At 38.3% G+C, this 281,161-nt stretch overlaps 28 protein-coding genes, 1 long non-coding RNA gene, 14 other non-coding genes and 7 pseudogenes across 53 annotated transcripts; 33 read left to right on the top strand and 17 right to left on the bottom strand.

The window, feature by feature from the left end:
- Positions 1 to 7,007: 7,007 nt before the first annotated feature.
- On the top strand, positions 7,008 to 9,544 carry LOC121743619 (aquaporin NIP1-1-like). The gene is made up of 5 exons (XM_042136951.1): positions 7,008 to 7,367; positions 7,437 to 7,661; positions 8,204 to 8,401; positions 8,682 to 8,743; positions 8,916 to 9,544. The coding sequence occupies exons 1-5, from the start codon at positions 7,245 to 7,247 to the stop codon at positions 9,133 to 9,135; spliced, it is 828 nt and encodes a 275-aa protein (XP_041992885.1). The 5' UTR covers positions 7,008 to 7,244; the 3' UTR covers positions 9,136 to 9,544.
- Positions 9,545 to 14,609: 5,065 nt separating this feature from the next.
- Positions 14,610 to 16,029, top strand: LOC121743942 (probable LRR receptor-like serine/threonine-protein kinase RFK1). Its single transcript, XM_042137350.1, has 6 exons — positions 14,610 to 14,650; positions 15,205 to 15,379; positions 15,463 to 15,534; positions 15,613 to 15,681; positions 15,768 to 15,839; positions 15,966 to 16,029. Exons 2-6 carry the CDS (start codon positions 15,282 to 15,284, stop codon positions 16,018 to 16,020), a joined length of 366 nt encoding a protein of 121 aa, XP_041993284.1. The 5' UTR covers positions 14,610 to 14,650; positions 15,205 to 15,281; the 3' UTR covers positions 16,021 to 16,029.
- A 12,034-nt stretch (positions 16,030 to 28,063) lies between these two features.
- LOC121743921 lies at positions 28,064 to 31,457 on the top strand (annotated as a pseudogene).
- Positions 31,458 to 41,523: 10,066 nt separating this feature from the next.
- Positions 41,524 to 41,596, bottom strand: TRNAR-ACG. The gene has a single exon. It is a non-coding gene; the product is annotated as a tRNA-Arg (tRNA).
- Positions 41,597 to 42,802: 1,206 nt separating this feature from the next.
- Positions 42,803 to 42,964, top strand: LOC121746290 (annotated as a pseudogene).
- A 496-nt stretch (positions 42,965 to 43,460) lies between these two features.
- LOC121746283 lies at positions 43,461 to 43,600 on the top strand (annotated as a pseudogene).
- Positions 43,601 to 44,100: 500 nt separating this feature from the next.
- Positions 44,101 to 44,253, top strand: LOC121746278. Its single transcript, XR_006038981.1, has one exon. It is a non-coding gene; the product is annotated as a U4 spliceosomal RNA (small nuclear RNA).
- A 507-nt stretch (positions 44,254 to 44,760) lies between these two features.
- LOC121746288 lies at positions 44,761 to 44,913 on the top strand. Its single transcript, XR_006038989.1, has one exon. It is a non-coding gene; the product is annotated as a U4 spliceosomal RNA (small nuclear RNA).
- A 508-nt stretch (positions 44,914 to 45,421) lies between these two features.
- Positions 45,422 to 45,574, top strand: LOC121746279. Its single transcript, XR_006038982.1, has one exon. It is a non-coding gene; the product is annotated as a U4 spliceosomal RNA (small nuclear RNA).
- Positions 45,575 to 46,082: 508 nt separating this feature from the next.
- Positions 46,083 to 46,235, top strand: LOC121746280. The gene has a single exon (XR_006038983.1). It is a non-coding gene; the product is annotated as a U4 spliceosomal RNA (small nuclear RNA).
- A 422-nt stretch (positions 46,236 to 46,657) lies between these two features.
- On the top strand, positions 46,658 to 46,810 carry LOC121746275. The gene has a single exon (XR_006038978.1). It is a non-coding gene; the product is annotated as a U4 spliceosomal RNA (small nuclear RNA).
- A 508-nt stretch (positions 46,811 to 47,318) lies between these two features.
- On the top strand, positions 47,319 to 47,456 carry LOC121746287 (annotated as a pseudogene).
- Positions 47,457 to 47,956: 500 nt separating this feature from the next.
- On the top strand, positions 47,957 to 48,109 carry LOC121746274. Its single transcript, XR_006038977.1, has one exon. It is a non-coding gene; the product is annotated as a U4 spliceosomal RNA (small nuclear RNA).
- Positions 48,110 to 48,617: 508 nt separating this feature from the next.
- Positions 48,618 to 48,770, top strand: LOC121746284. The gene has a single exon (XR_006038986.1). It is a non-coding gene; the product is annotated as a U4 spliceosomal RNA (small nuclear RNA).
- Positions 48,771 to 49,278: 508 nt separating this feature from the next.
- On the top strand, positions 49,279 to 49,431 carry LOC121746285. The gene has a single exon (XR_006038987.1). It is a non-coding gene; the product is annotated as a U4 spliceosomal RNA (small nuclear RNA).
- A 508-nt stretch (positions 49,432 to 49,939) lies between these two features.
- On the top strand, positions 49,940 to 50,091 carry LOC121746286. The gene has a single exon (XR_006038988.1). It is a non-coding gene; the product is annotated as a U4 spliceosomal RNA (small nuclear RNA).
- Positions 50,092 to 50,599: 508 nt separating this feature from the next.
- Positions 50,600 to 50,752, top strand: LOC121746276. Its single transcript, XR_006038979.1, has one exon. It is a non-coding gene; the product is annotated as a U4 spliceosomal RNA (small nuclear RNA).
- A 508-nt stretch (positions 50,753 to 51,260) lies between these two features.
- Positions 51,261 to 51,413, top strand: LOC121746282. Its single transcript, XR_006038985.1, has one exon. It is a non-coding gene; the product is annotated as a U4 spliceosomal RNA (small nuclear RNA).
- Positions 51,414 to 51,921: 508 nt separating this feature from the next.
- On the top strand, positions 51,922 to 52,074 carry LOC121746289. Its single transcript, XR_006038990.1, has one exon. It is a non-coding gene; the product is annotated as a U4 spliceosomal RNA (small nuclear RNA).
- A 508-nt stretch (positions 52,075 to 52,582) lies between these two features.
- Positions 52,583 to 52,735, top strand: LOC121746277. The gene has a single exon (XR_006038980.1). It is a non-coding gene; the product is annotated as a U4 spliceosomal RNA (small nuclear RNA).
- An 897-nt stretch (positions 52,736 to 53,632) lies between these two features.
- LOC121745560 (3-oxoacyl-[acyl-carrier-protein] synthase I, chloroplastic-like) lies at positions 53,633 to 57,326 on the top strand. The gene is made up of 7 exons (XM_042139519.1): positions 53,633 to 54,158; positions 54,596 to 55,027; positions 55,754 to 55,927; positions 56,284 to 56,397; positions 56,504 to 56,605; positions 56,733 to 56,799; positions 56,910 to 57,326. Exons 1-7 carry the CDS (start codon positions 53,703 to 53,705, stop codon positions 56,975 to 56,977), a joined length of 1,413 nt encoding a protein of 470 aa, XP_041995453.1. The 5' UTR covers positions 53,633 to 53,702; the 3' UTR covers positions 56,978 to 57,326.
- A 1,111-nt stretch (positions 57,327 to 58,437) lies between these two features.
- Positions 58,438 to 60,737, top strand: LOC121743410 (high mobility group B protein 14-like). Of its 2 annotated transcripts, XM_042136713.1 has the most exons (7): positions 58,438 to 58,628; positions 58,722 to 58,847; positions 59,495 to 59,552; positions 59,650 to 59,694; positions 60,065 to 60,145; positions 60,267 to 60,344; positions 60,581 to 60,737. In XM_042136713.1, the coding sequence occupies exons 1-6, from the start codon at positions 58,576 to 58,578 to the stop codon at positions 60,327 to 60,329; spliced, it is 426 nt and encodes a 141-aa protein (XP_041992647.1). In that variant the 5' UTR covers positions 58,438 to 58,575; the 3' UTR covers positions 60,330 to 60,344; positions 60,581 to 60,737. The 2 variants fall into 2 exon arrangements, with proteins under 2 accessions (XP_041992647.1, XP_041992646.1); XM_042136712.1 differs by having other exon boundaries at positions 58,439 to 58,628; positions 60,267 to 60,737.
- Positions 60,738 to 64,645: 3,908 nt separating this feature from the next.
- On the bottom strand, positions 64,646 to 65,269 carry LOC121746077 (agamous-like MADS-box protein AGL29). Its single transcript, XM_042140001.1, has one exon. It carries the CDS (start codon positions 65,267 to 65,269, stop codon positions 64,646 to 64,648), a length of 624 nt encoding a protein of 207 aa, XP_041995935.1.
- Positions 65,270 to 70,032: 4,763 nt separating this feature from the next.
- Positions 70,033 to 73,251, bottom strand: LOC121743688 (mitochondrial inner membrane protease subunit 1-like). 4 transcript variants are annotated; one of them, XM_042137016.1, is made up of 5 exons: positions 73,024 to 73,251; positions 72,739 to 72,951; positions 71,956 to 72,066; positions 70,489 to 70,550; positions 70,033 to 70,262 (listed from the first exon to the last, which is right to left on the bottom strand). In XM_042137016.1, the coding sequence occupies exons 1-4, from the start codon at positions 73,099 to 73,101 to the stop codon at positions 70,503 to 70,505; spliced, it is 450 nt and encodes a 149-aa protein (XP_041992950.1). In that variant the 5' UTR covers positions 73,102 to 73,251; the 3' UTR covers positions 70,033 to 70,262; positions 70,489 to 70,502. The 4 variants fall into 4 exon arrangements, 3 of the variants coding, with proteins under 3 accessions (XP_041992950.1, XP_041992951.1, XP_041992949.1); XR_006038320.1 differs by having other exon boundaries at positions 70,246 to 70,262; positions 70,489 to 71,634; XM_042137017.1 differs by having other exon boundaries at positions 70,033 to 70,550.
- Positions 73,252 to 75,230: 1,979 nt separating this feature from the next.
- Positions 75,231 to 76,148, bottom strand: LOC121743473 (annotated as a pseudogene).
- An 8,043-nt stretch (positions 76,149 to 84,191) lies between these two features.
- LOC121745212 (chlorophyll a-b binding protein of LHCII type 1-like) lies at positions 84,192 to 85,145 on the top strand. The gene has a single exon (XM_042139020.1). It carries the CDS (start codon positions 84,249 to 84,251, stop codon positions 85,041 to 85,043), a length of 795 nt encoding a protein of 264 aa, XP_041994954.1. The 5' UTR covers positions 84,192 to 84,248; the 3' UTR covers positions 85,044 to 85,145.
- A 491-nt stretch (positions 85,146 to 85,636) lies between these two features.
- LOC121744680 (probable starch synthase 4, chloroplastic/amyloplastic) lies at positions 85,637 to 92,390 on the bottom strand. Its single transcript, XM_042138269.1, has 16 exons — positions 92,125 to 92,390; positions 91,278 to 91,650; positions 90,539 to 90,620; positions 89,263 to 90,319; positions 89,128 to 89,179; positions 88,671 to 88,793; positions 88,523 to 88,598; positions 88,253 to 88,437; positions 87,978 to 88,172; positions 87,685 to 87,756; positions 87,316 to 87,525; positions 86,942 to 87,067; positions 86,527 to 86,676; positions 86,390 to 86,451; positions 86,210 to 86,285; positions 85,637 to 86,094 (listed from the first exon to the last, which is right to left on the bottom strand). The coding sequence occupies exons 1-16, from the start codon at positions 92,262 to 92,264 to the stop codon at positions 85,924 to 85,926; spliced, it is 3,150 nt and encodes a 1,049-aa protein (XP_041994203.1). The 5' UTR covers positions 92,265 to 92,390; the 3' UTR covers positions 85,637 to 85,923.
- Positions 92,391 to 92,468: 78 nt separating this feature from the next.
- On the top strand, positions 92,469 to 93,523 carry LOC121744682. The gene is made up of 3 exons (XR_006038649.1): positions 92,469 to 92,609; positions 92,804 to 93,027; positions 93,144 to 93,523. It is a non-coding gene; the product is annotated as an uncharacterized LOC121744682 (long non-coding RNA).
- Positions 93,524 to 93,765: 242 nt separating this feature from the next.
- On the bottom strand, positions 93,766 to 95,032 carry LOC121744681 (purine permease 21-like). The gene has a single exon (XM_042138270.1). It carries the CDS (start codon positions 94,891 to 94,893, stop codon positions 93,790 to 93,792), a length of 1,104 nt encoding a protein of 367 aa, XP_041994204.1. The 5' UTR covers positions 94,894 to 95,032; the 3' UTR covers positions 93,766 to 93,789.
- A 2,666-nt stretch (positions 95,033 to 97,698) lies between these two features.
- LOC121746078 lies at positions 97,699 to 98,349 on the top strand. The gene has a single exon (XM_042140002.1). It carries the CDS (start codon positions 97,699 to 97,701, stop codon positions 98,347 to 98,349), a length of 651 nt encoding a protein of 216 aa, XP_041995936.1.
- A 659-nt stretch (positions 98,350 to 99,008) lies between these two features.
- Positions 99,009 to 99,740, top strand: LOC121746081. Its single transcript, XM_042140004.1, has one exon. The coding sequence runs from the start codon at positions 99,009 to 99,011 to the stop codon at positions 99,738 to 99,740; it is 732 nt and encodes a 243-aa protein (XP_041995938.1).
- Positions 99,741 to 104,606: 4,866 nt separating this feature from the next.
- On the bottom strand, positions 104,607 to 106,168 carry LOC121743728 (probable purine permease 10). Its single transcript, XM_042137077.1, has 2 exons — positions 105,947 to 106,168; positions 104,607 to 105,850 (listed from the first exon to the last, which is right to left on the bottom strand). Exons 1-2 carry the CDS (start codon positions 105,972 to 105,974, stop codon positions 104,712 to 104,714), a joined length of 1,167 nt encoding a protein of 388 aa, XP_041993011.1. The 5' UTR covers positions 105,975 to 106,168; the 3' UTR covers positions 104,607 to 104,711.
- Positions 106,169 to 111,517: 5,349 nt separating this feature from the next.
- On the bottom strand, positions 111,518 to 117,008 carry LOC121744980 (protein REDUCED WALL ACETYLATION 1-like). The gene is made up of 16 exons (XM_042138705.1): positions 116,677 to 117,008; positions 116,183 to 116,274; positions 115,905 to 116,042; positions 115,747 to 115,803; positions 115,605 to 115,677; positions 114,841 to 114,999; positions 114,398 to 114,547; positions 114,031 to 114,286; positions 113,787 to 113,902; positions 113,622 to 113,708; positions 113,407 to 113,495; positions 113,186 to 113,248; positions 113,030 to 113,086; positions 112,286 to 112,382; positions 112,047 to 112,201; positions 111,518 to 111,855 (listed from the first exon to the last, which is right to left on the bottom strand). Exons 1-16 carry the CDS (start codon positions 116,710 to 116,712, stop codon positions 111,843 to 111,845), a joined length of 1,638 nt encoding a protein of 545 aa, XP_041994639.1. The 5' UTR covers positions 116,713 to 117,008; the 3' UTR covers positions 111,518 to 111,842.
- Positions 117,009 to 125,061: 8,053 nt separating this feature from the next.
- LOC121743522 (WRKY transcription factor 71-like) lies at positions 125,062 to 127,040 on the bottom strand. The gene is made up of 3 exons (XM_042136836.1): positions 126,492 to 127,040; positions 126,274 to 126,417; positions 125,062 to 125,645 (listed from the first exon to the last, which is right to left on the bottom strand). Exons 1-3 carry the CDS (start codon positions 126,893 to 126,895, stop codon positions 125,273 to 125,275), a joined length of 921 nt encoding a protein of 306 aa, XP_041992770.1. The 5' UTR covers positions 126,896 to 127,040; the 3' UTR covers positions 125,062 to 125,272.
- Positions 127,041 to 139,031: 11,991 nt separating this feature from the next.
- Positions 139,032 to 141,925, bottom strand: LOC121743510 (two-pore potassium channel 3-like). Its single transcript, XM_042136820.1, has 2 exons — positions 140,594 to 141,925; positions 139,032 to 139,662 (listed from the first exon to the last, which is right to left on the bottom strand). Exons 1-2 carry the CDS (start codon positions 141,742 to 141,744, stop codon positions 139,512 to 139,514), a joined length of 1,302 nt encoding a protein of 433 aa, XP_041992754.1. The 5' UTR covers positions 141,745 to 141,925; the 3' UTR covers positions 139,032 to 139,511.
- Positions 141,926 to 162,643: 20,718 nt separating this feature from the next.
- Positions 162,644 to 166,287, top strand: LOC121743717 (endoglucanase 10-like). Its single transcript, XM_042137063.1, has 6 exons — positions 162,644 to 163,130; positions 163,616 to 163,899; positions 164,428 to 164,865; positions 165,017 to 165,158; positions 165,348 to 165,514; positions 165,740 to 166,287. Exons 1-6 carry the CDS (start codon positions 162,917 to 162,919, stop codon positions 166,070 to 166,072), a joined length of 1,578 nt encoding a protein of 525 aa, XP_041992997.1. The 5' UTR covers positions 162,644 to 162,916; the 3' UTR covers positions 166,073 to 166,287.
- A 15,288-nt stretch (positions 166,288 to 181,575) lies between these two features.
- Positions 181,576 to 183,010, bottom strand: LOC121746082. The gene is made up of 4 exons (XM_042140005.1): positions 182,665 to 183,010; positions 182,460 to 182,538; positions 182,192 to 182,366; positions 181,576 to 182,115 (listed from the first exon to the last, which is right to left on the bottom strand). The coding sequence occupies exons 1-4, from the start codon at positions 183,008 to 183,010 to the stop codon at positions 181,576 to 181,578; spliced, it is 1,140 nt and encodes a 379-aa protein (XP_041995939.1).
- Positions 183,011 to 189,919: 6,909 nt separating this feature from the next.
- On the bottom strand, positions 189,920 to 197,470 carry LOC121744269 (protein MLP1-like). The gene is made up of 8 exons (XM_042137749.1): positions 197,130 to 197,470; positions 196,886 to 197,021; positions 194,626 to 196,778; positions 192,544 to 193,886; positions 191,928 to 192,058; positions 191,040 to 191,824; positions 190,733 to 190,845; positions 189,920 to 190,476 (listed from the first exon to the last, which is right to left on the bottom strand). Exons 1-8 carry the CDS (start codon positions 197,184 to 197,186, stop codon positions 190,149 to 190,151), a joined length of 5,046 nt encoding a protein of 1,681 aa, XP_041993683.1. The 5' UTR covers positions 197,187 to 197,470; the 3' UTR covers positions 189,920 to 190,148.
- Positions 197,471 to 202,407: 4,937 nt separating this feature from the next.
- Positions 202,408 to 203,242, top strand: LOC121744830 (annotated as a pseudogene).
- A 73-nt stretch (positions 203,243 to 203,315) lies between these two features.
- Positions 203,316 to 203,945, top strand: LOC121744831 (F-box protein SKIP19-like). The gene has a single exon (XM_042138492.1). The coding sequence runs from the start codon at positions 203,316 to 203,318 to the stop codon at positions 203,844 to 203,846; it is 531 nt and encodes a 176-aa protein (XP_041994426.1). The 3' UTR covers positions 203,847 to 203,945.
- A 1,341-nt stretch (positions 203,946 to 205,286) lies between these two features.
- Positions 205,287 to 210,173, bottom strand: LOC121744829 (protein MEI2-like 5). 3 transcript variants are annotated; one of them, XM_042138491.1, is made up of 12 exons: positions 209,706 to 210,173; positions 209,010 to 209,139; positions 208,441 to 208,912; positions 207,961 to 208,102; positions 207,767 to 207,883; positions 207,521 to 207,672; positions 207,326 to 207,411; positions 206,460 to 207,249; positions 206,296 to 206,380; positions 206,141 to 206,209; positions 205,889 to 206,068; positions 205,287 to 205,736 (listed from the first exon to the last, which is right to left on the bottom strand). In XM_042138491.1, exons 2-12 carry the CDS (start codon positions 209,113 to 209,115, stop codon positions 205,629 to 205,631), a joined length of 2,307 nt encoding a protein of 768 aa, XP_041994425.1. In that variant the 5' UTR covers positions 209,116 to 209,139; positions 209,706 to 210,173; the 3' UTR covers positions 205,287 to 205,628. The 3 variants fall into 3 exon arrangements, with proteins under 3 accessions (XP_041994425.1, XP_041994423.1, XP_041994424.1); XM_042138489.1 differs by lacking the exon at positions 209,706 to 210,173 and adding an exon at positions 209,595 to 209,678; XM_042138490.1 differs by lacking the exon at positions 209,706 to 210,173 and adding an exon at positions 209,595 to 209,676 and having other exon boundaries at positions 207,961 to 208,119; positions 208,470 to 208,912.
- A 6,148-nt stretch (positions 210,174 to 216,321) lies between these two features.
- Positions 216,322 to 219,262, bottom strand: LOC121743405. 3 transcript variants are annotated; one of them, XR_006038251.1, is made up of 5 exons: positions 218,966 to 219,261; positions 217,978 to 218,564; positions 217,787 to 217,885; positions 217,534 to 217,645; positions 216,322 to 217,216 (listed from the first exon to the last, which is right to left on the bottom strand). XR_006038251.1 is itself a non-coding variant. In XM_042136707.1 (4 exons), exons 1-3 carry the CDS (start codon positions 219,063 to 219,065, stop codon positions 217,808 to 217,810), a joined length of 765 nt encoding a protein of 254 aa, XP_041992641.1. In that variant the 5' UTR covers positions 219,066 to 219,262; the 3' UTR covers positions 217,422 to 217,645; positions 217,806 to 217,807. The 3 variants fall into 3 exon arrangements, 2 of the variants coding, with proteins under 2 accessions (XP_041992641.1, XP_041992639.1); XM_042136707.1 differs by lacking the exon at positions 216,322 to 217,216 and having other exon boundaries at positions 217,422 to 217,645; positions 217,806 to 217,885; positions 218,966 to 219,262; XM_042136705.1 differs by lacking the exon at positions 216,322 to 217,216 and having other exon boundaries at positions 217,422 to 217,645.
- On the top strand, positions 216,507 to 217,406 carry LOC121743406 (membrane protein PM19L-like). The gene is made up of 4 exons (XM_042136708.1): positions 216,507 to 216,637; positions 216,712 to 216,931; positions 217,013 to 217,058; positions 217,144 to 217,406. The coding sequence occupies exons 1-4, from the start codon at positions 216,514 to 216,516 to the stop codon at positions 217,234 to 217,236; spliced, it is 483 nt and encodes a 160-aa protein (XP_041992642.1). The 5' UTR covers positions 216,507 to 216,513; the 3' UTR covers positions 217,237 to 217,406.
- A 2,411-nt stretch (positions 219,263 to 221,673) lies between the features above and the next one.
- LOC121743528 (SH3 domain-containing protein 3-like) lies at positions 221,674 to 225,505 on the top strand. The gene is made up of 10 exons (XM_042136850.1): positions 221,674 to 221,939; positions 222,056 to 222,178; positions 222,756 to 222,825; positions 222,960 to 223,105; positions 223,871 to 223,972; positions 224,063 to 224,260; positions 224,338 to 224,400; positions 224,476 to 224,565; positions 224,825 to 224,899; positions 225,061 to 225,505. The coding sequence occupies exons 1-10, from the start codon at positions 221,880 to 221,882 to the stop codon at positions 225,178 to 225,180; spliced, it is 1,047 nt and encodes a 348-aa protein (XP_041992784.1). The 5' UTR covers positions 221,674 to 221,879; the 3' UTR covers positions 225,181 to 225,505.
- Positions 225,506 to 232,082: 6,577 nt separating this feature from the next.
- Positions 232,083 to 237,220, top strand: LOC121745413 (ABC transporter B family member 9-like). The gene is made up of 12 exons (XM_042139305.1): positions 232,083 to 232,446; positions 232,713 to 232,767; positions 232,853 to 233,028; positions 233,113 to 233,334; positions 233,416 to 233,654; positions 233,734 to 234,256; positions 234,343 to 234,616; positions 234,681 to 235,341; positions 235,424 to 235,652; positions 235,732 to 235,998; positions 236,088 to 236,351; positions 236,425 to 237,220. The coding sequence occupies exons 1-12, from the start codon at positions 232,192 to 232,194 to the stop codon at positions 237,067 to 237,069; spliced, it is 3,810 nt and encodes a 1,269-aa protein (XP_041995239.1). The 5' UTR covers positions 232,083 to 232,191; the 3' UTR covers positions 237,070 to 237,220.
- A 146-nt stretch (positions 237,221 to 237,366) lies between these two features.
- LOC121745375 (protein SRG1-like) lies at positions 237,367 to 240,181 on the bottom strand. Its single transcript, XM_042139247.1, has 3 exons — positions 239,854 to 240,181; positions 239,054 to 239,626; positions 237,367 to 237,775 (listed from the first exon to the last, which is right to left on the bottom strand). The coding sequence occupies exons 1-3, from the start codon at positions 240,094 to 240,096 to the stop codon at positions 237,533 to 237,535; spliced, it is 1,059 nt and encodes a 352-aa protein (XP_041995181.1). The 5' UTR covers positions 240,097 to 240,181; the 3' UTR covers positions 237,367 to 237,532.
- A 2,684-nt stretch (positions 240,182 to 242,865) lies between these two features.
- On the top strand, positions 242,866 to 244,847 carry LOC121743845 (codeine O-demethylase-like). The gene is made up of 4 exons (XM_042137223.1): positions 242,866 to 243,193; positions 243,284 to 243,531; positions 244,154 to 244,478; positions 244,561 to 244,847. Exons 1-4 carry the CDS (start codon positions 242,978 to 242,980, stop codon positions 244,798 to 244,800), a joined length of 1,029 nt encoding a protein of 342 aa, XP_041993157.1. The 5' UTR covers positions 242,866 to 242,977; the 3' UTR covers positions 244,801 to 244,847.
- Positions 244,848 to 248,115: 3,268 nt separating this feature from the next.
- LOC121746083 lies at positions 248,116 to 255,920 on the top strand (annotated as a pseudogene).
- A 93-nt stretch (positions 255,921 to 256,013) lies between these two features.
- Positions 256,014 to 260,043, bottom strand: LOC121745014 (transcription factor GTE10-like). 3 transcript variants are annotated; one of them, XM_042138759.1, is made up of 10 exons: positions 259,924 to 260,043; positions 258,400 to 259,355; positions 258,239 to 258,299; positions 258,106 to 258,167; positions 257,948 to 258,008; positions 257,789 to 257,860; positions 257,183 to 257,295; positions 256,960 to 257,026; positions 256,622 to 256,743; positions 256,014 to 256,493 (listed from the first exon to the last, which is right to left on the bottom strand). In XM_042138759.1, the coding sequence occupies exons 2-10, from the start codon at positions 259,330 to 259,332 to the stop codon at positions 256,242 to 256,244; spliced, it is 1,743 nt and encodes a 580-aa protein (XP_041994693.1). In that variant the 5' UTR covers positions 259,333 to 259,355; positions 259,924 to 260,043; the 3' UTR covers positions 256,014 to 256,241. The 3 variants fall into 3 exon arrangements, 2 of the variants coding, with proteins under 2 accessions (XP_041994693.1, XP_041994694.1); XM_042138760.1 differs by having other exon boundaries at positions 259,920 to 260,016; XR_006038738.1 differs by having other exon boundaries at positions 256,352 to 256,493; positions 256,622 to 256,798.
- Positions 260,044 to 270,079: 10,036 nt separating this feature from the next.
- On the bottom strand, positions 270,080 to 271,908 carry LOC121743228 (bidirectional sugar transporter SWEET2a-like). The gene is made up of 6 exons (XM_042136467.1): positions 271,653 to 271,908; positions 271,262 to 271,298; positions 270,968 to 271,184; positions 270,718 to 270,876; positions 270,517 to 270,636; positions 270,080 to 270,442 (listed from the first exon to the last, which is right to left on the bottom strand). The coding sequence occupies exons 1-6, from the start codon at positions 271,714 to 271,716 to the stop codon at positions 270,326 to 270,328; spliced, it is 714 nt and encodes a 237-aa protein (XP_041992401.1). The 5' UTR covers positions 271,717 to 271,908; the 3' UTR covers positions 270,080 to 270,325.
- Positions 271,909 to 281,161: the final 9,253 nt, after the last annotated feature.

The raw sequence follows: 281,161 nt of genomic DNA on the forward strand, positions 1-281,161 counted from the left end.
TATTCTTTTATCCTTATTTCTTCTACTTTGTTTATATTTTCTTTTTTTTATTTGACTCATTTTAGATATTTTACTAATTTGGAAGTATAACTCATGTTGTCCACCAATTGGACTATTGCTCAACGAAGAGAGTATTAATGATAATATGTTTAGCGTCAACAACGTCAAAAACAACTTGACATGAACATTATGCAGCTGTGAGAGAGAGGTGGATAACAAGAGATAAATAATTTGAGAATGAACAATATAAATTAAAGATATACTCCCTCCGTCCCTGAAAATTTGTCAGGCCATCCACATCCATGTCTCAATACCATCTCTTAACCGAGCTCATCCCTTAACTATTCATGGACCCCACTGCACTTTTTACCCCATCTCTTAACTAAGAGACAACACCTACCTAGGGTTGGAGAAATCGATGACTCGCCACAAGGCGGGATCCTTGGAAACCTTCCACCAAGTAGTACACACTAGTTGTGCACTTGTGAGCATCTCCTCCACCCCCAGCCTCTGCTGAATATTGGCGTTACATCCCCAAGCAGTTCGATCCACGATGGCAGAGGAGACGGGGATGAAGCAACTACAGCCGGCGTTGGCGATCCACGGAAGCTTCGGAACTTGATCAATCGTATGAATATTAATCGACTGAATTTTAATCTTTTGGTAGTCAGTACACATGGATCACAGACTAAATTTAAAATTTGATGGCAAAAATCAAAATGATTGGCGGGAGAATATTTAATTTCACTCCGAATAATTTATGGCGACGTGTGATGTTAAAGCAGTGTTTGGCTAATAAAATAGAGAATAAATACCTGTAAACTTCGTTAAGAAAAAACTATGGTATATTTTTATTACTTTAAAACTATATTCTATCTTCTAGTATGTTAGACAATTGGATAATCTGTCCAATCATTTTTATATGTAAATTCGCTGAAAAAAAACTTTAATCTAAAGTTAGTTTAGTTTAGTGGGGTGGCCTAAGATGAAGCCTCTTTAAGGTAGCTGATTCGACTTTTAGTACATTATATACTTTAGTTTGGGTTCCAACTTCCACGGTTTTCTTATCGGGCTAAAATTTTTAAGGCCAGCCTAACAATTTAAGGCTTATGGTGTAAGTAATTTTATTTTTGGGGTTAGAATATTTTAGTCGTAATCCACATTTTGCTTGATCCATTCAACCCAACCTACCAATTTGAGGCTAAATTACCATCTTATGCTGACGCAGATACAAGTGGGAGAGGAGGGGGAAGAGGGCTTAACCTCCTACAAAACTATTTTTTCATTGGCGATTTTGTTAATATTGTCTGAAACTATCTTTAGTTATTAGTATTTTTTATATGTGATTATGAAAAATATGTCCAAGTCTATTATTTTTTCTAGGACCGCTCTTCATCAAACTTGTACTCCCCTCCGGCCCACTAAAAATGTTTCCTTTTAGTTTGTCTCATTCAAGATGTCAAACTCACTCTCCTTTCATTAAAATATTCAACTAACCTTTTCTATATACTTACTCCTCTTAATAACTACTCCTAAAATCTTGTATCACTCAAGAATGTGGACATCTTGAGTGAGACTGAGGGAGTAAGATTTATTCTCATTTTCGGTTATAATTAACTTGAAGGATTATAAATTCCATTTTCATCGGATTAACTACCTATATGCATACTTCCAAAAAAAGGTATAAATAGAGGGAACAAAATAGAGTTATCTTAGATCTTCCCATTATCAATGTTTTTGGATGAGGGCCGGCTAATTGGTCTCATCATAATTTAAAATCAATCCTCAATACACAACATTCATCACTTGGATGTTGATATTAATCATACCAAAATAATTTCTTATAGTACCATTTTGTAGTGTTGGACAAACTCATTGGCGTGCTGCATACATGTACTCTTTTCTTTCTTTCGCGGGATTAAGAATTAGAGATTGAATTCTTTTCACATTCTAAAAGTAAAATGTTAGTTGTAATGATGATCTAAAGATTGAGTTTAAGCACCTCCACAATAATGTTTGTCAACTCAAAAAGATGAAATGCAAATTTCTCCATAAGTCATTAATGACATAAGTACTCTATTGAAGAATACACAAGTAATCCTTCATCTATGAAATAAAATATTCTCCCTATATATAAAGCGTTCAAATAAAACACTTTTATTGTGAAAATTTTAGTACTAATTTAGATGTTTAGTGCAGTAAATACACATATTGAGTAAACGTAAAAGTTACTTGCAATTCTCGTAATAAGAAAGTTCCCTTTTTGAATAATTTTCTATGTGTATATTTTTTAGAAAGATGGAGAACAGAAAATAATTTAATACTATTAAAACATAATGATTATTAAACCCCATAATGATGATAAAAACGCACTTAACCATCGAGAAACTCTCAATTCGTCAAAAAAGTTCAAGAATTGTGGTCATAAAAATCTAACCAACTCAAATTCAATCCGCATGCAAAAACCCAACTTATTTGGGTGGATCGAATAATCAAACAGTTGCATTAATTAAATTGGTCTATAATTTGTAAAGTTACTGTAAATATTCTCGTAATCTTATGTTTTCACACTAGATTCTTGCAATATTTTCATGTATAAAATTGACTACACCAACGGTTTCGTATTGTTTTATGATAAGACCAGAAAAAAAAAATCAGTTAGAATCCCATGATTCATGGAGTTTGAAATGGCTGCCTTTTATTTTCTTCAATTCTTCTTCTTTTTGGGATGGCTGCTTTAATTTCTCAAGTGGCCGGCAATGACCTCTCATGAACTCTTCTTTTTCTTCCCACATTGGGATTTTGTCTCTTATATTTTTTTATTATTTTAAACTTTTTTAAAATAATTCAAAATTTTCAACGTGGTTAATGCATGATCCATGGAGACAACTAAATATGCACAAGTAGTACCTTCGTGCATTTGGGGTGGTACAAAATTATGAATAGTAGTTTTGGCTCAAATTCCGGAGAGTATATAATTAATTAAGTATTTCTAGGACTAAATAGTTATACAATTTCAAAATTAATTATTCAACTAAATAAACAATATATAGATTATATAGGCTATCTATTTAATTATGTTCTGTCCTGGTATCTTAAGTAAAATTGGAGCAAGTTTATTGATGATCGTCTGTAAAATTGACTACAAAGTGATCATATACACGGAGGAGAAGAATGGTCCTTCTCTCAAATTTGGTTGAAAAAATAACGTAAATTGTACGATGCTTTAATTATGAAGTGATGCATTTCCAAATAAACAAAACCTATTCCATGTTACATGAATTCACTATATTTTTCTATTAAATATATTGTGGGTTCACATATATTCTATTTTTCAAAGTCATGGATCCATGCTTTCTCAAGCTTTAATAAGGTTAGAAATATGTTTCCTTTTTATCTACTAAGTATATTTGAGAAGCTTTATCTCTTCAACTACTTTTAGTACGTTCCGGTAAACGCACATGGAAATGTTCTATATAATTAATGTAGTAATTTATTCTCATATAGTATAAAGTAGATAATAAGAGGGTTGGTCAAAATTAATTTTACGAAAATGAACAATACATGACTGTAATGCACCATTTTAGTGGAGTATTTAATATGACGAGGGTGATCACATACATATATCGACCAATATCTGTATATACATATGCAAATACATTATGAACTTAATGTATTGAATTCTAAATTATTAGTCCATATTCTAGTTGAATTCATGTTATATATGTTTGTCATTAAATATTTAGTATGCATTCCTCAAATTTTACCATTTTCCACATTAATACATGCAATTTTTTAAATTACTTTTTCCATTTTACATTATTATTTTCTTAGGAGAGTATTTGTGCTAGCTAGTCTAGCTAATTCAGAAGAAACATTAGTTGTTAGAACACCGACACTAACTGCATGGGCGGATCCAGAACATGGAATCCGTGGGGTCGAATATAATAATAATAATAATAATAATAATAATAATAATAATAATAATAATAATAATAAATACTCCCTTTGTTATAAATGAGTTACTTTCATTTTTTGGGATGTCCCACCATAACTGAGTCATTCCCTTTAAAGCAAAAAATCTCATCTCTTACTTTATTTTCTCAAATACTTTATTCTTTTCACTCGAATAAGTAAAGTACAATCGAATAAGAGAAAATTGGTAAAAATGTTTCAATTAATATAAACGTCACTAATTTTGCTGATATACCATAAATAAAAAATTAGACAATTTTTCATAAGGGGTAGAGAAATTTTGGTAATAAATAATAAATATACTGAAAAAAGTTTTTGCATAATTAAATTTAAAAGAAAAAAAAGAGAAAAATTAACTTATGGTTTAAAGTCACTATAAAAACAAATTTTGAGTTTGCTTGAATTATTTGCAAAGAAAAAGGAAAGTTACATTGGAGAAGAAAATTTAGAATTTGTTGATATTATTAATGGGAAACTAAGAAATTAAGTTAATATTTTGCTAAATAAAGTAAAAGTTTTAAAGAAATCCATAAATTTCAAACAAGTAGTACAATTTTAAAAACTCATTGCAATGTAATCAATAGCAATAAACTAACATTTTATTATTTGGACACATTTTACAAGGAAAGTTAGAATATAATAATAGTAATTGTTTTAGTACTTAGTGGAGCACTTTTTTAGGAAAATCATCTTCTTTCTCCCAGTCTCGGCGGCCATTAATATATTTCATGCTCTGCACTTTTTTATTTATAGATTGTTCAGCCCCTTTTTACATACAATTTCTGCCCCTCCTTAAACGTGTGTCCGCCCCTGGTTGAAGCTGTCATGGGGTCGGAGATGAAACTGCACCAGGTCGAAGATGATATTTTCCGGTAGTGTTCGGTGGACCGCCGGTGGGGTCGGCCGACCCCACGCGACCCCACCTGGATCCGCCGCTGACTAACTGGCGGGCTACTTCAAAAGGAATTTTCTTCGAAATAACAAGCCACCATAAAATTAATGGGCCACATTTAGTTAGAGTTCTTAAATATGGTGGCCATATCATTATCATTTCGATAGCATATATACTACATCAGTATGTATGTATATTAAAAACATCATTTTATTTGATACAGTCCAATGATACTTAAATATGGGGAAAAATATATCACATCCATCAACTTTTTTATTTATTTATTTTAGTCAGTCATAGAAATCATTATTTAATACTAGTACAAGTACATTATAATAGGGACGTGATCAAATGCAAACTCTTAATATTGTACAAATTTTAAACTATGATCTGGATTGTTAGAAAATGTTAACAAATGACAAAATAATAGCAATAAAAAATGTCAACACAGTTTCAATGATTAAAATTGTGTTTACATTTTTTATTGCTATTATTTTATCATCTTTTGACAATTTCTAACAATCTAGATCATAGTTTAAAATTTATACAATATTTAGAGTTTACATTTTTTTACATAACCAATATAATATTTGTTCACTATCAATTCCCCACTCTTGTAACAATGTTGAGTAAATTGGACAACATATATGCCTAGGTTTTAGGTGGATGATGGGACCAGTTTTATTACGTTTCACATATGTTTGTCTTTTCCAAGGAAAGTGGTAGCAATACGGTCCTGTTCTATATACTTCCCCCGTCCCATCTCATGTGATGAATTTCTTTTCGGCACATGAATTAAGAAAATGATATGTATTGAGTTAAAGTGGAGAAAGTAAAGTATGAGAGAGGAAAAAGTAAGAGAGATAACAAGAGAATAAAATAAGAAAGAGAGAATAAAGTAAGAGAGAATGAATAAAGTAAGATATGGTTGAAGTTTAGTTTTTAGCTAAAAAAGAAATCAATCACTTGAGATGATGGGACAACTCAAAATAGAAAATTGATCACTTGAGGTGGAACGGAGGGAGTATGAAATTTCGATTATGTAACTTTCTAGTTTGTTTTATTTTGTTTGAGCTAGTGGATGTTTATAGATGTATAAGTATAATAGTACTAAGAATAACCACAATTACATTACTTTTTGGTGATGTATACATACTTTCTCTCTTACATATAGTTTGCATTCATAAATTTAAATATAATGAATTGCAATAGACAAGATTCCACCAGCCCACCCTCGAAAAAAATCTCATTAATTTATTGTAAAAGTATAAGTACTTATCAAATTGAACATTCCAAAAGGGCGAATTAAGAGCTACACACTCAAATCGATGCAATCTAAGTTGGGTCTTGCCTATGCACATATTGTATACATCTTTAATATATTAAAAAATATATTTTCTTAATTGACTAGACCTCTCTCTTACTTTACCAATTTTGCATTAAAACTCATGCCGAATTCAAAGTACATATTCTTTGGGGACGGAGAGAGTAGTATAATGATTCTCTGAAACACCTCTATAAAAATTTATACTACTAATTAAGTACTACTCAACAACAAATAGTGAAATTTCATTTATTATTGTATCTAGAAATCAAAATTCAGAAAAGGTTGCGATTAAATAGGCGTAGGGAACAAAATATTAATATAGCGAAGAAATAGCTTACAAATCAATGGTTTCGGAGAAAAGTATAAGGTGTAATAGTTTTGTGGCACGTAATTCAAGTGGGTTGTTGAATCAGCCATCAATGCTATCTTTGCTGAGAGCAAGAAGTAAAATCTCCAAATAAAGTAGCACATTTTTAATCCATATATAACTCCATAGATAAATTAATACTTACTTCTGCTATTTAAATAACAATAAAATCACGCAATTGTATATATGAGTAGGCCAAGCGGTAGAGAGATTAATAACTAGGCCTTAAGTTCGAGTCATTTGTGGAGTTGCCTTTAAATTTAAATTTATCTGCACATTAAAAAAACCATGCATTCATATTACCATAAAGTGATTTTCGTAAATATTTATAAAAATAATAACAATAAATCAATAATTCTAATTGATGTTAAAATATATTTACATACGTACCATCTCCCATTAAATTAAAATAATTCATAATATTTTTTATTAATAATTTCTACTTTTAGAAGTGTGCCCCAATCCTAATATGGTTTTTAGCAATTCTCCCAAATAAAAATGTAGAAGAGAAAAAGAAATAGAGCTATATCCATTGAGCCTTCAACAAAATTCCATGTCCCCACCCTCACCAGTGCTAGCATAAATAGTGCTTCTTCTCTTAGAATATCCTCACACCAAATAGTTGGAAGCAGTATCTCATGATCATCAGCGCCGCTACATACTGTGGTATAAATTAAAGAGATATGGATGAGATATCAAATGGTAACGGAGTGGTTGTGCTCATAAAAGACGGCGATTTCAATCAAGATTCCGACGCTGCCGTGGCTACCGGATGCTGCTCTCTCACTGTCCCCTTTATACAAAAGGTATACATACTACTATAATTTTACAGCATAGGAGTATTTATTTATATATATTTCTTAAATGTGGCGCAGATAATAGCGGAGACGCTGGGGACATATTTCTTGATATTCGCCGGCTGTGGCGCTGTGGCGGTTAACGCCGACAAACAGAAGGTGGTGACGCTCCCCGGTATAGCCATAGTGTGGGGGCTGGTGGTCATGGTCATGGTTTACTCTGTCGGCCACATCTCCGGCGGCCACTTCAACCCCGCCGTCACCATTGCCTTCGCTTCCTGCAAGAGGTTCTCTTGGAAACAGGTCGCATACATATTCATTTCTATCTCTCTCGTTGCCAAATGAAACGAACAAATATAATAAATACTTTAATAGACCTGGAACCATTATAGTATAAATTTAATGGACTATTTCTCGTATCTTCAATTGATTTTAATATAAAATCTGATAAGCTTCTAATATGGCATCAGAGTGCCTTGTTGATACTGAGAGGTAACGTTAATTCATATGTGAGCCGAAATAAAAAAGAAAATGAATAACCAAGCAATATATATATTGACTTTGAATTTGGTCGTGTTTGATATCGAGTTGGTCTGATCCTGTGATCCAGTTAGGGAAAAAAATAAATAAATAAAAATCTAACCCAACCAAAATCGATGTGTAAGTATTATAGGCTACTCACCCATGTACAGAATTCCATCTACAAATAGTGAATTGTAGTATTTAAATATGGATTATATAAAATCATGGAGCAAGAATTAATAGAGCAGGTTGTGAATTCAATGTCTGGCTAGAAATGTACTTATTTGATCTAACACTTCTTTAATAATCTAATGTTGATATAGGTACCTGCCTATGTAGCCGCTCAAATGGTTGGAGCAACCCTGGGCGCCGGAACCCTACGACTATTGTTCAGCGGGCCGCACGATCACTTCACCGGAACCCTGCCTACTGGCACTGACGCACAGTCGTTGGTTGTAGAATTTATAATCACATTCTACCTCATGTTCGTCATTTCCGGCGTCGCCACTGACAATAGAGCTGTAATTATTCTAACCTAGAGCAAATTAATTATTGGTCCATAATCATATAAATTAATTGTAGAAGACAGCGTAGAGTTGGCTTAGTTAGGTTAGAATACTATGAAGATTGATTCACCTATATAATATCGACATAAATTGTTACACTTTATAGATACAATGTTTGGACCATTATTGTTAATTTTATAGATGTTGAAAGCGACACAAACCTAATTAATTTCATATATTGAGATTAGAATTTTCAACACAAACATATTAATTTGAGATTAATTTACTGGTGCAGATTGGTGAACTTGCTGGGTTGGCTATTGGATCAGTTATATTGCTGAATGTGATGATTGCTGGGTACGTTAAGTTGCTCCTTACTTCATACTAGTATATTCAACTTCAAAACTTCAGAGATTCCCTATATATCCATGAAAATATTTGTATGTGAAAATATTCCGTATTAACTATGACTGAGTTTAGGCTCATTTATACCTAGCTTTCGTAAAATCTAACGAAGTGGGGTTTGCAGGCCGATATCGGGAGCGTCTATGAATCCAGCAAGGAGTTTAGGGCCATCAATAGTGTCGAACAATTTCAGAGGCATATGGATCTATTTGGTTGGGCCAATAGGTGGTGCGATTGCTGGAGCATGGGTCTACAATCTTGTTAGATTCACTAATAAACCTCTTCGTGAAATAACTAAAACTGCTTCCTTTTTGAAGAGTTCAACTCGGAACAATTCAAACTAAACTACTATCCCCTGCCCCACTCTTTATTGTGATGCATACATCCTTGTTATGATGAAAATAAGACACAGGTTGTTGATTGGTCTGAATTATATATAGTACGTACAATACGCCTATTGATATATATATCGGAAAATGTTCAGAAAGTGATAAACTATTTATGAGAATCAATTTTATCACCTGGATAGTGGATGATCAAGAATCCAGCAAGGGGCAATATTTAGTAGTGCAGATTATAATATTTTCACTTCGAATGAATTCATATGTCTCACAGCATTAAGGATGTAGTTTGATTATATTGATAATGTATTGTAAGTAGAGAAAATAGCTAGTGTGTGATATAATAGAAAACCCATAGATATGTAATTGTATAAATTTATAATAGTGCATTATTTTGTTCATATTTTTGTAATTAACGAGAATTGAACTTTATTCAATTTTATTACATTTAAATCCAATATTATTTATTGAAATAAAAAAATGATCAAATTAAAATAAAAAAAAAACTTAAATTACTATTTTTCTTTTTCTTTTTTCTTTTTCCCCCCTTATTTCCTTTTCCTTACATTCACTTGTTTTAGTTCATTTCTTCTTATCTTGGAGTATTTATTAAGAGACCATTACAACCATAGTCATTTAATGCTAGTATTTACAAGCTGGTATGAAATGGGCCATCTGAAGTCTCCCGGCCTTGTATTGCAATGATATTCTATGGGCCTGGCCTGTACATCACAAAGGCAAATATGCATTCACACAATTTTTAAGTTATGCAGTTCAATTGATGTTCTTTACTGGTCTTGTTAGGTTGAGATTTTTTAGCTTAATTGAGAATTGAGATGCATTTTCAGCCACTCATTTTGAAATGTCAACTACAAGTAGATTATATCAACTAAGGGTATTATCGTCATTTCATTTCAATAGCCAGAATATCAAATGTCAACAACTCGTATTAAAATGTCAACAACTAAAATTTTTTTTTTTTATTTTTTTATTTTTTTTATTTTTTAAAATTTTTTTAAAAAAAATTTTTAAATTTTTTTTAATTTTTTTAATTTTCACGCGATGTCAACTACGATGTGTAGCCTGCACATCAAATGTCAATAGCCCTGCACATCAAATGTCAATAGCCTGCACATCAAATGTCAACAGGTTATAGTTGACATTATATGTGTATAGGTGATATGAATCGTATATGTAGTTGACATTATATATGTGCAGTTGACATGAATTGTATATATAGTTGACATTATATGTGTGTAGTTGACATGAATTGTATATGTAGTTGACATAAAAAATAAAAATAATAAAAAAAATAAAAAATCGAAAAAAAATTTAATTTTTTTAAAAAAAATAAAAAAAAATATTTATTAAATAAATGTATGATGAAATTACCATTCTGCCCTTTCACAATTAATTAATGTAAAAATATTTTCCATGTGGTAAATTCTGGACCACTCATTTAATAAAAATGAGTGGCTAATAATGCATCTCAATTCTCAATTAGGCTAAAAAATCTCAATTGATCACAACCCTGTTCTTTACTATATATATTTGGATGAAACCTACGTGATGATAAAATAGTTCAGAATCCAGATAGTGTAAAACATAGAATTTCCAAACAATTATTTTTTCCGCTCCTAATTTATCTGTATAAGCTATGAGATATTTAACTGAGTGCTATAGAAAATAATGAAATAGATTAAGTACTTGTTCTTTAACTAATTCGTGTGACTGTAACAAAATAGATTTTACTTTATAAATAAGTAACACATTCCCTTTTTTCCAAATATCTCATGCTATTGTTGATTCAAGAACTTTCTGTCAAATTTAAAAAAAAAAATACTAGTAACTAGCTCATTAGATCTCATAGTGTGAACAAATAACAAGAATGTAAAGTACACATGACTTTTTTTTATTCTTCCAACTTCAAGGCTACATTTTCTTCTATGAACACAAATATGCTCAAATTAGGAATTAGTTAGCAGAGTCCAAAAAAAAAACGATGAAAATCCAAACAACAACAAAACGATACAACATCAAAGACACGGAACAATATAGAAATTAATAAAAGATAAAACTCAACTAATAAAAAACGATAGGTACTGTTGGATATTTTAGTATAATTGGATTAACTTGATTGATCAACGTGATCATAATGAGACATCAAATAAGTTGGAAGTACGGAGTGTACACTTATTTGAATTCGTTACGATTAGACGGGGGTTCGGGGGCAGCGCCCCTAAGTAGCGGGGTCCAAGGGGCAGAGCCCCTGGCTGGGGTCGAGCTTGATCCGGAAAGGTAATTTCCGAAAGTTGAAGGACTATTTTGCAATTTATTATTCCCGCCAAAAATTGTTAAAAACAGTTGTGAAACGAAGAGACGCGACTATTCGTTTTCAGCCTCTTCTTATGATCGATTTCTGGGTTCAAAGAGGATAACATAATCAACATACGAATTTCTTCGAAACCTGAATTGTATCCGATCAAATATTGGTAGAACCGCCAAATTGATTTGATCTGAAAGTGTTGTTCACGCCTTTCAGTATATCCGGTTGTTCATATTTCAGTAAATCTCCCTAACAGGTACAGATTAGTGTCAAGTTTGAATTGGATATGGTGTTGTATGAATCGGACGAAGGTGAATTGCATATGGTGTTTTTGAATTGTATCATGTTGACTGTCAACTACAGAAAATTAGAATTCTCAATGACTTCTCCTTCCACTCATATGCAAAATTTATGTGAGACAACATATGTGTACAAACCAGACAAATAGTCAAATAAGCCAAACAATTGATTGTGCAAATGAAACTAGATCAAAACAAAATCAATTTCAGACACGTAACTTTACTGGGTTCAAACACGTCCTTAACAAATTTATCGATCTACACACAACACATACAACCAACACCCACATGACAAACAATGCAATTCAAACCACCACACAATCAAAAAAGGGTCTGATAACCATATATATAGCAAGAAGCATATGAATATAAACTAAACAAAAGCTCTAAATTGCCACCTCAAACATTTTTTCAAGTTGACTTTTAGGTCACAATTGTTATCTTAATTACCAAGCGTGACGTTATAATACCTTTGATGACACTTGGCATAAGAAAATGCTATAAAAAAGCATTGTTACGTACACATGTCTTTTATGATTTCTCTACCTCATATGTATTCATGGAATTGTATTTATAAATAAATAGTAGTTATGACACAACATCTTAGTTTGTTAACAATACTGTCGAATTGTCAACGCTTAACATACTTTGGAAAAGAAAACGATTAAATACTTAAATATGGCATAACTTAATATTGTTAGGTAGAAATAGGGCTGACAATTTTTGACACGACACGATAACACGACACGAACCGACACGAAATTAATGGGTTTGGGTCAGAGCTTATTGGGTTCATGTCCTTATCGGGTCGACCCGTTAAGGACACGAAAATTTCGTATCGTGTTCGTGTAATCCGTTAACAATACGTGTTCGTGTCGTGTTCGTGTCGGGTTCGTGTTATCCGTTAACAAATATATTTTAATATTATAATTCTTATTATTTCATTTTCAATATTTATTAAATTGACTCTCATAGTCTCATATGGTCATATCTCATTTAAATCATTTAAATATCTAATCACTTTCCACTACGTGTTGTTATCGTGTCGTGTTGACCCGAAGTGGTTCGTGTCGTTAATGGGTTCGTGCCGTGTTCGTGTCTGAGGGTATCTGGTCGTGTTCGTGTTCATGTTTGGGATTTTCTTAACAGGTCGTGTTCGTGTTTGTTGTTATCGTGTTCGTGTCGACATGATAACGACCCGACACACACGATTTGCCACCCCTAAGTAGAAAGCACTCAAAACAATCTTGTTTGGTTGATTAGTTTCCAAGTTTTCAAGGAGATAGATATGAATATGTAAAGTACATACTTTAAACTAAATCAAGTCAAATTAAAAAAAAAATTAATGTGCTTCAAAAGTATTGAAAAGTAAGTAGATCTATTCAAAACGGGCTTTGAAAATTAATGTAAATGCACATTAAAAGAAAAGAAATAATCCAAAGTTAAGCCGCCAGACGTGGCTGAAATTAAAGAATTTGTTTGAAAATTCAATATATATACTTGCGGTTATGTTCAATACATTTATAGCCCCACCTTGTTACATCTGTCCTACTTTGCAAAACTGATAAATTCAAAATCTTGACTTGAGTTCTAAAATGAAGCACAAATAACACATATCTTGCCTTGAAAATTTTTTCTGCTTAAATAAATATAAAGCATAACATAATGAGGGTGTTTGACCGAGCATATAAGTTCTTTAAAATAATTTATTAAGTAAAGAAAACTCTAACAAAATACTACTATAAGCTAAAAAAGAATCTACAATCATTAATATATTGGTTAGAGCACGAGTGCATTTGAAACTTTCACCCTTCTTTTTCATTACTCTTGCTGATCATAGAACTTCAACTTTTTTACATTTTCATAGAGTGAAATGGGATAAACCTTTCCCATCTCCAAACCTTTTAATATTGTAAAGAATGACAAAATTTATTTGTTTGATCTTTGAGTGGAGCTCAACAAAATGTAATGCAGCAAACTTTTTATATCTATGTGCCCACACCACCCGGAAGCAATCCACAATTTTGAGAAAATATAAAAGAAATGGTTAGGTGAAAGAAAGCATTGCTTTTATAATCCAAATCCTATCCAATTATTTGCACCATCAAAAGGATAATATTGTCTATATTATTGTCTTTATAATTAGAGACAATATGTAGTATATTTTAAAAATTGACTGTAAATTCTACAAATGTGAATACATTTAAATGGAGACAAATAATAAGTGTGATTATAAAATAATATCTATTTTAATTTTGCTAAGGTGATACTCGCTATCTAGATTTCGAAAATGGTTAAGATCAATAGCGGATTTAGGTGGGATCGTGGCTGTCAATTCCATCGTTAAATAATGCCGCCTTCCATTGTTTAGCGACAATTTTACTATGTCCGACTCCACTAGTTGTGTTATATGAATCTGTTATTACTCGGATAACTAATCTCGATACAATTATGACCTTTATATTTTTGATTTAATTTGAAAATTCAAAGCAAGTGTGGTTGAATTATTGCAATATCAGGTACCGACAAAAATAACCGAGAGCCAAAATACGTATATAGATATTCAAGTACGGAAAAACGAAAATCCAATCCCAGCGCCAGTAGGATTATAAATATTCGATACAAAGTCTGTATTTTTGTTACCGCTACATCAATCATGCTCTTGCTCATGCCTGTTGTTTTCCTTTGCTAACTTTGCATTCGCTCTCCCAGACCCAGTCAGATATTATGTGTATATAATTGCTTCACATTTAAGACTGTAAACTGGAATTTCCATCTGATGCTTGGGAACGATGTTGGTGGGGAAAGTTCGCATCTTTGTTGGGCTGTTGTGGTTTTCTGTTACTCTCGTTTTTGAGGTTGTCGGAGTCGCAGCGGGTGCCGCAGGAAGAAGGTTAGTAACTGCTTTTTCTTCTTCAATTTTATTTGTATGAGTTTTTGAACACTTTCCAGAAGCAAGATTGGTTTACTGTTTCGTTTACTTGGTTGATTGAACTGAGGAATTAATATTTTATTGATCAAAGGAAGGGAATTACTCAGATATACTAGAAAACCTTTTCTTTGATTTTTTTTTTACTATTCACACTTGAGAACCTGGATATTGAATTTCCGGGCTTGGTAAACCAGAAAGAATTGTTGTACAGTAAATTTTAGTGCACACACAATCTGATGAGAAACTGAAGTAATTGGCTATTGTTTGGTAGAAAAAATTCTGTATGTATTTTTCATTACCAGTGTATAATGAGTTTGTGTAAGAATATGAAGTAATTGTCTGTTGTTTGCATAATTATGTAGATTTGTTTTACAAATGGAACCATTATCTACTAGGGCTGGAATGAATTTTATGGTACAAGGAATATAGTTGATGTCTTTGGATTGGTTGCTTTCTCTATTTTTGTTGTGCATCACTTGTTCATTTTGTGGTGGTGTTCTGTTTTTCGTCCATAGTTGATGTCTTCAAAGAGATAGCCAACGAGTTGGGCGCTGTACATTGGACGTTCGATGCTGATTTATGTGAATTGGAGATGGGTGGGATCTCACAAACTGCTCCACCAAACTCTGATGGTTATGTTGAATGCAATTGCAATTATAACAACAACACCGTCTGCCATGTTACGACACTGTATGGTTTTCATTTCGTATCATTCACTCTAATTCTCCCAGCATTTGACTGTATTATAATGAATTCATTCTTGTTTTCAACAGTGTGATTAAGGGTTACAATCTTCCTGGAGTTCTTCCATTGTCAATTGTAAAGCTTCAGTACCTCCAGCATGTGTAAGAACCTATTCCAATTTCAGCTTTACTTCGACTTTGTATTTATATACACATTGTTTCCTGTTTTTTAATTTTTAGTGATGTTGCCTACAATCTCCTAACTGGCACAATTCCGGAAGAGTGGGCTTCAATGCAACTGAATTTTATGTAAGTTGTATATGTCCGCCTGTTATTTTGCTATAATACATCAGTGTTTATCTGATCACCGACAACTTGCTTGAAAATTCCTGCAGCTCTGTACTCGTAAACCGTTTATCTGGACAAATACCAAAGTATCTGGCAAACTTTACTAGCCTTACATACTTGTATGTAAGCAGTTTATTTTTTTTCTCTACTTTGGTGCTTATTATAACTACTTGCATTTTCACCAAATTTTAGCAAACAAAATAATTAACAAGCTTTTCTTGGTTCTGCACTATTGTGTGGATCAGGAACCTCGAGGGAAACCAATTCTCGGGGGCATTCCTCCTGACATCGGAAGGATGACAAATTTAAAGCGATCTGTGAGATCTCTTGTTTCTTATGAGCTGTATTATTTTACTTCTTCAAATTGGATGCTTTTAATTGAACTACATTTCTGAACTACAGGATCTTGTCCTCCAACCTCTGACAGGGACGCTGCGAACTTCACCTTGCGAATTTGATGAATTAACAGATTTGTAGCTCTTCCATTTATTTGTTCCTTTCGAATTCTTAGTGCTTTTACGTACTTCTTTTTGCTACAGTAGGGTAAATGCAAAACCTAAGTGAACCAATACCGGACTTCATTAAGAACTGGAAGCACTTAAATTATGTTTTTTCATTCACCATAAAGTGAGGATAAGTATGGCAATAAAGAAAAAGTGGACCATGAAATGAGAGAGTGGAAAGTGCCTCATCTCATCACATGAAGCGACATTAATTAAAAGCGTGTTTTTAAAAATGAGTTTTGGAATGAAATACATGCAACTGGACATTCAACAACAAGCCACATTAATTGTTTCAACTTCAAATAAGGTCCAACGTTACCATGTCTTCATCCCTAGTTGACTAAACAATCCTAAAATATATATATTATTAAAAGGCACATGCATTATTCTCAAGTATTATAACATTATCCATTAAACACGACAAAACAATCATATAATATATATCACCATTTTTATAGATTCATTATAATTATATAAGGTCAAATAATAAATTTTTTCGTGTAAATTGTAAATGGGATAACGAAAGTATTGCCTTCTTTATGTCACAGAGTGAGATAATTTTATGAAACCTTTGTAGTTGTATTTATTGGAAATTCTAATTCGGGTTAGACATCAGCAATGGCGGACGTCCCGGCGGACGTCGGACCGGCATGCCGGACGTCCGCGCGAGAGGTCCACCATTAGGCGTGCGAGAGGCGGACGCGGACGTCGCTTGCGGACACCGCCGATCCGCGGCTTTCTGACGACGTCCGTCGTGACGTCCGCCGTTGCGGTGCCACGACGGACGTCCCGATTTTTTATTTTATTTTTTAAAAAAACTCTATATATACGGCTCGTTGCGAACTCTATATATACGGCTCGTTGCTAACTCTAGATTCAAGGCATAACATGTAACTTTGTTTGAATCGTTTTTTAGTTTGGGATGATTTTTTTGGTGAACTATGTATTTTTTTAAAATTTAAATATATATGTATGTTTTTTTTAAAAATAAAATCATTGCATTTTTCCATATTCGTGTCAAAATTTTAATTCCGTAAATTGCATATTTCTGAATTTGTGAATTTTTATTATTGTGGATGTCCGTCATTGTGCAGTGGGATGTCCTTATGACGTGACAATGCAGTGGGAGGTCCTTATGACGTGGCGGAAGGTGTTTTTGGGAAGTCCGTCGGGATGTCCGTCGGGACATCTGCACCACTGTGGATGCTCTTAGAGTTATGGTGAGAATGCAATCTAGGCTCCGGTGGATGAAGATTGATTGATGGGATACTCGTTTGTTTATGTTTTTTTTGTTTCTGTATGATTTTTGGACACAATGTTTGCTTTGTTGTTACGTTGATTTGGTTACATTTTTATTTATACTTTAAAACTCTGGTACCGCTAGCTCGTCATTCTTTTGGCTCGAGTGTTCTGAACTACTAGTTACGAAAAATGAAGCTAAACTAGAGAAAACTTAGATTAAGATGAAATGATCATTTGTGGACAGAATCTTGTAGTAATGGATTGATGCAAGGAGGGATGCACATGGGAAATTTTCCATAAAACAATAATGAGGGGTCTCACCATTTGGAAGTTGGAGCTACCGACTATCAAAAATTTCACCCATTTTTCTTTGGTTGTACAACCAAGCAATAATTATTTGCACTAATGTAGATTTTTTTTTGTCCCAATTTTCAAATGTCAATATTAAGGCTACTTTTTCATTTGACCTAGGCATGCACAAATCGAACCGGACCGTCGTTTAACCGGCGGTTCGGCGGTTCAAGCGGGCCGGTTCTGGTTAAAAAAGCGTGAACCGTAACCAGCGGTTCAAAACCACCGGTTCGCCGGTTTGAACTGGCGTTCAGCGGTTCCAACCGTAGGATTCCGGCTAGGGCGTAGGTTTTCAGGCTAGGTGTGCAGAAAAACCGGCGGTTTACGTCAGAAACCGGTAGTTTCTGCCGAAAACCGTTGGTTTCCGACGGTTCCGAACCTTTTTCAGGTGGCAGTGTATAGGCCTAAAAACCGGTCAGAAACCGTGGACTGAACCGCTGGTTCAGGCGGTAAACTGGCTGAAATTTGAAATTTTTTTATTTATTCTAATTTTACTCCTATAAATACCCCACTTCTCCCATCATTTTTACTCACCTCATTCTTGTGTTAACAAGAATTTCCTTCTCAATCTCAATTTCTCTATTCTCTATCTTCATTCTCTCTAATTGCTCAAGTTGTTTACTACTATATTTGTTGTTGTGTTCGTAATTTACCATTTATTCAATACTCCATATTCCATACTACTTTCATTTTGCATTATGTCTTCTTCTCGTGGTGGACCGGGATGTGGTGATCGGGGCAAAGGAATTGCCCAAGATCAAAGTAGTCGTCCCCAAATATCAAAGCGACCTAGTCGTCAAGATGTTATGGAAGAGGTTTCCCGAGTGGCGGCTGAACGCATGCAAGTAAGTTCTAAAAAATAAAATTATTTTTACAATTCATAATTTCATAAGATTGAGTTTTTTAATTTTTTTTGTGTTCCTAATTAAAACTTCAAGTTATATAATATTTATAGATAGAAGAAGATCATAGGACCGTCATGCTACTCACTGAAATGCATCAAGGTGGGGGGAGGGCGGTGGTAGTTCCAACAACAAGATGACGAGTACGATGTGTCTATATCGTCGGACTCGGACAACAATGATGATAGATCTCATTCTCGTATTCCGTCTAGCACCGGCGGAAATGAGGACACGCCTCCCCCTCTACCCACTAAAAAAGCTTTGAAATCTGATATTTTTGTTAAACACTACAAGAAGGTCCCGATGGTAATTCCAAGTCCTAATGATCTGCTCTCTCAAGAAGAGACATCGGCGTTTCATGCATATTGTAACTATTGTGATAAAGTCTACAAATTTGCGAGTGGTGGGGGATATGGCACCCTCCGTCGTCATTTGGTGACAAAGCATCTTGTAGAATGTGACACTGCCTCTACCCAAACCCAACTAAACTTCCAACCCGGTGGCTCAGGTTCGTCAGGTACACCTCTTTTTAAATATGATCCTAAAATTTTTGTTGGCGTTATGACTAGATGGGCTGCAATGAAGCATTTTCATTTTAATGTTTATGATGACAAAAAATTTGAGGTTACTATGCAAAGTGGTTTGAACGTAGCTGTCTAAAGAGTAGGTCGAATGACCGTTCAACGATCTACCGTTTGACAATGTTTGGAGAAAAAGTTGAATTATCACGTTATTTACTCAACTTGGGACACAAGTGAACATTTGCTCAGATGTATGGACTGATTCTTTTAATAGACATTCATACATGGGTATTACGGTTCACTTTGTGGACAATAGTTAGACTTTGAACAAACGTTTGATTGGTTTTAGAGAACTTGAGATACCACACACTACACCCGAAATTGCTTATTTAATTATTCAAGTTTTGAATGAATTTCAATTATGCAATAAGATATTTTCTGTTGGTTTTGATAATGCAACTGCTAACACTACAAGTATTAATGACTTGATTGCAGCTTGTGCTCCGGTTATTGGTGGTAAGTATTTTCATCAAAGATGCATATGTCATATTTTTGAATTTATGTGTACAAGATGCGTTTGAATTATGACAAAAGCATGTTAGTCCTATTAGAACTGCAGTTAGATTAACCCATCAAAAACCGCCTATTGGCAAAGCTTGGAAGAAGTATTGCCATCAAAGAAGGTAAGATATACAAATTTTACCATGGATGTGACTCATAGATGGAATTCGACATATGATTGTCTAAATTCTACTTTGACGCATAAAGATTCTTTGTGTGATTTTTTAGAACCTATCCCGTTTCTGATTTATATATGTCGCATAGTTGTTGGGATCATAGCGTGAGTTTATTTAAATTGTTCAAATATTTCAAAAATGTGAATGTTGAATTATCGGGTGTTTATTATTGCACTGTTGTTCTTCGTGTTTTAGAGCATTGCATGTATATATCGCTGGTTTTAAAACTGCGATGAAAAATGACTGCCCTTCTCCTGAATTGATGTGTGTTTTATATTATATGATTGACAATGGCTTAAGTATTTCAGTGAGATTCCAACGGTGTTTTTGATTGCAAAGGTCTTGGATCCAAAATGGAAATTAGCCGGTACCTCCAGGATTTTAGATTTTTGTTATAACAATTTGTGTTCTATTGATCTTGGTTCACTTCAAGCATTGCAAGCGGATACCAATGACCAATGGGGAGTAAACCTAACCGAAACATTTCAAATAAATCTCCCGGACCGGTCAATTGTCCAACAAACCTTCGAGTTTAACTTGCGTGTTCTCTACACCGAATATGAACCAAGTATAACAGTACCCACCAAGTCAGAAGACCTACCCCTCCTCAACAACATAATTTTGGCTTCGCATTTCAAACTGATTATGATGACCCCGACTCGCAATCCCAATTAGCCGACCTATACAGCTACAGCACCGGCCGAAGGTCGACCTTAGGTATGGTAAGTGAGTTAGATTTATATTTCGATTCACTCTTTTCCTTTGGTGATGAAGGTCCTACGCCTCCCGCCCAAATCGACGTCCTCGATTGGTGGGGAACACACGAGAAAGATTTTTCCATACTTGCATCAATGGCCAAGGAGATTTTTTCGGTTCCAGCTTCCACTGTCGCCGTCGAGTCCGCTTTCAGTGTTGGATCACGTGTGTTGGATGAATCAAGAAGTAAGCTCTCCGCGAAAATTATGGAAGCCGTGTTGTTACTTGATGATTGAGCCAAAGCTGACGTCAGAGAAAATGATTGGGATGATCGTCAGGAGGAATCACAAGAAGAATTCACAAGAAAATCATTGGGATGATCGTCAGGATGAATCACAAGAAGAATTCACCGGGGATGAATCGTAGGACAACCCAACCGTCAACCGCCGGCCAAGCCAAATAGGTAAGTAAGGTAAGAGAACTACGTGGGCTTTGATTCCCTAATGCAAATGAGCATTGGGGATACGTAGGCACCTCAACTTAAATTTTAAATTTAAGTTGAGCTCTAGTCATATTTCCTTCATTTTTTTCCATTTGTTTCTACTTTAAAAATATGCAAATAAAATTAAATAATTGTATTTGTATATACTCTAGTCGGTTAAGTAGATTTCTCTATAAGGCTAATTCGGGAAACTTTTGACAATTCTACTATAATTGTTGATTGTTAGACTAAACACAACATTTAAGGCTGAATTGCTAAAGGTGTCTCAATTTAGTTATGTAGAAACATCTCATTCACCGACTAAGAGTATATATACTTATAAATTTATTGTTCAGAACTTCAAGTCTTTTTTGTAATTTGTAATTAGCTTCGTTGTAGACTAGTAGTGTCGTTGTATTTAAATTTTTTGTTTAAGACTTCATGTTTTTTGTGATTTTTAATTGTTGTAACTTGTAATCTCAATAAAATTGCATTTTTCATCGTGATTTTTTGAATTTTATTTACGCACATTTTATAGATAAATAAATAAGAAAATGCAAAAAAACAAATTACGAACCGCCGAACCGGCCCGGAACCGGCAGTTTCGGCCAAAAACCGACGGTTTTGAACCGCCCCATGAACCGGCGGTTTCGGAACTGCCGGAACCCTTGGCGGGCCGGTTCCGGTTCATGAAAATGATGAACCGTAAACCGCCGGTTCGGAACCGGCGGTTTTTGAACAGTGTGTATGCCTAATTTGACCTATGTTATTTGTATGCTATTATTGCATATAAGAAATATAGACAAGGCTGTACATACCATCGTATTTATGTCAAGTGTGTTTTGTGAAAAGAATTTTAGGGAAGTAAAAAAAAAAAGAAAACCTTGATGTCATATGTATTAGTATTAATAAATGAGAATGATGTACCACGTCTCATAGTCTAATCTTATTGTATTTCACATCTTTCGTGCTTTAGATTTGTGGTGGTTAATTTGATAAGATGAAATGGACGAGAAGATTATATATTCAAATTTAACTCTCACACAATAAATAAGTGTTGTGAATATATAGGTAACCCACAATGGAGCACCCGATGGCAGGCACGCCCGATGGCGTCCATCTGCACCCGATACATCGTCCGCGGCCATTGTGGGCGCGGCAGACGATAGGCGCGGACGATGGCACGCATTTTACTTAAAACAATGCTTTTGCCAGGGTTCAAACCCGGGTCTATTGCTTGGAAGGCAATAATCCTAACCATTGCGCTACACACACTAGTTGAGATATATTGAAAACTAAATTGTTTTATACATTTATTAAGATGAAAATGTGATAAAAAGTAATTTTATAAAATGTATGTAATTTTTATAACATGAATTTTTCTAATTTTAAATCCAATTACATTACTAATAATGTGACTCTACTCTTGACTAACTCATAGCATATGAACATTAATTTTTATAAAGTATGAACATTAATTTTTATAAATGAAATGGAGTTTTTCCCAATTTTTGTAGTTATTTAAATATGTAAATAAAGAAAATGCATAGGGCGCGCCATAGGGCGCGCTTTAGGGTGCCCCACTGTAGGTGGGTGTAGGAGGATAAAACTGATGACGTGGCGCCTTAGAGCGCCCCACTGCTAATGGCCTAAATATATGATGAGCTAACAATGTATAAACAATTGAAAATAGAATCAGTAGCAAAAAATAACAAAATAAACGTACTCAAAACTCCAATTCAAAACCATTATAGAAGAAAATCAATGGATGAACACAAAAAAAAGAAGAAGCAAATGAGCAACATATATACATCTAACGTTATCCGCCAACCTCATCCATTAGATAACATTGGTCACACATTACTTCCAAATAATCACAAAACACCTGGCCACCGATCAAGCTAATTAACCAGAAAGAAATAAAATGCCATAAAGAAAATCACACAAAAATAAGCAACACTATAGCACAAATGATCGAAAAACCATAGATGCAAGAAATAGAAAACTCACTCAAATAAATCATAACTATATCACAACTAGTCTAGCATGAATATATCACCAACATATCCAGCCACCAAGTGAACTGAAAGAAATAAAATGTAAAGACAAAACACACAAAAACAAGTAGCCGAAGAACACCAAGGATCAAAAACACAAAAGCGCACGAGAAATAGAAAGCACACAAGTGAAATAATAGCACATATATTACCAATATATGTAGACTAAATTAAAACATGAGATAAAGTCAATATAATCGACATGATATGGAAAGATAATGGAAATTATTAATTTGATGAAAGCCAAATAGATGCATTATTGGTAGCATGAGCATCCTCGAAGCTCCGGCAGGATGGTGCAACTTGGGTGTGGTACCATTTATTGACTTATTCGAATAATTAAATTTCCTACAGATTTTTTTTGAAAGTAATTCACAATGTGATCAACGGATTATGTGACCTTTTATGGATAAATTTGAAGAATTAATTTCGTAGAGAATCTTTGAAATGTTTGAGGTCGAATATGGTGTTCTATATTTCAATTTCGTATTTTATTTCATGCATGATATCCATGTTGATGGACCATATCTATAGCCTATTATAATAGGTGGGGCTTCACATTTGGAATTAAGGACCACGAGTCATGAAACGAACTTCTTGGAGAGGAGGACCAGTATCAGTGAGGCCTCAGTTCTAGGACCATGCATGTTGTGTATTCTTTTTTCTTTTTGTTATTCCAAAATAAAATAATTTCTTTGAAAGAATTATGCTGCTTGATGAAAGGTGGGTCAAATTACGCTAATATACATACATCTCTTTAACTTAAAGTTATTCGAAATCCAATCAGAGCATTAATACTGACCAGATAACATAAAAGAAGGCAATCCAAAACTAAAGAAAGACAAAACAAAGCTCAAACTACCTATAGAGACAGCGCAATTGATTTCAGAGGGGCAGAATTATAAAAAAACAAAACAAAACTCAATAATAAAAAGTGAGAGAAGAAACACATCACCTGCACTCATGGGCAAACCTAAGTGAACACATCAAAGGGCTAAAGCCCTAGCTAAAGTTTTTTTTTTTTATAATATTTTTCTATTATACAATTTACATTTATTAAAATTTAATGTAAATTAATTACTAAACAAAAACCTCCATGAATGATCTAAATAACAAAAAAATACTCCCTCCGTCCCGCACTACTCGCACGTATTTCCTTTTTGGGCGTCCCAAGTTACTTGCACTCTTTCCATTTTTAGTAAAAATTTTCACCTATAGCCGTCATTTTTTACTTTCCTATACACTCATTCTTTAATCTCCGTGCTGAAAAGGAAATGAGCGAGTAGCTCGGGACGGAGGGAGTATAAAATTTAGAAAACATAATCCCTATTTATATAGTAGTATTTTCTACGTCCGTCCTTGTCCATGATTGCAATTGATGATAATTTATATGACTATACTTAAATTTGTGGGAATGCGTGCTAATTGCAATTGATTAAGTGAGAATATGTGCATGTTTACTTGATAGAGCTTATCATCAAAAATAATAAAAAATGTTTACTTGATAGAGAAGCATGGTAATTTATTAAAAAAATGTAATTTAGGGAAAAAAGGTGCCGACGTTAGTTTGTCTTATTCAGTTATTTGTAAGTAGTGTATTGGTGTGAGTTAGCGCGGCAGGTCCGATTTGATAGATAAGAAAATAGTAGTAATAAACGATACAGTTATTTTGTTGATTGAAATTACATAATTACTCCATAATAGTATTAATTTATTCTAACTGAAATGTGGCGCCGATGCTACCGACCTTGATTTGCGCCTGTCTTCATTGTATTCACGACATGTGGCTGTGGCCCAACCCAAATAATTTACAATAAAATTAATAGGAAGAAAACATAACAAAATTTATAATATTAATATAAAAAACTGAGTCCTAAATGAAAAACGGTAAGAAAAAGAACAATGAAACAAAATTCACCTTTTATGTCTAACCCAAATAATTCACAGTGAAATTAGGAATAAAAAGAACAAAATTTAAAATTATTAATATAAAAAACTGAATCCTAAATGACAAATGATTTAGAAAAAAGAAAAATGAAACAAAATCCACCTTTTAGAGCAAATTCCAAAGCTAGAAGGAAGGTATATTCCTTATTTATCTTTTGAGAAAAAAGATAATATACATTTTTAAAATTAAAAAAATTCAAATAAATTATCATTCCAGAAAACAAAGAACTCCAAGTGTAAAAGGTGAAAGGTGAAAGGTAAAACAAAGAACTCCAAGAGTAATGCTCCATCAATTCATGATTATACGTCTCATTTTTTCATTTTGTTATTAATTGCTTCATTTCATTTTTATTACCTACTACGATAATTGATGATTGAATAAGTTCTGTTTATTCATTTCATTCACACTTTATTTTAAAATCCGGTGAGGTCACATATTGCATTAATTTTTTCAACCCACGTTTCTAAACCGGACCTCCTAAAAGTAGGTGGACTGGTGGACTTTTAGTCAATGTTTTAGGCTTTACCATCTTATTCACCCCCTCCCTTCTAGAGCATAGTAGAGTTAGAAGAAGGGGCATGATTGGTTGTGTGGTGTGTAGAAGAGCACAAAAGAAAGAAAAAAGGTTGATGCTCATGCATAGTTTGTGAGTGTAGATAGAGAGAGAAGCCTTCTTTTTGTATTTAAGTTCACACACATGATGACCTCCTTCTCCATGCAAGGTCAACTCACTGTTTTTTTGCCTCATCATCCAAACACTCCACGTTTCTATTGTTGGTGCGTGGGTCTTTTGTGTTATATGGACTTTATAATCCAACTGTATAACTAAAGTCTATAGCTTAATTATCACCCTCATCCGAATATTCCAGATTGCATTTCCCAAACTATTTCAAAATAAACCCTCAGAATCAATAATACAATCATGTAAATTAGGGTTTTAATCTGATTTAGTACTAATTACTTATACAAACAATGGCCGGCCTACATGTAACTAAGAAGGGGCTTATGCCCCCGCCAACATAATTTATTTACTTTTTATACGTATACTAATGTCAATTTTTTGTATTTTATATATATTGTTGTGTAAAAGCTTCTATTATCATAACGAAATATGTGAAAATCTTATATTGTCTCATCAGAGCAGACAAATGATGCATTGAGGAATGTTAGAGAATGGATTAGGGTGCGAAATCACAGGCAAGCATAGGTCATTGATCTCACACTCCTTGGAAGATCACATTCATTGCTTCTCTCTTGTTTCTGATAATGGAGCTTATGCTCTTCTTAGGCTTAGACTTCTTGTTTTGTTTCATTGCTTGGTTGACTTGTTCTTTCTGTTTAGTTCTTGTCTTAGATAGTGTTGTCTTATTTTTGCTGTATGGTTTTGTGTTCATGGAGAATTCTTAGTTGCCCTTTTTAATTCGAGCTTTTTATAATACCAGTAAAAGAAATGTCTCAAATTATAAAACTCAATTTTATATACATGACCTGTATGAAAACAATTTTTTGTGTATATGTGGAACTTTTTCAATATGATTGAACTAACGTAGGCACACATATTGTTGGGATTGATTAGGGCTAGCTGTCGCTATACAAATACATCACTGCAGACATACATACATGGATACAATTTTATTATCTCAAATTGTCCACGTCAATTTGACCTCATATTTTTCCCAAGATATAGGATGCATCGTGGGGTTCACGAGTGTGACATGCTACATTCACCTAGTGATTTAATTAGTCTATAAAATATGCAGCCTATATGTCTAACTTTGATTAAACCCCAAAAGGTATTACGTACTTCATATCAATATAGTTGGACTCATATATGTGTATGGACAAAATTAATTGCCCGTGGAAACTTGTCAAGTTTGTAATTAATTTGTAACTCAATTAATAAAGTAATTACGATTAATGTCATCTGAATTAATTAGGTGTTGCTTCTTGAAGCTGATGAATACACATATATTTGGTCCGACAAACCTAATTTCTACTTCTTTGGCATCAAATTTGTACAATAAACCTAAAATCGTATCATAAATGACTTAGGTAACTAAAGCAATCATTTGCTCTGTTATTCATAATTAACATAAAATAAATCTAAAAAATCGAGAGATAAGGTCAAATTAAGGTGGCTAGCCCGATTATAAACCGTGTGTACTAATGAAGGCTCCACAAGATTCTTCTTTGGGTCGGCAAAAGATTTTCCTCAAATCACGAATAATTTGTTTTGGATAAACTTTATTAGTATTTTATTTTTCAAACTACTGTTGCATTTTTACGTGTCCTCCGCGGACCTCACTCGTTAACTACCACTTTTCATCATTGAAATTATTTGATTAATATATGATACTTTGTAACCACCAGATTTTTCTTCTATCCCACCAGCAAATAACTGATTATCTCCCGAAAAATCAAGAAATCCTATTTATGGTGAAGAAGAGGAAAACAATATTATTATTTTGTATATTTTCTGGTAAGTTCAGGTTAGACCTTATTGGGTTAAGTTGTTATCAAATTAACCGATAGCAATACAACTCATCCAATTTGTCACCCCTGCTATGTTACATGGGAAAAAAAAGAAGCCATCACTTAATACTAATTAAAATGGTAACATCATTAATTGAAAACAGATGCATTGGCTTGGACCAAGCAAACAGAAATCCGACAACGGCATCTGATTGGTCCACGTGGCATCCCCAAGAAGGGACCGTCCTCCATTGACGAGAAATCATCAGTTTTTTTTCTTTTTAACAGCCATTTAATTGACTGTTACAAATTATAATCAGTCAAAAAAGAACTAATAAAGTATCATAAAATAATGACTGCATGATCTTTAACATGATGTTCACGGTATATTGGGAAAAGACACCTTCCTTTAATGGAAAAGGAGGAGCTTTCCCGTGTATCTCTTCACGACTATATAAGCTACGCTTACCACACAACAACAATGCTTTAACATACTCCAATCTCTAGCAGTAGCTGAGGCAACAACGCTCCCCTCTCGCGATGTCGTTCGCCTACTCCAAGAACTTCCTACGGCGCTTCTGTGTCGAGGATTTCCAGACCGGGGCCGAAGGAACCAGCAGTAGCTTCTTCTCCAGCCATCTCATTCCCTCCCTCGGGGCGAGGATCAATCAAACGACGAGGCTTAGGAAGCACATCATCTCCCCTTTCAGTCCCCGGTATAGGTACGTGATCAGAACACATCCCTCACCTCATATACCATTCTTCAATTTTTGTTTTCATGATTCTTGATTTCTTGTTTCAGGGCATGGGAGATGTTTCTGATTCTCCTGGTCGTCTACTCCGCGTGGATCTCCCCGTTCGAGTTTGCATTCCTGCCCTACAAGCAAGATGCCATGTTCGTTGTGGACAACATTGTCAATGCCTTCTTTGCTGTCGACATCGTCCTCACCTTCTTCGTGGCCTACATGGATAGCCAGTCGTATCTTCTGGTCGACGATCACAAGAAGATAGCGTTGAGGTAATGCAGTTTGTCGTATATATTCAGATTTGGGGGATGAGATGTGTAAGTAAGACGGTAAGTAAAGTTGTTGACCTGTTTGTGACGAGCAGGTATGTGTCGACCTGGTTCGGTTTTGATCTCTGCTCGACAGTGCCGTTTCAAGCTCTCAGCATACTCTTCACAGATCATAGCGGCGGATTAGGCTTCAAATTGCTCAGCATGCTCCGGTTGTGGCGTCTCAGACGGGTCAGCTCCCTCTTTGCAAGGTCCGTTGTCTCTCCGAGTTAACGTTACCTTTTGCTTAGAATGCTTCGTCCTGGATGACAGCCAACTCTTGCTTCTTTCCTTCCTTCAGGCTCGAGAAGGACACCCGGTTCAACTATTTCTGGACTCGCTGTACCAAGCTCGTGTCGGTAAGCCTACGCGACTCTCTGTTTTCACACTGCCGTGTGTTTGCGTGTGGTGATAAAACGTTGAATATTGCTGTTTTTTCCCGGGCCGGCTTCAGGTTACTCTGTTCGCGGTGCACACTGCCGGCTGCTTCAACTACATGATTGCTGACAGGTATCCCGACCCGCAGAAGACGTGGATCGGCGCGGTCTATCCAGATTTCAAACGGTTAAGCCTCTGGGACAGATACATAACCGCAATGTATTGGTCTATCGTGACTCTAACTACGACAGGTTACGGGGACTTACACGCGGAGAACCCGAGAGAGATGCTGTTTGGAGTCTGCTACATGCTGTTCAACCTCGGACTGACAGCATACATCATAGGAAACATGACAAACCTCGTCGTGCACTGGACCAGCCGCACGAGAACCTTTGTAAGTTTTTCATCTTAGGCTTCTTGGAACCTCCGTGCTCACTCAAAAAGACTTGCTAAATTTAGAACTCATTTGCTTGCAGAGAGACTCTATCCGTGCTGCTTCGGAGTTTGCAAAGAGGAATCAGCTACCCCCGCAGATTGAAGACCAGCTCCTGTCACATATATGTCTCAAGTTCAAGACGGAAGGGTTGAAACAGCAGGAGACGATGAATGGCCTGCCTAAGGCCATTCGTTCCAGCATTGCGCATTATCTGTTTTACCCTGTTGTTCAAAATGTCCGTCTATTCCATGGGGTTTCACAGGAGTTTCTTCTCCAACTGGTAACTCGTCTTACCCCTCTCTTGATCAGTTTCTTCATCTTTCCTTCTTCGTTTCGTTTTCTGAGAGTCTCTGTGCTCGACTGAATAGGTACCGGAGATGGAGGCCGAGTACTACCCTCCAAGGGAAGACGTTATTCTGCAAAACGAGGCTCCAACAGATGTATATATACTGGTCACCGGATCAGTGGTAAGTCGTTGCTCGATTTTCATAGATTGTTTATAACTGAAAAGACTCTGCTTCCCAACCTTCACATTCTAACTGTTTTTTTTTTGCTGGCAGAAATTGGCTGTCAAAATCAACGGACAGGATCATGTAAGTTTTACGAATCAGTAAACCGTAACACAGTTCACAATATATAAAGAAAGATCGGCTGTTTGACTTACACTGTCTTTCATTCGTGGATACAGGTAGTCGGAAAGGCTTCTGCAGGGATATTTTCGGGGAGGTAGGGGTCTTATGTGGAAAGCCACAGCCGTTTGGTGTTCGAACGACAGAAGTCTCTCAGATACTACGGCTGAACAGAAGCACGTTTCTCAACATTCTTCATGCTTATTCAGAAGACGAACGCGTTGTTATGAACAATCTTTTCATGGTAAATTTCAGCAAGCAGCAATAATTTTCCCTCTTTTTTGCAGATTCAATTGTTCTTACTTGCTGATTTTTACATTCTGTATCAAGAAAATGAAAGCATGCGGAAGCTTCAACGTAGAGGGCCAGCATACAGTAGATATCCAGAATTCAAGTTGTACGACAGCACATCAAAAAGAGAGTAACGATACCAAAGGAAGCAAAGCTGAAGTGGGTTCTTCTACAGAGGACGGCCAAACATCTCTCAACGTTGCTATTCGACAGGGTCATATAGAGATGGTCCATTTTCTGCTGGAAAGAGGTGCAAATGTGAACATACCGGATGCGAGAGGTTGGACACCAAAGGCATTAGCAGAAATGCAAGCAGATAGAGGCATATACAACCTTATACTGAATTATGAAAATAAAAAGAAACCTGATGGGAGCATCAATGACGCTGCCAATCATGCACGTGTCAACTCGAGCATTTCCACGAATCCAACTCGTGCAGAAGCAGTATGCCAGGAGAAGAAGAGAGTCACCATTCACATGAAGTCTGAAAATAGTAAACATTTGGAAAAGAAGCTCCCAAAGCTAATAGTCCTACCTGATTCAATAGAAGATCTACTCAAAATAGCAGGTATGCATAACTAGCTTAAAATCGAGGAGAAACTCAGACAATAGAAAAAACACTTGCCTCTTTGTATATATGACAATGGACTCCTTGTGAATGCAGGTAAAAAATTCGGAGATGACAGCCTCACAAGCATAGTAAATGCAGAAAATGCAGAGATAGACGACATAAATGTCGTGCGAGATGGTGACCATTTGTTTTTCGTATCAAGCCAGAGCAAAGATCAAGCATAATGTGAGCTAACGACCACAATGACTATAACCACATGTGTAGGGCAAAGCCAATTCAAAGAAATAATAGTATACAGACATTTTAACACTGACCGATCGATCCATGAGTTCTTGATGCTAATAACAATGGTAGAAGTAACTGTATAATCATTACATGGTTGACTTATAACCTCACTGCATATGTAAATTCTGACTAATTGTATAACTCAACATCAACTAGTGAAACTTCCGGCGGGACTTTTACCTATCCATAGGATGTGAGTCTCAGTATATAAAGTTCCTTCCATAAAATATTTCATATCGTACATCATTAGTTCACATACAAAATCGACCGAAAGTAGCTGATGCAAGCAGAAATTCAACAATCTTCGAACTCATGAACTTGATTTGAGGGATAACTGGCTGTCGGGATGAATTATCCCAACTACTTTCAAGGCAGGGTTAAAACTGAATTTCAAATTCTGCCTTCTTTATCAGAGCAGAAGCTTCATTTTCTTTTAACATGGCCTTGAATAGGTAACAGATGGGATCTGTGTTAAACACATATTCATCCAATGGAATACTCAACATTTAAGTACATATAGATATTTCAGTGTTTCGCCTATAAAAAGGTGTCCATCTTGTCTCTTCTGCGAGGAGGAAGCACGGTAACATCATCCAGAGAGATTAAACCTCCTAAATCAACCTTTGTATACTTCCCAAATGCCTCAATGATGTCCCAAATTCACGATATCTGCAATCATAGAGATAACGAAGTAACATATAGGGAAAAGAAAAGCAATTAATAACAAAAATGGAATCTATTCTTTAGTAATTCTTAGACAGAAAGCCTAGCTAATAAATAACAAACACATGCTTGGGATCTTTTGTGATGTGCAATAAGAAAACAAGTGATTCAACCGTTTCAGGGTGCAAGAGATGGTGATGGTCAGCATATTTTGTAACTATGTCTTCTACCAGAAAAAGCTTTCTTATGACCATGCTTGACATGAAATGGGATGGCAATTGCCAGTAAGTCTCAGAATGATCACTTTAAGACTGTACAATTTAGATTATTAAAGTGCAAACAAACAGAGGAGAGCAAAAACATACTGAGTATGCTATTTCTGGGGCAAGACCAGTGGAAGTTACATGAATACCTCTCATAGCACGTCTAAGCCAAATCTTCCTCAAGCTTCCAATTTTCCAGATTCTTGAGAGTCGAGTGAGAGCAAGTTTTCTCTCATGGCCTTGTCCTTTGGAAGACCCTTCGTGGCACCAAGAGAAAGAGTGACATGAAGGAAACATACCTATTTATGGGGAGTTTTAAGTCAATAGTGGCAAGTTAAAAGAAATATAGCACGACAATTATCATAAGAAGGCTACAAAAAGGGCTCCTATTTGAACTAAAGCAGATGATCCATTTTGGACCTCGAAGGCCACAAGGCAATTCTCCTTTGAAAACCAACTCATTGAGCACTGATTTCGATATAACTATCATTAACAAACAGGAAGTCGACATAAAGAAACAAATACGCATTAACAATCAGAAACCCCTTAAACCCATTACGATTACAACTCCGGATAAAAAATTTCACACCATTATTTGTCCATAAACAACAACAGAGAAATAACTGAGCTCAAGTTCAATTTACGCGTCTTCATTTCGGCCCACAAGTGAAAATCAACAAATTTCTCGATTCCGACAAACACTGGTAGAACGACGACATGCAAAATTTAAAAATAAAAATGAAATCTTTAACAAAAGAAACCGTCGGGAGATCTGGAAGGAAACAGCACGAACCGTGAATATCGTTAGCGATCGCCGGCGAAACTTGGTATTGTCACAATGCATGTACATCTTTCATTGAATGCGGTAGCGATTTCGACATCTTTGATTACAACTTTTATATAGTAAAGCTGCAAAGTGGATTTCCGATAATTCAGAGACCGCGCGAAATCTCTATCTGAGATTCTTTATATTTAAATATTTAGTTTTTAATTACTCACTCCGTTCACCAATACAAGAGTGTGTGTGAGTAGGCTAAACCAAGACACATTAATTTCTAAGATCAAACGTCTCAGGTTCGAATCCTGCCCTTCAGAAAATTTAAATTTAAAGAACTCAGAGAAACACTTATATAGACCATCACGTGGGTAGGCAATGCATGAGATAAGAGAACCATCATCGATGTGGGCCGAAAAGGACATCGGTCTCCCACTCGTGATGCATGAGATAAGAGAATCGTCATCGATGTGGGCCGGAAAGGACATCGGTCTTCCACTCGTGAGGTAGATAAGAGATAAAGAGAAAATCATCATCGACTTAGGTCCACTCGTGATGCATGAGATAAGAGAACCATCATCGATGTGGGCAGGAAATGACATCGGTCTTCCACTCGTGAGGTAGATAGAAAATAATCATCGACTTAGGTCCACTCGTGATGCATGAGATAAGAGAACCATCATCGATGTGGGCCGGAAATGACATCGGTCTTCCACTCGTGAGGTAGATAAGAGATAAAAAGAAAATCATCAACGACTTGGGTCCGCTCAGATACCATATTAGAAATGGGCCACTCGCCCCTTATAAAGTTTTATAAGGAGGAGGGTTATCCACACTTATATAAATTAGATGAGATCTTTACCACGATGTGGGATAGAATTTAGAGAATTTAACAATGTAAAGAACTCGAAAATCAGGAAATCATTAATCACATTTAAGGTTTTTCTCCATTTATTTTTTCCAATTTTGCCCTTTGAACTCCTTAACGTTAATCTAAATTCATTAGTATTTTAGAAATTTAAAAAACACACATTAGTTTTTTTTAAAATGATTACTATAAGAGCATCCGTAGCGGTGCTCGCGCCGACGGACGGCGTCCGTGCCGCTGGCGCAGTACTGCTGTCGCTGCTGCTGCACTCCCGCCGATGGCACGGCGCTGCTCGATGCATCGAGCACGTCCGTGCCGCTGAGCAGCTGACGTGGCGGTGCCTGATTGGCCAACGGCAATGCCGTTGGCAATTTTATTTTTTTTAAATCGAAAATAATACAAAAAATAAAAAAAATATTTTCAGATTCCCAACTATATGGCCGTTTTATTACTGTTTTTTTTTTGAAATTTTTTAATTTTTTATAAATTTTTTATTCCCAAAATCATCTATAAATATACACATTCATCATCCATTTTTTACATCAAATCATCTCCCATTCATCTTTCATTCATATTTTTTCATACAACTCATCTACATCTTCCTCTCTCACTCAAACCCTCTCTTAAAATGAATTTCACCGATATCATGGCTGAAGCGGAGCGCGATGAACAAGAATACTATGAACAATATCGTGCCCGTATGAAGCCTATGTCGCTGCCACTACCCCCGCCCCTCCTCCTAGACCAACTAGATCAATTCGCCGCTACATCCCTCGTGACCGGGAGGGAGCCAACGAAAGGCTCGTTGCCGACTATTTTTCTGACCAGCTGCGATTTCCGGAGAATTACTTCCGGCGCCGTTTTCGCATGTCAAAACGGTTGTTTATGCGTATTGTCAACACATTGTCCGTCTGTGTTGAATACTTTCAATCAACTAGAGACGCAACCGGTCGGCAAAGTCTCTCGGCGTTGCAGAAGTATACTTGTGTCATCCGACAACTTGCTAATGGGCAAACGGCTGACCTCTTCGACAAGTATTTGCATGTGGGTGAGTCAACTGGAATCCTATGCCTTGAAAATTTTTGCGACGACGTTCGTTCTGCTTTCGGTAAGGAATTCCTTCGGGCACCCACCACCGATGATTGTCAACGGTTGCTTAATCTTCACGAAACAGTCCACGGTTTTCCCGATATGCTTGGCAGCATTGACTGCATGCATTGGAAGTGGAAGAATTGCCCGACTACTTGGAGGGGGCAATACTTAAGTGACCACAAAGGCGGCGGCTCAACGCTTATCCTTGAAGCGGTCGCCGACTACCGCCTATGGATTTGGCATGCATATTTCGGTGTTGTCGGATCCAACAACGACTTGAACTTGTTCTATTCTTCACCACTCTTCAATGATGTTTTGAATGGTGTAGCACCGGCAATCGACTTCACCGTCAACGAAAATGCATACCACATGGGTTACTATCTCGCTGATGGTATCTACCCAAGGTGGTCAACTTTCGTGAAGACGTTCAGCAATCCGCAAGACCCGAGACGGGTTCTTTTTGGGGTCCTTCAAGGCCGATTCAACATTGTGAAGGCCCAGTCTCGGCTGTGGTACGTTAACAATATCGCCGACATCATGTACACATGTATTATCTTGCACAACATGATTATAGCTGACGAAGGACAGAAGGCGGCCAACTTTTACGACGAGGATGAAGCCGGAAGCTCAACCGTGAGGTCTTCCCCACGCCGAGGTGTGCATACGACGGTGGGCGAGAGGATCGAAACAAGACACACAATGCGCGATACCCGAACCCACACTGAGCTATAAGAAGACCTAATCAAACACATTTGGGCGAAATTCGGTCACGAGTAGTGGGTTTTTTAATTTTATGAATTTAATTATGTAATTTTAAATTTTTAGGATTTTAATTATGTAAATTTTAATTTTTAGGATTTGAATTATGTAATTTTTAATTTTTTAGTAATTTGCAATAGTATTCCGGGTATTTTTAATGCATTCTAATAATGTGGAAATGTTTTTATTTAAATTGAATAATAGAATGGTGAGACCCTTGAGCATGTCATTGCAGAAGAGCATGAATGTGGGTGTTGTGCAATTGCCTAAGAGCAGGGAGTAAAAAAGTAATAAAAGTGGGTCCGGGTCCACATCCGTGCTCTTTGGCAAGAGCACGGATGGGGATGCTCTAAGTATTTATATTCTCCATGTCCCACAAGAAGTGAGGCATATTTATAAGTGAGACATTTCATTTTAACGGAAAAACAACACTCTATCTCTCTCTTACTTTAGCATCTCTCGTACTTTTTCTCTACTTTTTTTTTCACTCATACTTTATTTTCTCTTCATTTAACCACTAGCTAAAAATTTGTGCCCAAAAGAAATGTATCATATGTAATAGAACGGATGGAGTATATTTTTAGATGTATACACCACAATATTAGATATTATTATTATTATTATTATTATTATAAATAGTTTTTTCCCTAAATTTTATTGTAAATACATAATTAATATGGGTTTATGTTTATTGACTTTTGTTATTATTATTTGTTCAGATAAATATTTATAATAATAGCATTATATGTAGTTTAGTGTTAGTAATCAATAAATAAATTAATTCTTAGTCTATTTTAAAAAATACTATTATAAATTATTTTTCAAAATTTTAGTCGGTTGGCAATATTTTTACCGCAACTTTAAAGAAATTAACGATCATATAATATAATCTAGGGTCTATTTTTATATTTATATATATGTATAATATTTTAAAAAATGTAATCATATATTTCACTTATTATCAATTTATATGTACATTGTATTTTATATAAATTAAAACTAAAAAAACTGGTACTTCATGTTAAACTTGAATTTATAAAATATCAATAAAATTAGATGGATGAAGTAAGCTCTCAAAAGGTTCAGGGGCAAAATGAGAAATAATAAATAGAGAAGGACATGCAATGTGATTAATAACTTTTCAGGAATCTTTGGTGATAATTTTTCAAGTTCAGAGCATCCGCAGCGGTGGCGGTTGGCGCCACCGCCGTCCGTGCCAGCGGCAAGGCGAAGGACCGCCACCGCTGCAACCGCGCTGCTGGCACGGCGCTGCTCGATGTATCGAGCACGTTACCGTAGCCAGCGGACGCACACGTGGCGGTTCCTCCCATTCGCCAACCGGCATAGCCGTTGTTTCAAAACATTGTGTTTGATTGTTGGATTGCTATTGAATTAGAATTGTTCAGAGGATAATTTAATAGTGGATTAGGTAAGTTCGCGTAGTAGATGATCTTTAATTCCCGCGCTTCTGCAGGAATTTAATATCTTCGAAAATTAATTCATGGAACAAGTGTTCAGCTGACTGTGAATTATACGTCGCAAACATGTTCAGTGCACGCGATTAGGTTGATTAATAATCCCAAATATGTGCTTTTAATATAGGTGTAGAACAATACAAGCCTAGTAAGCAACTTGGAGTGACATAATTCCCCATTCAAAAAGTCCGTCTTTCGTTAACTTGTAGCTTTAGATCATCTTTAATTTGTAGAAATCAAAATCCTTCAAATCAAGATCATTTTTAGTATGCTTTTCCTTTGTTTTGGAGTTAAATAGCCTACGCCTCCATGTGGTTCGACACTCGAAGTACTACAATCGACTCTGTACTCTTGCAGATTCGTTGTAATATTAGAGTCAATTTATTAAACTTGTGTGAACTTTACCATTAATATTTGAACTCGAAAATTACACATCAGTGCCAATAAAATGTTAGAAAATATTGCAGTCTTTACACGGGCAATCCTTGCTATTACAAAAGAATAAAAAGTGGAAGGTAAATGTAACAATATAAATTACAACGAACGTAAAGAGATGCAAACTATAATATTCTTCAAGTCGAGTCGAGGTGACCCTCTCTCCGCAAGACGAAATACGCCCCTGCTAGTGCTCACGGATTGGCTTAATGTCCCCAAAGATGAAACGACTTTCAAGTTGAAGCACCTCAAACTCGTAGGTTCCGGCGAACTTGAATTGGAAGCAAGAACCGAGCAATGCAATGCTCCTAAAATGCACACTAGAATGTAGAGACTAGAGAGAGTAGAGAGAATATTTCTTGTTGGTGTTCTCATCTCCCAAAACTCCATCTATTTATAGGATAGATGTGCCTACATGAAGAGTCATGGCATTAAGGCATCCCATAATGCATTTGGAGGTTACACAAGATGAAAAGCCAAAGGTTTGGCCACATCAAAAGTTTCCCTCATTTTACACGGTTTTTCCAATATAAAAAGCAAAAACACACAAATAAATTGACTTTGCTGGGGATCAAACCAGCGCCTTATACATTATGCCACAGAGTCCCTTTTGTTTCTAAATATACTTCTGTACAATTCAAAGTGTTTTGAAGCCTTTATTAGTTGATTTAGGCTAGGCTACATATCTGATCATTCTACTCAGGTTTTCATCTTAATAGAAAAAATATATCATAATTAAGTATAGTGTTTCACATCGAAATCTGCCGTTGTCTATTATTATACTCGTTTTGGTGCAAATACCAACACTTATTAGCTACTACAATTAAGATAACAAGTCGTAGAACTGCGTCAATTTTTAAACCAAAGTCTAATTAGTTACACCAAGAAAACAAGTAACATAAAATAATACTTGATACATAAACAAAGAATGAATACAATTAACGTTTTCTTAATTCATATATCTATATCATTGATAAGTATTATACAGTGAGAATTTTTGAAGTGGAACACGTTGATTGTTGGCTAAACAGAATTCTCTATGGGCTACGCTATTTGGAATGTTGCAAGGGAAAAAATAAAGTTCATTTATTTTAGACGCATTTACGTAGAAATGAGAACAATCTCCATATTCAATCGGATGCATGTTCTTGAATATTCAATTCATGTAAAACTAAATCACCTTATCTATTTCTTCCATAATTAACAAACTTCATCTATTGTGTTTTGATAATGTTTAGTGCACCTACGTATATGGTCAATATGAGATCAATGGTGAAAAAAATGACAATATTTGGTCTGTATATTAGGTATGTGATGAATAACTCGACATGTATCTAATCACTTTTAAATAAATAATTAACGTGTATGAAAAAAATCATGTTTTTTTTTTCATTTTGTTTATCCACTGAAATTAATCTCTATCTATATATAATAAGCTTTTCCCTCTACTCAGACGAATTATTTTTCACAAATAATATTTCGATTATTTTTTCATTCCATATCTCATACGATACCAATTTACACTAAATTATGTATTGTCCCATACCAATATTAAATTTCATGAGCAGAGTTAATACGAAACACTCTCAGGCCATCCACAACGCTGTCTCTATACCGTCTCTTAAACCGTCTCTTAACTACTATTTGGGCACTATTTGAGGGCCCCACTGTCCTTTTTGCCTCCATCTCTTAACTAAGAGACGGAATCTGCAACGCTCCGTCTCTTAACCGTCTCTATACCGTCTCTTAATTACTATTCATTCAATTTAATTTATAATTTTTTTTTTAAAACCCAATTCAATTTAAACAAACACACTTTATTAAAATTAAAACAAAATAAAAAAAACACACAAAATAAAAAAACACACAAAATAAAAAAACACACAAAATAAAAAAACACACAAAATAAAAAAAATTAATCGGAAGGGCTAATCATCCTCCGGAGGCGGTCGAGGTTGAGGGGGAGTCGGAAGGCCAAGTTGTGCTGCCATATGCACAATTCCGTTCCACCAGGCCGCGTATTGGGAGTGCGAGAAGCGGGAAGTGTCCGCCATTGTGGCGGTCATGTACGCCACCATAAGTGTGTCCGAGCCTCCTCGCGAGCCCGATCCTGAGGCCGGCTGGCTTGATTCGCCTCGGCCCTTCCTTGCTCTAGCCGCTTTCGCCGCCTTCGTCCCTTGCGGCCGACGGCGCCTACTCGCGGATCCTCCTGCATCGCCGACCGTACCCGCAAACTCCTGGGATTCAGCATCATGTTGGCTGATGCCTTCAGCAGTGTCACCACCAGACGCACCAGCACTAGACGAGTATTGGCCACTCGCCGTATGCTTCGTGCGCTTCGAGTTTGAGCCCGAGCTGGAGCGGAAACCGCCGGCCCATCGTTCCTCGTCCTTGACGGCGCGCCAAACATCAACAAATCTGAATTGATGTCCCTCGTCCTGGTAGTAGGCGCGCAAAGCGGACGTCAAAATGTCGGTGCCCGTGGCGCCGCTTTGGTAGCGCGCCTCTTCCGCCGAGTAGATGCCGCAGATTTTTTTGACCTGTCGGTCGACTCGGTCAAAGTGACAGCGGATCATTTTAACTGTGCGCTTGCGGGAGCGGTTCGGCTTTATTTGGTGGTAGACCTCGACAACCTTTTCCCAGAAACACTTCCGGGTTTGTTGATTCCCGACGATGGGATCGTACGAGACCGTGATCCAGGTGTTGTACACCGCCATCGTTTCGAGGTTGTTGTACGGATGTCGGCCAAGATCCTCTTCCTCTTCCTCTTCTTCCTCCTCGTCCTCGCCCGTCTGGGGTTGTACACTGCCTCGGCCACCTCCACCGCCTCGCCCACCTCCACCGCCTCGGCCTACTCCCGGCGTGGGATCAACTGGAAAATCCTCCCGGATCTGGGATAATCCCTGCGAAAACCGCGGGACGTTGGGACGAACATATGCATCAAGGTCAAAATTGGGTGGTTGGTACCCCCCCGGCGTCGCCGAACCCTGGGTCCCCGGCGTTGACGAACCTCCACCGCCCAATGTGTTGATCATGTTCTCTCAATCGCCGAATGAGTTGAGATCCCACCCGCCGGAGCCGGAGCCGCCATAGTTGCCCTCGCCGTCGCCGGACATCTTGAGTTGGGTTATGAAAATTTCAGCGAAAATTTGAGAGAAAATTTAGATGATATGAAGAATAGATGTGTAGTTGTGTGTAAATGAGGATGGATTTAGGAGTATTTATAGAGTAAAAAATTTAATAAAAACAAAAAAAATATAAAAAAAAAAAACAAAAAAACGGTAATAATACCGTTACAAAATTTTTTTTTTTTATTTAAATTCGATTTTTTTTAAAAAAAATATTTATTGCGTCAGCACGTGACGACGCCCACTCGCGGGCCGGCGAGTGGGCGTCACGCACGACGCCGGGCTGCGCCACGTCGCCTAGGCGCGTGGCGAGACAGCTCGTCTCCTGGCTCGACGAGTCGAGACGCGCGACGAGACGCGGGACGAGACGGGACGAGATGGAGGCTGCAACGCGTCTCGCCGGGGTCTCGTCTCGCTGAGACGAGACGCGAGATGCCGGCGAGTCCCGTTGTGGATGGTCTCACAAATTGGTTGTCTGCAACTATGATATGAAAAATCCTATTTTCTTTTCTAAGCTTTTGCATTTTAGTCATAAATGTAACCTACACAACGACTAATCAATTCATATTCAAACTTAAATAATCCCAATAATCATAACATAACATAATCATATCACAATTACTGGTATAATAACATTACTCCACAATCAATCCAAACGCAAAACTTGGTAATCCAATAATCATACCACAATTACATAGTAACAATTCCACAATCAATCCTACGCAAAACTAAATGATATAATTATCATATCACTATTAATAAAAAATGTAGTAAACATTAAAAAAATAAAACGACTCCGCTGGGGATCGAACCCAGAATCTCTGGTTCCGTAGACCAGCGCCTTATCCATTGGGCCACAGAGTCCTTATTCAAAATTTTAATTTAATTATCATTTGATATCTTTAGGCATTTCCATTTCAGATTTGTAATCAATTATTACTACAAAACTACTCCATATCATAATTACCAACACAACACATATTCAACAATGATTAAATTCAATATATACATAAACACAACTCATATTCAACAATGATTAAATTTTAATTAATGTATATATACATAAATACCTAAAAATACTAATGTATTATAGAAGTTCATGTTAGGTATTAGAGGCCGCCATTGAATTTAAGTAATTGGGTGTTTCATGATAAAAATATGTATTTCGTACATTTATTAATAATTTTGTTAAGAAATGCTCGCTTTATTTGTCAAAAGAATAACTCCATCCATCCACAAAACAATGTTACATTTTGTCGATTTTATCTGTTAGTATATCAAAATCATATTGCTTAAAACAAAAAACAAAGTAAAGTAAATCAATACTGATAGTACATAACACAAAAATACTCCCTCCGTTTCACTTTAGTTGAGTCATTTTTCCATTTCGGAAAGTTTCTTCATAGTTGAGTCATTTTCATATATGGTAACTTTTTTCTCTTTCTTACTTTACTCTCTCTACTTTATTCTCTCTACTTTATTCATTTTATACTTTTTTCTCACTACCTTTTCCTCTCTCTTACTTTTTTAATTATTTATTTAACCCACCCAACATCCATTTCTTAGACTCTGTGCCCAAAAGTTCCGCCTCAAATTATTGTTATTTCTCACCTCAAAACATGCTATAAATTCCTCACTCCATCACACACATAATCTAACACACAGTGATAAGAAACACACACATTCTTGAATCTCGTGTTGATAAAAATGGAGGGAAGAAAAATGGCTGTTGCGTTGGCTGTCTGCATCATGGCTTTTATGGGCTGCGCAAATTATGTCGGAGCGCAAATGGTAAATTTCCGAGCCCCGGCTCCGGCTCCGGCAGCGCAGAGTGCCGCTGTGGCTCTGTATGCTCCGGCCGCCGTGGGTGCTGTTGCTTCTCTGGCTGCCGTTGCTTTCTTTTAATAGTTTAGTTTTTCGGCTATTTCGTGTCACATTCATTCTTATGGAAATGTTTTATTTCGTCTTAAGATATGGTACTATAAGTAATTTATTTTACGACATCGAATATAAGAAGAAAATGAGCATAAAATGGGCATATAAAATGTGTAATGGGATAAGGTTGAAATTATCTTTGCGCTTGGGGCAATGACACAACTAGTGAGGTTCTAACCGAGGCACGTCTATTGCTGGTTGAAAACAATTTCCAAACCCCCTCTTCGGCCCGAGCTTGACTTGGGCTGTTGATAATTTCTGGAAGGGTTTCCTTTTTTGTGTAATGCCCTATAAATCTAGTCTTTATTTTTTTATACATGTGGTATAACTTAAAAGTTTATAGTGTCAAGTCAATGATTTTCATAAACAGACATCTCATGTTCACAATGATATGAGTTTCTATGAACATTGTTTTACCCCAATAAATGGTAGCTTCTCTCGCCTCATCGTATTATGCGTGCTATGTTAATTGAATAGTTAGTAACTAAAATTGATACTATATAAAATTGCATGTCTTTAAAGTTGTATGAAACAACAGCTTTTGTTCCAATGTATAATATCATAATGGGATTAGTATCAAGTCTTCGAACTCTTAAAAATAATTACTCGATTATTTTTTTAAAATTGTTCATTTTCATTCTTGATGAAATTTATAAAAATGTTCTATTTCATCTCAAGATTTGTAACTAATGAGTTTGAAGCAAATAGTATATAGATATTCCCACATAGAATACTCAAAGAAACCTAGCAAAGAAATAGAAATAAAATGAGATGGTGGGATGTGGTGGATATTATCTTTGCGCTTGGGGCAATGATGCAGCTAGTGAGGTTCTAACCGAGGCGCGTCTATTGCTGGTTGAAAACTATTTCCAAACCCCCTCTTCAACCTGAGCTTGACTCGGGTGGTCGAGAATTTCTGGAATGGTGCCCAATTTTGGGTATAATTTCTATACATGTATAACATAAAATTAAATATAGTCAAATCAATGATTTTCATAATCAAGCATAAGCATATCATGTTTGCAATGATCTATATGAACTTTGTTTTACCCTTATAAATGGTATTAGCTTGTCTCTCGTCTCATCGTATTTTGCGTGCAATGTTAATTGAATAGTTAGTAGGAGTTACTAAAATTGATGTACTTTATAAAGTTGCATGTCCGTAAAGTTGTATGAACTACAACACCTTTTCTTCTGGTGTATAATATCATAATGGGATTAGCATTAAGTCTTCGAACTCTTAAAATCGCTTTCTCAATTATTCTGTTTAACATTGTTCAATTTTTATTCTTGATGAAATTTATAGAAATGTTTTATTTCATCTCAAGATTTGTGACTAATGAGTGTGAAGCAATATTCCCACATAGAATACACAAAGAAACTTGGCAAAGAAATATACATATAAAATGAGATGGTGGGATGTGGTGGATATTATCTTTGCGCTTGGGGCAATGATGCAGCTAGTGAGGTTCTAACCGAGGCGCGTCTATTGCTGGTTGAAAACTATTTCCAAACCCCCTCTTCAACCTGAGCTTGACTCGGGTGGTCGAGAATTTCTGGAAGGGTGCCCTATTTTGGGTATCGCCCTACAAATCTAGTCTTTAATTTCTATACATGTATAACATAAAAGTTAATATAGTCAAATCAATGATTTTCATAACAAGCATAAGCATATAATGTTTGCAATGATCTATATGAACTTTGTTTTACCCTTGTAAATGGTATTAGCTTGTCTCTCGTCTCATAGTATTTTACGTGCAATGTTAATTGAATAGTTAGTAGGAGTAACTAAAATTGATGTACTTTATAAAGTTGCATGTCCATAAAGTTGTATGAACTACAACACCTTTTCTTCCGGTGTATAATATCATAATGGGATTAGTATTAAGTCTTCGAACTCTTAAAATCGTTTTCTCAATTATTCTGTTTAACATTGTTCAATGTTTATTCTTGATGAAATTTATAGAAATGTTTTATTTCATCTCAAGATTTGTGACTAATGAGTGTGAAGCAATATTCCCACATAGAATACACAAAGAAACTTGGCAAAGAAATATACATATAAATTAAGATGGTGGGATGTGGTGGATATTATCTTTGCGCTTGGGGCAATGATGCAGCTAGTGAGGTTCTAACCGAGGCGCGTCTATTGCTGGTTGAAACCTATTTCCAAACCCCCTCTTTAACCTGAGCTTGACTCGGGTGGTCGAGAATTTCTGGAAGGGTGCCCAATTTTGGGTATCGCCCAACAAATGTAGTCTTTAATTTCAATACATGTATAACATAAAATTTAATATAGTCAAATCAATGATTTTCATAATCAAGCATAAGCATATCATGTTTGCAATGATCTATATGAACTTTGTTTTACCCTTGTAAATGGTATTAGCTTGTCTCTCGTCTCATCGTATTTAGCGTGCAATGTTAATTGAATAGTTAGTAGGAGTAACTAAAATTGATGTACTTTATAAAGTTGCATGTCCGTAAAGTTGTATGAACTACAACACCTTTTCTTCCGGTGTACAATATCATAATGGGATTAGTATTAAGTCTTCGAACTCTTAAAATCGCTTTCTCAATTATTCTGTTTAACATTGTTCAATTTTTATTCTTGATGAAATTTATAGAAATGTTTTATTTCATCTCAAGATTTGTGACTAATGAGTGTGAAGCAATATTCCCACATAGAATACACAAAGAAACTTGGCAAAGAAATATACATATAAAATGAGATGGTGGGATGTGGTGGATATTATCTTTGCGCTTGGGGCAATGATGCAGCTAGTGAGGTTCTAACCGAGGCGCGTCTATTGCTGGTTGAAAACTATTTCCAAACCCCCTCTTCAACCTGAGCTTGACTCGGGTGGTCGAGAATTTCTGGAAGGGTGCCCTATTTTGGGTATCGCCCTACAAATCTAGTCTTTAATTTCTATACATGTATAACATAAAAGTTAATATAGTCAAATCAATGATTTTCATAATCAAGCATAAGCATATCATGTTTGTAATGATCTATATGAACTTTGTTTTACCCTTGTAAATGGTATTAGCTTGTCTCTCGTCTCATCGTATTTTGCGTGCAATGTTAATTGAATAGTTAGTAGGAGTTACTAAAATTGATGTACTTTATAAAGTTGCATGTCCGTAAAGTTGTATGAACTACAACACCTTTTCTTCTGGTGTATAATATCATAATGGGATTAGTATTAAGTCTTCGAACTCTTAAAATCGCTTTCTCAATTATTCTGTTTAACATTGTTCAATTTTTATTCTTGATGAAATTTATAGAAATGTTTTATTTCATCTCAAGATTTGTGACTAATGAGTGTGAATCAATATTCCCACATAGAATACACAAAGAAACTTGGCAAAGAAATATACATATAAAATGAGATGGTGGGATGTGGTGGATATTATCTTTGCGCTTGGGGCAATGATGCAGCTAGTGAGGTTCTAACCGAGGCGCGTCTATTGCTGGTTGAAAACTATTTCCAAACCCCCTCTTCAACCTGAGCTTGACTCGGGTGGTCGAGAATTTCTGGAAGGGTGCCCTATTTTGGGTATCGCCATATCATGTTTGCAATGATCTATATGAACTTTGTTTTACCCTTGTAAATGGTATTAGCTTGTCTCTCGTCTCATCGTATTTTGTGTGCAATGTTAATTGAATAGTTAGTAGGAGTTACTAAAATTGATGTACTTTATAAAGTTGCATGTCCGTAAAGTTGTATGAACTACAACACCTTTTCTTCTGGTGTATAATATCATAATGGGATTAGTATTAAGTCTTCGAACTCTTAAAATCGCTTTCTCAATTATTCTGTTTAACATTGTTCAATTTTTATTCTTGATGAAATTTATAGAAATGTTTTATTTCATCTCAAGATTTGTGACTAATGAGTGTGAATCAATATTCCCACATAGAATACACAAAGAAACTTGGCAAAGAAATATACATATAAAATGAGATGGTGGGATGTGGTGGATATTATCTTTGCGCTTGGGGCAATGATGCAGCTAGTGAGGTTCTAACCGAGGCGCGTCTATTGCTGGTTGAAAACTATTTCCAAACCCCCTCTTCAACCTGAGCTTGACTCGGGTGGTTGAGAATTTCTGGAAGGGTGCCCTATTTTGGGTATCGCCCTACAAATCTAGTCTTTAATTTCTATACATGTATAACATAAAAGTTAATATAGTCAAATCAATGATTTTCATAATCAAGCATAAGCATATCATGTTTGCAATGATCTATATGAACTTTGTTTTACCCTTGTAAATGGTATTAGCTTGTCTCTCGTCTCATCGTATTTTGCGTGCAATGTTAATTGAATAGTTAGTAGGAGTTACTAAAATTGATGTACTTTATAAAGTTGCATGTCCGTAAAGTTGTATGAACTACAACACCTTTTCTTCTGGTGTATAATATCATAATGGGATTAGTATTAAGTCTTCGAACTCTTAAAATCGCTTTCTCAATTATTGTGTTTAACATTGTTCAATTTTTATTCTTGATGAAATTTATAGAAATGTTTTATTTCATCTCAAGATTTGTGACTAATGAGTGTGAAGTAATATTCCCACATAGAATACACAAAGAAACTTGGCAAAGAAATATACATATAAAATGAGATGGTGGGATGTGGTGAATATTATCTTTGCGCTTGGGGCAATGATGCAGCTAGTGAGGTTCTAACCGAGGCGCGTCTATTGCTGGTTGAAAACTATTTCCAAACCCCCTCTTCAACCTGCTTGACTCGGGTGGTCGAGAATTTCTGGAATGGTGCCCAATTTTGGGTATAATTTCTATACATGTATAACATAAAATTAAATATAGTCAAATCAATGATTTTCATAATCAAGCATAAGCATATCATGTTTGCAATGATCTATATGAACTTTGTTTTACCCTTGTAAATGGTATTAGCTTGTCTCTCGTCTCATCGTATTTAGCGTGCAATGTTAATTGAATAGTTAGTAGGAGTTACTAAAATTGATGTACTTTATAAAGTTGCATGTCCGTAAAGTTGTATGAACTACAACACCTTTTCTTCCGGTGTATAATATCATAATGTGATTAGTATTAAGTCTTCGAACTCTTAAAATCGCTTTCTCAATTATTCTGTTTAACATTGTTCAATTTTTATTCTTGATGAAATTTATAGAAATGTTTTATTTCATCTCAAGATTTGTGACTAATGAGTGTGAAGCAATATTCCCACATAGAATACACAAAGAAACTTGGCAAAGAAATATACATATAAAATGAGATGGTGGGATGTGGTGGATATTATCTTTGCGCTTGGGGCAATGATGCAGCCAGTGAGGTTCTAACCGAGGCGCGTCTATTGCTGGTTGAAAACTATTTCCAAACCCCCTCTTCAACCTGAGCTTGACTCGGGTGGTCGAGAATTTCTGGAAGGGTGCCCTATTTTGGGTATTGCCCTACAAATCTAGTCTTTAATTTCTATACATGTATAACATAAAAGTTAATATAGTCAAATCAATGATTTTCATAATCAAGCATAAACATATCATGTTTGCAATGATCTATATGAACTTTGTTTTACCCTTGTAAATGGTATTAGCTTGTCTCTCGTCTCATCGTATTTTGCGTGCAATGTTAATTGAATAGTTAGTAGGAGTTACTAAAATTGATGTACTTTATAAAGTTGCATGTCCGTAAAGTTGTATGAACTACAACACCTTTTCTTCCGGTGTATAATATCATAATGGGATTAGTATTAAGTCTTCGAACTCTTAAAATCGCTTTCTCAATTATTCTGTTTAACATTGTTCAATTTTTATTCTTGATGAAATTTATAGAAATGTTTTATTTCATCTCAAGATTTGTGACTAATGAGTGTGAAGCAATATTCCCACATAGAATACACAAAGAAACTTGGCAAAGAAATATACATATAAAATGAGATGGTGGGATGTGCTGGATATTATCTTTGCGCTTGGGGCAATGATGCAGCTAGTGAGGTTCTAACCGAGGCGCGTCTATTGCTGGTTGAAAACTATTTCCAAACCCCCTCTTTAACCTGAGCTTGACTCGGGTGGTCGAGAATTTCTGGAAGGGTGCCCAATTTTGGGTATCGCCCAACAAATGTAGTCTTTAATTTCAATACATGTATAACATAAAAGTTAATATAGTCAAATCAATGATTTTCATAATCAAGCATAAGCATATCATGTTTGCAATGATCTATATGAACTTTGTTTTACCCTTGTAAATGGTATTAGCTTGTCTCTCGTCTCATCGTATTTTGTGTGCAATGTTAATTGAATAGTTAGTAGGAGTTACTAAAATTGATGTACTTTATAAAGTTGCATGTCCGTAAAGTTGTATGAACTACAACACCTTTTCTTCTGGTGTATAATATCATAATGGGATTAGTATTAAGTCTTCGAACTCTTAAAATCGCTTTCTCAATTATTCTGTTTAACATTGTTCAATTTTTATTCTTGATGAAATTTATAGAAATGTTTTATTTCATCTCAAGATTTGTGACTAATGAGTGTGAAGCAATATTCCCACATAGAATACACAAAGAAACTTGGCAAAGAAATATACATATAAAATGAGATGGTGGGATGTGGTGGATATTATCTTTGCGCTTGGGGCAATGATGCAGCTAGTGAGGTTCTAACCGAGGCGCGTCTATTGCTGGTTGAAAACTATTTCCAAACCCCCTCTTTAACCTGAGCTTGACTCGGGTGGTCGAGAATTTCTGGAAGGGTGCCCAATTTTGGGTATCGCCCAACAAATGTAGTCTTTAATTTCAATACATGTATAACACAAAATTTAATATAGTCAAATCAATGATTTTCATAATCAAGCATAAGCATATCATGTTTGCAATGATCTATATGAACTTTGTTTTACCCTTGTAAATGGTATTAGCTTGTCTCTCGTCTCATCGTATTTTGTGTGCAATGTTAATTGAATAGTTAGTAGGAGTTACTAAAATTGATGTACTTTATAAAGTTGCATGTCCGTAAAGTTGTATGAACTACAACACCTTTTCTTCCGGTGTATAATATCATAATGGGATTAGTATTAAGTCTTCGAACTCTTAAAATCGCTTTCTCAATTATTCTGTTTAACATTGTTCAATTTTTATTCTTGATGAAATTTATAGAAATGTTTTATTTCATCTCAAGATTTGTGACTAATGAGTGTGAAGCAATATTCCCACATAGAATACACAAAGAAACTTGGCAAAGAAATATACATATAAAATGAGATGGTGGGATGTGGTGGATATTATCTTTGCGCTTGGGGCAATGATGCAGCTAGTGAGGTTCTAACCGAGGCGCGTCTATTGCTGGTTGAAAACTATTTCCAAACCCCTCTTCAACCTGAGCTTGACTCGGGTGGTCGAGAATTTCTGGAAGGGTGCCCTATTTAGGGTATCGCCCTACAAATCTAGTCTTTAATTTCTATACATGTATAACATAAAAGTTAATATAGTTAAATCAATGATTATCATAATCAAGCATAAGCATATCATGTTTGCAATGATCTATATGAACTTTGTTTTACCCTTGTAAATGGTATTAGCTTGTCTCTCGTCTCATCGTATTTTGCGTCCAATGTTAATTGAATAGTTAGTAGGAGTAACTAAAATTGATGTACTTTATAAAGTTGCATGTCCGTAAAGTTGTATGAACTACAACACCTTTTCTTCCGGTGTATAATATCATAATGGGATTAGTATTAAGTCTTCGAACTCTTAAAATCGCTTTCTCAATTATTCTGTTTAACATTGTTCAATTTTTATTCTTGATGAAATTTATAGAAATGTTTTATTTCATCTCAAGATTTGTGACTAATGAGTGTGAAGCAATATTCCCACATAGAATACACAAAGAAACTTGGCAAAGAAATATACATATAAAATGAGATGGTGGGATGTGGTGGATATTATCTTTGCGCTTGGGGCAATGATGCAGCTAGTGAGGTTCTAACCGAGGCGCGTCTATTGCTGGTTGAAAACTATTTCCAAACCCCCTCTTCAACCTGAGCTTGACTCGGGTGGTTGAGAATTTCTGGAAGGGTGCCCTATTTTGGGTATCGCCCTACAAATCTAGTCTTTAATTTCTATACATGTATAACATAAAAGTTAATATAGTCAAATCAATGATTTTCATAATCAAGCATAAGCATATCATGTTTGCAATGATCTATATGAACTTTGTTTTACCCTTGTAAATGGTATTAGCTTGTCTCTCGTCTCATCGTATTTTGCGTCCAATGTTAATTGAATAGTTAGTAGGAGTAACTAAAATTGATGTACTTTATAAAGTTGCATGTCCGTAAAGTTGTATGAACTACAACACCTTTTCTTCCGGTGTATAATATCATAATGGGATTAGTATTAAGTCTTCGAACTCTTAAAATCGCTTTCTCAATTATTCTGTTTAACATTGTTCAATTTTTATTCTTGATGAAATTTATAGAAATGTTTTATTTCATCTCAAGATTTGTGACTAATGAGTGTGAAACAATATTCCCACATAGAATACACAAAGAAACTTGGCAAAGAAATATACATATAAAATGAGATGGTGGGATGTGGTGGATATTATCTTTGCGCTTGGGGCAATGATGCAGCTAGTGAGGTTCTAACCGAGGCGCGTCTATTGCTGGTTGAAAACTATTTCCAAACCCCCTCTTCAACCTGAGCTTGACTCGGGTGGTCGAGAATTTCTGGAAGGGTGCCCTATTTTGGGTATCGCCCTACAAATCTAGTCTTTAATTTCTATACATGTATAACATAAAAGTTAATATAGTCAAATCAATGATTTTCATAATCAAGCATAAGCATATCATGTTTGCAATGATCTATATGAACTTTGTTTTACCCTTGTAAATGGTATTAGCTTGTCTCTCGTCTCATCGTATTTTGCGTCCAATGTTAATTGAATAGTTAGTAGGAGTAACTAAAATTGATGTACTTTATAAAGTTGCATGTCCGTAAAGTTGTATGAACTACAACACCTTTTCTTCCGGTGTATAATATCATAATGGGATTAGTATTAAGTCTTCGAACTCTTAAAATCGCTTTCTCAATTATTCTGTTTAACATTGTTCAATTTTTATTCTTGATGAAATTTATAGAAATGTTTTATTTCATCTCAAGATTTGTGACTAATGAGTGTGAATCAATATTCCCACATAGAATACACAAAGAAACTTGGCAAAGAAATATACATATAAAATGAGATGGTGGGATGTGGTGGATATTATCTTTGCGCTTGGGGCAATGATGCGGCTAGTGAGGTTCTAACCGAGGCGCGTCTATTGCTGGTTGAAAACTATTTCCAAACCCCCTCTTCAACCTGAGCTTGACTCGGGTGATTGAGAATTTCCGGAAGGGTGCCCTATTTTGGGTATCGCCCTACAAATCTAGTCTTTAATTTCTATACATGTATAACATAAAAGTTAATATAGTCAAATCAATGATTTTCATAATCAAGCATAAGCATATCATGTTTGCAATGATCTATATGAACTTTGTTTTACCCTTGTAAATGGTATTAGCTTGTCTCTCGTCTCATCGTATTTTGCGTCCAATGTTAATTGAATAGTTAGTAGGAGTAACTAAAATTGATGTACTTTATAAAGTTGCATGTCCATAAAGTTGTATGAACTACAACACCTTTTCTTCCGGTGTATAATATCATAATGGGATTAGTATTAAGTCTTCGAACTCTTAAAATCGTTTTCTCAATTATTCTGTTTAACATTGTTCAATGTTTATTCTTGATGAAATTTATAGAAATGTTTTATTTCATCTCAAGATTTGTGACTAATGAGTGTGAAGCAATATTCCCACATAGAATACACAAAGAAACTTGGCAAAGAAATATACATATAAAATGAGATGGTGGGATGTGGTGGATATTATCTTTGCGCTTGGGGCAATGATGCAGCTAGTGAGGTTCTAACCGAGGCGCGTCTATTGCTGGTTGAAAACTATTTCCAAACCCCCTCTTCAACCTGAGCTTGACTCGGGTGGTTGAGAATTTCTGGAAGGGTGCCCTATTTTGGGTATCGCCCTACAAATCTAGTCTTTAATTTCTATACATGTATAACATAAAAGTTAATATAGTCAAATCAATGATTTTCATAATCAAGCATAAGCATATCATGTTTGCAATGATCTATATGAACTTTGTTTTACCCTTGTAAATGGTATTAGCTTGTCTCTCGTCTCATCGTATTTTGCGTGCAATGTTAATTGAATAGTTAGTAGGAGTTACTAAAATTGATGTACTTTATAAAGTTGCATGTCCGTAAAGTTGTATGAACTACAACACCTTTTCTTCTGGTGTATAATATCATAATGGGATTAGCATTAAGTCTTCGAACTCTTAAAATCGCTTTCTCGATTATTTTGTTTAACATTGTTCTTGATGAAATTTATAGAAATGTTCTATTTCATCTCAAGATTTATGACTAATGAGTGTGAAGGAAATAGTAGACATTTGTCACATTCCCACACGGAATACATGAAGAAATCTAGCAAATAAATAGGTACGGAGTATATAAAATGTTCTAACTGAGGCGCGTTTATTATTGGTTGAAAACTATTTTTAAACCCCCTTTTCACCCCGGGCTTGACTTGGACTATCGAGAATAAGATTGTAGATTTATGAATAAGATTTATGAATAAGGTATGTTAAACAAATTGTAGATTTTCCCACATGGACTACTTGACAATACCAAGTAATGAAATGAGTATTTCTGGTAGGACTTCCTTTAAAATTGTACAATTTTAAAATTATAACCTCAATTGAAAATTTATTGATATGCACGAAACTAAAATTTGGGATAAATTCCCAAATTTGTGAAAATAAATAAATAAATAAATAAATAAATAAAAATTCACTATTTACAGACGATTAATATTTCTATTAAAAGAAAAAAGTCGTCAATATCAGAGCTAACAAATCCAACTGCTTCACACTGCTCTCCACACCATTACATTGATTCCATCGACGCCCAAATCCGCTCACCTCCGCCATGCAAGCCCTCCAATCCACCTCCCTCCATCCTTCCCCCCTCGAATCCCTCCGCCGCTCAAGGCAGCACTCCCCCGCTCTACCCAGCAACAATGCCAGGGCCCCAGCTAAGAGGCGCCCTTTCGCAATTTCCGCAGCCGCCACGGCGCCCAAGCGCGAGACGGACCCCAAGAAGCGCGTGGTCATCACCGGAATGGGGCTCGTCACCGTGTTCGGGAACGACGTGGACGCCTACTACGAGAAGCTGCTGGCCGGTGAGAGCGGCATCACTCTGATTGACCGCTTCGACGCCTCCAAATTCCCCACGCGCTTCGGCGGCCAGATTAGGGGGTTCAAAGCCGATGGATATATTGACGGCAAAAACGATCGGAGATTGGACGATTGTTTGAGGTACTGCATTGTTGCGGGGAAGAAGGCGCTCGAGAGCGCGGATCTCGGCGGCGAGAAGCTTGACAAGGTATTCATGATTTCCGCTGCTCAATTCGGTTTTATTTTGGAGTGTTCTGCTTTTAATCAGGTGTTTCCAGGTTGAATTTTGCTTAGTTATGTTTCGAGCTTTTGTTGATTTCTTCTTGAGTGGTTGGTTGGCTGGTTGTATGAATGCATGCTGAACACTAAAAATTATGGTTTGGTTTTGCTTTTTAACATCGGTGGTTCTGAAAAAGAGTTCTTTCCTTCTTAATCGAAACTTTTCCTTCTTGTTCACTGTGTTACACAAACTAGCCTACACACCAGTTTTATTTTGCTTCCCTATAGATTTTGTGATAGGAAGCCTGAAATTTGATGTTTCGGCTTCATTTTTGAGAATAAACTTGACTGATTTTTTTGGTTGGTTTTTAGAACCTTTTAAAGTCACGTGATCTGAAAAAGTTAGTGGTTTTGTTCTAACTGCAGATTGACAAGGTTCGAGCTGGTGTTCTAGTTGGGACAGGGATGGGAGGTCTTAGTGTATTTTCTGACGGTGTTCAGGCTCTAATTGAGAAGGGTCACAGGAAGATTACTCCATTTTTCATACCTTATGCCATAACGAACATGGGATCTGCATTGCTAGCAATTGATCTTGGCTTGATGGGGCCAAACTATTCAATTTCAACTGCTTGTGCTACTTCAAATTATTGCTTTTATGCAGCTGCGAATCACATTCGTAGAGGTGAAGCAGATTTGATGGTAGTAGGTGGGACTGAAGCTGCCATTATACCAATTGGACTGGGAGGTTTTGTTGCATGCAGAGCTCTATCTCAAAGAAACGATGACCCAAAAACTGCTTCTAGGCCTTGGGACCAAGATCGAGATGGCTTTGTGATGGGTGAAGGTGCTGGAGTCTTGGTAAGTTAGCTTCTCTGTATGTGTGTGTGTGTGAGAGGTTGGAATCATTAACTTACTGTGCGGTGAAATAATTGACATTTTGTAGGACTTTAACTCATATGCTGAGATGTGTTAATTGGAACATGCAACTTGCCTTGATCTTATTAAACCAACTGCATGTGAGGAGTGACTGGGAATATTTGAGTGTCTTTCTCTCCTCTTGTGTACAGTGTACTGCATATATATATGTATGTGTCAATGTGTGTACATATTCATATTGGGTTGGTGATATAGCTATTCGGTTGAGTTGGAATAGGACTGGTTGTGTTTAGGAGTTATGAGTCATATGAGAGCTACAGGTGTTGCTCCACACATTCAAATGCACGTAAAATTAAAACATGAGTGCATCATGGAGCACATCAAGCCTGTATAAGGATAAGGGACATGGTTTAGTTGAAACACGAACAATGATTTTTTTTTAGCAAAAGTAAAGAAAGGCAGTTAAGAGCCTCTAGTACTACTTTTTCTTCAGTTTTCCCCTCCATTTCTTCTTTTTATTTCTTTATAAGTATTGGAAGAATTTTATCATTTTATATTAGTCTCTCACTATCAATAGATTAATCTTAATCTTCCTCTAAAAGTTTGTGGTAGATGCTGTATGTGTTAACAAGGTTGATGCTGAGCATACTACCAATCTATCTGAATGCCAATTGCTTGACCTTATATTTTTGTCAAATTATTCGGCAGGTTATGGAAAGTTTGGAGCATGCAATGAAACGAGATGCGCCAATAATTGCAGAGTATTTGGGTGGTGCTGTAACTTGTGATGCTTATCACATGACTGATCCCAGGGCTGATGGGCTTGGTGTCTCTTCATGCATCCTGGATGCCCTTCAAGATGCTGGTGTCTCTCCTGAGGAGGTGTGCTTTCATCCCAAACAAATCATTTGTGTTTTCTGTTTATCTTTCCTGATTATTCTCATCAGCATATTAATAGTACAGGGAATTTTCCAAGTGTGTGAACTCCACTTTGTTTCATTTTGTTGTTATTTTGTAAGAGTAGACTGTCTAATTTGTTTATTCATTACCAACCTTTTCCTCTGTTCCTGAATCTGGAAATTGATACTGCACCCCTCAGAAATATTGACTGTCAATCTGATATTCTGGAAAAGAATTGTTGATGCTAATAGATATCACTGGAGAAAAGTGTAACTCAATCTCGGTATACAGTTCATTCTTGGGGTCATCTAAAATGTTGTTGCCTTGAATTCGTTCAGGTTAACTATATAAACGCCCATGCAACTTCCACCCTTGTTGGTGATTTAGCAGAGATAAATGCTATTAAGAAGGTATTCAAGGACACTTCAGAAATAAAAATCAATGCTACTAAGGTAAGCCCCCGACTTTAAGCTCTGTATTTTTATTCTATGCTCGTGTTCTTTTCTCGAGCACGTGGCATGGTAATGGCAGACTTCTCACTTTTTCATGTTGTTCCAGTCAATGATAGGGCACTGCCTAGGTGCTGCTGGTGGTTTGGAAGCCATTGCAACAGTGAAAGCGATCACGACAGGCTGGCTTCACCCTTCGATAAATCAATTCGTAAGTCCCCCATGCCAATGCGATTAAAATGGGGTGGTTATTTCAGATACAGCCACCCTCTTTTAGAGAGATTTATAACTCATCTCTCCTCGTCAACATTAACAATCGTCTATAATTACTGATACAGAATCCAGAGCCTTCCGTTGAGTTTGACACTGTAGCAAACGAGAAGAAGCAACATGAAGTCAATGTTGGTAAGACGCTTCCCAACTCCAATTCCCTACGTACATCACTGTTATCTCTCTCGTATAGAGACATTGCAGGCCTGGTCTTTAATTTTTTTTGTGATCGTTATCATATGCAGCGATTTCAAATTCATTTGGATTTGGTGGACACAACTCTGTTGTAGCATTTTCTGCATTCAAGCCCTGATGAGACTGTTTGAAATCTACCATACATATGGGTGATTCGGTAATCTAAAAGAGGGATTTTTGCATTCTTTGGTGTGAGTTTAGCTTTTAGTTTGAGGACTATTGTAATTTATCTCTCTCTCTCTCTGCGGCTGTTTTAGATGTTAAAGCGCAACACTTTGATGAATGTGTATGCATTTTATGTCATCTTTTGACAGTTCATTATGTTCACAATACAACTTCCTCCATTCACCAAAAATAATTCAATTGAGAATTTAGAATTAAACACTCTAATTTTAATTTTACATATTCAGTTCATAGGAAATGTTTCATTATTGTTTCATATAAATACAAAAAAAGTTTGTAGTTTACTTGAATAATTCAAAAAAGTTTCATTTATATGTCATTTTAATACATTTTGTCGAAATACCGTACCAATCCGTCCATAATTATGTCATGCGTATATTTAGAGCATCTCCAATAGGTTAGGACGTCAAATAGTCCTCAAATAGCCTTCACACTGCCACATCATCAACACTACAATTCTCTTGCCACATCAGCTTGCCACATCAACTGGACATCAAATAGCCCTCACATAGCCTTCACACTACCTATCCACATCACTAATAACAATTATATAATTTAATTTACACTCGTATCAACATACGGAATTTAATTTACGAGACAAATACGGAAAATTCGAATAATAATATTAAAATTTAAAAAGTACATTAATTTTTTAAAAAAAAGTACAATAATTAAAAAAATTACATATAAAAAATTACATAAATTTGCATAAAAACTAACGCCTTGCAATCCTCCGCGCCCACAACTCTTCAACTAAATCCTTTTGCAGTCGAATATGAGCCTCCGTCTGACGCATGTCGGCATGTGCTTGGAGGAGAGCTTCTTCATCGTGCGGTACCCCACCTCGTACGTTGGCGGTGGTGACGCCGTGGCTTGGACCTGCTTCATTATCGTCGGTGGCCCAATCAGTCAGTTGTACACCTTCATCTTCGACGATCATGTTGTGCATGATAATACATGCGTACATTATATCAGCAATGCAGTCGACATGCCACAAACGCGCGTTCAACGCGTATATATAGTGTTTTCGAAAAACAAAAAAAAAATTTAAATCCGACGCCGGTTTGGTGCCGATCCGGGACGCACAATGGCGCCCGTGAGGATCGGCGTCGGAACCGGCGTCGGAACAGGCGTCAGCGCGGGAATCGGCATGGCGACGCCGATTTTGACGCCGATTTCGCCGACGCCGGTTCCAATGGTTCGGCGTCAAACCGGCGTCGGCGAAAAATCGGCGTCGCGGTGGTGACGCCGGTTATTGGAGATGCTCTTAGACATCAGTAATTTTTTGCCTATCTAATGTATAAAACGTGAAATAATGAAGAAATTTTTTTTATGGATATGATAAAGATGAGATATTTTGTACCAAACATTTTATGTTTTAGAGTAGCAAAAAGTTGATGTGTAAATATAGTTGACAAAATTATTAAAATGAATTGTTTTATGAAACAAGTTGTATACAAATTCACGAACCATATTCAAAACTAAAATTTCCCTGATCGGTCGCTGCAGCAAGCAAGCGGCGTCGCCGGCGAGATGGTAAAAATCAAAACTAGAAGTTGTTCAACTTCCTCAGCTTCGGCTTCTAGGTAAAACGAGTTACAGATAGTTTTAGTTTTTCACTCATATTTTCAGTTTCCACTGTCCGCCCTAAATGTTCTGATCCAACTTTTTTTCTTCAGCCAAAGGAAAATTGGTTTGGCAGGAGATACCAAGAAGGCTGCAAGGAAGAAGACGGCGCGAAAAAAGGTATCAAGAATTGACGCCTTGAAGCCCAAGAAACCTCCCACGGCCTTCTTCTATTTCATGTACGCCTTTCCTTTGGATATGATTGTCAGTTATATGTACAATTTTTTTCATTGGAAATTATGTATGCTAAGATTTCTTTTCATAGAAATGGCTCATGGAATTTGTATTGCGTTTGGTTTCTACCTCAATATATGATTCGTAGTGTGTTTGGCTTGATTTTGTAAGTATTTTATTTAGAGTGCAATAATTAGGTCATACTATTTGAAATACTTTGGAGCAGAGAAGGTGTGGTATTCTCGAATGTCTGTTTTTTTTGTTAAGGCGAATGAAATATGGGTAGAAAACACTTGAAGATAGTGAATTTTTTTTATTAGTTTCTCAAGTTGAATTCAGTTCAAGTTCCATGTGTCGAAAACAGTTGTTACTTTTGACGGTGTTATACTCCTTGGTTGTACTTGCTTGCTTAGGTTAATGGTAAACTTGGTTGATGCATGAGGGTGCTAAACTTTTATCGATGCATTTGCTTAATATATGAAACAACTTGTTGTGGTTGAATAGTTTGTCGGAGATTTTAAGCATAACACACTTTCTTTTCTCCTTTTAGTACAAAAATGGGTTTATCCGAATTTACTAATTCTTGAGAAGATACTGAAAACTTGCACTGATAACATTAACACCTCTCCTCCATGAACTTTTAATGTTCCAGGGAGGATTTTCGTAAGGAATACCGAGACGCTAATCCTGATATCAAGTCAATGCGCAATGTATGTACTGAAGGGACCTGATAGTCATATAGATTACATCATTTGTTGTTCTTTTGTTTCTGGATTAGTTTCATTCATGGTTACTCTGTTTTTGCAGATTGGGAAAGCATGTGGGGAGAAGTGGAAAACAATGACATATGAGGTTTATGATCTAACTTTTACTGGATTATGGATTCATGTTGATAACTAGTGACTAATTTTGTGATTTGAGGATAATTATGCTCTCTTGAAACTTTATTATATAGACAAATTGAAATATATATAAGAGAAAAGGTATGCGCTTCTCCTTCAACTTTATTTAGATGAGGCAGTAGATCCCATTTTGGTGCAAAATCAAAATTAATTTCCTCTTTCATGTCTTTTCATGGTGCTCTTCCTTTAACTTGGTTGCTATAAGCATGATTTGAAGATGTTCACTTAAGATTAAAGTTTGAGCATTCACATGAAGTGGATAGATACAGTGGATGAAGCACTGTTGTGATTTCTGATGCTTTATGGTTTCTGATCTGTAGGAAAAGGTGAAGTACTATGATATTGCCACTGAAAAACGAGCAGAGTTTGATATAGCTATGACAAACTTCACTAAGAAAAAGGTAAAACATAGACATTTCCACCTTTGTTGCCTGTCCTATATTCCTCCATGATAGAGGGACCAAAAACAAAAGGTAATTATTGTTAGACATATGCCAGCTTAACATTATAAACAATTTGCAGGAAAGTGGGGAATTTGATGAAGATGATTTGCACCTTGATGATGACTCGGATTTTGATGGATGAAACTGTTACGATAGGGTACAACTCTCAACTGTCGATGCCACCTCTCTCAACTCTGAATTATCTATCCGTATCTGTGTAATGTCCTGTGCAGTAAACTCAAGTAGTTTTAGGGATATCACAGTCTCGAGTATCTGATTAAATTTAATTGGTCTCCTTACCCTAAATGTACAAGCGAGATCACGACTGCAGGAGTCAGAAGTGTTCAAAACCTTGCTGTATCTTGTTAAATCTTCTCCATTTCATTATTGCAGTTTCCCTCTCTGTTGCATGATTCAAGTGCTGGGAGTTGCCTTTTGTAAATTGATGGTTTGAAGTTTGAACTGTATCTTCAGCATCAATTAAGATTACACACACACATTGTATTTTGTATATTTTGGTTTAAAGAAATCAAGAATTAGTGCTTCAGTACATCCTTAGAAGTATAGATGATTAGTGCACCAAAATTGAACATATAGATGATTAATGTGACAGTATACAGAAGTAACAAAACTCCAAGCTGTGTGTAAACTTTATTCATTCATTTTTCAAAGAATTTGAGTGCTACTATAATTTCTTGAAATCCGGCCAGATACAAGAGGTAATGACACGACTGTGTGTGTGTTTTGTTTGTGGGTCGTATATAGACATGCATGGTTAACCGGAACCGGACTAGAATCAGCAGCTTCAGCTCTTGTCAGGAGGGTGCCTTGATGCAGGTCATCACCGCGCGCTGCCCCTAGAGGCATACACTACACCATGGACGAAGACGTCTGCGTTTCTCATCGTTCCCTTCCACAAGCAGAGGAGCGTGGAAGGGGAGATGGGAGGACAACAATCTGCCCATCCACAGCATCAACAAGGGCATGGAAGGGGGGCGCTGAGTCGCAGGACTAGGCGTAGAACGTCGAGGTCCTGTTCTTCGAGGACCACGGCCGTGAGGCGGATGGCCGATGAGATGGACATGAAGCTCACGGTTGTGAGGTCCGCACCGAGCTCGGAGGCTAATGAGTGAGAAAAGCCATGTGAGCGTGGAAATGGATAGGGATTAGGGAGAGAGAGGTGGTAGATGATGATTATGAGTACAAATTTAGAAACACAGCTGCTGACAGCGGTAACTGATTGAACCTAGTAGTCTGTCTCTTGTCAATTTTGAACCATCAGCATTCAGCAGATAGATTCTAATGATTTTACATAAGATGCTCTTGCTGCAAGATTCTACTACTACTCCATCCATCCCTAAGACCATCAGCAGTGGGGCGCCCTATGGCGCGCCACGTCAGCATTTTTATCCCCCTCCTTCTCCACCTGCAGTGGGGCGCCCTAAGGCGCGCCACATCATCAATTTTGTAATATTTACAAAATACATACGAATTAAAAAAAAAACTAAAATACATTTAAAATACGAATTTTAAAAACTTCATTCATTTAATAAAAATTAATACATTACAATGCGAAATAATAAAAAACGCAAACTCAGCGACGGCGGTTACGAGCCCACACTTCTTCAATCATGTCGCTCATGAGCTGCGCATGCTCCTATTGGTTGCGCATTGAGGCCTGCCTAGATAAAACCTCATCGAAACCTAACGATAACCCTCTATCGGGTGTTTCGGTTGATGTGCCGGCAGAGCTAGATGCACGGTCGTCGTCATTCCAATCGGTGATGCTTCCGCCTTCACTCTCGACTATCATGTTGTGCATGATTATGCACGCATATATGACATCGGGGATGACTTCCTTGTACCAGAAACGAGCTGGGCCTTTCACAATTACCCACCGTGATTGGAGCACCCCCAATGCCCGCTCTACATCCTTCCGTGCCGCCTCTTGCTTTTGCGCAAATAAAACCCTCTTCTCACCAATCGGGCAGCTGACCGTCTTTAGGAAAATTGGCCACCGTGGGTAGATGCTGTCGGCCAAGTAGTACCCCATATGGTATTGGCGTATGTTGGCAGTGAACTATATGGTCGGGCCGTTGCCGTTACATTGGTCGGTGAAGAGGGTGGACGAGTTGAGGACGTTGATGTCTTTGTTCGACCCTGCTACGCCGAAGTAAGCTTGCCAGATCCAAAGCCGATAGTCAGCGACGGCTTCGAGGATCATCGTCGGGTGGCTGCCCTTGTATCCACTTGTGAATTGGCCTCTCCACGTCGTCGGACAGTTCTTCCACTACCAGTGCATACAGTCGATGCTCCCGAGCATCCCAAGAAACCCGTGCGCCCTCTCGTGCATCTGCATCAGACCCTGGCAATCAGTAGCTGTCGGCTTGCGCAAATATGTGTCGCCATAGGCCTCTACTATCCCCCGACAAAAGTACTTCAGACACTCGTGGCCTGTAGTCTCCCCACAGTGGAGGTACTCGTCAAAAAGGTCCGCCGTGGTGCCGTATGCCAACTGACGAATAGCAGTCGTGTACTTTTGCAATGGTGTAAGGCCGGGTTTCCCGATGCCGTCCTCCCGAAACGTGAAGTATTCTTCACGTGAAGACAATGTACGAACAATGCTGAGAAAAAGGTACCTCGACATTCGAAACCGGCGGCGGAACACAGTCGGGCCCCAACGTGGTTGATCGGCAAAATAGTCTTCAACCAGACGCCTGTGAGCTTCCTCGTGGTTGCGTCGGACATACGTCCTATGTCGAATAGGACGATGGACTTGCTCAGCCGCCGCCTTCTCGCGCTGTATTTGCGAATAGCATGCCGCCATGACCTCTTCAACGGCTGCATCTAATGCTTCGTCAATCGAACGACCGGAATCAGACGAACTAGAACTATTGGTGTCTTCGCCAGGATTCATTTTCGTTGGATGTTGAGAGAGAATTTGTTGAGAGATAGTCGATATGTTCGTATGCACAACTGAATGAGAAACGAGATTTATATAAAAAAATGAAACCGCGTGCCATCGTCCGCGGCCTTCACAATGGGGCGAACGATGTCGCGGACGATGGCCATCGTCCGCGACCATCGTCCGCGACGTCCGCAATGGAGCGGACGATGGCCATCGTCCGCGGTTTAAGTCGCGCCCGAAGCATAGGCCGCGACTATCGTCCTCGGCCTATGCCACACACCCACAGTGGGGGCGGACGATGAATGGCGCGGACGATGCGCGCCATCGGGCGTGCCATCGTCCGCCTTTTGCGGATGGCCTAACTTGTCACCGTTTGACCCACACAAGTTTTAAGAAATGTAATAGAAAGTGAACTTGAAAAAGTTAGTGACACGTGAGTCTTATTTTTATATATTAGTTTTATATAATAATAAAATATAAATGAGTAAATGGAATGTGTGGTCTACTATAAAAAATAGTAAAAGTGAAATGTGATAAATTTTTAGAGGTGTATAAAAATAGAAATAAGTGATAAATTTATAGGGACGAATGAAGTAGTATTTTATGTTATGAACGTGGTCATAATGAGAGAATTGCCTGGAGAATTTATGATATCTTGCCACAATTATTCTTACTGCCTCAGTGTTTGGATTATTCCATATTCTTCTTATGGATGGATTCTTACTCGACAGTGTCACTTTGTTTATTTTAATAGTTTTGTGAACATTAAATTTAACAACAACAACGTCGACAATAATAATAATAATAATAATAATAATAATAATAATAATAATAATAATAATAATAATAATAATAATAATAATAATAATAATAAATCTGTAACCTTGTTAATCATCACGCATATATACAATTAAGGGATAAGAGATAGTCAGTCTAAATAATGAATTCATTTTAAACTCTAATAATTCTCATAAAGTCTGAAAATAAAATATTAAATATTATTTTTGTCAATTCTAACAATTCTCACCAAATATTGTTTCATTTCATTTTCTTTCATTTCTTATTTTAATGAAACAATATAGTTTTGAGTATTGTCGTACATCATTCTATACATACATGTGACGTTGAGAAAAATAGAAATTTCATGATTTTAAATTTCGTTTTCAAAATTTTATGAGATTGACTAAACTTTGTAATTTAAATGAATATTTATCAACCAAATTCCATAAACCATTAAAGCAGAGTAATGAGCAAATTATCATAATTATATTCTCGAACTTTATAATGAAACACTTATTACTTATTAGGGCATAAGCAAAAAAAAGAGATAAATATAGCAGTTACTTAAAATCACAACTCAAAAGCTTATAAATATCATAAATCTTTGGAAATCACCGGAAAAGAAAAAGGAGCATCTGCTAAATTAAAAAAGTAGTGAAATCATAAAACAGGGGAATATGCAATAATGAAAAACCACAAAGTTACCCTCACAAAATCAACCTTTAATAGTTCAATTTCATACTACTAACCAACAGCCAATGATAAAAAAATCAGAGTTTCAGCCAATCCGATGGAATCATAGAAGCACCTCGACTTTTCGCAACTTGTGCTAGATTGAGCATTGGCACTGGCATTGGTGGAACATTGGCTACGGCATAGGCATTGGCATTGGCAAGACGACGCATCTCGTCTCTCATCTTCACCAACTTCCCTCTCAGTTGACGCAGTTGTTCAAAATCAAGCCCATCCAACTCCTCATCCGTGGTATGAAATGACGAGCTTTCCAAGGCCGCTTCGATCTCTTTCCCTCTCTTCTTCTTCGTCTCCAGTTCTTGGCTCTTTCCATCAAACTGCTCCTTCATCTCCTGCAGCATGGCGGTGCGATACCTTGAGGAGCTAGAAGACTCCGGCACCGTTGCTGTTGGATTTTTGTTAAAGAAACGACCAATGATGGATTCCACATCAGGGTGGCCGAACGAATAGGCCCTACCACCAAGAGAGAAAATTATGAGGGCGATCTGAGTCCCACATAGAACAGAAAGCTCTGTGGCTTTCTTGAACAGCCCGGCTCTTCTTTTGGAGAACGTCACAGTTCTGGCATTTTCATCCTCTATCAGCTTCATTTCGATCTTTCTTCGCCCCTGTGACTTCTTCTTCCCCTGCGGAGGAGCCATGAATGAAAACGAAAGAAAGAGAGTTAGCAAAAGTTGTGGTATTGCACGAGTCCGGAAACCTTGGTTTAATAGGAGTTTGGCGCATTAAATATAGGGTCAAATTGCAACCGTGTTTCCTCGTTGGCTTACGATAACATGATTAAAATGTTTAGGAAATCGGGTAACAATGAATGCGGTGACTTCTTACAAATTAGTACAGCACGAAAATTTCCAGTCTGTGGTAATAACAAGTGGCAATTTTATTCAGTATAACCACTGTAGGCGAGAGAACTGCCACCTCCCCTCACCAATAACACTAGGCGCGAAGAATCAACAACGATAACATTCATACATGAGGACTCAGCGACAGCAGCTCAACGACAGAGAGCAACTCAGAATCAGGTTCTAACGTTTATGCCCGTCTGGACATGCTTGTATATGCATTTAGTAACCGGTTAATATTGATCCGCTTGTATTTAACTGCTCGTTACAGGTATCGAGGGCAAGCCCCATATGAAGTTTGACATGGTGTAACTCAACCAACAAAAAGAAAAGATTTAGAAGGCCCGCCTGAGGAGTAGAGCTGCAAGGCTTCCTTTGCTGAGCCTTTTAGTTTGATAGATTTGTCTCTTTTGTACATAGCACTACTATGCTCAAAATTCTTTTTTCTGGTTATTGCAATAAACCTGTTTAATTAGTTTCCTATATATTATGTTTCAAATTAAAGTTACACCGAAAACTACAGATACGGTGACAGATATCATTGCTGATATCTAGATAGTTAATAATTATGTATAGCTCAAAACGAAATGCAATCACAAATGAGATTTTCATAGAAATAAACTATGGAAATCCCATTTGTTAATAATTATATGTATAGCTCAAACTAAATTCAATCATGAATGAGATTTCCATAGTTTCTTTATTTTCCAGCCCAAATTTACAAAACGGAACAAACTTTTGTAGAAAAATAAAGACCATTGAATAAGTTCTGCCAACTAGTAATTTCCAAGGCTCCAAATAGCACATTCTGTTGCTGTATGGCAAACTATACCCAAAAGGGGGTTGGCTCATCCACATCTCTTCTCTCCTCCAACAGCTTGTTTGAGTCTGAGAGTGTGGATCAGCGAGTAAGTTTTTGAAAGGCGCAAAGATAATATCACAGAACAACAAGTATCCGGTTTCACACCATTATTCGAGAGCTCTCAAGGGAAACAAGTTAAGATTCATGTAGAGAGCAGAAACTGCAAGTTCCACCAGAAGGATATCAGAGTTCACATATTATATCATAGCAATAAAACTAGAACAGAAATTTCTTACTCCTTCATAATCTCATACATGTGTCTAGATATCTATGCCATCGATGTAGGTGAACAATAACAAATCGAGAACGCTAAGACAAGGTAAACTGAAGAAAGATTTAAGTGCACCTTTCAAGACAGAGTCATTCAATCTTGTTGCGAATCAATCTGCAATCTTTAGGTGGCCACACCTGTAGAGAAAGAAGGTAGGCAATTTCCAAACTTCCATGATTGAGCCCATATTTTTTAAAAATCAGCATCATACATGATCTTGATCCAACTTAAAATGCAAACAGTTTCATATAACCCAATTACACATTTATGATAAAACAGTATATCCGCGACGGCGATTAGTGGGGGGAGCATAAGAAACGACGTCGCCCCGACAGCCTTGATCCTCTTGGTTATGAACTTACTCGATTGGACTTCAACATCACTCAATTCGGACCCACTGGAGTGGACTGTGGACTTATTATTTTTCGAGTGAACTGCATGAGTTGCTACCTGATATTTCACTTTTGCACATTTATCTGATCTTTATTTTATATCGTTCTTGGTATCTCATGACAAAAATAATCCTACGTATCAGACATGTGATTTTTTTGTTACAAAGGATATTTTTAGAAATTCAGTATATTACTAAACATGTTATTATTGTTTTCTTCCTTTCTTATTTCTTTTTTGCTTCTTTAATTTCTTCTTTTTTTATTTTTTCTTCTTTTTCTTCTTTCCTTTTAGTATTTTATCTTCCTTTCTTCTCTTTAGTTTTTGTTTCTCTTTTTTCTTTTGTCTTTTTTTCTTCTTTCTTTTTTGTGTTTTATACATACATTTAATTGAATTCATAATATAAATAAAAAACAAAACATCTAGTTAAATTAATTATTTAAAGTAATTAAATCAATTAAATATTTTTTTATATTACTTTGTACTCATTTTAGGGTTGAAACACCTAACTAAAAAAATTCAACTCTTTATATCATGACTAATACAATTATTATTATTATTATTATTTTATAATATTATATGATTCGTAATTTAAATAATTATACTATAACTATTTATTAATTACTACTAGTTTTTAGTATTATAAAAACAATTATATTATTATAATAAGTAAATATAATTATAACTATAATTATAATTAAGTATATTTGAATGATATTTAAAAATAAATTAGGAGTAATTATTAATATATAATATCAAAATAATAATATTAATATTGATTAATAATAATAGTATAAAGAGTGAGGAGAATGAGAGAAGATATTATAATATCATTTTTGGTACTAGTTTTGTGGATGTCCAAAATATCGTCTAGGACACAAATGAGAAAATGTATTTGTTTAGAGGGTATTTTTAGGGTGAAAATTGCATTAGGTACCAAAAATATGATTAATAGGTACCAAAAACGATATAAAATAAAGATCAGGTACCGTTTATATGCGAAAGTGAAAGATCAGGTACCATTTATGTAGTTCACTCTTATTTTCCACCAGTGTTTTCATTTTTGTAAAGGGAGATTTAATTCGGAAATAAATTGGTATAATTTTCTTTTTCCATATATCCATAATTAATATTTTTGCTTTTTACTATAGTATTTTTTATAATAAACCTTATTTCATTAACTTATTTATTCATATTTTTATTATTACTCCAATTCATAAAATAGAACCAGCATTTCACTAACATTTTTCATAAATTTTTCACTATATTCCTTATAACATCATGAGCTGAGTTAATTCGTAGAATGGATCACCTAAAATAAACCCTAAAATAAATCTGAAACACATGATTTTCTACTATATTTTAGGTGATCCCTTCCGATTCATTTGTAGTACCGATTAAACCTGAGGGAGTAGTATTTTTTAACAATAGTGACAACTGTGGTAGGAATGTAGGATTGATATATTGAAAGATAATTATTTCAATTTTGAGACATTAACTAGTCATTCAATTTGGAAGAGTTAGCTGGATCTTCTAATATTAGTAAGTTGATCGTTTCGCTCTGATATCTTTGTAAAAAAATGATTTGTCTGATATTTTTTTCTTAATCCAAAAGAGAGTAAGTATTTGTGAGTTTCTTAGATGAAATGGAATAGAGATCTTGAAGGGAATAAGGAGGGAATAAAATGGAAATGAGAATGAATTGACAATTCCATTCCGTTCTTGTGTTTGGTAAACACAAGGAATACAAAGAGAATGAAATTGTTATTCCTTGATTTCTTTCTTTCTTATGCTTGGTAGCTGTAAGAATGGAATGCAATATAAACAATTACACACTACACACATGACACATTGCATACACGACACACACGACACACACTATATAAACACATTGTACACACATAACACACGCGACACACATTACAAACACTATACACACATTGCGCATACTGCACAAGTTACACACGCTACACACAGTTCACGCTATTCAAATTTTTTGTTTTTCAGGTAGTTCGATTCAATTCAAATTTTTGACAAATTTTGATATTTTGTTTGGACATGCTTGTAGATGCATTAGTAACAGGTTAATATTGATCCGCTTGTATTTAACTGCTCGTTACAGGTATCGAGGGCAAGCCCCATATGAAGTTTGACATGGTGTAACTCAACCAAGAAAATAAAGAGATTTAGAAGGCCCCCCTGAGGAGTAGAGCTGCAAGGCTTGCTTATGCTCAATTTTTTTTTTTTGGTTACTGTAAGAAACCTGTTTAATTAGTTTCCTATATATTTATGTTTCAAATTAGAGTTGCACCGTAAACTAGAGAAGCGATGACAGATACCATTGTTGATATCAGATACTCTAGTTTATAATTATGTATAGCTCAGAAAAAAATGCAATCACAAATGAGATTTCCATAGATCTCATTTGGTAATAATTATGTATAGCTCAAACTAAATGCAATCATGAATGAGATTTCCATAGTTTTTTTCTATTCCAGCCCAAATTTCCAAAAGGGAACAAACACACTTTGTAGACAAATACAGACCAGTGAATCAGTTCTGCCAACTAGTAACTTCCAAGGCTCCAAATGACACATTCTGTTGTATGGCAAACTATATTGGAAAAAACGTTTAAAATGAGGGAAACTTTTGATGTGGCCAAACCTTTGGCTTTTCATCTTGTGTAACCTCCAAATGCATTATGAGATGCCTTAATGCCATGACATGTAGGCACACCTATCCTATAAATAGATAGAGTTTTGGGAGATGAGAACACCAACAACAAATATTCTCTCTACTCTCTCTAGTCTTTACATTCTAGTGTGCATCTTAGGAGTATTGCATTGCTCGGTTCTTGCTTCCAATTCAAGTTCGCCGGAGCCTATGAGTTTGAGGTGCTTCAACTCGATAGGAGGAAAGTCGTTTCATCTTTGGGGACATTATGCCAATCCGTGAGCACTAGCCGGGGCGTATTTCGTCTTGCGGAGAGAGGGTCACCTCGACTCGACTTGAAGAATGTTATAGTTTGCATCTCTTTACGTTCGTTGTAATTTATATTGTTACATTTACCTTCCAGTTTTTGTTCTTTTGTAATAGCAAGGGTTGCCGGCTACAATATTTCCAACAAACTATATCAAAAAGGGAGTTGGCCCATCCACATCTCTTATCAACTAACAGCTTGTTTGAGTATGAACGTGTGGATCAGCGAGTAAGTTTTTGAAAGAATGCAACTACACATATCCTGCTACACACCTTTATTCGAGGCCTAGCTGTCAAGTGAAACAAGGTAAGATTCATGTAGAGCAGAAAATGCAAGTTCCACCAGAAGGAATATTAGAGTTCACATATTATATCATAGCCATAAAACTAGAACAAACTTTTTACTCATTCATAATCTCATACATGTGTTTAGATATCTATGCCATCGATGCATGTAAACAATAACAAATCGAAGAAAGCTAAGACAAGGTCGACTGAAGAAAGATTTAAGTGCACCTTTCAAGACAGAGTCATTCAATCTTGTTGCGAATCAATCTGCAATCTCTAGGTGGCCACACCTGTAGAGAAAGGTAGGCAATTTCCAAACTTCCGTGATTGAAGCACACACATTTTTTATAAAACAACATCATTATGATCAGTGACGGAACCAAGAATTTGAATAAGCCGGTGCTAAACTTTAAATAATACTACTCCTTCTGTTTCATTAAAAATAAAACTTTTTCATTTTCGGATTGTCCCACTAAAAATGAAACGTTTCATAAAAAGAAAATAACATTATCTCTATTTTTTTCATCTCTTACTTTATTCTCTCTCTTTTTTTGTTTGACCATTTCGAACACACTTGTAATCCTGCTTGACCGGGGTTGCAGATTAAGGCCGAAAGTCTCCCAGCGGGTGGTGAACTCACAAAACAACACTACATAAAATCATGTGCCGAAGTGCACATCTTTCTTACTTTAGTCTCTCTTTATTAACTCACAAAATAACACAATATAAAATCTTATACCGAAAAACAAGTGTTTTATATTTAATGGGACGAAAAGAGTAATAAATAATAATGATAATAATAAATAAATAAATAAATAAAAGTTGAATAAATATATTATCAAATTCATGGACATCATAGAACATATATTACAGCACAAATATATAACTAATTATTTTCAAAATCCATAAAAACAAATTATAATTCATATATTAATTTCATAATTACTAAAATTGGAGTATTTCTGAATCGGATCGCTAAATAAAGTTAAGAGCATCAACTTAAAAAAACTTTTCTTCAAATTAATTGAAAAATTAGTCATTACTTTAATTAGATTTGATTAGAAGATAAGTTTATATAACTAAAAAGACGGAAGTATATAAAGGGTATTATAGCCCAAAATTAAACAGTAGCCCAACAATTAAATAAATAGCCCAAAACTATTAAGCCCAAGTCTTCTCCTCCTTCATTTTTCAATTTTCAGATTCAGAGTATAGGCGGCTCTCAAGTCTGAACACTAAACGGCTGGCCCTCTCTGGGGCGGAGACTGGTCGGAGGAAAGACGTGTAAGGGGTTATCAGCATTTGGTGCCGGCCAAGCCCCGGCGGGGGGCTTGGCACTATGTAGTTCCGTCTCTGATTCTGATTATGATCCAACTAAAATCCAAACAGTTCATATATCCAATCACACATTTATGATATAACAGCATCATATAAGATTTTGATCCGACTAAATTGCAAACAGTTTCACATAACCAGTTACACATTTATGATAAAAAAAACCACCATACTGTGATTCTGATCCAACTAAAATGCAAACAGTGTCATATAAACAATGAAACATCTATGATAAAACAGTATCATATACTATGATTTTAATCCAACAACAGTTTCAAAGAACCAGTTACAAACTTAAGCAATAGAAGAAGGCACCTCAATCAATCCAAAGCAAAAAAATAAAATGGTTGAACAACTTACCACAGCAAACACTCTATAGCGTAGATACCCGTAAGGAACTGCATCGAAATGCCTGGAATCTCTACTGTCGAGCAAATAATCCCCTTCAACCCAAACATGCCCATTTGGTACCTAAATCATCAAAAAATTCACTTTTTAGAATCTTCCGCACCTCTGATATTTCTAAGCTTAACCACATATTTACAAAGAATAGTTACACACACATGAATGGATAATCATTCTTCAATAAGATCAAACTTTCCCCTTGGCGGACCAGAAATTTCATATTGGGGATGCGATAAATAATTATATTGACTTGAAAATATAAAATTCAATCGATCTTTTTTTCCTCTGTCAATTTTTCTATTAAGTCATTTCATTAAAAAAATATATATTTTAAATGGCCAAAAACGGACTCAGGGGATCAATCTTTTTTCCCTATGTTATGTCTAAGTCATTTCATTAAAAAAAATAATATTGACTTGAAAATATAAAATTCAATCGATCTTTTTTTCCTCTGTTATGTCAATTTTTCTATTAAGTCATTTCATTAAAAAAATTTATTTTAAATGGCAAAAACGGACTCTGGGGGAATCAATCCCAAGTCGCTGTGGAAGGGTGATGCATTTACCACTAGGTTACTTCCATATTTTGGGTACAATGGTACTTTTTTTCTTAATTGAATCCGCTAGTGAACTTTCCTATGAAACCCTAATTTGATCCGCACATTAAAAATTGGGGATAATTTCGATAAAGAAAGAAATTACTTTTAAATTGAAAAATTAGGGGAATGAGTGGGTTTACAACAAGAGTCTTGTTGAGATCAGTATATCCGCGATGGCGATTATTGAAGGGAGCATAAGAAACGACGTCGCCCCCGACAGCCTTGATCCTCTTGATTAGGAACTTCGATTGTTCGGGGCTAACCATTATGACGATGTCACCCCGGCCCACTTTGCCGCGGAGGATTGATATCTTTTCAGCCAAAACGATGTCGAAGTCATCGAAGGTGGGGACCTGCAAGTGAAGAAACATGGATAAGGAAATGCGAATTGGCAACACACATTCACAGCTAGGATTGTGCCCTACTCTGAAGTATCTGATCGATGAGCAATACAATCTGGCTTTATGCACGGCTGCCTTCGCCATGGATGCCACTCTCTCCATTCCCAACTCTCTCTCTCTTCACAATTTGCTGCGAAAATAAAACACAAATACACATGCTCTAGTTGGTTAGATTGAGAAAAATTGTGTGGAGTAACAAACAAATACACATGCTCTAGTTGGTTGAGATGGGAAAAATTGTGTGAAGTACTACTAACAAACAGCAGCAAATATATATGGAGTTTCCAATATTCATAAGAAATCCATCACTTATAGCAGGACGGAGGGAGTACATGTTATACAGTCTCACAATAAGAATCACATTTGATTTGGGCACAAATTTTAAAAATATAAGGAAAAATGAATTAAATAAGTCCGTGAATTAGAGGTCTCGTTTATATATATTAATTTTATAATAAAATATAAGTAGAATAAGTTAATGGAATATGAGACTTATAAAATCAAAAATATCGTGGGACAAATGTGATACTATAACTAAATTTGAAGTGAATACTAGAATCTGGAATGAGTTTCTCCGCTTATTTAATTTGAAAAGCATCTATATTTCTGTAAGTCTTACCTGTGGCTAGTGTTGCCCACGGTTCGAAAACCGGCGGTTCCGGTTCGGAACCGCCGGTTCCGGTTTTGACGGAGGCGGAACCGGAACCGGACCGTGAGGCTATTTCACGGTTCCGGTTCCGGTTCGAAAACCGGCGGTTCCGGTTCCGGTTCGGAACCGCCGGTTTTCCGGCGGTTTTGGCGGTTCCGGTTTTCGAACCGGCAGTTTCGCGGTTCAATTATTTTTTTTTAATTTGAAATTTGGCTTTATACAACAAATCGGAACAAGACAATGCATAATTCAAGCACAAATAAAACGAATAAGGAGAAAATGAAATAAATTTTATTGATTTTGAGTTGTAACGGACAACGATACATTAAATATAAAGTGTATAACAATGCTTAATAAGAGTAACACTTGAGTAATTAAATGGAAGCACAATAGCACAAATGAGAAATTGGAGACAAAGAGAGAGAATTGGGAGATTGAAGAGAGAAACTCTTATTAACACAAGAGTGGGGTAAATGTAAATGAGGATAGAGGGGGTATTTATAGATAAAAATGAAGGGGGAAATGGAAGAATTCGAATTTGAAATTTGAAAAAAAAAATTTGAAATTTCACAAAACCGGCGGTTTTGGCGGAAAACCGCCGGAACCGCCGGTTTCCGAGACAAAACCGCCGGTTTCCGGGATAAAACCTCCGGTTCGGTCAACGAACCGTCTGCAAAAGCTGCGCCATTGTCGCCTCGTGTTCCACGCCGCCTCGAAAGCCACTGAACCGGCGGTTAACCGCCGGTTTTCACGGTTAACCGCCGAAAAACCGGTGGTTCCGGCCGGTTTTGCTGCTGAAAAGCTGCCGCCGCCGGCCCCATCCCCCATGCCTCGATATACGCACCCGAACCGGCGGTCCGCGGTTAACCGCCGGTTCCGAACCGTCCCGAACCGCCGGTTCGGTGACGGTTCCGGTTCGAAATATCTTGAACCTGAACCGGACCGCGACCCGAATTGCGACGGTTCCGGTTCGGGAATATTGCCACGGTTCCGGTTCGGAACCGGCGGTTCCGGTTCGACGGTTAACCGCCGGAACCGGAACCGGTGGGCATCTCTACCTGTGGCAGAGGGAAAGAAAGACTAATTACAAATGTTGGAATTATCCAACATTTTACTCAAATGTGCAAAAATGAATATAAAATTTGCACTGATGAATAATGACTGTCTGCCATTGTGCTTGCCAGAACTGTGATAGCTAGTTAGCCATCATACTGTGCTTGTTCAAAACAAATTTGCTTATCTAATCATATATCCCTTCTATCATATTAAAAATAAAATATTTTTATTTTTAAATTATTTTATTAAAAATAAAACATAAGCAGCTCCATCTCTGCTCAAATCCCACACTTAAACCCCAAACTATTAGTGTTGTAGTAAAAAGTTTATGCATTCATTCTAATTTTAATTTTTTAATTAAAAGATTTAATTTCCCACCATCAATTAAACCGATTTTTAAAGTTTTCACAATTTCTGTCAATTTGCTCTATCATTATCATTACTTCGTCTCATGTATTTCCCATATAATCCAAATCATTCTTCAACCAAAACCAAACTCCATTGTCAAAATCAACACACATCACAATTCACACAAACACATGAAATGTTCATTAATTAATGAGCCCAACACATTTACATCATAAACTCATCACTAATATTCGCCCCTCACTTTCCGGGTACAAAGTTGGTGGCAAAGGCCCAAGCGTTGTTGTTAACCGGGTCAGCAAGGTGGTCGGCGAGGTTCTCCAAGGGTCCCTTTCCGGTGACGATGGCCTGAACAAAGAATCCGAACATGGAAAACATGGCGAGCCTCCCGTTCTTGAGCTCCTTCACCTTAAGCTCGGCGAAGGCCTCAGGGTCATCCGCCAAGCCCAAGGGGTCAAAGCTCCCACCAGGGTAGATGGGGTCAGTGACCTCCCCGAGGGGCGGTATCCCTCGACGGCGCCCATGAGGACCACCTGGGTTGCCCAGATGGCCAAGATGCTCTGAGCATGGACCAAGCTGGGGTTTCCCAGGTAGTCCAAGCCGCCCTCGCTGAAGATCTGAGCGCCGGCCTTGAACCACACGGCTTCCCCGAACTTGACGCCGTTGCGGGAGAGGAGCTCGGGGAAGACGCAGCCGAGGGCGCCGAGCATGGCCCACCTCGAGTGGATCACCTCCAGCTCTCTGTTCTTGGCGAAGGTCTCTGGGTCGGCGGAGAGCCCTGCGGTGTCCCAGCCGTAGTCGCCGGGGAACTCGCCGGTGAGGTAGCTGGGGGCCTCGCCGGAGAAGGGGCCGAGGTACTTGACGCGGTCGGGGCCATACCAGGGGCTGCCGGAGGAGACAGACTTGGAGGCGGGTTTGCGCATGGAGACGCGGCCGCCGTTGCTGGCGGAGAGCTGGGGGGTGGTCTTGACCGCCTGACCGGCGAAGGATGGGGAGGAGAGAGCCATTGTGGAGGCGGCCATTGCTGTGACTGTGTGTGAGGAGAAGTGTGTATGTTTTTAACTTTAAGAGTGATGAAGTGGAAGGGGGAAATGTCTGTGTTTTTATAAGGTATTTGGAGCTTGGGGGGTCCTTATCTCTGAGTATCAATTTATGTGTTCTTATTGGTTGGTGACATTTTAGTGTAGATAATAGTAGTACTATTAATTATTTGTATTGATATTTTGTAGATATGAGGATGGAAGCTCCTAATGCCATGGTGTGATTTGCTTAGGTTTTGAGCCAATAAGTTGTTGCCAAGTGTGCGGATGGATATTGCAGATTTGTAGTATAACAAGTTTGATTTATTACTATTATTAGTATATCAAAAGAGATGAAACTTCATATTCATGCATGTGGCCTCGGACAAAATATGACCTGAATGCCTATAGCTTTTCTTATTCGAATCAAATGGCCTAATTTTCAATTTTTCATGGTTACCGTTAGAGATCGCTAAACAATTTAAGCATGCCTTGACTAGGGGTGGGCAAAAATACTGAAAAAAAGGTATATTGATTGTATCGTACGGAAAAATTTTCCATTTCATTTTATATAGGTATATATTTTAATTTATAGGTCAAGGAGAAAGACCATACACTAAAAAAATCTATCTTTTAGGGATACAAAAATTGAGACGCAATTACTAGCATTTGGAAATTTTTAAAAATAATCATAATTTAGGGCGCAAAAGAAAACGTTCCTAAGTTGATGGCAAATTATCTTAATCTTTTGTTTATAGAGACACTAACAATTACGACATTTTTATGAAGCGTTGGTGGTATAATTAGACACAAAAAATTAACGTCCTTAATTGTCATTATCTGATTTTTTTATTATAGTGGCAGATCTAAATATTTATACAAAATTACTTTTTATGTTTAATGATGTTGGAAAAGCAGAAGACATTAATATGCCGCCCACATTAATATGCCGTCCACCTTCATTATGGAGAGTTCCTAAGTAGTGTAGAGTTCCTAAGTTTTGTAGAATACCAACTACATTTAGTGATGTACTAGAATGTTCTCATTCACCCTATAAATACTAGGGTAATGAACATTTGAACACACAAAAAAACATTTACAGAAATACATCTCTACTTCTACTTCCATATCCAAAATGCCTTATCAATCTTCAAATATCTCTCTCGATCACCATCTTTAAGATGGTATCAGAGCAGGAAATCAACAAAAAACCTCAAATGGAGGTTAGCCAAATACACACTCTCGAGCTATTGATCGAGACAATATCAAATCTAATTGATTTGTACAAAGCCAACAAAAATCAAAACCAAAATTCCTACCATTCGAAGAAGACCAGTGACGGTGAATCTAAACCTGACATAACGGAAGAATTTGGCAGCGCCACCGACTCCCACTCGCGTAACCACTGCAATGGTTCGCCTTCCGATCAAAAAAACTAGATGTCTGCCCTCAATCCAGACAAGCTCCGGATCAACCAGACCGTGTGGCCAGGTACGCACGACTCCGCTACCAACCAAATCGGTATCCCCTTCATCAACCGCCCCTTCGCCCAGTGCCATAACCGTAATGGTTCGTCGGCACTAGAGCTCTCGGAGGGTGAAGGAGGGTCGGCAGCTTTGCGGTGGGGAAGGAGGAAGAAGCAGAGGAGGCGCAGGGCCAGCGCTCCGACGGATTGCACCGATCCACCACCGCCTTCCAATAGTCACAGATCCAAAAAGAGCTTTGGCGGCGGAGGCTTTGCGGTGGGGAAGAAGGAAGAAGGGAAGGAGAAAGTATTGGAGGCGGCTAGGATCAACTTCTGCCCGATTTGGGGGCTTTCTAAATACACCACCTCCATTTTGTAAATAAGCCCCTCAATTCTGAGAAAATCCCAAAATAAACCCCACACAAAAAATCCCTACCAAAATCTCCCCAAGTCAATTATGATATTACAAAATCCGCCCCAGTTGACCAAAAAATTGCAGAAAAAATCCCCTTTTATCCGAATTTCCGAGAATACACCCCAAACTTTCGACAAAATTGAAAATACACCCCAACATTTTGAATTTCAGCCTTCCATTACTTGTACAAACACATTCCAAGCTTTAGCGTACTCATCTTCCTCAAACATAGGACCTAAAGACTACCATTGGATTTTTGACTGTGGGGCAACCGATACCATGTCCTTTGATGCATCGGACTTCCTCGATATTTCTCAATCCACAAAAAATTTTATCCAAACAGCTAGTGGGGTGTTAGCACAAGTAGAGGGGGCATGAACTGTCACTATCTCACCAACCCTTCGCCTCTCGAACTGTCTTTATGTTCCTTCATTGTCCCACAAACTTTTGTCTGTTAGTCATGTAACAAGAGATCTTAACTGCAAATTGCTAATGCAGCCTCATTTTTGTATGTTACAGGATATCAAGACGGGGACGATAGTTGGGCGTGCCACTGAGCGACATGGATTGTACTATGTGGATGAGATAGCCCAACAGAGTACTGCGATGCTAACTCACGGACTAACTGACAGACAGATTCGGCTCTTGCATCGCCGGTAGGGCACCCATCCATAAGTTATCTTCGCCTACTCTTTCCTGAGTTAGTTTCTTCTATGCATGTTTTGAATTGTGAAACTTGTGTTTTAGCAAAAAGTCACAGACATTCCTTCAAATTAAACAACACTAGAGAAAAATCACCTTTGGCTTTGGTTCTCTTTGATGTGTGGGGCCCTGCTCCGGTTACTGGAGGACAAGGTTTTTGATATTTTCTGTTGTTTATTGATGATTTTCCGTGTATGACTTGGATTTATTTTTTAAAAACAAAATCAAAAGTTTTTGAGAAATTTACTGAGTTCTATCGTCTTGTCCAAACCCAATATAGCTCTAGAATTCAAATCCTTAGATCGGATAATGGGAGGGAATACGTGAACTCTAAGATGACATCTTTCTTCACTGAAAATGGCCTTGTCCACCAAACTTCATGTGCCTATACACCAGAACAAAATGGGGTAGCCGAGCGAAAAAATCGATATATCCTAGAAATCACCCGTGCCCTCCTCATTGAATCAAACATCCCAAAATCCTTCTGGCCAAAAGCCATCGCAACTTCCTTCTATCTCTTAAATCGTCTTCCCACAGGGATCCTTAACTTCAAAACTCCTCTAGAAGTCTTCTCTTCCCAAAACTCGGTACCATCATCCCTCCATCTCGACCCCAAAATTTTTGGCTGTACCGTGTTTGTCCACATCCCCAAACATGACCGTGACAAATTCTCTCCTTGTGCAATCAAATGTGTGTTCTTGGGTTATGGGAAAAATAAAAAAGGTTATCGATGCTATGACCCTTCGACAGATCGTATGTGCACAACAATGAACTACGACTTTGTTGAAAACGAATATTTTTATAACCAATCTAGCGGTCAGGGGGAGAGTAAGTTAGAAAACTCGAGTAGTGACGCACTAAATTGACTACCTCTTTGGGGAGAAACCATTCAGGTGGAGGGAGAGAACAACCAAACAAATCAGTCAGACCAAAATCCTGTCACAGAAGTTGGTCCAACGGAGGAAGTTAGCAGTACCATCGGGCAGTCAAATCCCCAAGAACATGATGTGTCGCTTCAGGATCCCTCCGAGCTATCTGACCAGTCTTTGAATCCTGAGGTAAACACTTCTGATCCCAATATTAGTACCCTACCTGAAACCACTAACAGTGACAGGGAAAACAGAAGTGATACAAATGAGCCACCGACGGAACAAGAGACAGGGCACGACAGATTGTCCCAAAGAAGTACAAGGGGCATTCCTCCTCGGAGATATTCGCCAGACTGGAAAGGGCGGAAATCTAGATACAGTATTGCCAATCTCACCCAGGGACACCTTACCGAAATGGCTAGGGCATTTGAAGCTGCACTTTATGAAGAAGAAGAGATTCCACAGTCGTTCGAAGAGGCAATGAAACACAAGAAATGGAGGGAAGCCATGAAGAAGGAGATTGATGCCTTGATAAAAAATGAAACGTGGGAAAAGTGTGCTCTACCTCTGGGAAAGAAACCAGTAGGATGTCGGTGGATCTTCACCATAAAAAGGGTGCAGATGGTTCAATCGAGAGATACAAGGCAAGATTGGTTGCTAAGGGATATACTCAGGTATATGGAGTAGACTACGAAGAAACTTTCTCCCCTGTGGCCAAACTAAATACAGTAAGAGCGTTTCTATCTGTAGCTGCATGTAAGGAATGGCCATTATACCAGTTTGATGTTACAAATGCCTTCCTTCATGGAGAACTTGAGAAAGACAAAGAAGTCTACATGGAGGTCCCACCAGGTTTTTATGAAGAATTTGGAAGAGGACAGGTGTGCAGACTGAGGAAGACTCTTTATGGGTTAAAGCAATCCCCCAGAGTGTGGTTTGGAAGATTTTGCCAGGCAATGTTCAAACATGGCTTCAAACAAAGCCATTCAGATCACACACTATTCCTAAAGAAGAGGAACGACAAAATGACATGTCTAATAATCTATGTTGACGACATGATCATAACAGGAGATGATGCCGAGGAGATCCAAAATCTAAAGGAGAATCTTTCGGGAGTTTGAAATGAAGGACTTGGGAGCTTTAAAGTACTTCCTAGGAATTGAAGTGTTGAGATCCAAGCACGGAATATTCCTAAGGCAGAAGAAGTATGTTCTTGACATGTTAGCAGAAACGAGATTACTGGACTGCAAGCCTGCTGAAACGCCAATGGTACCCAACCATGGATTGAAGATTGTGGATGGAGCTAAGCCTAAAGACCGTGAAAGATATCAACGGTTAGTAGGTAAACTTATCTATCTTTCTCATACTAGGCCCGACATCACGTATGCAGTTGGAGTTGCCAGTCAATTCATGCATCAACCTCAGGAAGATCATATGGATGCTGTCATGAGAATTGTGAGATACTTAAAGGGAACAGCCAGCTATGGGGTATTCTTAAAAAAAGAAAGATTTGGAGATTGATGGATACACTGATGCAGATTGGGCAAACAATCCAGTTGATAGAAAATCAACTGGAGGATATTTTACCTTTGTTGGGGGTAATTTAGTCACGTGGAGGAGCAAAAAGCAGAAAGTGGTTGCCTTGTCAAGTGCGGAAGCTGAATTCCGAGGGATCAGAAGCGATCTTATGGAGATACTCTGGCTTCGAAGATTATTAACAGAAATTGGATTCCCACCGACACGGAGAAGCCAGCTTTTCTGTGACAATAAAGCTGCAATTAGCATTTCAGAAAATCTCGTACAGCATGATAGGACCAAACATGTTGAGGTCGATCGTCACTTTATCAAAGAGAAACTTGAAAGCGGGATTATCGAGTTCCCATTTGTCCGATCCGAGGAACAACTGGCAGACATTCTCACCAAGGCGTTGAGTCCTACAAAATTCAAAGAATTCCTTGGCAAGTTAAGTATCGGGGATACCGTTACTAAACTTGAGGGGGGAGTGTTGGAAAAGATGATGACATTAATATGCCGCCCACCTTCATTATGGAGAGTTCCTAAGTATTGTAGAGTTCCTAAGTTTGGTAGAGTACCAACTACATTTAGTGATGTACTAGAATGTTCTCATTCACCCTATAAATACTAGGGTAATGAACATTTGAACACACAAAAAAATATTTACAGAAATACATCTCTACTTCTACTTCCATATTCAAATATCTCTCTCGATCACCATCTTTAAGAAATGGTGCGGGTTTGTGTTAGGATGGCAAAATTGTTGCACATTTTCATTTCAAAAAACTTTTACTATCGTTGTACATTTATACGTGGAATATGTCAACTTACAATTCCTTGTATACAAAATTTATTTTAGTAAAAAGAACTACTACTACTATTAAAGACTATTAAAGAGTATCACTCTTTGACTTTGGCAGAATGAGTGTTTCGGAGCATCAGCTCTAAACTTTTGTTGGATAGTTGATGCATTTTTTATGGATTAGGGCTGACCAAAGCTTGAGGCTGGATTTCGAAAGCTAAAGGTAAAAATTGACAGTTTTGTTAGGGTGTCGATGATTATGGATAGGTTCGAGATCTCAACTAATTGTCTCTCCTTGATACAAAAGGTGCGTGACATCCTTCAAGATTTTGACTCAGTCATGGTTCGACATGTGCATAGTGAAGATAACTTTCTAACAAATTTTTTGTCACATTTTGTTTATAACTTTTCTAGAGGAGTTCATGTTTTAGAGGCTCCGCCTTTGGGGTTACGTAATTGTGTTATTTTCAGGCCTTGCTTACTTTTCTAAGTTTCTTTACCAAAATAAGAGACCATCGACACATAATGTGTCAATAACCTGTGTCACGGCCACACTGCCCACTAGGGCTAATGAATTCGTGGCCTTCTGATTAAAAATATATATATATTCAGAGTATTTAAATTATTTTTATTTTAATTATGAATTTTTATACATTTATGAAATTTGCTATTTTAAAAAATCAAAAAATTGTCTCTTGAAATAATAAAATAAGTTTAGTTACTTATTACATAAATTACTTGCTAACATTATTGTTTTGAATAAAAAAAATAAAATTCTACTATCACTTTTTAAATTTAGTATCTTGAATAGTTATAAACACAAACCTAAGCCACAACGAGCTTAGAGCATGCGCGAGCGCTAGGGGTGTCAAAACGGGTAGCGGGTATTGGGTACCCGCACACCCGACCCGTTACCCGTCGGGTTTTGGGTACCCGCTACCCGACATAAGCGGGAACGGGTTCGGGTACGGGTATTGAGTTTCAGGTTTTTGCGGGTATCGGGTATACCCGATACCCGAACGGGTATACCCGATACCCGCTTATATACCCGTTTAAATATAAATATTCAATACAAACTCGAATTCAGTTTATAATGATTGCAAAACACGTCAAAATTTAAATATCAACAAAAAAAGACATTAATCTAGCATAAAAAAACACCAGATATAGACTTCCTATACAAAACCAACACATCTTTAAAAAAAATCAGTATTTTAACAACCAGAATCAAATCAAATGTTGATAGGCACTACACATTTTGAATTAGTATAATTAAATTTGAGATACTATGATTTTACTAGATCGTGACGGTTGTAAGCGCGGAGGTATCGCTCTTCTGCGGCAGACTCCGCCAGAACCCGGCGCCGTAGAACTTACCCATCATCTGCTTCTCGAGCTCAACGTGACGAATATATTTTAAACGGGTCGGGTACGGGTACCCGCCTGTCGGGTACAAGTACTATGATCTTACTAGATCGTGACAGTTGTAAGCGCGGAGGTATCGCTCTTCTGCGACGGACTCCGCCAGAACCCGGCGCCGTAGAACTTACCAATCATTTGCTTCTCGAGCTCAACGTGATGAATATATTTTAAACGGGTCGGGTACGGGATACCCGTACCCGACAAGGCGGGTACCCGTCACTGTGCGGGTCGGGTAACGGGACAAAGATTTTGGCTACAAATGGGTACGGGTACCCGGTTTTCAGGGTACGGGTACCCGCGGATACCCCGTTTCGACACCCCTAGTGAGCGCGATGCATCAGAGTCATGTCTCAAGCATTCTGTCCCTCCCCCATTCCTTGAGCGAGTGATGGAGTGGGATGTCCCTCCACACACTCTACGCCTCCTCCATCAATTGACGTGAAGCCCACTCGCGAGTAAATTTGAAAATTTTGAAAAATTAAAAAGGGCAAAATTTTGGGTGATTACTTCTTGTTAAATATTACAGCGAGTAAATTTAATTTTTATGTAGACTTCATGAAAAATCTTATGGAGGAAGCTGCGAGACGTCACCTTAAGCAAACCAATCATATAAATTGCTACATAGGATAATAAACTTTAAGAAACGGACCAACCCAACCTTAATCAAAACTATATCTGAAAGCTCATCTTTTGAAATCTCAACCAATCAACGCCTACATTTCATATTTTGCCGAGTCATAAATATCCATATATGATCCATACCCACTCAAACAAAAAAAAATCTAAATTCCCTCACAAAAACTGATGGTCCAAAACCAACAGAATCTTGAAACCCAATGAAAACACAGATAGAGATGTCAACAAGATAAGAACTCCCACCTCATCCCACCTATAAGTTAATCCCAACCGCCATTTCCTTTTCCCATCCTCCAACAATCACCCTTAATAACATCAAACAACTCCAACACAATGGCCGCCTCCACAATGGCTCTCTCCTCCCCATCCTTCGCCGGTCAGGCGGTCAAGACCACCCCCCAGCTTTCCGCCAGCAACGGCGGCCGCGTCTCCATGCGCAAACCCGCCTCCAAGTCTGTCTCCTCCGGCAGCCCCTGGTATGGCCCCGACCGCGTCAAGTACCTCGGCCCCTTCTCCGGCGAGGCCCCCAGCTACCTCACCGGCGAGTTCCCCGGCGACTACGGCTGGGACACAGCCGGGCTCTCCGCCGACCCAGAGACCTTCGCCAAGAACAGGGAGCTGGAGGTGATCCACTCGAGGTGGGCCATGCTCGGCGCCCTCGGCTGCGTCTTCCCCGAGCTCCTCTCCCGCAACGGCGTCAAGTTCGGGGAAGCCGTGTGGTTCAAGGCCGGCGCTCAGATCTTCAGCGAGGGCGGCTTGGACTACCTGGGAAACCCCAGCTTGGTCCATGCTCAGAGCATCTTGGCCATCTGGGCAACCCAGGTGGTCCTCATGGGCGCCGTCGAGGGATACCGCATTGCCGGTGGGCCCCTCGGGGAGGTCACTGACCCCATCTACCCTGGTGGGAGCTTTGACCCCTTGGGCTTGGCGGATGACCCTGAGGCCTTCGCCGAGCTTAAGGTGAAGGAGCTCAAGAACGGGAGGCTCGCCATGTTTTCCATGTTCGGATTCTTTGTTCAGGCCATCGTCACCGGAAAGGGACCCTTGGAGAACCTCGCCGACCACCTTGCTGACCCGGTTAACAACAACGCTTGGGCCTTTGCCACCAACTTTGTTCCCGGAAAGTGAGGAGGAGAATGAGGGTTTGAGATTGAGATTGTTGCTTTAGTTTGGTCGCTTGTAAAGTTTCGTGTGAATTGTTGGAATATAAATGCCATATCTTGAGGTTCAGTGTGGTTTTTGTCAATTTTTGTGTTTGATTTATTGAGATTCTTGAAATTGAATTCCTCCAAATTAATTTTGTTACCTGAGAAAAATGTTACTACTAAGATTTATTGGGTATTGTTACTAGATTAAATATTCTTATCTTCAAACAACATTCATAATAATCATTTGGAATAAAAGTTATTTATAAGTAAAAAACACATCACAACGTTGAAGAAAACTACTTTGACCGGTAAACATGTGCAACTGTAACATAATTTCTTAGTACTACTACTATTTTACTAGTGAAACTACTTCGATCGGAAAATTACAGAATTTTCTAATACAGTACTAATGAGTAATATTTAGGTTTATGTTATTTTTTTTAAAGTTTCATTTTTCAATCGATATTAATTACAACTAATATTTATTAGGATGCATTTAATCAAAAGAATGAATATAAAAACAGAACACAAAAAATCAAATAACAAGTAATCCGAACTAATTCTAAAATAGTCTAAATATCAACACCTAGTTCTTCATTAGTATAGAATATAGTAGTATAATTGTAAGGGCTTAAAAGTGTACATATATGTACAAGTAAAAATATTGTGGTGCTAATCAAGAGTTAAATCAAAGAATTGGACTTCATGTGGCGGAGCTGAGCACAAACGCCATCAGGATCAGCTCCACAAGCACACAACTACACAAGTAACATGAACGTCGACATCCGTGGCTTAACTTTCATGAGCTCATCTACTCTACCAATATACAGGCGTAGACGACCTCAATGGGCGGCCTTGTATCAGTCTCTGCTCCTCGCTCTGGCGATAGACATGTGATAAAGTTCTTCATACAATGGTGCTGAAGAGTCCCAACTGAAATCCAAGTTCATCACCTTTTGTACGAGCTGTTTCCAACTATCAGCATCGTTCATATAATGGTTAAATGCCCGTTTCAATGCATTGTTGAAACCCTGTATACATTCAAACAAAAAAAAAACAGATGTTGGTTATGAAAATGCACTCTTTAGAGATATAAAATAGTATTATTATTATTATTATTATTCATCTCATTTGCAATGGCGTTACCTGCTCGTTAGCTTTCAAGAATGTATATCCATTTCTGTAATGTGCAGGTATGGTATTGTCGTCAAAATCGAAAACACTGCAAGCAACCATGATTATAAAACCGAGTATTTAGGTAAGTGCAAAACAAACAAATATGCAGTGGCATTGTGATTCAAAAAGTCATATGCATATGATTTTAACCTGTCATTGAGTCCTCCAGTCTTCCTTACGATGGGAACTGACCCGTATCTCATAGCAATCATCTGCGCGTGTGTGATTTCGAATAAGATACAAGTGTGCGTATGCCTGAAGCTTATGATGCCGTGTGTACAGGATACCTGAGTAAGGCCACAAGGCTCGAAGATGGATGGGATGATCAACATGTCTGAGGCAGCATAGATCAAGTGTGAAAGAGCCTCGTCATATTTCAGTATCAATCGAGCATGTTCATGAGTCTTAAAATGATCACAAATTTCTTCAAACTCCCTCTGGAAAATGAGAACGCCCATTATCAGTAAGGGTTAAGTCAAGAACATTCCACTTCTGAAGCCACACAGCTAACATCATAATCGACTGTGGGGGTCGGGGGGAGGGGGTCATTTTCTCCTCCAATAAACTCAATGAACACAATATAAGCAAGTATATACAGTAATAATATTAAGTACTGTAAATGGGAAAATTTTAAATATCTCAATGTAATGACAGACCCCAACTTCTCAAAATAACATTTGAAATTGAGAAACCCAGACTTACCTGAATCTCAGGCACTGGACTTGAACCAAGAAGAACGAACTGACCACCTAACTCCAATGTCCGGTATATTGCATGCTTTATAATATGTACACCCTTTTGAGGTACCAATCTAGTTATGCAAGCAACCTGCACAAGAAAGCAGTATCCCAGCAGGTGAGTAAGGCATTAGGTAGGATCAACCAAAAATCTAATTAGGCCAATACATAAACAACATTTTGATTACATTAGCACTAGTAATGAAACTTAAACAAGAAGAAGCTCCAGAACAGTTCCCATGGTAATTAATGGTATGAGTGGCGAATTGTGAGTTTTGAGCAGTTATCGGGCCGGCAAAGGCTCAGAACAGACTGTCATCAATTTCGAACTATACTTACCAATGGCTGTCTGCTGTTGGCTGATGACAATTTTAGATATCTCCTTAAGGCTTCTTTGTTTTCTGCTTTGCCATCAATGTCATTGGAATGATACTGAACCTTCAAAAAGGGGTCAGTTGCTGGATTCCATGCATCAGTATCAATTCCATTTAAAATTCCGACAAACTTCTTTGAATATGCATTTATTGTGTCCTGCAGACCTCGCCCACCCTGAACATCATAAGAAGAAGATAGGATAAAAAAATCTGATAGCTCAACTAATCATCCATAGTTGCTTAGACAATGATACATAAGAAATGAGCTGCAGAATACAAAAGGAAGAGAGTGGGAATACAAGTACAGCTGGTGTGAAAGAATATTTATTCATACCTCTGAACCCCGCACCTCTTGGGCATAGGTTGGTGAAACTGTTGTCACAATATTAGAGAACACCACAGCACCCTGATAAGCAAACAAGGACATGCCAAATAAAAGAACAATATAAACCATGAAGCTGAAACCAGTCCAAATATGTCATGGCAAAAATGAAGAGTCAACTTTTAAGTGCTAACCTACTACAAACCAATTACTATTTCTCTGTCAAATGGAACCATGTCTTTCTTAACAGCGCAGACCTGAAAAGCTTTTAACTCTTGGATGGTGCATATGGGAGATCTTGTTACCTTAACGGGGTTGACCCTGCCATTTGCTGAGTGATCTTGCATCCTATCAGGTCTGTTGAGTTGGTGAACATCAAGACCACAAGATGCTAGCTCAGAAGCTGGAGCTGATCCTTGATACTCAAAATTGTGACATGTAAAGCATATTCTGGCTGAATTCAATTCTTTTGGCACGTATAGATCCCAATAAAGGGGTGCCTGCCACATTTAATAACAAGGAATATGAAAAAGAAATGTCAGGGAAGCACGAAAGAAAGGTGAAAATCTAGTATTCATACGACGAAAGCTGTTTGCCAATCATGACAATGGATTATGTCGGGTTTCTTTCCAGCTTGAAGAATTAACTCAAGTGCTGCCCTGCTGAAGTATGAAAACCTCTTAAAATCGTCACTCTCTCCATAAAATTGATTCCTCCAGAAGAATTTACTTGGATGAAGAGGTTCGATGAAATAAACAGGAAGTCCTAAATATGGTCCAGCCATCTAAAGTATTAGGACACAAAAAAGAAGCAAATGTATTTTGAATTTGGAACTGAAATAATTCTAGACCTTCAACAGTGCCAACCCAGATTTTGTTTTTGAACAGTTGACGATCAAAATACGACTCCACAGGCATATCCAAAACCTGCATCAAATGAAGATCCAGGTTAGAGAGTGTCATTTTAAAAAAAGAGCACCTCCATCAAACGCCATTTACCTTTAAATCCTGTATGGTCTCATACTGCATGCAATCATATTTTGGTAGAACAATTTCCACAAGATGCCCCTTCCTATGAAGCGCTTTACTAAGACCAGTCACTACATCTCCCAGTCCACCCACCTTACACATTTTTAGCAGGTTAGAAAGTGAAACAAAATGTGCATAAAAAGCAAACATAAAATAAGAACAAACGGTACTTAAACACACCAACAGTGTACACGATGTGCAAAAGACATATGGAGATTTAGAAAATAAATTGCTTACTTTCATGCAAGACCTAGATGAATACTAAGACAAACTTTCGTCATGCACTCAAACTTCCTTACATTATATTCATCAATATATACACAACTTACATTCTATGAGTTTATACTCAGAACAGACAACCATAGATGTTCATATAGAAATTTGCAACACAAAAGCAGTACCCTCCAGAAGTTTATAACTAGCACACCTTAGCCACAGGTGCCATCTCTGCCGCAATATGTATGATATGTAACCTTTCACTATACAACGACAACAAATGTGAGTCAATATTTGTCTGATCATGTATGAAAAAACATTTCGAATTGTCGCCTTTTATACTTACCCTGTCGTTGGTGACGTTAATCTGAGAAATGTCGAAATAATTTCCCTCTCACTCTTTCCTTGCATTGACATATATGAATCAGATATGCTCCTCTCCCTGTTCCATATCATTTCTCTTAACAACTTCACTTGATCCACTGAAATCTTCTTTTCAAGAAACCATCCATCCACCAAAAGCAATAAATTGGACCAAAACTCAGAAGGTTTGTCACGCACAGATCCATGTTCTTGCCGTTTCTTGCTTTCTTCTTTCAAGGCATTCAGTGTGTCCTGGAACTCCTTCATAGAATCTTGACACAATTTAATATAGTAATGTGTCGCTTCATCAGAATTTTGTAGGCGGTTATCCAATAGTTCTATATTTTGCTGCATTAATTCAGTATGTTGCTGAATTTTCTCTGATGACAGTTTATAGTTTGGCTTACTGACAGATTCTTCAAGCCAGTCAACCTTCTTAAGGAGTTCTTGGTTTTGCTTCAATGCTTCAATTGCTTGTTCTGCCTGCTCTGTTGCCTTATCTAAGAGTGTCTGTATGTCCTCCACTTTCTCATATAAACTCTTGCGTTCAGATTTCAAGCTAGAGATTTTCAAAACGTCTTCATGGGAAGCAGCAAGTTTACACTCCAACTCTCTGAAGGAGGACTGCAACAATGACCGTTCATCCTCCAATGTTTGAACACGCTGCTCAGTTCCTGTAATATGACTAAGCTCTGCCTTTAGAGCCTGTAGCTCATCCTGCAGGGTCATATTCTCTGACCTCAATGAATCTATTTCCTGGCTAAAAGAACTGACAATGTCAAATTGGGAAGAAGAAACAACATTATTCATGTCTTGTTCAAGTTCCTCTCTGCTTGACAATTCAATTCGCAACTTCTCCAACTGGTCTTCAAGGAGTTCCACATGTATCTTCTCTTCTGTAGCCACTTTCAGACGTGCAACCGTTTCAGCCAGTTTCATCTCCAAAGTGTTAATTTCTCCCTGCAATGACTTTTTTTCGCTGAGAAATTTTTCGAGATCCTCAAGAGCACGTATACGAACGTCATTAAGAAGATTTATATCTGTAATGCAATAAGCAGCAGATACAAAAAGTTCAGCTAGCAGAAAAGCAAGACTATATTTTTAGATTTTCAGCTAGATAAAATGTTGAGCTCTCAATAAATCACTTCCACATTCTGTCATGATTAGTGCAAAACAATTCTTCCTGCGATTCTACTGATCAAAGATAGCGCAAGAGAGACCATACTAATATAAATGGATCAAGTTGAGCCATGACTTACTCATTTCAGCACTTCGTATCATTCTAATTAAATCTTGGAGTTGAATGCGTGAGCATTGCCGTCCTCCATTTCCAGTGGTGGACTGTTTCAAAGATGTGATAATCAAATCCTTAACTCTATCAACAGAACAAACTAGAGAAAAGAAACTGTTGATTCCAAACCCCTTAACATTTATCAAAACCGATATACTCCCTCCGTCCCATAAAAATATGTGCACTTTTCATTTTCGTCCGTCCCACAAAAATATGTGCATTCCATTTTTGGAAAGCTATATCAATTTAATAATGTAGGTCTCACTTTCCACTAACTCTACTTTAACTACCATTCTCCCCATCTCTCTTACTTTACCATACTATTCTCCTCTCTTTTACTTTCCCAATTTTATCTTAATTGCCGTGCCATTTCATCCGCCCATATTTTTATGGGACGGAGGGAGTATATGATTGGCAAGAGTTACTGAGTTACCTATAAATGTCTGAATACGTTGGAAAATGATAAGATATATACAAAATCACGCAATTGACATACACCTGAGTTCTTTTCAGCGAAAATTGTAGCCATGAACCCTGTGATACTACCTAAACAGCAACATATAGGACACGCATATCTAATGCTTCAAAAGTAACATTTTGAAAATATATCATGCTGAATGTGCGTTTAGCTATGTCATCAATATGTGTACGGAGCTGAAATATCATTAAAAAAAAGGCCAAATGAAGAATGAACACGGGGTACATACTGGAATGTCACTTGACGGAAAAGAACTGCTCGTATTTTCATCGTTTAAGTGCACTGATCCCTCTGAATAGTCAACAGTGACATTGTGCAAAGACCTAACTTCATGTGGTTGAGAAGAACTGATGTAACCCTCTCCTTCCAAGTATTCATATTCTATTACAGGAACATTATTGTTGGAATCTGTTTCTTCATCTGAGCCTGAATTGCTACCATTGGGCAAGCTGCTACCAATATTTGTCTCAAAACTTGTATTTATTGGTAAAGCTTCGCCTTTGCGCGTGTTGCTTGTATCAAGTTTGCTATCATCATTTGGCTTAAAACTTGTATTTGCTGGGAGATTGATTTTCTTAGCTTGTTGTCTCTTATTTTGCAAACTGCAGAAGATGCATCCAATATACATCATTTTGCAGAAGTAGATCTTTTCAATGGCATCATGATAGCTAGAGTATGCAAGCAACAACTACTCCACCCAGCAACAAACAAATTGAACTGATCAAGTTTCTCGATTGCAGTTGTAATTATAACTCCATATATCATAATTTGGAAATATTTACTTGTAGCCACCTTTAACAAAAATAACTCTTTGCCGGATAAAGAGTAATCATGTAAAAACAGTGTGATTTGTAATGAAGCAAAAATTACAAATCGAGCTATATTTACGTCAGCTCAGCAGCACTGATTGACAAACAAATCAATTTGCCACCATTAGGAATCCGTAGAGAAGGCTAATAAGCAAGGAATGATTCATCAATTTCAAAGGCAGCTAACAGTTGGACGAATCCAAGAGATTAAACCATCAAGAAAAAAGCAATGAAATCAGATATATTAAAAAACAAAAAAAAGGAAACCTGAAGTGACGCTGGCTGATTTTACAAGACGTTGGGTACCAACGCTGCCAAGAGGAAGAAAAAAGTCTGACTCGAGGTGACTTGAGTCCGGCGCCAACCAATCCGCGACGGAGAAAGCACGTCGACGGCGCCGACTCCATCAGACGATCACCGCTGCGTGTGTAATGTAAGAGAAAATAAACGGTTGTTTAGAACCAACGACTGCTTAGCTTTAATTTGGAGCAGCGCTTTTGTCATCTTCCTCATCTCGCACTTTTAAGTACAAATGCGGCGATACTTATTTTATTCCGGATATTTATCGAAAATTGTATTATCTGTTAAAATTTTCTATTTTAGTCCTAAATTCAGCTCGAGTTAGGGTAAAAAAGGAAGTATGGACCTTGAGTAATATTGTGGCGTCCCCTCCCTCTCCCACGGCAACGGCTGTCGCCGACGCATGTCTGAATCCGATCTCTGTCGAGACATTTACGAAACACAATTTTTAGGTAAATTCTTCCGTTCTTATGAATCGTAAAGAAGTTAGATAGTGTTATTGAAATCATAGATGATTACAATGTCCCTGCACAAATCTCTACTTTGGTTGATTTGAAATCAAAGATGATTACAATGTTCCTTCAGAAAACTCTAGTTTGCTTGATTTGGTTAGCTGTTGATTTCCGTTGAATAATTTATACCACAGAGGTACTTTGTTACTGCAACTGCGATACGGCATAATTCTTGCGATGGAGCAGGGAAGCAGCTGTTTCTTTTCCAATGTGGGATGCCTAAACTTTGCGATTTTGCTGATAATTGCTGCTTCTACCTTGCTTTTGTTCCGGATTCTGTATGTTATATACCGAAGCACCAAACAATTACACAATAGACCTCCAGGACCTCTGAGTACATTGATAGTTCTAGGTTCAGGTAGAAAATTCTTCCCTTTCTTGTCTTGATCTCCATATGGAAGGATGCCTATGTAAATCCGTTGTGTTTTATTCAGAGTCTGGTTTTGATCTTTGTCCCTGTTGATCATAATCTAGGTGGTCACACAGCGGAGATGCTAAACCTGTTAGCTGTTATGCAGATGGATAGATTTAAACCTAGATACTATATCGCTGCTGCCACTGATAACATGAGCCTTCAGAAAGCTCGTGTCATGGAGGACACCTTGAAGAGCAAGGTAAAATACCTTTAGCTACTCCACGTGTATGATATTCTACCTTTTATATATGGTTACGCGGTTCTTTGTATGTTCAGTTTACATGTAAATGGAACATCAGGCAGATTGTGAGATTGGAATTATTCTTATTTTTTTTCATACATAACATGTGGGATAGAAATGTGGACGTACTTTGTACTTGACTTTGGGATAGACTGCTGTAATGTTGTGAGATACATGAGATAAATATGGATGTGTAAACGGGGCATTTTCTTTAAATAGTGATATGATAGATTCATACAGGTTTAACTATACGAATTATACACTATGTCATCACATATTTGTAGAATCTTGGTGCTTTTGAAATGTAAAGCTTGTTGACTTCATATGATGCAACATTTTTGGACCAATTAATCTTTGTTTGCCTGTATAATTTTTTTATATGAGCATCCCGATCTTTGAGCCCTACATTATTTATGTGGTTTTGAACATTATCCGCATAGGATGAATTGAGAGCACTAGACCTATCAGCGTGACTCAGAATCGGCGGAGGTACAGGTTTCCGGCGGCGGATCCACATTTCCATTTTGGGTGGGATGATGATGAACAAGAAAATGGTGATAAACATAAGACAGCGAACCCCAGAGAGCCAACAACAAAGCCACAACCTTGACACCACTCATCTCATCCTTGAAAACCACAACCGCAACAACCGGCACGACGCCCACGCCCACAGCGCTCACCACATTCCCAAACACAGCCGAGATCTTTATAATCAAAGCCACCATCCCCACCCCAAACACCTGCCACGCCGCCGCCGAACCCACCACCACCGCCGCGTACCCCGCCTTCCCCATCTCAAACCCCTCAACCTCCCCCTTCAGCTGCCGCCACTCCCCACTCCCGAACAGCCCCGACACGAGCACCAAACTCGCCACCATCGACTCGTAGAAAATCACGTCCATGATCTCCTTCACCGTCTGCCGCCTCAGCACTTTCCCGTACGCCAGCTGCTCTGCCGACTGCACCAGCGCGTACCCTGCCGCGCCGCCCAGCGTGCACGCGAACCCCGCCGCGTACTTGCCCCCGGGTGCCGCCTCGGAGGCGGCGCCCGGCTGCAGGGCGAGGAGGACGGAGGAGAGAGTGAGGAGGAAAACGGAGTTGAGTGCCGTAGGGCTGAGTTTCTGAGTGTTGATGAGGTTAGAGAATAGGGCGTTGAATCCGAGCTGGGTGGCGCAGATGAGAGAGAAAGTGGAGAGAGGGAGATACATGAGGCCGACGGAGTAAAGCATGCAAATGAATGCAAGAAATGTGCCGAAACATGCGTATAAAGCGGGAAGCGCTAGAGTGTGATCCGAGGAGGTTTGTTTGTTTCTTGATTTGATGATGAAGATGAAAGGGACAAGTAGCGGGAAGCCGGCGGTCTGCACCAGAGCCGCCATGTATTTGGATTTGCCGCCTTTTTCGTAGTAGAATCTGCCGAGAAGGGTCGCCGCTGACTGGCCGGAGAGGACGAGGAGGGAATAGACCGCAGTTTCCGACCATTTTTTGCATCGCAACGTATTGTTCTTGTTGGAATTGGCATTGTTATCTGTGGAGTTGGAGTCCGTTTCTTGAATCGGAATATCCATGGAGAAAGGTAGAAATCAAGACGCTGTGTGTTTTTATAGGATTTTTGGCATTGGGACAATAGGAAGTGTACGATGTTTGCTATGCAAGGCATATAAATACTTGTTTGAATTTGTTCGATTTTATTGATTGGTATTCAGAATTATGCTCCCACGTAGATTTGTGATTCTTGAACATGCACATTCGTAGTGTGAGTTCTATGCGCAATACACGTGACTGCAGTTTCAATAGTTACAATCACTATAACACCATTTCATAGTTCACTATAAAAAGGGGAATTTACCGAGCATACATCATCAAGCTCCCGAACAATCAACTAAAATATTGAGCACTTTTCAAATAAGTATGAAACATCGGGGAAACGATGAAAGTAGCGTAGCAAGTAGTTACCGAGCATGGTCAAAGTTCTCGGAACATTTTGGCTGAAGAGTTTGCGGGAGACATTTACACAGACATCATGAAATATTCTTAGCACCAAAAGTGCTCGGAAGTATGCTTTTATCCAACCAAGACACATGTTCTTTGAAGTTGTGGAGAGACGAAATATGCTTTATTCAAGCAAGACATGATGTTTTGAAGTTGCGAACAACTGTGCGCACCGAAAGTTGTCACCATTCGACTATCAGAAATTATTCAAAATCAGAAATTATTCAAAATCAAACAATAAAAAAGTTCCGTTGCCAGTACTTGAACCCAGGTCTCTCGAGTGAGAGAGACGCGTATCTTAACCAACTAGACTACAACGGAATTACGCTATATATTGCACTTTTAATTCTCTTATAATCACAATTCAGCACTGCAGCACTATAAATTCAAAAAAATAAAATTATGTTTCCATGTCAAATCCTTGATAACCTAGTTACATGATGTGGTAATTTCGTTTAGTGGATGTCCTCATATTCAATAGTATAACATATTATCCCATACTACTATTATTTACCCAACAAATCCGTAGACCATATGTCCATATTATATATGTTGAGTGGAAAATATGGTGTGGATTTTGTTTGGGGTCATTCAATATTATATATGCACGAGTGCAATTTTTGGACTTTGCCAAATAAATCAAATTAATAATTGTTGCCTTCTCTTGTACTAGGAACTGAACAGTTCCTATATATAGTAGTATGTGGTTAGGAATTTATTGGGGTAAATACATATCTCATACAAAATGTTTCACATTTATTTTATATTAGTACAAAAAGTTTGAAGTTTACATAAATCATACAAAATGTTTCACTCGTGTTTCAATTTTGTACATTCCGTTACATGTGTTTAAACGATGTTAACTTTTCACTTATGTGACATACAAACCATAAAACAATGATGAAATTTTTTGTACTAATATGAAACAATGATAAAACTTTTTGTACTATCATGAAACAATTATGAAACATTTTGTACTTCACATAGACAAAGAGTTAACGACATCCAAACAAAAATAACAGAATGTACAAAATTGAAACACGAGTGAAACATTTTGTATGATTTATGTAAACTTCAAACTTTTTGTACTAATATAAAACAAATGTGAAACATTTTGTATGTGTTATGTATTTACTCCGAATTTATTAGTATCAATTAAAATACGTGTCTATGAAATTATGAATAACGTGTACATGAATGAGCAGAATTTTGGACTATTCAACCTACCTTTATATCTTTTAGACCACCTCCATCGATGACAATGGATGGAGGGTCACACATATAGGACAAAAAAGAAACAAATAAAAATAATTCTAAACTAAATAAACCCAATCCAACCCAATCTCTTCTTCCCGTGTCACCTTGCCGGCCCAAGTAAAAAGTGGGGTCAAGTACACATGGCTTTATCCTATTGATCAATATTAAAATACTTTTTATTTTTATTTCTTTACTTTTATTTATTGATTTATTTTATTACTAGTTGTACAAATTTGGTTATTGTATCAATTTGTACTTATATTTTTATTGCAATAAGAAATATATTTATCCATATATAGATTTACATTTTTAATCTTGAACATTTTACACTAAATTAATTTTTGATTTTTTTTATTACTTTTAGTTATGAATTTGTTTTATTCAATTATTATTATATTTATCCATATATCCTTACAATACTCATTGTGAAACGTTCTTCCAAAAAAGCCATTTGAATTAATTTATTTTAGTTATTAATTTAATTTATTTAATTATTATTATTTTGTCTTTATATATCATTTCAAAACTCGTTTGAATTATTCTTCCAAACATTCATGTGAGCCCCTCTTCTGAAAAATTCAAGTGAACTAGTTCATTTTATTATGATTAATTATTATTTTTTATTATTTCTTTATTATTTGCTACTTTTTTATTGTGCTTCATTTTTTCTATATATATCCCACTAAGCATTGCAAAACTCTTCACAAACAAACTAACTTTCTTTTCATTCTTGTTTTGATAAATTTAGTTTCATGGATCCAAATTATCCAGACTATCGTCCTTTTTTCCCAAACTCCCAATTTTTTTCAAATCTGGAGTATTCACAAAACCTTGAATTTTCTCCAAATCTAAGCCAAATTCCTACATCTACTGAAATTCCCACATCTAGAAATATCACCCGCAATTTGTTCGGAGATGTCCAACAAACGAATAAAAATCAGAGGAGCTCAAAAAATGTGAGTTGGGGTGTGAAAGAAGATATAGCACTTATGTCTTCTTCGGTCTATGCAAGCGAAGATAGTGTGCGTGGTAAAAATCAGAAGGGAGATACATTATAGCTAAATGTCAATAAATTGTATCACGAATGTCAAGCAGAAAATCCAGATGAAATTAACAAAAGAAATATGGACTCTTTGAAGGGTCGATGGAAACGACTTAACGGAAACGACAACAAATGGGTGGCTGCTTGCAGAGCTGCCAGCGCCCGAAAGAGGAGCGGAATGAGCGACCAGGATGTTGAGAATGAAGCTCATAGCATCTACAAAGGCGACGGAGGCAACGGCTTTCAAGATTTGATAGTGTTTAATGAAGTTATGAGTAAACATGAGAAGTGGAGTATTCATGATGCAACACATGTATTTCCTGACAATGAAAATTTTGCTAATGAACAGGATGGTAGCAACTCAAAGAGGACAAAGACTTCTGAATCCGGCGAGTATACTATCCCTTCAAATCCGGAAACTCCCACATCTAGACATTCAACTAGTTCCCGACCTATATGCAAAGACAAGGCAAAAAGAAAAGGAAAAGGCAAGGTAACACAATCTGATTCTATTAATGCACAATGCGCTGCAGATCTTCATGCAGTTAGGCTAGCTAAAGATAATGAGAACGAAATAGCAAGGGCTCGACTACAGCTAGAACGGGAAAAGCTGGATAGGCCCTCTATGAAGATGTACCAAAAAATGTTGCTTAAGTTATTGGAGAAAGAGCACTTGTCCCCAGAAGATCAAGACATGAAACGCAACCTAACAGAGATTGTGTTTGGAAAATGAATGCTTTTAGTTTGAGATGAGTTTGGTGTGAGAATAAGTTATGTAATATTAGTTTGGTGTGATCTTAGTTGTAGTAATATTTGTATGGTGTGCTTTTAATTATGTAATGTTAGTTTTGTGTGATCTTAATTTCCTTCATTTGGTGTGATCTTTGTTTGCACTTTATGTAATATAAATTTACGTTATATAAATTAGTGTCACATGCATTTTCTGCAAAAGTAAGTGGGATGTCACAAACATCATTTTTTACCACATGCATTTGCAGAAATAATTTTGATATCACATGCATTTATCCGTAAAAATAATTATTAAGATGCCAGGAACATTACTTCTCTATCACATGCAAAATTAAGTGGGATGTCAGTAACTATATGTCATATGCATTTTCTGACAAAAGTGATTGAAATGTCACAAGCGTAATTTCTTTATCACATGCATTTTCTAGCAAAAGTGATTGATATGTCACAAGCGTAATTTCTTTATCACATGCATTTTCTGGCAAAAGTGATTGATATGTCACATGCATTACTGCATGTGTGTCTATCACATGTCTAGGTGAAAATATGAATTCTGTGCCACTTGTAAACAATATTTAGTTTATAAATAGCTTGTGAATTCTTTTTGAAGATAACACCAAATACTCACTCCATTTCCAAAAAATGTCTTCCAGTGAAAACTCATCACTTTCATCAGATTCAAGTTCTGATGATTCAAATACCATTGCACTCAATCAATGGGAAGAACGAGTTTCTCAACAAAATCATCAAATATATACAATTGTTGAGAATATGTTATCTAACATTCTCAATCTAACTGCAGGGGTCCAAGCTTCTAGAGTCAGAAAAAGGTATTGTGAAAGGAAACTCGAGATAGGTGCTGAGCGTTTGATCAATGACTATTTTGGTCCCAACCCGACGTACGGACCAGAGGTGTTCCGACGCCGATTTCGCATGCACAAATCCGTATTCCTTCGGATAGTAGAAGCTGTAACTGCTAACGATGAGTATTTTCAGGAGAGACGCGATGCTGCTGGGAGACAAAGTCTGTCCTCTTTACAGAAGTGTACAGGAGCTATGCGGGTGTTGGCGTATGGGACATCATCTGATGTCGTCGATGAATATTTGCGGATGAGTTCAACGGCGACAAGAGATTCTCTAATGCATTTTGTTGATGGTGTTATTTCATGTTTTGGTGCCACATATCTTAGAAGACCTACTGAACAAGATATGGCTAAACTTCTATATGTAGCAGATCAACGTGGTTTCCCAGGCATGATAGGGAGTATAGACTGCATGCATTGGCAGTGGAAAAATTGTCCTAGCGCATGGGCTGGACAATATACAAGGAGAAGTGGAAAACCAACGATCATTTTGGAAGCTGTGACATCATAAGACTTATGGATATGGCATGCATTCTTTGGGACTCCGGGTTCGTGCAATGATATTAATGTACTCCATCGGTCTCCTGTTTTTGATGATGTCTTAGAAGGTCGAGCACCATATGTTAATTACGTTGTGAATGGTCATTAATATAATAGGGCGTATTATCTTACTGATGGCATATATCCTGCATGGGCTACATTTGTCAAATCAATCACCTCTCCACAAACTCAAAAGCATAAGTTGTTTGCTCAACACCAAGAGTCTATTAAAAAAGATGTTGAGCGAGCATTTGGAGTCCTACAAGCACGTTTCGCATTTTTGCGAAGGCCGTGTCTTGTATGGGATAAGATTTTGATGGGAAAAATTATGATGGCTTGTATCATCATGCATAATATGATAGTAGAAGATGAACGTGATACATATCAAAATTATTATGATGTCACTGAGTTTATTCAAGATACGCATACAAGAGTACATGAAGAAAATGTTGAAGCCTTTCGCTATTCCACTCAACGGATCAGGAGCTTGTCATCATATATGACTAATCGAGCTCAACTCCGCAATAGAGAAGCTCATATTGCTCTTCGAGAAGATTTGATTGGGCATATTTGGATTAAATTTGGCACAAACAATTAAATATGTACTAATGTTTATCTTGTTTAAACTAGCTTTTTTTCACTCTTCATTTGTATTTTGGTTTGTTTATTTCTATTATCACCTTGTATTTTTTAATGTGTAATTTATTATTATATTGTGCTTTAATTATTTGAATATCAAATATTTTCTGTTTTAAATTTGAATCATATATTTTTATTATAATTTTTAGACATTATTTAATATATCTAAATTAACTATAAATTAAAATATTAATATAAAATATATGAAAAAGAAAATATTTAATTGGGTTGGGTTGGGGTCACTGATGGAAGTAAAAAAGTTGATGGGGGTTGAATTGGGGGAGAGTTGTGTATTTGAGGATACCGACGTAAATATTTTATTAAAAAGTTGATTGGGGTTGGGTTGGGTTAGGTTGAGTGAGTGTTACGGATGGAGATAGTTTATAGAAATGGGCAGAAGTGGGCTCGAATGTCATCTTAAAATATGCAGTTGTCTTGTCACACATGAGTATTTATTTATTGGGTCCAAAGATGGCGTAGGACTAGATTCGCAATCTTGGATATTTATTGTTATGTTGAGGGACATACAAAATGATCACAGATTTAATCCTTAACTCACCACAATGGAACTCAATGAAAATATCTTAAATTTTGAGACATGGTCTCATTGAGTGCGTTACTAGTCTTCCACAAATGTTGGCAATTCTCCACTTTGCCTAGAAAAAAGGAAAATAAAACAATATCCAACTATTAGAGCATCCACAACCGTGCTCTTGCCAGCGAGCACGGTTGTGGGCCCGACGCCACTATTCCTGCCTGCTCTCTGGCAAGAGCACAACACCCACAGTTGTGCTCTTCCACAAGGACGAGCACAATTCAATTTAAAATTCAATTAAACAAAAACATTTCCATAATATTAAAATTCATTAAAAAACCACAATAAATATTACAAATTACAAATAAAATAAAAAAGACATAATTAAAATCCTAAAAATTAAAAATTACATAATTAAACTCCTAAAAATTAAAAATTACATAATTAAAAGCTAAAAATATCCCCGTGGACGACTACTCATCCGGCGGCACTACCCTCAATTGTCTTTGGAGGCCCAATATCATGGCCTCGTGCGATTGAAGTTGCGAGGAGGTCATAGTGGACCTATCGGTCATATTGAGTTGAGCCAAAACTGCCACAACGAGTTGGTGGGGGGTGGAGGTGGCTCATATGGAACGGGAGCGGGAACTGGAGCATCGGCGGTTGCAGCTGCGGCTCGACGGCGGTTGGCTGCCGCCTTCTTCCTTCCTTGTGGTCGGCGTCGGGAACCGCTCGGGCCGGCGTCAGGGCTACTCAAGTTAGCTCCGGCTAGTTGGCTAGCCACTTCTTCGGAGCCGGCATCGGATAGGGATACCGACCTTGACCGTTTGGAGGAGCCGCTAGAGGAGGATGTTACGCCTCCCATATACTTCGGGTGCGTCCGCGTCTCTGTCAAACGTTGAGGTACTTGAACGGCTTGTAGTTCGTGGATTGGTAAGTGCTCATCGCGGCAGTGATGAAGTCGACCTCGTTCCGCCGCTCCCCGCATTCCGCTCTTCCTTGCGGAAATAGCCATTGAACTTGCCAGTTTCATCGTTGGCTCGGAAGATGGCGTTGCGCTCGACTGCTCCCGGCGGCCGGTTTTCATTGTACCGGCAAGCGATGCACCACCAAAAGTGATCGCCGGATTGGTTCATGCCAACCACCGGATCTTCGGAGATTTCCAAGTGCGCCTTGAACAATTTATCCATCTCCGCCGAAGTGTACGGTGTGCGGACACCACGAGTAGGAGGAGTCGGAGTTTGGGAGGAGGCGGTCGGCCTAGGCTCCGGTGTCCACCCGTATCGCCCTTCAGAGGCTCCTTGGTCGTCGATTGGTATGGCCAGTAGCCACCCGGAACGCCCGAACTTTGGGTTTGAGGAGGGGCTGAGTATTCCGTTTCCGGACTAGGAAACGGTGGTGAACCGAACCATTCGGGGTTCCAACCGGAGCCCGGAGGGTTATCGCCGTGGCCTGACATTGTTATGGTGTAGGAGTGGAAGAAAGATTGAGAATGGATAGGGAGAATGAAGATGAGAATGGATATGGGAGAATGAAGATGAGAATGGATATGGAAGAATGAAGATGAGAATTGTGTAGTTTGGTGTGAATTTTTGGGTGTGAAAGTGGGGGTATTTATAGATGAAAATGTGTATTTTTGGGGGGGAAAAAAAAATTTTAAGTGTTAAAATACGGTAAAACGGATATATTTATTTTGGGAAGTGAATTTTTTTTATCGGTTTTTTAATTAAAAACTGATTTTTAATAATAAAAAAAAATTCAAAGGCAACGGCAATGTCGTTGCCCAATCGCGTGCCGCCACGTCGCCTGCTCGCTGGCACGGCGCTGCTGGCTGCGCACGGACGTGCTCTTCGCAGCGAGCAGCGCCGTGCCAGCGGCACGAGCGCAGCGGCGGTGGAGCTTGTTCGTGCCAGCGGCACGGACGGACAAACGCCGTCCATCCACCGTTGTGCATGCTCTTAGAGCCGTTGAACTGGAATTTCATTGTGTAATAAGTACACTTTTTTTTTATTGATTTGACCTCACTCAAGTAGTGGTATTTGATTCAGTGTATTCCTAATTGTTGATCTTTTTCCAAGAGCTACTAGTGATTTTGCTAGTTTTATGACCAATGACTCTAGCTTCTGTCCATCGAACCTTCTCTTTAATGGCAAGTTACAAAATCAGAATGTGTAGATTCTGAGATAGTGAATTAGGCATGCACAAACCGACCTGGCCCGGAACCGGCGGGTTGAACCGGCAGAAGGGTTGAAGGGTCGGAAGGGTCGGTTCAGGTTCGGCAATATATTGAACCTGAACCGGCGGTTCAAAACCGGCGGTTCGGCGGTTCGAACCGCCGGTTCAAAGGGTTAAATAGTGTTTCGTAGGTTAGGGGTTCGTAGGGTTCGCGTAGGGGTTTAGTATAGCCGTTAGAACCGGCGGTTCGCGGGGTAAACCGCCGTTTTGAGGGGTAAACCGCCTGTTTGTCGGGGTAAACCGCCGGTTCGGGAGCCGGTTTCTGACGGTTCCGGCAACTTTTCAGAGGCTAGGCCGTAGGGTCAGTGTGTAGGCCTGCAAAACCGGTCAGAAACCGCCGGTTTTCGGTCAGAAACCGGCGGTTTTCTGACGGAAACCGTGGACAACCCGCCGGTTTAGGGTTGAACCGCCATATGTTTTTGTATATGCAAAAACAATTACATAATTGTATTTGTATATACTCTAGTCGATGAAGTATATTTCTCTATACGGCTAAATGAGGGAAACTTTTGACAATTCTACTATATTTGTTGATTGTTAGACGAAACTCAACATTTAAAGTTGAATTGCTAAAGGTGTCCTTAATTTAGTTATGTAGAAAGATCTTCTTCGCCGGTTAAGAGTATATATATAATACACTTATACGTTTAAGAACTTCAACATCGTTTCTTGTCATTTGTAATTAGTTCTTCACTAGTAGTCTCATTTGTATTTAAATTTTGTTTAAGACTTCAAGACCGCCATATGTTTTCAATTTGTAATTGTTGTAACTTGTAACGTGTAATTTGTAAACATGCAATTTCAATAAAATTGCAACTTTATCCGTATTTTTTTCAATTTTATTTACTCACATTTCATAAAAAAACAAACTTGAAAAGTGTAATGCAAGTTGATTAAAATTGAAAAGTTGAAAAATGCAAAAAAAAAATAAAAAAATTCGTCGAACCGTCGAACCGGCCCGGAACCGGCGGTTCAAGCCGAAAACCGGCGGTTTTGAACCGCCCCGTAACCCGCCGGTTTTTTGAACCGGAACCGCCGGGAGCTAGGCGGGCCGGTTCAGGTTCATACATTCCCCGACCCTTGTGCATGTCTATAGTGAATGATCGTTCACATTAGAAGGTAGACTATCATTTGCACACGTAAAACCAACGACAACTCTAAATGCCGAATTTAATGGAACTTTTTGGCTCTTCTGGATTGACGATAATGTCATGGCCACACCCTACTTAGATCCACCATTGCTTATGTTCCTTAAAATTGTGACGACAAGTAGACCACATTTGACAAATTGGTAAAATTTGGTGGGAACAGAGCACCCCAATCAATTCATGAGTTCACTCCAAGATCCCCTGCTCACAATTCATAACATACATTGACCACAAAACACAGTTTAGTTTGCTATGTGTTCCTTTCACCTAATAGGTCGGAAGTCCGTGTTATCAGTCACGAAGCAAACGATAAAGCATAGTTTAATTGATAATCAAGAATTATGCCAAAATCACAAAAATGAAAAAAAAAAAAAAAAAAAAAAGCCTAAGATGTAACAGTAGATGCTCTTTCATCCACAAGAGGAAGCTCCACACCACCATCATTTCCTGATCTCTCCATCTCCTTCCTCTTCAAATCATCAAGATAATGCTGATAGATGTAGGAGACAAACCCCCACACCGCCAGCAGCATCGACACTGCCTTCAGCCCGGTCAGCCTTTCCCCGATAAAAATCACTGCCAGCACCGGCGCCGCCGGCAGCCCCAAAATGCTGATCACATTCGAAAACAACGACGAAACCTTAAAAATCAGCCCAATACACCCCACCCCAAACACCTGCCACGAAACCGCCGTCCAAAACAGATTCATCAAATACGAAAGCCTCCCCGTCTTATACCCTTCCATCTCCGCCCCCAGGCGCCGCCAGTCTCCGGCCGCGAACAGCCCGACGACGATCACGACGGTGGCCACCAGATTCTGGTAGATCGTCATGTCGACGATCGCGCGTGTCGTCTCCTTCTTGATGAGCTTCTGGAAGGCCAGCTGCGTCAGCGAGAGCATGATCGCGTAGCCGGCGGAGGCTGCGAGGGTGCACACGAATCCGATGACGTATTTCCTCTTAGAGATTTTGGCGGAGCCTGAAGAGGCGGTGTCGGGCTCGAAGACGAGGAGGGCGGAGGAGAAGGTGAGGAGGAAGAGGGAGTTGATGATGAAAGGGGTGAAGCGCTGGCGGTTGAGGAAGAGGGAGAAGACGGCGTTGAAGCCGAGCTGGCTGGCGCAGATGAGGGTGTAGGTGGTGACGGGGAGGTACTGGAGGCCGATGGAGTAGAGCATGCAGTCGACGGCGAGGAAGATGCCGATTGCCACGTAGAACGCGGCCAGGTGGAGCTTCTGTCGGCGTGTGTTGTTGTCGTTATCGTTAAAGTTGTTGTTATTGGTGGTGGTGAAGAATTGGAAGGGGATGAGGACGGGGAAGCCGATGACTTGGACTAGTGTGGCCATCCAGTTGCTCTTGCCGCCGTTGTCGTAGTAGACTCGGCCGAGGATGGTTCCCACGGACTGGCCGGCGAGGACGAAGAAGGAGTAGAGGAGCATTTTCAGCCACCATTTGTACCTTTTTGTCGGAGGTTTCGCGTTGATTTCTTCCGGTGCGGTGTCAACTTCTGCTGCCTCTGGTTTCAGACCTAAAGAGAGAGGGCTGTTTAATTAGCATAATAATAATAAAAGGAGAATATTAAGGAGAAAGAGTAATTGATTAAGGAGAAGATGTTACTACTCACCATTGATGTCTGGGTGAGCTTCGCCCATGGTGATTGATTATGGTAAATGGGAAGAACTCTGCTTTTGTATTAGGATGAATGACAATAATACAGAGTAATAAAGATGGTAATAGTTGGGTATGGGAAGACAAGATAGTAGGGCGGTTGAACTGCCGAATCCAAATGAAAGGGGCAAAATGTTGAATTTAGGACAAAACCGACAACGATTTGAATAAGATTACTAAGTTCAAATGGTTATCTTCTACTATCTGTTATTTTGCGAGAGTCAAGCTTGGTGACGGTTGATGACAGTTCATGCTCATCATTTATTAAATTTTCATCTCCGATATACCACCTATATCGTCGAATTTTTTATAAAACTAGTATACAAATTTAGATGAGATCCTGAATTATGCACCAGTATTAAATGCGTCTGAGATATTTTTAAAGAGCAGTAATCGCATTCAATATTACTCCACTACATTTGTACTCTTTCTTCATTTTTTTATACCACTGATAGTTAAAATATTAATAAACCAACAAATTAGATCACTGTTTTGGAGAAAAAACAAGCATATGCATTTATTTTCTCAATGATATTTCATTTTTTATTAGTGCCAGCCAGTTGATTCGGGTGTCTCGAGATATTCGAATCTACAATGAACTATCATTTCAACAACTAAACCAGTAGCTAATAGCCCAGCAATAGCCCAGCCATAGCCTAGCCATTGCCACATCATCAGCACTAAAAATCCTCCTGCCACATCATCAAAACAAACAAATAGCTCAGCAATAGCCCAGTCATAGCCTAGCCACATAATATCCACATCACTATTAATTTAAAAAATGAAATGAAATAATTAACAATCACACAATATACGAAATTTAATTTACGAGACATATACGGGAAAAGTTTAATAATAATATTAAAATTTAAAAAAGTACAATATTTTAAAAAAATACATTAATTTAAAAAAATACAATAATAAAAAGGAGTGTCAATTCACTCCTCGTCTCCGTCGTCGCCGCCACCATCGTCGCCGCCACCACCGCCGCCGGTCTCCCTCCGTGCCGCCTCCAAATCCTCCTGCATGCTCAGGAGCAATGTTTGAAGCAGACTCTTCTCCACGGGGTCCACCGCCGCCTGCCATTCGGCCATCGTCTTGACCATCTGAGCGCGCGTTTGTTGACGCGCGAAGAATTTGAGATCCGCTGTGGATTGGCCAAGGGGGATGCCGACTGGACCTCCTGTGAACCCCCGGCGATCCCCATCGCCTCCCGTTGAGCCCGTCTGTGCCCAACCGGGCGAGTACGGCGAGCAAACGAACGAGAGGTCGGGACCTCCTGGGCCGTCTCTGGGAGGTCGTGGGAACCACCGCTACTGCCGCTGAAATCACCGGAATAGTTCAACCGTTGCATCTTCGGCCAGCCAGAGTCAACACCTACTCGGAACTTCTCGGAGTCGTTCAGCACAAGATAGCAGTTCCAATAGGTGAATTCCTTGTACACCCCCTTCAGGGGGAAGGCTTTCTCCGCTATCCTCCTGCAGTCGTCCTTCGTTTGGCCACTGCTCATCATGCGGAGGGCGTTGGTGTACAAGCCCGAAAATCGGGAGACCGCAACCCTGATTCGGTCCCACCCCTTCCGGCAATCCTCCCCATTGCGTGGCCTCCCCTCCGGGCAAAACCTCTGGTAGGCTGCTGCTATCTTGCCCCACAAGTTGACGATCCTCTGGTTGTTCGAAACGAGAGGATCGTCGCAAACACTCACCCACGCCTTGGACAGCGCGAAGTTATCTGCGTCCGTCCACCTCCTCCGTACCGCGTTGTCGTCCTCACCCGGCTGCGAGGACTCGCCGACCCTTTTCCCCTTGCCTTTCTTCTTTGGGGTGCCCCGACCCCGCCCTGCGCCCCCCGTTTGAACGGGAGCATCCGGAACTCCTATCCCCAAGTCATCGAAGGAGAAAGTGTCAAACTGGGCCGGAGGCGCAGCCTCCGTTGGCGTCGATGTGTGCGACGAAACAGTCAAAAAATCAAAACTGGGGCGATAGACGTCCCCCGGCGTCCCCTGCGTCGCCGGTACCCCCGGGCATCATCTGCATCCCGGGTGCCCACCCCGGCATCTGGACACTGGGTGCCCACCCCGACATCACCGGAAACGCCCCCGGCAGACTCCCCCCCGCTGGTATCCCGGGCATCATCTGCTGCCACGGGTACATGTTGTAGTATGGGTGCATCTGACTCGGGTGCATCTGACTCCATCCACCTCCCACGCTAGGCGGTTTTTTTTCGCGAAATCCGCTAGGCGGCTGCAATAGATCGCCTAGCGCACCGCCTAGCACCGACGCTCGGCTAGGCGGTGCGCTAGGCGCTATTGTGGATGCTCTAAGAGGATCCACAGTGGGACAATGTCCCGGCGGATATCCCGACGGACTTCCCAAAAACACATCATGTCACGTCATAAGGACATCTCACTGTATTGCCACGTCATAAGGACATCCCACTGCATAATGGCGGACATCCCCAATGACATCCCGATGGACATCTACAATAATAAAAATTCACAAATTCATCAACTTAAACAATTTACGGAATTAAAATTTCAACACGAATACGGACGGAGAAAGCGCAATGATAATTTCATTAAATAAAAAAAGTACATTTCTAAAAAAAAGTCTAAACAAATTACATTATAAATATCAACGACGACCCCTCCGCGTCCATAGCTCTTCAATTGTATCGTTCTGGAGTCGAATATGGGCTTGTCGTTGGCGCATGTCGGCAAATGCACAGACTCGATCGGCCTCTTCATGGGGTATCCTCATACGTACATTGGCAGTGGCCACTCCGTGGCTTGGAGCGGCAGCTTCAACATCATCATTGGCCCAATCAGTCAGTGTTGGACCTTCATCTTCGACAATCATGTTGTGCATGATAATACATGCGTACATGATATCAGCGATGCTGTCAATATACCACAGCCGTGATGGACCCTTCACTGCAGCCCATTGAGCCTGTAGCACACCAAATGCCCACTCCACATCCTTGCGCGCTGCCTCCTGGCGATCCGCAAAATAGATCTTCTTTTCGTTTGTTGCGCATCTGATCGTCTTCACAAAGACGGGCCACATAGGGTATATCCCATCCGCCAATTACTAGCTCATATTGTGCTGGTTGCCGTTGGCGACGAAACTGACGGCCGGACCAACGCCCATGCACTGGTCGTTGAAAAGGGGCGACGACTGGAGGACGTTGATGTCGTTGTTCGACCCGGCTACTCCAAAATAGGCATGTCAAATCCACAGCCGGTAGTCAGCTACAGCTTCAAGGATCATTGTGGGATTCTTGCCCTTGAAACCGGTAGTGAACACCCCTTTCCAGGCGGCGGGGCAGTTCTTCCACTCCCAATGCATACAATCTATGCTGCCCAACATTCCCGAAAACCCGTGCTGAGTCCCGTGCATATCCATCAGAGCCTGGCAATCTTCGGGGGTAGGCTTCCGAAGATACCTATCCCCGAATATCTCCCTAACGCCCTCACAAAAATACTTCAGACATTCGCGGGCAGTCATCTCGCCGATGTGGAGGTACTCATCGAACATGTCGGCTGCACCTCCGTATGCCAGCTGCCTGATTGCGGCAGTGCACTTTTGTATGGGCGTGTGGCCGGGTTTACTAACCGCATCCTCCCTCATCCTGAAATACTCGTATGGACGCTCTAAAGCGTCCACGATACGCAGAAATAGCGGACGATGCATCCTAAAACGTCGCCGGAACATGTTCTCCCCAAACCGCGGCTCCGGAGCGAAGTAGCCCTCATACAACCGACGGTGTGCAGCGATGTGGTCACGGGTACTATAGTTCGACGATGGATGGGTCAAGGTACCGCCGGCTGCTGCTGCTGCTGTAAGGCCACTTGTATCGTGCGATTTATCTCCCTGGACGTAACGGCCAGCAACTGTTCTTTAATTCGCCGACGTACGTCATCAGCACCCCCACCACTACCACCAGCACCACTACTACTACCACTACCACTAGCCATTTTTGATATATAAAAGAAACGTAGAGAGAGAGAAACTCGTTAAAACAAGTGGTACGAATGAAATAAAGTTCAACGAGCCGTATATATAGAGTTTTTTTTTTAAATTAAAAATTGGGACGTCCGCCGGTAACCCGCAATAGCGGACGTCACAACGGACGTTGTCGGAAAGCCGCGGATCTGCGGTGTCTGCAGTTGACGTCCGCATCCGTCCCTCCCACGCCTAATGGCGGACGTCCCGCTCAGACATTCGGCACGCCTGTCCGATGTCCGCTGGGACGTCTGCTGCTGCGAATGCTCTAAAATGTTATAAAGGATTGGATATCCACGTTATAACAGACTTCTAAAAAGATGAGCTCAAATTTTTAGTAATAGGAGTGCATACTTTTCCAATATTTTTGTTAAAAAGTCGTAATTTTTCACGTGAAAAATGTATGCAGGGCTCACTTGGTTAAATAAATGCTAATTTATCTGAATTTAGTATGACAATTCTAGCATGTTTTTTTTCTTTTATTTTATTTGTGGGTGTTACATTAGACAGTAGCAATAATGTGACAATACACAGACTAGTGTTTTATCACTTTAAATTCTTTAATCGCATAGTAGCTATAAAATATACTAGTATAAAAATGGAATTTAGTCGTTCTCAACATGGTACGATGATGAAAACAGTTTAATGAGTAAATATTTCCTCTCCAGTCAATAAAGTTATAATTACTACTCCCTCCATATTAAAAAAATAGAAACATTAGAAACGTCACGAGTTTTAATGTATAATTAGTAAAGTAAGTGAGAAAATTTAGTAAAGTAAGAGAGATGAAAAGAAAAATGAGTAAAGTAAGAGAAATGAACAGAAAATATAGTGAAAATAGAGTTAGTGGATTGTGTTGTCCATGTCCTAAAATAAAAAGATTCTAAAGTTTATATTTTTAAAGAACGACCCAAAATGAAAATAGTTACTATTTTTTAATAACGGAGGGAGTGCCTATGTAAGCGAAGAATCTTTATTGATAATCTTTAAAAAAAATCAAGCCTACTCACATACAATCAGTTATATCAAAAATGAAAAATCGCAAAGATAGTGAACGGGCACAATCTTCTATTTTAGAGAATATATATTTTTCCAAGACTTCTTTTGGAATTATATACTCACATATCTTCTTTGGGCTAATAATAATCAGCTCAACTATTTTAGAGAAAATAACAAGAGTTCAAGTAGACAAGTGGTCCACTTTGATAGATAGATAGATGGCGTGGAAATTGATTGTATGGGATTATAGGCTTCAGAAATATAACCACTACCTATATCTAATTGGGGAAGAAAATCTCTACCAATGAAGGCTCAAATTATTAAGTAAATTATTTGACTTCTACATCTATTTTTTTAGTATGTAAATGGTACCCCATACTGTACCAATTCAATCTTCCTGGTAATAAAGTAGATCCAAAATTAAGTAAATTATTTGACTTCTACATCTATTTTGTGGATTAATAATTAGCAGCCTATAGCAATAATCTCACCTTTTCTAAATCTATTGACTTTCTTGGAACAACTAATTAAAAATAACACTTAATTAAAGATGCTTAAACCAAGTACATAAACGTGTGACACACCATCATCCAACTATTTCACTACCAAAACAGGGGAATAATGCAGTGAGATACGAGAAACTGCAGAAACAGATATAAACATTCTTACAAAATGTGTCCCACTTTCTCTTCTTTCTTTGTATGCTTAAACTTCCTAATCAAAACTGGGAAGATGATTGATCAATATATGCCTAAAATTCTTGGGTTTACTTAGCCCCTTGCATCATCTCTGTTTCCCATCCTAATGGGATACAACACAACAGAACGTATATCTCGCTGCTGCAATCTTTTACAATCCCGTGCTGCACGAGTGAAATAATCTATGATTCATCAGACTCACAATGACTAAATAGGCTAAAGTATATAGTCAAATAATAAGTACTAGACTATTCGTACAACATAAGGGTGTATTAAATGGAGTGAACATGCTCGAGGCTAGGTTTAACGTGATCGGAACGACCATAACATTATGAATGGATGATAAAAAACTTACTATTGAGGGATCTGAAGAAGAATAAAGGAAATGCTATATAAACAAGCAGCAATGGCAGCTCCAGCAATACAATTTTGAAATAGCTTCTGGCTGTCTTTTGTTGGAATAAAAGCAATTTTAAGTGTATTTGTCAACTCAAAAAGTCGATATGATATCTGCAGCAGTAAATTAGTAATCCATGAAATATCTGTTCAATAACTTTACAAACCTTATTTAGAGCAACAGAATGGGTCACTCACCAAAATATAAATAGAAGTTGTCAACAAGAAGTTCAACAAAGGATAATCCGGGATGAAAGAGAGTAGCCATTTAGGCTGTCCATTGGGCATATTGGACCTGCAGATATGCCAATAGATACTTTATAAGGCATCATAGTTCAGATCAAGTTGGCTTCAACTGAATTTTGTTATTGTTCAAAATCTAATATGTTCTAGAAAGTTACATCTTGCAGATGCCCAGCATATTTATGTGATTTAGACTAGAAGCAACCTTAGAAACTCAGCTGACAAAACTAATAGAACTAAATTTCAAGAAAGTCTCCAAAATAGTACTCCCTCCGTCCACGAAATGTTGTCCAACTTTGACTAGGCACGGGTTTTAAGAAATGTGAAGAAAAGTGAGTGGAAAAAGTTAGTGGAATGTAGGTCCCACATTTATATATTGTTTTTATAATAGAATGTGAGTGTAATGAGTTAGTTGAAAGTGGGGTTCATTTACCAAAAATGGTAAAAAAACAAAGTGGACAACATTTTGCAGACGGACCGAAATGGCAAAATTGGACAACATTTCACCAACGGAGGGAGTATCAGTTTATTTGTAAAGAAAAGTTGAGAAGAAATCATATTATAATTGCCTACAAAAAGGCCAAATTCCAGAAACTTAGCAGTCAAAAGTGATTGACATGATACAAATGCTAGGTGTTGTACAACAACTGTTGAAATATAAAACACAAGTATGAAGTGCACAATAATTGAACAACATACCTCAACCATATATGAAACTGGGAGATGTAGGTTTCCAATGTAATTTTTCCAAGCCACCTGGTACATTAGAACAATTTATAGTATCGATTAACTGGTAATATTTATTCAAATTGGGTACCATTAAGCTACGGGGAATTAGGAAACAAGAGCACTTACGCAAAAAGGGTCAAAGAAAAATTCCGAAGATGCTGACTGAAATTTCTTAAGCAAATATAGACACTGGAACAAAATCAAGGTAAGCAAATGAGAAAAGCAGGAAAAAAATATCCACGGTTGGCACTAGCTAGATGCTAGGTGCCTACAAACTTGCGATATATTCTTGTAAAAGATGAAATTGTGCAAAAAAGAAATGAATAGGGGGTGTTTTCAGTACATACGTTATAGGAATCCACGACGTGTAAGGATGGAGCTTGTTGTACGAAATCCTATCCAGCTTGTATATGTATTCATACCACGAGTAGCCAACCTATGCCAAAAAATAAAGAATAAAGCAGATAAAGAATTAAAGATTTCTAACAAAGAAACCTAAAGACAAAATCATTATCAGGAATCATGTAAAAAAACAAGAACACAAAAGGATCATGTAACTTACAATTAAAGAAACTGTTACAATGGATATTTTTATTAATCGTCTACGCTTGGTCTCAGACTCCTCTAGTTTTTCCATCCACTTCTCGACCTGAAACAAGAAAAGTACACAATTTTAAGCTCATGAAAGGAAAGAATGATGGAAAAATCAAAACTTTTGGAGGATTACATTTGGGTGAAAATAGGCAAATATCATTCCAATGATCCATATATATCGATCAAGCCCAGATCTAAAATGCCACTCATGCAGTCGTGGGAGATCTGGTTTCGCTGGATCACTATATCCTGTAATTTAGAAAAAACAAGATAAATATTGTTCTAATATTAGTTTCACTCCTGGTGGAGAATATTCTTGAATTACTGATTCAGTCAAGTAGCTTAAAGGAGATTCAAAAGCTATGATATCCACTAACCTAATAGAAAAGTAAGGGGGCTCCACAAAATGTCAAAAACTCCTGGGATCTCCCACACCAAGATAACCACAACAAAGCACATAAAAAACTTCAGAGCCATCACTGATCTTATCTCGTTATAGTTGTAGCCGATACCAAGGGCTCCATATACCATAAGAGTAAACAGGGTATGCATAGGGCAGATATAATATAGCATGTAGTCATTGTTGAGAACAATACAACAAAATACCACGAAAAAGTTCAGTCTCCACATCATCTGCATAGAGAATATAATCTAACTTAAGCTGAGAAAAGCAAAGAACAAGTTGTAAATTTGTAATAGACTAATAGGTCAAAGGAAGATAATTTGACTCAGGGTATATTTAACCTGAGCGAATCGAGCAACGCTAAAATCTTTTCTGATGTAATAGTAAGAGAAGTTTCCAAACCCAGTCATCCAAACATATGCAGCAATAAAAACACGAATTGCGTTGTAGATTTCTGTTGCAGCAAAGTAATGGTACATCAGAAAGAGGACCTGTCAGAAACAAGGAGAAAAAGGATAGAATTAGGATTTTTGTGGGGAGAAGTGTTTGCAGCTACAGACATTATGAATATCAATTACAGAAAGGATAGTGCAAAATGAAATACTAGTACTGTTATTTTCCATTTGCCAAAACAATCATGAAAACATATTTGAGAATGAAGACTAATTAATGCCCTCACACCCTCTGGCATCATATCAATCTGAAAGCTGGCCAGAAATAGTGAGACCATAAACTATGCGAAATAGTTCAGAAAAGTTAAAGATAGGGTTGAGGATCTCCTTGCCTGCATATATCCTTTCCACTCTTCTGTTTGATGGCGGTTAAGATAAAGGATGAATTTCCCAGATATTGGAGACTTGTCATTATGTTTCTTCAATGTAGTCATTGCTGAGGCTATGACAAGAAGCAAATACAGGAAAACAAACAGGTCGCGGTTGTAACTCTGTCCAGCAAGGAAAACAAAATAAGAAATGTAATTAGTTCTACATTACTTTAAATGTATTAATAAAATACAGTGTAGTTTAAGAACGACCTACAAGCTTACTGTAAACGAGAAAAAAATAGTCATTCCTGTTGAAATTTAAAAAGACTACTTGATTCACTATTTTCCACTAGTACGAGGCCATTTATATTATTATCTATCAAACAATTAGATGAAGTCTAATGATGGCATGCCTTACATAGAACAAGCAGCAGGAAGGATAACCTAGAGTCTATAACTTTCTTTTTAACTAGTCCTCTAGCACGATTTAGCTAGATATACAAAGTAATCAAATAATCGACTTCGGTATCCATCTCCTACACCAACATTTTTCTCTTAATATGTCTCAATTTCACTCATTAATAAGAGCTAAAAAACAGCCATGGTATGGTATAAGTAAGATTATTTAAAACACTGTCCGGTATGAGTAAACCTTCTTAAAATACCAATGGTTCAGACTTTTGCTAGTTAAGGAATGTGAAACTATATTCTTAGAATCCACTCTGCACTACTTAATTATAAAAACAAAAATCTAATTAATGAAGTAAACAGCTTAAAAAAGGCACCTTGGTTGAATCTGCAAAGAAGTTTGTGCGGTCACACAAGTAGACATAGAACAAAATGCCCCCAAATTCAGCCCTGCACAAGATTGAAATATCATTGAAAAAATGAAGATAGAAGTGAAACCAAATTGATCAAAAAACTTACATTGCCCTCAAAATTTGTCGATTTTCCAGCAAGAATAAGTCATCCATCAACAGAAACCTAGAAAGTGAAGTCCAATAAATATTACTCCAAGATATATCATAAATCTGAAAGAGAAAGCAAGCTAGAAAAGTAATATCACAATATTTACAGTGACTCACCGAATTAGGTTTGTCTTAATAGATGGTGTGGACAACTTTGTGGATGATGATTTTGTTATACCACCTTCTATCAAGACAGCTCGATCATCTTCCTTGACTATTTGACTTTCTAACGTGGCCAAATTATAATCTGAATGGCTGCTACCAGGAAAAAATCGTATGAGCGGATATTAGTAATGTTCATAGTATATTTGATCATTTTTTATAGGCTTAATCGGTTCGGCTAACAAACATGTATGCCCATAAGGAGCTGATATGGAAACAGGAAAGGTGCTCACAGTTTGGGAAAGGGAAACGACTTCTTATATTCCAACAATTCTGAATACATCCATGCTGCAATGACTGGAATAACTCCAAGCAAAAATGACACCTGGGCCACCATAAGAATAGGTTTCATCACATCCAATGGGAGAATAGAATCAATAGATTCTAAATTGCAGAAACCATATCAGGCAGCAGCAAGCAAGTATACAGTAATCAAGGTATACAAAAAACTTAGCCCACATATGCAATTGATGCAAAATTTTATGCAACTTAACAGCACATTCATACATAGATCAAGTAAAATGTAATCGATTTAATCCTAAATAACCATTCTCACTAATCAAATCATCAACTTTCACTTTCAAGGATAACGTAAAGATTGTGTGAATCAGTTCGACTAAGCTAAAACCTCTGACTAAGAGGATGATCACCAAAGTTTGCGCTCCACTAATCAAACAACCTTCTCAAAACATAAAAATGAAACAAGCTTCAGATGCCAAATCCGCACCTGTCCAGGCGTCAGAGGTCCAGAATCCACTGCCATTCGCTTTGCCCGGCGTGAATTAAACCTATTCGCGAAATCGATCGATCAAATCTACACAATTTCCATCAATCGATAGAATGTGCAACGATGAAGCGCGTAGAGACACAGGCAGCAGCACTGTGTATACAAAAACAATCAATAAAGAGAATGAGAAGAAAAGAGAAGAGCAGAAGACATATGGAATCGGAGATCTGAGGCAACAAGGAGTAGAAGGAAGCAGTGAGTGACGCGCAACGTCGTCGTTTGCTTCAACGATTGATTTTCTAAATTTCGTCGGTTTAGATGTCACTCTTATTTTCAAGCCAACTGTCACTGTCGGTTTGCCGTATTTACCGTATTTATTTCTATTTTCCCATAACATCACTAATTATAATGTTTTCCAATAAGAGAATAAAATTGTTTTATTGTCGGATTTGTTCCCCTTTTATGCGTTAACGTTAATAACAGTAGTTTCGTAGTAAACTAGTACTTCGAGGCATTTCAAAAAAAATGTGGAATTTATTAATAAAAATAATAAGAAAGTAGAAAAGTGAAAAAAGTAAAGAGAATAAGAGCATTCACAATGAGAGCCCTTCCAACTACCTTGCGGGACGACGGTCGGGAAGGCTCCCATTGCAACCGCCAAGCCGTCCCGAGGAGAGAGAAAGCGCCGAGAGCACGGGCATGCCAGAGCAGGGACGGCAGTGGGACTGTGCCATTGCGTGCTGACCGCCGAGCCGTCCTGATTTTTTATTTCTTTCATTTCTATTCTATATATACAACTCATTGCACTTCATTTTTTTAATATTCTTAATTTTTTAATATTTAATAAATACTAACAATTAAAATGAATTATATTAAAGGGGTTTTGGGATGGCTGTGATGATGTGATAAGAGAAATAATTAGGAAAGCTATGGGAGGACTCTCTCTATTGTGAATATTTTAAAATAAGAGAGAGGGAAAAGTAAGATTGACAAATGTGGAACTCTTTACTAAAAAGGGAATAACTCTAATACTATGGAATACCTAAAATAGAAAAATGATTCTACTATTATGGAATAAATAGAGTAAGATTTTGTGTTTTAATTGCATAATTAATTTTTATCTTTCTTTTAAGTTTTAATAGTAGTATTTATTATACTAGAACACTTGGGAATCTGGACATTCCTTAATACAGTACTAATAGATATCTTAATGATGGAGAGTTATAGCTTAATCATTATTATAAGTTATTAAATGTCAACTTGCATAACATAAATATGATTAGTGTGATGCGGATGTATAATAGTTAAAGTTTGTCACTTTTTAGGGAGTTTCTTTATAAGTAAATAATACTACTAGTATGATTTGCTTTCAATGCATTTATACCTATGTGTAATTTTTAGTAGTATATGTTTTTTTCATTGATGAGGGAAATAGATTTATCATTTTAAATATGATGGAATTGAAGGGTTTTGTTAATTCAGTATGCATAGGGAAATATATAAGGATGGAGGGGGTTTGATAATTAAATATCCATAGAAAAAATATAAGATTTACAATGTACTGAACACTTGTCTATAAGAGCATCTCCAAGGGAAGAGGTAAATAGAGAGATAAAGAGAAATAACTATCATATTTACCTCTTTTATACTCCATCTGTAGTAGAGGTGTTTCATTTTCAGCACCCGTTTTAGAATAATGATAATAAATAATTAAAATAGAGAAAATGTAAAATAAGAGAAAGATTAATATAGAGAAGACTCTTAACTATATTATTCTCTTTTTTACTTTACTTTCTCTGTACTTTAACTATGTATTATAATTTTTCCAAAATGAGTGCTCAAAATGAAACGTCTCTACTACAAAGGGACGAAGGGAGTATTATAAAATTTCAGTCTCCAAGGGAAATGGTATATGAGAAGGTATTATACTTTCTTTCATTTTGAGAATGTATCTTTACCTCTTCTTGAAAAAAAGGTAAAAAGTTTGTTATTTTCATTTGTCTTTTTCATTTACCTTCTTCTCTTGGAGTCCATTACTTTTTGAGAATGTATAGTTACCTTGTTGAGAAGATAAATGAGAAATATACATTCTCAATTTATTTATTTTTTTTCTTGGAGGTGCTCTAAATAATGCATGAATGTCAGAATGTCAAATTTGGGAAAAAAATTTCAAACATATATGTTGCGTTAGGTATTAATTTTGCGTGGAGTTAATTGTAAACATGATGAGAAACCAGTCACGAACTAGCTTCCTAAAATCCCAAAATTTATTATTGAACTTACAACAGTTATTTTATGATTCATACGTCCATCGTTACATATCTCGTCTCATTTCCCAACTAATTAACTAATAAAATTAAATTAAACAAAAAAAGCTACGTACAGTTGTAGAAATGCTATATTTTTCGTTTATAACATATAATTGTGTTAACAAAATTCACTGGATTTATCTTGTGCAATCAACCAATCACTATCAATTAAGCGTAAATTAATTTTTTGAGTAATAATTGGAAGTTGGTTAGTTTGGTTGGAGATTGTTTGCTATCAGAAAACAGCACTTTGTGAGGATCACGCTTTTGTTAATTTCTTCTAGAAAAATAATAAGAGTTCTCATATCTCTGCAACGATTGTGAATTTGTGATATTATAAAATTAGTGAATGATATATCTCAAATGTGTTTTCACTTTTATATTAAGGAATACTGCGCATATTAAATAGGAGTATCTAATTTGTTTTTTAGTTCTATTAAGGAATTCCTAAAATTCAATATATATATATATATATATATATATATATATTGTATTTTAGTACTATTTGGAAATCAGGTTTGAAATCACATGCTACTTCATCCATATATAAAAAATAATCTTAGTAATCAATGACACAAGTTTTAATATAAAATTGATAAAATAAGAGAAAACTAAAGAGACACAACGTTAATAACGTATTATTAGTGAAAAATATGATTCATCTAAAAGCTTATCATAAGTAAAAATATGAAAATGAAAATGTATAAATAAAAATGTTCATATTTTGTTGAAAAGGGCAAAAATGGAAAAAAAAATATATGTTTTTATGTGATGGAAGGAGTATTTAATACTCCATAATTCAGTTGGCCATGGGCCATGGTTGCCCGTCAGTGCCCTGTTGGTGCTTTTTGGACAACTGCTCATGAGCTCATCGACGACGTTGTTCATGGGTAATATGTCGAACAATTTTATTGAATGTTAAAAAATTTGTTGATAAAGTTTAGTGCCAACTAATTTTCAAAATTTATCAATTGATAATCTCCATTTTAACCAGGGAAATAAGTATGTATATTCTGACTATCCACATTATATGCTCGTTTTAATTAATAAGCTAAATCTCTAGCGTATCTCCTAAACTCGTTTGCTTTCATTTTGTGATTCCTGTATACGAATTCATTGACGTTATCAACTAACGCACATTGCGTTAGCAATGACGAAATGCGGCATAAGAGGTCTCAAATTAATTGCATGGGACAAGTGAATTATCAATTTAATTTACAATTTTTGAATTAGAAGGTACATATATAAAAAAACAAAAAAAAAATCATTTATTGGATTGACTTGCATGGTTGAGGAATGCAGTTTGACGAGACTATATATGGAATTTATGACATACGAAATAAAATGGTTGACTATGAATTATAGATCGAACTGGGTATTAAAATTTGCAACAAGACTTGCCAATGAGCTTTGCTCCGGTTCTTTAGGGAATTACTAATTTTAGGAAACGGAGTTTTGTTAGTTAAAATTACTTTTTCGCATTTAATGCATTAGGAGGAGACCGATCATAATTCATAAGAGAGAAAAAGAAATGAAAAGAACTCCATGGTGCAGATAAGTCGTATAGAAAAAGTCATTTGAGTGCTTAATTAATTTAGTTTTGGAAGAACCGATATGGACTCTTTGACCGCTGCCTTATACATAATAGATAAGTTGGTGGAAATAATCAAATAATGGATGAGCTATTTGACCCTCTCCCTTCTATGTACTTAAATACTTTTCCCATATTAAAAAATACTACTAGGTATGTATATAAGTAAATTAGTTAAATTGTGTGTGTGAGTCGGCAAGCGGTGAAGAGGTAAATAATGTCAACCAAAGGCCTCAAGTTCAAGTCTTCCGTGGCGCGGCCTTTAGTACTAAAAAAACATGTTTTATCAGCGGAAACTTGTCCATCGTTGGCGCTAGGTATCAACAAACTCTTTTGCTGTGCATTTATCAACGGATTTTGGCATCATGTGTATGCGATTAATATTTTGATATTCAATATATATATATAGGGTGCTGTTAGGTTGAGATTATTTAGCTAAATTGAGAAATGAGATGCAATCTCAGCCACTAATTCACAAGATTAACGACATGTCAACAGCTATCACATTATGTCAACACGGGGGTATAAGTGTTATTTCGTGATTTAATGTGTCGGATTGTTGACATGACTTGTATGTCTAGTTGACATGACTTATAATTGTTGTTGACATGGTTTCTATGTACAGTTGACATGGTTTCTATGTACAGTTGACATGGTTGTACGTGTATTTGACATGGCTTGTAACACAGTTGACATGGCTTGTACGTGTAGTTGACACGATATGTACCGTAGTTGACATGACATGTATGTGCCGTTGACACGATATGCACATCAAATGTCAATAGCCTTGCACATCAAATGTCAAATTAATAAAGAAAATATGTCTCTTAGTTGAGACAGGGGAGTTTTTTTAAGGATGAATGTGGGCATTTTTTAAATATACTTATTAGAATGATGTGAAGTTTACAAAATTTTACTGTATTATTTTTCCATTAATAACATTATAATAATCAAGATCAGATTTTTCCATTCCCATAAACTACATTTTCATCATACTGCAATTACAATCTTACAGAAAATAATCTGCATTCCTCTAAACTAAGAAGAAAAAAGAAGTAGAAAATCAGACATCTCATTGAGTTACCAGCAATCCGCCATTAAAAGTCTGGCCTCAAGGATGTATTAATCAGGCTATTAAAAAAAAGGATTCAATGCAACTACATTTCGCCAGATCCTTAAAACATGGGAAATGAAATTAAAAACTATTCCACCATAGCAAAAATAAAAATCGAAGATCAATTTGGGGATTGTTCAAACCTTAGTTTTGTGCAGCAGCGGCGCGAAGCCGTAGGAGGACGACGATTCTTTGCAGGACAAGTTGTCGGAGCTGACCTCGGCGACAATGTTGATGAAATCATCGAGGCTGAGGCCGCGGAAGCGCTCCTCGTCGTCGTCGAGGAGGCGGAGGATTTGGGAGAAGAAAGCGGGCTCGCAGAGGAGAACAAGGCCGCCGGCGGTTTGGAAGCCGAATTCCTCCTCCGCCTGGTCGAGGAGGGCGACGATCCAGACGGTGGTATCGTGGCGGAGGGCGGCGGAGGAGACGGCGAGCGGCGAGGCCGCGGCGGAGAAGACGGTGGGAGAGGTGGTGAAGGGCGGTGGATTTAGCGACGCCAAATTGGAAGAACCCTCCTAATTAGAATACAAAATTACCACTATGCCCTTTTATAATTAATTAATCTAAAAATATTTTTTATGTGGCAAAATCTGGACCACTCATTTTTATAAAATGAGTGGCTGAGATTGCATCTCATTTCTCAATTAGCCTAAAAAATCTCAATTGATCATGGACCTATATATATATATATATAGGGTTTTGATCCATGCAAAACCATTCTTAATACAAAAATGCAGAACCAAGCATACAAAAGTCATTTTTAGGTCATTGTAAGCTTATTTTTACATCATTATAGTAAGGATGACATGAAATAATCTTAACATGACCTCAAACCCAAAGTTTATAATATGACCTAAAACTGCTTTACAATGACCCTCCGTGTTTTTGTTTAATTATTGACCATTGGATTGTCAAATCTCATGGTCAGGTTTTGGTCTGGATTTTGTATTGAGATCAAGTTTTGTATTGATCATTTTCCTATATATATATATATATATATAGGGTAGTGATCAATGTATAACTAATCTTAAGTGTATAACTAGAGAACAAATCTCAGCCACACATCTTAATGGAACAAAAATTATTTATTTTAATTATAGAAAATATGCTGAGGGTAATTTTGGAAATTACTTTATGAATTAAAACATGCGATCAAATTACGCGAAATCTTCCAAATCTGCGATCCTTTCTTCTTCCAAATCGTAATTCTGAGCTGGGGGTGGCGCCGGAGAGGATACTGGCGGCGGTGGGGGAGCTGGCAAAGGCGATCGGGGCGGAGGGGCTGTTGGCGGATTCAATCGTCGCGCCAATGCTGAAAAAACCCCAAATCAAAACCTACCTCTACGTCGGACTCACCGGAATCAGCGTCGGCGGGTAAGGAGACGCAACGATGAGCTGCCGTAGAAGAGAAGCGGAGTTTCGGAACAAGAGCGGGGCGCGGTGGCTGTAGGCTCTAAGATTCGTCTTCGATATAGTTAGTTTCCGTCTACGTTTAATGTTACTGATGTATCTTGTGATTTTACTTCACTCTTGTTTACAAAACATCACTCTTGTTCTGATTTTACTTCACTCTTGTTCACAAAACACATCACTCTTGTTCTGATTTCACTTCACTCTTGTTCACAAAACACATCACTCTTGTTCTGATTTCACTTCACTCTTGTTCTGATTTTACTTCACTCTTGTTCACAAAACACACCACTCTTGTTCTGATTTTACTTCACTCTTGTTTACAAAACATCACTCTTGTTCTGATTTTACTTCACTCTTGTTCACAAAACACATCACTCTTGTTCTGATTTTACTTCACTCTTGTTCACAAAACACATCACTCTTATTATGATTTTACTTCACTCTTGTTCACAAAACACATCACTCTTATTGTGATTTTACTTCACTCTTGTTTACAAAACATCACTCTTGTTCTGATTTTACTTCACTCTTGTTCACAAAACACATCACTCTTGTTCTGATTTCACTTCACTCTTGTTCTGATTTTACTTCACTCTTGTTCACAAAACACATCACTCTTGTTCTGATTTTACTTCACTCTTGTTTACAAAACACATCACTCTTAGCATGATTTTACTTCACTCTTCACTCTTAGCATGATTATTTTTGGGACAATTCAACATTGATATTATAATTAGATCAGAGCAAGAAGAAACAGAAAGGGGCTACATCTGAAATGCATAGCTAAAATCTCACAAAATTCAAATACTACACTACATCCCATCATAAAAATTGCAACGATAGCTTATCACATAATGTTAATTCCCTAATTAAAAGAAATCAAAACTAAGAAAAACAGAAGATAAATTGGGAAATGCATGCTAAATTATATCATAGATCTGTGTGTTCCCGCTCGGGGTCAGATGCCACGATCATGTGCGACAAGATGTCGTAGAGTGGCCCGCCCTTGGCCATCGCCTCCTTCTTCTCCTTGATCACCGCGATGAGCTCCTTCCGGAGCGCCGCCGCCGCCTTGTTGACGGTGGCGGTGTTGTTGGCCGCTGGAAGAGTGATGATTGGAGACACCGATGCAGATTCCTTCATCGGGGAAAGAGAGTCACTTGAATCGCGAAAATATTGATAATTTCCAATCGAATTCCTCTTCAATCGGACGAATCGGCGGTAGGAGAGCTGAGAACTATTTTGCAAAAGAAGGAAGAGGAGGAGAAGAGAAGAATGCGGTTTCTTTTTCAAATGCCAATGATGTAATCTAATTTTGGATGTGCAATGACCATTATACCCCTGCCTTATTATTGTGGAGTAAATTTGTGATTGAGGGAACTAATATCTCATTAAATTCAAAAATTAATACTAGCCCTTGATTTTTTTGATCTTGTAGCTATTATTTGTTCTCTAGTTATATGGTTAAGAGGTGTTTGCCATAGATCATGACCCTATATATATATATATATATATATATATATATATATATATATATATATATATATATATTACACTTATTTTGATATTTTAATTAAAAAAAGGAAATACGGTTCAAAGTCTTGAACTAATGCATTTCCTCGTAGAAAAAGAACAAGATGAGTCTTGAAAACACGTATGCCACAAAAATCTAGCTACTACTTTGAATTAGTTGACCAGACATTTCTTAATCACCATGTGGAATGTCCTCAGATCTCTAATTAATTCATGGGAGAAATCCTGCCAAACCCTCACCTTTGCGTGTGAATCATTCACATATACATGTCACAAGATGATCAGAATGGCCTATTTTGTTATACTTAATTTGAAAAAGTAATTAGGTATACTACTAATCATACATCTATGAATACTACCATTGCGAATCATACATGAACATACAATAGAATTATAGAGCAGCATCGATGGAAAACATAAATACATGCACATCAAAATGTACTAGTACATTATATATATGTGGCTATAGATACAACACCATCGTCTGGGAGAGAATTGGAGAGATGAGAGTGAGAAAATGAAGAAGAGAAATAATGTTACATTAGCTAGGCAATGTCTGTATTCAGACAAGCGATCAGTCAGTAAAATATCAGCATATAAATAAATAAATAAACTTTCAAGATCTCTGTGTCTCTCTCATGGCTCCATTTTAGGTAAAGCTGAAGGAATTATATCCTGCAGAAGTCCATAGTCAACAAACTGGTGGACCTGCTGTTGCTGGCTGCTAAATTTCTGCTGATGAAACATGCTGCTAGTGCCGCCGCCGCCGCCGTAGAGGTGAGGCATCTGAAGCAATAGTTCTTGAGCGAATCCCTGGCCTTCTGATGGGATCAGCAGCGGAGCTAGCATTGAGGGGGCGAAAATCGCGTCAGCATTTCTGCGGAGGGTTGCAGGCACATGGTGGTTGTGCTGCCCTTCGTAGGTCGTGATGACGATCGAAGGGTCCTCGTACGACCTCTCAACGTGCTTCTTCACGGGACATTTTTGTGTTGTGCATCGGTAGTAACTTCTGCAAATGGATTTTTATCGTTAAATAATACTCCTTCCATCCATAACTATTAACTAATAGTCCTATTTTTTCATTCTCTATAAAATGAATCTCATTTTCGACTAAGACTAGTAAGGATAGAGTAAGAAACTAAACAAATAAAATAAGACTGTTTTATGAGTCAATGCGAAAAGGTACAAAGTTGGAAACTTAAAGGTTAAGAGAGTGAAAACATATTGGTGTTTAATTACAAGTTGCTCACTAGGTTAGCTTTTACTTCGGTTTGATTCCAAAAATCGTAATTTCATGGAAATAGAACAATATTTTTAATAGTGATAAGAATGTTTCAAGATTCGAGTGGGAACATCCAATCATGATTCTTGACAATTTGCAAAATTTGATTAAACAAATTCAAACAACCATTTGAGATCAAAACTAGAGAAATTTTTGAAGAAGAGATGTATGTACAAGAGTGTTCATACTAGGGTTGCGTTCAAACTATAAAATAATATCAAGAAATTAATTTAGGGGTTTTCACATGAAATACACAAGTGAACTAGATGCATAAAGAGTAGATTTCTCAAGATCGTGTTCATATATATGAACCAAACAATTCTATTTTAACAAAGAAATGAATGAGAAATCAAACCTTGGATATGGGCTGTTTTTTACTGCTTTCTGTCCATATTTTCTCCATCTATACCCATCTTCTAGATGATCCACTTCGCTCTTGGTCATGAAAGCAAATCGCGGCTGCCTTTGCTTCTTCTCCCCTTTCTTCTTCGCCTTCGACCTTAATTAAACATTTCAAAACAAGTTATAATTATTAATTTATGATTTTTTCAGGTTTGATCTAAATATACTTACTCTTTCTTTGAGCCATCATCGTCTGCATCTTCAAGGGTTTCCTTCACTTCTTTGTTACCCTTATTTGAATCTTCCTCGGCCGCAGCTGCTTCAGCCGAGGAAGATGAAATCGAGGAGTTTGGCGTGGCTGGCGTGGTCTCGCCGGCTCCTCTGGCCGCCGGTGCCTGCTGATCCTCTACGGGAACGGAGGCGAAGGCGGCGGAGAATGGGGTGTGATCGTTGGATCCAACAAAGCAGCTGGCGTAAGTAGGATCGAACATTTGCATATTGTTGTGGGAATGATCGGCCGAGAAGGTGCTCGAGAGATCGTTGGCGTAGCCGGAGAATGTGAAGGCGGTGGTGGTCCGCCGTAGATCATCTTGAAACGGCTGCCGGTAGTAGAAATCTGTGAAATCTTCCGACATGATGAGGAGAGAGATTGAAGGAGTGGAGGGAGCTGAGAGTAGACTGGTGGAGAAAGGAGAAGAATATGAGCTTTAGGTTTGACAAGGGCTTGGATTTCTATTATGTATAGTGAAAAGGTCATCGCCACATTTCTAGACGCATAACCTAAGTTCACATAAAATCGACGTCTACTATTGTCTTTAAATTAGTAGTACTATACTTTTATGTTACCAATATATGCTACACGTAATGTCTATTTAAATAAAGTACAAGCCGGAGAAAAAACAGAGCACATGTTCTTTTTTCTCCACAACTTAAGCTACTCTATTTTTCTACAATAATAATTTATTTTAAACTTTAATTTGGTGGTAGATTTTTGGATATATGTCGGATACATACTATACTACTACATGAATTTAGACGAATTAATATATAGTCACAAATCTTTAATTGTCGATTCAGCTTTCTATATTACGGACTAGTTAATTTTATACTACTAAATTGGGGCATTTTTGTAATACTATCCGATCACAAGACTCATGAAAATTTTAGAAGAATATTTTTTTGGAAAAAAACTCTTTTATATAATTATATGGACTATAAAAAAAATGACGCATGAAGCCAGCTTTGTTCAAGTAATTGCGGACATGATTCCTGTTTTTTATGCATAATATAGTGCTCGTGTTATTCTCTTCTTCTAAATTGACTATGACTTTGGAACAATCGAAAATAGTTAATTCCACATTTTATTCTTGTTTATAAATTTGGATAGTCGAACGGGTCTTTTAATTTTTTTTATTCGTTATCAGGGGAGGTTGAAATTATTTCAAATGGGAGAAAAAATAAGAAAATGAAAATATTAAGAAATTTGGCTACAACACAATAGCAATATGAATCACGGTTATGTAGTCCGGTCAAAGTTGTATGTAAGAGCATCCACATCCGCGCTCTTTGACAAGAGTATGGATGTGAGCCCGGACCCATTTTTATTAACTTTTTTACTTTCTACTCTTCTCCAAGAGCACAACACACACATCCATGCTCTTTCGCAAGTACATGCTCAAGGGTCCAACCATTCCATTATTTAATTTAAATACTTCAATTACTAAAAATAAATTAAAATATAAAAATTACATAATTAAATCCTAAAAATAAAAATTACAAACTTAAAATCCTAAAAATTAAAAATTACATAATTAAAATCCTAAAAATAAAAATGCATAATTAAAATCCTAAAAAATAAAAAATACATAATTAAAGGCTAAAAAATACCCCCGTGGAAGACTATTCATCCATATCCCCAATGTTCTTCGGAGACCTCGTATCATTGTCAAATGTGAATCGAGTTGCTCGGGGGTCATATTTGACCTATCGGCCAAATTGAGTTGGGCCAAAAGGGTCCACAACGAGTTGGTGGGGGGTTGAGGTGGCACAAAGGGAGCGGGAGCGGGGGCGGATGGAGTTGCGGCGCGACGGCGGTTGGTCGTCGCCTTCTTCCTTCCTTGCGGCCAGCGTTGGGAACTGCTCGGGCCGGCGTCGGGGCTACTAGCTCCGGCGAGATGGCTAGCCACCTCATCCTCGTCGGCGTCGGATAGGGATACCGACCTCGACCATTTGCTGGAGGAGTTGGAGGAGGATGATACGCCTCCCCTATACTTCGGATGCACACGCACCTCCTGCCAAGCGCTGAGGTACTTGAACGGTTTGTAATTTAGGCATTGGTAGGTCGCCAAGGCGACACTGATGATGTCGAGCTCGCTCCTGCCGCTCCCCGCCGACCACTCTTCCTAGAGGTAATACCCCTGGAACTTTTGAATTTCTTCGTTGGCTCTGAATATGGCATTGCGCACCATACTCTCATTGCGCTCGATGGTTCCAGCTGGGCGGTTTTCATTGTACCGGCGAGAGACGCGCCACCAAAACTTATCCCCGCTTTGGTTCGTGCCAACCTCCGAATCTTCAGAGATAATCAAATATGCTTTGAATAATTGATCCATCTCCACCGGAGTGTACGGGGTGTGAACACCACAAGGAGTAGGAGTAGGAAGATGAGGAGTTTGAGAGCCGTCGCTTCTTCTCGATCTGGGTTCGGGGGCATCTTGGTTGTCCATCGGGTAAGGCTGGTAGCCGCCGGGAACTTGAGAACCTTGGGTTTGAGGAGGGGCCGAAAATTGCGTTTCCGGACTAGGGAATGGTTGTGAGCCGAACCATTCGTGGTTCCAACCGTGGGAGTCGGAGGGGTGATCGTCGGAGTCGGACATTTTTTTGAGTAAGAGTGAAAGATTGAGAATTGATAAGAGAAGATGTGAGAATTTAGATGAGAATTGTGTAGTGTGGTGTGAAATTTTTTGTGTGGAAGTTGGAGTATTTATAGATGAAAATGTGGATTTTTGGGAAAAAAAATTGAAAAATAAATTAAAAGTGGGGAGAAAATGGATATAATTTATTGGGAAGTGGGAAAATATTTTTTTTATTTAATTTGGATTTTTTAATTAAATCCGATTTTTTTTTTTTAAAAGAAAAAACGAAAATGCCAACGGCTTTGCCGTTGGCCAATCCGAGACCGCCACGTCAGCTGCTCAACGGCACGGACGTGCTTGATGCATCGAGCAGCGTCGTATCAGTGGCAAGAGCACACGCCGTCCTTCCGGGAGAACACCGCTGCGGATGCTCTAATGCTGTAAAGGTGTGTGAGTCGGGTGGGCAAGCTGTTGGCGGGTTGATGTCGACACGTGTCCCCACAGGCGCACCGGCATTTGACCTTAGCCGACACATGACAGGCACGTGGACGATCCTCTTTTTCTAATTTGCCAGCAATTTCAATATCGATTTTTTCTGTTTTCATTATTTATATACAAGTACTGGCATTTATTGAAATTAGTTTTAGTTCAATGCAACTGTATGAAAAAGAAAGGGCAAAAAAAATAATTATTGCATTTTAAATCAAAGTGAATAGTGGATACCTTTTTGAGATGGACTTTTGCATTTTGCTTTGAATGGATAAACCTGTCTTATATAGGACCAACTTTGAATGAAGAACTTTTGCTTTCTAATCTTACATTAGATTCACACACACACAAATAAAATATGTACTGTATGTCTTTTTTGCAAAAGTTCAAATTAATAGTAGTAGCTGCATATATTTTACTTTTACTCTCATAATTTTCCTTTTTGAACAGGTATGCATATCATGAAGTTTTTTAAGTGATGTATATTTAATCTTTGTTGGGTTTGTTCTCTTATTATTTACACCAGGACTTTGAATTTATTGCAGACTCGAGCCTCTCTTTTTATATAATTTTTTTAGTATTATAAGGTTCATCTTTGTTTAATTAGTTTTTATAATGTGCAATTGTTACTAATGTATATAAATAGGTAGTGTTTGGTTTCCTTGATAAAATAGTGGAGTACCAATACATAATTTAGGATGAAGTTATGAAATTATTTTAGTTGAAAGGGTTGACTATGACTAATTAAAACATAGTTGAGTTGTATGATTTAATTTCATGAACCAAACACACTACATATTTAATCTTGAGATACAATCTTACCAATCGAACAACTTCATAATATACAGTGTGGTATTTGAAACTAGTGATCATAATATAGATATAAGTAGCATTCAAATTAATCATCATCCTTTAGGTCACGAAATCGTTCGACCAACCAAAGGAAATCTGATTTCAAATATTAAATGAAGTTCACATTATATAATGTTACATCTCATTTAAAATTGAGTGCTGAGGCTACTCGTATATATAGTTGTGGAAGCATAAATGTTTGACTATGTTACGGTGTTACCCATAAAGACAAATAATGTGGCTAAGGTTAGGCAACCTCTTTAATGTATAATAACAAAAAGGTGGTGACTCAGATCATTTGTTCACGTAGTAGTCTTCATCTGGACTTTACTGTGACAAAATATTTGAATGCTTTTTTCACACTGAAAAATAAAATAAAAGTACCGAATCATGGCCTATAAGAAACTAGTATTGTTTTATTTTAATTCGTTAACACATGTCGAGTTTTCAAAAGTACATACTACTAATCATGTATAGATAACTTGATTAATTGTGAAATAGGAAAGAAACATGTTAATAAAATGGTAATTCTACAAGCTCAAAAATGAATAGTTAGGCACGAGGTGAATAAAATATATTGTCTCAAATCTATAATATATAGCGTCTCAAATCTTCCGTTAACATTTGATTAATTTATGTAATATCAATTCGATCACAACGCCACAATAAACATGAGATCACTGCACAAAGTGAGAAACATACTATTTGTGCTTCCTTAAGCTTAATTTTCCACTTGATAGACACATTTGCACTTTATAACTACACTCAGCAATTAGGCCTAATATTACCAATAAAAGATGTTTGCTTGGAGGAATTGTACAGCAATTGGCAACTACCAAATTTAGCTAACTTGTCACAATTATACATAAATAAATTTGCTGTGCCATTTATTGGCTAAATTATTGCACTACTTTTTCTTCATAACACTCTTTTCGGCACCTCACTCTTTTCGGCACCTAAAAAAGCTAGTTGCCGCCGGTAAGGAAACAACGATTCTTCTTATACTTGGATGGGGGACCGACCATATATTAGGTTCAATTTAATTTCTCTTCCGAAGAAAGATAGAGAAAATAAATTACACACTTGGATGCATATTTATAACAATCGCCCCCTTAAAAATACATTTTTTTTGTATGGGTGTATGTAACAATTGACTTGTACCATCGTTTTCTTGCACTAGAAATCAAGATAGTCGACTCCTATTAAAAGCCAATATATGTAACTTTACACAATCAGCGTGAGACAAGTTTTCTTACACTAAAGTCTGTAACAAATTGATTATTGAAAATTTTACTAAACAATTGATTGAAAAAAAAAGATACTAGTTTCTTTGTTTACTATTTGCAGTCGTTGCTCGTGAATACTTAGATTGCTTCACTTAATAGAATGAGATGTCTTTTGTGTATGTGTAAGGAATATGTAATTTACAATAATTGGATCATAATGTATTATTTATTTTTATTGGAATAGAAGAATTATTGGATCAAATCATTGCAAACAAGCCGATGATCTGGGAAGCATGAGTGGGAAGATTTTTTTGGGTGTAAAATGATACTAATGAAATAGCATGAAATTATTGACCTATACATTGTGTCAATAATACGTGACATAATATAATATTTGTTGTTATTGTTAAGGGAAAAGATCGTCAATGCGTAAGAGGGGGCAGGTTATTCGTTAGGTATGTAAAAAATAAAATTAATTATTATAATGGAATCTTTAGATATTGACATTTCCCAACCTTATAAAACCTCAAACTACACAACCTCATCATTTTTTTTGGTTGTTGTTTTTTATTTCAATTTTTGTTAACAATATATAACCTTCCTCTATACATGCACACCACATATATACATATACATATATCAATATATAAGGGGCGACTAAAATAAAATTGACCTTTAAAATATAAATAATAAAGATGAAGCATAAAATTGAAATAACGACATAAAGTAGATGATATAATATGATAAAGGAAATTACTATTGAATGGGGAAAAAAGAAGGAGCTAGTGACCTTTCCAAATTTCATTATAATGTTGGACTTCCTGCTTGAAATCAATTTACTTACTAAGACTAATGTATATGTTGAACAATTTTATGTTGAAAAGTAAAATGCGGAAAATAAAATTGAAGAACTCTTGAAGACTACATTTTTATTGATTTTGAATTGTTTTTGTGATACATATTACATCCATATTTATAGGACTATAGAAGTAAATGTACCTAGAAACTAATGAACTTGGGACTCTACATATTAATGAAATATTCCCTAGAGTCCCTAAAGGTACACTTTCCCACAATCTTGAAACTCTCATATTATATTTCCAACACTCCCCCTCAAGTTGAGTATCGAACTTTTCGATACTTAACTTGCACGATCTCCACTTTGATAAATAGTTTATACTCATATTCAGGAGTTCTTCAATTTTCATTGACAGTTTATGCTCGTATCATAGAGCTTCTTCAATTCATCATTGATAGTTTATACTCGTATCAAAGAGTTTTTTTTCATTGAAAGTTTAGGCTCGTTTCAAGGAGCTTCTTCGTTTTTTTCATTGAAAGTTTAGGCTCTTTTCAAGGAGTTTCTTCAATTTTCTGTTGACAGTTTTAACTCGTGTCATAGAGTTCTTCAATTTTTTGATTGGCAGTTTTAACTCGTGTCAAGGAGCCATCTTAGATAGTTTTTGCTCGTATCCAGGAGCCAAATCATTTTTTTTTCCTGACTGACAGTTTTTACTCGTGTCGAGGAGCTTTCTTTTCTGACTGACAGTTTTTACTCTTGTCGAGGAGCTAATCTAGACAGTTTTTGCTCGTATCTAGGAGCCTTCTTAGACAGTTTTAGCTCGTATCTAGGAGCCAAATCATTTTTTTTCTGACTGACAGTTTTGACTCGTGTCGAGGAGCTTTATTTCTGACTGACAGTTTTTACTCATGTCGAGGAGCTTTCTTTCTGACTGACAGTTTTTACTCTTGTCGAGGAGTTAATTCTAGACAGTTTTTGCTCGTATCTAGGAGCCACTCATTTTTGGACTGAATTTAAATTGCAGCCCAAAGCTTAATTTTGGAAGGCCATTCTTGGCCCATTCCAGCTCAACTATGAGCCCATTCTTTTCTTTTCTTTAGCCACTCAACTTCTTCAGCCCAATAACACTTAGCCCAAAATTGCCCACGTTTCTTCTTCAAGTGAAAACTCTATATTGAGAAGACAATCAACCAGTGCCTCCATTTCTCTTCTCGCCGACAACCTGTTCGGCGGCGCCAACTCCGACGAGTAATAGCCATACACTTCTGGTTGGATCCACACTTCACGGAGAGACATCTCGACGAGCTTCTGCTCTCGCATCAGGGCTGGCTATCTTTTCTCCATTTCGGGCACGATTTCCTTTGTAACCCTTCGCCATTCACTCGCCTTCTCCGGCGGTCTTCTTTGTCTTCTAGGGCAACATAAATTTGGAGACGGGTTGTTCGGTCGGATACTTATTCTCCCCCTCGGCCAGACCAACCGAGGATTCTTCCGCTGATTTATTCTCTTGACGCGGCAGGGCGGCGACGCTCAATCGGTGACCAGCCTATCGGACAATTTGTGGACAACTGTTCTTGGCGGCGACTTCTATAGCCTCCTCAGCCTTCTTGGCGTTCTCAACGTCTCTGAGAGTGATGTTTCACCCACAGGTTCCTTCAACAAGGCGGGCATTTCTCCGGCCAGCTCGTTGTCATTCCTCCTCGGTGACTGCTTCCTTGGCTGCATCTTTCATTTCGCCGGCCTTAGACTCCTTTTGCTTTCTCTCCGGCATCTACTCGATCATTTCCTCGCCCTTCTCGGCAGCTCATACTCTACAGTGACGGGCTGCTCTCACTTCTCTCTTTTCATCAAACTTCTAGGCGCCCTTACGCCTACGCCTTCATCATCCGCTCCAAGGGTGTTTCTATTACAAGTTGTCCGGTTGGTCAGGTTCTCGCCCTCAGCCGGATAACTTGTCTTTTTCCATGGCCATCTTCACCCGACCATTGCAGTTCCGAAATCAGTGATAACCTTCTCAGTGGTGGATGCTTCGTCAATTCTGGTGGCTGTCTCCTTTGTTTTCTCGGCCTTCCTCCCGAAGGCCTCTCTTCTTCTCTGGTAGCTTCTGCGACGGTGGTGGCACCGACTTCGGAATCAGAGAAATGAGCTCGACATGGCGGTGGTTCTTCTACTGGATTCACTTAAACCTTCATCAGATCTGCCCTCTCTCCTTTCACCACCACCTTACTCGCTATGCAATCGGTTATCACATTATCAACTCCTTCAAATTCTTTGACACACCTGCGGACTTACATGGCGCAGCCCTCACAGTGTATGATCACCTTCAAAACGATTTCCTGAGGCGGCGGCGCCTCAGTCTCTTTCTTCCCATCCTCCGCCGCCTTAGGAGCTTCCTCCTTTCTCCTCCGCATCAGCCTTTGGAGCATCCGTCTCCTTTCTCCGCAAACGCTGCTGTTGCCAGCAGTTTTCAGCCGCCAACCTTGCTCCTCCTACCCCGACGGTGTTCTGCCACTCCTCTCCTCCGGCCGTTTTACTTTCGGAGAGGAAACATCCAACATAATGTACTCTCCCCCTCTTGGTTGGACGATTCCTATCGTGTTTGAGGGATATCTGACTGATGGTGTGGCTTTGGAATAGGGTAGAATGTTGCTGATGGTGTTAGTTGGGATAAATATTTTTTTTTTCTATTGTGGCTGAAAATTGATTTCTTTCGTGGGGAAGGCTTGAATTTTGGTAATTTTTTTTTTTTGAGATTTTGGGGTATAGGATGAACACATTCACCCAATTTTTTTTTTTTTTTTGGTTTTGAACAAACTAACGAAGGATCGTTAGCTGCTTTGATACCATGTTGAAAAGTAAAATGCGGAAAATAAAATTGAAGAACTCTTGAAGACTACATTTTTATTGATTTTGAATTGTTTTTGTGATACATATTACATCCCTATTTATAGGACTATAGAAGTAAATGTACCTAGAAACTAATGAACTTGGGACTCTACATATTAATGAAATATTCCCTAGAGTCCCTAAAGGTACACTTTCCCACAATCTTGAAACTCTCATATTATATTTCCAACATTTTATATAGTCAGCTTATGACCAGTTCAAAACCCAACTTGAAAGCCGATAACGATATAATCTTGGAGTTTTGTTCTAATTCCTCCTTGATTTGCATATATGTTATTCTAGACATATTTACAAATTAATTGATTTCATTTTCAAGTATTACATTTTTTTTAATATTACACTTAAGTAGTTAAAAACAACATTACCATTTATAAAGATGGCCAACTTATATCTCTTACTTACTCTAAAACTCTAAGTACACTCATGTAGTCATGTTGCATATGAGATCTTATAATACTATATTTCATCATATTTTAACTTTTGTATCTATTGACTATATGACGTTACACAGTGCATTAGAGAGAGCAAAAAAGAATAATAAAACTCGAATACAATTACAAAAGTAAAAGTGTATAATCTGTTCGTGGGCTTTCTTTTCATTCACCAATAAAGACATAGCAAGTCAATATTCCTAATCATTAATATCCATCTACTCCACTTGGAGTCTTTTGAATTGGTCAAAATTAACTATTTAAATTATAAACACATCAATTTGATTATAAGAAATAGTAATATTATATATAAAGCCGTGGAGTATTTAAACATACAATACTTTCTATATTCATACTAAGACCAAATATTTAGCTAACTAAAATATGGAATAACTAGATTTAATTTGTTGTTATATAGCATTTGAATTTGATTAATCCTAAACCCTAGAGATAATTATCAATTAATACAACAATCAGCTATAGTAAACCTTTGATTCTAGCAATTGGTGTAATTTGACATATAATGATGTACGTACATTTTTATTTACAAAATGTTTTATATTCAATTTTTATAATAAATATATTCAATATTATAATGCTGCAGATTTCCGAAGAATGTAATTATACATGTCAGTTTGATATAGAAATACGACTTAGGAAATATACGACGGAATTAATTTAGATTTTGATATATATTATATATTCATAGGAGAGTACTATAATTTATTAAGTGTATGTGGCGTAGTTAGTTTGTCACAAACTCTAACTTGTGAGAGGTCGCGCCTTGATATCTCATTAAATTTTTAATATCCTAAATTTATGAGGTAGACTTTAATTTTTTTTTATCCCATAATTTGTATTAGAATTTAAATTGATGAACATCATATAGAAAATAATTTCCACCCATTACATAAAAAATTATAGTTAGGTGAAAAATATATTATAAGTATATATTTTATTTTACGTTGCAATGCATATTTGTCAAGATTGTTAATTGTTATTAGTGGTTCTCAACACAAGTGGTTCTCTTGTGGTTGTTGGTCTATCGTATTTATCTTTAGTTTTGTTTCTCATTCTTTAATTCATTTTCTCACATTATTCATCTCTCTGCAGCTTTCACTATGAAAATCATGACTACTTTCAGTAATTCCGGTAACAAAAATAAACCGTAACTATCAAATAACAATAGTAAACTTAGTCCCCAATATTAAAATCTTGTCTTGCATATCAACTTGCATATTAGGAGGTTCATTATTGCAATATTACAATAAAATAAGTTCAATGTATATGATTAAATAAGCTCAATATATAAAGTATATACACTGAAGTAATATGTGTCAATTACACTAATATCGTTTCAACCTAATTCAGTTATGTAGTTGAACTAAGCATTTTATATAGCTTCTTCAAATGTGAAAGGGCTTGTGGTTTGGATCCGTCACGATTCCCAATATTATTGACCAAACATTTGATATGCTCTATTTGACTCAACCCATGACTACTTACTTGGGTTGAAATAAATGAATATTTTAATAGTGGGCCAATAATATTATATGCCAATTATTAGTATATGCATAATACAGATAATGCAAAAAAGATTGCAACAATTGATTAAAAAGTTAGAGGGTTGACGGGGTCGTGCCGTAATTTTCTATTCTCCAACTTTTCATTTATTCTATCCATATTTTAAATAATTTTTTTGCATTATTGTATACTTTTTTCCCTCATGGTGTTTGTTCACTAGTCAAGGTCTCGAAAATAGTCCTATTTCAGTTTTATCTTTTTTTAATACTCTTATGTTTATATGCAACCTCCGACCATGTAATATTGAGATGGTGATTAGTGAATTAATTGTGAAAATAAAATAGGACTATTTTTCGAGATTTTGATACGCAGCCTCAAACCCATTGTTTACTAATAAAATATTGAGATGTTATTTGATATTTCTCCCAAAAAATGTGAAAATAAATATTTTATTAGTCGGTTTAATTGTTTAGCTTCATTTTCTTTTTATCGTTTAAGTTGCATAAAAAAAATTTGCAACCAATTTCATGATTTTGGATAGAGGCTAAGGTTGGGCCTGGTTGTGTCAAGAACACAGCAGCATAGGATCCAGTAAAGGCCCATTTAAAAATTAATGGTTCAGTAAAAAATATTTTGAGTCATCTACTCTAATTAAGTTCAATTATGATACATTAACCTCCAATTATGATTTATTAATCCTTCATGTCGTGATAATCACGAGTGGGATTTGTTTGCCAAGGATGCACTGAAGTATTCTTCAACTATTCATTACAAGATTTTAAAAAACCTATCCATTGCATAGATTTTAGTTTTACGAAATTATTAGAAAGCACAAATAAAAATAAATAAAGGGTGATATTTTTCAATTAATGATAATTCAGAGACTTGCGATGATTTTTTTTTAAAGGTCAGAGCAGGTGCAAACACCATTTTCTAGAGACCTAAAAAGTTCACTCTAAATAAAATAAGAAAAACAAAAAGGGCTAATACTTGTAAGCCTTGACATTTAAATCAACTAGGGTTAACACCCGTGCTATGCACGGGACATAAGATTTTAAAGTAATGAATACAAATTCTAATGAAATTATAGAAAATAAGAATTCAAAATAATATAAAGATTTATATAATTTTAAGTTTGATATAAGAGGAGTAAAATAAATAAAATAAATGACAAAGAAAAGAAGTGTGACTAATGATAAAAGAGTATGAGCTAGTTAGACTACGATAAACAAATAAAGAAAATATGTGTGAGTAGATACCAAAGAGGAAAAAATCAGATAATTGGAAGAAAAAAAATAGCTCAACAATTGTGATCAACAAAACATAAATATCCATAAGTTTTGAAAAACTTATTTGTAAATAACATTTGTAGTGAAATCACCCCTACTAATTAGGATAACATTTTAAACTATTAATAATATTATAAACAATAACAAAAAAAAATGTACTCCTCTCAACTCACTCAAAATGAAATATTTCATATTCGGCAAACAATGTCACAACTTAAATTATGAACTAAGTGGAGTCAAATAAAATAAAATAAATAAACCATATATTACTAATATTATGCACATAACATAAGATTTTCAAATAATGAACATAAACTAAACTATTCAATCCTCCTTCACAACTTGTAACTCTTTAAAGAACAACATTATTTCATACACTTACGAATCAAACATTTTTAGTTTGTACAAGTAGGCAAATGCAAGTTATATTAAAATTATAATTATAAAATTGGGTCCTTTTGTTTATAAATCAATAACTACCTCAAAACCAATGTGTATACTAGCATTTACATTTTCCACTTCCAATAAAATGGCAAGCTTTAGAGCCAAAGGGTGGGAGCATTATACACCTTAGATCATAACCCAAAATTTTTTATGGTTCAACTTAACTAAGTCGAGCTGAGGCGAGCCACAACCATAAGCGAACAAAGCTCACTCCTATGCAATATCCCCACATATATTCGAAGATAGAGCTGAAACTTTACCTGTTATAGAACTAGCAGAGGCTCGGCCTATCACTACGATGAGCAAAGGTGCCATTGTAGCCCCATCTCATCTTGGTAGGAAGATGCAATTTCATTGCCCCGTGACTGAATAAGGAAGAAAGCATTGTGCCAAAGATGAATGAGGGAAAGAGAAGTTCATCTTGCGTGGTTTGTATCAATGGTGGTGACTTTCCATAAGATCTGCGAGAGTTATCTTCCCACAGTTTCCTGCATCAAGTCGTTCAAACTGTTTGCATATCTCCAAAATGTCTTTCTCTGTTACCTTGCCCATCTCCTTGAGCTTGTATACTACAAATTCGGATTTACTGCAAGAATCATATGAAATTAGAAACACATTAGAAGATTTGAAAGGAAAAAGGAAGGCCTAGTTTCTTTCAAATTTATTCACTTCTATGCAGGTGAAGTACAAACCTGAAGTTAGATATTATGAGATAATCATAAAATCTTCGTGTTATAAAGAGTGCAAACATGTATTAAAGGTAAGCAGATGGAAAATTCAACTCGAGACTACAAGAATATGTAATGCACCATTGGTTTATGACAAGCTACAAAAAACTTTAGCAAAGTTTCAATGGCTACAAGTTTGAAAAGTTCTAGGGAATAAACAAAGAACAAGATGTCCCTATGTTCCAAACTCTAGCCTGCAGGAGGGTACACTGCCATACAAACATTTATGTTCGGAATTTGTCGGGGCAACAAGAAAACCAAGTACCTAAACCTAACATTCTTTCTCATTGGGGTATCGTCACTCACAATTTTTAACACACCCTCCACAAAGTTAATCATTCAAAACAGAGACAACACAAAAGGAGAAAAGGAACTTCATCTTTGGGCGAACAACCGTGTCATCAAAGACACTACTATAGCTTACAAGTTGGTTGCAAGGTTATGTCCTAATGCCTTAACACACTTACTTATACAATACATATATATAAAGAAAAAAACCTGTATAATCACTAATCTCTTTTGGAACTGCCTTGTTCTAAATACCAAATAGTAATCAAATTCTACCAAAAAAGTCATGTTGTTGATTCCTATTTCAGTTCTATTATATCTTCACAAAATTTACCTACATGAAGAGAGTGGTTCAATATACTACCTCCAAGCTAAAACATTATCCACAAAACTATCTCAAGCAATAATCATCAAGGCATCAATCATAAGCAATATAATGACAAAGATAAACATCTAGCTATAATATAACTGCATTTAACACAAGCAAAGAGAAGCACTCACGTAACAAAGCCATTGTTGTCAATATCTGCAGCAAGAAACTGAGCGACAGTCATATCTTGTCCGAGCACCCACTGTGCCATCCTCCTGTGCCGCTTATCAACCCTCAGCTCAGTCAAGTAGAGGAAGGCTCTAGCAACAGCAAGAGTCGACACAAGCAACCAAACGGACGCAAAAAGCCTCCCGGGCAAAGACTTAAACGCCCTATCCCCATATCCAACAGTGGTGACGGACATAACAGACAGATAGAATGAATCCAACAAATCAAGCCTCTCCACATAATGCATAACAGCAACCCCTACTCCAATGCAAATAACCACAACACCTAGCGCCAATGCAACCTTCATCCGTATCCTCATCCTCCCCTTCTTCACATCAATGATGTAAGAGCGAGGATCATGAGCACCCTTTTTCGTGATAGTCTTTAGAAGATAATTCTCTTGCAAATCAAGCATGTAACTAACCATCCCACTTAGCAAGATATCAATGAAACCGAATCCCACAAGCACAAAAGTGATGGAAAACAGCTTGGTGGCAGCGCTATCAGGAGTTATATCGCCATAACCAATTGTACACATAGTCACAATGCAGAAATACAAAGCATCTACAACGGGGTGGGTTCGAGTTGCATTGAAAGCATCCATATTTAAAGAATATATAATCACACCACAGCTCAAGTAAACGATCAAGAGAATCACACCCTGCTTTACAATTGAGGGCGTGCCAAACTGCGGCGGCTTCTCATGCGGGCAATGATCAATTTCATTGATTGTGGCCATAGCCGGGGCAGTTTTGGAGCGGTGGAGATTGCTCTTTGAGGCGGGATAATCGGGGTCAATCAGCCATGATTGCTGGCTTTCTGGGTCATGGCTGGAATCTTTTTCTTTATCGTTATTATTATCAAGATTCAACCTTTCGGTGTCGATGTTCCCAATCTTATTGGGAGAGGCGAGAGATGCGTGCAACGCATCGCGGAAAATTGAGTTAGAATCTTTGAAACCTGAGGAGGAGGATGAGGGCGAGCCGAAAATGAGAATGTCTTTGATTTCTCTGGACACCGGGGTGATGGGCGCCGGAATGCAGATTTCGTTGTTTTCCGGCAGAGGGCGGAGCGGCCTGCCGGTTTTAATGTTGAAGAGGAGCGGTTCATCCATGTGAAAAAGGAAAATGTTTCGATTTCAGACGGTGTTTGTGATGCTGCAGTTGGCGGTCGTCGGCGGAAATTCCGAAACTGGTGGTGGTGGTGGCGGTGTCAGTTGAAAAGCTGTGGAGAAACGGAAAAGTTGTGAAACGACAGAATGCAGATGAAAGTTATTTTCAATCCGCCAATTTTTATTGGGATTTGATCAGAAGAAAAGAATCTGTTTGGCTGTTTTGGTAGGGACAATTACGAGTCTCGTTTTCGTTCTAGGAAAAATTAAATAACAAAAGGAAAGATATACTCCATTCATTCTTACAAAATAAATAAATAAATTTATAAATTATACCATTTTTAATATTTAATTAATAAAATAAGAGAAGTTAAAAACCTATGAAAGAGAAAGAAAAATAATAATGTAAACAGTATTATTCAATTGTAGGATCTATATTATAAATGATATAAATATATAATTATCATTTGTTGAAATTTTCTATATTTAAATTTGGTATAATTTTGGAGAATAATTCAAAATAGTAAAGTTAATTTATATTTTAAGAACGGAAGGAGTATTATTAATTCCATTGTCGCATTCGACTGTATATAGATTTTGTTGAATTATTATTTTATTTCCAGATTCGCAGTTGAAATTATATTTGAATATGCTAATTCGGAAAAAGAAACGGAAAATTTGAATGCATAGAGACGAAAATACACTCAACGAATTTCCTTGTGTACATATATTTATTTATTAATCATAGTTGTATAGTATGGTGCAAACGAAAACAAAAAGGATAAAATCGACAAAAATGAACAATCCAGCATAGGCTGGAAAATTATTAGTATCACTTTCTGTCCCATAAAAAAATTAAAAATGATATTTAACAGAATTTTTGTCGAGGAAAAATACAAATCAATATAAAAATAAATTAACCTATGCCACATGTTCATTTCTTTTTATCAAATTAAGTAATTTTCCATTTCAGTTTTTTAAGGGCCAACCACGTAATTGGCCTTTGCTATATTTAATAGGGATTTTTTGCTATATTTCTTATGAGGAATAATGAAAGTATGAAAGGGACCTGTCACGTAAGAGATTCATAACCATCTGATAATGCCCTTCAAACGTTTATACTGTCCAATAATTAAAAATTTAATAGTCAAGTCGAGATATTTCTTTTTCCAAGGTAAACACAATAATTTGTGAAGTTTCCTGAAATTTTGAATCGTCGTAAAAATTGTTCACTAACATTTTTAAAGGTTTCTGAATAAAACATGAAGCAATAGTTAAGAACATAATGAAACAAGAGGCGATTTCTTAACTAATTTATTAAGACAGTATAAAACAATAGTTACTCACGAAATTAAAAATTACTACTTGATTTTAACTTAAGAGACATAAATTATATTCCTCTTTTTCTTTAATGCAAATTGCCGAACAAAGCATAAAGTTCTACTGTATCATTTGATAACTTAAAAATCAACGAAATGAATCATAAAATTTGAATATATTTGTAATTATCTCATTGCAAAATTGTATTTGCAAATCATTTGTGTAAAAATGATGTTATATATTCAATAATAAAACGATGTCATTTGATTGAAAAATATCAGCAACATATTATATATATGCGAACAGGTTTTTTTCTAATATGTATAATTGCAAACAAATCTAAACTTTATGATTTTCGAAATGATTTTAAAATTCCAAAATGATCCCAGAATCTGACCAAATTGCAAGATTATTCTGACAATTTACCCTACTTTCTATAACTCCTTCATTTCTCTTCAATATTACTATTTCCAGCAAAAGGATTTACTTCCCGTCGTCCCATAACAATATGTACATTTGAAATGACACATGAATTAGTACATAAATGGTAAAGTAAGAGATAAAAGAAGAATGATAGTTAAAGTAGTTTTAATGAATAATGAAACCTTCATTATTATTAATGTTTAATAAGTTATAATGGTGGTTATAGTGATATAAGTAGTAAATAAATTGATTTGTATGTGTAATAATGGAGTGCTCATTTCAGTTGGAAGAAGAAGGCAGAAGTCGGTAAGCTCGGCTAGAAAGGAGTTCGGTAAGCTCGGCTAGAAAGGAGTTCGGTAAGCTCGGCTAGAAGGGAGCTCGGTAAGGGAGCTCGGTAAGGAAGCTCGGCTTTGAGCTGGAATGAGCCGAGAAGAGAGTTCGGTCTTGAGCCGAGAAGGGAGTTCGGTATTGAGCCGAGAAGGAAGAAGCAACCAGTTCGGTCTGAGCCGAGAAGGAAGAAGCAGTTAGTTAGCCGAGGTGTAGCGGTTATTCTTCTTGTTTTCTTGATTCTTCTTGTAGTTAGTTAGTAGCAGTTGCTACTTGTTTGTAGAGCTTTAAATAGCTCAAATCCGTGTATGTAGTTTAGAGTAGTTTTAATCAATAAAGAGTTTTCCAGTTTCTCTCCAAGATTATCATCTTCAATACTCAAAGTGTGAGTGTGTGTGTTTCTGCATTGTGTGATCTCATACAACAGTGAGTGTGTGTGTGATCTTCTTGAGTGTGTGAAAGCCTTGTGTGCGTAAATCCCAACAAGTGGCGCCGTCTGTGGGAAAGGGATATTGAAGCTGATTTGCAGAGGATCAAACGGTTTCAGAGATGGCAGCAAGGCTTGATGCAGAAAAATTCACAGGCAAGAATGATTATAGCCTGTGGAAGATGAAGATGAAGGCGGTTTTGATTCAACAAGGCTTGGCCGCAGTTCTTGCAAAACCAGAGGAGAAAGGAAAGGCTCCAGTGCTTGATGATAAAGCTCAGGCAAAGATGGAGGAGATGCAGCTCAAGGCACATTCTGCAGTGATTCTGTGCCTTGGAGATAAGGTCTTGAGGGAAGTTCAAGAAGCCAAGACTGCGGTGGAGATCTTGGACAAGTTAGATGAAGTTTACTTGGCCAAATCCTTGGCTAACCGGCTGTATCTCAAGAAGAGGCTGTATGCCTATAGTTTTTCTGGAGATAGGTCCATCATTGAGCAGCTAGAGGAGTTCAACAAGATCATTGATGACCTGGGATCTGTTGATGTCAAGATTTCAGATGAGGATAAGGCCATTCTCACATTGAATGCCTTGCCTAGCTCGTATGACCAGCTAAGTGATGCAATTATCTATGGAAGAGATAAACCTATCACCTATGCAGAAGTCTATTCAGCCTTGATGGCCAAAGAACTCCAGAAGACAGCCAACAGAGGCTCTGCAAGCTCCAATGTTCAAGCTGCAGAGGCCTTGAATGTGAAGAAGTTCAAGAAGCAGAACTTCAAGAAGAAGTTTGAGGGCTCTAAACCCTCAAGTTCTGATGCTCAGAAGGAAACCAGAGCTTGCTATTGGTGCAAGAAACCTGGACATTTGAAGAAAGATTGTCATGCATGGAAGAGAAAGATAGCCTCTGAGGGACACAACCAATCTGATTGTGTGGAGAGTGCTGATCCCCCGGCTCAACTCATGAATATTAGTGACAGTGGGGTCAGTCATAGGTGGATTATGGACTCAGGGTGCAGCTTCCATATGTGCCCAAATAGGAGCTGGTTTCATGACCTTCAAGAAGCAGCCGGCACTGTGGTGCTGGGTAATAATCACATTTGTCAGATCAGAGGAATAGGGAAGGTAAAGCTAAGCCTACAAGATGGCTCTATAAAGATCCTAACTGGGGTGAGGTATATTCCAGAAGTGAAGAGGAATCTCATCTCATTGGGAATGCTGGAGCAGAAAGGGTTCACCATATTGATGAGTCAAGGAAAATTGTTTGTTAAATCTGGAGATGCAGTGATGATGGAGGCTGACAGAGAGCATATTCTCTATTATCTGAAGGCTAAGGCTGTTGATGGAGAAAGCAATGCAGTGTCAGATGATTCCATAATGCTATGGCACAAGAGATTGGGCCACCCAGCTGAAGGAAGCTTGAAAGAACTCATCAAGAAGGGTCTGATCTCTGGAGATTTCAACAAGATGAACCCCTGTGAGCAGTGTATACTTGGAAAGGCTAAGAAGGCACCCTATCCTACAGGTATTCACTCTTCTACAGCCCCTTTAGACTACATACATAGTGATCTTTGGGGGCCTTCACCGGTGTGTTCAATTGGTGGAGGAAAGTATTATCTAGCTATCATTGATGACTATACAAGGAAGTTGTGGGTATATATTCTTAAAGAAAAATCTGAAACACTCACAAAGTTCAAGATATGGTGTAAGGAGGTTGAGCTAGAGAAGGGTAGAAGTGTTAAATGCTTAAGAACAGACAATGGCCTAGAGTTCTTGTCTGCGGAGTTTGATCTGTTTTGTAAAGAGAAGGGTATGAAGAGGCATAGGACTGTTCCTGGTAATCCTCGGCAAAATGGTGTTGTGGAGAGGATGAATAGGACAATCCTAGAGAGGGTGAGGTGCCTACTTCTTGGTTCTGGTTTGAGCAGCAGGTTCTGGGGTGAGGCTGTGTATACAGCAGCCTATCTCATCAATAAATGCCCATCTACTGCCCTGAAATCTGAAACTCCTGATTACATGTGGTATGGAGCTCATAGTGACTACTCAAAGTACAAGGTGTTTGGGTGTGTGGCCTATGCTCATGCTAGGCAAAGCAAGCTTGAAGCTAGGGCTCTGAAATGTATTATGTTGGGGTATCAGAGGGGTGTTAAGGGGTATAGGCTCTGGTGTATTGAGCCCGGTAAGCAGAAGGTCTTGGTGAGTAGGGATGTGGTGTTCTTGGAGGATCAGATGCCATACCTGAAAGATAAGCTGGACTCCAGTGAAGATGAGGGTGATTTCTTCAAGGTGGAGCCTGTGGGGGTTGGCCTAGGAGCAGGTGGAGTTATTGACTCAGGGAGTGAGTCTGATTCAGATAAAGAAGAGGCTCCAACTCAGGGCAACCAGGCTGGTGAGTCTATATCAGACTCTATCAGAGACTATCAGCTTGCAAGGGACAGAGTTAGAAGAGAAACAAGGCCACCAACAAAGTTCTCTGATGTTGTGTATTATGCTCTGTGTGCAGCTGAAAGTATTGATGGCGCAGATCCACTCACATATAAAGAAGCTATGCAGAGTAAAGATAGAGAAAGATGGATTGAAGCCATGAATGAGGAAATAGAGTCTTTACTCAAGAACAAAACATGGATTTTGGTGGACAAATCCAAGCTGAGTACAGATGGTAAGGAAAGGGGCTGGTAAGCTGTAAGTGGTTGTTTAAAAGAAAGATTGAGACCACTGATAAGGATAGAGTCAGGTTCAAGGCAAGGCTGGTGGCTAGAGGCTTTACACAACAGGAGGGAATCGATTTCAATGAAGTGTTTGCACCTGTTGTGAAGCACACTTCAATTAGGATCCTATTGGCTGTGGTGAATCAGCTTGACTGGGAGCTACAACAGCTTGATGTGAAGACAACTTTCCTAAATGGAGATCTAGAGGAAACTATCTTCATGGAACAGCCAGAGGGCTATGTGAAGATTGGAGAAGAAGGCAAGGTGTGCCTGTTACAGAAAAGTCTTTATGGACTTAAGCAAAGTCCTAGACAGTGGAATAAGAAGTTTGATGCACAGATGAAGAAGATTGGCTTCTCCAAGTCAGAATATGATGATTGCATTTACATCAAGAAGGCAGGCAAGACTCCCATTGCCTACCTATTACTCTATGTGGATGATATGCTACTTGCAGGGCCTTCTATGACAGAAATTCAGAAAGTTAAACAAGATCTGAAGTCAAGCTTTGAAATGAAGGATCTAGGAGAGTCAAGGAAGATCCTAGGCATACATATTCAGAGAGATAGAGGCTGCAAGAAGCTGTGGATGCTGCAAACTGACTATATTGAGAAAGTTTTGCAGAGATTCAAAATGGAAAATGCAAAAGCTGCATCAACTCCTCTGTCCCAGAGTTTTAAGCTTTCAAAGGAGCAGGCCCCTAAAACTAAGCAAGAGGCTGATGAGATGGAGGCTATCCCTTATGCTAGTGTGGTTGGAAGTGTTATGTATACTATGATTTGTACAAGACCAGATCTTGCTCATGCTATCTCAGTGACTAGCAGATACATGGCAGACCCGGGGAAGGAGCATTGGAATGCTCTTAAGTGGATATTGAGGTACATGAAGTCAACTAAGGACTGGGGGATTGTCTTCAATGGCTGGGAAGGTGAATCTGAGGAGGTTGTGCAGGGCTATTGTGATGCAGACTATGCTGCAAACCTGGACAACAGGAAGTCCCAAACAGGTTATCTTTTCACCATGTTTGGAACTGTAATCAGCTGGAAATCAGGGTTGCAAAGTGTTGTTGCTCTCTCAACAACAGAATCAGAGTATATAGCTCTCACTGCAGCTGTACAGGAGAGCTTTTGGATTCAGGGAGTGATTTCTGACTTTGGTTTTGACCAAAAGACAATGGTGATTCATTGTGACAGCAGCTCAGCTATGTGCTTGGCTAAACATCCGGGTTTTCATGAAAGGAGCAAGCACATAGACATAAAGTTGCATTTTATTCGAGATGAGATCGAAAAGGGGAGAGTGAAGGTGATTAAGATTAACACCTTGCACAATCCGGCTGACATGCTAACAAAGTCTCTAGGTAGAGACAAGTTTGATCATTGCAAGAAGTTGATCAATGTTTGTGCAAGAACTGAGATGAGCCCTCAGGTGGAGAATTGTAATAATGGAGTGCTCATTTCAGTTGGAAGAAGAAGGCAGAAGTCGGTAAGCTCGGCTAGAAAGGAGTTCGGTAAGCTCGGCTAGAAAGGAGTTCGGTAAGCTCGGCTAGAAGGGAGCTCGGTAAGGGAGCTCGGTAAGGAAGCTCGGTAAGGAAGCTCGGCTTTGAGCTGGAATGAGCCGAGAAGAGAGTTCGGTCTTGAGCCGAGAAGGGAGTTCGGTATTGAGCCGAGAAGGAAGAAGCAACCAGTTCGGTCTGAGCCGAGAAGGAAGAAGCAGTTAGTTAGCCGAGGTGTAGCGGTTATTCTTCTTGTTTTCTTGATTCTTCTTGTAGTTAGTTAGTAGCAGTTGCTACTTGTTTGTAGAGCTTTAAATAGCTCAAATCCGTGTATGTAGTTTAGAGTAGTTTTAATCAATAAAGAGTTTTCCAGTTTCTCTCCAAGATTATCATCTTCAATACTCAAAGTGTGAGTGTGTGTGTTTCTGCATTGTGTGATCTCATACAACAGTGAGTGTGTGTGTGATCTTCTTGAGTGTGTGAAAGCCTTGTGTGCGTAAATCCCAACAGTATGAGTAATAAGTTTGGGACAACTTTCCATGAATGAAAATCCTCATATTTTTATGGGTCAAACAAAAATGTAAAGGTCTCATGTTTATAAGAAGAAGTAAATAAATACGTACTGCACCCATAAAACTATCATGAGAAATCCTCAATAGTAATACTTTTTGAATTTCCATTAAACTCTACATAATAAAGATTATTAGGCCAACAAATTTTGTGCTAACGGGTCAGAACGAAAAATTGTCTTGATGGTGTGTTTAGACTTTAGATAAAACTTGTAAATTAAAAAGGAGAGACAAGATAAAATTTTGTTAAGGTATCATTAATAGGACTTGCCTCATTATACAGATAAGAATATCATATATAGATTGAGACTAATTTTAGTAGAAGAACTAAATTAGATTAGTTTTCTATGAACAAATGGAATAACTTTTTTATTATTTTTAACTAAAAATTTGATTTATTTAAAATGAAATAATTGTTTACGCATCTATACACTGTTAAACTTTATAATTATGTGACATGACCAATCCAAAATACATGGATGAGCATGAGCTCACATATTGAAAGGCTCGTATGGGTCCACTGACTTTAAAATTATCGATATATTTTAATATCGTGAAAGAAACATGATCTCTACTTTATGTACGAACCCTTATTTCAGTACGAATTAAAAGCATTTACGCCGTCAGAATCTGATGATTATTTAATTGAGGGACAAAAGTAGGAAATTTATGCCCACATTCAGAATCATAAAATTCAATCAATTTACTATAGCTCAATAGTTCAAAAATCAAATACTCCTGCGGACTAATTTAGAGCATCCGCAACTGTGGCGACGGTCGCCACCGCCGTCTGCGCCAGCGAGCAGCTGACGTGGCGGCACGAGATTGGGCAACGGCATAGCCTTTGCCTTCAAAAAATTTTTTTATTTAAAATCGGTTTTTTTAATTAAAAACTGATAAAAAATAAAAAAAAAATCACTTCCCAAAATAATTATAACCGTTTATTACCGTTTTTTACACTTTTTTATTTTTTTTATTTTTTCCCCCCAAAAATACACACTTTCATCTATAAATACCTCCACTTTCACACCCAAAAATTCACATCAAACTACACAATTCTCATCTTCATTCTCCAATATTCATTCTCATCTTCATTCTCCCATATCCATTTTCATCTTCATTCTCTCATACCCTAACAATGTCCGGCCAAGGCGATAACAACCCGCCCTCTCACGGTTGAAACCCCCAATGGTTCGGGGGACAACCGTTTCCTAGTCCGGAAACGGAATATTCGGCCCCTCCTCTCACCCAAGATTCGGTCGTTCCGGGTGGCTACCGGCCATACCCAATCGACGACCAAGGTGCCTCCGAAGGGCGATACGGGTGGACACCGGAGCCTAGGTCGACCGCCCCTTCCCAAACTCCGACTCCTCCTACTCGCGCCGGTGTCCGCACACCGTACACTCCGGCGGAGATGGATAAATTGTTCAAGGCGTACTTCGAAATCTCCGAAGATGCGGCAGTTGGCACAAACCCGCACCCTATGTTCCACCTCCACCCCCGAACAACTCGTTGTGGGCCCTTTTGGCCCAACTCAATATGGCCGATAGGTCAACTGCGACCCCCACGCAACTTCAAACGCACGAGGACATGATATTGGGTCTCAAAAAATAATTGGGGTTGGTGCCGCCGGATGCGTAGTCTTCCTCGGGTAATATTAGCCAATAATCATGTAATTTTTTATTTTTAGGATTTTAATTATGTAATTTTTAATTTTTAGGATTTTAATTATGTCTTTTTTATTTTATTTGTAATTTGTAATATTTATTGTGGTTTTTTAATGAATTTTAGTATTATGGAAATGTTTTTGTGTAATTGAATTTTAAATTAATTGTGCTCGTCCTTGCGGAAGAGCACAGCTGTGGGTGTTGTGCTCTTGCCAGAGAGCAGGCAGAAAAAGTGGGGTCGGGCCCACAACCGTGCCGCTGGTAAGAGCACGGTTGTGGATGCTCTTAGGCCATCCGCAACGCTGTCTCTTATTCGTCTCTTAACCGTCTCATCCCTTAACTATTCATGAGCCACATTGTACTTTTCACTTCATCTCTTAACTAAGGACATCAATAACCCTGTCCCCATTTCCAACCCCAAGTCCCCTCCACGTCATCATTCCTCTACAGTTGTGGCCCAGGCCCCAACTGCTGTAACCCTGCAGGCCACAACTAATAAATGACATTATTCACAACTCCAACCTATTTTGAACGTAAAATAAAAAACGCCGGAAATTTATAACACGGAAAATTTAATTTCACCGAATACTGCAAAATTACAAAATATAAATTTTTAAACTGAAAATAAAATACATAAAAACATAACGTCAATGCTGGAAAACGTTGGTGCGAGTCCAAATTTCTTCGATTAGATCGGCTTGGAGGCGAGTATGTTGTTCCCCTTGGCGCATCGCAGCTGAACGGGTCATGACATTGCGGATATCGGGAGGAAGGCCCTGCACGGGCGGATCGGTGACAACGTATTTATAGAAAAAAATTTCGAATTTAAAAAAATAAAAATAAAAATCGGTTGCGGCCCGGCCCGAGGAGCGTGTAACTCTGGGTCGGGACTCGCCAGTTGCGGCCCGTCACCGTGCAACGCCGTCCCAGGCCGGGACGCGGGACGCTCACCACGCTGGGAACGCGGCCCCGGGACCGGCCTGGGCCTTGACTCTCCTCCGTGTAACGCATGGGACGGGCCGGGACTCGCGACTTGCGGCCCGGCCCGCCGCGTTACAGATGCTCTAAGAGACAGAACCTCCAACCCTCCATCTCTTATCAGTCTCTTAACTTACTATTCATTCAATTTCATTTTTTATTTTTATTTCCAACAAATTAAATTAATAAAAACACATTTCATTAAATAAAATAAAATTACAACTAAAATTCTTAAAAAATTAAAAAAAAAACATAATTAAAAATCCTAAAAAATTAAAAATACATAATTTAATTTCTTCCGCCAAATTTTACCCAAATGTGTTCCATTAGATCATCTTGGAGTTGGGCGTGGGCGGTAGAATCACGCTTCCTTGCCCGAATAGACAATCGATCTTGCAAAGACGGGTGCACTCCACTGTGAGGCGAACTACTTGCGGTAGAGCTTCCGGGGGTTTCAGGGTCGAACCAATTTCCCGCCTCAGGTCCTTCGTCGGCGACAATCATGTTGTGCAAGATTATGCACGTATACATGATGTCGACCATACTCTCCATGAACCACGTACGAGCCGGGGCTTTGATAATGTTGAAGCGCGCTTGCAGAACCCCGAACGCCCTCTCCACATCCTTGCGAGCAGCCTCCTGCTTCTGCGCAAAAAGAGTCTGTTTTTCGTTCACCGGCCTGTTGAACGTCTTCAAGAAGGTTGGCCACTTCGGGTAGATGCCGTCGGCAAGATAGTACCCCATTTTATACCGCCGGTTGTAGCGATGAAGTTGATGGCCGACGCTTTACCATCCAAAACTTCGGCGAATAGGTCGGATTGGTTGAGCAAGTTGACGTCGTTGTTCGATCCGGGGACCACAAAGTACGCATGCCAAATCCATAGCCGGTAGTCGGCAACGGCCTCGAGTATAACGGTGGGGTAGGTGCTTTTGAGGCCGCTCGTGTATGACCCCCTCCACGCCACAGGGCAATTCTTCCATTGCCAATGCATGCAATCGACGCTGCCAAGCATCCCGGGGAATTCGTGCGGTTCTTCGTGAAGGTGGAGCAGAAACTGACAATCTGCCGTGCTTGCCTTCCGGAGAAATTCGTCGGTGAAGGCTGCACGGATGCCTTTGCAGAATTGCATCAAGCACATTCTCCTAGTGCTTTCTCCAATGTGGAGGTATTCGTCGAACAAATCCGCCGTTTGTCCAGTCGCAAGCTGACGGATTGCTGCAGTACATTTCTGCAGCGTCGTGTGGCTGGGACGGCCAACGACGTCGAACCCTTCTTGGAATAACTCTTCCCGGGCTGCCAATGTATTTGCGATATGGAGAAATAGCAGTCGCCGCATGCGGAAACGGCGACGGAAGTAGGTATCTCCCCATACCGGGTTATCACAAAAGTAGTCGCGTACTAACCTTGCGGCGGCTTCCTCCCGGTTACGATGGATGTAAGTCTGGGATCATCTTTGGGGCGGCGCGGCTTCCTCCGCCTCCCTACGTCGATCTTCTTCAAGTGATTCTTCCATTATTTGATGCATTTGCTTAGATGGATCCATGAATTTATTAACTTTGGTAGAAGAATAAAAGAGATGGTTTGAGATGAAAATTGGAGAGGAAATGGAGGTAATTTGAGAAGAATAGATGTGTGTTTGTGTGTAATGAGGATGAAATAGGAGTATTTATAGAGTAAAAAAATAAAAAAATTAAAAAAAGGAAAATGACAGTTGAACGGTCATATGACCGTTTTTAATTTTTTATTAAATTCATTTTTTTAAAAAATGATTTATTGCATCAGCGTGACGAAGCCCACTTGCGGGTCGGCGAGTGGGCGTCACGCATGGCGTCGGAGCGCGCCACGTCGCGCAAGCGCGTGGCGAGACAGCTCGTGCGCCGTCTCGGAGGGACGGGCGTCTCGGCGGGCTGGGGACGAGACGGGACGCTGCAACGCGTCTCGGAGGGATGAGATAAGGGACACCCGCGAGACGCGTTGCGGGTGCCCCTACTACTGAGCAATGATTGGTAAGCGACACTAGGGGTGGGAAATTATACCGGAATACCGGATTTACCCTACCAAAAATACCAATTTTTCGGTATACCGTAGTTTTCGGTACGATATCATACCGTACCGAAAGATTCGGTACGGTAACGGTATTAGATTTCTTATATCTCTTCGGTATACCGGCATATCGAATCTTCGATCTATATCGACGCTTGCATACCGGTATGCCGTGGTATACCGGTATACCGATTGATTATTACACACACACACACACACACACACACACACACACATATATATATATATATATATATATATACATAAATATATAGGGAGATGGTCAAAATAAAAATGCATTTAAATCCAGAAATGCAGCCCAAATCTTGGCCCTAGGATTAGATGATCTAATGGTCAATAATTAACCAAAAACACGGAAGGTCATAATTAAGTAATTTTAGGTCATATTATAATATTTGGGTTTAATGCCATGCTAAGATCATTTTAGGTCATGCTTTGTTAGCATGACCTAAAAATTAACTAACTATGACCTAAAAGTGCCCTACGTATGATATTGTTCCGTGTTTCTGTATTTAAATCTAGTTTAGCATAGATCAAAACCCGGGTTGCGTTAGCGTGCTAACTAATTTACAGTAATAACTAATAACTTTCAATTTTGTGTATTAAAATTATCAACACAAAGACATAATTATATCAATACAACATGTAAATTTAAATATCAATACAAAGACATAATTTATCAACACAAGAAAGATTGATAAATTTACGTCTTTATGTTGATATTTTTAACATACAAAATTGATATTTAGTTATTAGTTATTACTGTAAACAGTTGGTATTTGATCGCACACCTATATATATATATATATATATATATATATATATAAAAGTAATCAAGGTCTAACTAATTTTAAGTGTATAACTAGAGAATAAATCTCACCCACACATTTTGTTAATCCAATTTAATCTTATAGGTTAAACAAATTTTCAGATTTTTGTTAAAAAGCGATTGAAATCAAAATTTGTGTTGCAACCATACACCCTGAATCATAGATTCCCAAACCAAACACCCAAACTTTAAAAATCAATTGCAATTAAAAAATAAACGACATTTCGCTGAAAATAGGCACGAGCAGTAACCAAAATGTGGAAATTCAACAAGCAAAGAAGGTCTGGAGGGAAGAAAATTCACCTGATCGGAAAAACAATGGGAGAGCTAACAGTTGAATTGGGACGCAGTAGAGATTCAATTCAGATCATAGTATCAAAATGAAGAATTTAGGTTTTCAGTGAGAGGAAAATTGAATAATTAATTAGCCCTTTGAAAAATGAGAATGTGACAACGAAATAGTAACTAATGGGCTTCCACATGGAATTCATTTACTGTCTAATTAGGGCCCAACCCAAATTAATCGTCAACTAAATAAAAATTCTAATGACTGTTGTTTCCTTTCTCTTCATCGTTTTAATTGAATTATCATATTCATTTATTGCAAAGGATTTGCTCTTAATTTCGATTAGTGTGGAATATATTACACCTCATTTATATATGGTGTGGTGGTGGATCATGGATGTATAACTATTAGTATTCGATTTTGTCATATCCTTTGCTCGATCTTTTTTACATTGTTTAAGGTGCTCACTTGATTGGTCTCATCGTGAGCTTCTCGAGACATGGCCTTCCTTATTAAGCTAATGATTTATCTATCATTATATTGAGTATTTATTCCTTGTTTGTAATGAGATAGATCATTGCAAGATTCATATTTCTGTTTTAGTATGAAACTAGTAGTGATCATAGCCAGATTTTGTACTTCAAATTCAAAGTTATTTCCTGAGGTATTTTGATACAAGACATCAATGTCATATCTTCCATATCTTTTATTTAATCTTTTAATTCATAATATCTTTCCATATATTGTTTTTTTGTTAGATAAGTTAGGGTAGTAGTATACTATTATAAATAGGATAGATTGTTAGTATCATTTTATTCAATGAAGAAATACAATATTATGTGAGCCCTAAAGAGTCACGTTTTTCTTTCACATCTGACGCCGCTGCCCGACGGGAAGCCCCGCGCACTGCCGCCCAGATTATCTGTCCACCGACCCTCACGGGCGCCAGATTTATCTTTACGTTGTAATTTCCGTTCTGTCGGTACGGTAGGGATATATGATCCTTAACAACTGGTGCTTTCATCGTGATCTCATCCTCCCACTATCTCGAACCGAAGCTACACCGCTGCCCGATGGAAAATATTCCGCGCACAGCACTACTTTGGTTGTCGAGCCCCGCCTGTCCGCTGAGCTCTAGCAGCCGGACAAATCTACTTCTGCAACGCCCGACGGGAAGGATTCCCGATCACCGCGTCGAAGTCAGGCCACCATCATGTCATCCAACTACTCCAACTATCATCATCGCCAATTCAATCACAACCATACACAGCCACTGCCCGATCCTGACTTCTCCTTCCGGACAGCGCTACCACACAGAATTCAACCACCGCACTACACCGGAATAGGGCATTATGAACAATTGTTCGATCAATTGGATGTCGCTATCACTAGGTTGGAATCACGTTGGGAAGCAATCGACCGACGTGTGACAAAATTGCAAGAATCAAAAGCAACATATGGACAACATCATTATGTGGACTTCGATTCCAGACGGCCCAGGCGTCTCCCGACTTGCTGGGATCCGTCCTCCCGAACATCCGCTCGCCGTGTGGGAGAGATTCGAGCTCCTCCGCTGCCGGAACCACCACCACAGTCGGTTCCAGAACTGTTACGGTCCGCCACCTTGTGGAACATTGGATTCTCCCGCGTCAAAACACACGAAGCACCCCTCTTTCCGGCCCCAGGGCTTTCTTCCTAGTGATTCAGCATCGCCGCCACAATGCGTGTATACTGGCTGGCAGCGAAACTACCAGCAGCCCCAAAACCGGAACCAACCCTTCACGTTCCCAAGCTCCAATACGCCAACACAAACGCAGCTCGTGCTCGACCAGCAGCCACTGCCAAGTCACCGTTGCTCAGCAGTGCCACCACCTGCTGTTGCTGCACCGCCACCACCGCTACGATCAGATCTTCCGCTAAAGCAGCCAAGTACAACATCTACTATTGAGCTACTGCTCGACGCCGCACCGAGACCGTGTCAGCCCTTGCTACCGCTATCCGTGAAAGCTCCATTATCGGCCTCTACTTGTCAACCGCAAGCTGGTGTCTCAAGCTCGAGGAATGGAGTTGGAGACAGATTTGCACGAAAGTGCGGAGAAGAGGGAAGAGAAGTTGATCGTAGTTAATAATGTGTGGAATCAAAAAGATATAGAGCAAGGGAATGACTTTACTGCATTTGAGAAGAGAAGGTTATTTGAGCATGAGATTAGAGTCAAGACGGATAAATCGGTTACGAAGAAGACCACAATCAGCAATACGATGAAAATATTGAAACAGAGAGGGCAATCTTGTGTGTTTGATCCCGGAGGGACTCTTCGTCGTGTCATGGTTTCCACCTTGAGGTCAGGTGGATTTTAACTGTGGGGGAGTTGATACGAGACATCAATGCCATATCTTCCATATCTTTTATTTAATCTTTTAATTCATAGTATCTTTCCATATATTGTTTTCTTGTTAGATAAGTCAGGGTAGTAGTATACTATTATAAATAGGATAGATTGTTAGTATCATTTTATTCAATGAAGAAATACAATATTATTTGAGCCCTAAAGAGTCTCGCGTTTTTCTTTCACATTTGACCGACGGGACGCCCCGTGCACAGCCGCCTAGATTATCTCTCTGCCGACCCTCACGGGCGCCGAATTTATCTTTACGTTGTAAATTGCCATTCTGCCGGTACTTTAGGGATATATGATCCTTACCATATTTAAATACGTCGTCTCAAGATTAGGACATTTCATACAAAATAATACCGCATGTAAATAAAAGTTAGTGTTCCAACATAAAAAAACTACTACTAGTGTTTGGACATAACAAAAATTAGAATTTCGACATCACGCAAATTAATCATACATAACTTTGAACTTTTACTCCTACAAAATTTAGGTATGATTACGCGTTATCATATATTGAAACGTGAATATGAATTGTGCAATGATCTGTTTCATTACAAACAAGTAGTAACAAATGCCAATATAACATTAGATTAAATGTTGGTGTAACAAGGAAGATGACATCTAGAATACTAACGATGTGATAAAATCGAGTAAGCACCTTAGTCGATGTGACAAAATAAATGATGAGACAAAATCAAGTGACCAAACACTTATGGAGTTTATACATCAGATGTCCGTTAGCACATAGATAAGTGATGTGTAATTCTCTATTTTTGTTCTGAATCACCATAATTTTTTTGCAGGATATTTTATTCCCGAAAACTACACTATGTGTATTAAACAACAGTTACTTGAGCAATGAGATATTTTGAGTAACACATCTACTGATAGAACAAAATTGATCACTTATCTAACCTTCCCTCCGTCCCATTAGAAATGAAATATTTGTTTTTAAACATGTGATTTTATGTAATGTTGTTTTATAAATTAATAAAGAGAGAATAAAGTAAGAGGAATGAAAAAGTAGAGATGGTGTTATTTCCATTTTAAGAAACGTTTCATTTTTAATGGGACAACCCAAAAAGAAAATCGTTTCATTTTTAATGAGACCGAGAGAGTATTTATTAATGTTGAATTTCTTATAACTACTTCTAATTATAAGTAGAATCATTGTTTAATTGATCTTGTGTACACACTCACAATTAACTCAGTAAGTTAAACAATGTTGTCTATTCATAAGAAAACAATATTTTAAATTAAAAAACATCAACAATATTTAATACATGTAGACAACTGATTTTTTTTGCTATAAGATAACTGCAATCAAATTTAAACTTCAATTTTTTTAGCTGATTTTTAAGTTATGTATAATAATAAACTGAAATTTGACCAGACTTCATGAATTTTCAATCATAGCACCAATTTTGGGTCTCTTTTCCACACCCCTAGAGTCTAGGCGTGTGATCTCCAATTTACAAATGTGGTCTCACATTGATATAACCAATATTGGGTTTTCACCTTCCATTGTCTGTAATTTGAAATTTGTATGAAGTGATTTTGATACAATTAAGATCCACGACCAGATTGACGTGAATGTTATGAGAGGTTTTGTGAGATAGTTCAATGCCATTAATAACTTTAAACAATTTAGCAGCTTAATCTGTCCAACGTTTTGACTGCATTAAGAATTTCAGAATTATTGTTAAATTTTTGAAATAAATTCTTTTTAGCCTTGATAAAAAGTAACTTAGAGAAAATAAAATTGTGTCGCTTTGATTAATATCGTGATATGCAACTATTCACAATTAGTGAATGCTAATTTTGCGATAATTAACTACATAACACATAACTAAAATCTTTGATATGATTTGCAACTAAAATATAAGACCGTACACGAAAATTTCAACGATCGTCATATTTCATAGATACTCTTAATCCAAGTATATAAATTGATTTCATTATTCGAATTCTACCATGAATGTTGAAATAACTAGGGGCGGGAAATTATACCGAAATACCGTAATACCGGACTTACCGTACCGAAAAAATACCGAAAATACCGATTTTTCGGTATACCGCAGTTTCCGGTACGGTATGATACCGTACCGCAGTGTTTCGGTACGGTAACGGTATCAATTTTTCTATACCGCGGTATACCGGTATACCACGGTATACCGAAACTCCGGTATATACCGAATCCACGGTATACCGTGGTATAGCGAATATTCGGTATATACCGAAGATTCGGTATACCGTGGTATACCGGTATACCGATAGATTATATATATATATATATTAATATTAAATATGTTGTAATATATATATTATATTAAAAAATTTAATACATCAATTAATACAATAAAATTAAACATTCAAATGATAATTTATTCAAACAAATTCAAAATTAACCTGAATGATTTTTTTATCAACTCATCCTATTAAATATAATAAACACAATAGCACATAACACCGAAAGAAGATTGGAAATACGATATCGGGAATATGTTTCAACAGAGCACATTTGAAAGAATTTGTATTAACTCACACCATTTAGTATATGATTCTTTGTGTAATGTCATATTCCAAATATACAAAGTAATTAAAAATTTTGTTTTATTCTTCGTCCCACTTCATAAAATGTCAATTAAAAATATGTGCAGCTGAAAATGAATCAAATCGTTTAATTAGTGTTTAATTCATTGTATGTTATCTTATTTTATATACTACTTAAATTGAAGGATGAATAAATAGGATACTGATCAGTCATTCTTAATTCTTAAAGAGAAATAAATGTCCAATTTAAATTACTAACTAGTGTCACGCCCGTGCGATGCACGGGTCATTTTAATTTCTTCATATTTATTTCATTTTGCGAAATAAAAGTTGTGAAATGATAAACAAAAGAATATTCGGCATCCTCTTACTTTGGATTATACTTTTTCAATCACATTAACCCCACATAAATACAAGAGTGTGTTTAAATGCTACATTTTCTTAAAAATGTCAATACGATCACATTAAAATTTCAACACATATTTGTGTTGACATTTTAATAAATTGTCTTGACATTTAAATATCAGACTTAAAATTAAAAAGCATTTTAAAATATCAGACTTAAAATTAAAAAGCATTTTAAATCTGTGAAAATATGAATTAACCGTTGAGTTATAACTGTAGGAGCAAGTTTACATTGCAATAATTTAATATTGCACTGGTGAGACACTTTCTAGTCGAGATTCATTTCATTGCAATATAGCGACCCTATACACTAAAAACCCAAACCTTGAAACCTAAATCCTAAACCCTTAACTTTAAAATATACTCATCATAACCAACAAATGAGCCAAATTTTGATATATGTTGAATTTTAGTATTTTCACATTAAAAAAATATTATTTGCTAGTGTTTTAAAAATTTATTCAAATCAAAGGAAGACCGTGCCTTGTTAATATTTTTGAGAATTTGTATGCATGTTTATAATGATAGATTGAAATTAAAGTCTAGGGGGAAAAATTGAATCTTTATTTCATTACACTTGTAAATCTATTTGGAGATTTTATTTATAAGACCAATTATTACTACTATTGGTCTAAATAGCCAAAAATAATCAATAAGTACCTTCATTTTATCATTAACCACGATTATGGGATAAAATTCTGAATATATGTAATTAAAATAATCCATAAATATATATTAAAAGATACTTAAAGATCAACATCATCGGCAACAACAAATATAATATGATACTTGATAACATGCTAACCAAAATATAAAATTGAATAGAGTGATGGACGAATTACCGATAGCAAAAAATAATTAACAATCGAGAAACCAATTAGTAAATGAACAAATCAAGAAACCAATCAAAAAACGGTATACCGAAACACGGTACGGTATACCGTAATAACGGTATGGTAACGGTATCAAAAAATATCATACCGAATTTCCGGTACGGTATCGGTATTGAATTTTGTCATACCGTACTTTCTGGTACGGTATGCGGTATGGCACGGTCGGTACGGTATACCGTACCGACCCACCCCTAGAAATAACACTAACTCAAAAATATTAAATACAGTATGTATTTTTAATTTGAATACGATACTACATAAAAACAAATCATAACAATAATTTCTCTCTTTATAAGAATTTATGGACTGACAGAGATGCAATCTCAATCATATGTCTAATCACGTAATCACAGTTCGTATCAGATTCTGACACCTTAACTATTGCACTAATTACCACTCTAATTGCAAAAATTAACCTTCTCACTTTCTCTAGACCACGTAATTATCACGGCCCAATCACATAGCTGATTTGGGAGGGTGAGACTCACGCGCCAGTGTAAATCGAACAACAATTTGTAAACACCGTCCCAACTCCCTTATTTTTATTTTTTTCAATTCTTTTTGGAATCAGATGGAGTATAGAAAATTCCTTCAATGGAGTATTACAAATTTAAATTTATTTTTGCATTTTTTTAGAACAATACTAATATAAGTGTGTAGGGTAGTTATTGCAAAAATTTGTGGGATATACACTAAAAAATGGCGTAAAATTTGAGTTCGGTAAAATTACTTTTTAATATATTATTAATATTATAAGCTTAAAAATGAGTTTAAAATTAATATAATGGTTAAAGATGACCTTATATACAAAATCAGTACACTATTTTTTTTAGGATTTGTAGGTTAATATTTTTCACATTCACATTAACATGGAGTATAAATTACTATGATCTTTTACTGTTTGTACATTTTAGTGTAGCAATTACATTAACTTATTATGGTTTATTTTAAAAATATTAACTTATGAGTTATGAGAATGCAATATGTTTCGTATTTAATGGTATTCATAATTAAAAGAATTTCTTCACCGACTCAAAAATGAATGATGTTAGAACTTTAGAAGTATCATAATTAAAATTTTAAATTCCTCATTCATTAATTGATGATAAGTACCACAGGAAATTTAATTAATAACTTTTCCAAAGTAAATTTTCACTTCCATAAGAGACCAAATCAAACCTTGTAATCATCAACAACGTTCAAATAGAACTTAAGGAATTTTTTAATTCTTTTGTTTAATATAAAAACATTAGTTATGTGATGTCAACAAATTGAAAATTCAAGAACTGGTTATTTGTGAATCGGTACATTGTACATACACAAATTGAAATACTAATATTAAAAAGGAAAAGATCATTTGCATGCGAATTTTGGGATCCAATTGTTATAACTTTGGAAGATATTTTCTGTAAAAATTATGAATAAACGAATAACTATATTAATAGAAATATTTTTGTTAAAACTCAATTTTCGAAGGTACAAGTCCGTGATAGATAGGCGCGAAAGAGAGAGAAAAACGCTCGCTACAACTGTAGGGTGTCGGTGGTGTAACCTTTACTCTAAAATTCCATGGTAGATCCAACAAATTTAGTCTATCAAACTTTACTGTTTTTCAACTTTACTGTAACCGTTTTCATTCACAAGATTCCAACTTTACTGTTTTTCAATAGTGATCCCTTCAGCTGAAATCTAGTGCTTGGCATTTTCGTTTCACTCGTTTCTCAAATATTTGCCGAATATCTCAAATTCCAACAACTTTGGTGTAGTCAAAATCTAGTCTTTGGCATTCGGGAAGATATATATTTATTTCTTAGCTCTCTCAATCTCTCTCTCTTTGGAAGAAAATGGGGGAGAAGAGTGGTTCAAAAGGGTGGTGTGGTTGGTTTCTGGCGTTTATAGTGTTGGGGGCAGTAGTTTTGGCAGTTTTCTTCACTGTTAGATCCAAGATTCACAAATCTGATTCTGGGCCTGACCCTGTTCCTGGCCCTCCTGGCGCCATTGCCAAGAACTATGCTGATGCTCTCAAGGTTGCGACTCAGTTTCTCGACATACAAAAAGGTACTCTCTCTCGCATTCTGTTTTTTTTGTGTGTGGGATCAGATCTCATGTTTATGCCTTTTAAGATTGCTTGTTGGGAAAATGACTACGGTTTAGCTTCAGATTAGATTTGTGTTGAAGAAGATTAATAAAGTTGGATTATTTTGATTAATATGCTCAAGAAAAGAAAATGCTGGAATTGGGAATGGATAGTTTATTGTGGTTTGAGGTAATGCTGATAGGAGATTTCTTATTCAGTTGTGAAGCTATGAAGTTTGGACTAATTTGACTCATATGCTAATGAAAAGATATTGTTGGATTTGGAGTAGAAGAGCATCTTAAGATTTGAGCTAATAAATGAAACTTGATGGCTGGAGAATGATGAAACTTGGAGTAGTTTGATTCATATGCTCTAGAAAAGATAATGCTGGAGTTTGGAATATAATATTTTCATGAGATTTGAGTTGATTCTTAGTTGATAGTGTGATTTCCTATTCAATTTTAAGCTGGGAAGCTGGAGGATAATCAAATTACATGGAGGGGTGATTCGGCTTTGGACGATGGGAGTGAGGCGAAATTGGATCTCTCCAAGGGAATGTATGATGCCGGTGATCATATGAAGTTTGGGTTTCCAATGGCCTTCACTGCCACGGTCTTGTCATGGGCCATCCTTGAGTATGGTGACCAAATGAAGGCTGTAGATCAGTTGGAACCCGTTCAAGGCTCGCTTAAGTGGATCACAGACTTCCTCGTTAATGCTCATCCTACTGATAATGTGTTATACATTCAGGTGAAATTCCACTTTTTTCCTGCTGTACGCAGTGTTTCCTCTTATATCTACGGTTTACATATGTCGTTGCCCAATGCAATGTATCTAATGCTGACAGATCTCGAGTTGTTTCTGAGAGTAATGATGTTGCTTCATTGCTTCAGATGCTTTTGCATATTAGACAGCTTTCCGCGACATCAAAAATTCCCCCAAGATTTCGTCTTCTTGTTGTTATTGAAGTATTTTCCTTTTTATAGTGTTGAGTTATGGAGCCTAAGTAGAACCCTAATTAGGACTATATCAGAGCTGTTTTGTCATTATAGATAGCTGTAGTAAAAAATCTTGGATTGGCAGCACCCTAAACGTAGTCAAGTAGTGAGGAACTGGCTAACATTTTGTGTGTTTTTCTTGCTTTCGCAACACGTATTTAGTTACAAATTTGACATACCTATCTAGCATTTGCCTTCATTATTTTATTGAGTTCTTCACTATTTTCTGGGGAAGAAGGTTCTAACCAGGATTATTCCTTGATGTTAAATGGTTTGGCAGGTTGGGAGCCCTAAAGCAGACCATAGTTGTTGGGAGAGACCCGAGGACATGAAAGAGGCAAGGCCCCTCACACAGGTGAACACGTCTGCTCCGGGAACTGATGTTGCTGCAGAAACAGCAGCTGCTCTAGCATCGGCATCTCTGGTGTTTAGGAGCAGTGACTCTGCGTACTCGGCTACTCTTCTTAAGCATGCTAAACAATTATTTACATTCGCGGACAAATATAGGGGATCTTATAGCGTCAGTATTCCTGAAGTACAAACTTTCTACAACTCCACCGGCTATGGTGATGAGCTCTTGTGGGCAGCAAGTTGGCTCTTTCATGCTACACGGGATAAATCATATATGGAATACGTGACTGGAAAAAATGGTGAAGATTTTGCTGATTGGGGGAGTCCGACTTGGTTTAGCTGGGATAACAAGCTTGCTGGAGCTCAGGTACATTTCATATTTCAATGATGATTATTTTTCTTCTGCTTTTCAGTTCATTTAGAATATGATCTCACAAGGATCTATGGTTTATGTGACATGCTTTATCTAATCTTTATTTACTAAATTGTTGATTTTACAACATTCCACCTTACTACAGGTTCTGCTATCCCGAGTTTCCTTCTTTGGCTCAAAGGACGTCTCCAATTCCAATGTCCTCGACAAATATAGAGAGTCAGCAGAAGCCGTAATGTGTGGTCTATTACCCAAATCGCCAACTGCTACCACTAGCAGAACACACAGTAATCTTCCTCATATGCTCGTTTTTGGCCTTGAGTTACATCTATAATTTAGTAGTCTCGAACTTCACCTCGTCCTCATCTCCAACGTCATTTCATCATTAACATTTACTGAATCTCAGGCACATACAAACTTGTGTGAGCTTATAAAAAAGGTGGTCATAATGTTTAACTTCAATCTTGTATATGCAGGTGGTTTAGTGTGGATAAGTCAATGGAATGCGTTACAGCATCCTGTCGCCTCAGCATTTCTAGCAGTCATATACAGCGATTACATGCTCTCGTCCCGAGTGGCAAAACTATCTTGCAATGGAAGAGATTTTAGGCCGTCTGATCTACGAAAGTTCGCACTCTCTCAGGTACAATTTGCCACCTTATACGAAAGTTCATACTCGTAGTTAGAAGGGAGATTACAAAGTTTGATTGATGGATTGCCAAGATTTAATTTCAAAGGGGACTATGCCTTTATACATATAATATAATGCCATCTATATATGACTAAGACAATAATGTGTTGTGTTCATAGTTAATAAATCTTGATTCTTTCCCATCTAATGTCATGCACCTTTTTATGATATTTTCAGGCAGATTTTGTATTGGGCAACAACCCATTAAAAATGAGTTTTCTTGTGGGCTATGGGGATAAATATCCCCAATATGTCCATCATAGAGGAGCCTCGATCCCGACTGATGCAACAACCGGTTGCAAAGACGGTTTCAAATGGCTCGAGTCGGAACAGCCAAACCCCAATGTTGCGATGGGGGCACTAGTCGGTGGACCATTTCTCAACGAGTCATTCGTGGATTCAAGAAACAACTCGATGCAAACTGAACCGAGCACCTACAACAGTGCAGTCATCGTAGGCCTCCTCTCAGCTCTGGTGACTACATCATCGGTCGCTCAATCTTTCACATAGGCAAACTGCTCGGCATTCGTTTGCTTCACCATTTCATTCTCAAATTCTTTAATATCTAGTGTGCGCTTGTTAGGGAATATGCTGTATATGCATATATCTATCCATATTGAGTGTAAATTTTGTAGTAGTAATGTGATGATTTGTGGAAAACGAGTGCTTAAACTTGTCCCCATATATGCTTAATTTGCTAGTAACATGAATGCTAGTTGGTTCTACATATAGTAATTTTGGGTTCAAGAATCAATATGAATTGAATGAAGCCTAATTGTTCTAAACATAAATTTGTGTAAGATCATCCGACCGGATAGTACCTATATCCGAACCTAATTGGACGTTAATGTTATCTATGTCTAATGTTTGACCGAATCAAGACTCAACAAAAACTCGATTCAGACCTTCTAAGTGGACGATATTTGTGTCTAATGTCCGGATCAAACCTTATTTTTTGGCTTCGAATATGAGTATTGTTCAACGGGTTCGACACGAGACACTTTGATAACATTGTAGGCTTGTGTTTATATTGGTAGTAGCATGTTATAGCAAGATTATCCATGTGGTCTCGTCAACCACCCAACCCACAACACCATTTGCACTCACACACACACACACAACACATATCTATATGGTGGTAACCATGCGTGGCATCAACTATATGATCAAATTATTACTTTAGTATCGAGCAAAGTGGAGAGCCTACTTTGAAATGGACACACTTTGTGTTCTTATCCAAAACATTATATCGACATAGCATATCACTTCACTCTCACTCTTTCTCTTATCCTTGTTACCAACACGTGTTGTGAGTGCACTTGTACATATGCTATATTTGTGTAATGAATAATGTGGAGCATGTGATGATATGCAATACACTTTTTTTTCTTTTCATGGCTAGGCAAAGTATATTCCAATATGGATTGACCACTAAAAAGATACAAGTGGACTTATACTTTAAAACGTGTTTTGGTTTGGTTTAATTAAAAAAGTAGTGACAATATTTGTGAATCGAATTAATGTCTAGTGAAATATTCGTTGTTAATAGTTTGAATGGAATTTACCTATTCAGTCTTTCTATTAGAGGAATAGTTTTGGTATGAAGGAAAATAACATATTGGTGAATTGGCTTACTATGTATTAACACCCCCTCCGTCCCATTAAATATGAAACATTTGAGAATCAATACGAGATTTTATGTAGTGTTGTTTTGTGAGTTAATGAAAAGAGTAAAGTAAGAGAGATGAAAAAGTGAAGATAGAGTTATTTCCATTTTAGAAACATTTCATTTTTAATGGGACAATCCAAAAAAAGAAAACGTTTCTTGAATAATCAACGAATAAAAAATGTTAACAAATAAAAAGAGACTTAACATATTTTGGCAATTTCTTTCATACTAGTATAATTTAAAGAAGAATGCATAAAATTAAACTTTAAACTGAATTATCGTTCGTACCAGACCTTGACATCTTCATACATGAGGCAATGCAACATATTGTATTCGAACGATCAACTGAGGAAGTGGCCTCAGATATCCAAGATGCCATCACATTTAACACAAGACTAAATAAATTAATGAGGTCCAAACATACGATCCAGTTAAATAGATCAGATTTTCTGATGTAACTCAGTGGGCCTACTACAATTAAAAGGATAGAAAACCTTATTTGCATAAGATCAATTGGTTTCAGTAAGGTGTGATTTGATAAAATAAAATAATCTAGTGCAATTTAGTTTGAATGTGATGTACAACTCAGTCCTTACTCTAACTATATATAGTACTCCTACTATTTAATTTTATACAATACAGGTAGAGGAAGAGCAACGAATGAAAACTGTTATCGTTTATCGTTGGAGCTCAAGATATATATATATATATATATATATATATATAGGGTAGTGATCTATGGCAAACACCTCTTAACCAAATAACTAGAGAACAAATCATAGCCACAAGATCAAAAAAATCAATGGCTAGTATTAATTTTCGAATTTAATGAGATCTTAGCTCCCTCAATCACAAATTTACTCAATAATAACAAGGCAGGGGTATTATGGTCTTTGCACATATAAAATTAGGTTACGTCATTGGCAAATTCAATTCATTTGAAAAAGAAACATTGTTCTCCTTCGTCTACGCCGCTGTTGTCGGTTTTCCTCCAGGATTCCGCCTCCTCCTTCGTCTACGCCGCTTTCGGATTGCTCTCAGCCGCTGAATTCATGCTTTGGATTCGCCGGAGACTCATCGAGGAGGATGCTGCCGCTGAGCGTTAGATTCGGAGATGGCAGATACTCCGTTTCTTCAACACTGTCTATGGAGATTTGGGGGGCAAAGGATTTTGCCGAGATTGCCAGTTTGAACGTGTATGGCAGTAGAAACAGATTTTGTTGTTTTTTTTAGTATAGTTTATAACTCTTACGTTCTGATTAAATAAATATTCCACTGAATTTTATTTTATTTTCTTGTAAGTCTTACTACTATAGTTAATGATGTGTTGTGTACTCCATTTTATCTTGTAAATCATGCTAAGAGTGATGTGTTTTGTAAACAAGAGTGAAGTAAAATCAGAATAAGAGTGATTGTTTTGTGAACAACAGTGAAGTAAAATCAAAGTAAGAGTGATGTGTTCTGTGAATAAGAGTGAAGTAAAATCAGAATAAGAGTGATGTGTTCTGTGAACAAGAGTGAAGTAAAATCACAGTAAGAGTGATGTGTTTTGTGAATAAGAGTGAAGTAAAATCAGAATAAGAAGAGTGATGTGTTTTGTGAACAAGAGTGAAGTAAAATCAGAATAAGAGTGATGTGTTTTGTAAACGAGAGTGAAGTAAAATAATGCTTTTGTGGGGCAGAAAAATGAATTTAAAAAAATGAAAAATGAGTAAACGACAACAGCTTTTCATCAAAATGGCATCTTCGCCAATTCCTCCACATCATTTCCGAGTACACTTCACTCTTGTTCAGAAAATACTTCACTCTTGTTCACAAAACACATCACTCTTATTCTGATTTTACTTCACTCTTGTTCACAAAACACATCACTCTTATTCTGATTTTACTTCGCTCTTATTCTGATTTTACTTCACTCTTGTTCACAAAACACATCACTCTTATTCTGATTTTACTTCACTCTTGTTCACAAAACACATCACTCTTATTCTGATTTTACTTCGCTCTTATTCTGATTGTACTTCACTCTTGTTCACAAAACACATCACTCTTATTCTGATTTTACTTCACTCTTGTTCAGAAAACACTTCACTCTTGTTCACAAAACACATCACTCTTATTCTGATTTTACTTCACTCTTGTTCACAAAACACATCACTCTTATTCTGATTTTACTTCACTCTTGTTCACAAAACACTTCACTCTTGTTCAGAAAACACTTCACTCTTGTTCACAAAACACATCACTCTTATTCTGATTTTACTTCACTCTTGTTCACAAAACACTTCACTCTTGTTCAGAAAACACTTCACTCTTGTTCACAAAACACATCACTCTTATTCTGATTTTACTTCACTCTTGTTCACAAAACACATCACTCTTATTCTGATTTTACTTCACTCTTGTTCAGAAAACGCTTCACTCTTGCACAAAACACATCACTCTTATTCTGATTTTACTTCACTCTTGTTCACAAAACACATCACTCTTATTCTGATTTTACTTCACTCTTGTTCACAAAACGCTTCACTCTTGTTCACAAAACACATCACTCTTATTTTTTGAAAATCTCTTCAAACTAAACAATTTACATTTCATAAAATGAATAATTGATCAAGCTTGGGACCAAGGGCCACCTACCAATATACATACATGATACATCCCCTTTCATCACCACATTCTCATACCACAAACCTTACTTCCAACAATGCCATCCAAAAAACACAAGCCCAAGAAATCATCCATCACTAACACACCGCAGCCGCTGCCGTATCGCTCTCAACAACAGTGTCCTTGGACGGAGTTTCTCTCAACTAACATCACCGTCGCACACAATCCGTGGCGCACCAACGCAGCTTCGCTCCCGCTGTCACCAAATCACGGCTACCACCACCAACATCAACACGATGCGACGCCCATCACAACCAACCGCCCCAACTCTGCCACGTCGCCAGTGCCTGCATCAGCGCCGCCCCAAATCGAAGGATATTTGATCGCAGATTTGGAAGGAGAAAGAAAGGAAATCACGTAAATTTGAATTTGATAATGTAATTTCCAAAAATACCCTTGGCCTATTTTATATTATTAAAATAAATAATATTTGTTCCATTAAGATGTGTGGCTGAGATTTGTTCTCTAGTTATACACTTAAGATTAGTTATATCTTGATCACTCCCCTATATATATATATATATATATATATATATATATATATATATATATATATATATATAGTAGTGATCAATATATAACTAATCTTAAGTGTATAACTAGAGAACAAATCTCTGCCACACATTTTAATACTCCAAATTAATCCTATGGCTTAAACAAACTTTCAGATTTTTATGAAAAAAGACTTGTCCAGGGGCATTTTGTGAATTCAATACATCAATGTGAATTCATGAATAACATATAATCACCGTGAATCCAATCTTACGAAAGTCATGCGCCGCGCTAGCTATCTCTGTGGCGGAGCTGCCGCAGGCTCCGCCCACTCCGACGCCTTCTCAGACGTCTCCGACGGCTGCACCGCCGCCTTCGGTGATCTCGTCGACTTCTTCGGCTCCGGCGCTGTATGCCGGAGCAATTAATTGAGTGTATATGATAACTCCATTGAAGATGCACAGATCCTCATCAAACTCAACTAAGAATTGAAGATTTCGATCTGCTGGGCCACGCCCTCTCGCTCTCTCTCTCTCGGAAGAGCGAGAGAAATGCTGATATATCTAAGAAGAGCCTTTGAGAAGAAGTAAGATTGCAGAAGCCCAGAACTATTCTTTCAGAAAATGGAAAAAGACATATTTGCAATACTGGCTGGGGCTTTGGTTTGTTTAAAAGCAAAAGAAGTAGCAATATTTATTATTTAATACTGAAACAGAACTATCCATACGAAATAATTAATCCACAACTTATAATATTTAATGAAATAAAAGTTCATAAGTTTTAGAAAAATAATAAGGATAAAGTATAAAAAAATCATAAAATTTGGTCAAAGCCAATTCCGCAACTTAAAAAAATAGTGATGTGTTTTGTAAACAAGAGTGAAGTAAAATCATAATAAGAGTGATGTGTTTTGTAAACAAGAGTGAAGTAAAATCATAATAAGAGTGATGTGTTTTGTAAACAAGAGTGAAGTAAAATCATGCTAAGAGTGATGTGTTTTGTAAACAAGAGTGAAATAAAATCATGCTAACAGTGACTTGTTATGTAAATAAGAGTGAAGTAAAATCATAATAAGAGTGATGTGTTTTGTAAACAAGAGTGAAGTAAAATCATGTTAAGAGTGACGTGTTTTGTAAACAAGAGTGAAGTAAAATCATGCTAAGAGTGACGTGTTTTGTAAACAAGAGTGAAGTAAAATCATAATAAGAGTGATGCGTTTTGTAAACAAGAGTGAAGTAAAATCATAATAAGAGTGATGTGTTTTGTAAACAAGAGTGAAGTAAAATCATGCTAAGAGTGATGTGTTTTGTAAACAAGAGTGAAGTAAAATCATAATAAGAGTGATGTGTTTTGTAAACAAGAGTGAAGTAAAATCACTACATAAGTTTAGTCAAAGAACAAAAGTCTAATCATACATGATTGATTGTTGAAAAAGTTCACATATCATCATCGAACTCCCAAAATTTTTTTTTGTCATTACTCTTACATATGTCTGTTTCTCTAACTATTCTATTGAATAAAAATTTTCTTGTTTTTGGCATTACCATTCACCATAAGGGTGCGTTTGATTGCCCTGAGAGGGTGAGATGAGATAGGGCAGATGTATTGGGTTTTGCATGATATGGCTGATAGGCCTTATCTCATTCGGCCGTTTGATTGCCCTGAAAAAGTTCGTAAGATACGTTATCTTGTTTTTGATTTGTCATTCGAGAACTTATGATAACAGGCATATTTGCCTATTTTGTCCTCCAAAACCTTTTACATTTCCAATTTCGCCCTTGAACCCTAAATCATCTGTATATCAAATTCAATCAGGCGCCCAAAATGTATTTCCCGCGCCAGTCATTGTTATTCCTTCATTAAGCTGAAGATTTCAGGCGCCCAAAACCTTCTGCGAAATCCCCTCTTCTCTACCCGAAGATTTCCAGACTTCAGGTGTGTATTCCTTTCAACATCATTTTATAGAATGTATGATATAAGCCGATTGGTTTGACTATATGAAATTAAGTTTCCCATGGCCTAAATTCTGTATGATTTAGTCGGTATTTGTGTCGGTTTACCTCACGGATTCAATGACATATTAAGCATAAATTTTACCGTGTAATACCTGCAGTTGTGTAGATCTGATTGGTATTGGTGTCGGCCTAAATTATTTTGCCTTGTTATACCTGCAGTTGTGTCGATTTGATTTAGGCGGTATTGGTGTCGTCCTAAATTATATTGCCTTGTAATACCTGCAGTTGTGTACATTTGATTGGTATGGCCTCTCCGCTCAATGACGGTAGCGACAACAATGGTAGTCCAGATGGTAATAATGTATTTGTTTTATGTAGCTCTTACTATGCATACAATTAAATTAGATAGTCAGTTGATTAGTGCATTCCCGCAATAGGTAGCAACGATTTGTATCCGAACAGGAACTCAAAAGCTGATAGGTCGAGACGCATATGGTCGGTTCGTGAGGATGAGATCCTAATGGCAACACTGAAAGAGTTGGCAGCTAACGGATGGAAATCCGACAACGGGTTTCGCTCTGGGTACCTCGTTCGCGCGAGGAAGACGATAAAGAGTGAATTTCCAAATACCGATATCATGCCACACCCCCACATATACTCGAAAATAACCACTTGGAAGAGGAATTATGGATCACTCAAGATGATGCTTAACCACAGCGGCATTGGCTTCAATTCGGATGGTACATACCGAATTGAATGCTATGATGAGCAGTGGGCTCTATTTTGCAAGGTATGTACTGTGAAATTGGATGTAATTATTGTAAACAGTATTTTTCATGCGTGCATTCGATCTGGAACAGATTATATCCACTTGATAATGGACTCCATAACTTTTGATATGTGTACTGTGATCGTTTGTATCCAGAAAGATCGACATGCCAAGTACATGAGGAACAAATCGTGGCCTCAATATGAAGACTGGAAGGAGGTTTTTGGTCAGGACCGTGCCGATGGTGAACGTGGTGTAGACATTGCTGCTGCTGTGGGCACAATATACGGGAATACAAATGCAACTCCAGTTGATGATGTCATATCCCCCCACATGACCTTTGCAGAGCTATTTCCTGATGAGCCAATCCCGGGCGGGATCCTTCCAGAGATGATCGATGACAGCCAATCTGTCACCGAGGGTGGAGTACCTGGATCTGCTGCTAGTGTTGATGTCGGGCCAGGAGCAGGGGCCGGGGTGTGTCCAGCACCCGCGGTGGGGGCTTGCTCTGGCTCTGCATCCGGGGCAGGCCTCAAGGTTACCAATAAGGTTGTCAAGAAGCGAAAAGTCGAAGACAAGATGGATGGCGTGCTAACTCTCATGGGACAGATTCACACCCACACAAATGAGCGTTTGAAAGAAATTTCCAAGAGGATAGGCTACGAGTTCGATCTAAGCAACAAGAGGGCTGAGGTATATGAGCAATTGAAATGTATTCCAGGCTTATCTCTTAAACTACAGTTCTATGTTTGTAAGAAGCTTGTTAAAGAAACCGAGCTTCTTGACCTGTTTCGGGGTTTGCCTGAAACTGCCCGTGCAGCGTTTGTGTTCGATCTCTTGGAAACCGACAACATGTTGTAAAGCTGCTCTGACCGACGTTATGGTTGCTGTTGTTTAGTATTTTGTGGTGTAGAAGTTGGTTGTTATCTTTTGCTAATAGTAATGTTGAACCTCTTGTGTATCTGGATTTCTATTCCTTTGGCAACAACCATTCAGCATCTGCTTTTGTATGGAACATGATTTTTACTCTACGATTCCTTGTGGCAAAACGGCTCTTTGATTTTCATATTTGTAATATTAGACCATAAATTTTATTATGAACGCAAACATCCAAGTTCCACATAAACGCTAACCGGAGACATAAACGCAATATCGAACATAATCATCAAACATTCGACATCCGTTCAAGGATTGTCTTTATATTAGATTTTAATGACCCATTGAAATCTTACAACCATGCTCTGCATCGTGGGTGAAAACACAAACTTCGTATATCGAATGGCATTGAGGGTGCAATGTAACATCACTTCGGCAAATGCCGCCACGATGGTGCCGGCATCGGGGATGTGACTTCATCGGAGTCGGAGGGTGAATAAATTGGCTGAACCCGATTTGGTGCGTCTGGGACGTCGGAATCAGAAAGCACTATGACCTCCGCACTATTGTCTGAAATTGCTATTACCTATTGAGGGAATTCTACCTTGACGTCGAATTGGCCAAAGAAGCTCGCAAGAAGGCTGAAATCTGGTTCGTCCCGATAAAAATATGTCGTGGCCGAAGCATCCCGCTGCCATGCAAGATTACGAAAGAAGATATAGTTACGGTTTCAATAAATTCGCTCAAGTTCAGAAATAATGTTACAATTATGTAGTAAGACCAACCTTGAATATAAAATTCCACGTCGAATCCGAGGCAACAACGATCCTGTGTTGAGGATTCCACTGGACACCGTTTGTCTTCACCAATTTTTTGAAACTTATGTACCTAGCCTTCAACAATTTAACACGACCTGCTATGTCGTCCGTTGTAAGATCCATTCCAAACGGATGCATAATCACATCACGGACATTGCGGAGTACATCTTCAGGCACATTGCCATCTTCCCATTCACGTCCGCGCCTCAACGTGATTAGCGTTGAAAGAAGCATGGCATCCATCTCTGTCGTCCACTTACCCTTGTAGAAGAACACTGCTTGTGGAGGAATTATGAAGTTCATTGTGTATAGTGTTTTAGGCTTTTCAATGGATGATGATAATGTTGTAGAGGCTGGTTCTTATACGTTTTACACAACCATTATCAATACCATTTACATCCGACAAGTGTTTATGATTTATGGTTGAGCAATAAATAAATTATAGCTTGCCTAGCTTAGTTTGTAGAGAAGATATGGAGGCAGGTATGAAGATTTTAATGTGCCCCACTTGTAATAAATCTAGTATAAGCAAGTGTAATGCATATACTTCCAAAGCAACCGCCCCAAACTCATTCAATACCGTCTGCACCCTCTGCAAATGTACTAGCTATGGCGTGAGGGGTTTACCATTGCAGTCAATGCATGGATATAACCAAAAGCTACGTAGCCTTGTATTGTATAAGAAGATGGCAGCTTTGGGGCAGTGTAGTGGCTAATCAAATCCAATAACAGTAAGCAGTCACATGCGCGGTTGAGGGGTGTTAAATACACTACTTCAATCTCGTCAAAAGCCATCCGAATATCAGCATACATTCCCTACATCCATGGATTACTTCAGACTTCCTTCGTTCATGAAGAAGATCTCTATAGAGCACTGCTTGACTGAGTTGGTATATTTTTCAAACTTATGTTCTGTTCAGAAATTTATGTCGTCGTTGGTTAGACCAAAAATTAAGTAGTTGTCTCTTATATCTGTGTAGCGCATTCCACCCGAATTTGTGGCTCTTCATGCAGCGCAACTACCTTTCGACTGTCGTCTCGTCATGCCTAGTGGACAGAGCTGGCAGGTGAGGCTGTTAAACATTGCGAGTGGTTGCCATTTTCACACTGGCTGGTCGGAGTTTCGGCTCGCTAACAACATTATTCACGATGACGTGCTTACATTCACTATGGTCGACGCGGGCATATTTCATGTGAAGCGGTATAACCCCAGGACGGGATGTCCTCGATTGAGTGATTTACAAGGTGCGTTTACGAAGATCTCGCTTAACCTAATTGTTGTCACTGACTTTACTTTGTTGTGATACATTAAAATATGAGAAGAAGACGAATACGGCGGCTCCGACCACAGTGATGCCCCGGACGTCAATACGTCGGACGACTATGTGCCATCAGACACGGAGGGGGGCGTTTCATCGGAAGAGGACGATTATGCGCCGGATCTCGGGGTTTTGGATGATGGTTGCCCAACTTTCACTGTAACCATGGACAGGTCGAACATCTCTCGATCTTTGGAGATTCCGATGGCCTTTTGGCGCCGCCACATTCGGATGAATTCTCTGCAATACCCGGTTTACTTCAACATGAACAGAGACTCTTGGTTCATCGTTATCGACCACAGTGACACAAATATTTGGGTGAAACGCGGTTGGAGACGATTCAAATAGGCTAACAACATCGTGGTTGGTACTCGCTGCCACTTCAAACTCATTGATCAGAATGAGGTCCAGTTTTATGTGTGGTTTGATCGGGAATAAGTGCTGGGAATGATTTGGAACTGCAGTACGTATGTAGTAGAACTCTGTTTTGTGCAACGTGCGATTTAGCTTGTTGTAGGCGATTATATATCGCCAAGTTTTCTTGCTCAGGTAGTTATTATATTGGATGTTAGGTAGCTATTGTAGTTGATTATGTTTGTGATTGTTTTGCTTCAAATATCACATTCATAATAATGGATATTATGGTTGTTATAATAGTATATTTTGCGGACTACTACAAGCTGTAACCTGCTTCATAAAGGATAGTGCAATTCACAGTTCAATGCAAGACTCCAACGGGTAGTACTAATATTAAGCAACGCAACATAACGAGAATTTGATGACTTCCTTATGTGAAAAAATGTCCTTAGGAAAAAACAATACAAAATTGTCTGGAATACAAGCAACATAACGAGCAATTAATAGAAGAATATATCTGTAATACAAACTGAAAAAATCAGCATGAATTAGGAACCATTTGCACAACGGGACGAGAAATCATCCATGATTTCTGTCGGTCCACATTTCACATGCAAGATCATCCCTTTTTTATTCCATATTGCCGTTGGTTCCACGGAACTGATATTATCAGCACATAAAGGAGGTCCATTATCAATATCGTCATCTAAATCAGCCTCGTTTACCAACTCAGCCTCAACGGGATCAACCACCATTTGACTTCGTATGTAATTATGAAGCATGAAGCATGCGATTATCAGCCTTGTTTGAACATCTACCGGATAAAAGCTTGCTGATCTGAGGATACCCCATCTCATTTTCAGCACCGCGAATGATCTTTCGATGACGTTCCTCGCCTTAGAATGCCTAAGGTTAAACAGCTCAGCCGGATTCTGGGGTGCTTGCCTTCCGACCCCCCATTCCTTAAGATGGTAACGGACTGATTTGTAGGGCGTCAAGAAACCTTCGGCGTTGGGATATCCATTGTCACAGAGGTAGTAGCATCCTGAAATTGAAAACCAACTTTAATCACTAAACATGACACTTGAGCTTAACCAACTATGTAAAACTCACCTTTAGGAACTTTGAGACCTAAAGGCCTGCTGACAGCATCTCTTAAAATCCTCGAGTCAGCCGCTGAGCCCTCCCATCCCGGAAGGAGATAAATGAATCTTAGTTGGGGGTCACATACGGCCAATGTGTTGGTAGTGATGTGGCCTTTTCGATTACGGTACCGGGGAACATCAGCAATGGGCATGCGTACATTGATATAAGTACCATCTAAAGCCGCAAGACAACCCTGTTAGTAGAACACAATAAACAATCATGCATTATATCGAATATTTAGGGAAGCAGTACAATCTGTCTGTACCTTGAACCATTTCCACCTACGGTCAGAGCAAGCTTCATCTATTGGTGTTGGCTTCACCAAAAAAATACTATGCAGTGTGAGAATTCCACGGAGCACAATATGTATATATTTTGACACGGTCTGAGAAGAGCGCATGAAATTATGGCCAACTATGCGAGATTTCTTGTGATGTGCTAGCACACAAAGGAACATGGCTACTTGTTCCTCCACACTGACTAGTTTTTGATCTATTAAGCCTACCCGGTCCCGGAGAATGCGACATAGACGCCCAAAGGTGTTCTTATCCATTCGTAAATTGTCCACACATGCCCTATCTGTTACACGCACTAGTCTATCCAGCTGACATACATGAGCCGGGATAGCATCTAGAACCGCTGACTGACCTAGACGATCCCAACGTTTACGCTTGCGCTTTTGAGGGCGGAGTAATGAGATCAGAAAAGAAATGACGAGCAAGTTAATTTGATAGTTCCGTATAACCTCTTCAAGCAAAATCAACACGGCCGTCATGTCATTCTGTGGACATGAAACCTGAACAAGCATGCCATTACACAAAATGCAAACTTCGATTCCAATAAAACAATTTGTTTTCTATGTATATCACACAGCAATTCTGAGAATTGGAAAATAACATAGGCCGACATACAGCAATATAAACCGGCAAATGCCCAGCCTAAACCCTAACATATAAATTCAGATCTGTAATAAAGCGTAAACAATTGGGTACTTGCTGAATTGACTTACCTCACGGAAATCCTCTCTGTTATCCATTGCTGAATTCAGACCCGATTATGATAGCCGTGTCCGTGCGCTTGAAAAAAGAAATTCCGCTGCGAATTTAAAGTAGCAACTAATATCAGCCAATGTAATTGAAAGGAAATTATGCAATCCATGAAAAAAATGATACGAAATACATGACACAAACCTGGAATCGGCGACGCAGCCGGGAGTGAGTACAAATCGACGCCCAAATTATGTTCGCTTATACGGTATTCCGCCAAATTTGATTAATCTGACCCTATGAGGGGTCTTTTAGACAATAAAACAAAATTCACACAATCGGGAACGACGGTATGAAGCTTATCGGAGCCGAAACCCTTGATACGCGAACACACCAAAGCTAGCGTGGTATCTTAATGGGGACCGGGTCGGTAGTTGTATCCCGGGTCCTTGTGCAACACTGTCAGGGCAATCACAGACTAGATACGCCCTAGATAGGAGGGCTTATCTGATGATATCGGGGCAATCAAGCACGCCCTAAAACTAAAATCTCATTTTAGATCTCCAATACAATACGCATTTACCCAACACTGCTTATACAATAGTATTAATAATCGAGAATTTGGAGAGATTTTGTTGGTAATTAATTTCACATAAATAATTTCGAAATCTTACATTCTTCGATGATCAAAGTGTATGATACATACATAGCAAAAATCAAAACATTGTTCTGCAAGTTCCTCTTTCAATCACATAATCAGATCACATGACGATACAATTAGGCTTACGATTAAGCTCCTCTTGAAGCTCCCAGCTCCGATGATCAGCCCAGCTCAAACACTCTCGCATCTTGTGCCCGAATTCAACTACTCCGCCGTGTCGAAGCTGCCGTGCAGAAAGCATCCGAGTTCGTTGTCGGTGGGGATATGCGCTCACTGCCTCAAGGACAGGCTGGTGAAGCTGGTCTGCTCGGAATGCGGCGAGCAGCGTCTCTCTTCCTGCTCCTGCTCCGACGTCTCCTCCTCGCACCGCAACTCCTGCAGCACCATGGAGGTCGGCAGCGTCGGGAGAGTCTCGTTTCTAATCGAGAACGACAAGACCGATCAGCCTCCCAAGCCTGCGCGAGAGGAGAGATTGAAGCAGGTCATATTCCTGCAGCGGAGTGCCAACAGCTGCGTCGAGGTGAAGAAGACCAATGGATTTTGGATTGAAATTTGCAACATAACCTTATTTTGGCCGTCAATGACTATTATACCCCCGCTTTGTTATTGTAGAGTAAATTTGTGATTGAGGGAACTAATTTCTCCTTAAATTCAAAAATTAATACTAGCCCTTGATTTTTTTGATCTTGTGGCTATTACTCCCTCCGTCCGCCAATAGGAGTCCCGTTTTTCCATTTCGGGACGTCCGCGATTAGGAGTCCCGGTTCACTTACCATATTTGGAAATTGCAATTTAATACTCCTTACACCCCCAAACCCCAACACCTGTCCCTTTTTTTAATTCTCACTCTCTCCATCCTCTCACCTCTCACTCTCTCAACCCCAACACTCTCTCACTCTCTCCATCTACTCTCCTCGTCGAACCCTAATCGCCGCCTTACCTCTCCTCCTGAAAATCTAATCGTCACTGACTAGATCGGTGAAATGGACTCCGATTCCGAACCATTATCACCAATATCTCTCTCACAGACCCCTAACCCCCTTCCATTTCCGCCTCCTCAAACCCTAATCGGCCCCGCCTCGCCTCATTCCCAGGAATGGGCGTTCGACCCCTCAGAGGCGTCGATTCCGACCCCAATCGCGACCCACTACTCTCCAATCCCAACATATTCTTGGGAGAACACCGCCTACATGTATGCAACTGTAGTTCCTGAGACTCCGATGGGCGAAGACCTACTCCCTGAAACTCCGGTGTTTGCTTCGCCTGAGTTTGATTGCACCACCACTGTTGTCCCTGAGAAGCTGATGGAGGAAGCCCTACTCCCTGAGACTTCAGTCACTGAGTTTGAGTGGGACACTCCTTTTGTCCCTCAAACGCCGCTGGTCAGGCGACTGAGAAAACGGCCGATTGAGGAGGAGGAATGGTACAAGGAAATGTTGGTGATACTCTTGCCAGGCATGAAGGATCTACTCTAAATCTGTGAGTCTTTCTTTCAATTTTCCCTTAGAACCACCCCCTACATTGTTAGGGTTTGGAGGTTCATATGGCCATTTATGGGATTCCGAGGGGGTTGGGGATATCTGGCTCTATGATGAACGGTGTAGCCACCCCCAATGTTGGGTTAGGAGGCTGCTCTGTGATGAATTCTTTGTGAGGAGTATTGGTTGTTGGTTTTGTCCCTGCATTGGTTAGTTTAGCCACCCCCAATGTTGGGTTTGGAGGCTTATTATGCACTGTCCAATGATGATATTTTGCTGAGGGTAATTGGGGTTCCTTGTTTGGTTAATGCATTCTGCCCTGTGATGATATTTTGCTGAGGGTAGATGGGGGTTCCTTGTTTGGTTAATGCATGCTGCTATGTTGTGGATTGTTGTCTGATTGGACCTGATGATGTGAGGATTAAAATGATGGTGTTTCTTGGTTAGTTTAGCCACCCCTTAACAGGTTTGGAGGCTGATTAAATTCTACCCTATGATGATATTTTTCTGAGGGTAATTGGGGTTCCTTGTTTGGTTAATGCATGCTGCTATGTTGTGGATTGTTGTCTGATTGGACCTGATAATGTGATGATTAAAATGATGGTGTTTCTTGGTTAGTTTAGCCACCCCTTTACAGGTTTGGAGGCTGATTATTAACTGCCCATATGATGATAATTTTCTGAGGGTAAGTAAACTTCACTAAATATGTGCATTAGTACATGTTCTTTGCACTAGTTCTACATACAAAACACAAAAGAGCAGACCTTACTGACCAAAAACATGAAGGTCTTACTACAAAAATAATTCCACTATCTATCTAGAAGCCAAAAGCATTAGCCAAAGCCATAATGTCATATCCACAACCAGCATTGTTCTCTGGTTGCTGTAAGTACTCCAACACATCTCTCACAAGATCTTCATCTACATCCAGTGCATTGGGCAGTCCAACAGTTCTTTCCAACCTGGCCTTGTTAATGTGAGGGACCTTGTAATTATTCCCACCCCTAAATACCATGATCTCTGTGAGGCAAGCCTGCAATGATAGGAATACTTTGTTTAGGGTTTGTGGTGACAGCTCTTCATAAGAGCTACACACATTCTCCAACAATGTGTCAACATTATTGCATGGTTTCTCATGTTGCAATGTCTGAATGGCTCTGAAAAACCCTAGGTCTAAAATATTGGTGTCTGGCGAATTGGGTGGTTGACAAATCAGATGGATTTTAAATCCATCTGATTTGGCAACAGCCTCAAATTCAGCATCCACGCCATTTATGTGGGGTGTGGCATTGTCTTGCTGGATATAGATCTCTTTGCTTGCCCACTCAGGCCACTTGGCCTTAATTGCTGGTACAATCTGTAAATTTAAAAAAAAAACCTAAATGATGATGTTTGTAAAAATAATGACCAGATAGGTTGGGAAAAAGACATACCCTGTTGATAATGCAGTCCCTCTTCACACTCTTGTTCACTGAAGAAATTGGTTTAGTCTCAAGTGTGCCTTTAGCCCTATTCTTGGATTTCCTTTGTGCTGCAACCAATTCAGTAAAAGGGAAAATACCCAACTTTCCATCAAATTTGGTTTGGCCATCCAAGCCAAAAACAGGCCTACTTACAGCACACATAAACATGACTTTGGTGATGAACCTCTTTTACTTGCATGCCCTATATGGCTCAACCTCATCAGGCAGGAGGTAATACCTATCTGATGTCTTGGTCATATAGAACCATTTTTCATCAATATGCACAACATTGTGCATGCTTTCAAACTGAACTCTACCTGCATTTATATGTGGCTCAAGTTTACTAAGGCACCACTTCAACCTAGCTAACTTATTTGCATCAGTTAAGGCAGGTTTGATAGAATTTGTATGTGGCCTTAATTTGGCCTCCTTAATCCACTAGCCTAATGTGTTTTTGCTAACAGACAATTTGTGAGCCATTTTCCTTATTGAAGACCTTTCAAGTGTGGATAAAGCTCTTACCTTTTCTTCATCTAGACTGAATTTATCAGAATGATGATAGCCTTTAACCTTGCCTTCCATGATTGCAGGTTCCCCCCTTTGCATCTGCTGTTTTGCTTTGTTCCAGAGCCTGTAAACTGTCTTCCTGCTAATGCCGTACTCCTCTGCTGCCTCCATAACTGCCCCTCTTGTGAGCACTCCATCGATGCTGTGCTTCAGTAGGAACTGCACCACCAAGTTCTTCCTACAGCTGCTTAAAAACATTGTTGTTCTTGACCCCTCCTCCATCCCAATGATGAACTTTTTCTGAGGGAGTATGTAATTTTTCCTCTAGTGGTGTTTTTTTGTTTTGTTGAGAGGTTGGTGGAGGTGTAAATGCAGCTGTGAATGTATTTATAGGAGGCTACTGTAAGAGGGAAAATTTGTGTTAAAATTTCCCTCTAAAATGTTAAAGAGGGAAACTTGAATTGTTTTTGGTCACCTCTTGTACGTACTGTAATTAATGTATGGAAGGCAGGTTCTTTGCATCAATTAAAAATTGCAATTAATGTTTTATTTATTCCAGTTTGTTTTTATTTAAAATAGGAATACTTAAATCCAATTAAATTTGGATTTAACACACTGAAATTATGAACACTTGTTCATATAGCTCAATTTTTGCATTCAACCAACAATTTAAGTGGGACCCACATTCCACTATCACACTACATTTATTACACACTCAAACTCTTTCTTAAAACCCGCGCCACTTGTGAATGGGACTCCTATTGCCGGACGGAGGGAGTATTTGTTCTCTAGTTATATGGTTAATAGGTGTTTGCCATAGATCATGACCATATATATATATATATATATATATATATATATGGAGCGTTATTCTCCTATTCATCCCTTAGATCCTTTAATCTTCTTAATATGGGCCGTTAGATCTCATTCATCAACGGTCCAGATGATCTGCATTATTACACTATAATGGTGCATTATGTTAAGGGTGAACTCCCTTAACACGATAAAAGGCAGTCACCGGAGCTTTGCCGGTCGATCAAACCAAGATTTAGGATTGCAAAAAGATAAAATACGATAAAAGCTAAAAAGATAATTTCATATTTCTGGATTGGAATAGAAGAATACAATATCTCCTATTTATAAGACTACTCTGACTTAGAGAATAAGAAATAAAGATACTAAGAATATATGGAAAGATATGCTAAATCAATTCTAAACTAAATAAGAGAGATTTGGGGATATTCGTAGAGATATTCTACATATCAACTCCCCCTCGGTTAAAATATACCTTGTCCTCAAGGTGGGAACCACGACACAATGAAGAGCTTCACGAACAAAAGCTTTGGCGAGCTATTCCCTCCTGGATCAAACGCACAACGAACAGCTGAGCGTCTCCCTTCATCATCCAGATTCACCAACGGATCGACTTTGAACTTGTTATGGAACTCTATCATCCCTTCCAAAATTACGATCTCATCCTCCTCGCTCCACAGCCTCTGGAACATATTCGACTTTTTCTCCGCCGTCTCCGGCTCGGCGGCAAGGCTCTTCTTCGGCTTCTTTGCATTTTTACTGGTCGTGTCCTCAGCAGGTCGTTTCGAAGCGGCAGCGGATTTTCCCGGAGGGACGGGATCCGCGGCGGGCTTGGATTTGGCCTTCCTGTTTGATTTCAGAGTCTTTTCGTCTGGCTTCGCGGCGAGTGGCCTGACTTCCGAAGCATCGGACTCAGACACTGTTTCAGATCCGGAGTCGTCTTCGTCGGAGGAGGAAGGGTGAGGCAGTGGCTGCGAGGGTTTGGCGGCGGGAATCTGAGGCTGTGGCTTATTTTGGGGAGGGGTGGGGTCGAGATATCGGGGCTGAACCTGGCGATAATAATCATAACGCGGAGTGTCAGAGAAGGCCGGAACGTCGTGCCTACCCCATGCGCTGTCCCACGTTGACATGTGCCTCCCGGAGCGATATTCCGATCGATGGGCGGGATTATCCTACGCCGACGGCTGCCTAACGCCGCGACTGTCGCTGCTGAACCTGGGTCTGTCCCATGGTGACGCACCTGGTTGAATTGGGTGTTGATGTGCACGAGTCGATGGAGGACTTCCTAACCCTAATTGCGGCAGAGATGATACCGCCGTCGAAGTCTTCATAACCGCGCGATTCCTCCCATAATCGTCACGCCCCCTTTGCCACTCTGCGTAGGGAGGATCGGGGTCGGGGCGCGGCGGTGCTTGCGCGGCGGCTGCACGCCGATCAGATGCATCCATCCTCGCCTCCAATCGAGCCAACGACGCTAACACATGCTCGAACGCCAACGCCTGTGTATCTAATGCTCGAGTCGATGAAGATTGCGACTCCCCTCCCAAGACGACGCCTGCTGTTGTCGCCGCGATTGGCTCCGTGCGGCTCCCCACACGATTCGCCATATATCAATGAGTTCGTCAATGAAAGCGCCAATTGTTAAGGGTGAACTCCCTTAACACGATAAAAGGCAGTCGCCGGAGCTTTGCCGGTCGATCAAACCAAGATTTAGGATTGCAAAAAGATAAAATACGATAAAAGCTAACAAGATAATTTCATATTTCTGGATTGGAATAGAAGAATACAATATCTCCTATTTATAAGACTACTCTGACTTAGGGAATAAGAAATAAAGATACTAAGAATATATGGAAAGATATGCTAAATCAATTCTAAACTAAATAAGAGAGATTTGGGGATATTCGTAGAGATATTCTACGTATCACATTATTAGTCGGTGTGCATTATTCAACTGAAAATCTGCATTATTACATTATAATGGTGCATTATTAGTCGGTGTGCATTATTCAACTGAAAATCTGCATTATTAAATGACACGTGGCACCAATCTAACCGCCGGATGACAAAATCGTGTGGCTGACATTAAAAAGAACAAAGAACAAAATATAAAAAAGGAAATGAATAAATCCATATATATATATATATATATATATATATATATATAATAGGGATGTATTCATTTCCTTTTCCTATATTTCCTCCTTTTTTCTTCTTAATATCAGCCATTAGATTAGAGAAATGGACGGTCAAGATCAACATTGGGTAATTAATCCCGTGTTGCATTATTTGTCCTATTTTGTGCATTATGAGGGTACAATAGTAATATAATAATGGCTGGAAACCGCTACGAATAATGCACCATATGGTCACGAGTAATGCATAGAATTGCCTATATAATGCACAATATGTGAACTGCAATGCATACGAACAAGATGTGCCATGTTATGATGTTTGACACACGTTTCTTGTTTCCCCTAAGGGTTTAATAAGCTTAGGGGCTAGGGTATAGTACGTAGACATGTATGTAATCTTCACATGGTAACGAGTAATGGATATAATCTTCACATATATATATTGAATAAAATGTACCATGAAATTATCATTCTGCCCTTTCATAATTAATTAATTTAAAAATATTTTCCATATGACAAATTCTAAACCACTCATTTAATAAAAATGAGTGGCTGATAATGTATCTCAATTCTTAATTAGGCTAAAAAATCAATGCAAAACTAGATTTAAATACCGAAACGCAGAACAATATCATACGTACTATACCCTAGCATATATATATATATATATATATATATAATATGTGTGTGTGTGTGTGTGTGTGTGTGAAGATTATATCCATTACTCGTTACCAGGTGAAGATTACATACATGTCTACGTACTATACCCTAGCCCCTAAGCTTATTAAACCCTTAGGGGAAACAAGAAACGTGTGTCAAACATCATAACACAACACATCTTGGTCGTATGCATTGCAGTTCACATATTGTGCATTATATAGGCAATTATATGCATTACTCGTGACCATGTGGTGCATTATTCGTAGCGGTTTCCAGCCATTATTAGATTACTATTGTACCCTCATAATGCACAAAATAGGACAAATAATGCAACACGGGATTAATTACCCAATGTTGATCTTGACCGTCCATTTCTCTAATCTAATGGCTGATATTAAGAAGGAAAAATGAGGAAATATAGGAAAAGGAAATGAATACATCCCTATATATATCCTATTTTGTGCATTATGAGGGTACAATAGTAATCTAATAATGGCTGGAAACCGCTACGAATAATGCACCACATGGTCACGAGTAATGCATATAATTGCCTATATAATGCACAATATGTGAACTGCAATGCATACGAACAAGATGTGCTGTGTTATGATGTTTGACACACGTTTCTTGTTTCCCCTAAGGGTTTAATAAGCTTAGGGGCTAGGGTATAGTACGTAGACATGTATGTAATCTTCACATGGTAACGAGAAATGGATATATTTGACTATATAATGCACAATTTGTGAACTGCAATGCATACGAACAAGATGTGTTGTGTTATGATGTTTGACACACGTTTCTTGTTTCCCCTAAGGGTTTAATAAGCTTAGGGGCTAGGGTATAGTACGTACGCATTAATAACAAATTATAAAACGATACGAATAATTCACCAAATTGTCACGAGTAATGGATGTTATTAACTATATAATGCACAATATGTGAACTGCAATGCATACGAATAAGATGTACCATGTTATGATGTTTGACACACGTTTCTTGTTTCCCCTAAGGGTTTAATAAGCTTAGGGGCTAGGGTATAGTACGTAGACATTACTAAATGCACGTATGTAATCTTCAATCCGTTGATTAACCCATATACACAATACCTCTAATAATGCATAATATACTGAGATAATGACAATTAACAGCTACATAATGCACTACCTAAACCAAATAATGCACATACGTATATTCCAATAACAACAATTTGTTAGTAATGTCTACGTACTATACCCTAGCCCCTAAGCTTATTAAACCCTTAGGGGAAACAAGAAACGTGTGTCAAACATCATAACATGGTACATCGTATTCGTATGCATTGCAGTTCACATATTGTGCATTATATAGTCAATTATATGCATTACTCGTGACCATGTGGTGCATTATTCGCAGATACCAAAATGTGGCAGTTACTTTTCGGTCAAATGTCAATAATAACCCTGTAATGCATACAACCACCTTCTATAATGCAACACGGAACCAGTTTTATAGAATCAATCTGATCCGTTGATGCCTTAGATCTAATGCGTAATATTAAGAAGGAAAAATGATCTAAGATGTGAAAAGGAGAATAACGCTCCCCTATATATATATATATATATATATATATATATATATATGTATATATATAGTCTCATTATCCACAAATCCAGACCGAACTAGAGACTAAATTTGGGTCATCCATTTTTCTTAATCTTGTGGTTAGGATTAATTTATAATTAATTTAATATTTTATTCAATAAAAACTTTTTTATTTTGATTTTGATTTTTTTAATTTTTTTTTATTTTTTTTAATTTCTTTATAAATTTTAAAAATTTTTATTTTAATTCAATAAAAAAACATGCTAGAGTAAATAATGAACTATATTCACTACATAATGAACGAAATGAACGTATGTTATGAAGTAATTTTTCGCATTCATTACATACTGAATTTACTTCAACAGAAAGATAATTATGTCAGAACATATTATGAAGTAATAAACTAATGGAATGAATTAATAGCATGACTGAATGAAGTAATAAACTAATGGAATGAAGTAATAGCATGACTAAATGAAGTAATAAGTTTATTACTACTGCTTGACATTTTACACAGTTAACATTGTATTTCAATAAAATGTCAAATTTACTTCATTACTAACGTTCATTTGGTTCATTATTTATTGAATATAGTTCATTACTACCGCTTGACGTTTAACACTAAAATTTGTTGTATCATTAATGTATTTCAATAACATGTCAAAATTACTTCATAACATACTTCATTTAGTTCATTATTTAGTGAATATAGTTCATTATTTACTCCGGCAAGTTTTTATTGAATAAAAAATCTATAAAAAATTTTAAAAAATTATTTAAAATTTTTAAAAAAATAATAAAATAAATAAGTTTTTATTGAATAAAATATTAAATTAATTGTAAATTAATCCTAACCACAAGATTAAGAAAATGGAGGGACCTAATTTGGTCTCTAGTTCGGTCTTTAAGATTGGATTTGTGAATAATGGGACTCGGTAGGGATGTATTCAGATTCATAAGCTAAATAGTGTTCAAAATCGGCACACTTGTAGTCCATTGGATCTTGTGATCTAACGGTTAGATTAATGCCACGTGTCATATAATAATGTAGATTATTAGTCTAATAATGTAACTTAGCTAATAATGTACTATTTTAGTAAAATAATGTATCATTTTAGTCTAATAATGTACCATCTTAGGCTAATAATTTAGTTTATCACAACCATCCAATCCAAGGATCCAAGAGCTAAGATTTGCTTTGATTTTTGACAGAATTTCACTTATTGACCATAGTGCACCCATATATATATATATATATATATGGGTGCACTATGGTCAATAAGTGAAATATATATATATATTTATGTTATATTTATACTAAAATTTATAATAGAATCCTCTATTATACAAAAATAAAAAAGAATCAAATTTAAATGGTATTTTGAATATTTTGAGTATAATAGTTTTTTTTTTGGTATAACAGTTATAACGGTATATTGTACCGCAGTTCGGTATACCAAAATGCGGTACAGTATACCGAACACAGTATGGTAATGGTATCAAAAACTACCTTACCGAATTTTCCGGTAAGTATGGTATTCTGTCATACCGTGACTTTCGGTATGGTATACGGTATGACACTCACAGTACGATATACCGTACCGAACCACCCCTTACGACACTACTATTATTCTCTATATTTCTGAAAGATGTGAAAAATGAATTAAAATAGTTGTACCTCCGATAAGTAATAGCCTCTTGTCTTCAATTTCTGAAAGATGTGAAAAATGAATTAAAATAGTTGTACCTCCGATAAGTAATAGCCTCTTGTCTTCAATTTGTCTTAGAAAATACAGTCCACAACTTCAATCTGTAAGACTAACAATACGAATAAACTAATAATAGCAACTTGTTGGGCTATGTTTTGTGCTAGGATAAGTCAATAAAGAATGAAGGAGACGTTCAACAATGTCACATTCACACAGTGACACAGTTTGATTATTATTGATGTTCTCAAATTTTAATTTCAGAAAAATAGAGAAAAATAGGGGACTCGGTGTAGTTGGTTCAGCTCAAAATAACGAAATATTAACTGAATCAATGTCGAACAAAATTCTGAAATATTCAGCTCATTTTAACTTGAGAAAAATTGGAGAAGAGAAGACCTTTGGACTTTGGTTCTTCGAAGCCTCCACTGCTGTACACAAAATTCTTCAAGAAGAATGGGACTCGAACTCAATTTGAACGTACAAAATCCTTTCTTTTCGCCTATGTCTGAACTAAAACTCTGTCTAAGGGATAAAACCGATCTGCTGGTTGCCCTCACTTGCGGATAAATGAATCCTCATGAGTGACTGTTGCTCGTGACTCAAGGAAGAAAACCACTCCCTTATAAATCTGTAGTGAATGGACTGACTACTCACCGCTGCTAGAGTTTCAGCTTTACCTTCAGCGATCTCCTCAAATTTGATAGGAGTGACACCAAGCAAAGATGTTATAAGGGCAGCTTGGACAAAAATACTCAATCTCTTGAATGTGATTTCCTGAGCATATTTTGAGAACCAGTCTCTTAATTTCTTAACACCAGGATCCTCGTATCCAGCAGCACCAGCTCCAATCCTGCACGACAGATGTAGGAGTTAGTTGCTTTGGATCATGAAAAGGAAAAGGAAAAGGATTATAGATGGTCAACACAATTGAAAATGTCGTTCATGGAGTATGTTTTTTCACTTTTGGTACAACTGTGGAATCTTAAAATATGTATCACGAGGCCATATTATTTAGTAAAGCTAAATGGGGGACTATGCCACAGCAGGCATTAATCATAATTTTACTGATACATCCATACAGAATTACAGATTGTTTCGGACCATACCTCCCAAGTTGGCCAAGAAGCATGATGATAGCAGCAGAGAATCCCTCCGTTATATGTAACTCCAAATATTCACAAATCTGCCCTACGAGGTGATCAGATGTCCAATCCCAGTTCTGCATGTCAACAGATATTGAAGGTAGTGAGGCATACAAAAATACAACGAAAAATGCTGAATCTGAGAGAATCTGAAACGAAAGTGGTGTCAAGCAAAGCCAGTGCATAATAAACAACTTTACCAATTAAAAGAGATAAGCAGACTAGTGATAAACCAACGAAAGCATCAGAAAGATATAGACAAGATTCGTACCATGACTGAAGCTAGAAGCTCAACCAAAGAAATAATATCAAGGAAGTTGTATGAATTCTCATCACATGCCAAACTCGACAAGGCAGCCTCTCCAGAGCCTGAAACTTCTTTGCCTCCCTCCTCATGGCGAGGTAGTGTAGGAAACAGCAAACAGACTAAGGAAAGTGAATCTTGTGGCCATAACCCACAATGACACTGCTTTTGGAGGTTCTCTAACAGCATCACTGCGGCATCTTTCACAGAAACTGCACCCGCTGAGAATGGACAATGTGTGCATACCAACATGCTAGATGGGTTTCTAACATCTGACTGGGAAAAGGATATAGAATTGGCTGACTCAGTTTGCTCCTCAAGAAACATAACCACGGATTTTACAATAGACATAACTACAGAGTACTGCTGAAGGGTAAAGTATTTTGAGCCACATATGAGAGCAAAAACATGAAGAATAGCCAACATTACTGGACGGTCAAGCTTCTGCATTCTAATAATGCTACATGATGTCTCACAAACATAACCAATATAATCAACAGCTGAGCACAATGATGCTAACAGACTACCCCCTGCAACCAGCAGATGAGCTGAAGCAGCCACTTCCAACAACATTATGTGATTGTCATTTAAAATGAGGTTCAGTTTGGAAGAAACATGGGACTCCGACTCAGCAGATGCACCACCGTAAACAAAAACTTTACTCTGCTGAAGAAAATCTTCAATGATAGCAAGCATTTCAAAAAAACCACACGACTCCATAGCCATCCTTCTCAAAGATGGATCAGATAGTGCTGCGCAGAAAGAAGGAATTCCTTAGAAACACTAAAATAATAATGGAAGAAAAGAAACTGCAATGTACAACAATGAAATTTTTAAGTCTGTTATAGAAAATACCTGAGTTGAAGAGTACGCTCACTGAACCAAGAGCCTGGACAAAATTACCACCTAACCCATTTGTCAAGTTCTTCAGTCCGAGCTCAGAAATTTCAGGCAGTATTAGCGACAAGAACACGCATGCTTTTTCCCTGCAACCACCAACATAACGTAAAGAACTATAATTAGCAAATCTGGGCTGAAATTTTTTTTTTGTTTTTCATTCTTCAAACTTTTCATTTTTAATATTAGAAATATGATGACACCCATCAAGTGTGGCAAAGCATGGTATCGTTTCGGGTCTTTCATGCACCAGAAGTTGCAGAACCTAGAAGTCAGCATGGATATTTAAACCATGGGAAGTATGCAGAACACAAATACCACACAAGTCTGGTCCTTGTGGTCAACGGCCCTATAATATTAAGTACTATCTCTATTCAAAATTCTTAAGATGTCTGTCAGTATTGTATCTGGAGGGCCAAACAGCTAAGGGGGTGAAATAAGACTCATAACTCGTAAGCATCCTACAATCTATCTTCTGGCAGTACCAAACAAATTATAGTGACAGTTAACTCCTAGAACAAATTGATAATAAAACAACTAAAGTAAGTAACCACTACCAAATAAACTAACTCACCTAGTTGAGAGATCTTTAGCTTTAGGAAGGATGTGTATAACGTTTTGAATGAACATCTCCACTGAATGATCAAACGAACATAGCGGCATGCAACTGCATATTGTCTGAAGGATCCTCAAAATGCTAGAAATGTCTTTGTTGTCTGAGGATACAATTAAAAACTTTGGAGTCTCACCACAACTAGATGCACTTCCGTTTTCACATGATTCAATAGTTTTGTTTCCAGAACCAGTAAGATAAGGCATTCCCAACTTCCGACTTGAAACATGGATTTCTTGACAATGAGTATCACTTGCTGCTAGTGGAGTTGTATCTTTCGGAAAGTGGTCAGAATTATGCTCCATTTGCAACAGTGATGGAACAGAGCCACCGTTAGATACAAAACTAGTGAGATTCTTTTCCGTTTCAATAACGGTATAACTACTCACATTTGGCAACCCCTCTTGGGAACTCTCATGTACCAGCATCTCAGAGCTAACTACTTCAACCCCAGGTAGAGTAGGAGATAGGGGCCTGGCAATCGCTCTACGATAGGATTCTTCATCAGCAGCATTGTCCATCTCTAGCAACTTCATATAGTCACCAGTGAACATCTGGTCAAAATCTGGAGTGGACAGGTTGTGTCCTGAAATATTATTTGTTCCATCCCTCAAGACCAAATCAGATCTGACTGCATCAGACCCTGGTGATGAAGCAGGTATACAAGCATCTGAGTTATTGATATCAGAATCAGGGATGCCTTTTGACTGCCCAGAGTCTTGCGGATGGTGAATAATTACCATTCCTTCTGAAGAGGTTTTCCTCTTCTTGAGAGGTCTGAAAAGCTCTGTCGAAGTTCCTTTCAGACTCTCTTCTCGAGGTTCATCCATTTGACCATTGAGAATATCATGCAGTACGGGTAGTTTTTCAGACACCTGTTGTTGCAACTTCTCACCCGTAACATACAAATTTTCTACGGGCTTTGCTGCACCAAGAATCCTCTTCTTCTCACGCAAGACAACTCTTCTTTTACTAGAACTGTCTTTCAATGGAGTCCTAGATCTGTTATCAGCTTTAGATACATTTTGCTTGTTTTGCATCTTACCAGAGATCTTTGGAGTGAAGTTTGACACATCCTCCCCCAGGTTAGCTGATGTCATAATAGATAATGTGTCTCTTTCCTGTGATCCCACCAAGGGTCGATCAGCAAAAGATGCCGAACTAGAATATAAGGCAGAACCCTGTAAGATTTTTTGGTTGGAACCTCGATATGGAGGGTCCATCCTAGAATCTATACCTGACATGAGTAGCCTATGATCCCCATCGATGCCTAATATTTCCCTGTCGGTGGTCTGACCGCTAATCTGAAAGTAACATAAACGAGCCAATTAGCACCAGTCCACACATGAGGGCACAAATTAGGACTATAAATATGGAATCATATGTGTACAATTGACACTAACAAAAGTCAGGGTACTATTTCTCAAGCACTTTAAAAGACTAAATAATACTTATACAGGTCTTTAACCTATACATTCACACTGCCATACAATTGTTTATTGCCAAATAAATAAGTCCTGGAGAGAGTTGAGACTTGACATGTGAGATGTTGGAATGCTTTATATAGTACATCAACCAATATAAAAATCTATAATCAACAGCAATATTATCATCACCATATCATGCATGCAAAGATAAAAGTCTACTTTATTAGACACTAGAAATCAGCTGTCATTTGCATTATCTTATCTTATATTTCATAGATTCACACACGAGCCCAGTGAAACATAATATTGCTAAACTAAAAACAACAATAAAGGACCACCAAAGTTCAAACCAATGCACAAATAGAGCTACAGTAGTGATTACATGAACAGAGAAGTAGAAGTAACTAGCCATGATGGCTATGAGCAAAAAGTAAAGCTAGTGATAATGATGTAGATTGCTGCAATCAATTATCTCAACTACAAGAAATAGACAAAAAGAAAAACACAAATATGCAAGAACTCTTTCTATAAATTCAGAAACAAGATACACAGACTACACATTCCTGATTAATAATGAATATGAAAGTGTTTAACGATTATGAGTGAGAAAACTAACCCTTTTCAACTGATCTATGCCTCCAGAGCCATGCAACAAACTTTTATCTAGCTTATTCAAGTGTTGTTGGAACTGGTGATTCTCCTGCTTTAGGCGACATAACTCTTGTTCTAGTACCTTGTTACGAAAAGCTTCTATCTTTGTTGCTTGCTTGGCATGTTTTGCAAGCAACTTTTCTAGCTCCAATTGTTTCTTTAGAAATTCAACTGAATCAGTTTCAAAATTGATATCATTGTTTGTTATGGGAGAAATACCAGTATAATTTCTCTGTGAAATGAACTCCTGCATTTCCTTCTGCAACCCTTCTAACCTGAGCTTGTAATTCTCTAACTGCTCAGATAGTTGATCGGCCCGGTGTTTTTGTTCCATGGACATCTTTTTGTGTTCTTCTGCAACTTTTGTCTGTTTCTTTGCTTTCTTTTTCGCTGAATCTGCACGCCTTTTCTCCCTAATAATAGTATGGTCTTTCTCCAAAAGCATTTTTTCCACCCACTTAGAGAATTGGGTGTCATGCATTAGCATTTCAGTACGTGCATCAGTGGCTAGAACTGCATTCCTGCTGGGACTGGATTTATCAACCCTATTCTTAGCCTCTTCCAATTTCTGATTCAAATCATCTGCCCGAGTTTTCTCAGACATAGCCCTCTTCATATTCATTTCAGACAGTTTCTGTTGCTCTTTAGATTTGTCCACCACCAACTTTGCCCTTTTCCTTTCTTCAGTGGCTTTCTGTTTCTCCACCTCCACTTTTTTCTGAGCAGCTTCAGATTTAGATTTCTCCAATGCCAACATTGACTTTAAATCATCAGTTTCCTTCTTAAACTTCTCCAACAAAAGCTTATCTTCAGATTTTTCAGAGCATTTATTTTTAAGCAACTCACCCTCTAATTGTTCAACCCTATTTCTAGCTTGTTCCAACTTCTGATTTAAATCATCCGCTCGAGTTTTCTCAGACATGGCCCTCTTCAGATTCGTTTCAGCCAATTTGTTTAGCTCTTTAGATTTGTCCACCGCCAACTTTGCCCTATTTCTTTCTTCAGTGGCTTTCTGTTTCTCCTCCTCCACTTTCTTCTGCGCAGCTTCAGATTTAGATTTCTCCAAAGCCAACATTGACTTTAAATCATCAGTTTCCTTCTTAAACTTCTCCAACAAAAGCTTATCTTCAGATTTTTCAGAGCATTTATGTTTAAGCATCTCAACCTCCAATTGTTCAACCCTAATCCTAGCTTGTTCCAACTTCTGATTCAAATCATCTGCCCGAGTTTTGTCAGACGTGGCCCTCTTCAAATTCGTGTCAGCCAGTTTGTTTTGCTCTTTCGATTTGTCCATCGCCAACTTTGCCCTTTTTCTTTCTTCAGTGGCTTTCTGTTTCTCCACCTCCACTTTCTTCTGAGCAGCTTCAGATTTAGATTTCTCCAAAGCCAACATTGACTTTAAATCATCGGTTTCCTTTTTAAACTTCTCCAACAAAAGCTTATCTTCAGATTTTTCAGAGCATTTATGTTTAAGCAACTCACCCTCTAACTGTTCAACCCTATTCTTAGCTTGTTCCAACTTCTGATTTAACTCATCTGCTCGATCCTTCTCCAAACTTGTTTCAGTAAGTTTTTGCAGGTCTACAGATTTAGCCACTGCCAAGTCAGCCCTTATTCTTTCATTAATGGATTTCTGTTTCTCTGCCTCCAATTTCTTCTCAACATCTTCTGATCTAGCTTTTTCTAAAGCCAACATTGACTTCATATCATCAGTTTCTTTTTGCAACTTCTCCCACTTAAGTTTATATTCCTCAGCATTTTTCCTATCTATTATAGCAGCCTTCTGCAACTCACAAATCTGATTTATTCCCTTCTCTAACTTCTTCAAAGCTTCATCAGCTTTCTTCTTCTCCAACTCAGCGCTCTTCTTTTCAGAAGCTGCCTTCCCCCTCTCTTGGTCCAGAAGCTTGTTCAATTGCTTAATTTCTTCTTCAGACTGAGCAATCCGTTCTTGAAGCTGTTCATCTTCTTGGTGAGAAGCAGAGCCGCTGCTTTGCTTCAGCAATTGAATCTCATCTTGAAGAGCCGAAACCTCATCCTCAAGATCAGTACACCTACCATCCACTTTATCTTTCTCATCTTTCCAAAAATCAACCTGCAATTTGAGTTCATCCAATTCTGGACGAAAGAAAATTAAAGCATCATAAGAAGGAAGGAATAACAATGATTAACATAATAATAATAACAATAATAGATGCACAAAATAATAGAGAGACGCAAATCACCTTTCCTCAGACTCCCCTTATCTTTCTCGACCTCGTCATATTTCTCCTGCAAGTGTATCGTGCAGTCGCGAAACTTGTTCTTCAACAAATCAATCTTCCCAAACCTCTCCAACAGCTTTGAGTGCTTCTTTTGCAACTGCAAGAATCGACGGAAATTTAAAACCACTAAAATAACTCTGCAAATAAAACTCCAACAAAAAAAAACCACAAACCGGGGAAAATATCGGAATAAAACTAAGATTACCGTGGCACAGCAGGCACCGGAAGGCTTGTCTTCCTGCACCGCCACATCCTGCGCCATTCCTTCAGAAGCGTTAAATGACACCCTCAATTTCTAGAAAAATCAAAAACGACGCGGGGAATGTATCCCAACGATTGGAAGCGGAATCTAGCATTGTAAGAAAGAATGAACCGGCCATTGGCTTAATAAACCCATGAAAGCGACGCGGTTTAACGCGCGTCAGTGGAAGAGATGAAGCGAGTGAAGATCGATGATTTCGTAACAGTCAAAATGTTACCCTTTGTTGCTCCCAAAACCCCCAAATATATTCTGCTGTTTCAGATAAACCCTAGAATCAGAGATACAGTAACAAATTGTATTTTAGAATAACAAAAAAAAACAATGGAGCTTAGATCTAAGATTTCATCAGTCCTAGGGTATCCGTGATAGCCCAGCCACAAACTCCTCCTGCCACATCATTAATACTAAAAATCATCCTGCCACATCAGAAATAGCTCAGCCATAGCCTAGCCATATCATAAATAGCACAGCCACATCAATAGCCACATCACTAATAACACAATATACGGAATTTAATTTACAAGACATATACGGGAAACATTAATAATACTATTTTAATTTTAAAAAAAGTACAATAAATTAAAAAAGTACAATAAATTTAAAAAAGTACTAAAATTTTAAAAAAGTACATTAATAATAAAAATTACATTAAAAAAAAGTACATTTTACAAAATTACATAAATAAAAAAAACTAACTCCGAGCAGTCCTCCGCGCCCATAACTCTTCAATTAAATCCTTTTGGAGTCGAATATGAGCTTCCGTTTGGCGCATGTCGGCATGTGCTTGGAGGAGGCCGACTTCATCGTGAGGTACCCCACTCCGTGCGTTGGGGACGGCCACGTCGTGGCTTGGACCGGCTTCATTATCGTCGTTGGCCCAATCCGTCAGTTGTACACCTTCATCTTCGACAATCATGTTGTGCATGATAATACAGGCGTACATTATATCAGCAATGCAGTCGACGTGCCACAAAACGCGTTGGACCCCTAACCGCCGCCCATCGAGCCTGGAGCACACCAAATGCGCGATCCACGTCCTTGCGCGCGGACTCCTGTCGTGCCGCAAAGTAGGCCTTCTTCTCATCTCCTGGGCATCGGATCGTCTTCACAAAGACGGGCCACCTAGGGTATATCCCATCCGCCAAGTAGTAGCCCATATCATGCCGGTTGCCGTTGGCGACAAAACTGATGGCCGGACCGACGCCCTGGCATTGCTCGTTGAATAGGGGCGACGAGTTGAGGACGTTTAGGTCGTTGTTCGAACCGGCTATCCCAAAATACGCATGCCAAATCCACAGCCGGTAATCAGCTACGGTCTCGAGGATCATCGTGGGATTCTTTCCCTTGTAGCCGGTCGTGCGGGACAGTTCCTCCACTCCCAATGCATACAATCTATGCTGCCTAACATTCCCGGGAACCCATGCTGCTCCCCATGCATCCTCAGCAGATCCCGGCAATCTTCGCGGGTAGGCTTTCGGAGATACTGATCACCGAATACTTCAATCACGGCTTGACAGAAATACTTCAAACATTCCAGGGAAGTCGTCTCACCGATGTGGAGGTACTCGTCCCACATGTCTGCCGCGCCTCCGTAAGCCAACTGCCGGATTGCCGCAGTGCACTTTTGAATTGGTGTGTGGCCGGGTTTGCCAGCAGCATCGTGCCTGAAGTGGAAATACAGATATCGCTGCTCCAAGGCGTTAACAATACGCATAAACATGGCTCTGCTCATCCTAAAACGTCGCCTGAAAATGTTGGCGTTGAACCGCGGCTCCGCTGCGAAGTAGTCTTCGTATAGGCGCTGATGTGCAGCTACGTGATCACGATCAATCGCTTGTCGGCGATGGACAACTGGCCGAGGTCGAGGTACCACCGGCTGCAAGGCTCTTTGCATCCATTGGTCTATCCCGCGGTTGGTATATGCCTCAAACGCTTCGGCCATTCGACGTACGTACTCCTCAGCGTCCCCCCCCCACTACCTCCACTATCATCACCCGCGTTACTCATTTCTCGGTGTTGATCTTGTATAGAAATTAAGATAGAGAGAGTACTCGTTAATACAAGTGGTGCGAATGAAAATGAAGTGCAAATCACGTATATATAGTGTCTCGAAAATTTTAAAAAAAAAAACAAAAAAACCGCTGGGCGATGCGCTGGGCGATCCCGACGCTGCAATGGCGCCGAGCGGATCGCCCAGTGCATCGCCCAGCGCTCGTCGACCGCCTAGCGCTAGGCGATTTTTAATTCCGAAAAACCGCTCGGCGGTTTTCGGAAGCTGCAATGGTTCGCCTAGCGACCGCCTAGCGCCGGCGCTCGGCTAGGCGGTGCGCTAGGCGCCATTGTGGATAGCCTAATTTAAAATTTTCCATTTACCGTTTAACACTTCCCATTTTAGGAGTTAGGCCTTCCACGACGTTGTTTATATACCGTTCCTAAACCGTTCCTTAAACTACTATTTGCGGGCCCCACTGTACTTTTTAACTCCATTTCTTAACTAAGGAACGGAACCTGCAACCCTCCGTTCCTTAACCGTTCCTTAAATTACTATTCATTCAATTTCATTTTTTATTTTTATTTTCAACTCAATTCAATTAACACAAACACACTTCATTAAACATTACTAATTGGAATAACAAAATTATAAAGAAGAATAATAAAACATTAAACATTACTAATTGGAATAACACATTACTCAATTCAATTAACCCAAACACACTTCATTAAGCATTAAACAGTACTAATTGGAATAACAAAACATTATTAAAAACCAAACCCTTCTTCTTCTTCTTCTTCTTCTTCCTCAACCTCCTCCACCACTGCGCTGCCCACCCCGACGCCACCCCCCTCCTCACCTTCAAATCCACCGCCGACCCCTCCAACTCCCTCCTCCGCACGACGCAGTGGGCGTCACGCACACGCAGGGGCGAGCCACGTCGCCGAAGCGTGTGGCGGCACACACCGTGCCGCGTCTCGTGCCGGCGGCACCCGGAAAGACATGGGAACGACACGCCGACGGAACGCAACGCCGCAACGCGTCGCGCGCCGGTTTCGTTCCGCCGGAACGAAACGCGGAACGGCCGCGACCCGCGTTGCGGGTGCTCTTAGGAGTCTTAATGTGCTTTTATTAAATTTAAATTGTAATAAATGAATTCTATATTTCATTTAACTTTTCTGTTATTAAATATTCTTAAAGTGGTTACTTCTTTCGTCCCATAAAAATATGAGAATTGGATATGGAATAAGAATTAAGATAAAATTGATAAAGTAAGAAAGTGATAGAGAAATTTATTGTGAAGTAAGACAGATAGGGAGATTGGTACTTAAATAGTGTTAGCGGATAATATAATTTATATTATTAAATTAATATAATTTTCTATAAATAGAATGCAAATATTTTTATGGAATTGGTAAAAATGAAGAGTGCACATATTTTGATTGGAATCAGGAAATACAAGAGGATTTTTTATTGGGCTTTTCTTTGGCCCAATTTGAGATGGTACAGCCCAATTGAAGCCACCGACTTACCGATTTGAATTGACTATGCACTGAAGTGAAAACCCATTTTGCCCCGGAACCTTTTTATCTTATTCTTATTTAGTTAGTACTAGTACTTACTATTTTTTCATTTCTTGTTTAATTCTGCCACTATCATAATAATCTAAAATTTTTGTTTTTATAATTTTGCATTCTTAAATTCAAAGGTTATCGAATTGTAACAAATGTATCCTTCATTGCAAATTTATCAACTCAATCACAACAAATAAGTTAAATTTAAGTTTTATTAATTGTCATTAAGGAATCAACAGTTAAGCATTACATGATTTTCGTATTCATAAAAGAAATTAAAAACATGTTATATATCACCTACAAGTTGGACGACGGAGCGTGTGCTCATGCACGCTAAAACGTACAACGCCCCATGCAATGGCGTGTTCTATCATCGGTATGAACGCTTTTATCGAAAAATACTACGATGTGAATACTCTTAAATAGATTAAGTAACTTTGAAACAATTTTTGTAATGCAAAATTTCAAATCCATTACATTTGAGATAGCCTATTTAAAAACAAAGTTAGTACAACACATGTTTTTATGATCAAAGATCGTGAATAGAATTTGGTTTGAAATTTTCACATCAAGCATCCAACTGAAATGTAATTTCAACGCCAAGGTCAAAAACATAATTTCAGACTAGAGAAGATCTAGATAAACTTGAGATTCCAAAAGCGACGATCAAATTAAGATTCCCATGAATCTAGCTTAGTCAGAGCATCTCCAATAACCGGCGTCACCACGGCGACGCCGATTTTTCGCCGACGCCGGTTTGACGCCGAACCATTGGAACCGGCGTCGGCGAAATCGGCGTCGCCATGCCGATTCCCGCGCTGACGCCGGTTCCGACGCCGATCCTCACGGGCGCCATTGTGCGTCCCGGATCGGCGCCAAACCGGCGTCGGATTTAAAATTTTTTTTTTTCGAAAACACTATATATACGCGCGTTGAACCTCGAAGTATTCGGTGATCAGTATCTCCGAAAGATGACCAACGCGTTTGTGGCATGTCGACTGCATTGCTGATATAATGTACGCCTGTATTATCATGCACAACATGATCGTCGAAGATGAAGGTGTACAACTGACTGATTGGGCCACCGACGATAATGAAGCAGGTCCAAGCCACGGCGTCACCACCGCCAACGTACGAGGTGGGGTACCGCACGATGAAGAAGCCCTCCTCCAAGCACATGCCGACATGCGTCAGACGGAGGCTCATATTCGATTGCAAAAGGATTTAGTTGAAGAGTTGTGGGCGCGGAGGATTGCAAGGCGTTAGTTTTTATGCAAATTTATGTAATTTTTTAAATGTAATTTTTTTAATTATTGTATTTTTTTTTAAAATTAATGTACTTTTTAAATTTTAATATTATTATTCGAATTTTCCGTATTTGTCTCGTAAATTAAATTCCGTATGTTGATACGAGTGTAAATTAAATTATATAATTGTTATTAGTGATGTGGATAGGTAGTGTGAAGGCTACGTGAGGGCTATTTGATGTCCAGTTGATATGGCAAGCTGATGTGGCAGGAGAATTGTAGTGCTGATGATGTGGCAGTGTGAAGGCTATTTGAGGGTTATTTGACGTCCTAACCTATTGGAGATGCTCTTAAGGTTACATTTGACACTCACTCACAGATTCAGTCACTGCAATGAGCAAGAACAAAATCATGAGCACATCAAGAAAAACCATGGCTCAACCGATGGGGCTGAACTTTCTCCTCCTCCGCGCCATGGTCGCCACCAACATCCTCTCCCTTTACCACCTCTCCTCCACCATCCAATCCCCTCCCCTCCCCCCGTCCCCGACCACCTCCTCCGCCAGCTCTCCACCATCAACCACCTCCAACCCCTCCAACAAACCCCCTTCCTCCTCCTCCTCCCCCTCCGCCGCCGCCCCCTCCGATCTTCTCCTCTACACCCACTTTTCCGGTTCTCCCCCATCGCCTCCTCCTGCAGAGACAACCCAATCCTCCTCCACAACTACATGAACTACACCCCTTTCTCCCCCTGCCCCGATGATTCCCCCTTAGCCGAGGATCTCATCCTCAGAGGCTGCCACCCCCCTCCCCCGCCGCCGCTGCTTCTCCAAAACCCCTCCCCCCCCCCCCTCTCCCCCTCTCCCCTCCGACCCCTTCTCCCCCCTCCCCGATAAAGCCGCCCTTTTCACCCGCTACACCTGCAAAACCTTCTCCTGCTTCGCGAAGCAGAATCCGGAGATGGGATTCGACATGAGGGTCGAGAAATCGAGGTATCTGACTTCCGAAACCGATCTGGATCTCTCAATTCCGCACCTTTTTCAGGTGGCGGAATCCGCCAAGAGCGTGATCCGGCTGGGGATCGACGTCGGCGGAGGGAGCGGGACCTTCGCGGCGCAGATGAAGCTGCGGAATGTGACTGTGGTGACGACCACCATGAATCTCAGGGCGCCGTACAGCGCGGCGGCGAGAGCCCATGTCCACAACACATTCCAAAATTTGGACGAAGCCTAGTTTTCCAACATTTCCGTTATTCTCGTTATATCACTCCACTCCCCTGAAAAACAACCCTCATGTCTGCTCTCCGCCGGGTTCCATGTTTCGCAATCCATGTTCTGCCAACCCTCCCCGATTTGGTTCTTTCCAAGGTCCCCCAATCTGCACCATAAACGATTACTTCGACTTCTATGCCACTCCTCACGACGATCGACTGCGCTTACTGCGTCTATGCAACAACAGCTTTGCTTCAATGTGGCTCCAGTCGATGTCGATGTCGATGTGGAGGACCAACGTCCTAATTTCAATGCCGATGGTTGCTTCACCCTCAGCCCCTCCGCCGTCGTGGATCGACCTGCCTGGAGATGTAACGGCCAGTATTCTGCAGAGGCTGGGGGTGGAGGGGATGCTCACAAATGCGCAGAAAGTGTGTACTACATGGTGGAAGGTTTGCAAGGATCCCGCCTTGTGGCGAGTCATCGACTTCTCCAACCCTAGGCAGGGGATTTTCAACGACGAGTACAATGTCATGTGCCGCCACGCAGTGGATCGTAGCCAAGGACAGTTGGTCGACCTCACCATTCAGTACTTCGGCGACGATGCACTCTTGGACTACATCGTCCGTCGGTAAGCCATTTTTGGATTAAGAATTTAATAAGTATCGCTCAATGTATAAACTGGTCTAATCTACTTGTTTTTTCATGTCTGGATATTGTGCACGTAGAATGGTGGCAAAACTTCCACATTTGGAAGAATTGCACTAGTGCTTGTTGTTAGGATCATCGACTGCAACATTAGTTTGATATTGTCCGCTTTGGGTCAAGTCCGCACGGATTTGTTTTTGGGTCACTCCCAAAAGGCCTCAAACTAATTGGGGTTGGACATGAATTATATACACCTTCCAACTTCCCCTACTCATCCGATGTGGGATGGGTTTGTACCCCAACAAACCTCCCCTCAAACCGAGACCACATCGGGAACGCAGTCGACACGAACATGGGTCGTTCCAGCCCTGGCCCCTGGGTCATCCTGGGCCCGACTCTAACCCGAGTTCTTCAGGGCCCGACCCTAACCGGGGCTCATCCAGGCACAACCCATAGCCACCTGGGCTCTGATACCACTTGTTAAGATCGTCGACTGCAACATTAGTTTGATATTGTCCGCTTTGGGTCAAGCCCGCACGGATTTGTTTTTGGGTCACTCCCAAAGGCCTCAAACTAATTGGGGTTGGACAGGAATTATATACACCTTCCAACTTCCCTCCCTCATCCGATGTGGGATGGGTTTGTACCCCAACACTTGCGACATTGAAGTTATTGGCAAATCTTGCCCGATGTTGAAATCATTCTCATTCAACGGATCTAACTGTAAGCTTCCGAGTCCAAAATTTGATAGCGATGGTACAATTCGAGGATACTTCCGGAATCTGTATGCTCTCGCAATCAGCAGAAGCATGCCTAATCTGGAGCATCTTCAAATATTTGCACATTGGATTGGAGATGAAGGACTCGAAGCCATCCTTAACGGGTGACCACGCCTCCAATCACTTGACATCCGACGATGTTTTGATCTCGATCTTCATGGGGATTTGTGGGAAAGATGCCACCGGCAAATTAAAAATCTTAAAGACCCTATTGACTTGGTGAGTGATATACCGTGGCCTAATTGTGATGGTGGTGATCCGTTTAGTATTTATGCCATGTGCGTTGAATATTACGTATACTACCATTATACAGATGATTATCAACGTCCCGAATACAACTTCAGTGGACGATAGTTTAAGATATATACTCATATGGACAAATAATATTCCCCTTTAGTTGATTTTTTTGTTGCTTGATTAGTTGTGGTTATGTTTATCATTTTGGAACCTTAGTTTATCAATAGCCATTTACTCATTTATATACCTGTGTCTTTATTTAGCAGACTTTTAATATCTACACCTCTATATTTTTGCCGTTGAGAAGCGGAGTTTTAATAAGCAAAGAAGCAAAAAGGGAAAGGTGGCAACATAGCTACTATTACAGTTGAGTAACAAGTAGAATAGCTAAATATCTTTGATACCAGTGCAGCACAACAACTAAATATCATGGCCACTCCAAAACAAAACTATCACTTCAACCAAAATTTTGAAATACAAATATTTATGATAACGGATTTGTTCAAAGAAATAATATCTCTCCACATTTAGAAATACATAATCCCTCATGTACATAACTAAGGTTCTCAAAAAAGTTGAGGCGATCTGACTAAGATAACCATCAGATTTGACCAACAAAAAAACATCAAATCTAATTTGATTACTTCAAACAAGAATCTTAATACAGACACTTGACATCAATGGAACTACTTTCCCAAAATTTTCCATTAATGAGAAAAGTGTGTCCTTTTACCCTGATTGATGCATTCGCCATTACTGCTCTCTCTCATCTTGATCGCTACCGGTCAGATTCCCTGTTTCTCCTTCGTTTGATTGTTGAACTCCAGTGCTCACGTTGACTGGAACATTTTTTTGGAGGACCTGCAACAGCAGCAATGAGATGAAAGCATGCTAAAGAAAGTACTAGCAAAAATGGGAAGTATTGTAAACCAAGATAAAGCATTTGGTATGTGCTGATGATTTGATAGTTTTGATGTTGGTGATGTGATTAACAAACATAATGTTGGTTTTACCCTATTGTTAGACTCTAGGAATTCTGAGTCAAAGAGAATCGGCCTGCAGTGCTTATCTTCGTTCATCAAAGTCGTGTGCTTGAAATGGGCAACGAGGGCAGCCTTCCCTTGAATTCGAGCATATGCCAAATAGGCGACTTTTTCACTGTTGAATTTCTCCCACCTCTTTCCATTGAATGCCTGCGCAAAGCGAAATTTGGGAGTAATGACTATCTAGCTTATAATCAAATGATTGACCTTATTCAGACAGACCTCATAAAATGGGATGATGTTTAATGGAGACAGCAGGTTGATAAATGCGTAACCAATGTTGCATTTATTCTGAGAAGAAAAGAAGTAATGTGTGAGGCATATTGCAAGGAATAAATAATAAAGATGAAGTAGCCACAATTGGCAAGAAAGTTGACCTGGAAATCAATGGGCAAATAGAGAAAATCATAAGTTCCTTTACAATGTTCATCAATGGTAGCCAGTAACATCTTTGATGTGTATCTAGAAAATAAATCCATGAATGTCAAAATTCTTTAGCAACAAAGAAGATGTAGTGAAAGCATTAATTTAAGGGACTTACTTGTTAGGGATATTTTTTATCATCAGAGTTGTTCGAGTGTCTTCACCAGTTCTAATCTTGTCGATATCAAGTTGAAATTGATTCTTGTTATCTATTTGGATCCCATTGGAGTCAATGAGTCGAGACCTCCCACGCTCGGCCAAAGCCTCCCAGTTAGACGCTGCATGTCCGGGGAAACGAGCAATACCATGAAACACATGACTTGGTCTTGCAGATGATATCATGCTAGAAACAGGAGATCCTTCTCCCACTGATACTGACTTCATCAAAGAAACAGTGGAATTGGTAACATCACGATAGCCGAAATCATTTAAGTCGCCCAAGTAAGCAGCACTTGCACAACCAGGTCTAGCAAATGATGATCTGGGCGACTCATGAAAATAGCCGAATTTTTGTTGGAGGGGGGCAGCAGATGGAGCAGATCCAGCATGGTAGCGGTGATGCTGCTGCTGGATTTGAGACCAGTTGTAAAGACTCCCGTGATTACCACCAGATATAAAAGGATTCCTTACAGCTTGAGTTATAGGTGTAGAATTGGTCTGTTCGGACGAACTTCCCCAGTAAAGCTTTGGACCAGAAAATGGTATGGAAGTGGATCCATTGAAAGTCGAAGAACCAAAGAAAGAATCAGACCCGACAAACTGACTCGACTTCTGCTCTGGAAGTGAATGAGACAGTTCAAAGATATCTTGCCTGCCCCAACTGCTACCTGCTGAACTAAAACCAGATGATTTACTGAAGTTTAGCAGAGGACTTCCAACATTAGGGCTGCTGAGGTGAGGCCATGTAGCTGCACGAACACAGTAAAAGTGTAATAGATAACTAGCAAAATATCTACCACTAATCTGAGCATCTATGAGCCATACCAGGAGGCGAATTCCCAAGAGGCAAGCCTACTTTGTGCAAGGTCCTTTCGTCTTTCTCAACCTCGTGATTCATATGCAGCAGCAAACTAATGGTACAGACACAGGTAACATAAAGTTAAAATATTCAATTTTTACAGTGCATGAGAAATGTCTAGAGATGTGAAAGGAAGAAACGGTTGCATATCAATATATAACCTTCTACGTGCCCCACCAGGCCGACTAGGTTCCACCTTTATACGTTTCCCAGCTAAATCGCTTCTATTCAAGGATTTAAGAGCAGCTTCTGCAGCTCTGACATCATAAAATTCAATAAATTTATGATGTTTCTTATGTGGCGTTTCCCTTATCTGTTTAACACAGAGATGCAACGGTTCCCTATTAATATCAAGTGTTTTCACAGGCATGTGTAGAAAAATATAGTGGAAATAGACAAAAGGCTACCTCTTTAACCTCTCCATAATCCCCAAAAATTTGTTGAAGGTTGTCGTTAGTGACTGAAGGGTCCAAATTAAATACTACCAGAGTTCCTTGGTTTATTTCCTTGTCAGAAGGGTTCTCCTGGATTGGAGAGTTTAGGAGGACTGTCAGAGACAATGATACAATACAAGAATGCAAGCGAAGCATAAACATCAAACCTTGGGAATTGAGAAATGAATATCTAGCTTTCTCCTCCGGAGTGGCTTGTTTTGCAATGCTCGCATGGCAGTTCGAGCAGCACGAATATCGTAGTAAGAAACCATCACAAAACCCCTATGCTTAGATGCAGTGTACAATGTCCTGATATCACCATAAAGCTGAAAATGATGAAACAGAAATGAGAATGCAGGGAGAGTGCATTAGGTGTTTCATTTTCAGAAGTCCCGGTGCTTACAACTAACATCTCAGACTTTCTTAGTTAGATAAGCACCAAAGAGCAAAGAGTTTATGCTAATGACACCTTCTCTGTGTTCATGAAAGGGCGTATGTGATAGCTATTATCAAATTAAAGCCAATGGCAACAGATGCAGGAAAAACAAGAAATACCAAAACCTGTGCATTGAATACAGATATTGCAGAAATAAACAAGAAAAGAAATAACATTTTATTGTAATGAAAGTTGTAAAACAAGAAAATACCAAGATATCCACTGAGGTAGCATGAATACCTCAAAGAGTGTTCTAAGTTCTGCATCCTCAATGTTACTATTGATATTCCGAACAAATAATGTTCTGGAAGGATGCTCTCCTAGAGGGTGTTCCCCAGCAACTGTGCCCACGCCATTAGTTTGATTGGAATGAGCCACTGTGTTGCCAATGCCATCATTTGATAAACTAAGAGTAAAAGAACCAATTCTCGAGTTTTCTTGGGGATCGGATTCTAATTCTAGACCTCCTCCACCAAAAAGATCGTATTCCTCTGAATCATCTACTATATTGGGCAACCATTTTGCCTCAAAATCATCCATTATCCCAGCTAGGAGTTCATCCTCATCATCGGGGAGCAAGCTTCCAACCACATAATTACCCTTTAGCTCCTGATCAATATCATTTAAGCTGCTGGAGGTATCATACATGGACTGAAGATCACTCTTCCCTTCACTGCTACTCACTGTGAAGAATCAAACACGTAAAGAAATAATATACTGACTACTTAATTCTTGAGAGGTAATAAAGGTACTGCAGCTGGAAGTATGTAAGGTGCTTACCCTTCACATTGGCAAGAACAGGCAACGAAATGGAATGAAGTGAGGCGTCACTTGGCACGCGATAAGAATGAGATCGGGGAAAGAGCTCCCACGCACTAGTTCCCATCTCATCAGATAGATCTTTCAGCACCTAGCACAATTTGACCTCATGGCTATCAGGAATGGCTATATATATTTTTTTCTCATGAATTGTTCTAAAATAAGCCACCAAAATAAATTCTCCACTTTCTGGATATTGCTAAACCGAAAAAGGAAACACGCATGAGATGTTTACATGATAAAGCATTACTGAACACGACTACTCGAGCTTTGGATTCCATATAGAGGAGCAACAACTTTATAAAAGTAAGCTCATGAATTCTTCACAATATCTAACTGATATAATGCAGCTACTCAAAGAACATACAAACACAAGAAATTGGCAGCAAATTAAAAATATCTTAATTGACAAAACAATAACAAATTGCTGGAACAGGGAACTTAGACATCCTAAACTGCTATACAATCACTATTGATCTCCAATGCCCTAGTCAGTGAGGGGGAAACACAAACACAAACACTCTAACAGAGAGAAGAGCAACGAACAATATGATTTAAAAGCATCTGATAACTCTCCAAACAGCCCACATAAAAAAATTCCAAAGCCAGTCGAAATCAAGCAATAAACATAGTGTTTTTATAAGCGCAAGAGGGTACCTGAAGGATAAGAAGTTCAGGGAAGCCACGGATATGGGTGAAGAAACACCAAAAGCATTAATTCTGGGCCGAATATTGCAAGCAAAGGGGGAGCGCATGAAAGACAAAAAAACAAAAGGAACAGAAACGTGAACAGCAAGAACTCCTCAATCTTCTTCCATCTTTGTTTTCATTTACCCCACTCAATTAATACACAAACGACATAAAATTAACACACATTGATCGCAGGAATGCAGTGAGCAGCAATGATTTGACGGCCGAAAAAATTAATGGACGATTTTATTTTGATTGAAATCAATTTCAACAGCTATTAAATGTTGATTTGATATCCACGTGCATATGCATACGCACACATAGAATCCATAAAAACAAACGAGAAAAATGGAATTCAAAACAATAAAATAAAATAAAATAATAGTAATATGCTCCAAGAATCTTTTGTGGGAGAAAGATGATGACGACAGTGTGTGCAGACAATAATATAATCCCTGTTTAGGATAAATACGAGGATTAAGAAATGGGTATTGGAGACTAGTTGAATAGATTAAGGCCATCCACAACGCTGTTCCTATACCGTTCCTATACCGTTCCTATACCGTTCCTTAAACCACTATTTGAGGGCCCCACTGTACTTTTTTACTCCATTCCTTAACTAAGGAACGGAACCTGCAACCCTCCGTTCCTTAACCGTTCCTTAACCGTTCCTTAAATTACTATTCATTCAATTTCATTTTTTTTTTATTTCCAACTCAATTCAATTTAAATAAACACACTTCATTAAAATTAAAATAACATTACAACTTAAAATTCAAAAAAATAAAAAAAAAACATAATTAAAATACTAAAAAAATAAAAAATGACATAATTTAAAATACAATTTTATAGAGACAACCAAGAATGAGTTTGTCCCATATCGAAAGTGGAACATAAAACATTCAAGGATGTCTCTATAAAAGAGAGATAACCAAGAATGAGTTTGTCCCACATCGAAAGTGGAATATAAAACATTCAAGGATGTCTCTATAAAATAGAGATAACCAAGAATGAGTTTGTCCCACATCGAAAGTGGAACATAAAACATTCAAGGATGTCTCTATAAAATAGAGATAACCAAGAATGAGTTTGTCCCACATCGAAAGTGGAACATAAAACATTCAAGGATGTCTCTATAAAATAGAGATAACCAAGAATGAGTTTGTCCCACATCGAAAGTGGAACATGAAACATTCAAGGATGTCTCTATAAAATAGAGATAACCAAGAATGAATTTGTCCCACATCGAAAGTGGAATATAAAACATTCAAGGATGTCTCTATAAAATAGAGATAACCAAGAATGAGTTTGTCCCACATCGAAAGTGGAACATAAAACATTCAAGGATGTCTCTATAAAATAGAGATAACCAAGAATGAGTTTGTCCCACATCGAAAGTGGAATATAAAACATTCAAGGATGTCTCTATAAAATAGAGATAACCAAGAATGAGTTTGTCCCACATCGAAAGTGGAACATAAAACATTCAAGGATGTCTCTATAAAATAGAGATAACCAAGAATGAGTTTGTCCCACATCGAAAGTGGAACATAAAACATTCAAGGATGTCTCTATAAAATAGAGATAACCAAGAATGAGTTTGTCCCACATCGAAAGTGGAACATAAAACATTCAAGGATGTCTCTATAAAATAGAGATAACCAAGAATGAATTTGTCCCACATCGAAAGTGGAACATGAAACATTCAAGGATGTCTCTATAAAATAGAGATAACCAAGAATGAATTTGTCCCACATCGAAAGTGGAACATGAAACATTCAAGGATGTCTCTATAAAAGAGAGACAACCAAGAATGAGTTTCATAAATTCGCAAGCCCATCAAATATATATGGGCTAATACGAATTTCTAGTATTCATTTATTTGTAAAAATTGTTTTTAAATATAAAAAACAATTTTTATAAATAAAAAATATTTTTTTTAAAATTCATTTTTTAAAAAAAATGAATTTATTGCGTCAGCGTGACGACGCCCACTCGCGGGCCGGCGAGTGGGCGTCACGCACGACGCAGGGCGAGCCACGTCGCCGAAGCGCGTGGCGGCACGGACCGTGCCGCGTCTCGTGCCGACGGCACCCGGGACGGCATGGGAACGGAACCGCGACGAAACGCAGCGCCGCAACGCGTTCCGCTACGGTTTCGTTCCGAAGGAACGAAACGCGGAATGCCCGCGGCCCGCGTTGCGGGTGCCCTAAGAATCATTACTTCAGTTTAAAAAGCTTTTTTAAGAATAATGATAATGACTTGAGTGTATGCTGAGTTGTACGTTTAATCCGGATTAAAAATGGAAATAAATTTGTTTGAAGTTCCTATCCCTAAATTAGAATATTTTGATTTAGTGAAAGTTTTATGATGTGAATACTCAGGAGAATTGTGGCGGCGCTGGCTGCAGAATGACGTTTAATTTGGGTGTGCCTTCATTTTTTCTCCATCAAATATATACTCCCTCGATCCTGTCATAGGCAAGGAGACCTTTTTTTTTTTTTTTTTTAAAGGAGACCTTTTTTTTGTGTGTACGGGATTTAGAAAAAGAAAAGAATATCACTGCCTCCATCTCAATTAAATTTATTTAAAATTTTTAGATATAAAAATTAAGAAATTATGTTAAAAACTAAAATGAAGGAATAAAGTAGAAAAGATAAATAGAGAGTGCTTAGATATTTTTTTTTTAAATGACTCAACTTAGTTCAGGACTCTCTCCTTCTATAGTAATGGCGGTACTCCTTCCGTCCCATGTTACTTGAAGCGTTTCTTTTTAGTACGAGATTTAAAAAAGTTGTGTTTAGTGAATTAAATAAAGTAAAATAGTAAAGTACAAGAGAGAATAAAGTAGAAGAGATGAGAGAGAGTAAAGTAGAAGAAATAATAAAAGAAAGTGTGATTAGATGTTTTGTTTTTAGCAAAAAAGAGAAATGACTCAAGTATTTTGGGACAACCCAAAATAATGAAATACGACTCAAGTAACTTAGGGCGGAGGGAGTATTTCTTTTTGGTACATGATTTAAAAAAAGTTGTGTCAAGTGAATTAAGTAAAAGAAGAATAAAGTAGAAAATGAAAAAAGTAGAAAAATGAATAGGGAATAAAGTAAGAAAGAGTAAAGTAAGTTAGAAGAATTGTGTTCTCTTTTACTAAAAAGGGAAATAACTTCACCACTATGGAACGTACCAAAATAACAAAATGACCTCATTACTATAGAAAGGAGGGAGTACTCTCTCCATTCCACTCAACATATCCACATTTTCTTTCTAGTTTGTCACCGTTAAAATGTCCACATTTTATATTTGGAGATAAATATCTATCTCCTCTCTATTTATTAAAAATATTCAATTACATTCTTCTCTCTATTTACTCAACCTAACAACACCGTCTAAAATCTCATGACACTCAAGAATGTGGACACGGAACAAAAGGAGTATCAATTAAATCACAACAATTTTAGTTGATTATTGGTTTACCCACAACTTATAAAGTTAGCCGATACTTCCTCTGTCCCTCAAGAATATGCACTCTTTCATTTTTAGTCCGTCCCACAAGAATATGCAATTTCTAATTTTGGAAAGTTTTTTCTCTCTAATGAGGTGTGACTCATTCTCCACTAACAATATTTTATTTACTTTTCTCTCTACCACTCTCTTATTTCATCAATTTTACATTAAAACCCGTGTCGAACCCAAAGTGCATATTCTTTGGGAATGGATGGAGTATAATCATAACTTATAAGAGCATCCACAACCCTATCTCCATTTCATCTCTAGTTCATATAATTTCTAAATTATTCATGGGTCTCATATCTTCCTATAGAGATAGCACATACAACCCTCCATCTCTAAATCATCTCATCACTTAACTATTCATGGTTTCCACTATTTCATTTCAATTTTACTGTTTTGCAAACAAATTTAATTTTAATTGGGACAAAATATTATTTTAAAAATAATGTTCATATATTTTGTAGAAAAATACAAAATTTACATAATTCATATATTCAGTGAGATATTGTTTCTTTAATAGAGGGACGAAGGGAGTACATCTACCAATTAATTTCGTTACTGAGGGCCATTTGAATGACTAGTTAACACAATAATTAAACAAACTTTATTGGATTGTTACTAACAAGCTTGCTATGTAAGAGCATCCACAGTGGTTATAGCCCAGCAATAGCTCAGTCATAGCCTAGCTATAAACTCCTCCTGCCACATCATCAATACTAAAAATCCTCCTGTCACATCAGAAATAGTCCAGCCATAGCCTAGCCATATCATAAATAGCCCAGCCACATCAATAGCCACATCACAAATAACACAATATACGGAATTTAATTTACGAGACATATACGGGAAATATTAATAATACTATTTTAATTTTTTAAAAAAAGTACAATAAATTAAAAAAAGTACAAAAAATTTTAAAAAGTACATTAATAAAAAAATGACATTTAAAATCGCAAAAAGTACATTACTTAAAAAAAAATCACTCGCCGGCTCCCTCACCTCCGTCGTCGCCGTCGCCACTGTCACCGCCGCCTCCGCTGCCACCGCCGCTGCCGCCTCCACGCAGATCGTCATTCATGCTCTCGAGCAATGCGAAGAGAAATCTCTTCTCCTGGGGGTCCGTCGCCTCTCGTCATTCGGCTAACGTCTTCACCATCATCTGGCGCGTTTGTTGACGCGCGAAGTACTTGAGATCCTCTGTAGACTGGCGGTCAAAAGGGGATGCCGACTGGACCTCCTGGGAACCCCCGGCGACCCCCCTCGCCTCCCGTTGCGCCCGCTTTTGCCCAGCGGGGCGAGGTCGGCGGCCGAACGAACGAGGGTTGGGGAGCACCTGGTCTGTCTCGGGGAGGTCGTGGGAACCACCGCTACTGCCGCTGAAATCCCCGGTATAGTTCAATCGTTGCTTCTTCGGCCAGCCAGCGTCGACACCTACTCAGAATTTCTCGGAGTCGTTCAGCACAAGATAGCAGTTCCAGTAGGTGAAGTCCTTATACAACCCGGGCTGGGGGAAGGCTTTCTCCGCTATCCTCCTGCAGCCGTCCTCCGTTTGGCCACTACTCTGCATGCGGAGGGCGTTGGCGTACAAACCTGAAAATCGGGAGACGGCAGCCCTGATTCGGTTCCACGCCTTCCGGCAATCCTCCCCGTTGTGCGGCCTCCCCGCCGGGCAAAATAGCTGGTAGGCTGCTGCTACCTTGCCCCACACGTTGACGATCCTCTGGTTATTAGAAACAAGAGGATCGTCGCAAACACTCACCCACGCCTTTGACAGCGCAACGTTCTCCTCGTCCGTCCACGTTCTCCGTACCGTAGGGTCATCCCCACCCTGCTGCGACGACTCCCCGACCTTCTTTCCCTTGCCCTTCTTCTTTGGGGCGCCACTACCCTGCACTGCTCCCCCCGTTTGAACGGGAGTTTCCGGAACTCCGAGACTATCAAACCCCAAATCCGACAACGCAAAATCATCAAAACCGCTCGGCGTGAACAGCGCATCCGTTGGGGTCGATGTGTGCGACGACGCAATCAAAAAATCAAAACTGGGGCGATAGACGTCCCCCGCGTCACCTGCGTCGCCGGTACGCCCCCCGGCGTCCCCTGCGTCGCCGAACCTCCCCCGGGTATCATCTGCATATTGGGTGCCCACCCCGACATCATCTGCATATTGGGTGCCCAACCCCGCATCGCCGGGAACCCCCCCGGCGGACTCCCTCCTGTCGGCATCCCGGGTAGCATCTGCTGCCACGGGTACATGTTGTAGTACCCGGGCATCTGATTCCATCCGCCTCCAACGGGGATTGGGGGAGTTTGAGAACCGCTCGTCCTTGAACTAGGCTCGTTGTTCAGATCTATTTCTCGGTGTTGATCTTGTACAGAAATTAAGATAGAGAGAGTACTCGTTAATACAAGTGGTGCGAATGAAAATGAAGTGCAAATCGCGTATATATAGTGTTTCGAAAATTAAAATAAAAAATAAAAAATCCGCTGGGCTATGCGCTAGGCGATCCGGGCGCTGCAATGGAGCCGAGCGGATCGCCCAGCGCATAGCCCAGCGGATTTTGACCGCCTAGCGCTAGGCGAAATTGATTTCCGGAAAACCGCTCGGCGGTTTTCGGCTCCTCCAATGGTTCGCCTAGCGACCGCCTAGCGGCGGCGCTCGGCTAGGCGGTGCGCTAGGCGCCATTGTGGGTGCTCTAAAGCCAGGAAGATGAATAAGTGATTTAAGAACTCTGGTTTTCTGCATTACTATACTGATAAAATGTATCGCTTTAGCTAAGTTTTGCTACGTAGTTGTAAATCTATTTTTATACTTCACTTTTCTTTGGCATTACATCGACTCTTATTTTCCCTTTTCTAAGTTTTAGAAATAAATGTTTGATTAACTTTAGTATAATGAATCATATTGTTGTCGATTGCTCGACTGATTTTATTTCAATGAGTTTGATCAAGATTCTATAACATAGTATGACTATTTTTTAATAAAACCTTGTGCTTCATTCGCATCTTAATATCATGTCTACTCCCCTATTTCCTTTAGAAGGAAACAAAGAAAAGAATTTAGTAAAACTGAGAGGAGAGAAATGAATTTGTTGGTATTTTGTATTCCCTGCCGTGAACACTAAGCATCATCATCTTTACAAGCCCACACAAAACCTTTTACTACATCCAACGTTACAAGAAAAGAACCCTCAACTCATGACCACCACCATGCTTATAAACTTCGTTCGCTTAGAAATGTTGCAGCAATCTTGTTTCACATCCAAGAATGGCGCCGCCGCTGCAAAAACTACCGCTGCTGCTTCTGTGTCTCAACTTCTGCATGTACGCCATCGTTGTGGGCATCGGTGCTTGGAGCATCAACAGAGCTATCGACCACGGATTCATCATCGGTAACACGTGTCAAAACTCAACCCACATCATATCACTTTTTCTCACTGACTCATTGTTTAATTCCTCCCTACAGGGAAAGGCTTTGATCTGCCTGCGCATTTCTCGCCTATATACTTCCCCATGGGAAACGCAGCCACTGGATTCTTCGTCATCTTCTCTTTGATTGCCGGGGTTGTTGGAGTTGCTTCGGCCATCTCGGGGCTCAACCATATTCGTTACTGGGGCATGGATAGTCTCCCTGCAGCTGCTGCAGGCGGCACCATTGCCTGGAGTCTTACAGTTCTCGCCATGGGGTGAGTCATAATTATCCTCTAATCATCTTTCTTCCTTCCTTTTGCTTTTACGGGAGCCAACGGTGTCTGTTTCTTTGACAGGTTTGCGTGGAAACAGATCGATTTGAGCGGCAGAAATAGCCGTTTGGTGAGATGAATAAAAATCGGATCTTTACATACAGATTCTGAATGGTAACGTTTTGCTTATGGGTTGTTCTTTTGGTTGGTTGCAGGTAACAATGGAAGCTTTCATCATAATCCTGTCAGCTACGCAGCTCTTCTACATCGCCCTCATCCATGGAGGTGCTGCGGGGGAGAGGAGATGAACATGAGAAACGACTTTGACATTTATATGCTGTTGTGATTCTTGTTCTTGTTTGATCTTTGTTTCTAGGAGTTATTTCCTTTTGTTTGTTTTTGATTGTACGAATAGAGATGGATTGATTTGACTGAATCAAATCAAATAAAAAGGAGTGAGTGCATGAATTATGTTCAATCATTTCGGCAGCTGTTGCAAAATACTTCACACTTTTATTAATTAAGGGGCAGTTGAAGAACAATAATTCACAAGAAAGTGTATGTCTATAATCACTGCTAAATCAACACGAAAAGGCAGAACTAACTCTTTGTTTTGATGATGGAGATCTTCATTGACATCCTCCACAGCTTTCCTCAGCCACAATGTCTGCTTCTGCTTCAAGAAGATTCTACAACTTCGAAATTTTGTTTCAGAATCTGCAACAAATGAAATATTCATATATTGTGTGCTATTTAACTCAACTGTAGACCAAAAGGTGAACTACACGTAAATAAATGGCAGAAACTGTTTTATGCAACAAATTGTGATTTGTGAATAAGAAACACAGATGTGTTTACTTTTGATTAATCACCAGACCCTCAAAACATTTCAAACAATCCACAGCAACTCTTCCACGTCGTTTTTTGAACTGGGTACGGAGAAGGAGCCACCACCGGCTGCAGAAGAATAGAAAAAAGGACCTAATTATAGCACGAAGTGTATTCCAGATTACTTGAATGTGTTCAAAGGGTTCAGACGCAACACACACCTGAGCAACGTTAGAATCTTTTACGTGTTGTGCTCCATTGTCTAAAGCAACTCTAGGAAGTGTTGATCTATCATCATTTTCTTGAGTAACAAATTCTCTTGGATCTAAGGTTTTTGGAGTGATCTCAGCAGATCCAACATCTGCTTCTTCAACTGACGTGCAAATTCTTTCTTCGACCGAGCCAAGCTTTTTCCCCTCGTTCCCCTCTAGTGTACACTCAACAACAAGAGGAGCCACAGAGATGCTTTCCACAGTTGAATCACAAATAGACTCAACTGGCTTTCCAGATAAAGAATCATCCACTCCCACTGATACCTCGGAAGCAAAGCTAGACTCAGCTTCCCCTTTCTTGATTCCACAGTTCTCATCATCTGAGCTGCTGCTGCTGCTGCCACAACTCCCCGATGAACCTCCACCATATGGCTTCCTGTTTTCCCCATTGTGGTCGATGATGCTATCGTTCACACCCGATTCATCCTCAATCTTGGTATCCTTCTCCACCCCAACTCGAGATCCTTCCACGGAAGAAGCACCTCCGGCCTCTGCTTCGGCCAGAAGCTTCTCGTGCTTCACATCAGCATCATCCCCTGCCATACATACGAGTCATTTGAAAAACAGTTCAACTCAAAACCCTTTGACTCTGAGATCCATAGAGATTTTAAAATCTTAAGAGACTAAAAGAAAAAGCAAAAAAGCACCATTTCCCCATTCAACATTGATCCATGGCATTCAGCCCTTCACCAATCACCATTAACTTCACATAACAAAGCTTAGCAACAACCCCACTTCCAATCATAGCACAAGGCACAAACACAATAATATCTCTTTAACTAGTAATAGTGTTGTTTTGCAAGAATGAGTAACAACAAGATAAGCCCACAATAAGAAACCAATAAACGACACAATGGTTTGCACACATTAGACAAATAAAGTAAAAAAGAAGGAATTTTTAAAAGATGGGTCCGTTCTAAAAGCAAAGTATCCGAACCGTGAGTGTGAGCAGGAGCAGAATCAGAGTGATTGTGGGGCGGATTTGGATTCTCCTTCTTCTTCTTGGCAGCTTTTCGCTTCTTCGCACCTGACGGCATAATTAGCGACTGACGGATTAGTTAAATCTACAGCAGCTATGGATCAAATTAGATTGCGAGCTCTCTTTCACAACTAAATCTGTAATTTCCAAGTACAGCTTTGCTGTCTCTTTGGGCTTCTATGGTTTTGATTTGAGAAGGGAATTGTGTATGAAAAATGACAGTAAATAAGACAAAGGTGTGAGAGAGACATTAGAGGATGGTAGGGGGGAGAATTGAGAACAACTGTCCAAAATAAAATAAAATAAATAAATAAAATAAAATAAAATAAAATAAAATAAAATAAAATAAAATAAAATAAAATAAAATAAATAAAATAAAATAAAATAAAATAAAATAAAATAAAATAAATAAAATAAAATAAAATAAAATAAAATAAAATAAAATAAAATAATTGAAGGAAATATACATGTCATGAATTAAATGGTGTAGGAACCTTGTGAATCAGATTGGGGTTGGAGCTTGGCCAAGCAGTGAATTGGTAATCTCTGAGATAGTCTCGGATTCGAATCCACCATAATTAAGTCTATAAATTTAACTTATATGCTCATAAGAAAATAAGATAATGTTGAAGTTTATGTCATAGTACGAGTACTATTTGGTTTTGAGGGCACTCGAATTGTAGATTGAGTATTTGTGCAGTCTGCAAAACGCTTTAGCCTCGGGGTGGCATGAAATTGGTCAATCCATGAGCACAATGTGGCTCCATCTGGAAAAATTTTCTCTCTTTTCTTTCTATTTTAACTATTTTTGTGATTAAGACTTTTTAAAACTATTTTGAAAAGCTCCACTTAAACTCCAATTTTAAAATGTCATAAAATAGATCCACTCGTTTAAGAAGAAGATAATGATAATATAGTTTAGAAGAATAGTTAGGTTTTTCCTCCATTGCTGGCTAATTTACAAACATTATATCATGATATAAGATGAAAATGCAGTAAAATGTAAAATAGTAAATCACTGAATTCAGATTGAATCTAGTGACTAATATATATAGTAAAAACTTTGGGTTGTCTTGAAATGAAACTTGTAAATGAACACACATTTAAGCCCAGAATTACATCCATTTCTTCCCATATCTAGGTACTTGAACATGCCCTAAACGTTTTATAAGTGCTTTGATTTTATAATAAATTTTGTTTTGTAATTATTCTCACCATGCGTTTCATGTACTATGTAACAATCTCGCATAATGTCGATGGCATATAACATATTTCTGTCGGGTGCACTATGGTCAATAGGTGAAATTCTATCAATAATCAAAGCAAATCTCAGTCTTTTGATCCTTAGATTGGATGGTTGTGATAAAATATCTGAGCTACATTATTACACTAAAAGTGTTACATAATTAGCCGAACTATATGATTAGACTACACAATCTACATTATTAGACTAAAACATGTTACATTATTAGCCAAACTACATTATTAGACTACACAATCTACATTATTAGATGACACGTGACATTAATCTAACGGTTACATCACAAGATCCAATGACTGGGATTTGCTTTAATATTTGATAAAATTTCACTTATTAATTTGATCACATCCCTATTTCTAGTATACGATAAATGCATTTCACCCTATTCAAATTTGTAAATTACATAATACTAGTAAAATTTATTTTCAAAGGTACGGCTAAACGGCATCGTTTAATGATACAATTGAAGGACACCATGATAATAATTGGGTATGAATGGCGGAAGAGTGGGAAACGTCAATCAATGGTATGTAAGCATTGAATGGTGATGTAAATGAAGAGGGTCGAGTGGTGTGGATAGTGCCATGTAAATAAATTTGTAGTGCAAAACTAAGTTGGTGACATTAATGAAAAGTTGAAAATCATCCAACTTTCATGGCTACCGTACTGTGCCCAAGCTAAGTTCAACCAATCTAGACAATGTGCTTTAGGAATCGGATTAATAAGTCAATCTACAAAATAATCAATTCATGATTCAATCGGTCGAATCGGTTTGCTCATAGTATATGGAGTACAGTTTTTCAAGCCCACCCTTTAATAGTTGACGATGCGATTTTATACGATACTAACACTGAATACTTTACATACTTCCACGTTGATCATACCCAAATTCAATTAACTCCTGCCCATATAAAGTAAATAGTCGGGACTAAAATGGAAAACTATTCAAAATTGAAAGGGAAGTTGGGCTTTCTAATTCAGACAGTACGACCTGATCCAGTTAATATGATGAATTTAATTTTAAATTTTAAACGTCGATGAATGTAGGTATTACTCCTAATTTTACAAAATTAATAGTAATACTAAAAATATCGATATTTTTTTTCACAAATCCAACCATTTATTGAGAGTTGTCAGCAATCAGAGCACACATATAAAAGGTAAGGAGGGAGCTTTTTTTTCTTCTTATTTTGAATTTATTTTTGGTATTTTTTTGTGAATTATTGTGAAAATTAAATTTCGAAATTGAAAGTAAATAACTATAATCATATTTTACCAAATCTCTGCGTTCACCCTAGATTATGCTGATAGATATATTAAATTAATATAAATTTGTTAGTATTAATAGAGATAATATATATATAGTAACTGTTTTAATGTTGTATGGAGAATTTCATGATTATAAAATAAAAAACAACAGAAATTGCACCAACGTGAATACTCTACCTCCAAAGTACTTACAGTACCTTGCAATTCGTTCTGATCTCGCACGAACCATTCTTCCACGCGATTTTGATTTTGTCAAGGCTACAAGTGCACAGTGAAATCCAGTGTCACTGCAATTAAGAGAAGATCTGAATACGGGCGAGCTGAGCTCGAAGCGCGGCGGCAATGGATGCTTTCAGGAAACAAGCCAGTAAACTCAGAGAGCAAGTCGCCAAGCAGCAGCAGGTTTTCGACCCATTGATTTTTCGCGTTTTCTTTTTGGATTTCAATTCAAAAAGGTCCATAGACAACCGTCGAGGAATCAATTAGCTTAATTGTTAGCTTTCTCCTTGAAATTGCAGGCTGTGATAAAGCAGTTCGGTGGGAGCGGCTATGAAAGTTCAGAGGTTATGGTTATTGATGAGGTCGAGTTGCAGATGCATCACCAATTGGAGAAATTGTACAGATCCACTCGATCTGGAAGGGTAATTTTTTGTTTAATGCTGAACTCTGTACTTGGAGTTATAAGTTTTTCCCTTACTAGTGAGAATTTCGTCAGCAATTTAGGAATTGTGCTTTGTATATAGTATCATGTCGTATTGATTATTGAAGTAAGTGTTTTGTGCATCAATCGTAACTTGATGTCGTGTTTTGTTATTACCAAATTTGGATCTAGATTGACACGAAATAAGAGGAGAGTGTGATGTAAAATTCTGGAATATGGATACAAATGGGGGGGTTCAGTACGGACTTTCCAAGCTAAATTCTAGCTTTTACCTTTCCTTATCTGTGTGTAAGTATGATTTGTGTTTCCTTTCCCTTGTGTGTTTTATCATTATTCTTTCTTGAATCAAATGCCTTTCGGTTTAGGACTTTAATTTAGTTTCATCAAGTTTTACTTAATATGTTTTAATGCTAATCTGCAGTTGAAGTAAAGAATGATGCAATGGAGGACTTTTATGAGATTTATTTTGGATGTGGACCTTCAATAGCTAGTTGAGAGTTATCTTATTTTCTTGTCATGGCTATTGTTTCTAGACATAAATTGGTTTTCTTTTGCAGGAGTTTCAGAAAGAAGTTGTCAAAGCAGCTGAGGCTTTCACTGCTGTGGGTTATAAACATATAGAAGCTGGTAAGTGTTTATGAATCGTCTATATGTCGAACTGTTCCTTTAAAACTTTTCCAGGTTAACTTTTTTCCCTGCTATCTGTGTACAAGCAGCGTATTGCATACTTAACTTTGTCCTGCATGTGTTATCCTAGTCAGGCACCAAGTTGTCTGAAGATTGTTCCAGATACGGTGCAGAGAATACTTATGATGAGGTTCTTGCGAAGGCTGCATCTGTATATGGGGAAGCCCGAAAACATGTGGAGAAGGAGCAGGATGATTTCAACAGATTGTTGTTTACACAGGTTGGTCGATAATTTCATCTACTCCCGTCCCACAAGAATATGCACTCTTTCCTTTTTAGTCCGTTCCACAAGAATATGCACTTTCCAATTTTGGAAACTCTCTTCTCTCTAATAAGGTGGGACCCATTCCCCACTAACAATACTTTAATTACTTTTTCTCTCTACATCTCTTTTATTTTATCAATTTTGCATTAAAACCCGTGCCGTACCCAAAGTGCATATTGTTTGGGACGGAGGGAGTATAACATTATCGGTTGATCACTACCTCTTCTTATTCTTTGAGATTGGAAAATCCAACCAACAAGTTGATTTCAAACAAGTCAGCTAGTCTTCATGGTTATTATCTGATTACTTGAGCATTCAAAATGGTAAATGATCTGCTCAAATTTGTTGTGTTCTTGTTCGCTTTTCTGATGAATGCTTTACACATTTCAGAATTTTGTATAGTATGGTTTCTTATTTTAGTAACTAAAATATCCACGGTTAATTGAAAGCTATATGCATGTTTTTCTTATAACCTGACTAATTCATGATATAGGCTATGTAGCAGGATATAAAATGCAAACATCTTTTTACCTTGAAAATCAGCGTGTCTGACAATTTAAAGTCGCCAAAAATAATGTGGAGAGATGAAATAATATCTTACATCTGTGATCCTGGGGTAAAGGAAGTATCTTCTTTAATCATGCTAATTTTTTCAAAATCTGCTTGTTTGACCATTAAACCAAGTCTTGGATGACAATATTATGTAATTTATATTTCCAGGTGTTAGAACCCTTGAGAGCAATGATTACTGGTACTCCCCTGGAAGATGCTAGACACCTTGCTCAACGATATAGTAAAATGAGACAAGAAGCTGAGGCACAGGTGCAAATTTTTGCATCAGATATATGGGCTTAGTTCTTTTAACATCAACAGTTCTACTGCAAATGGTTCTTATTTAAGTGATATATACAGGCAGCTGAAGTTTGTAGACGCCAAGCACGTGTAAGGGAATCACCTATTCCTGAAAATGTGGCAAAGCTGCATGCTGCAGAAACTAGAATGCAGGAACTCAAAGCAAATATGGCAGTACTTGGTAAAGAAGCAGCAGCAGCGTTATCTGCTGTAGAAGCACAGCAACAGAGGCTTACGTTTCAGAGACTTATAGCAATGGTATATTTGTTAGTACACTCATATTCTTGACTAAAACAGGGCAGGTCCTTATGCTATATGTGAGTTATTCTTTATAGGTCGAAGGTGAAAGGACATATCATGAACGTGTTGCTACAATTCTTGGAAATATTGAAACTGAGGTCTGCATTTTCCCTCTTAGGTTCTTTTAAAGTTATATTTTTACAGTATTGCTTATGCAATTGTTGTTGATGAAGGTGGTTTCAGAGAAGCAGAGGAAAGAGGCGGCTCCACCTGTGACTCCTCTCGTTCACGCTTCAGATAAAATAAAGTACTTTCTGGCTGAGGTATGTGAAGGCTGAACATCAGAATGTAGACGAATGATTTTAATACAGCTATAAGGAAGACAGTTAGCAGAAATGGCTTTAACTCGATGACCATGCAGTTTATATTCTTTCTTTTCCGTTTCTAGTTTGATTCAAGAAGACAGTAACAAAAATGTCATTTACTAGTCTGTTTTATGTTATTGCTAGTTTACTATTAAACGGATATTTTCTAGCTCCTTGCCTACAACCTCAGTGGCTGACGTCCGTTATTATTTTGAAGGCAATTATTGCATTTGATGCTGAAACAGATAAGGAACTGAGCCTAGCAGTGGGAGATTTTGTTGTTGTTCGGAAGGTTTGGTCCTTTTCTTTACTCTCTCATTTAACATTGCATCATGCGCTGATGGGTGCACGTTTGGTCCACTAAGATTCTTGTGTTTGATGACAATGCCGCCTGCTGTGCCTCATTACTATCGTAGTGGTCCAATAATTTTTAAAAAATGCGGTCTCTTTTAGGTGAATCCGTCTGGGTGGTCAGAAGGCGAATGCAGAGGCAGAGCAGGATGGTTTCCATCGAAGTATGTGGAGAAGCGCCAAAGAGTTCCCACGAATTATACTGCAGCTGAAGTTTATTAATTGGGTACAAGCTTTTGAACATCAGGCCAAAACATTTATTTCATTTGTGTCGTTGGTTTAATCCATTGATCGGTCGGGGATGCTCGAGTGGATACTGTTCTGCTGTGTAATATTATTCGTGATTTTATGCTATTATTTGTTTTTCGGTGTAATTTTAAGTTATTTTTCACTCGAATCTTTGCTTAAAGACTGTTATCAATCTTGACATCTTTTGCAAGCTGTTTTACTCTTTTATTTTATAATCATGTAGAATCTTGTTTGATGGGCTTCTGTAAAATAAATAATGCTTTTTTATAATAATTTCTGTTAATTGTAGTGTGATTAATCATTATTGGAATATTAGCCTGTACATATTTGATGTTTTGGTTTCGCACACGATTTTTTCAGTTTGTAAATGCACGATATTCCTTTGTCTACAATTTCTGTTAAAATTAAACTCCTTATCTAAAATTTAAAAAATATTTAAATAAAAATACACCTAAATATGGCACCAAACTAGTGTAGGCATTCTTCTTTCTGTATTAGGGTATTTGCAACAGGAGGCCTCTCCCCATGAGCTAAGACTCATGCCATGCCATCATTCTCATATTTTTCTATCTTGGTCTCTTGGACCACAACTCCAGAAATTTCTACTCCAAGACATCTGAGTCCTCCCTACAACATTTAAATTACATTATTCATTATTTTACTTCTAAAATTGAAATATGAGATAATATATAAGACGAAAGAACTTCATTGAAAATATAAAAACAATACTTTAAAATTACATAAATTTAAAATATAATGCATGAAATAATCATTAATTAAGGAATTCCACCAATTTTGTTGAAATTAATTAAGGAAACTACTCATTAATTAAGGAAACCTATTTTCATTACTTAAAGAATTAAATAAAGAAATTATTGATTACAATTTTTGAAATTAAAGAAATAATTAAGGAAATGCACAATTAATGGTTAACTATACCAATTCCATGTTGGGAAATAAACACAGGCAATCACGAATATGAAAGAGAATGAACACAAGAAATTGTTGACCCAGTTCGATACAATGTGTATCTACGTCTGGGGGAGATGCCAAGCCAGAGATTTCACTATATAACTTCAGAATAAGCATGATTTAACAATGAGGGAGCACCTCTATTTATAAGCAACTAGAGAGCCCTAATTCTAGTCAAACTAGGAAACATATATCACAAGGAAAAAATACTTCAAGGAAACAAATCCTAAACATGGTAGGAGATAAATTAGGCTCCATAATTAACAATCTCCCACTTGGAGACTAACAACTCCTAAACAACCATTTCCTCGTGATCTCATCCCTTCATCCGCTTAGCATCGCCTAACCTTCTCTTCAAGTTCCAAGGCCAATTGAAGCTATGCATCGCTTCAATTTCTCTAAGGTCACCACCTTAGTAAACATGTCTGCAGGATTCTCACTTCCAAGTATCTTCACAAGTTACAGAATTTTAATCTCTACTAGGTGTCGGATGTAATGATACTTCAACTCCACATGCTTTGTCCTAGAATGAAACGCTGGATTCTTCGCCAAGAAAATAGTACTCTGACTATCACTGTAGAGTATGCTACTCTTGTTCTCCTTCCCAAGTTCATCTAAGAAACTCTGCAACCACACCATCTCCTTGCTTGCCTCAGTCGCAGCTATATATTCAGCCTCCGTAGTAGACAAAGCAACGGTCTTCTGCAACTTAAAAGTCCATGAAATAGCAGTACTACCATAAGTAAATACATACCCGGTTGTGCTTCTTCTCCCATCAAGATCATTGGACGCCAAGTCTGCATCCACATAACCTGCCAGCTCGACATTCTTGCCATTGAAACATAAGACACTTTCTATAGTACCTCTCAAATATCGAAGGATCCATTTAACTGCTTCCCAATGTTGCTTGCCCGGATCACCCATGAACCGACTCACTACTCCCACTGCTTGTGCAATATCAGGCCTCGTACACACCATTGCATACATAATACTGCCAATTGCTGAAGCATAAGGAATTTTCTTCATTTCAGCACATTCTTCTTTTGTACTCGGCGGCTCCTTATTTGACAGCTTAAAGTGACTGCCTAAAGGCACACTTACTGGCTTCGAATTATCCATGTTGAATCTTTCCAAAACCTTACCAATGTAAGCAGCTTGCGAAAGATAAAATTTTCCTGCCGCCTTGTCACGCTCGATTCTCATGCCCAAAATTTGATTAGCCTCTCCAAGATCTTTCATGGAGAATTGTTTAGACAATTGCCTTTTCAACTTATCCATCTCCTTTTGATCACCTCCTGCGATCAACATATCATCAACATATAATAACAGGATAAGATAACTCTTGTCAAACCTCTTGTAGTAACAACAATGGTCAGCGTAGCATCTTTTATAGCCAATCTCCATCATGAATCCATCAAACTTCTTGTACCACTGCTTTGGAGCTTGCTTTAAACATACAAGTTCTTCTTCAACTTGCACACAAGATTTTCCATTCCTTTTACTACGAATCCTTCAGGCTGTGTCATGTACAACTCATCCTCCAAATCACCTTGAAGGAATACCGTTTTTACATCCATCTGATATAACAATAGATTTTCTGCAACTACCATACTCAACACTAAACGAATAGTAGTTAGTTTCACAACACGAGTGAACACATCTGTATAATCAATACCGTATCATTGCTCAAATCCCTTGACAACCAGCCTAGCCTTGTAGCGCTTGCTACCTTCAGCTTCACATTTGATTCGATAGACCCACTTGCAATGCAATGCCTTTTTCCCTTTAGGAAGTTCCACAAGCTCCCATGTGCCATTCAGGAGAAGAGAGACAAACTCTTCATCTATGGCAATTTTCCACCTTCGTTTATCAGGGCCTTCTCCTGCCTCTGCATAACACTCGGGCTCAGAACTGCTGGGACTCGACGCCTCCAATCTATCCTTGTACAATACTTGTTCATTGAAAATGACATCCTGCGAATAACCTTACGGTTCTGCTCATCCCAGAGTCTATAACCGAACTCATCGCCTCCATAACCAATGAACGTACACTTAATAGATTTAGCATCCAACTTACTTCTCTCAACGGAACTAATGAGCATAAGCAACACAACCAAAGATGCGTAGGAAAGATAGATTTACATCTTTTCCTGTCCAAACCTCCTCGGGTATCCGAAACTCCAAGGGAACTGATGGATCTCTATTAATTAGGAATGCAGCCGTGTTGACTGCGTCTGCCCAAAAACTCTTTGGCAATCCACTTTTCAATCTCATGCATCTTGCTCGCTCGTTCAACGTTCTGTTCATGCGCTCTGCGATTCCATTCTACTGTGGAGTTCCTTTCACAGTTTTCTCCATGCAGATTCCATTCTCGGCGCATAACTCCTTGAACTTTGCAAGTTCATATTCTCCTCCATTATCGGATCTTAGATACTTCACCTTCAGCCCGGTTTCAGTTTCAACAAGGGCTTTCCACTTCCTAAAAGCGTCAAACACATCGGATTTACTCTTCAGAAAATAAACCCATAGCTTTCGAGTAGAGTCTTCGATGAAAGTCATATAATATTCAGAGCCTCCTAGGGACTTCACAGGTGCTGGTCCCCATAGATCCGTGTGGACCATCTCCAACTTCCGTGTCTTCAATTTTCTGTCTCCTCTTGAGAAACTCACCATTTTCTGTTTCCCAAACACGCAATCCTCGCACAGGCCAACTTCAACAGTTTTCAGGCCAGGCAGTAAACCTCTTGAGCACATTATCTTCATCCCTTTCTCGCTCATGTGGCCAAGACGACAGTGCCACAAATCTGCATTATTTGCCTACTTGCAATATCAATGCAATCTTTGGAGTTAGTTGTGGTATACAACGTACCCTCCTTCTTACCTCGAGCTACTATCATAGCTCCCTTGGTAATCTTCCAATTGTTGCAGCCAAACGTCACGGTGTACCCTTCTGCATCAAGCTGCCCAATCGAAATCAAACTTCTCTGCAATCCAGGAATGTGTCTGACTCCATTCAGTTTTATCACGGATCCATTGGACGTCACTACCTTCACGTTTCCCTTTCCCACGATATCTAAGGGCTCGTCATCAGCCAGTTGTACCTTCCCAAAATCGCCAGAAACGTAGTCTTTCATTATCTCCACATTGCTGCAGGAGTGGAACGACGCTCCAGAATCCAATACCCACGATTCCATCGGACTACTGACACTCAAGACCAACGCCTCGCCATCGTCATCAGACATGGTAGCGTTTGCTGTCTTCTTGTTCTTCTGATCTTTATTCTTATACTTCTTCGGTGCCTCACACTGATTTCTAAAATGCCCAAACTCATCAGAATTCCAGCATTTAACTTTATCCAAATCCTTCTTGGATTGGCTCCTTCCTCTGGAATTTGATCTTCCACGATTTTGCTTTCCCTTCGATTGCCTCTCTGTTCTGTATTCAGTGCTGATCCCGAAGTAGAAGATCCCGATTCTCTCCGGCGAACTTCCTCACCAATCATCAGATCTCTTATTCTGTCAACTGTTAGGTTTGTCTCTGCAGCAGTAATTGCTGTCACTGTGCCAGCCCAACTCTCAGGCAGAGATGATAGCAAAATCAGGGCACGAATTTCATCATCGAATTTTATATCAACCGAGTTCAGTTGCGAAGTAATCATGTTGAACTCGTTGAGATGTTGTTGCACCAGCTTTCCCTCTTGCATTCTAAAATTAAACAATCGTCTGATCAGATGTACCTTGTTTGCCGTTGATGGTTTCTGATACATGTCCTCCAAGATCTTCATCATCTCCTTTGTCGACTTTGCTGCAGTCGTGTGATAAGCCACATCCTTGGACAACGATAGCCTAATCGCGCTCATCGCTTTTCTGTCCAGCAGCTCCCACTCCTCCTGTTCCATCTTTTCGGGTTTGGTTTTTAAAGGCTTCCAGAGATCTTTACCGTACAGGTAATCCTCAATCTGCATCTTCCAAAATCCGAAATCAGATCCGTCGAACTTCTCTACAGCAATTTTCTCATCGATCCCCATCGTGATTTCTGCCTCTTAAAACCTGACTCTGATACCAGTTGTTGGGAAACAAACACAGGCAATCACGAATATGAAAGAGAATGAACACAAAAAATTGTTGACCCAGTTCGATACAATGTGTATCTACGTCTGGGGGCGATGCCAAGCCAGGGATTTCACTATATAACTTCAGAATAAACATGATTTAACAATGAGGGAGCACCTCTATTTATAAGCAACTAGAGAGCCCTAATTCTAGTCAAACTAGGAAACATATATCACAAGGAAAAAATACTTCAAGGAAACAAATCCTAAACATGGTAGGAGATAAATTAGGCTCCATAATTAACATTCCACAACTCTTCTTATTCCACGGCATATTAAAAAAATTCGAAAATCTTACCGAGCGGTTGCACCTCTCTTGGCGCCTGTCACGACGCCCCAACACTGGCACCCATCCCCCAGCCCAGACCCCTACAACGGATGGGGACGCCGACCGCGCCTCCCCTTCCTTCCTTCGTTTTAAAGACAACCTTTTTAGTTTTATAAAATTAAATAAAAGATTAAATATTGAATTTATAAAATTAAATAAAGGATTCTTTATAGACAAAATATTAAAAGATGAAAAAAGTAAATAGTCGGCGAGTGTCTCGTCAATCCTTCTTGAGCGTATTTTGTGGTTATGGTTTCTGTTCGAAAACTGCCGATTTCGGTTTCGGTTCTAAACCAACTGTTTTTTGCGGTTTTTCGCGGTACCGGTTTGTTTCCAACGATATTTTGCAGTTCCGACACAGTTTTAATTTTGGATTCTTTAAACCTGAACCGCCCGCGGTTCAAAATGTCATGGTCCTGGTTCCATTTAAACGTCATGGTTCCGGTTTCACGATTAACCGCCGGTTCACTAAACCCTTGGACATCTCTATCCGCATATAGGAGGAAGTCACAACTCATTTTTATGGATGCTCTAAATAGGATTTTCACCTAAAAACTTTTAATTACTTGCCTTTCAAATCACCTGACTTATTGTAGTTTATATTGACTACTAGTATTATTAAAAGCATTCAAATTCACGCGACTGATCTTGATCTAATGTTAAGAGTAGGGAATTTTTGTAATGTACCGATTAAATTCAAATTTATGTTTAATGGTTTCCTTATGCATACGAAATTTGCATGCACGCACAAGTTATGCTATTAACTTTATTTCCATATTTAATAATTATATTGGGTATGCTTTTATGATATTTATCTTTTCTCTTATATTTTATCTTCATTCACTATAATGCAACAAAAAATTGAAACTATGTACTCCTATAAAACATATGGAGAAAATTTACTGATTCTCCAAATCTGAATAATGTAGTTGGGAAGTTGCCGCGGCTTGCTTTCAAAATCACCTTTTTATTAAAAAAAATACTAGTAAAATCTACTATGGTCTAATTTAGTAGTGTTTTAACTTTTAAGTATTTAGAAAAATTATACTGCCATGTTACATTATAAAATTGACTAAAAACGGGTACATTTGACCTTGAACGGTAATGCATTTAATTTCATGTATATTAACCTTTTTTTATTCCATATTTAAAAAACTTAACTTGTACAATACACAAAATCCCAACATATTGCCTAAAATATTTTGAATTAAATATAAATTTTAGGTAACAAGTTTTTTGAAAAATGCATTCTAGAAACTCCAAAATTAGGAGTGAAGATTTAGTATTGAATGACCATTGCTTTTATACCAAATTTTCACATGATAAAAATGGGATTATTTTTCTTTTCCAAATTATTCTAATTTAAGTGAAGTAAATTCAGATGAACTTCTAGAAGTAAAAAAAGCTATTAAAAAGGAGATGATCAGATTACTATATAATGACGGCTGTATAAGCCATTAATCCATCCACTAATCACTCGAGTTAGAGATTATAATACGATTCATTTCTGATATCACAATTCGATAATTGTTTCGCATTAGAAGCGTTTCGTAGTTTTCTGTTTATAGATTATAATGACAGCCGATTCATCGGCGCCGGCGCCGGCGCCTGCACCGGCGACTCCACCTGAGAAGAAAGAGGATGAGAAAGTGCCGTTTTATAAACTGTTTTCCTTTGCAGACAAGCTTGACATACTTCTAATAGTGGTCGGCGCAATCTCCGCCGTCGGGAATGGTGTGTCGCAGCCGCTCATGACGCTTATTTTCGGCGAGTTGGTGGATGCTTTCGGCGGAGGTGATCGATCAACTGTTGTGCATGTAGTTACGAAGGTGATCGATTTGCGACATTGTTTTTTGTTACTAACTTTGTTGAATTTTCTGTTTTGTGGATTTCATGCAGCCGAGTTTCTTCCAAATTAATGTTGAAATCAGACTTAGAGAATTTTGATTAAAATTTTGAATGTTTTCGAATGATATTGGGCGGGAATTGAATCGAGTTGTTTCGATTAATAGCTTGTTTGCCCCTTTTTAGGATCGATCGAATCCAATTTTCGTATCTGTACAAGTTGATTGAAGCGATGCACTCAAATTTGCAGGTATCGCTGAAATTGGTGTACCTGGGCATCGGTACTGGCGTTGCTTCACTTCTACGTGAGTACATCCTTTGTTTCCTGCGTTTGAATTCCATTGCAACTTTAGTTTCTTTTCATAATGTGGTGATGGAAATCATGAACAGAGATGGGGTGTTGGATGGTAACCGGAGAAAGGCAGGCGGCTCGGATAAGAGGGCTATACTTGAAAACTATATTGAGGCAAGATATAGAGTTCTTTGATACTCAAACATCAACAGGAGAGATCATTGAGAGAATGTCTGGCGATACGATTCTCATTCAAGACACCATGGGTGAAAAAGTAAGCTCTTAAGTTAGGCTACTATACCTTTTATGTGAAAGGCTATGTAAGGCAAGGATTCTAATTATAAGGTGAACATCTCAGGTGGGAAAATTCATTCAATTTTCTTCGACATTCTTTGGTGGCTTTATTATTGCTTTCTGTAGAGGATGGCGCCTGGCGCTCGTCTTGTGTACGTGCATACCTGCTCTTGGTGTAGCAGGAGCAACTACGGCTATACTCATGGGGAAGATGGCGAGCCTTGGACAAGCTGCATATGCTGAGGCTGGAAATGTAGTTGAACAAACAGTTGGAGCTATTAGGACGGTATGCTTTAGAATTTTGATGCTGTGTATTCAATCAATTGTTTCTTCGTTCTCAAGAAAAATTTGCTGCTAATTCTCGTAGGTTCAATCCTATACTAGTGAGAAACAAGCCATGGAGAAATATGACAGCAAACTTGTTATTGCTTACAAGGCTACTTTGAAACAAGGGCTAGCTTCGGGCACGGGATTTGGCTGCATGTTGTTTTTTATCTTCTCCACATATGGACTTGCTGTTTGGTATGGAGGCAAGCTGATTATAACCGAAGGATACAGTGGAGGGAAAGTTGTTAATGTTATCATGTCCGTCATGACAGGGGGAATGTAAGTTGTATTAACTTAATTTCTTGTTTTCCATTTGAATGCCAAATTATGCTAACTAGGATTTATGCTTCTTCACCAGAGCAATTGGCCAGACTTTTCCATGTGTAAATGCGTTTGCAGCAGGTCAAGCTGCCGCGTACAAGATGTTTGAGACCATCAAGCGTAAACCAAAAATTGATGCTGATTGTGATGGGATTGTGTTGGAAGATATCAAAGGTGACATTGAGCTAAAAGATGTGTATTTCAGATATCCAGCAAGGCCAGAAGTTCAGATATTTCAAGGATTCTCAATGTCCATATCTAGTGGGAAGACTGCTGCCTTGGTTGGGCAGAGTGGAAGTGGGAAATCAACAGTGATTAGCTTGGTGGAGAGGTTTTATGATCCTGAAGCTGGAGAAGTACTGATTGATGGTGTTAACTTGAAGAAGTTGAAGCTGAAATGGATCAGGGGAAAGATTGGACTTGTGAGCCAGGAGCCTATCTTATTTGCAACCTCCATTATGGAGAACATACTATACGGAAAAGAAGATGCAACGGAAAAAGAGATACGAAGGGCTATTCAGCTTGCTAATGCTGCTAGGTTCATCGACAAGTTGCCACAGGAAAGATACAATTCTTCATTTGCCTTAATATTTTTTAGCATGCTTTTCCAAAATGGTTTAGGGAATGACAGGCTTTAAAATTGCAGGGTCTTGATACAATGGTGGGAGAACATGGCACCCAGCTCTCTGGGGGTCAGAAGCAGAGAATTGCAATTGCTCGTGCCATTCTGAAAGATCCCAGAATTCTCCTTCTTGATGAAGCAACGAGCGCTCTGGATGCTGAATCAGAACGAACAGTTCAGGAAGCGCTAGAGAATGTAATGAGAAACCGTACAACAGTGGTGGTTGCGCATCGTTTGACAACTATTAGGAATGCTGATATGATAGCTGTTGTGCATGTCGGGAAGCTGGTAGAGAAAGGTACATTCATTTATAATTTCACAGTCTTGATCCCATATTCACAAACTAACATTTTTAATTTTAGGCACACATGATGAACTGATGACAGATCCTGAGGGAGCTTATGCGCAGCTTGTTCGGATGCAAGAAAGGGCTACTCAAACTAGTACTACTGGTCAAGAAATTATCCTTCAAGGCTCTGACATACGCTTGAGCATATCTGAGGGAAGCTTGAGCAGATCTGAAAGACACAGTTTTTCCATACGCAAATCCACGGGCAATGACTCATCAAGGCATTCATTCTCACTTTACGGTCTTCCTAACTTTGACATACGCGAGATCCAGCCTGTAGAAAACGAGATCGAACAGCCTGATGAAAGCACATTGAAGAGACGCAGCAAAGTTTCTATCAGACGGCTAGCATCTATGAACAAACCCGAAGCACCATATTTGATACTTGGATGTGTAGGTGCAGGAGTGCAAGGGTTAGTTTTCCCTATGTTCGGTCTTCTGCTGTCAACAGCTATCAAAATCTTCTTCGAACCTCCAAATCAGCTCGGGAATGATTCCATATTCTGGGGACTGATGATGGTTGTGCTAGGCCTCACTACTCTGCTGGCCCTTCCCGTACAGAATTACTTCTTTGGAGTTGCAGGTGGTAAATTGATTCAAAGGATTCGTTCTATGTCGTTCAAGAAGGTCGTTCACCAAGAGATCAGTTGGTTTGATGATCCTGCAAACTCAAGGTTTGTCGGATTCTAATGAAGTTATACACATCTTTTTCTGTTTTGGTGTGTGTTTGTAATGGTTGGTTTTGTGTTTCTGCAGTGGAGCAATTGGAGCTAGATTATCAGGTGATGCCGCCACTGTTAGAAGCCTGGTGGGGGATGCTTTGGGACTAATCGCCCAAAATATATCCACCTGCATAGCAGGTCTCGTCATTGCCTTCACTGCTAACTGGTTGCTGGCCATCATAATCCTACTCGTCCTGCCTCTCGTTGGAATGCAAGGATTCTTGCAGATGAGATTCTACAAAGGCTTCTCTGCTGATGCAAAGGTTTCTTCACTACTCGATTCATGAATAAATATAAATGAAAAAAATTACTGCCAAGTTTTTTAATGAAATGTTTGTGCAGGTAATGTATGAAGAGGCTAGTCAAATAGCAAACGACGCTGTTAGCAGTATCAGAACAGTGGCTTCGTTCAACGCTGAGGACAAGGTGATGAAGATGTACAAGAAGAAATGTGAGGGTCCTCTGAAGCAAGGAGTCAGGCTCGGAGTTGTTAGTGGTGCAGGTTTTGGCGTTGGTTCGTTGGTGCTCTACTGCACGCAGGCCTTCTGTTTCTATGTCGGATCTCTTCTTATTCAAGATGGTAGAGCATCATTCGGAGAAGTATTCAAGGTGATAATAATATTCACAAACACCTACTCTAGTTAAATCTTTTCTTGTGAACTGTGGTTGTTCATGTGTGTTTGGTATACTTGGATCAGGTTTTCTTCGCCTTAACCATGTCCGCGACTGGAATCTCTCAAGCTAGCGCTACAGCTCCAGATGTCAACAAAGTGAAAGATTCTGCTGCCTCTATATTTGAGCTGCTTGACAGCGAACCTAAGATTGATTCAAGCAAAGAGGAAGGTATAACATTGACTAGTGTTCGTGGTGAGATTCATCTTCTACATGTGAGTTTCAAGTATCCCACACGGCCTGACATTCCAATCTTCAGAGATTTATGCCTATCCATACCTTCTGGCAAGGTATATCTCTCACTTCCCTCTCAAATGTGTGTTTCTCTATGCATCTGTTTAAAACTGATCCTTCCTTTTACAGACAGTTGCTCTAGTTGGAGAGAGCGGCAGTGGAAAATCAACTGTCATCGCGCTGATAGAGAGGTTTTACAATCCTGACTCAGGCCAAATTTTAATGGACGGAGTGGAACTTAGGAGGTTGAAGCTTAGTTGGCTAAGGCAACAGATGGGGCTGGTGAGCCAGGAGCCGGTGCTTTTCAACGACACAATCCGAGCCAACATCGTGTATGGTAAAAGTGGAGAGGTGACAGAAGAAGAGATCATCAATGCCACGAAAGCAGCCAATGCTCACAACTTCATCTCCGCATTGCCTAATGGCTATGACACTGGTGTTGGGGAGAGAGGCATGCAGTTATCAGGTGGCCAGAAGCAACGGATTGCCATTTCTCGAGCAATACTGAAGGACCCCAAGATCCTTCTTCTTGATGAGGCAACAAGCGCGCTGGATGCTGAGTCGGAGAGGATAGTGCAGGATGCGTTAGAGCGAGTGATGGTGAACAGAACCACAGTTGTGGTGGCGCATCGCCTAACGACGATAATGGGGGCGGATGCCATTGCGGTGGTGAAGAACGGAGTTATCTGTGAGAAGGGAAAGCATGAGGTGCTGATGAAGATTGAAGAGGGAGTCTATGCATCCTTGGTTGCTCTTCATGCAACTTCACAGTGATTTTAAATGTGAACTGATGAATATGTCATTCTTTTTTATAGTACAGTACTGTTTTGTGTTTATATTTTTAGTAAATCGTAAGTGTGTCATCCTAAGCCTTATTTTTCCTCACTACTTAAATCTTAATCTAATATTATACTAGTGTTTGTTAGGATGGGATTAATTGTTCTCATAACTCTTCCGACAATACTAAACTTAGGTGAGTTAGAAATTTCACATTTTATTTCTAGAAACAGTCATGTTCAACTTCAACACAACATTAATTAATATTGAATATTCAAAAGCATACCTATAAGGTTAAGAAATTTCACATTTCATTACAGTTTATTTCGGAGTTATTTCAAGTATAGGCAAGTACTATCTAAGCTCACAAATCACAATAGACTTTAGACTCCAACACAACATTGATTAGAATTCAATATTATGAAAGTGTAGCAAATCAATAAGAATATTATGACTCTAATTAAATCCTCATGGTTTGTAGATATGACTTTCCATTGAGCTCCTGTGAAAACAATCCTTTGAAATAATCAAGTGCAGCAATAGTCTTGAATTTTGCCGGAGTTTTGGGGCCCACAAGGCTTGGCGCTGGACCTATATGGGCTTCCAGTTTGGGGCTGAGGAATGTGGCAATCGAAAGCCTCTCCTTGTCCCTATTCACCGTCGCTTGATGCTCGATGCTCGGGTAAGCACCGTTCGTTATAATCTGCACAATTAAATAAAATATGAGAATGTATGATTCATTTCCTAAAATAATACTCCAAGTCCAACCACACTCCTAAACTAGGACATACCAAATCCAAATTTCGACTTTTGACTCATTACTATGGGGTATATTATTAAAAGGTTAATTATTAGAAATATTTTGAATTTTAGCTAAATTGTCGTCTGTTTTACAATTTATAAATTTGATAAAATAAATCGTGAAGTTTATTATTCACAATTGTCCGCACGATCTTGATTTGAATGAAACCACGTATAACGCACTACAACCAAAAAAAATCGGATAATGACACTTTTAATGTTATTAAGGACGCTAATTTTTTAATGTCATTAAGGACGCTAATTTGTGTGTCTAATTATCCACCAACACTTCATAAGGTGTCCTTATTGTTAGTGTCCCTACTAAAATTAGGGAACACAATTAGAAGCATCCTAAAAAAATAAAAGATTAAGATAATTTGCCATCAATTTATAGATGCTTTCTATTGTTCTAAATTATGGTTAATTTTAAAAAAAATTCAAACGCTAGTAATTGCGTCTCAATTTTTATGTCTCTAAAAGATAAATTTTTTGCAGTGACGTGAGACAAAAAATTGAGTTTATATCTCCATCCACGTCTTATATTCAAAAGTATTTATCAATTTGGTACTTCCTGTCCCATAATAGATGATATACTTGGGGAATGACACAAGAATTTAGGAGATATTATTTTGTGTGTTAGCTGGAGAGAGAAAATAATATATTTATATTAATGTGTGAGAAAACGTTTGTTCAAAATATGAAATATGACATCTTTTATAAGATAAATCTAATCAGAAAAGTGTGACATGAATTATGAAACTAGGGAGTAGTACTTAATACATTTAAAATACATTTAATGCATTTACGATTTGTAATACATTTAATGCATATATTTGTCAAATCTATCATTTATATACAAGTCAAAGTCAATAATTCTATTCACATACTTTATAAATAAAGACCGTTTCTATTTTAATTTTAATCCCTTAATATTAGAAATTTTCCATTTAGAAAACTTTTTTCGCACTATAATAATATAAGACTCCTACTTACTAACAATATTTCAATCACTTTTTCATTTCCATCACTATATTTTAGTATTTTACTAATTTTTTAATTAAAATTATTGCTATTTTAAAATTTTTGGGGTATTAAGTTACAATATCCCTTTTTTAACATTGGAATAAACTACCAAATTCATAGTACTTGTAATTAAATTATTTTTTATGGAAGAGTATACCTCTAAAATGTCGCCGATATTGATGACGAATGCATCCGGGAGTGGCGAAACCGGAATCCAAACTCCATCTTTCTTAATCTGAAGGCCTTCCATTTCATTAACCTGCAGCAGAATCGTCAGCCCCACGGCGTCGGAATGGGGGCAGAGTCCGGCGACGAGCTCCGGCTGCGGACACGGCGGATAGTAGTTCATCCTCATCGACTGCGCCCCTTCCTCGAACAGCGCCTCCATCTCCTCCACCTCCATCCCCAAACCCTTCGCCATAAACCTCAAAATCTTCATCGCCAGACTCTTCAGCTCCGCCGCGTAACCTTCAATCGAATCCCTGAACGCAGCCGGAAGCTTCGGAATCAAATGCGGCTTCCTCAAATGAGGCGGCAGCGTCGTCACGAAGAACATGTCGCCCCAGTCGAGCGTCTGCTCTTCCGAGACGACGAAGGCTTGGCCGTAGCCCTCCACGTCCGCCGCCTGCTGCCGGAATTCGTCCTTTTCTTCCGCCGGGAGGTTGAAGAAATTCTCGATTTCCGACTTCATCTTCTCGATTGTCGACGATTCCACTCCGTGATTGATCAACTGTAACAAATTGTGAAATTATTGTAGTAATTGATTTTGATATGAAATTTGGGGGAAAATGTAGTGGCAGAATAGAGTAATAGTGTAATCATGACGAACAGACATGTAAAGAGACACAGATTTACGTGGTTCACCAACGTTGTGTTTACTATACGTCCTGCGAGACCCCGTTTAACTAGCGGCAAACAATACATATTCAAGGGACACTAACAGAAAAGGGAACGTGCCTGGAAGAAGCCCCATTGTTGGCAAGCAGCGTGGAGGTTTGTGAGCTCGGAATCGGAAGAATCGGGGTGGAAGAGCTTGTGCATGTCGATGATAGGGATGTGAGATGACGGTGGGGGATGGGAGGGGGTGAGGGTGAGATTATCATCGCCGCTGCGAATGTATCTTGCCGGAACAGCCGCCGGTTTCTCCTTTGCGAGTTCTTGGACGATGGGAACCTTCAGTGAACTCCCTAGCGATTCCATTCTCTCTCTATCTCTCTCTCAAGTGGAGTAGAAAGTTTGGCTTGTTAGGTGAAGAAGAGTAAGGCCAAAAGGAACACGTAATCGTAGTGGCCGGCGATTATATATATATATATATGGGTGTTTGTATTTTTGGAATTCCCTTCTCGCCTAAATAAAATCAAACCACCTAATCTCTTCTAGAAAGTTACACTTTAGGACTAAGTATTCGGGTTTCAATTCAGTTTTTTACTCAACCGAACTAAACTCAAAAAATCAAAAACCGAACTAAACCGAAAAAATCAAAATTATATGGAAAAATCGAAAAACTGAAAAGAAATAGTAATGTACTAATAGAGAATAAATTAGATGAAGAAATGATAAAATAATGTATTTATTTTAAAAAATATATAACACTTTGAGTGGTGGTACAAAGGATTATATGTAAAATTGTTTGATTAAAAATGTTCATTAATGAATAACTTTTTTGCTTATTAGTTTAAAATGAGTGTCATATCCATTTGGACATATTTAATCGATTGTCTTCGATAACCTTTTGTTACTACTATTTTTGTAATGTTAGTTAGGCTGTCAATTTCATGAATATGGGAAGTTGAATTTTGCGGGAAAACATTAATATGAACAATTGAACATGCTGCTGATGATATTGCGATAACTCGTGACTTTTAAGCACACGGTTTTCACATAAATAGTTACTCCACCTACTAAATAGGTGAACCACTAGTACAATTACATTGATATAACAACTCTTAAGAAAAATACTACTCCATAAATGTAATACTCCCTCCGTCCCGGATTACTCGCACATTTCCTTTTCGGCACGGAGATTAAGGAATGAGTGTATAGCAAAGTCAACAATTGCGGCTGTAGGTGATAATTTTTACTAAAAATGGAAAGAGTGCAAATAACTTGGGACCAGAAAGGAAATAAGTGCAAGTAGTCAGGGACGGAGGGAGTACTATAAACTCAATTATGAATTATCTCATAAATCTTCCTTACTCCACTAATAAAATATTTATGATGGATGTAATAATCAATTTAATCTTAATTAAGTTGTAAGAAGAATAGGCTACTTAATTAGTACTTACACGATCAAATGTATAGGGTATAAATATAAATATGTGTTAAGGGAAATATGCATAAATGCCTCAAAGAAGAATGGAACTCTACTTGCCTCATTTATTTGTTAGGATTAATTTTACAAAATACGTGTCATTAATTTATAGCATAGCATAAAGATGACCGAATAACAAACAAAAATGAGTAATTTGTAAAATTAATGACATAATTTAAAAATACAGGCTATCAAATTCAAAATAAATATATCACCTAATTAAAATATAGGTAACATGATCTTAACGAGATCTAATCACATAGATTTAATATATATGGAGAGGGGACAACCTATATTTGAAATAACAAGGGAGGACCATTTTTGGCCATTCAATTTTGTAATTTTATGATGTGTGGGTTCATTTTCTTGGTGGATGAGTACTAATTTAATTAGGATCCTTATCATATGAATGGCGAAAATATTGTAAATACACTGACTTTAAAATAATATTTTAGTGTTTGTTAAGTTCTCTCATTTAAAATAAATTGTTAGATGGTATATCATCTATGCAAAATTCAATCTTAATACCAACGCAGAATCAAATAATTTTGGGTCATTGTTAGTTTATATTTAGGTCATTTTAGTACGGGTGACCTAAGTGATCTAAAAATGACTTCAGACCTGAATTTTATTAAATAATCTAAAACTGATTAATAATGATTTTCTGTATTTTTAAGTAATTATTGATCATTAGATTGGCAAATCTCATATGGCCTACGTTTTGTACAGAGATCACTTTCATTTGTAAGTACTATATAAAATAAAACAGAAATGTTTAGTCCATTTAGGAACAAAATATCCCCTCAAGGAAAATGCAAAAAAATCGGAAAAAGCATTATTGGCTTATTGCTCTCATTATCAGCACGACGCTTTGACACGGCAGCTGAAATTTAAATGCTTTGGTCCCAAAAATGAAGTAATAGATCAAAATCATGTATATCATTTTCACCAAACGTAACTTAAATAAATATTATAAGGAGAGGACAACAACTACAAATAAAATAAAATAAAATAAAATAAATAAGTAAATAAGTAAAAAGTTGGTTTGAGTCAATTTGACAATATTAAATAAGTAGCACTTGCCTCCATACGACTTTCATAAATAGAAGTTGATGATCGTCATAATTATATGTAACAATTGGATATGATCAGCTATTTGATTTATGTTTCCCAACCTTCAAAAAGTTACTTCTAGCTTCTTAAAGCTTTCTAGAATGATGTAAGCTCTGTTACGACCTAATCGTGATATACATCTGTAAAATGGAAATCCTCATCGCAATCGGAACGTCTTCGCCAAGCTACAAAATAGCATAAGCTATTTAAATTATCCCCGACCCTCCCCTAAATCGGTGCAGAACCCCAAACATTAGAGTAAACTAACTAACGAAAATATTGAATCAACCTTAAAATATTAAATTGCTATCCCAGCCTAATACTCTTGTTAATTAATTGAAGCCACATTAACTGCATGCACATGACATATTAATATACAATTCATCCAGTTGTTGATATAGTAGTATATTTTTCAGCAACTTAGGCGAAATCAAATCATAGTTTGACGTGCTTAATCATTTTCTTCTTTTAATATCCTGGTATTATCATCTACTTTAATTAAATTAGTACTATTCAAGATTCACAAAATCAAAATTGCTACGATTTCAGCTGATCACATAGAATTTACATGCCTTTAAATACTTCCTTCACATCTCACCATTACACATAATAACTACACACACATATAATCTACATTTGAGTTAGCTAGAAAAGGAAATGAGCATTCAAGAAATGGTTAAGAAGCCAATTCATGAGATTCCAACGCGGTTCATTGTAGATCAAGAAGGCCCGATTTCACACTCGTCTGAGGAAATTTCTTCCTCAGACGCAGAAATCCCGGTTCTTGACATGAAAAGTTTGCTCGACCAAGAAACAAAAAATCCCCAACTCCAGAAGCTTTACTCAGCATGCTCTGAGTGGGGCATATTTCAGGTTTTGCAATCTTTCTTCTGTTTTTCTAATGCAAAATTTTTGTTAATTTCCTATATATAATTAATTTTCAATATATTAATATATGTGCAGCTAGTGAATCATGGAGTGGACACTTCATTGATGGATAAAATGAAGCATGAAATCAAAGAATTCTACAATCTTCCATTGGAAGAGAAGTTGAAATACAAGATCAAGGATGGCGAATTTGAAGGCTACGGTCAAAAGATAGCTGTTGGTGACGATGAAAAAGTTGATTGGTCGGACAGATTCTACATGATCACCAACCCTCTCCATCTCCGCAAACCTCATCTCTTTCCCCAGCTCCCTTCATCATTCAGGTCCATACTAGTATAAATAAACATAAATTGAAAAGTCGAGGTACAGGTCTCGGACATTAATAACTCTACCCTAGGTCAACACACGCACCATTATTTTTAATCTGGGGGTGCTTGATATTTTTTACTTTTTCAATCTCACAAATTTCATTCCTCGATAGCTTGATACTTTTGACTTTTTCAATCTCGCAAATTTCATTCCTCGACCGTAGCATCTTGATAGTCGTTTATTATTAGTCTTTGACCAAATTGCTGAAAAAATCATTGATTTTAGTAGACTTCTCACACGTCCCGTGACATTAAAAGTCAACTGAAAAAACAATTAAGTTTGGACTTGTTCGAAATTATTTCACAATGAAATTTTTTGGTGAAATTGTAACTGATACGACAGCCAGAAAATTAAGTTGATGGCACTGTCGGTGAGTTAAACGATACTGTCTATTTATATACAGAAGTAACATTGTCTGAAAGAAAAACTAGGAGCACAATAATATATTTGGCCTGGGCTAATTTCAAAGAAATCAAACTTTATTTTTTTGTTTAAAGTCACAAAATGAACCAGAATTTGACAAAATATCATGGCTATGCTTATGCATCTGACTCCTGCTTGAACTACTCTATGCAGAGAAACCTTAGAAACGTACATTTCTGAGCTCCAGAAGTTGTCGAAAGCAATATTCGCAGTGATGGCAGAGTCTCTGGAGATGGAGGAGACAGAGGCAGAGGAGATGTTCGACGACGGGATGCAGTCACTGCGGATGACATACTACCCGCCGTGCCCCCAGCCGGAGAAGGTGATAGGGCTGACGCCCCACTCGGACGCCACCGGGATCACCATCCTCCTCCAAGTTAACGGCGTCCAAGGCCTGCAGGTCAAGAAGGACGGAGTCTGGATCCCCGTCCAATTCTTGCCTGACGCCTTTGTCGTCAATATAGGAGACATCCTTGAGGTTTGTTATTAGGCATTAGCACTAATGCCAAATCTAATGTTTCATTTGTTCGTCATTAAATGTCTCATTTATAACTACACAGATAGTGAGCAATGGAGTTTATAAGAGTATCGAGCACAGGGCAACCGTGAATTCGGAGAGTGAGAGAATGGCGATAGCTATGTTTTTCAGCTGCAAATACGAAGCCGAAGTGGGTCCCTCGCCTTCCATGTTGATGAAGCAGCAGCCGGTTTTCAGGCGCTTGAAAATGGAGCAGTATGTCAAAGATTTCTTCTCTAGGAAGCTCAACGGAAAAACATTCCTTCATAATATGAAGTTATGAGTCATTTTGTAATTTTTCATAATAAAAAAAAATTACTAATCCATCAATTGAAATCATTTTAGTCCTAGTATTTTACCAAAAAAATAGAAACATTAATATGAAGATGCAGCAACAATTCGGCCCAAAAACTACAAATATTGATTTAGGCGGGCCTCATAATGGGCCATAGATGGGCTTATAAGAGTAGCGTTTAGAGCATCTCCAATAACCGGCGTCACCACCGCGACGCCGATTTTTCGCCCACGCCGGTTTGACGCCGAACCATTGGAACCGGCGTGGGCGAAATCGGCGTCAAAATCGGCGTCGCCATGCCGATTCCCGCGCTGACGCCGGTTCCGACGCCGATCCTCACGGGCGCCATTGTGCGTCCCGGATCGGCGCCAAATCGGCGTCAAATTTTGAATTTTTTTTAATTCGAATTTTAAAAATTCAAATTTAAAAAAAAATTTAAAAATACTATTTATTTATGAAAATTGTTTTTAATATTTAAAAACAATTTTTACAAATAAATTTATACAAGAAATTCGTAATAGCCCATATATATTTAATGGGCTTGCGAATTATGAAACCATTCTAGGTTGTCTCTCTTTTATAGAGACATCCTTGAATGTTTTATGTTCCACATTCGATGTGGGACAAAAATCATTCTAGGTTGTCTCTCTTTTATAGAGATATCCTTGAATGTTTTATGTTTCACATTCGATGTGGGACAAAAATCATTCTAGGTTGTCTCTCTTTTAGACCATCCACAATAGGAATAGCCCAGCCATAGCCCAGCCACTGCCACATCATCAGCACTAAAAATCCTCCTGCCACATCATAAATAGCCCAGCCATAGCCTAGCCACATCATAAATAGCCCAGCCACATCACTAATAACAATTATATAAAATGACATAATTAACAATCACACAATATACGAAATTTAATTTACGAGACATATACGGGAAAAGTTTAATAATACTATTAAAATTTTAAAAAGTACAATAAATTAAAAAAAGTACATTAATTTAAAAAAAATACATTAATAAAAAAGAGTGACAATTCACTCCTCGTCTCCGTCGTCGTCGCCTCCGTCGCCACCATCGTCGTCGCCTCCGCCGCCTACGCCGCTGCCGCCGCCACCGGTCTCCCTCCGTATAGCCTCCAACTCGTCCTGCAGGCTCATGAGCAAGGTTTGAAGCACGCTCTTCTCCACGGGATCCGTCGCCACTCGCCATTCGGCCATCGTCTTGATCAACTGAGCGCGTGTTTGGGCGCGAGCGAAGAATTTGAGGTCCTGGGTGGATTGGCCAAGGGGGGATGCCGACTGGACCTCATGGGAAGCCCCGGCGTTACTTCTCGCCGCCTGCTGAGCGCGTCTGCGCCCAATCGGGCGAGGTCGGCCACCGACCGAACGCGGCGTGGGGAACTCCTGCGTCGTCTCGGGGAGGTCGTGGGAACCTCCGCTGCTGCCGCTGTAATCGCCGGTGTAGTTCAGTCGTTGCTTCTTCGGCCAGCCAGAGTCGACACCTACTCGGAACTTCTCGGACTCGCTCAGTACAAGATAGCAGTTCCAGTAGGTGAAGTCCTTGTATAAACCCTTCACTGGGAAGGCTTTCTCCGCTATTCTCCTGCAGTCATCCTCCGTTTGGCCACTGCTCATCATGCGGAGTGCGTTGGAGTACAAACCCGAAAATCGGGAGACTGCCGCCCTGATTCGGTTCCAGCCCTTCCGGCAATCCTCCCCGTTGCGGGGCCTCCCCTCCGGGCAAAATCTCTGGTAGGCTACTGCTATCTTGCCCCACATGTTGACGATCCTTTGCTCGTTCGAAACGAGAGGATCGTCGCAAACACTCACCCACGCCTTGCTGAGAGCGACGTTCTCGTCGTCCGTCCACCTCCTCCGTACCTCCTCCTCACCCGGCTGCGACGACTCGCCGACCTTCTTCTTGCCCTTCTTCTTTGGGGCGCCACGCCCCGGCACTGCCCCCCCTGAACTAGAGTCTCCGGAGCTCCGAGAGTATCAAACCCCAACTCATCCAAGGAGAAACTATCAAACCCCAAGGGTGTTTGGGTCGATGTGTGCGAAGACCCAGTCGAAAAATCAAAACTAGGGCGATAGACATCCCCCGCCGTCGCCGGGGACCCCCCAGGAGTCCCCTGTGTAGCCGGTACGACCCCCGGAGTCCACTGTGTCGCCGGTACGACCCCCGGAGTCCACTGTGTCGCCGGTGCTCCCCCGGGCATCATCTGCATCCCGGGTACCCACCCCGGTATCGGCGGAAACCCCCCCGGCGGACTCCCCCCCATTGGGGCCCCGGGCATCATCTGCTGCCATGGGTACATGTTGTAGTACCCGGGCACCTGACCCCATCCACTTCCCACAGGGATCGACGGAGTTTGTGACCCGCTACTCCCGGAACTAGGCTCGTTGTTGAGATCTATTTCCCGTTGTTGATCTTGAACAGAAAGAAAGATAGAGAGAGTACTCGTTAAAACAAGTGGTGCGAATGAAAATGACGAGCAAAGCGCGTATATATAGTGTTTCGAAAAAAAAAATTAATTTTCGCGCTGGGCGGTGCGCTGGGCGATCCGGGAGCTGCAATAGCGCCGAAAGGACCGCCCAGCCGACCGCCCAGCGCTGCGCGGTTTCTCTCTCCAGTCAGCGGCTGGGCGGCTGCAATAGACCGCCCAGCGAACCGCCCAGTGCCGGCGCTCGGCTGGGCGGTCGCTGGGCGGTTATTGTGGATGGTCTTATAGAGACATCCTTGAATGTTTTATGTTTCACATTCGATGTGGGACAAAAATCATTCTAGGTTGTCTCTGTTTTATAGAGATATCTTTGAATGTTTTATGTTCCACATTCGATGTGGGAAAAAATCATTCTAGGTTGTCTCTCTTTTATAGAGATATCCTTGAATGTTTTATGTTGCACTCTTTAATTTTTGTACTTTTTTTAAATTATTGTACTTTTTTTTAAAATTAATGTACTTTCTAAATTTTAATAGTATTATTCGAATTTCCCGTATTTGTCTCGTAAATTAAATTTCGTATGTTGATACGATTGTAAATTAAATTATATAATTGTTATTAGTGATGTGGATAGGTAGTGTGAAGGCTATGTGAGGGCTATTTGATGTCCAGTTGATGTGGCAAGCTGATGTGGCAGGAGAATTGTAGTGCTGATGATGTGGCAGTGTGAAGGCTATTTGATGGCTATTTGACGTCCGTGCTTATTGGAGATGCTCTTACTCTCACTGCATATACAAAATCTGCAGAAATTAGCGGGAAAGAAAAAGAAAAAACGATAGTTGAAGAAAGTGAGAAATCAGTCATGGAAGAGGAATTAAAGAACTCATCTGAGATGAACAAGAATCACGACGGAGAGGAATCAGTCACTGGTGAAGGGGAGATCATCGCCGGCGATTCGAGCACCTCTGCAGAAGCCATGCTGTTAGGGAGATATTATCAAACGTGAACAATTTGGATATCCTGAAAGGCGTGAAAACACTTTCAGATCAAATCAATTTGGCGGTTCTACCAATATTTGATCGGATACAATTCAGGTTTCGAAGATATTCGTACGTTGATTCTGTAAACCTCTTTGAACCCAGAAATCGATCATAAGAAGAGGCTGAAAACGAAGAGTCGCGTCTCTTCGTTTCACAACTGTTTTTAACAGTTTTTTGCGGGAATAATAAATTGTAAAATAGTCCTTCAACTTTCGAAAATTACGTTTCCGGATGAATTTTCTGTATAGCAACTTTAATGGAAATAAAAAATTTTCTGTACAGCTCGACCCCAGCCAAGGGCGCTGCCCCTTGGACCCCGCTACTCGGGGGCGCCCCTGAACCCCGTCTAATCATAACGAATTCAAATAAGTGTACATTACGTACTTCCAACTTATTTAATGTCTCATTATGATCACGTTGATCAATAAGTTAATTCAATTACACTAAAATATCCAACCCATGCCACCCCTCCCGCCGCCGCTGACACATCCCTGCCAACTAATTTATCATCCGATAGAAAATTCGAAAGATACGGCGTGGAGATGCCAGATTGGCACCTTCTCCGCCGGTGAAGAGTTCTGGAGGTACACTTCTATTTGAATTTTTTTTGGGGGGGGGGGGAATTTAGTTGTACTAGTGAGTAGTGATCCTTTTCTTCAGTGAATTGGGATCGTAAATGAAAGAGAATTTTGGCGTGTTACTTGTTTCTGTTAGGATTCGCACACACAAGGCTTTCACACACTCAATAAGATCACACACACACTCACTGTTGTATGAGATCACACAATGCAGAAAACACACACACTCACACTTTGAGTATTGAAGATGATAATCTTGGAGAGAAAACTGGAAAACTCTTTATTGATTAAACTCTACTCTAAACTACATACACGGTGAGCTATTTAAAGCTCTATAATCAAGTAGCAACTGCTACTAACTAACTACAAGAAGAATCAAGAAAGCAAGAAGAATAACCGCTACATCTCAGCTAACTAACTGCTGCTCCAACGGCTAGTTCGGCTAGGTTGCTTCTTCCTTCTCGGTTCAAGACCGAACTCCTTCCTCGGTTCAAGACCGAACTCCTTCCTCGGCTTACAACCGAACTCCTTCTCGGCTTACAACCGAACTCTTCCTTCTCGGCTCATTCCAGCTCAACGCCGAGCTTCCTTACCGAGCTTCCTTACCGAGCTTCCTTACCGCTGAGCTTACCGACTTCTGCCTTCTTCTTCTCGTCTAGTTCCAGGCTAGTTCCAGCTCGGTAAGCCGAGCTTACCGAACTCCTTTCTAGCCGAGCTTCTTCCAACTGAAATGAGCACTCCATTATTACAATTCTCCACCTGAGGGCTCATCTCAGTTCTTGCACAAACATTGATCAATTTCTTGCAATGATCAAACTTGTCTCTACCTAGAGACTTTGTTAGCATGTCAGCCGGATTGTGCAAGGTGTTAATCTTAATCACCTTCACTCTCCCCTTTTCAATCTCATCTCTAATGAAATGCAACTTTATGTCTATGTGCTTGCTCCTTTCATGAAAACCCGGATGTTTAGCCAAGCACATAGCTGAGCTGCTGTCACAATGAATCACCATTGTCTTTTGGTCAAAACCAAAATCAGAAATCACTCCCTGAATCCAAAAACTCTCCTGTACAGCTGCAGTGAGAGCTATATACTCTGATTCTGTTGTTGAGAGAGCAACAACACTTTGCAACCCTGACTTCCAGCTGATTACAGTTCCAAACATGGTGAAAAGATAACCTGTTTGGGACTTTCTGTTGTCCAGGTTTGCAGCATAGTCTGCATCACAATAGCCCTGCACAACCTCCTCAGATTCACCTTCCCAGCCATTGAACACAATCCCCCAGTCCTTAGTTGACTTCATGTACCTCAATATCCACTTAAGAGCATTCCAATGCTCCTTCCCCGGGTCTGCCATGTATCTGCTAGTCACTGAGATAGCATGAGCCAAATCTGGTCTTGTACAAATCATAGTGTACATAACACTTCCAACCACACTAGCATAAGGGATAGCCTCCATCTCATCAGCCTCTTGCTTAGTTTTAGGGGCTTGTTCCTTTGATAGCTTAAAACTCTGGGACAGAGGAGTTGATGCAGCTTTTGCATTTTCCATTTTGAATCTCTGCAAAACTTTCTCAATATAGTCAGTTTGCAGCATCCACAGCTTCTTGCAGCCTCTATCTCTCTGAATATGTATGCCTAGGATCTTCCTTGACTCTCCTAGATCCTTCATTTCAAAGCTTGACTTCAGATCTTGTTTAACTTTCTGAATTTCTGTCATAGAAGGACCTGCAAGTAGCATATCATCCACATAGAGTAATAGGTAGGCAACGGGAGTCCTGCCTGCCTTCTTGATGTAGATGCAGTCATCATATTCTGACTTGGAGAAGCCAATCTTCTTCATCTGTGCATCAAACTTCTTATTCCACTGTCTAGGACTTTGCTTAAGTCCATAAAGACTTTTCTGTAACAGGCACACCTTGCCTTCTTCTCCAATCTTCACATAGCCCTCTGGCTGTTCCATGAAGATAGTTTCCTCTAGATCTCCATTGAGGAAGGCTGTCTTCACATCAAGCTGTTGTAGCTCTCAGTCAAGCTGATTCACCACAGCCAATAGAATCCTAATCGAAGTGTGCTTCACAACAGGTGCAAACACTTCATTGAAATCGATTCCCTCCTGCTGTGTAAAGCCTCTAGCCACCAGCCTTGCCTTGAACCTGATTCTGTCTTTATCAGTGGTTTCTACCTTCTTTTTAAACAACCACTTGCAACTGATCAGCTTCCTCTCCTTTCCATCTGTATTCAGCTTGGATTTGTCCACCAAAATCCATGTTTTGTTCTTGAGTAAAGACTCTATTTCCTCATTCATGGCTTCAATCCATCTTTCTCTATCTTTACTCTGCATAGCTTCTTTATATGTGAGTGGATCTGCACCATCAATACCTTCAGCTGCACACAGAGCATAATACACAACATCAGAGAACTTTGTTGGTGGCCTTGTTTCTCTTCTAACTCTGTCCCTTGCAAGCTGATAGTCTCTGATAGAGTCTGATATAGACTCACCAGCCTGGTTGCCCTGAGTTGGAGCCTCTTCTTTATCTGAATCAGACTCACTCCCTGAGTCAATAACTCCACCTGCTCCTAGGCCAACCCCCACAGGCTCCACCTTGAAGAAATCACCCTCATCTTCACTGGAGTCCAGCTTATCTTTCAGGTATGGCATCTGATCCTCCAAGAACACCACATCCCTACTCACCAAGACCTTCTGCTTACCGGGCTCAATACACCAGAGCCTATACCCCTTAACACCCCTCTGATACCCCAGCAAGATACATTTCAGAGCCCTAGCTTCAAGCTTACTTTGCCTAGCATGAGCATAGGCCACACACCCAAACACCTTGTATTTTGAGTAGTCACTATGAGCTCCATACCACATGTAATCAGGAGTTTCAGATTTCAGGGCAGTAGATGGGCATTTATTGATGAGATAGGCTGCTGTATACACAGCCTCACCCCAGAATCTGCTGCTCAAACCAGACCCAAGAAGTAGGCACCTCACCCTCTCTAGGATTGTCCTATTCATCCTTTCCACAACACCATTTTGCTGAGGATTACCAGGAACAGTCCGGTGCCTCTTCATACCCTTCTCTTTACAAAACAGATCAAACTCAGCAGACAAGAACTCTAGGCCATTGTCTGTCCTTAAGCATTTAACACTTCTACCCTTCTCTAGCTCAACCTCCTTACACCATATCTTGAACTTTGTGAGTGTTTCAGATTTTTCTTTAAGAATATATACCCACAACTTCCTTGTATAGTCATCAATGATAGCTAGATAATACTTTCCTCCACCAATTGAACACACCGGTGAAGGCCCCCAAAGATCACTATGTATGTAGTCTAAAGGGGCTGTAGAAGAGTGAATACCTGTAGGATAGGGTGCCTTCTTAGCCTTTCCAAGTATACATTGCTCACAGGGGTCCATCTTGTTGAAATCTCCAGAGATCAGACCCTTCTTGATGAGTTCTTTCAAGCTTCCTTCGGCTGGGTGGCCCAATCTCTTGTGCCATAGCATTATGGAATCATCTGACACTGCATTGCTTTCTCCATCAACAGCCTTAGCCTTCAGATAATAGAGAATATGCTCTCTGTCAGCCTCCATCATCACTGCATCTCCAGATTTCACAAACAATTTTCCTTGACTCATCAATATGGTGAACCCTTTCTGTTCCAGCATTCCCAATGAGATGAGGTTCCTCTTTACTTCTGGAATATACCTCACCCCAGTTAGGATCTTTATAGAGCCATCTTGTAGGCTTAGCTTTACCTTCCCTATTCCTTTGATCTGACAAATGTGGTTATTACCAAGAACAACCGTACCCGATGCTTCTTGAAGATCATGAAACCAGCTTCTATTGGGGCACATATGGAAGCTGCACCCCGAGTCCATTATCCACCTATGACTGACCCCACTATCACTGATATTCATGAGTTGAGCCGGGGGATCAGCACTCTCCACACAATCAGATTGATTGTGTCCCTCAGAGGCCATCTTTCTCTTCCATGCATGACAATCTTTCTTCAAATGTCCAGGTTTCTTGCACCAATAGCAAGCTCTGGTTTCCTTCTGAGCATCAGAACTTGAGGGTTTAGGGCCCTCAAACTTCTTCTTGAAGTTCTGCTTCTTGAACTTCTTCACATTCAAGGCCTCTGCAGCTTGAACATTGGAGCTTGCAGAGCCTCTGTTGGCTGTCTTCTGGAGTTCTTTGGCCATCAAGGCTGAATAGACTTCTGCATAGGTGATAGGTTTATCTCTTCCATAGATAATTGCATCACTTAGCTGGTCATACGAGCTAGGCAAGGCATTCAATGTGAGAATGGCCTTATCCTCATCTGAGATCTTGACATCAACAGATCCCAGGTCATCAATGATCTTGTTGAACTCCTCTAGCTGCTCAATGATGGACCTATCTCCAGAAAAACTATAGGCATACAGCCTCTTCTTGAGATACAGCCGGTTAGCCAAGGATTTGGCCAAGTAAACTTCATCTAACTTGTCCAAGATCTCCACCGCAGTCTTGGCTTCTTGAACTTCCCTCAAGACCTTATCTCCAAGGCACAGAATCACTGCAGAATGTGCCTTGAGCTGCATTTCCTCCATCTTTGCCTGAGCTTTTTCATCAAGCACTGGAGCCTTTCCTTTCTCCTCTGGTTTTGCAAGAACTGCCGCCAAGCCTTGTTGAATTAAAACCGCCTTCATCTTCATCTTCCACAGGCCATAATCATTCTTGCCTGTGAACTTTTCTGCATCAAGCCTTGCTGCCATCTCTGAAACCGTTTGATCCTCTGCAAATCAGTTTCAATATCCCTTTCCCACAGACGGCGCCACTTGTTAGGATTCGCACACACAAGGCTTTCACACACTCAATAAGATCACACACACACTCACTGTTGTATGAGATCACACAATGCAGAAAACACACACACTCACACTTTGAGTATTGAAGATGATAATCTTGGAGAGAAAACTGGAAAACTCTTTATTGATTAAACTCTACTCTAAACTACATACACGGTGAGCTATTTAAAGCTCTATAATCAAGTAGCAACTGCTACTAACTAACTACAAGAAGAATCAAGAAAGCAAGAAGAATAACCGCTACATCTCAGCTAACTAACTGCTGCTCCAACGGCTAGTTCGGCTAGGTTGCTTCTTCCTTCTCGGTTCAAGACCGAACTCCTTCCTCGGTTCAAGACCGAACTCCTTCCTCGGCTTACAACCGAACTCCTTCTCGGCTTACAACCGAACTCTTCCTTCTCGGCTCATTCCAGCTCAACGCCGAGCTTCCTTACCGAGCTTCCTTACCGAGCTTCCTTACCGCTGAGCTTACCGACTTCTGCCTTCTTCTTCTCGTCTAGTTCCAGGCTAGTTCCAGCTCGGTAAGCCGAGCTTACCGAACTCCTTTCTAGCCGAGCTTCTTCCAACTGAAATGAGCACTCCATTATTACAATTCTCCACCTGAGGGCTCATCTCAGTTCTTGCACAAACATTGATCAATTTCTTGCAATGATCAAACTTGTCTCTACCTAGAGACTTTGTTAGCATGTCAGCCGGATTGTGCAAGGTGTTAATCTTAATCACCTTCACTCTCCCCTTTTCAGTTTCGTTTTTGTATATGAAAATGAAAGAGATCAAATTGGAGGAAAAAGTACTAATACAGTAAATGAATTTAGTTTTCTTGGTTGATTGCATGATTAAATTTTCGATTAATTTTTCATTTTCCTCCAATGTAAACATTTGTTGCAGTTGGTTGCTATTTGTATTTTTGTGAACCATGCCAACGTTGCGATTTCCTTTTCTTGATTTGTAGTATATACAAATCAAGAACACTTTCAGAGCAAGCTGGGATTTGGAGCTTTTTACTGTTTTAAACATAGAATTGAACCGAAGTGGGAGCATCCTATTTGTGCCAACGGGGGGAAATGGACTGTGACTTACAGGGATATTGCGACAATTTTTGGCTTCAATCTATCTCTGTTAAACATATGTCTAAATTTCTTTTCCATCTTAATTGTATTGACACTTTAGTTCTTTTTTGGATTCATTTCAGATGCTTGCGATGATCGGTGAACAATTTTACTATGGAGATGAAATTTGTGGGGCAGTTGTGAATGTTAGAGCAACGTACGAGAAAATTTCTCTATGGACAAAGAATGCTGCCTTTGAAGATGTTCAGGTTTGTCTGAGAATGTAACCTCGATGGTTCTGGTTGAATTGCTTTAACCTGGTAGATTCTTTTGGTTGTGATCTCTTATAAGTACGATAGTAGGTTTATCACATGATTTATTTCTCCATTCTGTAATGTTTAAAATGTGATTGTTTTGTTTTGTAATTCTTGGTGATACAATTGAAATTTCCCTATTGAAATTCTTGGTAAAATATACTTGGTATTTGGTAACCTGACACTTCTCTCTCAGTTGGAACTGTTATAGACTATTTTGAAAGAGTTATTTCTTATATGAAAATGTTGTTCAATAGTTTTCTTGTGGAAATGGGTGCTTTTATCATGAAAATGTTGTTCAAAGTTTTCTTGTGTTTAATGATTAATTAGAGCTTTTTGTGTAGATTTTGATCATTTAAAGGGTGTGTCATAGTCTTCTGTCCTGGCTGCGCTTGGCCTATCTTTTAGACAGTGTAAAAAATGATGCAATATAGATACACAAAAGAGTCAGATAATGATTTCTGCATGACTTCGTATCAAGATGCCCAACACTGCTGTGCTTCCTTTGTTTTTGCTTAAGAAATCATGTTTGTTAGGTTTTCAGTGATTTCTCAGTCTTTCTCCTTTAAATTGTTCAGCTTAGTATTGGAAGAGAATGGAAGAAGATTCTGGATTACAATGAAACCATTGGTTACATATTCCATGTAAGTTTTCCTTTTGGTCGTGTTGATGCTAATATGGTACGCCAGTTTTCCTCGACTGATAATACCCCACCTTTCCGATGTAGGACGATGCAAAGAAGCTTGGCAGGGGAGCCACGAATCGATATACTGTGTCGCTTATTGGGTTCAATGAGAGATCAGCATTTCTTTCATTTTTTGGTGCCTAGATGTTCAGCTAGAGTTCAGTACCTCCTCTCCTGAGATGATCATGTCTTTAATTTTTCGTTGGTACATATAATTAAATAATTTTCAGGTGTTCATATAAAGTTTATTAATTTAATCCAATATAAACAATATAGTACACATTAATACAAATTGCTATTCAAATGGTCATCCTTTATAAACTAATAAAACTATGTAAAAATGATTAAGCCTTCAATTGGGACTTATTTACAATCGCAGAATCTATGCCGAACGACTTTTTTTTATAGATTAAAATCATCAATGTATACACTCAAAAATTTCTTGGTTTGTTTACATTTCTACAACTACAAAATTTCTCCCTCTTCTGCATCAGCTTTTTCCAAGTACGTCTCCTTCAGGTTCAAGCCGATTTCCTTCAAAGACTGAAATTTTTGGACATCTTCATCTTCATCTTCATCCTCCTCCTCCTCCGCGTACTCCTCCTTCAAGTGCAAGCCAATTTGCTGCAAACACTTTGGATTTGGATACCGACCAAACAGAACATCCATATCTTTCAACAGACTTGGAGGGCTATAGATCTCAACAGTTTTTTCCATCTGCAATAACAATTTACAGCTTTCAACATCAGTTAACATGGAAGAGAGAGAGAGAGAGAGAGAGAGAGAGCAGATCAATTGCTTGGCAGATTGTTATTATTCAATGAACTTATGAACGAATTGTGTACCTTCTCTAATGCCATCCTTGCAGCTTTTCTTTCTCTCTCACGACGCATCCTTAAGTCGTCTGCCTCCTTCCTTCGAAAGGCTGCTTCAGCAGCTTTGATTTCTGCTTCAACCCTGGTTTTCTCTGTGTGACCAATAGAACTTGGTCAGATAAATGGTGAAGCGTAACAAAAATACATCTGAAAAAAAGAAAGAAAAAATGGAGAAAATGAGACGGAGTAGGTGAATAGCGATTAATATAGCAAATCAAAGCACAATCTACTTAAGTAAAAAAAATAAAGCATATAACAGTGACACGTGCATTCAGATAATAAATTGGACATACAGATGTTGAAATCACCTTTCATCTGTTCTATCTCCAGGCGCAGTTTTTCTTGTTGCATTCGAGAAATATCAGAGTTCTCATCCTAGACAAGCAAAGACGCAATATTCAGCAAAACCAAGTAAAACGAAGTTCTCATAAAGATATTTAGCATAACCAATCATAAATAATTACTAATTCCTGGCAAACCAATCAATAACAAGACTATACAATAGAGTAGAGAACAGAATGTATCATGTACATGATTTACAGGTGTCGGATGTGTAGCTTTGAAAATAGTATCTGCAAAGCGGCTTTTCAGCATTGCAATCCGCAAAGCCTTCTTTGGTGACATTTGGACATCAGTCATCCAGCCTACAGTAGAGCAAAATACTTCATATTCCAACCAACAATGGGAAGCACACAACTATTCGCAATAATGTTCAAATATGCAAATAATAAAACGAAGTTCACATGGTTAAGAATCATCTATTTATACAAGACAATAATCCCATCCTATAGGAATAGGTTGAGCTTAGCTGTTAGAAATTGGGAATACAAGAGTATGTGATAATGATATGTAACAAAAAGTCCACATGTAATAAACTTGTATATAATGAGAAAAGCCTCATTAAAGAGGGTCATTCTTATAAGAAAGAAGAAGGGCCCCGATACAGGCGATACTATTATAGACTTTTCATCAAATACTCAAGATACAAAATCCATGTTACTGCTCTGGAACATATTAACAAACATAGAAGTATCCAATATTTCTCTGATATTTTTCAGTTATGTTCACTTTTTCCCTCACTAGTTCATCAGAATTGAGATAATAAACTTGCAAGGCCGAACATACAGTAAAACTTACCTTCACCGGATTCAGTAGTAGTGGCAGATGTTGAACAAGGACTTTTTTCTTCATTGGGAACAACCCGACAACCTAGAGTCAATGGAAGCCAATTAGATCTCAACTGATTAAAAGCTTTGGAAGGGGAACATGAAGAAGAATAGCAATAAATGAGCTCACCATCTGAACCTAGAACAAAGCTATTTGCAAGAGATGTTGAAGTACATTTGACATCACAATCCTGGTATTAAAATAAAAGCCCCAATTAGGCACTGATTAAACACAAAGTCATTCCCAAAGGAACTTAAACGAGCATCAACATTTGGTTCTTGACATACAGGCTTGGAGTCAATTGATTGGCCATGGTTGGCAGATGCCGAAGCTTGTTGACTACAATGCACTGTGCAATTATACACATGGTTAATTAGATGCTAAAGTTAACCATAAAGCAGAAACATGATTCTGCTGCACCTTTGTCAGCAGTTCTGCTCAATGATGAGCATCCAATTAGGGCTGTTTTTCCAGGCTTGGCCTGTTCAAATTAACAAAGAACTCAGTTACTGCCAAATTGATGAAAGTGGAAGGCACAAAGGAGCGATAAAAATGTGTTCAGTGAAGGAAAGCATGCTTACTTGCACAAGACCTGGTCTGCACTTCCGTTTTTCCTCTAGTGATATCCGCCTTGAGTTGCCAAGTTTTTCAGGTACGGGAGCTTTCATCTGACCAACTGGCTTCAAAATTTGGTGATTGTTCTCTAGAACTTTCCTGGTGTTTTCATTACTTTTGTTGGTATGCTTCGGTCTTGCATCTACTGATTTCCACCTCATCCTGAAATAACCATCCAATATCTCTGCCCAGCAATGAACTTCGTGTGAAGGAGGATTATATGACATTGCATTTTCAAAAGTCAGGAGCACGTCAGCCGCAAATTCCTTGGCACCAGAGTACTTATTTTTCTCCAGTTTACGTTTTATTGTTCCCAAGTCCATTGGGTTCTTTATTATCTCGAAGTAATCAGGAATCTTCAGCTTCACTGGATTGACTGGCTCATTAAATGCCCGTGCCAAACTATGACTCATCAATGCTTTCAAAATCTTACTGCACTCAAGTTTTAAATTGCTGTCCATCTTCTGTTTTTTCCACCTTTGATCATCAGAAGATATTTCTGGCCTCTGCTTGCCGAAGTTTACTAGCAATGATGGCTTCGATGGAACATTAGCCTCAGGAGGCTTACCTACACCAACAGAAACTTGGGTTCTTTGCCTATCAGTGCCTTCACATTTCTGGATGTCCATCTTTTGCTTTTTTGACCTTTGAGCATCAAGAGACCTTTCTGGCCTCCACTTGCCCGACTTCACTGGCGTAGATGGCTTCACCATAACATTTTCCGCAGGACGCATAAGAGGCCCATCAGTGCCTTCACGTAACTTATCTTCTACTACATTCCATATACCTTTGGTAGTTACTTTGAACTTCAATGAACTCAGACCTGTCTTATTCTCAGCAACCGTGTGAGGGAATTGCATCGGGTAGCAGGACATTGTTTGAGCTTGATTCTCGGCCATAACAATTGTATGCTTCAGTTACACTGGGGAGAGAAAACAACAGAAATATAGGATTCAAACACTGTCATCATATCTCACACAAGAAAAAAATATAAGTTCAAGTATCATAATGTAAGCATCCACAATCATCATGATTCATAAATTCTTAAGCATCTAAAACATAAGGTCGGTAAAAGAAAATACGATAGAGAAAAATTGTGAACTCAAACATGGCCGTACCAAAAAGAAAAGTAATTATAAATTCAAGATATCCAGAACATATATGCATGATTAAACATAAGGCCGAGCAAGAAATCGAACTGTCAACAGTCACACAAAACAAAAATTCAAGGAGCGCGGAGAAAATTTGGGTGATATCGATTTTCAATTCTAATTAAACGCCATACTTCCTATTCGTACAAGCACACTATTGTAATCTATGTTCCGCCTGAAGCTTCTCTTCATGCACGGAGGAGACTCGCTTCATCGAACATATTTTGAATTTAGGGCACACGCAAGTCAAACTCTTAAGAATTAAGCCTCAGTAAAAAAAAACTAATTGGAGGTTTTAACATCCATAAACAAAAGTTTAGGTTTCAAGTTCATACTTACATGCTGAAGAAGTTCGTTGGTGGACCGGAAAGAGGCTTCGAAGTCGAAGGACGATTCACTGCGGCGGCGGCATTGAGGCGAGGCGGCTCCGTGATTTGTAAGTAAACGTGTAGGACTTTGATTTTGAGGGTTAAATAAAATAAAATAAAATAAAATAAAATAAAATAAAAATTGATGGGTAAATATTTATGCTTTCACAGCAAGTAATTTGTAATTTAGTAGTAGAGTCTCACTAAGAGCATCCACAATTGTTATAGGCTAGCCACAACTCCTCCTGTCAGATCATATGCCGACTGGACCTCCTTGGACCCTTGGGCGACCCCCCTCGCTACCCGTTGCTCCCGCCTTTGCCCAACCGGGCGAGTGCAGTGAGTAAACGATGGAGGGGACGGGAACTCCTGAACATCCTCGGGGAGGTCGTGGGAAGCGCCGTTGCTGCCGCTGTAATCACCGGCATAGTTCAGTCGCTGCTTCTTCGGCCAGCCAGCATCGACACCTGCCCGAAACTTCTCGGAGTCCATCAGGACCTCATAGCAGTTCTAGTAGGTGAACTCCTTATAAATCCTGGGCACGGGGAAGGCTTTCTCCGCTACCCTCCTACAGTCCTCGTCAGTTTGGCCACTGGTCTGCATGCGGAGGGCGTTGGTGTACAAGCCCGAAAATCGGGAGACCGCAACCCTGATTCGGTCCCACCCCTTCCCACACTCCTCCTCGTTGTGTGGCCTCCCCTTCAGGCAAAATGCCTTGTATGCTGCTGATATTTTAGCCCACAATTTGACGATCCTCTGATTGTTCGAATGGAGGGGATCATCGCAAACACTCACCCAAGCCTTGGACAGCGCGACGTTCTCCGCATCCGTCCACTTCCTCTGTGCCGGGCTGTCGTCATCAGCCGGCTGCGATGACTCGCCAACCACTCTTTTGCCCTTCCCCTTACCCTTCTTCTTCTTTGGTGCGCCCCGACCCCGCTCTACTCCCCCCGTTTGAACGGGAGTGTCCGCATCCTTGAGATCTATCCCCGACTCCTCTAAGGAGAAAGTCTCACACCCAGTGAACTGCGTCTCCGATGGGGTCGATGTGTACGAAAAAGTAGTCAAAAAGACATTGTCCCCCCCGGCGTCCCCTGCATTCCGGGCTGCATCCCCGGCTGCCACCCCGACATCATCTGCATCCCGGTTGCCCACCCCGGCATCATCTGCATCCCGGGTTGCATCCCGGTACCCCCTGTCCGCCCTGCATCCCCTGCCATCCCGGCATACTACCCCCGGCTGCCATCCCGAGCATCATCTGCTGCCAAAGGGTACATGTTGTAGTACCTGGCCATCGGACCCAATCCACCTTCCACGGGTACCGTGGTAGTTTGAGACCCGCTTGTCACTGGAAACCCCTCGTTGTTGTTCTCCATTTTGCTTTATTGCTCTTGTACAGAAATTAAGTGAGAGAGAAAACTCGTTAAAACAAGCGGTGCGAATGAAAATGACGTGCAAATCGTGTATATATAGTGTTTCGAAAATTAAAAAAAAAATGATGGCCGATCGCTCGTCGATCGCCCGCCTACAATGGCGGCCAGCCGATCGGCGAGCGCATCGGCCAGCGCCCGAGAATCGGCGTCCGCTCGCCGATTTTTCACCTATTTGGCGCTAGCCGACTCCAATGGTTCGGCGAGTGAACCGGCTAGCACCGGGAATCGACTAGCCGGTCCGCTAGCCGCCATTGAAGATGCTCTAAATGCTATGGAATATCTACGCCAGTATCTATTACTCTCTCCATTCCATTGTAATAGAGGCGTTTCTTTGCGACACCCCTTAACCGTCTCTTAAATTACTATTCATGGGCCCCATTGTACTCTTTTACTCCATCTCTTAACTAAGGGACGGAACCTGCAACCCTCCATCTCTTATCCGTCCCTTAAATTACTATTCATTCAATTTCATTTTTTATTTTTATTTCCAACCAAATTAAATTAATAAAAACACACTTCATTAAATAAAATAAACTTACAACATAAAATTCGTAAAAAACATAATTTAATAATTTCCTAAAAAATTAAAAATACATAATTTAATAATTTTCTCCGCTAAATTTTGTCCAAACGTGCTCCATTAGATCATCTTGGAGTTGGGCGTGGGCGGAAGAGTCACGTGTCCTTGCCCGAATAGACAATCGTTCTTGTATAGACGGATGCACTCCACTGCGTGGCAGACTACTTGCGGTAGAGCTTCCGGGGGCTTCAGGGTCGAACCAATTTCCCGCCTCGGGTCCTTCGTCTTGGACAATCATGTTGTGCAAGATTATGCACGTATACATGATGTCGACCATGCTCTCCATGAACCACGTACGAGCTGGGGCTTTGATAATGTTGAAGCGCGATTGGAGAACCCCGAACGCCCGCTCCATATCCTTCCGAGCAGCCTCCTGCTTCTGCTCAAAAAGCGCCTGCTTTGGGTTCACAGGCCTGGTGCACGTCTTCACGAAGGTTGGCCACTTCGGGTAGATGTCGTCGGCAAGATAGTACCCCATTTTATAGCATCGGTTGTTAGCGGTGAAGTTGATGGCCGACGCTTTACCATCCAAAACATCGCCGAAGAGGTCGGATTGGTGGAGCACGTTTATGTCGTTGTTCGAGCCGGGGTCCCCGAAGTACGCATGCCAGATCCATAGCCGGTAGTCGGCAACGGCCTCGAGTATAACGGTGGGGTGGGTGCCTTTGTGGCCGCTCGTGTACGACCCCCTCCACGCCACCGGGCAATTCTTCCATTGCCAGTACATGCAATCGACGCTGCCAAACATCACGGGGAATCCGTGCACTTCTTCGTGAAGGCAGAGCAGGAACTGGCAATCTGCCGTGCTTGGCTTCCGGAGAAATTCATCGGTGAAGGTTGTCCGGACGCCTTTGCATAATTGGATCAAACATTCCTATATTGTTCCAAATTGGTAAACGATGTGAATTAATTATAGAATCTATGGTTTAGTGTTAATTTATGATATTTATTTACAGCGCTTTTACTTTGAATCATAATCTCGGTCAGTTTTATTATTCAATTTTATCTTCTAGCGTTTTAACTTGGTTATTAGGGGAGAAATGTTGGTAAATAATTCAAGTTTTGTATCATATTCAATATATGAATCTTGGATTAGTTGATTTACAAGTTGTTGCAATATTTGTTGGATTTTTACTATATATCTTTATGAATATATAATTGATTTCGTAGATGAATTCATGTGCATTGGAAATTAGAAGTTGGATTAGAGCTTATTATGCATCTGTTTAAGTGATAAACCGATGAGTATGAATTTGATCTTAGTGTCAGCAAGGTTAAATTCAAGTATCTATGAACATGTTCAGTATGAATAGAAAGAACGAGATTATTCTAACTTTTATTAGATTGATCTTTGATCTATAGTTTAATTGGTTCATTATGTATTCAAATCAATCTCTTGCCATTTTCTTGTTTTCTAGTTTTATTTCTTCACCTATTTTTGTTTAAATTTAGTTTTCCAATCCAAAAACCGCAAATTTATTTGCTTTCGAATTAAATACAACTTCTTCCATGTGGTTTGACAACCCTAACAATCAGGCGCGGACGCAGAAAATTTGTTTAGTAGGGGCTATACTGTAAATGATACCCGCTCTGTCCTTCACAGTCTTGAGGGTATTTTTGTCCCCAAAAATATTAAAATAGGAAAAAAGTAGCTTAGATGATATTAAGTCAAAGTTTATGGACAAAAATGATAGCTTAGCAAGTTTGTGAGACTAAAAAATATTACCTCTATTGAATTACAAAAAATAAACACTTAGAATTTGTTAGGTATCAATTATCTGAAAAACTTTTAATCCAAACAACTCAAACTCAAATAAATAATTTTCAATAAATAAAAAAAATCTATAAATTAAACTTTCTTATTCTTAATTTCACCTAGTAAAGTAAATATGAATAATTTTAGAAATACAAACTTTTGTATAGTTAAATTATAAAAAATAGACAAGCAAAAGAACTAAAATTACCAAACAAAGTCAGCCACATAGCTGAATAACTAATTCTGGAGTATTTGTATAGTTCTAGTCTAGGAAATTTTTAAATTAAAGAAGAATTCATTTGGATTATAGTTCTAATAAATCAATTTTATAAATTCATTTGGATTATAGTTCTAATAAATCAATTTTATACAATGTTTTAAAGCTAATTCTCTACACCTATGCAATATCTATTGAAGGCACTCTACAAGAAATTCTTAATATTTACTATGACCAAATATTAAATGCACATTAAAGAGGCCAGAATCAAGTCCGTATCTTTTACACCATATAATTATTATATTACTTTAATATTTAATTGCCTTCCTCTTCCTCAAACTATTACCACCATTGTTGCTTTTCTAACTTTTTCAGAATTTCAAAACCAGCCCCGCTCGTCAATCAATTTTCAATGATTTAGTCTTCAGAGATATTGATTTTGTAAGGGTTAAGAGCATCCGCAGCGGTGAGCAGGACGGTGTCCGTCCGTCCGTGCCAGCGGCACGACACCGCTGTCCGCCGCTGGCGCGGTGCTGCTCGATGCATCGAGCCCGTCCGTGCCAGCGAACAGCGTACGTGGCAGCCTCCCATTGGCCAACTATGCCGTTGGCAATTTTAATTTTTTTTAAAAAATCGGATTTAAAATTAAAAATTCCGATTAAAAATAAAAAAAAAATTCCCACTTCCCAAAAAATTAAATCCGTTTTCTACCCCTTTTAATTTATTTTTCAATTTTTTCCCCAAAAATTACACATTTTCATCTATAAATACCCGTGAGCCGCGACTCCATCCGCCCCCGCTCCCGCTCCCTATGTGCCAACTCACCCCCCACCAACTCGTTGTGGGGGATTTTGGCCCAACTCAATTTGGCTGATTGGTCAAATATGACCCCCGAGCATCTTCGATTGCATGTGGCGATGATACGGGGTCTCCAAAGAACATTGGGGGTAGAGCCGGATGAATAGTCATCCACGGGGGTAATTTTAATTATGTAATTTTTAATTTTTAGGATTTTAATTATGTAACTTTTAATTTTTAGTATTTTAATTATGTAATTTTTAATTTTTTTGTAATTTGTAATATTATTCCGAGTTTTTTTAATGCATTTTAATTTTATGGAAATGTTTTTATTAAAACTGAATAATAGAATGATGTGACCCTTGAGCTTGTCCTTGCGGAAGAGCACGGATGTGGGTGTTGTGCTTTTGGCTAAGAGCAGTGAGTAAAAGTGGGACCGAGCCCACATCCGTACTCGTTGGCAAGAGCACGGATGTGGATGCTCTAAGTAGATAGTTTTCAAAATTTTCATAAAATTTACAAACTAAAAAAAATATATATATATTGGGTAAAGGCTTAAGCCCCACACCCTCTTCTAACGTGTGTCCGCTCCGGTTAACAATTAAAACTAGAGCTATATTTTAGCAGTTAAGTTATTATTTTAGAGTTGTAATTTAAAACTTGAGTGTCAAATATCAGTTGACTTAAAACTCTAAAAATACATAGGGATGTCAGTGTAGCCCGAACCCGATGGGCTGGCCCGAAAAACCCGCTAAAATTACAGGGTTAGGGCTGAAAAATCTCAACCCGATAATGAATCGGGCTTAACGGGCTAGCCCTATAGGGCTATCGGGTTCTATCGGGCTGGCCCGACGGGCTACCGGGTCAGCCCATCGGGTTATATAAAAAAACTAATTAATAATATATATATATTATATTAAATATCTGGTGGTATGACCATGACGTATGAGTCGTGTGACTTAAAAATTTTATTTCTTTGTTAAAGACTTTTCACTTCCATTTTTTTGGACCACACAATTTTCTCTTACTTTTACAGCTTCCACTGTACTCAACATCCTAATTGACTAAATCCTAAATTCACTTTCACCTCCACCATCACCAATCACCATCACAATTCACTTTCAAAGTTTCGCAAGGTGTTTTTACAGTTTCACTCCACCGTCTCACTGATCTTCCATGTTTCATCGGGTGCATGCTCTCTCTCTCCCTTCTTCTTCATTTTTATTTATTCGTGTATCATGTCAGTGTTCATATAAATATGTTTGATAATTTAATTTCTACAGTATTTGAAATGTTCTATCCGTGTATATACATGTATATCTATATACCTGCAAAAGTGAATTTTTTTGTTAGGATTTGAAAATTGGATTTGTACTTTTTTGTTAAAACCCTAACTTACCGTATTTGTTTAATTAGTAATTTATTACTTTTGTTTTTTAGCTACTGTTTGATTATTTATTTGTGCTACTGTTTGATTATTGATTACAAATATAAATGATTATTGATTACAAATATAAGTGATAATTTAATTTCGTGTACTTTTGTTTACTTTATAGTATGTGTTTTAGAACTCTATACTAAACAAATATAAGTGATAATTGATTACAACCTATGCAAAACAGAGGCATTTTAGTTAGTTTATACATTGGTTATACATGATTATTTGATTAGTGATTAATCAATGCTAATAATATTTATATTTTTGATGCAGATTTATAATTGTTAAGAATGGAAGATTCTTCTCCAACAGTTAATATTGAAAATGTGGAGATTCTAGGGGATTCCAAGCCTAAGAAGAGACAAAAGACTTCCGATGTTTGGAATAACTTTACAAATGAAGAACCGGACAAAGATGGGAAGAATGTCAAGTGCAATCATTGTCTTCAAAGATGGAAATATGAAGGTACGAAAATGGGAACTTCCACTTTTAGTCGCCATATGTTGGTTTGTAAGAAGAAACCGAATTTTGGAGATGTGGGTGCTATGCTTCTTAATCATGATGGCAAGTTAAAGGTTAAGGATAATGTAATAGACCCAAAAACATGCCGAGAATTGATGATTAAAGTATCAGTTGCACATAATCTTCCATTGAGGTGGGTTGAATATAGCGAAATGCGAGTTTTTTTGAAGTATTTGAACCCGGATATAAGGTTTATCTCTAGAAATACGCATGCCTTGGATGTGATGAATTTGTATGAATCTGAAAAGAAAAGATTGAAGATAAGATTGAATAGTGTGCCTGGAATGTTGTGCTTGACTTCTGATATTTGGACTGCTTGTACTAATTCGGGATACATTTGTTTGACTGCTCATTTTGTGGATGAAGCATGTAAACTGAATAGCAAAATACTTGCATTTTGTTCAATGCCTCCTCCACATACTGGAGCTGAATTAGCTCAAAAGATTTCTGACATTCTGGTGGATTGGAACATAAATAGGAAAGTCTTTTCTTTGACTTTGGATAATGCTTCTGCTAATAATTCCATGGTGAAATTGTTGAAAACACGACTTCAGTTGCAAAACTCATTATTGTGCAATGGGGAATATTTTCATGTGAGATGTTGTGCACATATCCTAAATCTTATTGTACAAGAAGGGTTGAAAGTAGCTAGTGATGCTTTAGATAAAATTAGAGCAAGTATCAAATATGTAAAAGCATCAGAAATGAGAATGATCAAGTTTAAGGAATGTGCACGAAAAGTTGATATTGAATTTACTACTTCATTGTGCATGGATGTGCCTACACGTTGGAATCCCACGTATTTGATGCTTGTCAGTGGAATTAAATACCGCCGGGTATTTTGTATGCTTGAATGTGATGATTTAGCTTATAAGCATTGCCCAACGGAGGAAGAGTGGGAAAGAGGGAAAATGATGAGTGAATTCTTGGAGCCATTTTATGAAATAACTAATTTATTTTCTGGTTCATCCTATCCTACTTCCAACCTGTATTTTATGGAAGTATGGAATATTGCTCAATTGTTGGAGATGAATTCTAGAAGTCATGATGAAGTGGTAAGGTCTATGTCTCTTTTGATGAAATCAAAGTTCGAGAAATATTGGGAAGATTATAGCGACATTCTCTCCATGGGAGCCGTGTTTGATCCAAGAATGAAGTTAAAACTTGTGGAGTACTGTTACTCAACACTTGATCCTCTTTCAAGTCAGGACAAAGTCAATAGGTTGAAGATGAAATTGTATACTCTGTACGATGAGTACCAGAAAAAAAGTGTTGATGCATCTTCGATTAAGATTCCTCAATCTAGTGGAAGTTATAATTCTGAAGTTGGAGAGGCTAAATTCATGGAAGGAGGAGTAAGGAAAGCATTGAGAATGAAATCAGGAGTACTTGCTGTAAGTAATCTTATTTTCTTTAAATATTTGTTTGTATTTATATTTGTATCTAAAGTAATTTCATTTATCTTTTGACTTAGGGATACAAGAGTTACAAAGGTTTAACTTCTGATACAAAGTCAGCATTGGATGTGTATTTGGAAGACCTCCCAATGGATGAAGATGCTGAAATCGATTTGCTTAAATATTGGAAAGAGAAGTCGTCCCGTTTTGGAGTACTTGCTAGGATGGCGTGTGACGTGCTTAGTATTCCTATAACAACGGTAGCATCCGAATCTTCCTTTAGCATTGGAGCACATGTCTTAAATAAATACCGAAATAGACTCCTTCCTGAAAAAGTGCAAGCTTTAATTTGCACACGTAACTGGTTGCATGGATATTCTAATGGTAAGATTTTACTTTTGTTATAAAATTCTAAACTATCAAACTATATTTTGTGTTAACATAGTAATTTTGTTAGTAGAAGATGGAGATTCTGAAGATGACGAGGAGGAAGCTAATGCTCAAGCTGAAGTGTCAAAGCTTATAGACTTGGAAGAATGTCATTCAAATATTTAGGTTTATTTTGAAACATGGACTTTTTTGACTTGGAAGAATGTCATTCAAATATTTAGGTTTATTTTGAAACATGGACTTTTTTTTAGAACTTGTGGTTAAACAGTTTATCTTTTTGTTATCTTAGACTTAGATTATGTCATGAATATTTTAGATTTTATGTCATGAATATTTTAGATTTTTAATATATTACTTTACTTATATGATAGACTTATATTTTATTTTGATATAATAATTTGTTATGGTATATATAGAAGATTCTTAAAAGTTAAATAAGTGTTAATTTTAATTATTTGCTTAAAAACTTGATTAGCCCGCTGGGCTAGCCCGAAACCCGAAGGTTTAGGGTTAGGGTTGAAATTTTAGAACCCGATAAAATTTCAGCCCGATAAGCCCGCACCCGATAAGCCCGCAACCCGAGTAGGGCTGGCCCGAAACCCGCTGGGCTGGCCCGATTGACATCCCTAAAAATACACATTTAATTTCTTAAATAACTCCCTCCGTCCATCATTTTTAGTTCATTTCATATTGGGCACGCATTTTAAGTAATATAAAGAAAAATAAGTTGAAAAAATTAATGAAATATAAGTGACACTTTTATATATTAGTTTTATAATAAAATGTGAATAAAATGAATTAGTGGAATATGGACCTACTTAACATTTATGGTAAAAAGTGAAAGTGTACGATAAATGAGGAACATATAAAAATAGCAAAAGTGGATTAGAAATGAAGGACGTAGGAAGTATGATTTTAACAGATTATGATTTATAAGATTATGAATCTTAATATGATTTATGGAGAATAAGATTCTTCTAGTGGCACGATGGTGCCTGTAGCATGACATAACAGATGATCAAGACGATATAAATTGTGCCTATCGTATGACATAACAGTTGATCATGACGATATATACCGCGGTCTATGAAAATTAGTATCATTATTTATCAAAATATCGGTAAGGTGTCAAACCTTTCTCTCATTCTCATAAAAAGTAGTAATTCACACTCAAGGATTGGAAACAAACCTTTCTTGATTAGAGTGAACTTCAAAAATAGTCCTTGAACTATGAGTTTATCTCGCTCATAATCTCTAGACTTTAAAAATATCCTAGACAACCATAGACTAAGGGTTTATTTCAAAAGTGGTCCTTTTGTCCTTTTTTTAGTCGAAAAAACCCTTTTTAGGGTATGAGCATTTTGAAAATACATTCAGAAGGGTATTTTCGACTCAAAAAAGGGCAAAATGATCACTTTTGAAATAAGCCCTTAGTCTAGGATTTTCTGGAGATATTTTTAAAGTTCAGGGACTATGGGCGAGATAAACCATTGTCCAACGACTGTTTTTGAAGTTCACTCTTCCTATTATATCCTCTTAAATATTTCGACACCTAATTAATATCAATTGAGAAAATATGAATTGAAAACTATACAGTTTGTTTTTAAGAATTTCGCACTACATATCATTGAAAAATACACAGTTTGTTGTTGGGGAGAGATATACAGTCCCCCATCATTGATCAATGAACAACAGCATCTGCTAATTTGCATTTCCTTTTTTTCAATCACACACAATAAGCCTCCCTCACATCACACCAATTTACACAAAAGGGGATAAAGAATCGATGGAATTTTAACAAGATTTAAGGCCAGTTTCTCGGCTCTCACAAAGAGCAGCAGATCAGGCAGTGTATGTCTCGAGCAAAGGCGCTCTCGACACTTGTGCATTAGTTCTGCTGTAATGGAAGTATAGCACGAGCTGAAGAATCCCAAGAACTGCTCCAATCCCATTAGGAATCTGATTTTTTGCAGGTGGTAAAAGGTTAGAGATGTGCATCTAGTAATAGGATGAAGAAGCTTGAAGAGGCTTACAGAGACGAAGGCGTCGTGCTTGAGCATTCCATATGCGAAGAAAGCAATACTCATCAAGAATGTAGCAAGAGACAGATAGTATGGCATGTATTCCACACTTTTTGTTCTGATCACCAGATTCTGTGTAATCATAGTAATATCAAATGCAAGCTAATCAAGAATGTAGCAAGTGACAGATAAAATGAGGTGATTTGTACTCACAATGATGAATAGTGGAGAAGCAAACATGGATATGAGAGAAAACACTGATAAGTAACCAACAAAGAGCTGCCGGTTTGGTGGCTCAAAAACACAGAGGCTAATAGAGACAATGACAGCAAACACAGCAAAAACTCCCAACAACAATCCCACCATCTTCAGCTGCAAATTAAACACACCACTTTCCCACTTAAAATGTTTGAACAAGTATAGCTAGACAAAGGCAAAGATGAATTGAATTATACGGTTATACCCTTCTCCTGTGGTCTGCATAGGCTACAAATATGAGGACGTAAACTAGCTGGAAGAGGGCTCCGATTGAGTTGACAGTGGCGATCAAGATCAAGCCGGGAGAGACAACCGGCATGCCATACCAAAGGCATATCAAGCAGTTCAAGAGGGCATAGATGTAAGGCAGCCCTGAGAATTGCTCTGTTGATTTGTTTCTGATGATCCTCTTGAATGTCGGACTGCAATACAAGTATTGTCACATCTCGATTAAACCCTATCTAAAACGAATTACAAATGTGGGATTTTTAGCACTTACATCGGCGATACGAATAACACGAAAGCACATATGTTTCCTGCAAAGACAGATCAACTTCCGTTATTTTAGAGTTTCAACAATCACCATTCATCAGATGACATATAGGAGCCAAATTGAATTTTCTAACAAGGTTTTTCGTCTCTTGGTTGGGATTCATCAAGAATATGAAAAGTACTAAAAAAAGAATGCAAGATTAAAGCGACGCCCCTTTTCTAGAAAGAGGGAATTAAGAAAACAGAAGTCAGCCCCTTTTGTGAGAGAGCGCGAGAAATAGGGAAGTGAATCAAAATGGCAGCCGTCGAATTCGAATAGGAGCAACTCATAAATGGAGGAATAAAAAAGTCACAAAGAAGAAAAACACAGAATTTGGGTGGATTAAAACGAGAGTGACCTGCAACTCCAGCTCCTTCGCTGATAATTGAATAAGGCGAAGAAGACATTCCACCTTCAGCCATGGCTCTACCTCCCTCTCAATGTTCTCTTTCTGGGATCGATTTCAGCCCCTTGTGTTTTTGAAGGAGGAAGATGATGGGCACAGTATTGAGCTGGCTTCAACGCCACTTATTACCACGTGCCTTTTCTAATAATCTCTGAACTTTTCTAAGAGAGTCGACAACTCTATTTTCTACCTCTCAGTTTTTCTAAATTGATAGAAGAATTAATAACCTCAAATGGTAAATCATTTTGTAAACTCCGTATTTATAAAATTTACTGGACTTCACTGGACTTTTCGTTTCCATAATCAGAAACAAACAAAGGCGAGGTCGCACCGGATTGGCTGATCCATCATCGGCCTATGAGTATCGGAATATTTTACTCCGTATTAAATTCGATTATTGACAAATATTTGATTTTTGAAATTATTGTCAATCATGTTGGAATCGTTGCCCGATCAAAGGACTTTGACCAATAATATTTACAACGAGACATTTAATTTTGTGAAATTAAATAATATAGCGTCGATTTACGTTCGTAGTAGATGACCGAGGTCTATTCATTTTCTCAAATCCAATTCCCGGTGAGTGAGAAATAATGGATTAAAGTCGCGCAAAATTGCGAGCTAATTAAATTATCCATTGCCTTGTTCCAATTTATTGTATAAGTCCAAATTTCAAATTACATATAAAAAAAACGAACCGCGAAAACCGTCCGAAAACCGACGGTTCGGAACCGGAACCGGAACCGTGAAATAGCCTCAGCGTTCGGTTCCGGTTCGAACTTTCTCAAAACCGGAACCGCCGGTTTACGAACCGTGGGCATGTATACCTGTGAGAGAACTCATGAGATTAATTAAGAGTTAATTATCCCACATTGAAAGTAACAAGCTTATTAAACAAGTATTTAATAAGTAGGAATATTACATATAATAATTCTAGTGGACTAAGATGGGCTGTAGAGCCCACACGTGCACACGCGCGCGCGCCGCCGCCCGCCCCGCCGCAAGCGTCGAGCCCGTGTCCGTGTCCTTGGATCTTGGCAATTGGTCTTTGGACTGTTCTTTGGGCCTGGTCGTGGGGCTCGGTGCTTAGGTTCGACCCAAGGCTGGTTGGTCTAGTTCTTTTTAGAGCACCAACGTTTCCACGTCAGCGAGCCAAGCAGGATGACACCTCGTCAGTATGACGCGGTAAAGCCTACATGGCTGACACATGATGAAGTCCACGTCGTAAACGAACCTAGACGCGCAGCGTGTCCCGATACGTCCGTCTAGGGTCAGCCTCTCCAGCTCTAGTAACGGTTTGTAACGCCTTGTTAGGGATGTCAGTGTAGCCCGAACCCGATGGGCTGGCCCGAAAAACCCGCTAAAATTACAGGGTTAGGGCTGAAAAATCTCAACCCGATAATGAATCGGGCTTAACGGGCTAGCCCTATAGGGCTATCGGGTTCTATCGGGCTGGCCCGACGGGCTACCGGGTCAGCCCATCGGGTTATATAAAAAAACTAATTAATAATATATATATATTATATTAAATATCTGGTGGTATGACCATGACGTATGAGTCGTGTGACTTAAAAATTTTATTTCTTTGTTAAAGACTTTTCACTTCCATTTTTTTGGACCACACAATTTTCTCTTACTTTTACAGCTTCCACTGTACTCAACATCCTAATTGACTAAATCCTAAATTCACTTTCACCTCCACCATCACCAATCACCATCACAATTCACTTTCAAAGTTTCGCAAGGTGTTTTTACAGTTTCACTCCACCGTCTCACTGATCTTCCATGTTTCATCGGGTGCATGCTCTCTCTCTCCCTTCTTCTTCATTTTTATTTATTCGTGTATCATGTCAGTGTTCATATAAATATGTTTGATAATTTAATTTCTACAGTATTTGAAATGTTCTATCCGTGTATATACATGTATATCTATATACCTGCAAAAGTGAATTTTTTTGTTAGGATTTGAAAATTGGATTTGTACTTTTTTGTTAAAACCCTAACTTACCGTATTTGTTTAATTAGTAATTTATTACTTTTGTTTTTTAGCTACTGTTTGATTATTTATTTGTGCTACTGTTTGATTATTGATTACAAATATAAATGATTATTGATTACAAATATAAGTGATAATTTAATTTCGTGTACTTTTGTTTACTTTATAGTATGTGTTTTAGAACTCTATACTAAACAAATATAAGTGATAATTGATTACAACCTATGCAAAACAGAGGCATTTTAGTTAGTTTATACATTGGTTATACATGATTATTTGATTAGTGATTAATCAATGCTAATAATATTTATATTTTTGATGCAGATTTATAATTGTTAAGAATGGAAGATTCTTCTCCAACAGTTAATATTGAAAATGTGGAGATTCTAGGGGATTCCAAGCCTAAGAAGAGACAAAAGACTTCCGATGTTTGGAATAACTTTACAAATGAAGAACCGGACAAAGATGGGAAGAATGTCAAGTGCAATCATTGTCTTCAAAGATGGAAATATGAAGGTACGAAAATGGGAACTTCCACTTTTAGTCGCCATATGTTGGTTTGTAAGAAGAAACCGAATTTTGGAGATGTGGGTGCTATGCTTCTTAATCATGATGGCAAGTTAAAGGTTAAGGATAATGTAATAGACCCAAAAACATGCCGAGAATTGATGATTAAAGTATCAGTTGCACATAATCTTCCATTGAGGTGGGTTGAATATAGCGAAATGCGAGTTTTTTTGAAGTATTTGAACCCGGATATAAGGTTTATCTCTAGAAATACGCATGCCTTGGATGTGATGAATTTGTATGAATCTGAAAAGAAAAGATTGAAGATAAGATTGAATAGTGTGCCTGGAATGTTGTGCTTGACTTCTGATATTTGGACTGCTTGTACTAATTCGGGATACATTTGTTTGACTGCTCATTTTGTGGATGAAGCATGTAAACTGAATAGCAAAATACTTGCATTTTGTTCAATGCCTCCTCCACATACTGGAGCTGAATTAGCTCAAAAGATTTCTGACATTCTGGTGGATTGGAACATAAATAGGAAAGTCTTTTCTTTGACTTTGGATAATGCTTCTGCTAATAATTCCATGGTGAAATTGTTGAAAACACGACTTCAGTTGCAAAACTCATTATTGTGCAATGGGGAATATTTTCATGTGAGATGTTGTGCACATATCCTAAATCTTATTGTACAAGAAGGGTTGAAAGTAGCTAGTGATGCTTTAGATAAAATTAGAGCAAGTATCAAATATGTAAAAGCATCAGAAATGAGAATGATCAAGTTTAAGGAATGTGCACGAAAAGTTGATATTGAATTTACTACTTCATTGTGCATGGATGTGCCTACACGTTGGAATCCCACGTATTTGATGCTTGTCAGTGGAATTAAATACCGCCGGGTATTTTGTATGCTTGAATGTGATGATTTAGCTTATAAGCATTGCCCAACGGAGGAAGAGTGGGAAAGAGGGAAAATGATGAGTGAATTCTTGGAGCCATTTTATGAAATAACTAATTTATTTTCTGGTTCATCCTATCCTACTTCCAACCTGTATTTTATGGAAGTATGGAATATTGCTCAATTGTTGGAGATGAATTCTAGAAGTCATGATGAAGTGGTAAGGTCTATGTCTCTTTTGATGAAATCAAAGTTCGAGAAATATTGGGAAGATTATAGCGACATTCTCTCCATGGGAGCCGTGTTTGATCCAAGAATGAAGTTAAAACTTGTGGAGTACTGTTACTCAACACTTGATCCTCTTTCAAGTCAGGACAAAGTCAATAGGTTGAAGATGAAATTGTATACTCTGTACGATGAGTACCAGAAAAAAAGTGTTGATGCATCTTCGATTAAGATTCCTCAATCTAGTGGAAGTTATAATTCTGAAGTTGGAGAGGCTAAATTCATGGAAGGAGGAGTAAGGAAAGCATTGAGAATGAAATCAGGAGTACTTGCTGTAAGTAATCTTATTTTCTTTAAATATTTGTTTGTATTTATATTTGTATCTAAAGTAATTTCATTTATCTTTTGACTTAGGGATACAAGAGTTACAAAGGTTTAACTTCTGATACAAAGTCAGCATTGGATGTGTATTTGGAAGACCTCCCAATGGATGAAGATGCTGAAATCGATTTGCTTAAATATTGGAAAGAGAAGTCGTCCCGTTTTGGAGTACTTGCTAGGATGGCGTGTGACGTGCTTAGTATTCCTATAACAACGGTAGCATCCGAATCTTCCTTTAGCATTGGAGCACATGTCTTAAATAAATACCGAAATAGACTCCTTCCTGAAAAAGTGCAAGCTTTAATTTGCACACGTAACTGGTTGCATGGATATTCTAATGGTAAGATTTTACTTTTGTTATAAAATTCTAAACTATCAAACTATATTTTGTGTTAACATAGTAATTTTGTTAGTAGAAGATGGAGATTCTGAAGATGACGAGGAGGAAGCTAATGCTCAAGCTGAAGTGTCAAAGCTTATAGACTTGGAAGAATGTCATTCAAATATTTAGGTTTATTTTGAAACATGGACTTTTTGACTTGGAAGAATGTCATTCAAATATTTAGGTTTATTTTGAAACATGGACTTTTTTTTAGAACTTGTGGTTAAACAGTTTATCTTTTTGTTATCTTAGACTTAGATTATGTCATGAATATTTTAGATTTTATGTCATGAATATTTTAGATTTTTAATATATTACTTTACTTATATGATAGACTTATATTTTATTTTGATATAATAATTTGTTATGGTATATATAGAAGATTCTTAAAAGTTAAATAAGTGTTAATTTTAATTATTTGCTTAAAAACTTGATTAGCCCGCTGGGCTAGCCCGAAACCCGAAGGTTTAGGGTTAGGGTTGAAATTTTAGAACCCGATAAAATTTCAGCCCGATAAGCCCGCACCCGATAAGCCCGCAACCCGAGTAGGGCTGGCCCGAAACCCGCTGGGCTGGCCCGATTGACATCCCTACGCCTTGTAACGGTCGGCGGTTACAGACTCGCAACGATGACAACCATCATGGCTGGTTGACCCCTGCAGTGGACTAAGCCTATAAATAAGCTAGTCATTCCATGCATCTCTACACTAATTCACAAGCATACATAGCATCATAAGCTCTCTCCCTCTCTGCATTGTTTTTCTGTCGAAAGCTCTGCCCTCTCCTCCATCCAGTTCGCCGGAGCTCTGTTGATTGCGGTGCTGCTTCATCAGAGACGTAAGCCGTTTTATCTTTGGGGACGACACGTCAATCCGAGAGCACTACCGGGGTGTATCTCGTCTTGCGGAAAGAGGCCTCCTTAACTCAGCTTTTTTCTACTATTTTGCGGTTCATTGTTTCGATTTCTTCATTGTAATTTCATTTCAATTTATTTTCTTGATTCTTTTTTTGGATTGTATTGCGTCCAGCTAATGTTTATGTCTTGGTAATCCAGAAAACCAACAAATCCCACCATGTACAGTACTTAGTTTCGATCCCTAAGTTTAATTCATTGGATATCTGAGTAATAAAGTGCCATCAGTTGTGTAAATAGTCAGGGAAACAAAAATGAATATAAATCTAACTAAACTAAAAATAAAATATAATACTCCTATTTGGTAGTTTTGTTTATACTCACAAGTCATAAGTTTAATTAATATACTGGGCCACATGATTCATGGTATAATATTCTTCAACCAATTCACTACCACGTAGCTTTAAATTTATCATAAGAGTGGTTGACTAGCTGTTTTTTCTTCTATATAAAAGGCATGGAAGTAAAACAATTCATATAATTGATATTTCATGAACATCGTGCACTCCACAGTCGGCTAATAGTGGCATTTTTCACTATCATTATATGTGCAAGCAAACTCAATACAGACAATCATAATAGAAAAATTAAGGATAATGTGTTAATTTTTCTAGATATAGTACAACGTCATGTTTGATATGTTTGATATAGTACAACGTTGATAGGGCCCTCGATCTTGTGAATCTCGTCAAGCATATCTCGTCCAATATATCTTCTTTATTTTATTTATTTAGCATATCTTCTATTTTAGTTAGTTATCTTTATTTATTCTCCATATCTTTTGTACTCTTTTATTTAATTATGTTTCTTGATTAGCAAGACATATGTTAGGGTTTAGAATTCTATATAATAGAATTCTATCGTATTTTCATTCATTGAGAAATAAAGTATAAACTTATTCTCATTCCCTGATTTTGGCGGAAATCGCCCCTAGCACCTCAACTAGGGTTTATCTTCCTTTTATTCTCGTTTCAAACGTGCGTGCTCAATCCCGATAGAACAAGGTTCTATCAAACGTCTTCCGTCGGGCATCAACGTAGCTGTGGTTCGATTGGTGTGGCTAGTTGTTGTGCGCTATGGATTCCCGTTGAGCAGCGACATAGCTGTGATTCGATTGGTGTTTTGGAGGGTGAGATCGCAATGAAAGCATCAATTTGATAGGATAAACCTCTTATCTGGTTGATCGGCGTCCGTAGATCGCCGATCGATACATGTCTGTCGCGGGCGAGTGCCCGTCGAGCAAGACGGTTTCCTTAGTTTGAAGAAGAGAATGAACGATAAAATAATATTGATATTCTTGATTGATTTTTCAAATGATTACAATAACTCCTATTTATAATGTTAATACTAACTTAATGAATAAGAAAACAAAGATATGGAAAAGATACACAAATCCCTAATTTAACTAACTAAATAATACTCTTATCAACTCCCCCACGGTTGAAATCCACCTTGTCCTCAAGGTGGGAACTACGACACAATGAAGAGAGTCGAAAACATCGGAAACCAAATCTGGTGCTGTGCGAGGAACGTCTTCCGTCGGGCAGCGCCGCAACTTTGGTTCAAGATGGTGGGAAGGCATAACTAGTTGTTGTGCGCTATGGATTCCCCTCAGGCAGCGACATAGCTGTGATTCGATTGGTGTTTTGGAGGGTGAGATCACAATGAACGCACAAATTTGATAGGATAAACCTCTTATCGGGTTGATCGGCGATCGATACATATCTGTCGCGGGCGAGTGCCCGTCGAGCAAGACAGTTTCCTCAGTTTGGAGAAGAGAACGAACGATAAACTAATATTGATATTCTTGATTGATTTTTCAAATGATTACAATAACTCATATTTATAATGTTAATATTAACTTAATGAACAAGAAAACATAGATATGGAAAAGATTAGCAAATCCCTAATTTAACTAACTAAATAATACTCTTATCAACTCCCCCACGGTTGAAATCCACCTTGTCCTCAAGGTGGGAACTACAACACAATGAAGAGAGTCGAAAACATCGGAAACCAAATCTGGTGTTGTGCGCGGAACGTCTTCCATCGGGCAGCGCCACAACTTTGGTTCGAGATGGTGGGAAGGCATAACTAGTTGTTGTGCGCGGGTGGATTCCCGTCGGGCATCAACGTAGTTGTGGTTCGATCGGTATGGCTAGTTGTTGTGTGCTATGGATTCCCGTCGGGGCAGCGACCTAGGTGTGATTCGATTTGTGTTTTGGAGGGTGAGATCGCAATGAAAGCACCAATTTGATAGGATAAACCTCTTATCGGGTTGATCGGCGTCCGTAGATCGGCGATCGATACATGTCTGTCGCGGGCGAGTGCCCGTCGAGCAAGACGGTTTCCTCAGTTTGGAGAAGAGAATGAACGATAAAATAATATTGATATTCTTGATTGATTTTTCAAATGATTACAATAACTCCTACTTATAATGTTAATACTAACTTAATGAACAAGAAAATAAAGATAAGGAAAAGATACGCAAATCCCTAATTTAACTAACTAAATAATACTCTTATCAACTCCCCCACGATTGAAATCCACCTTGTCCTCAAGGTGGGAACTACGACACAATGAAGAGAGTCGAAAACATCGTAAACCAAATCTGGTGTTGTGCGCGGAACGTCTTCCGTCGGGCAGCGCCGCAATTTTGGTTCAAGATGGTGGGAAGGCATAACTAGTTGTTGTGCACTATGGATTCCCGTCGGGCAGCGACATAGCTGTGATTCGATTGGTGTTTTGGAGGGTGAGATCGCAATGAAAACACCAATTTGATAGGATAAACCTCTTATCGGGTTGATCGACGATCGATACATGTCTGTCGCGAGCGAGTGCCCGTCGAGCAAAACAGTTTCCTCGGTTTGGAGAAGAGAATGAACGATAAAATAATATTGATATTCTTGATTGATTTTTCAAATGATTACAATAACTCCTATTTATAATGTTAATACTAACTTAATGAACAAAAAAATAAAATATGAAAAAGATTAGCAAATCCCTAATTTAACTAACTAAATAATACTCTTATCATTTTGTCTCTCAATTTAACATAGAATTTACTTCTTAATACTTTATTACTACTATCATCTACTATTAACGCTAGTACTCAACCTTGCATACACAAAACATCATTAAGAATCAATTATTAAGAAAACTAAATTTCTCATGATAACGAGCTAAGACTATAAGAATAGACGTCACCACGGTTCGGAACCGCCGGTTCCGGTTCGAGAAATGATGGAACCTGAACCAGCCCGGCCAAGGTTCGGCGGTTCCGGTTCGTGAACCGTGAACCGCCGGTTCGCGTGAACCGCGGAACTGTCGGTGCAAATCCGGTTCCGGGCCGGTTCGTTTAATTTTTTTTGTAAATTTGTAATTCAAGTAAAAAATGTAAATATATTTGCATAAATAAAATTAGAATAAAGCGATGTACAAATGCAATTTTATTGATACAAATTACAACTTCAAAATTACAAATTACAACTTTAAAATTACAAATTACAACTTAAAATTTACAAATTACAACATAAATATTAGAAATTACAACTTCAAAATTATAAATTACAAAAGACTTAAAGTCTTGATTACAATATACAAAATTACATATTCGAAACAAAGAGGAGAAAAAAGAAATAAAGGAAAATGACTTGAGTTCAACTTAAATTTAAACTTAAATTTAAAATTTAAGTTGAAATTTAAGTTGAGATGCCTACGTATCCTCAATGCTCAATTGCATTTTGGAATCAAAGTCCACGTAGTTCTCTTACCTTGCTTACCTATTTGGCTTGATCAGAAGAATTGGCGCCTACTCTTCTTCGTCGGGAAAGTAGTCTTGGTCGGGTTGTACTACTTGATTGTCCCAATCCGGTTCTTGGTCTCTAATTTCGGCAGAGCACCAATCATCAACTAACATGGTGGCTTCCATGTTTTGCCCGGTGAGTCTACTTCTTCGGGTGAGTCTACTTCTTCGGTCGTCCTAGACGTTGCCTCCAACACTAAAGGCGGACTCGACGGCGACAGTGGAAGCCGGAACCGAAAAGATCTCCTTGGCCATTGATGCAAGGATGGGAAAATCTTTCTCGTGTGATCCCCACCAATCTAGGACGTCGATTTGTTGGGGAACGGGACCTCCTTCTTCCTCATTGAATGAA

Source organism: Salvia splendens, chromosome 8 (assembly GCF_004379255.2).
Source record: "Salvia splendens isolate huo1 chromosome 8, SspV2, whole genome shotgun sequence".
NCBI classification, from domain to species: Eukaryota; Viridiplantae; Streptophyta; class Magnoliopsida; order Lamiales; family Lamiaceae; genus Salvia; species Salvia splendens.

What these genes read in the sequence shown, in the direction of transcription:
- LOC121745413 (XM_042139305.1), top strand. Translation starts at nt 232,192, where the DNA reads ATGACAGCCGATTCATCGGCGCCGGCGCCGGCGCCTGCACCGGCGACT. An exon ending in CAGTTGGAGCTATTAGGACG is followed by an intron (nt 233,335 to 233,415) that starts GTATGCTTTAGA and finishes TAATTCTCGTAG; the next exon opens with GTTCAATCCTATACTAGTGA. An exon ending in CATTCGGAGAAGTATTCAAG is followed by an intron (nt 235,999 to 236,087) that starts GTGATAATAATA and finishes TACTTGGATCAG; the next exon opens with GTTTTCTTCGCCTTAACCAT.
- LOC121743942 (XM_042137350.1), top strand. Translation starts at nt 15,282, where the DNA reads ATGGGTGGGATCTCACAAACTGCTCCACCAAACTCTGATGGTTATGTT. An exon ending in GTCTGCCATGTTACGACACT is followed by an intron (nt 15,380 to 15,462) that starts GTATGGTTTTCA and finishes TGTTTTCAACAG; the next exon opens with TGTGATTAAGGGTTACAATC. An exon ending in TTTACTAGCCTTACATACTT is followed by an intron (nt 15,840 to 15,965) that starts GTATGTAAGCAG and finishes TGTGTGGATCAG; the next exon opens with GAACCTCGAGGGAAACCAAT.
- LOC121743845 (XM_042137223.1), top strand. Translation starts at nt 242,978, where the DNA reads ATGAGCATTCAAGAAATGGTTAAGAAGCCAATTCATGAGATTCCAACG. An exon ending in CTGAGTGGGGCATATTTCAG is followed by an intron (nt 243,194 to 243,283) that starts GTTTTGCAATCT and finishes ATATATGTGCAG; the next exon opens with CTAGTGAATCATGGAGTGGA. An exon ending in CAGCTCCCTTCATCATTCAG is followed by an intron (nt 243,532 to 244,153) that starts GTCCATACTAGT and finishes TACTCTATGCAG; the next exon opens with AGAAACCTTAGAAACGTACA.
- LOC121745375 (XM_042139247.1), bottom strand. Translation starts at nt 240,096, where the DNA reads ATGGAATCGCTAGGGAGTTCACTGAAGGTTCCCATCGTCCAAGAACTC. An exon ending in AACAATGGGGCTTCTTCCAG is followed by an intron (nt 239,627 to 239,853) that starts GCACGTTCCCTT and finishes AATTTGTTACAG; the next exon opens with TTGATCAATCACGGAGTGGA. An exon ending in ATATCGGCGACATTTTAGAG is followed by an intron (nt 237,776 to 239,053) that starts GTATACTCTTCC and finishes TTAATTGTGCAG; the next exon opens with ATTATAACGAACGGTGCTTA.
- LOC121744831 (XM_042138492.1), top strand. Translation starts at nt 203,316, where the DNA reads ATGTTTCGCAATCCATGTTCTGCCAACCCTCCCCGATTTGGTTCTTTC.
- LOC121744269 (XM_042137749.1), bottom strand. Translation starts at nt 197,186, where the DNA reads ATGGCGCAGGATGTGGCGGTGCAGGAAGACAAGCCTTCCGGTGCCTGC. An exon ending in TAAGGGGAGTCTGAGGAAAG is followed by an intron (nt 196,779 to 196,885) that starts GTGATTTGCGTC and finishes TCTTTCGTCCAG; the next exon opens with AATTGGATGAACTCAAATTG. An exon ending in GAGCGTACTCTTCAACTCAG is followed by an intron (nt 191,825 to 191,927) that starts GTATTTTCTATA and finishes CTTTCTGCGCAG; the next exon opens with CACTATCTGATCCATCTTTG.
- LOC121743688 (XM_042137015.1), bottom strand. Translation starts at nt 73,101, where the DNA reads ATGGAGAGAGTGGCATCCATGGCGAAGGCAGCCGTGCATAAAGCCAGA. An exon ending in CATCGATCAGATACTTCAGA is followed by an intron (nt 72,952 to 73,023) that starts GTAGGGCACAAT and finishes CTTCACTTGCAG; the next exon opens with GTCCCCACCTTCGATGACTT. An exon ending in ATCTCAACAAGACTCTTGTT is followed by an intron (nt 72,067 to 72,738) that starts GTAAACCCACTC and finishes TTGATGATTTAG; the next exon opens with GTACCAAATGGGCATGTTTG.
- LOC121746082 (XM_042140005.1), bottom strand. Translation starts at nt 183,010, where the DNA reads ATGGAGGAGGGGTCAAGAACAACAATGTTTTTAAGCAGCTGTAGGAAG. An exon ending in TGTTAGCAAAAACACATTAG is followed by an intron (nt 182,539 to 182,664) that starts GCTAGTGGATTA and finishes ATATAAATGCAG; the next exon opens with GTAGAGTTCAGTTTGAAAGC. An exon ending in GGGACTGCATTATCAACAGG is followed by an intron (nt 182,116 to 182,191) that starts GTATGTCTTTTT and finishes TTAAATTTACAG; the next exon opens with ATTGTACCAGCAATTAAGGC.
- LOC121743406 (XM_042136708.1), top strand. Translation starts at nt 216,514, where the DNA reads ATGGCGCCGCCGCTGCAAAAACTACCGCTGCTGCTTCTGTGTCTCAAC. An exon ending in CGACCACGGATTCATCATCG is followed by an intron (nt 216,638 to 216,711) that starts GTAACACGTGTC and finishes TCCTCCCTACAG; the next exon opens with GGAAAGGCTTTGATCTGCCT. An exon ending in CTTACAGTTCTCGCCATGGG is followed by an intron (nt 216,932 to 217,012) that starts GTGAGTCATAAT and finishes TTTCTTTGACAG; the next exon opens with GTTTGCGTGGAAACAGATCG.
- LOC121745212 (XM_042139020.1), top strand. Translation starts at nt 84,249, where the DNA reads ATGGCCGCCTCCACAATGGCTCTCTCCTCCCCATCCTTCGCCGGTCAG.
- LOC121744681 (XM_042138270.1), bottom strand. Translation starts at nt 94,893, where the DNA reads ATGGATATTCCGATTCAAGAAACGGACTCCAACTCCACAGATAACAAT.
- LOC121746078 (XM_042140002.1), top strand. Translation starts at nt 97,699, where the DNA reads ATGGACTCTTTGAAGGGTCGATGGAAACGACTTAACGGAAACGACAAC.
- LOC121744980 (XM_042138705.1), bottom strand. Translation starts at nt 116,712, where the DNA reads ATGGCAGTGGATTCTGGACCTCTGACGCCTGGACAG. An exon ending in ACGTCGTGGATTCCTATAAC is followed by an intron (nt 113,249 to 113,406) that starts GTATGTACTGAA and finishes ATTTTGTTCCAG; the next exon opens with TGTCTATATTTGCTTAAGAA. An exon ending in TTTTCTTTGACCCTTTTTGC is followed by an intron (nt 113,087 to 113,185) that starts GTAAGTGCTCTT and finishes CTAATGTACCAG; the next exon opens with GTGGCTTGGAAAAATTACAT.
- LOC121746077 (XM_042140001.1), bottom strand. Translation starts at nt 65,269, where the DNA reads ATGGCTCCTCCGCAGGGGAAGAAGAAGTCACAGGGGCGAAGAAAGATC.
- LOC121743528 (XM_042136850.1), top strand. Translation starts at nt 221,880, where the DNA reads ATGGATGCTTTCAGGAAACAAGCCAGTAAACTCAGAGAGCAAGTCGCC. An exon ending in GATCCACTCGATCTGGAAGG is followed by an intron (nt 222,179 to 222,755) that starts GTAATTTTTTGT and finishes TTTCTTTTGCAG; the next exon opens with GAGTTTCAGAAAGAAGTTGT. An exon ending in ATTTTGTTGTTGTTCGGAAG is followed by an intron (nt 224,900 to 225,060) that starts GTTTGGTCCTTT and finishes GGTCTCTTTTAG; the next exon opens with GTGAATCCGTCTGGGTGGTC.
- LOC121743405 (XM_042136707.1), bottom strand. Translation starts at nt 219,065, where the DNA reads ATGCCGTCAGGTGCGAAGAAGCGAAAAGCTGCCAAGAAGAAGAAGGAG. An exon ending in TGCTCCTGCTCACACTCACG is followed by an intron (nt 218,565 to 218,965) that starts GTTCGGATACTT and finishes TATGTATGGCAG; the next exon opens with GGGATGATGCTGATGTGAAG. An exon ending in AAGATTCTAACGTTGCTCAG is followed by an intron (nt 217,886 to 217,977) that starts GTGTGTGTTGCG and finishes ATTCTTCTGCAG; the next exon opens with CCGGTGGTGGCTCCTTCTCC.
- LOC121743717 (XM_042137063.1), top strand. Translation starts at nt 162,917, where the DNA reads ATGGGGGAGAAGAGTGGTTCAAAAGGGTGGTGTGGTTGGTTTCTGGCG. An exon ending in GTTTCTCGACATACAAAAAG is followed by an intron (nt 163,131 to 163,615) that starts GTACTCTCTCTC and finishes TTCAATTTTAAG; the next exon opens with CTGGGAAGCTGGAGGATAAT. An exon ending in ACAAGCTTGCTGGAGCTCAG is followed by an intron (nt 164,866 to 165,016) that starts GTACATTTCATA and finishes ACCTTACTACAG; the next exon opens with GTTCTGCTATCCCGAGTTTC.
- LOC121743228 (XM_042136467.1), bottom strand. Translation starts at nt 271,716, where the DNA reads ATGGCTGAAGGTGGAATGTCTTCTTCGCCTTATTCAATTATCAGCGAA. An exon ending in CGAAGGAGCTGGAGTTGCAG is followed by an intron (nt 271,299 to 271,652) that starts GTCACTCTCGTT and finishes CTGTCTTTGCAG; the next exon opens with GAAACATATGTGCTTTCGTG. An exon ending in CTTCTCCACTATTCATCATT is followed by an intron (nt 270,637 to 270,717) that starts GTGAGTACAAAT and finishes ATGATTACACAG; the next exon opens with AATCTGGTGATCAGAACAAA.
- LOC121743728 (XM_042137077.1), bottom strand. Translation starts at nt 105,974, where the DNA reads ATGGGCGAAGCTCACCCAGACATCAATG. An exon ending in AGCTCACCCAGACATCAATG is followed by an intron (nt 105,851 to 105,946) that starts GTGAGTAGTAAC and finishes CTCTCTCTTTAG; the next exon opens with GTCTGAAACCAGAGGCAGCA.
- LOC121746081 (XM_042140004.1), top strand. Translation starts at nt 99,009, where the DNA reads ATGTCTTCCAGTGAAAACTCATCACTTTCATCAGATTCAAGTTCTGAT.
- LOC121745560 (XM_042139519.1), top strand. Translation starts at nt 53,703, where the DNA reads ATGCAAGCCCTCCAATCCACCTCCCTCCATCCTTCCCCCCTCGAATCC. An exon ending in CTGGTGTCTCTCCTGAGGAG is followed by an intron (nt 55,928 to 56,283) that starts GTGTGCTTTCAT and finishes GAATTCGTTCAG; the next exon opens with GTTAACTATATAAACGCCCA. An exon ending in GCAACATGAAGTCAATGTTG is followed by an intron (nt 56,800 to 56,909) that starts GTAAGACGCTTC and finishes TATCATATGCAG; the next exon opens with CGATTTCAAATTCATTTGGA.
- LOC121744680 (XM_042138269.1), bottom strand. Translation starts at nt 92,264, where the DNA reads ATGGAGTCGGCGCCGTCGACGTGCTTTCTCCGTCGCGGATTGGTTGGC. An exon ending in TTAACGTCACCAACGACAGG is followed by an intron (nt 89,180 to 89,262) that starts GTAAGTATAAAA and finishes GTCGTTGTATAG; the next exon opens with TGAAAGGTTACATATCATAC. An exon ending in AGATGGCACCTGTGGCTAAG is followed by an intron (nt 88,794 to 89,127) that starts GTGTGCTAGTTA and finishes AAAATGTGTAAG; the next exon opens with GTGGGTGGACTGGGAGATGT.
- LOC121743619 (XM_042136951.1), top strand. Translation starts at nt 7,245, where the DNA reads ATGGATGAGATATCAAATGGTAACGGAGTGGTTGTGCTCATAAAAGAC. An exon ending in CTGTCCCCTTTATACAAAAG is followed by an intron (nt 7,368 to 7,436) that starts GTATACATACTA and finishes AATGTGGCGCAG; the next exon opens with ATAATAGCGGAGACGCTGGG. An exon ending in AGAGGTTCTCTTGGAAACAG is followed by an intron (nt 7,662 to 8,203) that starts GTCGCATACATA and finishes ATGTTGATATAG; the next exon opens with GTACCTGCCTATGTAGCCGC.
- LOC121743410 (XM_042136713.1), top strand. Translation starts at nt 58,576, where the DNA reads ATGGTAAAAATCAAAACTAGAAGTTGTTCAACTTCCTCAGCTTCGGCT. An exon ending in GGAAAACAATGACATATGAG is followed by an intron (nt 59,695 to 60,064) that starts GTTTATGATCTA and finishes TCTGATCTGTAG; the next exon opens with GAAAAGGTGAAGTACTATGA. An exon ending in CAAACTTCACTAAGAAAAAG is followed by an intron (nt 60,146 to 60,266) that starts GTAAAACATAGA and finishes AACAATTTGCAG; the next exon opens with GAAAGTGGGGAATTTGATGA.
- LOC121743510 (XM_042136820.1), bottom strand. Translation starts at nt 141,744, where the DNA reads ATGGATGAACCGCTCCTCTTCAACATTAAAACCGGCAGGCCGCTCCGC. An exon ending in GACAACAATGGCTTTGTTAC is followed by an intron (nt 139,663 to 140,593) that starts GTGAGTGCTTCT and finishes TGATTCTTGCAG; the next exon opens with TAAATCCGAATTTGTAGTAT.
- LOC121745014 (XM_042138759.1), bottom strand. Translation starts at nt 259,332, where the DNA reads ATGGCCGAGAATCAAGCTCAAACAATGTCCTGCTACCCGATGCAATTC. An exon ending in CTTTGTTCTAGGTTCAGATG is followed by an intron (nt 257,861 to 257,947) that starts GTGAGCTCATTT and finishes CATTGACTCTAG; the next exon opens with GTTGTCGGGTTGTTCCCAAT. An exon ending in GGAGATAGAACAGATGAAAG is followed by an intron (nt 256,744 to 256,959) that starts GTGATTTCAACA and finishes TTGGTCACACAG; the next exon opens with AGAAAACCAGGGTTGAAGCA.
- LOC121743522 (XM_042136836.1), bottom strand. Translation starts at nt 126,895, where the DNA reads ATGTCGGAAGATTTCACAGATTTCTACTACCGGCAGCCGTTTCAAGAT. An exon ending in GATGATGGCTCAAAGAAAGA is followed by an intron (nt 126,418 to 126,491) that starts GTAAGTATATTT and finishes TGTTTAATTAAG; the next exon opens with GTCGAAGGCGAAGAAGAAAG. An exon ending in AAAAACAGCCCATATCCAAG is followed by an intron (nt 125,646 to 126,273) that starts GTTTGATTTCTC and finishes ATCCATTTGCAG; the next exon opens with AAGTTACTACCGATGCACAA.
- LOC121744829 (XM_042138489.1), bottom strand. An exon ending in TTCATTTCTCAATTCCCAAG is followed by an intron (nt 207,884 to 207,960) that starts GTTTGATGTTTA and finishes TCTCCAATCCAG; the next exon opens with GAGAACCCTTCTGACAAGGA. An exon ending in ATAAAAAATATCCCTAACAA is followed by an intron (nt 206,381 to 206,459) that starts GTAAGTCCCTTA and finishes TTTATTTTCTAG; the next exon opens with ATACACATCAAAGATGTTAC.